Below are 288358 nucleotides of genomic sequence, written 5' to 3' on the forward strand. Positions count from 1 at the left end.
TTAGTATTGTAGCCAACAAAGATGCATTTAACAGCCTTATCATCCAAATGCTTATGCTACATTTGTGGCACCAAAGTATTAAGTCAAACAACAAAAAATGCGCATGTGATCAATAGTTGGATTTTTTTCATGCCATGCTTCATAAGGATTCATAGAATGCAAAGCTTTCATAGGACACCTATTAAGTACATAAGTAGCATACATGATAGACTCAAGACAAAATGAATGTGACAAAGCTTGACTTTTGACCACACATTGTGCCATTTTTGTAAGTGACATGTTTTTCCTTTCATCAACACCATTTTGTCGAGGTGTATACCGCATTGTACATTGGTTGCCCATAGTACATCTAAGACATTTTTAGCCATAGCCAAAAATTGCTTGAAGCGCATAAACACTTCAGACTTATCTTTAAGCGGATACACCCATGCAAGCCTAGAGTAATCATCAATGAAAGTCACAAAGTAAACGTAATTGACCAAGGATGGAGTTTGCATAGGCCCACAAACATCTTTATGCACAAGTTACAATTTGCATGTAGCCCTAACTAAACCATCCTTTGGAAACTTCGAACACTGCATCTTACCCAAAATATAGCCTTCATAAACATGCTTCACAGGTGCTTCAAGAGGTGGCAAAGAAGCAGCCATATCAAAATCTGCAAACGCGGTAAACTAGCAAAATTTAGATGCCAAAAATGTGCATGCCAAAGTTTTGCATCTGAAACAGCTTTAGAATCCACAACTACATTTGTAAAATTCTACCCACACTTGCATACAAAGTGAGCTTATATAGCCCATGGCACAAAATGCAGATGCAAAAATTTCATCATTAAAATTGAGATCATGAATTGTATTTGTCATCCACAAATTTGACAACAAGACCAAGTCTATGTTGGAATTAGGGTTGCAAAGAAACGCACACAGCTTAGAGAAGATGAAGGAAACTCAAGGCACACAATAGAGAGTGTATTACTTAGTGTGCAATGGAAAGATTGATAGCCCTAGAGTGATGGACGTATATTGAATGCTCGGGGAAAAAAACCTCCTAAAGAGGGAAAAAATGCCCCGGTGGTCCTAGTGTGTTCACACACATCACTACCACATGTATATTGGTAACACATTCCCCCTGGAGTGATGTGGTGAACGAGAGCTCGCACATGAGTAAAGGGAACTGACATGCCCTGAGGACATGATCAGTCCACAAAGGGGACTAAGCCCAAATCTTTGTGGAAAGCTTCAACCTTCTCCCGAGACAATGCATTTGTGAAAAGATTTGCAAGGTTGTCCTGTGTTGGCACATAAGCCACGTTGATTTCTCATGTTGAAAGCCTCTCCCTGACATAGTGGTAATGCACCTCAAGGTGCTTTGTGCGAGCATGAAAGACTAGGTCCCTCACAACTGCCAATGTGCTCTCACTGTCAGTGTAGATAGTGTTGGCAGTGTCATATCCAACACCCAAATCAGTAATAAGGCGTCTGAGCCATACACATTCAGTCGTAGCTATGAAGACTACCTTGTACTCAGCCTCACTACTCAAAGTGTCCACAATAGGTTGCTTCTTGCTCAACCATGATATACATGAACTACCAAGCATGAAACAGAAACCACTTGTGGACACTCGCGTGTCAAAACAACCAGCCCAATCTAAGTCCGAAAAAGCATGTAAGTCTGGCGGCAATGATCCCCCCTTGGGATAAAACAAGCCAAGATGTAAAGTGCCACTAAGGTAGCAAAAAATCCTCTTGACAACCTGCCAATGCTTAGACCCTGGGCTATGCATAAATCTGCTGACCTGTGAGACTGCAAACTGAATATCTGGCCTCATGTTGCATACATAAATGAGGCATCCAACAGCAGTTCGGTAAAGAGTGACATTGACAGGATCGCCAGCATCGTGTAGACTCAATTTCAAACCTGTTTCCATGGGAGTGGCAATAGGTTTGCAATCGTCAAGTCCAAACTTACATAGAAATTTCTTTATGTAACTATTTTGACACAAAGGCAATACCACCATCACATTGCTTAAACTGTATACCTAAGTAATGATGCAACATCCCCAAATCTTTCATCTTGAAAGTAGCAATCAAATCAGCCTTAAATTCAGCAATATGTCTCTCATTTGGTCCAGTGATCAGCAAATCATATACATAAAGAACCACAATGAGAAGTACATCACCTTCTTGCTTTACATACAATGTGCTTTCTGTTGGACCGTTACAAAAGCCTTGTTTGACCAAATGAGTGTCAGCTTTTTCATACCAAGCACGAGGAGATTGCTTCAACCCATACAAATTAAGCCTTGTTACATTTGCACAATTTGTCCTCTTCTCCTTTCTTGACAAAACCGCAAGGCTGAGTCACATAAACTTTCTCAAATATGTCACCATTCAAGAAAGCAGTAAAAATATCTGATTGATGTACATCCCAACCAAAATGAGTTGCCAATGCACATAGAAAACAAACAATAGTCATACGACAAGTGGGAGCAAAAGTCTCTTCATAATCTATGCCTTTTTTATGTGCATAACTTGTTGCAACAAGTCGAGCCTTATGGCGATCGATCTCACCATTCGGCTTGCGTTTCAACTTGTAAACCCACTTTGTACCACTGGCCTTTTTGCCAGGAGGCGAATCACATAAAGTCCATGTGTCATTTTCTATAAGTGCATCATATTTTGATTGCATGGTAGCCATCCAATTTTTTGAATTTTGTGCTTCATCAAAAGAGAAGGTTCCTCAACATCATGTAAGCTAGACACAGCCAAAGCATAACAATCTGATGCATAAGATGCATGGCGAGAGCCTGAATGAGTACGACTAGACAAACGTGCATCCAATTTACTATCACGTAATGTATGAACCAGCCATTTTGGCATACCTCTAGCCTGCTCATTTTCAGCCCTTTCCTCATCAACTACATCATGTACATCTGCATCGGTAATAGGCTGATCTGTAACATTTTTGGAAACCCCCATAGGTTGTACATTTGCCTCATTGGAATTTACATTCGAACTTCCACCACTGAAAAGAGGCAACAAAGTGTCATAAATGTCCTCTGAGCTTACATTATTGTCTCTAGTACATGACAGCAAGGACTGAACAGAATCCACAAACACTACATCCCATGAAACCAAAATACGTTTTGTTTGTGGATGATACAACCTGTAACCTTTGCTTTCAGCACTATAACCAACAAAAATACATTTGACAGCCTTATCATCCAATTTTCTACGTTGCACTTGTGGCACTAAACCATAAGCCAAGCAGCCAAAAACACGCATGTGCTCAATAGATGTCTTTCTATCATGCCATGCTTCATATGGAGTCAGACTGCAACGCTTTCGTAGGACACCTGTTGAGTACATAAGTGGCGCACATGACAACCTCGAGCCAAAATGAATGTGGTAAAGCTTGACTATTGACCATACATCGTGCCATTTCCGTAAGTGACCTGTTTTTCCTCTCAAGTACACCATTTTGTTGAGGTGTATAAGGCACTGTACATTGGTGTTATCCCACGACTAGCCAGAAATGCATTAAATTCATGAGACATATACTCCCCCCCTCGATCGGAACGGAGGGTGCCCATAGTACATTTTGAGACATGTTCAGCCATAGCCAGAAATTGTTTGAAGCACATAAAAACTTCGGACTTCTCTTTAAGCGGAAATATCCATGCATGCCTGGAGTAATCATCAATGAAAGTCACGAAGTGTAGGTAATTGCCCAAGGATGGAGTTTGCATGGGCCCACAAACATCACTATGCACAAGCTGCAAGGTGCTTGTGGCCCTAACTGAACCATCCTTTGGAAACTTAGAACGCTGCATTTTACCCAAAATACAACCTTCACAAACATGTTTGACAAGTGCTTCAAGAGGTGGCAAAGAAGCGACCATATCAGATTTCTTCAAACGCAGCAAACTGGCAAAATTCAGATGCCCAAAACGTGCATGTCAAAGTTTTGCATCTGAAATAGCCCTTGAATTTGCAACTGCATTTGCAAAAAATTTTCCACACTTGTCATACAAAGTGAGCTTATACAGCCCACGGCACAAAAGGCCAGATGCAACAATTTCATCACCAAAACTGAGATCATGAAATGTACATCTATCATCCACAAGTTTGACTACAAGTCCAAGTCTAGCAAGTGCGGATACAGACAAGAGATTCTTCTTGATCCCAGGTACATAAAGTGCATCAACAAGTGTGAAGGAACTACCATTTGCAGCAGTAAGCACAATCTTTCCAACTCCCTGAACCGGATAAGAGGCATGGTTGGCACAAGTGACCGAATTCCCATGAGGGACAGACTCGAGAGAGGTGAACAATTCATGATGTGAGGTAATGTGCTTTGTAGCACCACTGTCGAAATACCACACATGTGAATCTGTAGCAACAACTGACATGCATGCATCATGGACAGCAGGATTGTAAGTGCACTTTGCACTAAAAGCCCATTCTGCATCAGCATCAGCATCATAGTCTCCTTTCACAGAAGACTCAACAATAGCTGCATTTGTAGTGGAACCAGCATTTGTAGTGGAACCACCTTCTTTCTTCTTAGCCTCTTTGGCCTTCAACTTAGGACACTGCTTGATCAAGTGATCATTAGCTTTACAATAATGGCAACACATCTTCTTTTTGCCCTTATCACCAGAATTTCCAGACGAATTGTTGCCTGCAGAAGCATTAGGAACAAAATTTTTGTCACTCGCAGCAGAACCATAAGAAGTGGCTGCATTGTTGTTACCACCCTTTCTTTGCAATAAAAGCCTGTTCAACTACACGCTGCCTAGTCCTGTTTTTCCTGGAAAGTGACTCTTGCAACAGCAATGTGCATAATGCATCAAATTTGACAACTTCAGGATTTCCTTGGGTCATAAGTAAGTCTCCAAGTACTAGCAAAAGTCTGGTAAGAATCTGGTAAGGCATCAAGAACAGTCTGCACAAGGTAACTGTCTGAAATGACTTCACCTGCTGAATTAAGTTGCTCATTGATATCCTTGACACTAGCAAGGAAAGTGTCCATATCGTCTTCCTCATGCATAATCTACTCCAGCTCTTTACGCAGCAAAGCAATTTTAGTCTCATTGCGACTTGCATAAAGACCAGCCAGAATATCCCAAGCCTGTTTTGCAGATTTTGCTGAAGAATGTGAGGAACAATGGTGCACTTCATAAACAACACAATCAATGCATGAGCCTGAGCATCCTTTACATCCCAACGATATTGTTCTGTCGTAGACAAAACAACTCTAATAGCAGCAATTCTTGTAGCAAAACCTGCAACATCCTCAACATCGCCTGCATCCTTAGAACCAGGACGTACATCAATGCCCTGCACAATATTCCAGACACCCTTTGACACAAGAACATGTTGCATCATGTAAGCCCACATAGGGTGATTCTCCCCATCCAATCTGTCCTCAGCAGCAAACATCTTGAACACATCTGTGTTGTTGTCAGCCATGGTAAATATCTGCACCTGATGTGAAAACTGCCCGAAATGAGGAGAAACTAAGTGAGACCTGCACGTGATATATAGCACAACCCACAATAGACTGTATAGGACCTGTTATGCAAAAAACGGCATTGATAGAAATTCTGCATCAAATGACGAAATTTCCTGTGTAAACCTACCTGTAGTGGAAATGGAGGCCGAAATGAGCCCGAATCAAAATCTGAGCAAACTGAGCTCTATTAGCTCACCCAAAATATTTGTCGACCTGCGAACACTCGCCAAACCTCATTGAAATTGGAGAAAGTGAGTAGGCGTATGCTGGAGCAGCTGGTGACTGATACCGGGAGGACGCAACCTACTCTGATACCAGTTGTTGGAATTAGGGTTGCAGAGAAACGTACACAGCTTGGAGAAGACGAAGGAAACTCAAGGCACATAATAGAGAGTGTATTACTTAGTGTGCAAGGGAAAGATCGATAGCCCTAGAGCAATGGGCGTATATTGAATGCTCGGGGAAAAAAACTTCCTAAAGTGGGAAAAAATGCCCCGGCGGTCCTAGTGTGTTCACACACATCACTACCACATGTATATGGTAACAGACTAGCAAATGCAAATACATACAAAAAAAAAAATTAATCCCAAGTACATAAAGTGCATCAACAAGTGTGAAAGAACTGCCATTCGCAACAGTCAGCACCATCTTTCCAACTCCCTTGACCGGATAAAAGGCATTGTTGGTGCAAGTGACTATATTTCCATGAGGGACATACTCAAGAGAGGTAAACAAGTTGCGATGTGAGGTATTGTGCTTTGTAGCACCACTTACCACACATGGGAATGTAGCAACTAGCATACATGCATCATGGGGACATAAGGATCATAAGTGCGCTCTACACTAAATGCCCACTCTGCATCTACATCAACATCACAATCTCCTCTTACAGAATATTCTACAATAGCTACACTTGTAGTGGAACCAGCCATGTTCTTCTTAGCCTCTTTTGCCTTCAATTTAGGACACTGCTTAATCAAGTGATCATTGGCCTTACAATAATGGCAACGCATTTGTTTTTTGTCTTTTCACCTGAATTCCCTGATGAAGTGCTGCTAGCAAAAGCATTAGGAACATGTGATTTTCTACTCGCAGAAGAAGCATGAGAAGTGGCTACATTGTTGTTACCACTTTTTCTTTGACCAGTAACAAAAACATGTTCAATTGCACATTGTTTAGCCTTGTTCTTTCTTGAAGGTGACTCTTGCCAAGCAATGTGCATAATGCATCAAATTTGACAACATTAGGATTTCCTTGGGTCATAAGTCTCCAAGTACTAGCAAAAGTCTAGTAAGAATCTAGCAATGCATCAAGAATATTATGCACAAGGGAACTGTCTGAAATGACTTCACTTGCAAAAATGAGTTGCTCATTTATATCCTTGATACCAATAAGGAAAGTGTCCATGTCATCTTCCTGAGTCATGCATAATCTTCAATTCTAGCTCTTTATGTAGCAGCAATGAAACTTTAGCCTCATTGCGACTTGCATAGAGACCAACCAGAATATCCCAAGCGTGTTTAGCTGATTTAGCGGAGCTAATATGAGGAGTAATTCTATGCTTCACAGATAATGCAATTAATGCATGAGCATGTGCATCTCTAACATCCCAACGAGCCTGCTTAGCAGTAGGCAAAAGAGCTCTAGCAGCAGCAATCCTGCCACCAAAGCTTGCAACATCCTCAAGAGTGCCTACATCCAGAGAATCATGACGTACATCAACGCCTTGCACAATTCAAATGCCCTTTGACACAAGAACATGTTACATCATGTAAGCCCACATTGGGTAATTGTCCCCGTCCAATTGATCCTCAGCAGCAAGCATCTTGAGCACATCTGTGTTGTTGTCAACCATGGCGAGTGACTGTACCTTATATGAAAACTGCCAAAAAGAGGAGGAACGAAGCGGGACTAACACAAGCTATATAGAACAATCCAAAGAAGATGTAAGGACCTGTTATGCAAAAAATAGCACTGACAAAAATTCTACACAAAAGGACAAAATTGCCTGCGCAATACTGCCTATAGTGGAAACGAAGGCCGAAATGAACCCGAATGGAAATTCTACGTAGATCGAGCTCTGCAATCTATCTCGAAGTATTTGTCGACATGTTGACGCTCACCAAAGCTCACCCAAATCAGACAAAGTGAGCAGGCGTGTGTTGGCGATGCTGACGACTATACTCAGGTGGACGCAACCTGCTCTGATACCGATTGTTGGAAATAGGGTTGCAGGGAAATACACACAGCTTGGAGAAGAGGAAGAAGCTCAAGGCACACAATAGAGAGTAGTATTGCTTAGTGCACAATGGAAAGATAAGTTAGCCCTAGAGTGATGGGCGTATATACAATGCACGGGGGGAAACCTCCTAATGAGGGGGAAAAATGCTCCGACGGTCGTAAGGTGTTCACACGTATCACTACCACATGTATATGATAACAAGATACTAGTGAGCCATCAGTACGAGCTATGCCATGAGGTAAAGGACACATCGTTACCACTGTTTGCATTTTTACCATCTGCACAATGAAACAATCAAGGCAAACTAGTCAAGGTCTCTTGGGGTTGTTCTTATGAGGTGACAAGTTCTCTCCTTCTCTTCTTGTTCTCTCAAATGAGCATGGTTCACGGCTCGTTGGATGAGATCAAAATCTAGGATTGAGTTAACGGGCTGTTGCAATGGTTAAAAACAAGAGGAGATCGAGAGTTCTCATTTGAGACCTTCTTTCTCATGGGAGGACCGGGTTTACAAAATCAAAGGCATGCCTTCCTTCGCAAGTCGGCCTTATTTGTCAAGCCAGAGCTGCCCTCTACTTATAAACGCCCTCTACGTGACAGAAAGGGAGGCGCGAGCACGCAGACTCTCTCTGATCTCTCTCTCTCTCTCTCTCTCTCTCTCTCTCTATCTCACACACACAATGGGGCAAATTCTTGGGCGCATTTTTGGGTGGTCCAGAGACTTCCGAATCCTCATGTTGGGCTTGGACGCTGCAGGTAATGCTCTCCTCAAGCACGCCCTGTTGAAATACAGCTCTTCATACACATAAGCATCACCTTTGGACTAGAAATGCACCCAGTTTAAGTGGCTACTTCTGATCATCTTTATGCAGGCAAGACCACCATCCTCTACAAGCTGAAGCTGAACGAGACAGTGACAACCGTCCCCACCATCGGCTTCAACGTCGAGACGGTCGAGTACAAGAATGTCAGCTTCACAGTGTGGGATGTGGGGGGCCAAGACAAAATCCGCGAACTCTGGCGCTTCTACTATCAAAATGCAGAGGTAAAACAAACTGTGCAATGTGCATTCCCAAATCCAAGTCGCATTTGCATCAAAGGCAGCCATCTCCTCATCCATAGCTTGCATTTCCGACAGCCGTTATAGCTGTATGCGTGATTGCTTCCTTCAAGAGCTTGAAAATTTGATGAAATGCAATGTTTGCTTGTATGATCATATTAGATGCAACTCTCATATGCTTCACATTTACCATTGGTTTCAATTGGGATTTCTATGTTCTTTAGGGGCTCATCTTTGTGGTGGATAGCAATGATAGCGAGAGAGTGGATCTCGCGCGGGATGAGCTACACAAATTGCTCATGCAAGACGAGCTTCGCAATGTAGTCGTGCTCGTGTTGGCAAACAAAACGGACCTTCCCAATGCCTTATCAACAGAAGAGCTCATGCAGGGTTTGGGCTTGGCTTCTCTCCGCTCCCACCCTTGGTTCATCCAACGATGTTGTGCGGTTAGTGGCATGGGTCTCGAGGAAGGCCTTGATTGGCTTGCAAAATCTATGGAACGCCGCGACAAGAAAACCACCATTGATGGCTAGCCCCTTCTCGGTCTGATGGACGTGTGATTTTTCATTATATGCATTCGTGTAAAAATGGATTGTTTTTTACAATGCTTGTGGAGCTCCCTAGAAAGTCTACACATGTTATGACTCCCAAGTGTAAATTTTTCTTAGCTTTTCTATGGATTTGATTCTCTCTCTCTCTCTCTCTCTCACACACACACACACACACACACACACTCACACACACACACACACGCACAAGATGTGTGTAAATAGGTAACCATAACTCATACTTCCGTTGGATGCCATACAAAATCAAATTGAACACAAATTCATGACCCACACTTGCTTTGGAAGCCTATAAATGCCACTTGAAAGCAATTTATGAAGCTCATTGATAAAATATCATAGAAAGTAGCTTACACACACACCTTGTGTGTGTGTGTGTGTGTGTGTGTGTGTGTGTGTGAGAGAGAGAGAGAGAGAGAGAGAGAGAGAGAGAGAGGATATAAACAAAGAAAAGTATCTTGTTAAATAGGAAACAATTTTGGACATTTACAACGAGTATCTTATAGTAGAATACTGGAATTCAGAGTTCTTTGTACCAAATAGTAAGTTAAAATTTATGGCAAGCTTCAACTTCATATAGTGTGTCAATAATAAAACTCCATTTTTTTACTAGAAGAACATCGACGATTTTTTCCAGTTTTATGCAATTTTCAGCTTCAGCAACATGGAAGTCTTTTCAATTGCCTTCAACAACAAACAATAAGGCAAATGGGAAATGTTTGCCCATATTTGATGTTGTTGGAAGCGCTTATTTGCTTGCATACCTTGGTTGTCTTTTCACAAAATTGCTTGGTTGTCTTTCCACAAAAAAACAATTTCATGAAAGTTGAGACTCGAGAGTGTAAGAAATTTAAATAGATGTGATTATCTTTCTAGCTCTGGTTGCATATGCTATGCCATGTTCTACCAAGAGTAGCGATGCTCCCCAAAACATACAAAGCTCTCGTCGTGTGGAATTTTTCACTTCATAGTGATGCCACCATCAATAGCCAACAGGAGCATCCTTTTGGAACAGTGTTACCAAGCTTTGAGAAAGTAGGTGGTTCACCAAACCTCCAAACAAATAACTTCTCATCCAAAATGGATGATGAACTCATTTTTCCTGAATTGATGTTCTAGCATAGTCTCATGCAATAATGTGCCAAGTAATGTATAGCACCAAGACCAAATGGCAAAGAAAGAAATGTCTTCAGTTCATAAAGGCCATTGCAAGGTTATATGCCCTATGTGGATGCACCAGATGTAAAGGAGTATGCAACACTAAATAATCAAGCTCTAATCTTTATTATCCATGTAAATCGGTGGTTACGATCAAAGGCTAAAAAATTGGTACAAACACATCACATGCAATATTTAGGGGGTAATTAATGGTAAACAAGCTTAAATCAATGCCTTTCATTTATTTTTTTAAATGATCAAATTAGTCACCCTCCTAACGATTGGCTACTATGGATGTGATGCATATGTCACGAGAAGATGCAAAATTCAAGCTTCAAACTTAAACACAACTTATTTAGACACTCTTATGGAAAATGATATATGCTTCAAGTCTACAACATTGATCTTTGATGTTATTCTATTTAGGCATCCAAGTTTTGTAGGTATCATACCCTATTTCTTACTGGACTTAAGCCTATTATCATTAGGTCCTTTGTACCTCTGCCTTTTAGAGAAACTAGAAGATCTTGCAATAAGGCACCAACGGTCTTCTATCTAGCCTTACACAAAATTAAATCTTCTTGCAAGCTACCTAGAGCTACAACATATAATATTCTTTTTGTAATTTGAAAACCTATGCAGAATGTACTCTCCCCAAGATGCCTTTGCATTTGTGGGCAAGACCAACTAGAGTAGTGTTGAGCTCAAATGGTTCTTGGAGCTTAGGTTGACAAAGAAGGATTCAAGTCTTGTAGGCCATCCAATTGGATTTGGCTTCTTTATTGGAGAAAGTTAAGAGTAACCAATTTGAATTCTAGTGGCTAGAGTGAAGATTTCAGTTTTGTTTTTCTGGTTGTTGTTGATCATCTTGCACCACGACGTAGAGCCTTGAAAGCTTGTAGCTAGCATTTTCTTAATGATTTTCCATATATTTTCCCTCATGCTCTTGGGCATATGTACCTTACCTATTACACAAGATCTAGCATGTTCCCCAATAGATAAGACTTTGGGAGACTAGACGAGACCATTGTGTACCACATCTATAACTACATACCTTGTCACAATAGTACTAGGCACACCACCCCTTTTACTGGGTTAAGCTTTGTATTATTTTGCTTTTGCTCCCTGAACTAAGATATGAGAAGATCCGTTGTCTCTTGGGGCAAAACTTACGGCTTTGGACATGATCTAGGAGGTGAGAGGATGAAGATGTTGATCCTTTGCATTGCACAGCAACATTTCCCACATACAAAGTTAACAAAAAGGAATATGTTTTGCTGAATGACATTCAGCATCTTTTTTATCTAAGGGAAGATTATGCTTTGGCAGTTTTGGCTGAGTGGGGATCTAATGACATAGGATTTATTGATTACTCACCTTGCCCTTAGCAGTCTTGGACACAGAGACAGAAAATTTTATTGACATCTCAAGTGTTGGAAAGCATGTGCAAGACATTGTTCTGAGATATGAGCAACAGGGTGTACCTTCTGAAGAGGAGTTCAATGAGATCCAGAAAAGGCTTAAAATAGAGCATATGGGAGAGGAAAAGACCAGAGATTATGAAGTAAGGCCAACTAGATCCATTGATATATGGGAACCTGCCTTGTTTGAGGAGGATGAGTCTCCTAAGGTATGTTTATGACCATTTTGCTTTGTCTTATTAATGTGCTGAACAATTAACCAAGACATATTTTTGCAGATTGAAATACTGGACACAGACAAATTCCTTGGCAGGGGGAAGGGTTCCAAACCCTTAAATTTAGGAAGGAACCAGAGCTTGGGACACTTTATTGGGAAGCTCAACAAAGAGACTATCATTATATTCCATAACAAGTTTACAAGAGAACCATTGCTGCCAATGCTTGCAATTAAAGCACTTGCAAAGGTTGTTGGTTCATATCAGCTTCCTCCAGGGTTAGAGAAGTTAATATTGGTGGAAAAGGAGGAAGCCATTAGAATTTTTGGATTCTTCCCTGGCCTTATTGGTTCTAGAGCTGGTTATTTTGCAACAATGGCATCCTATGTGCTTGCCCACTCTGGGGAGCTCAAGAGACAAATGATAGGCTACAATAAGCAGAAGTTTCTGAAGTTTAGGGGTGAAGTTGATGTACCTTCATCAAAAGACTGACTTTGCTCAAACCTGTACTTTGGCCCACTTTCTACCTTGTCTCTCTCTTGTAGCTAGCCATTGTAAGAATTTTTCATTTGCAGATGAACTATTATATGAATTTTGTCTTTTCTGCTTGTTCCTGTGTAAGGCATTTGCTAAATCTGAGTTCAGTAGTGCTTTCTTTGTCATTTTTGATGTGGTTCTATGCCATATTTGTCTATAGAACCATTGGAAAACCTCAAGCAAGCTGTTTGCCTTCACTTCACCTCCCTCATGTCTTGTATGCTTGAAAAACTTGGTTCTTGCTTGATAATGGGATTTCTCCATGCCTTGTGTAGACCATATGGACAGGGAGCCCCATCTCTTTACAAACCAGGCAGTGGTTTGTAAAGAGATGGGGCAAAGTAAAAGTGTGTCAATAATTAGTAAGTATGAGATTAATCATATGCTGCCAAACTAAAAGTATGTACATATTAAAAAGGTAAGAAAATAAATAAAAAACTTACCATGTAATGTGTGAATTCCTGATCCCAAGCATCTTTCATTGCACTTTTGAAGTTATTGAGCACTTTCTTGAAATTTGGCAGATCACTTTTGCCCCAGGATGTCTTATCACAGTAGAAAAATACTTTGTCTAGTGATTCTCATACCTCTACTTTTTTATTTCTTGATGTACCTTCAAGACCATGATCTTTGATGGCATTGTGGAGAGATTTCCACTGGTTATACTTCACATTGGATGAACCCTTCTTGGCATTTACCTTTCCTAGTTTGCCATGAAACCCTAGGAAAGCTCTGGCCTTCACACCACCAAAAGATACCTTTCTAGGCACATTGTTTCCATTTGAAGACCTCTTCAGGTCTGTTTCAATCTTAACCTTACCACTGTGAAGGCCAATTTCTGATAAAACCCTTTCAATACATTTGATTGCAGCATCTCTAGCTGCTTTTGGCTGTAACTTCCAGGCAAACCCCACATACAGATGTACAATTTTCTCCACAATTCTGCAAAGAGCATGCAGAGTGCATATGTGGACATTAGCAAGTGGAATATTTAAAACTGCTTTGAAGTTTGGATCTTGAGTATGCCTATTGGGTGCTTTGTTCCAATTTGCAGGATTACATTCTTTTGTTGATGCCATACAATACAGACAAGGGCTCTTTGCCATAGCTCCTTTGGAGACATTGTACATACATTTAAGGGTTTTAAGGTCTCCTCCCATGTGCCATTCCACCCTGTAACTTCCAAACCCTTCTACTTCAAGCTCTTCCCCTAATTCTTGTGCATTAATGACTTCGGGTATTGTTGTTTGATGGAAAACCCAATCCAGAACATCAAAGTCTTCACTCTCTACTTCAAAAGCACCTAGCCACCAGACATTCTTCTTCGATTGCACACTGAAGTACTTGGTATCCTTCGGTTTCAATGCTCTGTTCATTAAAGTTATGGAAATCCTCTCAATTTTTTTGTTCTTAACAATCTCACATTCATCAAGCTTTATCACAAAACTGACAACACCATTTGCTTTTGTATGCTCCAGCTCATAGAATCTGATCATTTCCTTCTGAAGTGTCTTCAAGTCAAGGAAAATATTATTGAACTTGTCAAATTGAAGATCCCTCTTGTTACCATGATAGGTACCATGAATGTGGTGAGGCTCACCCAACATCTCCATTATCCTCTCATTGATCTTTTTCCTTGCCTGCTGCACAATGGATGGCTTTGGAAGCAACGAGGACTTGACTTTACATTGCTTTAACCTTGACTTCATATTTTTGAACAGCTTGCTATAACCATCTCTGTTAATGCCTACCTTATCCATAGTATATTGCACATCCTCCTTGTCCAAGCAAGAGCTTTGCAAAAATCCCTCAATGCACTGCTCCTTTGCCTTTTTAAACTTCTTCTCTGTGAAAATCTTTTTGGCAACCTTGGGAGGTAAAACATCACAATAATGTTTAGCTGCCATTTCCATGTTTGATGCAGAGTTTGGTTGTAGCAAAGTCCTAAATCAAAAGGAACAAAATTAACTGATTATTGATCTTGTCCAAATGACACCAACAAAATAAACAAACAGTGATCAACTAAATAAAAGTTAAATGAATATTAATCATTTAATAAAGAACAATAGCATAATAACAACCTAACAAAAATATTAACAACCTAACATAAGCATAATAATGTGGAGCAGAATCATAATACAACTTAGCAAAGAAAAGTAACCTAAGCATATTAACAAAGAATAGCAGCAACTTAACAATATAAAATAAGCATATATACCTTGCTGCTCTGATTCTCCTGCTGCAACCTCCTCCACCACGTCTCAAGGCTTCAATGTTCTATAACTTCTTTTCTCTTTGTCTGTTTCCTAACATTGTATTCTTTCTTCTAGCTTGTTTGAGCTGAGTTTGTAGCTTTTCGTTGCTCTCTTTACATTCCTCAAGCTGTTGTTTAAGAGTATTTATCATTTGTTTGGTCAAATGATCTTCTAACTTAAGAATATCTCTCTCTGCCGCAAGACTCTGTGTATAACCCAGCAACCCTCTTTGACCATCACCCACAAATTTTATCAAAGATGAACAATTTGAGAATGGGGGAGTTCTCTTTGTCATTGGGTCCACTGGATACAATCTTCCATCACTCCAGAGATCAATGTGTTTTTTTTTATCTTGCCGCATTGCTTCAATTATGGACGAGGACACCTCTGCACATTTGTTTCTCTTGCGCACTGGACAATATTCTTCATTTAGCTCAATGTGTAGATGGTATAAGCTTCTCTTCTCCATGGAAGTCTGTTAACAGTATTTGTCAGAGATAGTACTATAGGGAAAAGCTCTGCAGATACGAGGAAGAAGACGACACAGAAAAGGTTTGTTTCAGCTTTTGGAAATTTTGAATTTTGGGCCAGAACTGACGTTTTTGTTAGTTTTGGAGGGAGTATTTTTCAGAATACTAAAGATCCTAGAAATATTTGACAATGACATGTTTCGGCAGAGGTAAAAAGGACGCAAAATCACCTTTTTACAAACATTTCACTATTTTTTAAATAAATTATATATTCTCTCTCTACATATTCTTACAGGGCACAAAAGTGACCTCAAAATTCCCCTAATGCATCGTCAGAATCGATCTTTTGTACTAGAAGCATGATATGATTGTGATCGCCTCACGCTAGCCACTTTCTCTATTTTGCATTTCAAGCTTCTTTGCACTCTAATCTTCTTCCTTTCGCTCCCCTCTAAAACTCTGTAGAACCAATTGAACATTTTGTGTAGGGCATTGCTCTTTTTTCTCCCACCTCCATGCCATGTATTTTTTTAAATACACTGCTTTTGCTTGATAGTGTGAGCGCTCCATTCCTTGGCTACTCCAGATGCCCAATGAACCGAATGTGTCGAGAAAAAATGAGCTATGAGCAAAAAGAATGTGCTGCAAAAATATAAAACTTTGATTCAAAGACTGATTTTTTTTTACTACAAAGACAAATTGTTCAACCCACCATGTAATGTGTTATGTGTGTCTCCCCCCAGGCATCCACCATTTGCGCGGTGAAACTATTGACTACAAACTTTAAGGTGGATATCTCAGCAGAAGTTAGCTTTGTCTTTTCAAGAAAACAAAAAATATCATCTACAGACTGCCACACACGAGCACTCTTAATTCTTAGGGCTGCTTCGTTACCTTTTTAGTAGGTGGTAATGTCACACACCTTTTTATGGGACTTTGGGAGTCATAATAGTCAGAAAGCATATTCCTAGCTTTACTACCACCCATACATATTTTATTTGGACGATCCTGTGTACTTCCAGATGCCTTCTTTTCCTTTGATAAATCTATTGCACCCCCATGTAGGCCAACACTTGATAGAATAGATTCGAGTTCTATGATACACTCTTCCCTTCTTTCTGCAGGCTCCATATTCCAAGCATACTTAATATGGAGCATAAGCAACTTGTCAAGAATTTGTAGACGGGCATGAAGAGTGCACACATGCACATTTATCAGAGGAATGGGTAGAATAGGATCCCAATTTGGATCGTCCATGTCTCAATTAGGGGGTACACTCTAGTTACAACTGACGATACCTTGAAACCATTGTTGTAGTGCTTTACCCACTGTTTATGTAGTGGTCACACCTTTTGCAGAGTTGACTGCAGCTTTGCCACCCTTACCCTTGCCCTCAGTTCCTAATGAGACTTTACTATGGCAACAATAAATGAATGGAAAGAGGGTCATTGCACCTTGCTTGCATCCTAACAAACACTTGAGAGTTTTCAATTCTCCTGTCAAATGCCACTCCACTTGAACGTACCCAGACCTAAAACCTGCAATCATTGTCCTTCTTGTTGTTGCCAAATGAAATAGGTGTTTCCCTTCTTGCTAGCATTTAGCTCAACATCAACGTCCACCAAGGCTCTTTTCATAAGCATAACGCTTACCCTTTCGAGTCGTTGACCTTTGACAATCTGGCACTCATCAAGCTTCATCACAAAGATAACTTTGCCATCATACTATTCTTGTGTCAACCCATAAAATTTGATCATTGACTCCTAGAGCTTCAAGAAGTCAACATAGACATTCTTGAACTCGTTGTAAAACGAAAGGATTTGTTCTCTTCTAATGACAGGGAATCCTCCACATATTGAAATCCACCCAGCAAGCTTGCAACATCATTATTGGCGCACATATTCACAACGCTAACACTATAAGGCGTTGGCAGCAACCTAAACAAACCTTTTGCTCTGTGATCTAGTATGACAAGTCTATACAAAGCTTTGTAGGCCTTGAAACTTAATCCTGCGCTGTCACACACCTCCATCATCTCCTAAGGGGACACAATGCTCTTTGGCTCATTGAAATACTTTCGGCGCAAAACATTCGCAATGCTAGCATTGGATGGTACATCCAATAGCTCCACCAACTCCATTGATTTGATGATATGCTGCAGCAAAGTATGTCCTTTTGTTTTAGCATTGGAATCGATTCCCATCATCATCCGAGCCAAGTTCCTGCATATTGAAATAATATTACAGCAACCTGCAAAAAATGTATGAAATTAGAAGCTTGTATTTGTATTCATACTGAGTTTGACGGATAAGTTTCTTTTGATCTCCACCGCTTGAAGATAGCATAGACATCGCATGTCTCTTGCGCTTGCAAATGTGATAGCCCAATGGAATGTGTGAGATGATCGATTCGCCGATGCATATCACGTGCAGTGTGTTGTAGATGAACATAATTGTCTAAACGACGCTCTTGCTCCATTTTTTAATGCTCTGCATTTTTAATAAGCTTTGACATCTCGTCGTTTAGCTGCTTCGTCTTCTCGTTGGCTTCCTCTCTGACTTGCTGGATGTCTTTCACGTACTTTTTTTGCAATGATGAATAGGCAACACATAGATGTTTTCTTGCTTTCCTATCATTGACAAAAGCTGAATGTAATCTCGAGCTATGGCCAAACAATCCGTCTCTCCCATGTCCAATAAAACGCAGTGGCTCACTGACATTACGAAAAGGCGGCAATGCATTGGTCATTGGATTGCCAGGGTAAATATCGCCATCAACCCATAAGTTGATTGCCTTGCATCCATGGTTTTGTAGCTAGTCTCCAGCATTGGGATTGATGTGGCAAGTTGCACAGTAACGTACTCCTACTCTAAATTAGTGTCTAATCGATATCGTTTTGACTTGTTAGTAATGTCTTGCAGTGGTAGGGGATTGAATGACATTTGTGTTAGTTAATGAAGAAAATTAGTGAGAATGTGTAATGGTGACTACTACAACCAGGTGAAGCTGGCTATGGAGGAAAGAATTGGAGAGTACTCAGAGATAGGATAAAAGGATTATGTTGTGGAGGGAAGAAAGAGGGGGAGTCTAGCTCAATCTCCTTTGAATTCAAATTTTTGATCATGAGCGTAGAGAGAGAGAAATATTGCTGCACACAGAGGTAATGGAGTTTTCCATTGTTCTCAGCTGGAGCTGGAGTGGGAGAAGCATGAGAGAGAGAGAGAGAGAGAGAGAGAGAGAGAGAGAGAAAGAGAGAGAGAAAGACAATAAAGAAAGAGAGAGTGGGAGAGAGGGTAGATCTGCAACCTTGGAGGATCTACACTTTTTCAGAAAGAGGCAGTCAAGAATGCTCCTTAATGATTGGGAGAGGAAGTGACAAGAGAGAAAAGGGGGAAAGAAAAAGAGAGATTTGGCTCACGGTTAGAGAGAAAATGCAATGAGAGAATATGGCAAATCTGCTTTTCTGGCAGGGGGGTTGAAAAGTGCCTCCTTTGATGAGTTCTAAGTGAGAGAGAGTGTTTATATGTTAGAGAGAGAAGATGGGTGGAAAAAGGACATTTTAAAATTCATTTACCCACCTCTCTTTTGGGTTACTAAATAGACTATTTTCAAATCAAAATATGAAAATGGCTTTTTAAAAATTGTAGCATAGGCCTTTTTTCCCTCTCTTTTAGGCTTGGTCAAACTTGGCTTAAGCTTTAAGCATTCCCTTAAATTGCCAAATAAAGAGGCCCTCCTATACCCCATTCACTTCCTAATGAAACAGTAGTCATACGATAAGTGGGAGCAAAAGGCTGCATTACAAATACTTCCTCAAATATGTGACAATTCAAGAAAGCAGTAACAATGTCTAATTGATGTATATTCCATCCAAAGTGAGATACCAATGCACATAGAAAACAACAGTAGTCATCCGATAAGTGGGAGCAAAAGTCTCTTCATAGTAGTCAATGCCTTTTTGTTGTGCATAACCTTTTGCAACAAGTCTAGCCTTATGTCCTCACCATGTGGATTATGTTTCAACTTGTAAACTCACTTTGTACCAATGTCATTTTTGCAAGGAGGCAAATCACATAGTCCATGTCTCAGTTTTTGTAAGTGCATCTAATTACATTGCAGCCATCCATTTTTTTGGATTGTGTGCTTCATCAAAAGAAAGAGGTTCCTCTTCATCATATAAACTAGAAACAGCCAAAGCATAACAATTTGATGCATATGATGCATGGCAAGAACATGAACGAGTATGATAGATAGAGGTGCATCCATGCACCAACCATTTTGGCATATCCCTAGCCTCTGAAAATTGATGTACTTTTGCATCATTAATAGGCTGATCTGTAACATTTTTCTAAACACCCATAGGCTATCCATTTGCCTCGTTGGATCTTACTTTCAAGTTTCCACCATAAAACAAGGCAACAAGGTGTCATAAATGTCTTCTGAGCTTACATTATTGTCTTTGGTACATGATAACCGAGGCTGTGAACACAATCTTCCACAAATACAACATCTTATGAAACCAGGATATGTTTTGTTTGTAGATATTATAGCATATAACCTTTGCTTTCAGGACAATAACCATAAAAATTTGCATTTGATAGCCTTATCATCCAATTTTTTGTGTTGCTTGTGTGCCACCAAAGCATGAGCTAAATAACCAAAAATGTGCATGTGATCAATAGTTGGCTTCTTATTATTCTCCTTAAGGAGTCTTAGATTGCAAGCTTTAGTAAGGCACCTATTAAGTACATAGGTAGCACACATGATAGCCTCAACCAAAATAAATATGGTAAAGCTTGACTCTTGATCATATATCATGCCATCTCTGTAAGCGACTTGTTTTTCCTTGGTGAAACACCCTTTTTCTTATGTGTATATGGTACCGTACATTGGTGTTTTATCCCACAACTCACCAAAAATGCATTAAAATCATGAGACATATACTCCCCAATTTATCTAAATGGAGGGTGGGTGCCCATAGTACATTTTGGGATATTTGTGCTTGAAGCACATGAACACTTTGGACTTTGGACTTTGCTTTAAATGGATACACCCATGCATTATGGAGTATCATCAATAAAACTCGTAAAGTACAGATAATTACCCACGGTAGAGTTTACATAGGCCCACAAACATCACTATGCACAAGCTATACTTGCAAGTAGCCCATACTAAACCATCCTTTGAAAACTTTGAATGTTGCATCTTACCCATGATATAGCCTTCACAAACATGCTAGAAGGAGCTTCAAGAGATGGAAAAGAAGCAACCATGTCCAATTTTTGCAACTACAACAAATTGGCAATTTCAGATACCCAAAATGTGCATGCCAAAGTTTTGAATCTGAAACTACTTTTGAATCCACAATTGTATTTGCAAATTTATCCCCACACTTGTATTACAAAGTGATCTTATATAGCCCACAACACAAAATACTACATACAACAATTTCATCACCAGGACTGAGATCATGAACTGTACATCTGTTATCCACATATTTGACCCCATGACTAAGTCTTGTAAGTGTAGATACAAAAAATAGATTCTGTTTTATCCTTGGTATATAAAGTGCATCAACAATTGTGAAAGAACTGCTATTTGCAGCAGTTAGCACAATCTTTCCAACTCCCTTAACGAGTTAAGAGGCAATGCTGTTGTGAGTGGCTGTATTCCCGTGAGGAACAACCTCAAGAGAGGTAAACAAGTCATGATGTGAAGTAATGTGCTTTGTAGCACCACTATCAGAGTACCAAACTTGTGACTCTGTAGCATCTAACATACATGCATCATGGATAGATGGATCATAAAGTACACTGCATTAAATGCCCATTCTGCATGTACATCAACATCACAATCTCCATTTAGAAAATATTCTGCAATAGTTGCACTGGTAGAAGATCTTTTTTTTTTTTCCTTGGCTCTTTGGCCTTTGAAGTGGTAGAAGATCTGACTTCTGCAATAGGTGCACTAGTAGAAGATCCAATTTTTTATTTTATTGTTTTGGCTTCTTTGGCCTTCAACTTAGAACATTTCTTCATCAAGCAATCATTAGCCTTGCAATAATGGTAAGTAATCTTTTTCTTACCTTTTTCACTAAAATTCTTAGACGAGGTGCTACCAAAGAAAGCACTAGACACAGGTGACCTACTACATCCCTGCTACTCATAAAAGCATCTTGGGAAGTGGCTGCATTGATGTTACCTCTTCCTCTTTGAGTAGTAACAAAAGCCTATTTAACTATACGTTGTTTAGCCCTATTCTTTCTTGGAAGTGACTTCTATAACAGCAACGTACACAATGCACCAAACTTGACAGGTTGAGGATATCCTTGGGTCATAAGCCTCCAAGTACTAGCAAAAGTCTAACAAGAGTCTGGCAACACATGGAGAAAAATTTGTACAAGTGAACTATTGATAACAACTTCACCTATAGATATGAGTTGCCCATTAATATCCTTGAGACAAGCAAGAAAAGTCTCCATGTCATCTTCCTCTTGTATAATCTCTGACTCCAGCTCTTTACGTAGGAATGTTGTTTTTGCCTCATTACAACTTGCTTAAAGACCACCTAGAGTATCCCAAGGCTATTTTGCTGATTTTTATGAGTGAACGTGAGGAATAATAGTGCGTAAGGCATAAATGCATGAGCTTGCGCATATCTTACATCCCAACAAGATTGCTCAATCGTAGGTAAAACAACTCTAGCAACAATAGATCTGCTAGAACCTACAACATCCTCAACAAAGCATGTATCTAATGAAGGCAAACATATATTGATGCCCTGCACAACATCTAGATGCCCTTTTGCATAAGAATGTGCATCATCATGTAAGCCCACATTGCGTAGCTATCCCCATCTAGTTTGTCCTCAGCATCAAACATCGTGAAAACATTTGTGTTGCTATTAGCCATGATGAGTGACTACACACGATGTGAAGACTATCTCGAAAAAGGAAAAATGAAGTAAGACTAACATGTGCTATATAGAACAACCCAAAGAGGACTATAAGGAACTTTTTTTGTAGAAAATTGCACTGACAAAAAATTTGCACAAAAGGATGAAATTGCATGTGCAGTCTTGTAGTGGAAACGGAGGCCAAAAAGAGCTCGAATGAAAAATATGAGCACACCAAGCTCTACAAGCGTACCCAAAGTATTAATCAGCATGTTGATGCTTGCAAAAGCTTGTGAAAATTGAAGAGTGTGAGAAATAGCTTTCAAGGACCCATGGTTGTGAGCTCCAGTGCAGGAGAAAATCGAGCAGGAAGTATGGCGAGCAGGGAAAGCCCGGATGGGGGTGGTGCTATGACATCTTTCTCTTGCCATGCCAGTAAGAGCAGGTTGATGCCTTATGTGCGCGGTTTTGTGATGCTCGCCCGAGACCTCTTCCATTCACAAGCGGCCGTGCCCGCATGCTTCTCAACAGACACTCCTTGTCGCCCGAGACCTCTTCCCTTCACAAGCGACCGTGCCTTCAAGCTTCTTGACAAACACTCCTCATCTTCTCCCTGACTTCCATGGATTGCATGACAAGACCACGCCCTCCTCCTCCTTTCCCAGAATATCCTGAGGCTCCGATACCAGTGTAAAGCCCTTGGTGGGACTCCTTGGAATGAGCCTCCCAACCTCCCTTTAAATAGCCCCCTGGGCCTCATTCCCTATCCACACTCGCATTCGGCCCCTTGGGCCTGGTCCTTGACCACCGAGCATTGCCCTTGGCATGACATTGGGAACCAAATAATCAATAGTTTTATGACCATTGCAGAAGTTATGATGACCTCGACGCCCCAATAGACATCATTGCCAATAGCATAGTCTTGTAGAATGGAGATTTGGATATCTTGTATTGCCATGGCAAGTTGTGAGAGTATAAATTTTTTTGAGCGGTGTTGTGATGTAAATTTTTGAAGTGAAAGATTCCTAAGTCACAGAGACTGCGAATAGAGACCACCAATATGAATAATGGTTGATCTTCTCGGAAAGGTGGATAGTCCTTCAAGGTAGTGTTGTATTAGGGGAGGGAGAGAGGAGTTTAAGGGTTGTGAAGGTAGAAAAGGGAATATAAGGAAGTATTTATGAGGGGATTGGATCTTTGGGTAGTGTGTATGAAGAAAAGTTATTTCGTAGGGGTATAGAATAAGAGAGGGAGAGAAAGATCCGCTACTCTTTTGTTGTATTGGAAGTCCAAAGGGAAAGAGGAGGCTAAGCGTGTCGTGCATGGTGGATGCCAAGGAGTGAGAGAGAGATAATTGGATGGCAATTGTACTAAGAGAGAGAGATGAAAATTGGATGACAGCTGGTGGGAGAGAAAGAGACGTTGTTGTTCTACATGCACAAGGAGGCGTGAGGTAGTGTTTGTTTTGAGTGAGATAGCTTTTGAGGACTCGAGTGTGAGGCAAATGAGAGAGAGAGAGAGAGAGAGAGAGAGAGAGAGAGAGAGAGAGAGAGAGAGAGAGAGAGAGAGAGAGACGTGGAGCCTCTTGTGTGGCTATGTGAGCCATGAGGGCATGCATGCATACAAAGTGGATCCCCACTATTGGGGTGGTTGAATTGATGGTACCATGTGGTCCTTCGCTGTTGGTTGGTAGAAAACCATGCCAAAATGATGTGTGTGTGTGTGTGTGTGTGTGTGTGTGTGTGAGAGAGAGAGAGAGAGAGAGAGAGAGAGAGAGAGAGAGAGAGAGAGAGAGAGAGAGAGAGAGAGAGAGAGAGAGAGAGAGAGAGAGAGAGAGAGTTAACGATGGATACTTGCTCTAGTTGACGAGATGTGTAAGGGTTGGGTATGTGGTGTCTGTATAGCTTGGAACAATGTGGGTGGCATGCAAGACGAGTTAGTTGATGGGTGGAGGATAAGAGTGAGAGGGATGGTAGCCGATGGTGGCTTGTTCGTGTGTGTGTGTGTGTGTGTGTGTGTGTGTGTGTGTGTGTGTGTGTGTGTGTGTGTGTGTGAGTGAGAGAGAGAGAGAGAGAGAGAGAGAGAGAGAGAGAGAGAGAGAGAGAGAGAGAGAGAGAGAGAGAGAGAGAGAGAGAGAGGGAGAGAGAGAGAGAGAGAGAGAGAGAGAGAGAGACAGATGGCAGCTTGCAGTTATTTGAGACAAAAAGAAGCAAGGAGAAAGAAAGAGAGAGGTCGGCGGCTCTTTGGTTGCATGAGGGTTGGAGTGGTTGTCCAGCGTATTGGCGTGCCATGGTGTGTGCACCTCGGCTTATCCAGTTCAGGGAGTGGGAAAGATTGTGCTCACTGCTGCTAATGGCAGTTCCTTCACACTTGTTGATGCACTTCATGTACCTGGGATCAAGAAGAATGTCTTGTCTGTATCCGCACTTGCTAGACTTGGACTTGTAGTCAAATTTGTGGATGACAGATGTAAAGTTCATGATCTCAGTTTTGGTGATGAAATTGTTGCATCTGGCCTTTTGTGCCGTGGGCTGTATAAGCTCACTTTGTATGACAAGTGTGGACAAAATTTTGCAAATGTTGTTGCAGATTCAAGGGCTATTTCATATGCAAAACTTTGGCATGCACGTTTTGGTCATCTGAATTTTGCCAGTTTGCTGCGTTTGCAAAAATCTGATATGGTTGCTTCTTTGCCGCCTCTTGAAGCACTTGTCAAACATGTTTGTGAAGGCTATATTTTGGGTAAGATGCAGCGTTTGAAGTTTCCAAAGGATGGTTCAATTCGGGCCACATGCAGGTTGTAGCTTGTGCATAGTGATGTTTGTGGGCCCATGCAAACTCCGTCCTTGGGCAATTACCTGTACTTCGTGACTTTCATTGATGATTACTCCAGGCATGCATGGGTATTTCCGCTTAAAGCGAAGTCCGAAGTTTTTATGTGCTTCAAAAAATTTCTGGCTATGGCTGAAAATGTCTCGAAATGTACTATGGGCACCCTCCGTTCCGATCGAGGGGGGGAGTATACGTCTCATGAATTTAATGCATTTCTGGCTAGTCGTGGGATAAAACACCAATGTACAGTGCCTTATACACCTCAGCAAAATGGTGTTGCTGAGAGGAAAAACAGGTCACTGACGGAAATGGCACGATGTATGGTCAAAAGTCAAGCTTTACCACATTCTTTTGGCTTGAGGCCATCATGTGTGCCACTTATGTACTTAACAGGTGTCCTACGAAAGCTTTGCAGTCTATTACTCCATATGAAGCATGGCATGATAGAAAGCCTTCTATTGAGCACATGCGTGTTTTTGGCTGTTTGGCATATGCTTCGGTGCCACAAGTGCAGCGCAGAAAATTGGATGATAAAGCTGTCAAATGTATTTTTGTTGGTTATAGTGCTGAAAGCAAAGGTTACAGGTTGTATCATCCGCAAACAAAACGTACTCTGGTTTCACGGGATGTAGTGTTTGTGGAAGATTTTGTTCAGCCCTTGCTATCATGTACTAGAGACAGTAATGTAAGCTCACAGGACATTTATGACACTTTGTTGCCTCTTTTCAGTGGTGGAAATACGAATGTAAGTTCCAATGAGGCAAATGTACAGCCTATGGGGTTTCTGAAAATGTTACAGATCAGCCTATTACTGATGCAGATGTACATGATGTACTTGATGAGGAAAGGGCTGAAAATGAGCAGGCTAGAGGTATGCCAAAATGGCTGGTGCACACTTTGCGTGACAGTAAATTGGATGCACCTTTGTCTAGTCGTACTCGTTCATGCTCTCGCCATGCATCTTATGCATGAGATTGTTATGCTTTGGCTGTGTCTAGCTTACATGATGTTGAGGAGCCTCTGTCTTTTGATGAAACACAAAATTCAGAAAATTGGATGGCTGCCATGCAATCAGAATATGATGCACTTATAGAAAATGACCCATGGACTTTATGTGATTTGCCTCTTGGCAAAAAGGCCATTGGTACGAAGTGGGTTTACAAGTTGAAACGCAAACGGGATGGTGAGATCGATCGCCATAAGGCTCGACTTGTTGCAAAGGGGAATGCACAGCAAAAAGGCATAGATTATGAAGAGACTTTTGCTCCCACTTGTCGTATGACTACTGTGCGTTTTCTATGTGCATTGGCAGCTCATTTTGGTTGGGATGTACATCAATCAGACATTGTTACTGCTTTCTTGAATGGTGACATCTTTGAGGAAGTTTATGTAACGCAGCCTCGCGGTTTTGTCATAAAAGGACAAGAGGACAAAGTGTGCAAATGTAACAAGGCTTTGTAGGGTTGAAGCAATCTCCTCATGCTTGGTATGAGAAATCTGACACTCATTTGGTCAAACAAGGCTTTCGTAACAATCCAACAGAAAGCACATTGTATGTAAAGCGTGAGGGTGATGTATTTCTCATCGTGGTTCTTTATGTTGATGATTTGCTGATCACTGGACCAAATGAGAGACATATTGCTGAATTTAAGGCTGATTTGAATGCTACTTTCAAGATGAAAGATTTGGGGCTGTTGCATCATGATTTGGGTATACAGTTTAAGCAGTGTGATGGTGGTATTGCCTTGTGTCTTAAAATTTACATAGAGACATTGCTATGTAAGTTTGGACTTGAGGATTGCAAACCTTTTGCCACTCCCATGGAAACAAGTTTGAAGTTGAGTCTACATGATGCTGGTGATCCTGCTGATGTCACTCTTTACCAAACTGCTGTTGGCTGCCTCATTTATGTATGCAACACGAGGCCGGATATTCAGTTTGCAATCTCACAGGTCAGCAGATTTATGCATAGCCCAGGGTCTAAGCATTGGCAGGCTGTCAAGAGGATTTTCTGCTACCTTAGAGGCACTTTACATCTTGGCTTGTTTTATCCCAAGGGGCGATCATTGCCGCCAGACTTACATGCTTTTTCGGACTCAGATTGGGCTGGTTGTTTTCACACGAGAGTGCCCACAAGTTGTTTTTGTTTCATGCTTGGCAGTTCATGTATATCATGGTTGAGCAAGAAGCAACCTACTGTGGCCACTTCGAGTTGTGAGGCTGAGTAGAGGGCAGTCTTCACAGCTACGGTTGAGTGTGTATGGCTCAGACGCCTTATGGCTAATTTGGGTGTTGGACAGGACACTGCCAACACTATCTACACTGACAGTCAGAGTGCATTGGCAGTTGCGAGGAACCCAGTTTTTCATGCTCACACAAAGCACATTGAGGTGCATTACCACTATGTCAGGGAGAGGCTCTCAACAGGAGAGATCAGCTTGGCTTATGTGCCAACACAGGACAACCTTGCAGATCTTTTCACAAAGGCATTGCCTCGTGAGAAGCTTGAAGCTTTCCGCAAAGCTTTGGGCTTACTCCCCTTTGTGGACTGATCCTGTCCTCAGGGCATGGCACTTCCCTTTACTCTTGTGCCAGCTCTCGTTCATCGCATAACTCCAGGGGGGATTTGTTACCATATACTTGTGGTAGTGATGTGTGTGAACACACTAGGACCGCTGGGGCATTTTTTCCCTCTTTAGGAGGTTTTTTCCCACGTGCATCGTATATACGCCCATCACTCTAGGGCTATCTATCTGTCCATTGCACACTAAGTAATACACTCTCGATTGTGTTCCTTGAGCTTCCTTCGTCTTCTCCAAGCTGTGTTTGTTTCTCTGCAACCCTAATTCCAACACATACATCCTCCTTTTTTTCTTTTTCTTTTACAAAAATCACAATTGTGAGTGATTGTATTAGAATGACACCAATAAATATACAAGATAGCCTCAAGCTCATGCCGAGCATTGAGGGGCAGGTGGCTACATTGGAGCCTAGTTAGAAGTACCTATTACCAAAAGTCCAGTGCTTTACACAGCAAGGCTCGACCGGATGGCGAGAGTCACCCTAAGCCAATCATCCCAAGTTTTTCCTTTTACCTATCACACATATTAACTCCTTACTTTCTAGTACAATCTCTGAGAATCTAGCCACATAGAGGTGCCTATCAAAGACATGGCAGTTCATGGCCTTCGAGATTTGATTGAAGAAACAACATCTGACAATTTGAGTACAGATTAGAAGTGCAGGACTTCGAAACTGTTTCCCACCAAGGCACATATCCTTCTTGAAAAACCCTATCTTCCACGTTCTTTGTGTGCAAATAAGAATATGACAATTTGAGTACAGATTAGAAGTGCAGGACTTTGAAACTATTTCCCACCAAGGCATAGATCCCTCTTGAGAAACCCTATCTTCCACGTTCTGTGTATCCATTTTCACACCTTCCGTGCCAAGCCTCTAATTGTTGGGCATTCCATGAAAAGATGGGCGAGATCTTTGCTAGCCAATCTGCACCCTGAACACCTATCGGACCCGATATCACGTGCCTGAATCTTGACACCTATTGGCAAAGCCCCCCACAACACCTTCCACAGAAATATATTCATAAAATGAGGCCACTTTGGATTGTAGATGTTCTTCGTGACCTTGACCCATTGAGCTTCCAAACATTTTTTCTTCCATTATCTGTTCAAAGGTGTGACCCAACCAGTCTTGTGCATCAATGCTTGGTAGATGCCCTTGGTATGAGGTTTAAAGAAATGGGTACTCATTTCCACTCAAAAGAGGATTCTCAAATCGGCATCAAAATGTTGTCCAAACCTTCAACAACTGTATTGATAAGAATCTTCTCAGTGTCATAGAGTTGAATTGGGCAGCCAACTGGTTAGAGGATTTCTAGCACTTGTTGTTTCCATCCCAAAAGTGGATTAACCGCTAGAGTCCTTTATTGTTTATCCTTCTTGAAATTCTCTCCAATAAGGGTTCAAAATTACACCATTAGCTTTAGACAACCAAGGGGACCAGTGTGAGATGGAGTTCTGGAAGTATCTGGTTAACTCACCCCATTCCAATAACCCATGTTGCCCTATTGCACTTATGCACCAGCTCTCCCATGATGCCACCCTGTCTCAAGCTGGATCACCTTGGGGTTGAAAGTTTGTTGTGCACCTCGACCCCTTTCCACTGACTACCTTTATAGAAAAGTTTTTCTTTATCTATCATATCCTTGGTCATGATAGCCTAGTCCTGGTCTTGTTTCGCGATTGAAACCATAAACTTGGCATATAGGGCCTCATCATGAGCAGCAGGGTTGAGAATCCCGAGGCCACCTTGAATCACTGCTCGAGCAATAATTTCCCACTTTGCCCATTGCCATGGTGACGAGGCTTTAGTGTTATTCATCCATAAGAATATTTTAAAAGGTTTCAGAAACTCCTTCCACTTACATTTGGAAATCTTGAGGAGCAGGCTGGTGAAGGCAATATAAGGCAACATAAATGAATTGATCTCTTTGACCCAACTCGGGAAGGGAATCAACACATACTCCCACCTTCTTATTCTTCTCTGGATCTTCTCTAGAACCCAGTGGAACCTTTGATTGTGAGTAACATCCACCCCCAAGGAGATGTCAAAATATCCTTCCTTTAGACGCAATCTCCCCTAACCAGACTGATGGGTCAAATGAGTCATTTTTCATCATGGAGACCAGTCTAAACTTTTGAATGCTACACTTTGACCCTAAAGACACCGCAAATGTCTCCACAATCTCTAGCGTCTTTTAGAGTACTTGAGGGCATGCTTTTAAAAAAACGAGGAAGTCGTCTGCGAACATCTTCGCCAAGAGCTGGTCGTTGCTGAGCAGAGAGAGAGAGAGAGAGAGAGAGAGAGAGAGAGAGAGAGAGAGTGAGAGAGCATTGCGACGACAACACGGCGGTAGTGAGGCGGTTGAGCGCGGCACCGCGGTAGCTCCTTCTTCTTCACGGCGAGGAATCCTCCACAAAGGCGAGCGTAGGGTGGTGAGTGACACACCCTTGCTCTCTTGAGCTTGCTAGATTAGTTTGGTTGTGTGCTTGCAGCCATTTGTGGCTCGCACATAGTGTACGGAAAGTCCCTTGCATTGACATGTGCAACAGACGTGCACAATGCTTGAGGTGCTTGTCATGCTTGCTAAGTAAGGTGCTTAAGGTTCTTGAGGTGATTAATGACAAAGGTGCTAAGGTGCTCCATGACTAGGTGCTTGAGGGGCTTGAGGAGTTCCAAAAGTCAAACTAGATCCCTACTCAAGGGGGGGCGAGCCCTCATTGTAGGGGCATGAGAGAGAACACATACACCCTCACACAAGGCAAGCATAATCTAAAGAAGCAACAAGGACACTTGTCAAATTCCTCTCCATGTTGCCCTCATGGTATGCCTAAAGCCTATTGGTTGGCCTCTCAAGGGGTCCAATGATAATTTAGCTAATTTAATTAATTGTTTATGCATTTATCAAGTCCTCTCTCTTGAAGGGGAAAGGGGGACACTTGTCCCAAGGCTAGTATGGTTGCTTGATATGCACTCTGCATGGGTCCAATCAACTTCCATCATGAGCTACAAGGGGGGGTGGACCAAGGAAGCTAGGGGCTAGCTTGGGGGGTATACTCTCCCACACACACACACACACACAGCCTATATAAGAAGCCAAGTTACACACTTTGTATTTACTCACTCACTGCCATCATTAGCTACTTTGTATCCACTTTGCACCCTATGCACTAACCATCACTTTGTACTCATTTTCATCTTGATCTATTTATGATTTGCTACTTGTATTAGTGTCGATCTCTCTTGTAAGTGACACTTTATATACACAATGAATGGTTCAATAATGTTTCCTCCACAGACGCCATTCCTTTCATCGAGAAGTAGAAGATGTGCTACACAGGCACATAAAGAAATGAGAGAAGAAGAACACAAACACTGGGTGCAATCTCTGTCTTTGAAAGAGTGATCATTTTCCTCTTGCACGTATTTGCTTATAAATTTCTTGAATTCTCAAAATGATTACAAACTATCTGTTCAGACATAAAGTAACCATAACTCATAAAGAGTGTAATGTAATTGGCCTATTAACTTGAGAGTAGCGGAAATTAAAGAGAGTACTTTTGTGAAATTACTTTGTGAGCATTGTGGGTGAATATAATTGATGGTAGCAACATAAACATAGCATTTAGTTAACTTGGCATGAACAATACTTTTGCAAGAGAGAGAATTTAGAGAACATGACAACAGTTGAGGACCGGATTTATGTGGAGCCGGTCCCCCCTCCAATAGGCATTTGTATTATGATTTCTTCCATCAAGAGAGACTTGTTACAATACAATTTTTGTGTTCCTTGTGACCTAGGTGATGCAATGAAGATGGAAAGCTTCATGCATCACGAGCATAACATAAACTTTGTGGAAAGCTTTAACTGTCCCAAGCCTCAGTCCCAAGACCTCAAACACCTTCGAAGGTGGAGAGAGCTAGCAAGGAATGAGGGTAGGGAAGAGGAAGAAGAAACATTTCATAGGAGAAAGAATTAGTTCCTCACTTATCATCACTCTTCTTACTAGCATACATAATAGCATAGTAATGAAGATGGAGAAGATGGCAAGCTTAAGCATTGAAGCATGGCTCTTGGTTGGATTTGCATTCCATAGCTAAGAGTGTTGGTGTAGGCTCTCAACCTCTCTACTTGCTTAGAGAAGGAGAGGGAGCTCTTGCACTTTGCACTTCACCCCATGAGAGTGTGTGTGAGTGTGTGTGGGAGAGTATACCCCCTAAGCAGGCCCCCTACTTGCTTTGGTTGACCCCCCCCCCCCCCCCCCCCCCCCCCCCCCCCTTGTAGCTCATGCTTAAAGCTCTTGCACTTTGCACTTCACCCCATGAGAGTGTGTGTAAGTGTGTGTGGGAGAGTATACCCCCTAAGCAGGCCCCCTACTTGCTTTGGTCGACCCCCCCCTTGTAGCTCATGCTTGAAGCTCATTGGACCCCTCCATGCCTAGCCAATCACAAGCAGGAGGTAAATCAAGTAACAAGGTTAGCCTTGAGACAAGTGTCCCCTTTCCCGTTTGAGAGAGAGGACTTGATAAATGCAAAAACAATTAATTAAACCTTCTAAATTATCATTGGACCCCTTGGGTGGCCAACCAATAGGCTTCACGCACACCGTGAGGGCAACATGAGGAGGAACTTGACAAGTGTCCCTTTTGTTTTCTTTGTACCAAGCATGCTTTGTGTGAGTGTGTGTTCTCTCTCATCCCCCCCTCTTGTAGGGCTCTCCCCCTCCTTGTAGGGAATGGTGTTGACTTTTGTACACCTCAAGCCACTCAACCTTGGGCCCGGTTCCCACCTCAAGCTTGGCCCTTAAGCCCCTCAATCTTGGGCCGTGGGTTCCCACCTCGAGTACAACCCTAGCATCTCAAACATCCCAGTCATCAAGCACTTCAAGCACCTTAGGCATCTCAGTCATCAAGCACCTCAAGCACCTTAGTCATCAAGCACGTTAAGCACCTTAAGCTCATCCCTAGCTTACCTAAGGTCAAAGGACTTTTACACTAACTATTGGAGGTCTTCAATGAAGCTAACCCTGAGGTATGCTCCATTGGTTAGCCTTGCTCTTTGATAGACTATCTCTCATTTGGGCCCCTTTACCATTGGCCCTATGTTGAGATAGATCTATAAGCACATGTCTATATCTTCACCCTTGGTCCCGTTTATTCTCCCACATTAAATGATCAGTTTAATATGAGAAAATCATTTGGGTTGGTTAGATATTAGATTTTATGATAAAGAGCACTTTAACAATAAAATATACATACACTTGCTACCCTTTTGCATAGTCCATAGCTTTTACATTGCATAGTGATACATATTTATCAATTTCCATTACACACAAACCTTTGGTGCTATAAATCAATGCTATTGATAGAGTATTTGATGGAGTTCTACTTCATGATAGGAGACTGTGGCTTTTGAAAGAAAAGAATTGGATAAAGCTTAGCAAAATTACTCTATGTATGAGAGAGAATTATATGTTGGTTTGAAGCAAGGGTGACATTATTTATATGGTGCATAATTTAAGCTCGGGGTGGGGGTGGGGAGGGAGGGGTCATCCCCAAAATGCAAGTATAGCACGTGAGTTCAAAATAAGGGGTTTTTAATTAGGCAAAAACTATAAAAATCAATAGAATTACATTTACAAAGGGGGTTTTTACTGCATTTTGGAAAAAATCGTAAGTTCGTAGATTAAGATTCAATCACAAAAGGCATGAAATACTCTAGGATAATTGTTTAGTATTTTTAAATACTTGTAAAATTCGGGATCTTATATCCTAGAAGTAGATCGAATTGGAGTTTTTGACATACTTTGCATCTTTGAGAAGCACAAAAAGATTATTCTTGACATGAGACTGCTGAAAACCAAAATAATGAGATACATTATCTGTCTTTTGATACCAAGCCTTAGGTGTCTGCTTAAGGGCACAAGAGACCGACCTTCTTGTGTAAGTAGACATGATCCTCAAAAAACCATCCATGACAAAATACTCCTCCTCCTCTTAATCACCATTTCACAAATTACAAGACTTGATATCCATCTGATCAACATGCGAATCTGTAATGTGAAACAAGTGAAACTACATGACATATAGTAGTAAATTGTGTAGTGGAGTAAACATGTCATCAAAGTCAATACAACATAACCTTTAGCAATGCATCGTGCGTTTGAAGGTGGACAAAGCACCCTTTAAATTGGAGAGGTATCCAAGCCGCGGCAAAAGCCGACAACAATGCTACTATAGGTTGTATGAAGAGGGTTTTTATTGCTGTCATAGGTTGCATGCAGAGGACCACATAGAGGTGGTTTCTTTTTTTAAAGATAATTACCTACAACTTTGAAATCACAACACATACCCAACCCCCCTAGGTGGAGGTGAGCTGCCACATAGAGGTGGTTTTACATGGTCTATGGTCTTTAGAGTAGTAGAGAGAAGTGGAAGATATAATTAATTAAAGTGATGGTCTATGGTCTTTAGAGTAGTAGAGAGAAGTGGAAGATTTAATTAATTAAAGTGATGGTCTATGGTCTTTAGAGTAGTGTTTCCATAAGATTGGACGAGCTGCTGCCACGTAGGATGAAGTTCGCCTTGTGCTGAAAATGTATGTTCGTTGGCGGGTTTTATCCACAACACAAATGATGAAGTGTCGTTGTGCATTTCATGTAGTGCCAGTAGCCAGAGCTTAAGGAGCGGTCGTTCTCAAGCTCTCATGGCTTCCTCCCCACTGTTCCTTCAGTTATCTGCTTCAGCATCGTTCTTCCATCGCCCTCGTCCTCGCGCATTCTACCCTGCACCATGTCAGCCTCATCGGGAACTATCTACGCAATCGGCCCAGCCGCTGCGTCTTGCTGTTTGCCATGCGCACACTGGTCGCATTCTTGGGTCTCTCACCTGTGCTTCCTCTGCCACACCCATTAGTGCTAGCATCTCGGATCAAGAACCCAAGCTCTCCTCGGATAAAGTTTCTGCAGTGCTTTTTGACATGGATGGCGTTCTCTGCAACAGCGAGGAGAGGTCTCGCTTGGCTGGCGTCGACCTTTTTGCAGAGATGGGGGTACAGGTTACGGAAGCCGACTTCTTTCCTTTCATGGGAACTGGTAGGCTAAATTAAACTTCTTTCCTTTCATGGGAACTGGTACGCTAAAATAAATACAAGTGCATGGCTCCTGTAACTTTGTGTCTGACAAACATTTCCCGGTATAGAGATGTGTCGAGCAAGGGCAGCTTTGAGGTGGTGAGTAGGAAAGTAAAAGGCCTTATTTAATGCTACAATCATTAAAGGGAGACCGTTTGAGATTAATGAACCTTGCTTTGACATAGATGCTAGTCATTTTCTACATTTAATTGCGTTTCTTTCTAGTAGATTGGTTTAACATCGTTCCTTAGGAGAATAGCCTTTTTTGTCTCATCATTCAGTGAACGCTAGCCTATGTCTTTGGCCATTGACAACCAACCACCTCGAGCTTTCCTCGCCCCTCCAAAATTGCTTCTCTCGAGTGCCACATTTGAAGGCCTGTCTCGTCAATGGTCATTCACAGGGTGCTAGTGACGAGGGCTGTAGGTGGTCCACAAGGTGGCAATAGCATGTTGATAGAGGTGGCCAATATGCTTTGTGCAATGGCAAGTGTGTTTGGCATGGTGACAATACGGTGCAAGGTGACAAGTGGTAGCAATCACTCGTGCAAATGCGATGGCTAATACAAATGCTCTTAGTATAGTGGATGTGAGAGCGACACCACATGTGCCCTCTTGCAAGTGCACACTGACTACAACCTCTCATCCCAAATAGATGATTGCCAGTGAGGACGTAACAACATGCTGATTCAGGTATGCAAACATTAGAGTCCAAGGCTGAGATTGTTGCGTGAGTATAGGCAATAGCATAGCTTTCTTAGCAAGAACATGGCTATGCAGGTCCAAGATATTTAGACCACCGAAGCGTTTGGGTGTTTAAAGCTTCTCCATCGACATGAAACGCAAGCCTTTTTTGTGTGCATGAGTTTGCCACAAATGAGACAAAATGGAAGATAGTGGCGAGGCCAGCGCAACAGTGGCAAAAAGAATTGAACATACGCCGTCAAGATACTCTGAATGATTTGCAGGTGAACATGCAGTGGTCAAGTAGATAGCTTCCAGTAATAGTATTTGACATTCAAGCGTTGCATAACCCAATCCATTTTTTGAGTGTGAGTGACATTCCATCCAATTGGATATCCCAAATGCTTGGTGATCACATTTGGAGGAACAATCTCACCTAGCATAGACTATGCCAATTGCAAGAACGAAGTGGCAGAAGCTTTGATTCACGAAAGTTGACTTTATGTTCAGCCGCAATTTCAAACAATTCGAAAGCTTCCATAATCACTTGGACATCACTCCGTTGGTTGCGAGGCATAAACAACGAGTCATCCGCATAAGCCTGCCCATTCAAGGTATGACACGAGGGTAACTGCAAACCATGAAGACGCTCCGTAGAGGTCAAGTGATCAAGATACATCAACAAGGGGCGAGTGGCAATAGCATACAGCAAAGGGCTAAGGGGGCAACCTTGCCTAACCAAACAACCAAGTGGCCACGATTCTGTCAATTCACCTTCTAAGATCCCTGAAGACACACTACAAGCATACAAGAAATAAACCACATTGGCCACTTTAGGACCATACCCTAGACACCTCATCGTGGCGGCAATGAAGTCCCACTGCACAGCGTCAAAGGTCTTTTCAATATAAACTTGCATGACCAGCACATCTTGCTGCGTGTACTTAGCATACTCCATGCCAATCATAACATAGCCAAATTGCCATGATTTGACGACGCGAAATGAAACCATACTGAGCTTGATGAAGTCCTATGAATAGATGGTCCTTAATGCGATGCACCAACATTTTAGCCAGTATCTTGTAAACCACCGGCATCAAAGTAATAGGCCGCCAAAGAGAGAATTGCTCGCAAAGCGCTTGCTTAGGCAACAATTTAAGTAAACCCTCTTTTCATGATAGTGGAAAATCATGTTTCTCCCATGCCGCATTTAACATGAAAAGCAGTGGTTTGAGAGCATCCCAAAAGGAGAGGAAAATTTCCACCATAAGCCGTCCCGACCAAGAGATCGCCAACGGCTCAATGCAAGCAACACACTATGCAGTTCAGAATCAGTGAAAGGATCCTCAAGGAATTGTGCATCTTGCGTAGACAGGATCAAACGAACATAAGAAAGCAACAATTGATGCTCTTGGCAAACAGTTGAAGATGGTTGCGAAGGAGCAGCAAACACCTGTTGATAATGTGAAACCTTAACATCAGCAAGTTCTTGCTTCGAAGAAGTCCAACCACCCAAGGGAAGCATAACCCTCTCGATTGCTTATGTGATCCTTGTACGATGAAGATGCTTATAAAATTGCTTTGAAGCACAACCTTTATCCATAAAAGCATGTTGACGGGCATACGTCTACCATTTAGTAATTTTCTGCTTATCATTTTGCTGAATACACACATAAGCTTCACATAACTCCGCCATTTCAGAGTCAGACAGAGGCCGCAAATCAACCAATTCTTGCAGTCGTTGACAGACCTATTTCGCATCAACAACATCCCCCCGAGTGCATTGCATATAATGCGTGCCATAGTCACAAATAACACTTTGTACCCTCATGACAAAGCGATACCAGGCAGCATCCAGATCAAGATGCATGTGAACAAGCAGCGGGGGAATAATGTCAGCAATCATGTCTCGAAAAACCATATGAGCAAGATAGGCATTGTTAACATGCAACAAACGTTTCCTAGGAAGAGGCCGATCACGTAGAGACTGCCGAAGTACAAAGACAACAAAAGAGGGTAATGGTCCCGATAACTGCAGGGTGTAACCTATCTTCATATCACGTACAAATTCTTCATACTGTTGCCCATTAAGCAAGTACCAATGATCCAACCGTGCTCGATAAGAAGAATGAGCCTTGAGGAGCATGCTGAAAGGTAAATTCAGAAGCATTTGGATGCAAAGAGCGCCATAGATCAGTAATTTGTGCAGAGGCAAAGAGATGATCCCATTCTTGCCTTTTTGCAAGCAACATATGCCAATTGCCTGCGGTACAGTCATTCATATCAGGGGTATTATTAAAATCTCCACAGAGAAATGCATTGGAGGTCCAAGGGTAGAGATATCTTGCCATAAAGCAGCTCTTTGCTCAGAGGCTGTATATGCATAAACACCTCCAAATTCATATACTTGACCAGTCAACAAGCATTGCACAACCATCCACCGGCCGTGCGGATTGTTATGCAATAGAATAGGCTTAAGCTCATGACGAATTAGCATCAATAAACCTGATAAATCTTGCAAGCCAGCATACGCAATCCAATAACCGGCAAATAAGAACATTGATCAGCAAACCTCTCCACACACACACATGGATGCTCAACCTCTCTCTCTCTCTCTCTCACACACACACACACACACACACACACACACACACACACACACACAGAGTGATTTTTCGATTCAAGCTGAAAGTTTGCAATTCAGAGGCAGGGCAGTGGGCTGAGGCCAAATTTCAGAATTTCAAGGGCCAGGCCTTTGGAAATTTGTAGATTGTGGTGGCTTGCAAGTTTCCATCATCATGCCCAAGGACAATGCATGGAGCCATGTGTCTGTGCTGCATGGATATAGAGGTAGTGGTGGCTCCAAGCGTTGGAAATGTAACTAGTGTGGCTTGGTAAGAGAAGGCTATATTAACATCTCCATATAAGACGGGCTATATGTAACATCTCCATATTATATGCTATTAAGTCTATCTATATAGTGGTTTATATTTCGGTTTCACGTTTCCTTTTTTCCCAGCCATTTCCGTTTCCCCATTTTCGAAACGGTGGCAGCAAAGTGGGCTGATGAAGATTTCTTTGCACATTCCTCAGAGTTGTTGGGATTCTACACGGAAGCCATGTAACTCGGTACCAATACCTCACCTTGAAAAGGGGGAGATGTCGCGTGCACATCTAACCCTATGTGCATGTGGACAAGCTAACTCCTATTTCTAGGGTTTAGGACAACCTAGAAAGTGTTTAGATACGCTTGTGAGCTTGTACGCAAGACGTGAATATCTAGGCACTTTAGCATAATTGCATACCCTTTGATTGCACATGAGCACAACCAGTGTGTGCTAGGTATAGGCACTGGGAGTGTTCCCTTACAATTGCATTAGTAACGAGCCTAGGTATTTACCTGCATGTGAAGCACCTCTTAAAGGTGATTTCATTGACTTACTAATAAGTGACATTTTAGCAGCCAATTAAATTCATGGGTTTTTTATTGGCATTGCCCGCCCCAACTTTAATTCCATATATAAGTGACCCTAGGGGTCACTTCTCAAGCATAAGTTAGTACCCTCAGTACAAGCACCAAGTACTTGTAGTACCTCAACATGCTAGCGTTTTTCACCAACACATCTAGCACTCTGGGTGTTTTTGCCAAAAATCAACTTACAGTACTCAATTCAACCCGGAGTACGAGATCAGCCCTAGCTTTAGCAGTTTTCAGCCTGTCCAAATTAAGTATACGGAGCATTGCTTGCCCCTCTCTGCCACTCACAAGCCTCTCTCTAATTGAAGCTAGTGGCGACACTTGCGCTTTGACTAGAAATTTGATATTGAGGCCACCGTGGCCTCGATATCAGATGTGCCGTGCCAATCTCCTTTGTCAAATCTTTATGACCGTAATCTCTGTCCAGCTTGCCTTTGTCTTTGTCTATTTGTAAGTTCCTGCTTTTGCCTTTGGCTTCAAACTCTCGAGCCAAACAAAGCGTCTAGTCACATTCATAACAACTGTGGTCGTACCTTGTGGGTACCAAGGCAGCTAGCTGAGTATTGGTACTGCCATCCTTGTCAAATTGACCTTTGCCTTTGTCCTCTAGTGAAGTCAAGCATTTGCTTTTGGCTTCACAATCTCGAGCCAAACAATTTGCCGATTTCTTGGAGAACTGTGCCGATGCATAGGCCGCTAACTGGATGGTTGATCTGCTATCCATAACCACTTGTTGGTTTTGGTCGTTGTCGTCGCGGGCGCTCGAGCAAGGAGGGGCTATGATGAAGTTGCAAGACCTAGAATTCCGAAAAACCTTCTCGCACTCCAAAATTGGCCGCACGAATCCCAAGCCGCACAATAATCTTCAATCTCCTTGCCTCTTCCAAGCCGGTCCAAAAACTCCTTCGAGGGCTCTTTCAAGTCGCCTTTAGATGCCCCTCTCTTGGGCTCTAAGATCCTCGCCTCCAAAGGCCGCACTAGTCCCAAGTCGATCTAAGTATGTACCGTCTCCCAAGCTACTTCTCCACTGTGGTTTTCACACTTCCCAATGCCAACCAAGAGACCCTCTTTCGATGCCCCTCTCTTGGGCTCCAAGGTACCAGGACAAGGCTGCCATCAGTGTTTTAAAACGTTGTAGCAGATTCAAGATGGAGCCCGGGGGGCGGGGCGTTGATAGCAAGGACGTTCACTTAGACCAAAAGTAATGGATGATGCACATGCTTCTCTTTATGCCGGTCACAGAGGTATACTTTTCATAACTCAAGCATTCAAAAAATATTTTTAGTGGCCAACACTTTGAGATGACATAGAGAATTATATTCGAGATTGTGTATCATGCCAAAAGGCTAAGTATGATCAACATAAAACTCTTGGCTTTCTTCAGCCTCTACGAGTACCTAAAGTACCTTGGGAAGTATTGGCATGGATCTTCTTCGACTTCCGAATGGAAATGATGCATTGTAGACTATTTGTAATGGGGACGGGCACCATGTCAACGGGCACCATGTGCCAACGGAAAAGAACAGACGGAACAACTTCAAGCACTTCAAATAACAATTGAACTTAAAGAGATTTGGTATTTCTTTATTATTGCTGATTCGTAAAGTACAACAGTCGGGGAGCACCTCCTTTGCAATCTGCGTGCTGAAGAGTGTCAGAGAGGGCCCCAAGGCTCATATTCAAAGGCCCAAAGCCTAAAAGCATCAAATATGAAAAGCTGGCCCCAAAAAATCACTTCCCTAAAGGTTCGGGATTTTCCTAAAAATCCGTCGTGAATTTCGGTATGTTCGTACAGGTGGTACGTCATCATATTTTAAGGTTATAAACTTGTCTGACATCGTTTCGGCCACTTTCAGACGCTTTAAACAAGTTTTCTTTGACTTTTAGGATTTTTAGGCCCCTCGGCTGCTGATTTGTGAGTTGGTCGAGGATTCCTTTTGTTTCTTCTTCTTCTTCTAGGTTTTAGGCCCCTCGGTCGGCATCTATTCCATTTGTCAGAACTTGGTGGGAACTCTTCTTTATAAAAACAGGCCACTCGGCAAGACTTACATCTTTTGCTGCTTCTACTTCTTCTGCTGCTTCTACTTAGGGTTTGAGCCCCTCAATCGGGATCTATAGGTTGGCTCCCTTCTTTAGTTGCTTGACACGTCATCAATTTGTGACATCCCCCCTTCTTGAAAGAAAGTAATCGTCCACGATTACAACATTTCTGCAAAACAACTCAAGTTGGTTGAAAAATTTCCAAGGGTCATATTGAGGGACAATTAGTTTTCTCATTGCCCATCAGAGATGTTGACCTCCTGCGTCGTTGGCTTCCCAGAAGAATCTCATCCGATAAGGAGTATATCCTCATTCCAGATTGAAGCTCTTGATTTCCTGGGTCATTGGCTTCCCAAAAGAATCTCATCCAATAAGGAATATATTCAATGGTTGGCACATAACAATGCAACACAAATGTTCACATATGCATGTTACAAGACATAGAAACATAAAGTCGTCGATGAACGCTCCCCCCGCAAAAACCATCCAGGTCCGAGCCATGAGCTGTTCAACGCCTCCCTCATCACTCTTCCCGCATAACCTAACAAGGTCCAGGCCGGGAGATATAGAGGCCTTTTACAACCAAAACCGAGGACGACAGCCTGCATTGTTTGGAGATTCAAGCATACCAAACTCTCCCCAGACATCCCGTCTGCGTCATTGGGAGGTTTTCCAGCATACAATGAAACGCTCCCCAGACATCCCGTCTGTGTCGTTCTCGAGATTTTCAAGCATACAACAAAACGCTCCCCGGACATCCTGTCTACATTGTTCTGAGGTTCAGACAATACCAAAATAACATTTCTCACGACTCCACCCAGGAGTAAATCACCAATCATTGAAACTAGTATTAAAACCAGAGTCAAACAATTCAAATCGGCACCAATACAGGTCCAAAACAAATACCATTCATTTCAAACAATTTCCAAACAGGATCACCAAACAATTTTCCAAACAGATTCAAACTTAAAAAGCAATCTCGACATCATCGAGATCGAAAAGTCGATTGACTTTCCATCCTAAAACTTGCACCAAAAATTAGGGTTAGGTTCCTTCCATAAGGTCGTAGCCGACCACAGAATGGCCCATCAGCTCGTGGACAGACAGTGTTCCTCTGGCGGCAATGGTAGTCCCAAGACATAGCAATCACACCGGACTCCAAGGTTATCAACTCGAGAAGAGACACCTTCTGAGAGATGTCGAGAAATTTCAAGTTGTAATCTGCTAGGGTTTTTGTGGCAAGCATTTCAGGATACCCCAATCTGCAAGAAGCTGCACTCCGAAGAAAGATATCTGAAGGCATGTAACTTTGAGCAAAAATTTTCTTGAAAGCTTGCCAAGTCCTTGGAGTGTGCAGCTTGGTAGCTATAGACATCTACCATTGTATGGCACTGCCTCTGAGAAAAACAGTGGCTTGAAAAAAAATCTTGGATCCTTCTCTTGCAAGTGATCTATAGTCATAACTTCTTTGACATGACATATTGCCTTGTTGGATCTTGGATCCTTCTCTTGCAAGTGATCTATAGTCATAACTTCTTTGACATGACATGACATATTGCCTTGTTGCAGATGTGCATTGGAAACATGAGGATGTTTATCGCAAGTATCAAGATTTGTTAAAAGCTTATGGAGACAAAAGAAGGCGACATCATTAGGAAGAGGATGGGGTGTAGGAGGGCCTCTTTATTTGCCATGAGCTTATAGAGGTGATTAACATTTTGACAAATAGGTATATGCCATGTGTGCAAGAATGGTGGGTGTGTAAGAGATGTGTAAGAGTGGTCAAAGGATGCACTTTCCCCCCCAAAAAGGAGATGGACAATTTTATGATTTTCGGCCTCCCATAAGTTCCACATACGATCTCTAATTTGAGCGGAGATCATAGATCTACAATCTACGCATCGAGCTCTTTCCATAGTTATGCTACATGATATGGTTTTACCCGTTAGATTTTAAATTCCATTTTGGGGGGAAACTTTGAATTCAAATAAAATAGCCGTTTTGCATGTTTGAATTCAAAAGATGTCCTTTGAATTACTTTCTCAATACAAAAGGTTTGGCTTTCTTAAACTACCAAATAAAGAGGCCCTCCTAGACCCCATTCTCTTCCTAATGTCCATACCATCCAATCCACTTTGAAGTCTTGGCACTGTTTGGATAACCATCTCCCCCATCTCCTTGGAGATGTCATCTATCAAGAAGAGGCATTGGATTTTTATTGATCTATATACATCTTGGCGGCACATAGGATCCACACCATTTGCATTATCTTAGCAATCGGGAGCGACCAATTTGGAGCCAATGGAATCCAATCTAGGATAACCACCATGGGTTTTTGCAAGCGTTGTGAGCCTACGTTCGTAGCCACGTTTGTTGTAGAGAGGAGGATCCATCTAAAGCTTTTATCATTTGACAATCTAGTAGAAGCCTCGAGAGGAGCCTCTATTTTTGAGGAGTTACTTGGAGGTTTCCAAAGACATCATACGAAGGATTTTCTACAGTTCATGGGTAATCCAAAGGACATACCCATCTTCATCATTTGTATGGTGTTGCTCTCGCCAATCTTGTCAAGTAGGTGCAACATAGGCTTGCCTGATAACCTTCGTGGACATTGGCGTTAGCATATCCATGCATCCACTCTACGAGCATCCATCTGGTTTGTGTTTTGGTTTTCACCATTTGAGTTGGGGTAGCAAAGGTTATTGTTTGCTGGTAACCATCCACATTGCAACCCATTGCTAGATGCATCATGACCATCATCCATTTCAATTGGACATTTCCATACAACCCAACGGAGCCAAATTTTCTGAGAAGTAGCCGTGGAGGACATTATCTAGAAGGCTAGTCATTGGAGAACTTCTCGTGGTGTGCATGGAGTTCAATACCTATACCTCACCTTCAGCAGAAGGGAATGTCTCGTGCACATGGCTCTGTGTGCCACATGGGCATGCTAGTAGGAGCCAAGATTTGTCTATAGAGTCTAAGGATTTAGTTCTAGAAATTTTGTTAGCCTACTTGCTGGACTTGCATGCCCTGACAAGTCCATCATATAGGTTTGGAACCCTCTTGCATTTGTACACGTGTTTGACGGTCGTTATTACACTTGGGTGGGCATTCGGTAACATGAGCATGAAGATTAGGTCTTAAGAGAACGCATCGGTTCAGATCCTAGTGCATCATTTGTTCGTGAGATACGGTAGGAACAGTGCCAGAAACCCTATGTGTGCACTCTGCATTTACTAAATGGTACTTCATTTATTAGGTGGTAGATGGCCACAGGAACTCGAGGTGACTTACCCCTATAAATAGACCACTTAACCTCTCTCATTCCCTCCTAATATCTGGCACCATCAGTAATGAGGCATCTCTAGTGTTTCTGAACAAGATCACCCCCACCTTCATCTTTAGTGTTTTTGCCCAGCAAGGTCGTCCCATCTTTTGAAGCTTCTGGCAATCCTCTCCCCCCTCCAGGCGGTGCTTCCTCTTGGTTGCGATGTGGAGCTTCTGTTCCCCATCAACAGCCTCATCTTCTGTATCATTTTCAGCCAGCTCTCTTGCGCGATCTTTGCTCGATTCAGATTTTTGTTTTTGCAGCCAGAATTCGGCCCTTGGATCCTCTCACATCGGGTGCGCAAATCAGCCCAATATCTGCCTTGTGGTTGCCACGTGCAACCCACATCAAGTCGGATCTCACCGGCACATCAAATCAGCCATGAAGGTGCTTCATCTTGAAGAGTTATATCGGCTACATCATCCATTTGAGTCGAGTCGAGACTTACATTGAGGTATTGCATTGGTGTACATTCCATTCTCGCAATCCAAAGAAAATACCACATCGTTGACGGTGTGGGGGAACTGTTAAGAGGGTTGCTTGAGACCCCATTGATGCATCTTTATCTCTCTATATCTATACCTCATCTCTAGCAGATGATTTTAAAGCTGCTTTTGAGGCCAAGGCACTTATAAAATTGTGGCCCGTTGTAACCAAACTGAGTTCATGGTCGTATAGAGAAGACGCAACTTTCCTCTCTATCAATAAAGTATAGAAATACCGCCAAGGGCATCTATCTAGAGGCCAGTAATCTTTGAAGGGGAACTCTGCCTCTTCCATCTTGGCTTCAAGTTGACTGGGGTAGATTGCTGGCTGTCAAGGATGCAATATTATAGGGTTTAGTTGAAGCCAATCTCCTCAGCAATGCTGGCTGATGATGTCACCTAGGGCTGCCAATTACCTTGCTACAGTCATTCTACACAAACACAGAAAAGAATTGAAATATGAGGGGTTTCGTAAATGGTTTTAGGATGGGGATTAGTGTGTTGAGGTCAAAGACGCAACAGTTCATTGTGTCTATCTAGTCAGTCATCGCAGATACTCTCTCTTTGAAAAGGTGGTCCATCCCTAACACTTGATCAACATCATCCTCCCAAGTCATGGAGTGATTTTCTCTCCCAAATTCAAAAATTCTGATTCTCTCTTAGGAGATTTTTCAAACTCTAGAACTTGTTTCTCTCTCTCTAGAATTAGCAGATTTTTCTTTCTCTAAAGTAGTGAGCATTTCTCTCTCAAAAATTGAACTTCTCTTTCGTCCCTCTTTTAGAAAGAAACCAAAACTCTCTTTTATGGCTTCCCCTCCATGGGCTGCTTCTCTCGCGTTGAGTGATATCTTGTTGCTAGAATGGTCCGGTTTAGTGACCTAGTGCTGGAGTGCTTGATGACATTGACTCTCGCTGAAGTGCCTATGTTGAAGGCTTGAGGGCGACGGGAGGCTGATCAGTTATGTCAAATTCGCTGGGTATGATTCGAAGGTTGATTCCTAAGGAGAAAATCAGATGTTACAGCTAAGGTTCACACCCACTCTCATTTCTAATGTTTTGAGCACAGGCCTAGCTTGGGCAGAGGGCCTGCTTAAGCAAGTGCCTTGCTTGTTACAAGGAGGGGCCTTGCTTGTCACATAGGAAAACACACCCTTAGTTTTAGAGTAGCAATGGATAGGTCAGTGAACGTCAAAGACGAAGCATTTATCCAACACCATTGAAAGAAACCCACACTTTCTGGAGGAAGGTGCAAGAAAGCATGCTGTCGTGGGTTATATTAAGAACGCGAAAGCCTTTTAAAACCAAGTTGAACTCATGTATGAAAAAGGGAAGGTGATTATTAGGGCTGAGTTGAGCCTTAAAAGGGAGGAGATTATGCATATGAGGAATTCTTTGCAAAAAGAAATGCTAGGTGAATTTTGCGTTGGGATGTAAACGGCACTAAGAGGGGAATTACAGGCAATACGAGAGCAAAAGTGAATGTAATGGAACGTGTGGTGTGGAAGAAATTGGAAAATGCACTTTCTTCTTTTGAATTGTGGAAATTGAAAATGGAAAAGTGCATAAAGGAAACAGATTCTTTGATTGCAGGCCTCAAGGGAAAACTTGCTGACCGTACAAGCTGGGATGTCGTTTTGTGTGGAAAATTCTGACGCTCGTGTGCGCGCGCACGCACTTAGGTGTTCGTTTTGGAGCGAGGCTCCCTTATTTGGGCCAGCCCTCGGCCCTGACCACACTTTCGCATCATCAAATATCACAAGAAGTGGGCTTTTACAACATAATTGGGCATCTAGTTTAGGCAATGTGATGGAGGTATTACTTTGTGTGATCCAAAGTGTATTGAAACATTGTTACGTAGATTTGGCCTTAAGTACTGGAAGCCTATTGCTACTCCTATGGAGTTTTGTTTGAATTTTGAGTGTTCATATGGTGGAGATTACTTTGATGTAACTCTCTATCAGGAGGCTATTGGTTGCCTTATTTATGTTTGCAATACAAGGCCACATTTTTGGTTGTAGTCTCATAGGTGAGCATATTTATGTATGGCATAGGATCTAAGCATCAGCCAGCTGCTGTGAATCTTTCACTACTTGAGTGGAACTACGCAGCTTGTATCATTTTATCCCAAGGGGGCATCATTGCCGCCAGATTTACATGCCTCTCATCCATTTTGGCTCAAGGGAAACAGCCTTTGCCATGCGAACATACCAAGTTAACATGGTGAATTCAAGAATTTATGCCCTTCTGGTTATGAAGGAAAATGATTTTGCCTATGTAAACAAGTTCTTATGGTTCCTTAGCATTTTACAAAACCCATCCCTCTGTTTGTGTTGTACTTTAGCTACAGATATTTTAGGTTCTGAGGTTCTTGATCTACTCGGCTCAGCTTATGATGTGGGACATTTGCAGTTGAAGTTGCCATTTAGGCTTATTCTGGGTACACAGCTTTGTATTTATTTAATTATTATATTGCTTGATTGAAAAGAGAAAATCGCAGTTTTGTGCCTGGACATCACTATACAGTGTGCTATACAGCCATGACTCTCAGGTTGTTACCTAACACAGGTTTGATATTTTTTGTGGGTCCACCCTTTTCCTTAATGGGTAAGATTATTTCGAGGGCACAACTGTACACTTAGTTTAGTTGGTAGAGGCATGTAACATGTGACTGTAGTTTGCCGCTCTTAATTTGTGAAGGCTTTGTTTATACGTAATGCTTATAAAGGGCTCGATAGCTGTACACTGGTCTTTGTATAGATTTTGTGCCTTTTATGAATCACGCTTCTGTCATTGAATGAGACGTTCTCATGTGAATATATAATCTCTGAATTTTAAGGATTGTAGATGGTTATAGAAACCTTGATTCTTCAGCAATGAATTAATTGTGTATTTCAAACTTACGTTTTCTTCCTTTTTATGGGCATACAAAATACAGTTAGGTGGTTTTGTCTGTACAAAGATAAACTTACGTTTTCTTCCTTTTTATGGGCATACAAAATACAGTTAGGTGGTTTTGTCTGTACAAAGATAAAGAAATTAGTGTTCAAATGCAAACAGGCCAGCTCTTGAAACTGTGATTTGCAGGTGAAGCAAATTTCTTGGGAGGTGTGGCCAAGGTTCATGGAGTGAAAGATTTTGATGTTTCTACTGCAAAATCCCGGTTTTTCCAGATATATTTGGAAAAGGTTTAGTTGACAGCCCCGCCAGTTGTTTTACTTATAATGAAGTTGTTGCATTTTTAAGTGTGCTATTTTATGCTATCTGTACGTCAAGCCTTGCTATGCTCAAAGAATTATTTTAGGTTCTGAATCTGGTATGATATAACTAGTCATGCTGTGTGTGGACAGTACGCAAAGCCTAATTCTGGTCTAGGTTTTCCTGGGGCTTTGGATCTGATTATGCAGGTAATTGTCTTGTCCTCTTGCCATTTTTTGACAAAATAGAAGACATGAAGTAGAGGATTCTGAAGGAGGTGATTCTTTCTTGCTGAAACGCTCTCCTGCTGTGCTAGTACAGTGCAAAGCTGCCGGTCTGAAGGTGGCGTTGGCTTCTAGTGCAGATCAGCTAAAGATTGATGCTAATTTGGCAGCAGCTGGGTTACCATTTTCCATGTAAGTTTCTATGAACAGTATATCATATATTTGAAAATTATTGCTTGGTCTCTTTTAGCATATTGCAAACATTTTTTTAACAAGGAAAAAGAAGTACATCTCATTGTTCAATAAATTTGAATACCAAAGGCTATGGAGTCGAAAATATGTAAGATAAAAGCCACTGAGCAGGTGCATAGGGTATACTATGATGACCGTTTCTCATGCTTTGAAGACTAAAGGTGTCTTTAAGAATTCCTCTTTTCTGTAGTCTCAGTAGAACACACAGGCATCAATCAATTGGAATGGATGACAAGAGCCACTGAGTGGATACGTTGATGGCAAGGTTTTTTGTGGCCGCCAACCCCACTTTATATCAATTACGCACCGAAGCCTCTCAACAATTGCAGAGTTTAGGAGTGGGTCCTTGATGGTACAACAATTTTGCGCTTGCCAACTTAGCTCAGGGAGGATCAATTGTTGCCTTTTGAGTACTTTGACAACAATGGGGCAGACTATCTTTGTCCTTCCATTTTTTAGCGAAGTGCATTTGGAAAAGTAGATGCCTTATAAATTAAGTTTAACCTCAATAAGCTCCTAGCCAAGTGGAAGGATGACATTTATAAGAAAAAAAGTAACCTTAGCAAGGACAAAGAAGGAAGACTCTCCTGGATTTGGAGAAAAAGAAAGAGCACCGCAAGTTGAGACGAGATCATGTAAAGAGTTATGGCATCTCTCTGGATTCGCCAGTTGGTCCCCATATCTCCCAGGGACAGGTGAAAAGGAGTGAGGGCTGTTCAGTGGCTGTGCCCAGCCAGAGTGAGGTAGTTTTCTCATGTTGGAATTTTCCAGCCATGTGTAGCTCGGGGTTTTGGTTCCATCCATGGCCTTTTAGGCTGCAGCTGGCTGGGAGTATTTTTCCCAGCATTGTCAGTTTCTTTCCTAGAGCCCTATGGGCGTAGTGCCCTTTTCCACCATTTGCCCACCTTTTGCCCTATTTATTAGGTCGTGGGGGCTGATGCGTTGGTCAAGCAGCCAGCCTATGGCCTTATATACGCAGGTCTAGGGAGGGCCTCTTGTGGTATGTTGTGCTCAGCGTGTAAGGCGCTCCCTCATGGGGCAGCCCTAGTTTGGGGTTTTTGGGCAGTCCACTGGGAGGGCAGCCCATATTATTTTTGGGGAGCAGCCCATCCCTACCATTTTTGGGCAGCTTGACGTTTCCTCTCAGATATGGCTACGGAGCAGCACCTTGGCGGCATCCTCTCCTTTGGGCAATCCATAGATGTGCAATTACATGCAGAGGCAGGCTATCTTAGATGCAGGCCTAGGAGAACAGAGGATTTCCTTTCCTCTAGAGGGCAGCCATATGATGACAGCCTTGAGTTGTGGATCCTCTCTCTCTAGATTCATCTTGTTGCTCGGAGGAGATACAATTTGGTGTGATTCCAGTTCATAGTGTGGATGTTGCCTATGTTTAGGCCGAGCCAGTGGTCTTGTGTGCAAGAGCAGATGGTAGTAGCAGTAGCAGTCGTGTGTACCAATGGGTCTATCCATCAAGGGCATGTCAAATCTATGCTGGACCACCCTTGATCACTTCTATATACAGTTTGTTATCAACGTGGAGAACTTTTCCCAGATCTTTGCTATATGCTATTTTGCTCCAGCACTTAAGTCTATGCGACGTCTAGAGGGCAGTCCCCTTTCTCGGTTCTAGATGATGACACATTGGGAATTCTCCAAGGAAGGGGGTATCATCCTTTTAGGGGACTTCAATGCCAAGACAGGCCACTCCCAAACAGTATTTTATGACACTGCAAACGAAATGTCAAGAGAGCTGATGCCGGTGACATGGGACCGGCTAGACCTACACAGATTTCCTGCAACGAATGGTTTCACTTGTTTTCCGCATAGACATGGGGCCAGCACAGTTTGGCTATGTCATGACTCAGCCCAGCTTTATGCCTTCTATTCAGGACTTTAGAGTCAGCCCTATGCATGTTGGTATAGCAGTGGACCATGCACTCCTCACATTGACTCTCTTTTTAGTTCAGTACAGCTCAGGTGGCATGCATATTTGCACCTACTTGCTACACCTTCACTCCGGAGGCTGACGGTGTTTTACACAGATGGGGATTCAGAGACGATTGTGCACAGAGGAGCCGGGACTTCCACTAGAGGAGCTTACCCAAATATTGATAGAGACATTGCACGATGCAGCCATAGAGGCATACCCACACACTCAGCCAGAGCATAGATGACGGTTTGGGAGCATTCCCCAAAACAGTTGGTATGATGAGGAGTGTAGAGAGACGAGAGTGAGACTTCAAAGGGAAGTACTTTTGGGGGTCACTACTTATAGACGCCGGACGGTCATGGACTACCTTCCGTCATTTAGTGTGACAAAAGAAGAGGGCCTACCTTGCCCAGCTAGAGCGGGACCTGTACCAGCTCTTTCTGAGTCAAGACTCAGGTGAGGCATGGAAATTTTTTTTACGAGCACTCCTCACCCCTAGCCATTACCTCCATTGAGACTTGGGGTGAGTATGCAGCATCTCTCTATACAATAATGGGACAACCACCTTTACCAGATCCTTTAGAGCCATGCACATAGACATGCACTTTCTTTATTGTCGAGATGGTAAAGAAAGCTATTGACAGAATGAGGACTGGAAGGGCTATGATCATGATGTCCTGATGGCATAGCACTTTATACATGCTAGAGATATGCTTGCAGATTTTTTAGCAATAATGTTCAACTGAGCCATGTATGAGGGTCTCCCTGATACTTGGAGTAGGTCCATTATTGTGCCCATCTTCAAGGCAGGAGATCCTATGAAACGTGGGAACTATCACACTATCATAATTGGACACACATTGGCTAGGCTGTATGAATCCATTCTTGAGCAACAATTCAGTAGATGGGCAGAGAGAGAGGGCATACGAGCACCAGGACAAGTGGGTTTTAGGAGGGGATTTTCTACTATGGACCTTTATTGACGCTCAGAGCCATTATTGAGGAGGGTAGCAGGATTTATCGTGGCTTTGTGGATTTTTGCAAAGCTTTCGATTCAGTTTCTAGAGCAGATTGATGCGCAGACTACAGAGATGGGGGTGCCCACATAGCTGATTTGGGGTGGCCACTGTCCTCCTCCTCTCTTTGGTATGTATGTGGATAAGGTTTCCGATTACATAGAGAGGGAGGGTGATAGAGGAGCATAGCTGACAGGGACATGGATTCCATTGTTGCTATATGCTGATGATATTGTGCTGATTTCCAACCCTCAAGAGGGAATGCAGCGTCACTTGAATGCCTTGCACATTTTTTCTCAGGATAGTGGCTTGTATGTGAACCTTGGCAAGACCAAGATCATGGTGTTTAACACCACACCACAGTGGGGCAAGAGGTCAGCGCCCACCTTTACCTATGATCAGGAGACGGTGGAGTATACAAACGGAAAGTCTGATGGTAGATTCAGTTCGATATTGAGACTGGTAGATTTAGAGAAGTACCAGCAGAGGCTAGGACGTGTCAACTATGTCATATGGAGCCAAAGAAAGAGCTGCATTATGTATGCCATTGTCCAGTGTACTATGAGATATAGCGCCGTATTCGCTTTCTTTTCAGAGAATGTTTTGGACCATTGTCTAGAGTTATGAGATACCAAGATAAGAGATGCCTTGTGTCATAAAATCTAATATCTAACCACCCCAAATGATTTTCTCATCTTAAAATTGATCATTTAATGTGGGAGAATAAATGGGAATGAGGGTTAGGATATAGACATGTGCTTATAGATTTATCTTGAAAGCACGAAGTAGAGGGCACTAGTAGGTGCGCGTCGCGATGTAGTGCAGGATTGGGGCAAGAAGCAGGAGGCACAGTGCAACAGAGAAGAAGCGCTAGCAATCAAAAGCAGAGAGAGAGAGAGCTCGTATGTTTTTGGAGAAAACTCAATAAGTGAGTTTTGGGTTTTCTCATTTTTATTATAAGCGAGTTTAAAAAAATGTGTCCATGTTCAATGTGAACCTCGACAAAGTATAAAAATGTACAAAAAGGGGTTATTTAGGCCTTTAAACCAACAACCTCCCACTTAAAGGCATAAATGACGCCTTTAAGTTAACTAACTCCCACCAGCTGTATGCAATGCTCATGTTGAGCCTTAGCAAGACTCTTGGTGAGAACATCTGTAGGGTTATCATATGTATGGATCTTAGTCAAGGTGACTAGACCATCCTCCAATACTTGTCGTATGAAGTGATACTGGTGTTTGAAACGCGCATGAAACATGGCATTTTTGGCTAAATAGACAGCACTTTGGTTATCACAACCCAACACGGGTGTATGAGTAGGCATGCCAAGTTCTTTTGCAAGTCTGCCCAACCAAATGGCCTCCTTTGAAGCTTCTGTGGCTGAAATACATTCAACCTCAGTAGTACTCAATGCTACAATTTTCTGCAACCTAGAACACCAAGAGACTGCACCACCAGCAATAGCAAATATATATCTACTGGTAGATTTCCTGGTATCCATGTCACCTGCCATGTCTGCATCACAATATCCCTGCAAGTTTAAGTCACTTTTGCCATAACAAATACACTTTGATTGTGTACCTTTCAGAATGCATTTGACAGCTTCCCAATGCGCTTTGCCGGAATACTTTAATCTCAGAATGCATTTGACAGCTTCCCAATGCGCTTTGCCGGATTCGACATGTATCAACTAACAACTCCCACTGCATAAGCAATGTCGGAACGAGTAGCAACCTTAGTATACATAAGAGAATCACAAGCTGATGCATAAGAGATTCCCTTCATTACTTTCAATGCCACCTCATCCTTTGGGCAATCTGCTTTGCTAAGCTTAGTATATGGAGGTAAAGGTACCCCAAGAGACTTAGCATCAGCCATATTAAATCTGTCAAGTACTTTTACAATGTACCTTTCTTGAGATAAAAACAGCCATTTCAGCTTTCTATCTCTTTTAATACGCATGCCCAAGAGCATCAAGACTAGTTTTATGTTTCTCGGTAAGTAGCATGTCATCAACATAGAGAACAAGTATGATGGAACTACCATCTTCATCCCTTTTTGTATACAAACAATGGTCTGCATGGCTGCGTTTAAAGCCTTGAGACAACATAAAAGTGTCAAACTTCTTATACCATTGTCGTGGTGATTTTCTCAAACCATACAGAGCCCTTTTCAATTTGCATACAAGTTCCTTACGTGTAGGAACTACAAAACCTTCAGGTTGTTTCATGTATATGTCCTCTTCAATGTCACTATGCAAAAACGTTGACTTTACATCCATTTGATTCAATTCCAAATCAAGCACCACAACGAGAGTAAAAAGGACACGTAAAGTTGTAAGCTTTACAACAGGGAAAAAGATTTCTTGAAAATCGATTCCTTCTTTCTATGCATATCCTTTTGCAACCAATCTCGCCTTGTACTTTGGTTTTTCATCCACAATCTTAATCTTGTACACCCATTTGTTAGGAAGAGCTTTTCTCCCTTTAGGCAATGGCACAAGATCCCAAGTATCATTTGCTGCATTTAAAGCCTTGAGACAGCATAAAAGTGTTAAACTTCTTATACCACTGTCGTGATGATTTTCTCAAACCATGCAGAGCCCTTTTCAGTTTGCATACAAGTTCCTCACGTGTAGGAACTACAAAACCTTCAGGTTGTTTCATGTATATTTCCTCTTCAATGTCACCATGCTGTCTTTACATCCATTTGATTCAATTCCAAATCAAGCACTACAACGAGAGAAAAAAGGATACGTAAAGTTGTAAGCTTTACAATAAGGAAAAAGATTTCTTGAAACTTGAAAATCAATTCCTTCTTTCTGTGCATATCCTTTTGTAACCAATCTCGTCCTGTACTGAAGGTTTTTCATCCACAATCTTAATCTTGTACACCCGTTTGTTAGGACGAGCCTTTCTCCCTTTACGCAATGGCACAAGATCCCAAGTATCATTTGTATACAAGGATTTCATTTCCTCTTGCATTGCAAGCTCCCACTTACTGCTTGATTTACTTGATTTGGCCTCTTTATATGTAAGAGGTTTACCCTCATCTGTCAACATTACATGATCCAAAGAGGGGTTAAATCTTTGCGGTTGCCTTCTCAAACGAGTTGACCTGCGTACCCAATGATCTACATTCTTAGGCAACCGTTCCATATTATAAGGCAACTCGTTTTCAGCTCTATCATGCTGTTGAAAATAATTTTCAGCCAATTCAGGTGGCTGTCCTTCCTCATTAGGAGCATCAATATCATGTCCTACCTCTTTTGGCTCAAGGTTAACCGGATGATTATCAATTTCAGCTTGCGGTAATGCATCATGAGGCTCCTTTTCAACATCAATGGGTGGCACGAAAGGCTGAAATCTGATTGTTTTCTTGTCAGCATCAGATTTTGTAGCATTCTTTAGCAATTTTGCCTCATTGAACACTACATCTCAGCTGCGTATTACCTTTCTAAACCGTGGTAACCATACTCTATAGCCCATTTCACCTTCTTCCCCATAACCTAGGAAGACTCCCTTAATGGACTTCATATCAAGTTTTGTTCTCAAGTCATTGCGTACATGAACATTAGCTTCGTAGCCAAATACTCTCAAATAATCTTAAGAGGCAGGTTTTGCCAGACCAAACCTCCTTTGGAATGTCATTTTTCAGTGTACTATTAGGAGAGCGATTGCAAATATGAATTGTAGTTTTCAATGCCTCTCCCCAAAACTCTTGGGAAAGATTAGCGGTGGACAACATCTGCACTCTCTCACAGAAAGTACGATTATACCTCTCAGCCACACCATTAGAAGACGGATTATAAGGGGCTGTCATCTCCCTTTTAGTCCCGTTTTCATCACAAAAACACTGAAATTCAGCAGATACATACTCTCCTCCATTATAAGATTTGAGACATTTAAGCTTACTACTCTTTTGCGTAGTGACAAAAGCATGAAACTTCTTAAAAGCATTAAAAGTCTTACTTTTACTTTTCAACAAATGTACCCATCCTTTCCTAGTACAGTCATCAATGAATGTAACAAAATATAATGCACCACCAAAAGACTTAACATGCATAGTGCATACATTTGAGTGAATAAGATCAAGAGGATTAGCTTTGTGAGAGACACCAGAGTAATAAGAAGATTTCTTATGCTTTCCATAAAGACAATGTTACAAAAATCCAAGTTTTTGCCATTTACATCAACCCTCTTCAGAAAGGAAAGCACATCAATACCCCTTTGGCTCATATGGCCAAGTCTCTTATGCCACAATTCCGTGTGTGAAGCAACTTCAGCAACAACCAGAAACTTGCCAAGCAAAGCTTTGCATCGAAGATAGTACAAAGTACATCTTTTAGACCCTTTTGCAACAAGCGTAGAGCCCTTAAGCAACTTCCATGAACCTCCAGCAAAAATGGTCGTATAATCATGTGCATCCAACTGGCCAATAGATAGCAAACTTTTCTTAATGCCTGGTACAAACCTGACATCATTCAACACAAGCTTTGACCATTGTTAAGAGCCAAACGCATGGTACATTCCCTCAATGTTGCAAGCAAAATTATCACCAAGGTACACCTTGCCATAATTGGCTGCAGCATATGTAGCCAAACACTCCAAAGATGGAGTCACACAGAATGAAGCACTAGAATCCATTATCCAAGACTGAGATAAGCCATCATTAGCACTAAGCAATGCATCAATGACATCTTTCTTCGAGATAAGTATGTTTTCTGCATTAGCTATCACCAAATCTGAGGGGCATAAAGCCGCAACCAGAATTTCCTCAACGTCTGACAATTCCTTAATGACCACACTAGAGGATACATTTGCATTCTCAGCATCCTTGGAGGAATCACTTGCTGATTTTTTCCCTTTCTTCTGGTCTTTCTTCTTCTTATCTTGCGTTTCCTTCTTCCTTTCTTGCTCTTTCTTGAAATACCTGCAATTGGGTTTCTTGTGACCCTTTGTACCATATTGATAACAAGTGACATCTTTACCTTTGTCTTGCTCTTACTTCTATTTTGAGTCTTGTTGCCTGCATCACGCTTTTGATTTCTACCTCTTGCAGTGTAGGCAGAACTGTCACCTTCCCAACTAAACTTGCGTCTACTCTTCATTGAGAATAGACCCTCTCACACCGTCATACGTGAGGGTGGGACTGTTACTCAAGGAGACAACCAATGTTTCCCAAGTATTTAGCAGTGTTAAGCAAGAAAACAGCTTTGAGCTTATCATCAAATTGCTGAAGCCCACTATCTTGCAACTGACTCAACACACCTCTAAAAGCACTCAAATGCTCAGAAGCTTACTTTGAGTCATCAAGCTGCATATTCACCAACTTTCGCATCAAATGCACCTGGTTCACAAGCGTGGTCTTTTCATAATTGGACTTTAGCTTTTACCATATTGCATAAGCAAAGTCCAAACGCTTGATGTCCGTCAAAATGTCATTATTGATAGCTATTTTGATGTAGGCCATAGCTTTCTTATTTAACCCGGCCCACTCTTCGTCAGACAAACCTGGTGGCTTATTCTGTTCCAGTGTATCTTCACAATCCTTTAAGAAAAGGATACCTTGCATGCGTTCTTGCCAAAGATCGAAGCCTTGACCATCAAACCGTTTGATTTCCATCAAACTTTTAGTGTCAGATACGGAAGAGGAAGAAGCCATCTTAATTCAACCACAAGTGTGTATACAAGAGAGATGCAATAGGCTGAAAATTTCAGCAAATTATAGCAACCACAAGACTTTGCATACAAAGAACCATAGTTTCTTTACGTAGAACAATCCAAATCTGAAATTTCAGCTGAAATGTGCAATTTCAAGCACCTGTACTCAGCTTTTCACTCAATTTGTCGCGACAAACATCAATATATGTGATCCCACAACTTTGGTGCACCTGCGTATTGCTGTTTTGACGTGTAATAACCTGTAAATCACTTGTTTTGACCTAAAAACAGCTTGTTTTAACTGTTTTGGTGACCTTTTTGATCCCGGAAGCAAGGGACTTCGTGATAGAAGCGAAAATTATCGCGGGAGAGCAAATTTAACTTACTGTCCAGCAGACTGCGCAAGGCTGTTTTGAAACCCTAGGGCTTTGATACCAGTTGAAAGCGCAAAGCAAAGGGTACCGGTAGGTGCACGTCGTGATGTTGTGCAAGATTGGGGCAAGAAGCAGGAGGCACAGTGCAACAGAAAAGAAGCGCTAGTAATCAAAAGCAGAGAGAGAGAGGGAGCTCGTATGTTTTTGGGGAAAACTCAATAAGTGGGTTTTAAATTTTCCCACTTTTATTATAAGTGACTTTAAAAAAATGTGTCCAGGTTCAATGTAGGTTCACATTAAACATGGACAAAGTATAAAAATGTACAAAAAGGGGTTATTTAGGCCTTTAACCCAACATACCTCAACACGTGGCCAATGGTAAAGGGGCCCAAATGAGATATGGTCTATCAAAGAGCAAGGCTAACCAATGGAGCATAAAGACTTTAGGGTAAGCTTCATTGAAGACCTCCAATAGTTAGTGTTAAAAGTCCTTTGACCTTAGGTAAGCTAGGGCCCAAGCTTGAGATGCTTGTCATGCCTAATGACTGAGATGCTTGAGATGCTTGAAGTGCTTGATGATTGAGATGCTTGAGGTGCTTGTCATGCTTTAGATGCTAGGGCTGTACTTGAGGTGGGAACCCAACCCAAGCTTGAGGGGCTTAAGGACCAAGCTTGTGGTGAGAACTAGGCCCAAGGTTGAGGGGTTTGAGGTGACACAAAAGTTAAAGCAAATCCCTACAAGGAGGGAGTGAGCCATGCAAGAAGGGGGGGGGTGGTTGCTTGACCACTCTCTCTTCCAAAGGGCACCCCTTGGCCAAGAGGCAAGTAGGACACATGTCAAGCCCCTAGATAGGTTACCCTCATGGTGTGCCTAAAGCCTATTGGTTGGCCTTCCAAGGGGTCCCATAATAATTTAGTGGATTTAATTAATTGTTTTAGCATTTGTCAAGCCCTCTCTCTCAAAGGGGAAAGGGAGACACTTCTGCCAAGGCTACCCTTGTTGCTTGGTATGATTATTGCTTGTGATTGGCTAGGCCCGAAGGGGTCCAATGAGCTTCAAGCATGGGCTACAAGGGGGGGTCGACCAAAGCAAGTAGGGGGCCTGCTTGTGGGATACACTCTCCCACATATACTCGTACACACTCTCATTGTGTGAAGTGCAAAGTGCAAGAGCTCCCTCTCCTTCTCCAAGTAAGTAGAGAGGTTGAGAGCCTACACCAACACTCTTGGCTATGGAATGCAAAATTCAACCAAGAGCCATGCTTCAATGCTTAAACTTGCCATCTTCTCCATCTTCATTACTATGCTATTATGTAACAAGTCTCTCTTGATGGGAGAAACTATAATACAAATGCCTATTGGAGGGGCTCTTGACTTCCTACGCCCCTGCTGTTCTACGCGTAGGAAGTCAAGAGCCCCTACGTCTAAGTTTATTTCAATTTTTAAGCGCTAAGGTAAATTTTAAGTCTAAAAGAGATTTTAAGCCTTCTCTTTGCGTCCAATTTAAAGCGATTTAAGGCCTTAAGGTAAACTGGTTAAGTTTGCGATACTCTCAATCCCTCACCCTAGTATCTTAGTACCCTATCCCAGATTTGGGGCTCGGGTTCGATAGACCCGTCTACCGAAGGGGAAGGGCCGGGTGTAGATAGCTACACCACCCCAAAAAAAACAACGGCTACTTTCAAAAGGAGAAACAGAGATACTGTACTATCACCAGGATCTTTACGCGTTGGAAAAACCTCCAAGATACATGATGAGCTATTGATGGAGAAGGTCCAAGTTATGCTCAAATCAGAGCTAAACTGTATGAGGGATGACATCAGGAAGGAAATGCACGCGAACACCGAGAGCTACAGAAACTCCATGTATGGAGACATGATGAGAGAACTAAGGAGAGAGATCCGGGGGATACAGAATGAGGAAATTTAGATCGTGAAAACGGAATTACGAAACCTAATCAAGGCCGAAGTAAATGTAATAGAATGCATTATGCAAAAGAAACTCGATGAGGCAGTAGCAAGTTTTGAAGCATGGAGAACAAATATGGAAAAGCACATGGAGGAAAAAGATGCAATAATCGAGGAGCTAAAAGGAGAACTTGCGGCTTGCAAATCTGCAACTAAGGAGAAGGGAGACGACCAACCTTCGGTGTTGAAGGAGCTCGAGGACATGAAGGATCAGATGAAAGCTCTACGGGAAGGAGATGAACAGAAATCGAAAACAGCGTCTTCATGGGCGGAACGTCTTGTTAAGACACAAGAAAAGGTTGATGAAGCAGAGAAATGGATTGAGGATGCGAAGAAAGGGAAGGCCCAGATGCCTGAGACCACACCTACTTCCACCATTATTAATATGACCATTGAGGAAGAGCAGAAAAGGAAGACTCGGGCTTTGCATGTGCGGGTCACAGGAGTCAAGGACAAAGAGAATGTAGATGAAGAGGTGAGGGAACTACTACAACGCATGGGCATCACAGAGCCTACTCACACAAGTGCATGGAGAGTGGGCAAGAAAGGAGTCGATGAGAAGGGAAACATAAAGGATAGGGCACTTATTCTCCGCTTCCCGAATATAGAAATAAGGAAAGAATTTCTAAAGAAGAGGCAAACTCTTAAGAAAACCGGGATTTTCTTGGGAGATGACCTTACATTGGCACAAGTGGCACACATGCAAGAGTTGATGCCAGAGATCAGGGCAGCAAGAGAAAAGGGGAAAATCGCCTTTTATAGAGGAGGGAAAGTAGTGGTTCTAGAAAAGCGCGCATCATGACGGTGCGAGACCTATGGGGCGACGCTTCGCATAGCGGCATGGAATTGTAATGGATCATATAGGCTAGATGTAGGTGCCTTTGAAGACAGCTTTAGGGACAGAGACATAGTTTTCTATTCAGAGACACACCAGATACCGGGACAGCTTATGCCACATGTGAAGGGGTATTTATGGGAAACAGTCGGTCGACCAGACAAGAGATCTCTACGAGGTAGCCGGGGTTCAGGAGGAGTAGCAGTCTTATTTAAAGAGGAGCTGAAACCACTACTACAGATTATCAGGAAAGATGAACAAGCAAGGTATATGTGGGTGAGAATGAGAGCCGAGACAGGTAGATTTCTATATAGTGCTATATGCTACTTCCCTCCAAGTACATCAGTCTACTCCTCACCTAAAGGACAATCCCCTTTCTCCATATTGAATAATGACATATGGGAGTTCTCTAGAGATGGAGACATCGTTCTCTTAGGGGACTTTAATGCCAAAACGGCCAACTCTCAAGCAGTATTCTATGATACTTCTGAGGAAATGCTCAGAGAAGTGGATTTATCACAGGAGGGGCTTACTAGAAACTCACAGGATAAAGAAAACATTGAATATGGGAGACATCTCATGGAGATGGCAACTACACATGGTTTGGCCATACTTAATGGTCTAGAGAATTTCCCTTTATCTGGGGGATTCACATGCTTCCCGCACAGGCATGGGGCCGGCACAGTAGATTATGTCATGACTTCACCAAGCTTTATTTCTAGTATCGAGGACTTTAAGGTGGGACCCAGACCGGTTAGGATTGCAGTGGATCATGCTCTCTTGACCCTATCAATCTGCTTCCAATACAATGCCTCTCAAGTACAAAGGAAGAAGACGCACACAAGATATACTTTCACACCAGAGACTGATTCAGTCTATGTGGAACAGATCTATAGTAGGATGTGGGCAGCCGAGCCAGTATATACTGTAGAGGAGATTACTTCTCAGCTAACAGAGATACTACATGGAGCAGCACAAGAGGCATACCCACATACTCAGCCTGATCAGAAGAGAGGATCTGGGATCATGCCTCAAAACAGTTGGTACGACGAGGAATGCAGAGAGACGAGAACCCAGGTCCAGAAAGAGCTTACACTTGGGACCATCACATATAAGCAGTCTTGGATTGCTCTTCGGCGTATAGTACGTCGCAAGAACAGGGCATTTTTAGCCAAACTGGAGAAGGATTTATATCAGCTCTTCTTGAGTCGGGACTCACATGAGGTCTGGCGTTTATTTCACGAGCACTCATCACCTCCGACAATTACTTCTCCTGAGATTTGGGGTCAATATGTAACATCATTATATATGGTATCTGGACAGCCTCCATTACCAGACCCGCTAGAGCCATGCCCTGCCTGCTACTAGTACTTTCTTTACTACGGAAATGGTGGAAAAAGCCATTGATAAGATGAAGACAAGAAGAGCATATGATCATGAGGGTCTAGTAGCAGAACATCTGATCCATGCAAGGGATCTACTTTTAGAAGTCCTTGCTCGTCTGTTTAATCGGGTCATGTGTGAAGGATTACCTGAATCTTGGAAATTATCTACTATCGTACCTATTTTCAAGTCAGGGGATCCTATGATACCCGGGAACTACCGTACCATTATGGTGGGTCACACATTGACCCGACTGTACGCATCCACTCTGGAACAAAAATTGAGTAGATGGGCAGAGAATGAGGGCATAAGGGCAACAGGACAAGTTGGATTCAGGAGGGGTTATTCCACTCTAGATCATCTTCTTACGCTCAGAGCCATTATTGAGGAAGGAAGAGCAAGCGGGAGAAGGATGTATTGTTGCTTTGTGGATTTTCGGAAAGCTTTTGATACAGTACCAAGGGCCAGATTGATGCGCAGAATGCAAGAGTTAGGGGTCCCCAAAGAGATTATCTGGGGGATCATGGCCTTATATGGGTCAGTAACTGGTTATGTACGTACTCCAGAAGGGGATTCCGACATTGTTCATTCCACCGTTGGAGTAAAGCAGGGATGCCCACTGTCCCCTACTTTATTTGGTATGTATATAGATGAGGTATCAGATTACATTGATAGAGAGGGTGACAGAGGTGCTCAACTTGCAGGGTCATGGATCCCTTTGTTGTTGTATGCAGATGATATTGTATTGATAGCAGAATCACCAGATGGAATGCAGAGGCAGTTAGATGCATTACATAAATTCGCGGAGGACAGCGGACTGTCGGTGAATTTGGGTAAAACCAACGTTATGGTGTTTAACACCACACCGCAGTGGGTTAGGAGATCGGCACCTACATTTGCATATGGCCAGGATGCAGTAGAGTACATAGATGCATACACATACCTTGGTGTGGTATTTGTAGGACCGAAGAAAGCAACGGAGGCTAGATTGTCCAGAGCCTCTGCGGCCTTGGGAGGGTTGGAGAGGATGTGTTCACAAGTGCAATTTCAGGAACCACGAACAAAACTTTGGCTCTTTGATACTATGGTGGCTTCGGCTATGCTTTATGGGGTCCAGATTTGGGGACCATTTGTGGATCAGGATAATTGGAAGCCAATGGAGAGACCTTTGGTATCTATGATTTCCCGAATGATTAGAGCCAAGGCCTCCGTACCACACGCGATTATCCGAGCAGAACTAGCTGCCCCTCTGATAGAAATTGAAGCTCTTACCAGATCAGTGTCCTTTATACATGGTTTGTGGGATACAAGTAATTGCCGATATACTAGATTGGCCCTCGAATCCTCTCGACAGTTAGCAATGAAAGGGGATACATCATGGTGGTATGCGCAACTGTCTTCGTGGTTTCAGAGACACTGGTTCAGTATGGAAAGATTACCCCCCTACCAATACTCTCTTAAGGCTCCATCACTGGCAATACACGAACGGAGATTAATAAAATCATCCGTCAGGATCTTATAGAGTTGGATACTAAGAGGACATTGGTAGACCCTACACAAGAATTGGGCACGAAGATGGCCGACTACAAAGAAAACTTCCTACAGCTATCTGAAGATGGATTTGTGATTCGCCCGAGCTACATGGATACCCACCTGTCTCATGGTTTGAGATGTGCTATTGGTCAGATTCGTACATCCTCACACCAGCTGGAAATTGAATTTGGCAGATTTAGGGGAATCCCACCTGAGAGCAGAATTTGCAAGTTATGCGGAATGGAGCCGGAGACAGAATTACACTACATATGCCATTGCACCGTATGCTATGAGATACGTGGGCGTTTCCATTGCCTATTTAAAGAAGGCTTTGCACCTCTAGATAGAGTCATGCAATACCAAGATCAAAGATGCTTAGGCTTGTACCTACTGGAAATACATCGGCACAGGGATAATCTAATGAGAAGACAAAGAGCACTACAGCCTCAGAGGCAGATCACAGATTTCTTCGGATCGAGAGAAGCAAGAGTGGAAGGAGAAGCAAGAGACTAGCAGCCAGCACAAAGGAGTACCCACATCCATACCAAAGGCACCCTCATTGACAGGGCGACTGAGCTTAGGAAATCGAGACGACCACGATCGAGATGCAGAAGCACACTTCACCGGAGGAGACTACAACAAAGGATTAGAAGCATTCTAGCCAGACACCCAGAATGCTCCTAAGAAGTTTATTTAATACTTTGTATTTATTTTTTCACATTTCCTTTCACACTTTCACACTTTTCACACTTAGTACTTAGTACTAAGGTACCCAGACTTTGTAACAGATTCACCACTTTTGTATCAGTTTGGTCTCATAGGTCATTCTGGCCTTTTTGAAGACGTTAATATAACATTTTATTTCATTTCATTTCTCTTGCAAAAGTATTGTTCATGCCAAGTTAACTAAATGCTATGTTTATATTGCTACCTTCAATTATGTTCACCTGCTATGCTCACAAAGTAATTTTCACAAAAGTATTCTCTCTAATTTCCGCTACTCTCAAGTAAATTGGCCAATTCCATTATATTGGTATCAAAGCATAGGTTTCTCTTTTCTTGCTTAAGAAGAGAGGTCCTTAAGTAGCCTATAAATGATTGATAGGTTTCTCTTTTCTTGCTTAAGAAGAGAGGTCCTTAAGTAGCCTATAAATGATTGATTTTGTTAATTATATTAGGGTAAGTGGGATTGGGATCTATTATCGGTCTTATTGGGCCCACTACGTGGGATATGGTGCACACCTCGGGAGCTTTGGATTTAATAATGGAGTCTTTTTAGACTTGCCTACGGCTTTACCATTATTGAGCTATAAGAAGTCCGAAAAGAGCTAGCCCTCGGCAATTCTGCAATATTAGACTCACTCCACTACTCTCTATAACTAACCACTTCGAGCCGTGGGTGTAGATACTTAAGAGCCAATTTTCAAAGGCTAAGAGGAGTGGCAACTAAGGTTTTGAATTGCCAAAGCATACACTAAGTACGTACACAAATTTTCTTAACATGGTTGACAATAACGAAGAGAGTAGGATGAACATTGATAGCTTTGATTTTGCACATGAAGGTGCTAATGATGATGCCCTCATGTTTGTCAATTATCTCGTTACTAGGTTGCAGCAAGCTATGGGCAACCTTGCTTTGCAAGCCGAAGTTACTCAACAACTTCGCGCTTATGGAATTTCTCTTCCTCTCCAAGAGGAGAGAGAGAGCTTAGGAGGTCTCTTGAAGAGATCCCCTATAGAAGACTCTCTCCCATACGAGAGGAGGAATCCAAAGAGCAAGAAAGCAATGAAACTTTAAGTTCCTATGAAGATGGAGCTCCATGAAGACGGCGGTCTAGACGATCGCCAACTTCTCTCAAGAGGAAAAGATCATCAAACAGTCCTTCTCCTCGTCATTCTGAAAGGGAAGAGATGAAACAAAGGAAGAAAAGGGCAAGAAAGAGGTCACCCTCTTCTTCTTCTTCTTCACCTTCCTCCTCTTCCGGCGAAAGCTATTGCTATCCTCCTAGAGAATACAAGAGGAGAGGAAATCGTTAATCATACCTTGCATGTCGAAGGCCACAAAAGCTCAAGAAGTTCAAGGAGAGAGGAAAGAGTATCTCTTTTCTCACCTATGATAACATCTTTGGTGCCCTGACAAAGTGTTTGCCTTTATCCAGCAAATTGATGCGGCCTTTGGAGACGAGGGCTTTACGTGTTGAGAGAGAGAGAGAGAGAGAGAGAGAGAGAGAGAGAGAGAGAGCACAGAAATAGAACCCCAAAGTGTGTAGAATACACACATGAGATGATGTATGTATAGAGGGGACTTGGGTGCCATATATAAAGAAGCCATATATCGAGTAGCTTCACATATAAGCTCAACACCCCCGCTCAAATAAGGATCCCTAACTGTGGATGAAAAAAACCCTTGGGGGATCAAGGGAAAAACCCACAACTCTATATACACCCACCGTTATATTATAAAAATCATTGAATGTACAAATGTTCATGAGGAGCTACATCACTCCTTTTACAATGAATATTTTATGAGGAGCTACATCACTCCTTTTACAATGAATGTTTTATGAGGAGTCACATTACTCTTATCCTATCAAATACAATAATGAATATAAAGGTTCAATAAAGAGGTGTAAAGGCTATCGATTAGCTCGTAATCAGAAGTATCTTCGTGAATCTGTTGTGTAGCTTGTCATCAATATGGCATCACCAAACATGTCTTTATAAATCTTTTATTGTCACCAAGTTTGTCTGCATGAAATCAATTCTTTGATCAATCCTACATAGATCATAGACTAAAAAAAAAACATAGTCATGAAAATTATTAGCATCGTTAGTGAAATAATTACATTCACAATGCCATAAGAGATGGTTCGCGACGCCACTCTTTTGACGACATATATACGCACGATAACATATAAGTATGAATGTAAAAGTACAAGATGCGTGATTACGTGATGCAAATGATATGTGTATATACTACATAAAATGACATTTATCAACGTAGTGATATCAATGAGTATCATCAAAGTATTAACAAAATATCATCATTGTGTCAATAAAAATGAATAAGTCATCATAGTATCAACGAAAAGCATCATAGAATAATCATTGTATCAACGAAATAACGTCATGGTATCACCGTGAATAACCATGGTATCAACGAAACAACATCATGATATCACTGAGAATAATCATTGTACCAACGAAACAACATCATGGTATCACCGAGAATAACCATGGTATCAACGAAACAATATCATGATATCACCGAGAATAATCATTGTATCAACGAAACAACATCATGGTATCACCGAGAATAACCATGGTATCAACGAAACAACATCATGATATCACCGAGAATAACTATGGAATCAACAAAATATCATCATGACATCACCGAGAATAACCATGGTATCAACGAAATAACATCATGGTATCAACGAAAATCACTATGACCAAAGTACTAACAAAACATCATCATCGTATCATAAAAATCACTATGGTATCAACGAAAGATTATCAATAAAATGGTGTAAACTATATCTCTAGAAGAATAATTATACGAGAATCAATGAACGAGTATATCATATAACAAAAGATCATGTACCAACAGTAGCTCGATAGAATTTGGACGATCATCAACGGCTCGACTGAATCGGAACGATATGTAACTGGCTTCTGCAACAAAGTTACGTCAGTAACAAATATATGATTGATGAAGAGAAAATATAATTGAGAAGTTTTCAATTATGAGGAAAATCAAAAGCAAAAAGTAAAATTTGCTTTTCAAACATATTCGCAGTACGAGAACGATAACCCAAAATCGGTGCAGAATTTAGAGAAACTTTCTTCTGCAAAGTTATACATCACATCATTTTTTTGCATAGTTTCTGCAAAATCATTTGCAATTAGTAGAAAAATAAAAAAACCAAAAATAAAAGTTGCTTTTCAGGCATGTACGCAGTCCGTAAACGATAACTAAAAATCAATGTAGAATTTGAAAAAAAAAAAAATTCTTCTACAAAGTTGTAGACCATATTGATTTCTAGTGTCTCCGCAGGTTGTTTCTGCAAAATCGTTCTCAATTAGGAGAAAAATAAAAAAACAAAAACGAAAGTTGCTTTTCAGGCATGTACGCAGTCCGCCAACGATAACTCAAAATCAGTGAAGAATTTGAAAAAACTTTCGTCTGCAAAAATGTAGACCACAAGATTCCGGTGCACAGAAATAGAACTCCAAAGTGTGTAGAATACACACATGAGATGATGTATATATAGAGGGGACCTGGGTGCCATATATAGAGAAGCTATATTTTGAGCAGCTTCACATATAAGCTCAACATTACGGAGTCCTCCAAGCTACGCCATGTAGCTATGCACTTCCAGAAATCGGCTCGTCAATGGTGGGCTAGCCTTCATGGCGATGGAGAAGCCTCAAAGACATAGAAAACTCTATCATGAAGCAATTCCTTGCAAGCGATGCAAAGGACAAATTGCTCACCGAATGGCGCAGTTTGAAGCTTCTTTCTCATGAGTCTATCCACAAATATGTAGACAAGTTTTGGGATTTCATCTCAAGGCTACTGTCTTCCAAAAGATAGACTTTGCCGAGTAAAAGCAACAATTCTGTGCGGGATTACCTAAAGAGATGGCTGAATACGTCAACTCTCAATGGCCTGGTTCTATCACCGAAGTAATCCATCACACCATGGTTGCTTCACGTATCAATTTCCAACAATGGGTTGGACAAAATGTCAAGCCCATGGAAAACAAAGATAAAACTGATGCAAAGGGGAAAACCAATGCCCAAAATTCTTCCCAAGGCACTTCCAACAATAACAACAACATCGGTCTAAGGTAAAGGGAATTTAGAAAGGCAAAAACAAACTTTCTCCTGAAGAGCTTAAAGCCTTTCGCAAGGACCTTAAGTGTTTGAAGTGTAGGGAGCAAGGACATGGCTATCGTTCTTGCCCCAAGAAAAATGTTTGCAATGAGACTCCTAGGGCTTCCACCATCGAAGCTCCAAAAGAGGATGCTCATTGCAAAGGATCATCACTCTCCTATGCTTGGGAAAAGGTAAGGGAGCATGATGCCTTCATCTTGTTTGACCCTAGCTCTACTCACAACTTCATATCAACGGAGTTTGCCATCAAGTTGGGCATTCAAGCCTTTGGGATGGGAGATATTGCAACGCGTGACACAGATTTCAAGGGACAGTAAGCCTCCATTATTTCCTTGATTGGAAAGTTGAGGCTTCATGTCCAAAGCTATGTCGACAAAGAAGACTTTTTCATCTCTCCTCTCCAACATGAGGATGCTATGATCTATCCTAGGGGCGCCATGGTTTGATCGCAAGGCTGCCAATATGAAGTTTCCTGGAAGGAGAATCTACTTCACCTACAGGGGAAAGAACATGTATATAGATGCTAGTGAGTGGTCGTACTATACCATTTGTAAATCCTCATGCTTTTGATAAATCAATGAAGAGCTCAGTTTCTGCATATATGATTTTTGTCAAATAATCTCTAAAAGACCCTAATGTTTTATCAAATGTAAATGGTAGGAATCAAGAAGAGTTAGACTTGTCTAGTTTTCTAAAGGGGTTCCAAGATGTATTCATCGATAATATCCCATGGACTTACCTCCAAAACGAGGGGATGATGACTATCGAATTGAGCTCCTTTCAGGAAGCTCACCGCCTAACAAGCCTCCTTATCGAGTTTCTCAAGCTCAACAAGAGGAGATCATGAGGCAAGCACAGGAACTGGTAGACAAAGGGATGGTGAGGCCTAGCTCCTCTCCCTTTTGTTCTCCAGTCCTTTTAGTGCAAAAGAAAGATGATACATACCGTATGTGTGTGGACTATCGAGCACTAAATCATATCACTATCAAAAACAGATTTCCCGTGCCTCGAGTAGAGGATCTGTTTGATAAGCTACAAAGGCTCTACCTACTTCAATAGGATTGATCTTAAAAGTGGCTATTATCAAATAAGGATAGTGGATGAAGATATCCTAAAGACAACGTTTCGTACAATGTTTGGCCTTTATGAATATCTAGTCATGCCTTTTGGCTTGACTAATGCACCGGCCACGTTCAATCATCTAATGGAGAAAATCTTTAGACCCTACCGGAAATTCACTGGAGTGTTATTTGATGATATCATCATCTACTCCAAGTCTTTGAAGGAACATAAGCAACATCTCCAAGTGATTTTTCAAGCATTGAGGGAGAATAAGCTTGTGGTGATACTTGTGTTGATTGCCTTGGAGCAGTTTTGCTTCAAGAAGGGCATGCCATAGCATATGAGAGCCGAAGGCTCAATACGGATGAACGAGTCTTGGGCATTTATGAGAAAGAGCTTTAAGTTGTTCTACATGCCTCAACCACATGGAAGCACTACTTATTGGGGACTCCTTTTATTCTACGAACCGACCACCAAAGTCTCAAGTATTTCATGATGCAAACGAAGCTTTTCGACAAACACATGAGGTGGGCAAATTTTCTCTTGCAATTTAATTTTCATATTGCTCACATTGCTGGTAAGCACAATCAAGTGGCCGATGCACTTTCACGACGACCAAATGTTAATGCGGTGTCTATAGTTAATCACAATGATCTATCTTCTATGATAGATGAGTATACTACTGTCACAATGATCTAACTTTAGAGACATAATGTCAGCCCTTGCTTTGGGGAAGAAAGAGGAACCATTCACCTTGCAGAATGGTTATCTTCTCCACGGCAATAGGCTATATGTTACCCATTCCCTTCGTGAGAAAGTTATGTATGAATCCCATGCTCCTGCCTATACAGGGCATAGAGGCATTCAACCTACTCTTTGAAGAGTAGAGACGTATTTCTATTGGCCTACCATGAAAGTGGACATACAAGAGTATGTTTCAAAATGTGTAGTATGCCAAAAGACCAAGTATGATAGAGGGAAGCAACCTGGATTACTCCAACCATTGCCTATGCAAAATTCACGGTGGGAGAGTATATCCATGGATTCCATCTCTGGATTACCCAAGTCTATCCATGGGAATACGAGAATATGGACAATAGTCGACAGGTTTAGTAAGCAAGCACACTTTATTCCTGTGAAAAAGACTATTAAGGCACACCAAATGGCAACTCTTTTCATATCATAGATTTTCAAACACCATGGATTACCAACAACCATCGTGTCAGATAGAGATCCTAGAATGACCAGTAATTTTTGGAAAGGTCTCTTTGAAAATCTAGGAACAAGATTGAATTTCTCTTCTTCCTATCACCCACGAGCGGATGGCCAAAGTGAGATAGCCAATCTTACGATACTCGATCTACTTGTTACAGAAGTAGATCAACGCTCACTCACAATGGGAAAAGTACTTACCTCTTGTAGAGTATGCCTACAATAATACTGTACATACTTCTATGAGAAAAGTACCTTTTGAGATCATTGAGGGAAGACCTAAAAGTCCCTTGCTACTCAAAAGATCTTCGCTGTCGATGAATATAGCCATGACCTACAAGAATCGTTTCAAAAGATTAAGGAAGCTATATCCATCTCTCAACAAAGGCAAAACAACTACTATTGACAAGTACAGAAGGGCCTTAACGTTCAAAGAAAATGATTGGGTCTTACTGAAGTTTCCTAAGGCTCTATTAAGGCAAATGACAGGCAAAAATCCTACGGGCCATCAAAGGTATTATGCTAAGCTAGCAAAAAGATACTATGGTCCTTTCCAAATCTTGAAGCCTATCAATGAGACGGCTTACCAACTCAAGTTGCCCAACCATTGGCTCATACACAATGCTTTTCATGTGAGCCTACTTAAGCCCTACAAAGGAGAGCCACCAGGTGAACCAATTATTGAAGACCCTACCGAAGTTGAAGACCAAGAAGCGGTGCTACAATCCGAAGCTATCCTTCGGCATGAAGACAAGGTACTACGACATGGTAAGATTATCCGACGGTATCTTATTAAGTTCAAAAGTTATCCTTTTGAAGATGCTAGATGGATGCAAGGAATAAAGCTCAAGGATAGTATGACCCTTGTGAATGCTTACAATGCTACATTAGAGTAAGCAAATGTACAAATTTCTTTTAAATGACTCATGTGTTTGACTTATAAGACCAGTTCTCTTTTTCATTGTGCACAAATTTAAATAGTATGCATGCTTAGAATCAAATTTGTGATGACAATGTCTCTCAAACACCAAGTAGAACTTGTTACTCTACTTGGAAGAATGAAATGGGCTAAAGAGCAGACAGAAACTCCGGAGCCATGACAGAAACTCAGTACGCTGAACTTTGTGTTGATGTATGCTCATGTGTGTGTGCGTGTGGTGTGTGTTGTGTTGGGGAGCATATGTTAGTACCTAGTTCTACACCCACTATTGGGCACTGACGACGTTAGTGGGGATGTCGTGGTATTTAGTCAATACTATGTACGATGGAGCTGATGGTTATATCATCTTGTGGGTGACTACCATGGGTCTATACCTTACACTTTCCTTCAAGGGTGAATCTGGGCTTATCCTGGATTCATCTAGGTATATTTTTTAGTCGTATAGCGGACATACAGACTTCACATTGTGAAGTTTTCGTCCGAGTTACGACCAATTGATATTGTGCTAATTCTTTCTATCTTTTGTGGTGCGTATGCCCTATCAACTACCTCATTTGTGCTAATTTTTTCAATTTCATGCTTCTTTTAGTGCTAGGCTTCATTATGGCTGAGTCTGCCCTTGATCTCCGGAGCCATGACAGAAACTCAGTACGCTGAACTTTGTGTTGATGTATGCTCATGTGTGTGTGGGTGTGGTGTGTGTTGTGTTGGGGAGCATATGTTAGTACCTAGTTCTACATCCACTATTGGGCACTGACGACGTTAGTGGGGATGTCGTGGTATTTAGTCAATACTATGTATGATGGAGCTGATGGTTATATCGTCTTGTGGGTGACTACCATGGGTCTATACCTTGCACTTTCCTTCAAGGGTGAATCTGGGCTTATCTTGGATCATCTAGGTATATATAAAGAGTAGACATGCTTGCGGTAGCTATGTCTCCTAAGCACCAAATGGATTAGTCATCCATCTTGGAAAGATATCGTAGGTAAAAAGAGATCCTCTACCCGCCAAGTAAGATTGACTAATGACTAAGGCTTTATCTCTTCTACCTCATAGTCGAGGACGACCATGATTTCAAGAGAGAGGTAATGCCATAAAATCTAATATCTAACCACTCCAAATGATTTTCTCATATTAAATCGATCATTTAATGTGGGAGAATAAACGAGAACAAGGGTTAGGATATAGACATGTGCTTATAGAGCTATCTCAACACGGGGCCAATGGTAAAGGGGCCCAAATGAGAGATGGTCTATCAAAGAGAAAGGCTAATCAATGGAGCATAAAGACCTTAGGGTTAGCTTCATTGAAGACCTCCAATAGTTAGTCCTTTGACCTTAGGTAAGCTAGGGCTGTGCTTGAGGTGGGAACCCGGTCCAAGCTTAAGGTGCTTGTCATGCCTGATGACTGAGATGCTTGAAGTGCTTGATGATTGAGATCCTTGAGGTGCTTGTCATGCTTGAGATGCTAGGGCTGTATTTGAGAGGGAAACCCAGCCCAAGCTTGAGGGGCTTAAGGACCAAGCTTGTGGTGAGAACTAGACCCAAGGTTGAGGGGCTTGAGATGGCACAAAAGTCAAAGAAAATCCCTACAAGGAGGAGGCGAGCCATGCAAGAAGGAGGGGTGGTTGCTTGACCACTCTCTCTCCCAAAGGGCATCCCTTGGCCAAGAGGCAAGTAGGACACATGCCAACCCCCTAGCTAGGTTACACTCATGGTGTGCCTAAAGCCTATTGGTTGGCCTTCCAAGGGGTCCAATAATAATTTAGTGGATTTAATTAATTGTTTTAGCATTTATCAAGCCCTCTCTCTCAAAGGGGAAAGGGGGACACTTGTCCCAAGGCTACCCTTTTTGCTTGTGATTGGCTAGGCCTCGAGGGGTCCAATGAGGTTCAAGAATGAGCTACAAGGGGGGGTCAACCAAAGCAAGTAGGGGGCTTGCTTGAGGGTATACTCTCCCACACACACTCACATACACTCTCATTGTGTGAAGTACAAAGTGCAAGAGCTCCCTCTCCTTCTCCAAGCAAGTAGAGAGTTTGAGAGCCTATGGCTATGGAATGCAAATCCAACTAAGAGCCATGCTTCAATGCTTAAGCTTGCCATCTTCTCCATCTACATTACTATGCTACTATGTATGCTAGCAAGAAGAGTGATGATAAGTGAGAAACTAGTTCTTTCTCCTATGAAATGTTTCTTCTTCCTCTTATCTACCCTCATTCCCTGCTAGCTCTCTCCACCTTCGAAGGTGTTTGAGGTCTTGGGATAATTAATGCTTTCCACAAAGTTTATGTTATGCTCGTGATGTCTGAATCTTTCTATATTCATTGCATCACCTAGGTCACAAGGAACACAAATATTGTATTGTAACAAGTCTCTTTTGATGGGAGAAACCATAATACAAATGCCTATTGGAGGGGAGATCGGATCCACATAAATCCGGTCCTCAACTGTTGTCATGTTCTCTAAATTCTCTCTCTTGCAAAAGTATTGTTCATGCCAAGTTAACTAAATGCTATGTTTATGTTGCTACCTTCAATTATGTTCACTCGCTATGCTCACAAAGTAATTTTCACAAAAGTACTCTCTCTAATTTCAACTACTCTCAAGTAAATAGACCAATTCCATTACACCTTGGTTTGTTTCTTTTGGAGCTGCGCAGAGGGTTTACCAAGGGGATCAGGCGGAGACAGATAGTCTCAGAGACAGATCACACTTCTTCAGACTAGGTACTCTGCAACAAGAGGAGCAACCATCACAACATATTTTAGAGTCCACCTAGAGTAGAGATACATTGATTGACCGAGCCCTTGAGCTTGGGAGCTTCAGATGCTCACGACTACGGGGGGCATCACAACATCGATGGAGATGACATCAGAAGATCAGGGCTACTCTACACAACACGGGAGACGCCCAATCAAAGTACTTACCATGAAGGATATCAACGAGATTCGCCAACGATCGATGTTGGACATCTTGGGACACCGATGACGACGACGACGATGATGTTTTTACCCTCTTGATCTCTCATGAGATTGTATCTTTGTTTTTGCTAGAGAGCTCCTAGTCACCCACTCAGTGTGCCTTACAATTCTATTTTAGCTCTTTTGCTTTCAATTTCATTTCTATTAGTTTCTTCGAGAGACTTTATCAGATTCAAAGCGTTGTAACTGTTTGGTCTCATAGGTCATTTTGGCCTTTTGAAGACGTTGATATAACATTTCATTTCATTACATCTCTCTCTCTCTCTCTCTCTCTCTCTCTCTCTCTCTCTGTGTGTTAGGACCCCATAGTATATATCTTTGTTTTGTACTGTTGTTAGGTTATTTTGTTACTCTGACTTTGTATCAGATCCACCACTTTGTAACTTTCGGGTCTCATAGGTCATTATGGCCTTTTGAAGAAGTTAATATAACATTTCATTTCTCTCTCTCTCTCTCTCTCTCTCTCTCTCTCTCTCTCTCTCTTTGCCTCTGCGCTGCCTTACAACCCTAAAAAGCATTGCGAACCCTAAAAACAGCAGCGCGAACCCTAATTACAATGTCCCTCAGACCCAGCGCGCTGCCTTACAACCCTAAAAACAACAGTGCGAACCCTAATTTCGCCTACACATGGTGCTATAGCTGTGCACATCACCTCTGCTGCAAGTACTGCGCATCCCTTCAGACCTGCGCGCACCCTCTCTGCTGCAAGAGTCGCCCACACACTTGCTATGTGAGCTGCTCCTGCCTGCCCCTCTGCGCATTGCTCTGCTCGCAGCCAATTTAGGGTTTGCTACTGCAATCATTACCCCTTGCTGCCTACAAGTGCTGCAGATTTTGCCCTTGTTAGAGGGGCTCACAACAGCCTTTTGCAGCCTACTACTAATAGGGGCTCCTCGAGTTTTGGGCCTTGCTCACTGCCATAGGTTGCCCTCGATTACCTGTCAAATCCCTCTACAATTGATTTAGCATATGCAGTACTTTTAGAGCATGCAAATGTAGAGAGGGAAAGAAGTCCGCCTGTTGTTGTTGCTAGGTTTGTTTCGCTCCTTAAGCGATATCTAGTAAGTGCGAGTTGGAGTAGCAGAACCTCATCAGTATTCAACAGTGTTACTAAACACGAGTAGAACTGAGGGCCTGCACAGCAAGGGCAATTACGATGGAGGTCATGAGCGCTTCATTAGTTTGCAAGTCCTGTACGAAGGCAACCTTCATGCTTACAAACAAGCGGATAACACAAGTGGAAAGGGAAATGAAGGAATGGAAAACAGAGATGGAAGGATGGTGGAAGGAGAAGGCTAACCTTCTTTCAAATGTTCCTCAACGAAGGCACGCAATGGAAGGAGAAAGAGGACCTTCACACAGAGATACAAGCACTTAAGGCGGATTCACAAACACTCAAAAAAGAGCTCTCAGCCCTCAAGCGAGAGCTTGTTGATAGAACAAGCAATGGACTAGATCAAGGTGAATTCTAGCCCGTGGTGATAGAGGAAATCAAGGTCATCAAGGAACAGGTACAGATGATTAAAAAGGAAGAGAAACAAAATGTGGCAAAGACGTCTTCGTGGGTGGATGTCATTACAAAGACACAAAAGAAGGTGGATGAGGCAAAGAAATGGATAGAAGTCGCTAAGAAAGGGAGAGTGAAAGAAACCACATCTATCCCCACTCATACAATCATCAACATGACTTTAGAAGAAGAGGAATGAAGGAACACTAGAGCTCTTCATGTATGAGTAACCGGTCTAAAAGACCGAGATGATGTGGGAGGGGAAGTCAATGAACTTCTCCACATGATGGGTAGTGAGGCTACTCATACAAAGGCATGGAGGGTAGGGAAGAAGACACAAGGAAATGGGGAGACTTCAAAGGAGAGAGCTCTAATCATGCATTTCCCATCCATGGAGGCAAAGGACGTCTTGAAGAAGTGTCCTACATTAAAGAAAACAGGCATATTCCTTGGAGATGACCTCATACTCTCACAACTTGCTCATATGAAAGAAGTTATGCCCGAGATAATGGTAGCTTGAGAGAAGGGGAAAGTGGCCTAAATAGGCATGGATGAGTGGTTGTTCTGGAGAAGCGCCCCGCATGACGGCGCGAGACCTGTGGGACGACACTCAGAGTGGCTACATGGAATTGTAATTGATCCTTGCGCCTTGATGTAGGGGCCTTTGAGGATAGTTTCACAGAGAGAGACATCTTTTTCTACTCTGAGATGCATTAAGCCCCGGGGTTGTCCATGCCACATGTGAGCGGATATAGATGGGAGAGAGCTTGGAGACAGGAGACTCGATCAGAGCACAGAGGACGAGGTTCAGGAGGAGTGACAGTCTTATTCAAAGAGGAGCTATAGCCTCTGATACATATAGCTCGGAGGGATGAGCATGCTAGGTACATGTGGGTGAGATTAAAGGTAGAGACAGACAGATACCTCTACATCGCTATTTGCTATTTCCCTCCTACTACGTCAGAATATGCATCACCTAGGGACAATCCCCCTTCTCTATTTTGGATGATGACATATGGGAGTTTTCCAGGGATGGTGACATTATGATCGTGGGGGATTTCAATGCCAGGACTGCCCATCACCAGACAGTATTCTATGATACTTCAGAGGAGTTGATGCGGGAGCTTGATATTACAGAAATGGGCCTGTCTAGATTATCACAAGATGAGGAGCACACTGAGTATGGCAGATACTTGATTGATATGGGGATTGCACATGGATTGGCCATTTTGAATAGCCTATAGAGATTGCCTTTAGCAGGTGGTTGTACATGCTTTCCATGTCGACATGGCACTCATACAATGGATTATGTTATGGGTTTGTCAGGACTCATTCCTTCCTTTCAGGATTTCATGGTGGAAACTAGGCCAGTTGGGGTAGCAATCGATCATGCTATTTTGTCTCACACTCTATTGTTCCAGTTCAGCACAGCTCCATTGGGAGAGGTCTCCACACATACTCGATATACCTTCACAAGGGAGACGGATCACGTGTACAATGATGAGATATACAGGTAGCTATGCACTCAGGAGCTAGGACGGCCACTAGATGAGCTCACCAAAATCCTGACAGAGACGCTCCATGATGCAGCAACAAAGGCATATCCCCATAGCCAACCTACACGCAAAACGATCTGGGAGCATGCCTCAGAATAATTGGTACGATGAGGAGTGTAAAGAGACGAGGATCAGATTACAAAGAGAGGTGCTCATGGGTACTACTACACATAGACAGTCACGGATTATCTTTCGCTACCTAGTGCGTCGAAAGAAGAGGGCTTACCTATCTCAGTTAGAGCGTGTTCTGTATCAGCTGTTTATGAGTCAGGACTCTAGTGAGGCATGGAGGCTTTTCCATGAGCACTCTCCACGGCCAACCATCACTTCCACAGAGACTTGGGGGGATCTCTATACAGCATCGGGGCAGCCACCTTTGCTTGACCCTCCAGAGGCATGCCTAGAAACATGTACTTTCTTTACTACTGAGAGGGTAAGGAAAGCCATTTACAGGATGAAAACAGGAAGAGCACATGATCATGATGGTCTGGTAGCAAAGCACTTCATCTATGCCAGAGATATGCTTGCAGAGCCTCTTGCTATGATGTTTAATAGAGCCATGTATGAGGGTTTTCCTGAGACTTGGAGTATGTCCACGATTGTGTCTTATGTTCAAGTCGGGAGATCCTATGCTTCCCGGGAATTACCACACCATCATGGTTGGTCACACTCTGGGTAGGCTATATGCATCAATTCTTGAGCATGAGTTGAGTGGATGGGCAGAGAGAGAGGGCATACAGGCAGCAAGATAGGCAGGGTTCAGGAGAGGTTTCTCCACTCTTGACCAGATTTTGACACTCAGAGCGATTATCGAGGAGGGTAGACACCATGGCAGGAAGATCTATTATAGCTTTGTGGATTTCCGCAAAGCCTTTGATACAGTGCCACAAGCCAGACTCATACGTAGATTGCAGGATATGGGGGTGGCCACAGAGTTGATTTGGGGGATCTTAGCTTTATACAGGACAATGGTAGGACGGGTACGCACTACTCAGGGCATGTCCGACATGGTTCACTCCACCATTGGGGTGAAGCTGGGTTGTCCCCTATCTCCGACTCTCTTTAGGATATATGTGGATGAGTTTTCAGATTATGTACAAGCATAGGGTGATAGAGGTGCTCATCTTGCAGGGACGTGGATTTCTTTGCTATTAAATGCTGATGATATTGTGCTGATCTCAGATTCTCTAGAGGGGATGCAACGTCATTTGGATGCATTGCATGTATTTGCACACAGGATAGTGGATTGTCTTTGAACCTTGGTAAGACTAAGGTAATGGTGTTTAACACTACGACGCAATGGTAAGGAGGTCCGCCCCCACTTTTACATATGGTCGATGAGTGTGGAGTATGCAGATACGTACACTTATCTTGGGGCGGTTTTCAATGCTCCAATATTTTCCCTGAGGCATGCAACAGATACACGATTGACCAGACAGGCCCTTGGTGTCTATGATTTCTCGCTGCTCCTCCATTCGTAGTGGAGACACTCACTCGATCAATTCATTTATGCATAGCACCTGGGATCTCATTAGAGACAGATATGCTTGATTAGCACTAGAGTCTTTACGATAGCTGGCATTGCAGGGAGATAGATGTTGGTATGCAGAGATGGCATCTTGGTTTCAGTTACATGGCTTTAGTATGGATCTGCTAACCCCATTTCAGTACTCTCTAGATACACCCTCCATCTCCCTCACTAGGGTAGAGATTACTAGGCTCATCAGACAGGACTTGATTCAGTTGAATACAAAGAGGACATGGATACAGCCTACACATGAGGTGGGTACGAAGATGGCTTTCTGTAGAGAGCATCTTCTCCAGCTCACGAAGGATGGTTTTGTGATCGGACCAGGATACATGGATACTCATCTATCCCACGGGATATGATGTGCTATTAGTTAGATACGCACATCCTCACATCAGCTAGAGATCGAGACAGACAGATTTAAAGGAGTACCCGCTGAGTCCAGGATTTGTCAGGTGCGCCAGATAGAGCCTGAGATAGAGCTACATTACATGTCACTGCCCAGTATACTGTGAGATACGAGGCTGCTTTCACTGTCTATTCAAAGAGGGTTTTGGACCACTTTCTAGAGTCTTGAGATACCAGGATTAGAGATGCCTCAAATTATACTTACTGGAGATTTGTAGACACAGTGAGGACCTCTTGAAGAGGGGCACAATGAGAGAGATCCAGCGACAACGGCAGATTACAAATTTCTTTCAGTCACAGACAAAGGAGTTCAAGCAGCCCTCATAGCATAGTAGTACCAGAGGCACCAGAGGCATAGTGCTTGATCGGGCGATAGAGTTGGGGCGGTCCCGTGGCCCACGGATGAGGGGGCCCTCTCGACATCGACGCAGATTGTGACAGAGGATCCACACCATACTTGCGCGACATTGGAGCCGATAGAGTGCTTACCTTGGAGGACATTGAACCTCTATAGCCTTTTATATACTAATGTATATGAATATGATGCCTCTACTGTCAGAGAGCTCCATTGTATCAGCTCACCCTTTGTATTTCCTTTGTATCAACTTTCACCCCACCCCTACCCACTATTTTCTTTTCAGTTCTTTGTACTTTTTGTACCCAGACTTGGTATTAGATTCACCACATGTAACCTGTCACGTGCCACATCCAACCCTATGTGGCCGTGGACAAGCTATAGCATGATGAGGGTTCAGTCAGTCCAGTCAGTCTAGATTTAGAAGTGATCTGACACTTTTGTGAGTCTATTCGTAGATCGTGCATGCCTAGTCACTTCGTGTAGATGCATATCCTGTGGTTGCACACAGCATGATCATAAGCATTCCCATTAGAATCCATCAGATTCCATCAGGGAAATTTTTCAGTGCATTTAGCCTATTTTACCTATTTTTGGCATTTTTCACTAATTAATTTAAGTGACTTCCTAACAAAAGTAGGTAGGGAAATTTTGCTAAGAAAATATATAAGCAAACCAAAGTTAGCACTAAATGGCAGAAGAGGCGGCAGGAGCTCCACGCTCAACAGGCACCTTCTCAGCAAGAACCCTCAAGAACCCCCTAGCCTTGGCGATTTCCCTTTCACAGCCATTGGCGTTTTGCCCTCAGCATCCTCCTAGCGTTAGTACACCCTTGCCGGCCTTTCCCCTTGGCGGTTTCAGCAACTCCATCGCTGCGTTTTTCAGCATAGGAAAGGCTGCGTTTTCAGCTTTCAGCAGCAGCAAATCAGGCCCAGATTCAGCAGATTTGCAGCAGTTAGATCCACCCCCAATTCTGCCCGCATTGTCGACTTCGTCATCCCTGTCGTCATTGTCGACATAGCCTAGACTTGCATCAGTCACATGCATTCCCATTGTACCAGATTGTGCAATCATAAGTAGACCACTCTCGCCGACGAGAGTGGGGCCTTCGGAGGAGGGTTTTGCAACGTCTCTGGTGTCGTATTCTCTTCTCTCTTTCTCTCAGTCTCGTACACTTGCACGCACAATATCCTTTCACTTTGTTCGTGATCACAACACTCTCCATAAAGAACGGAAGGCTCTCCCTTCCATAAGAACTAAAAGGAACCTTGAGCAATATGGATCACTCATCTTGAGAAAATACAACATTTGTTCCGCTGCACCTTGCATAACCTTTTGGTCTCATAGGTCATTTTGGCCTTTTGAAGACGTTAATATTACATTTCATTTCATTTCTCTCTCTCTCTCTCTCTCTCTCTCTCTCCTCTCTCTCTCTCTCTCTCTCTCTCTCTCTCTTTGTAACTTTCGGGTCTCATAGGTCATTATGGCCTTTTGAAGACGTTAATATAACATTTCATTTCATTTCATTTCTCTCTCTCTGCACGCCAAGACGGCCTCTCTCCTCTCTCTCTCTCTCTCTCTCTCTCTCTCTCTCTCTCTCTCTCTCTCTCTCTCTCTCTCTCTCTCTCTCTCTCTCTCTTTGCGAGCTGCGAGCTGCCCTCCCCTGCGCGCTGCTCCCCTGCGAGCTGCCCTCTCCCTGCGCGCTGCTCCCTCCTGCGCGCTGCCCCACCCCTGTGCGCTGCTCCCTCCTGCGCGCTGCCCCCCCGTGTGCGCTGCTCCCTGCACGCCAAGACGGCCAGCGCGCTACCTCCAGCCCAGCTTATTGCCGTACCCGCAGCCATCTCTCTCTCTCTCTCACACACACACACACACGGTTACATACCCACACACACACGTTGAGTGCTCTCTTCCCCTTCTCCCCTCTTCTTCACAATATGAAGAGAGGGTAGCTACGAAGACAACCATGTCTTCCCCCATCATCAAGACGCCGACACCGACAACGAAGACAACCTTCATGCTCACGAACAAGAGGATTGCACAACTGGAGAAGGATATGAAAGAATGGCGGATGGAGAGAGAGATATGGAAGGAGGAGAAAGCCACCTTCATCAAGCTATGGAACGAAGAGAAGGAGGACATGAGAGCGGAAATCCAAAATCTCAAAGAGGAGAAGGAGAGAAGGGAACGGGAGAACGAGAAGGAGAGGGACAGATGGAGGAAAGAGCAAGAAGAGATGAAGGCACAAATCGATTTCCTTCATGCTTCCATCACATCCCTCACCCCCGAGGAAGGAGAGATTAAAGAGGAGGCTAAGGAAGCCCTCAAGGAGGAGATCACCAAAGCCCTCACCGCAAGCATTGAGGACAAATTAGAGGCCACCAAAGAAGGATGGGTCGAAGTGGTCAAAAAGAACATCAAGAAAGTAGCAAGAGAGGAAGCCCAAAAAGATGAAGTACTCATCGTACACACAACCATCGAAGAGGAGAAGATGCGACAAGCTCGCCGTCTCAATGTGCGAGTGACCGGCATCAAAGAAGAAGAAGGGTCTACACCCGAGAGCGATGGGAAAGCTTTATGCAAGAAAGTGGGATACAAGGAAGAAGAGATCCCTTTCTCCAAAGTTTGGAGAGCCGGCAAAGATCCAAAGAAGAGAGCTCTCATCCTCCAATTCTCCTCCGAGGAGTCTCGAACTTCCTTCCTCCGAAAGAGGGTCATCTTGACATGGATAGAAGGCCCCCCGATTTATCTTGATGATGACCTCACAAAGATGCAACAAGATCACTGTCGCGCGTGCATGCCTCGAGTCCACCAAGCCCGCAAAGAAGGGAAGAAGGCAGTATATCGAGATGGTAGGGTTATCATTGATGGCAAGACCATCACATAGGGACTCGCGGCCTGTGGGACACACGAGGAGATTCATGTCACGGTTTGGAATTGCAATGGAGACCTATGGACACACCCAGAGAGACTTGAGGAGGTGATGAGAGGTCGAGACATCATTCTACTTACAGAGACACACGAGAGCCCGGAGAGAGGGTTACCTCGGATACATGGATTCCAGTGGGAGTCTCTACATCGAGGATGTATGCGCCAGCACACCACTCGCGGCTCAGGAGGAGTGGCCATACTCTTTAGACAGGGGCTTCACAGCAGACTACAGATTGTTGCCCGGGACCCACAGGCCCGTTACATGTGGATTCGCCTCGAGCTCTCACGAGACAGGATCGTCTACATTGCCCTTTGCTACTTTGCTCCCACAGGCTCCAGATTCGCCCCTACTGAGCAGGAGTCACCGTACGCATGCCTCACGGAGGAGATTATGGAGTACTCCACACTGGGTGAAGTCTTCCTTATGGGAGACTTCAATGCTCGTACGCGCAGTGAGCAGTGTGAGACATATGACCATGAGGACCCAGAGGCACTACACACTCTAGATGAGGAGGCTACTATGAGAGATACAGCAGACAGAGCTCCAGTCACAGCCTACGGACGACATCTACTTCGACTTGGCTCCCAGCACCGTCTCGTTATTTATAACGGGATGGTCCAGTGGCCCACCTCAGGGGGCCTGACTTGTATGCCACATGGAGTTGCAGAAGGAGGCGGGAGTACAGTCGACTATATTTTGGGACCCAGGGAGGCTACACACCTTATCACATCCTTCACCATTCCACCCATACCCATCGGAGCCGACCACACATACCTCTCTTTCTCCATCACCGGAGATACCATCCCATACAGCTCCACAGCACACACTCCACACACCACCATCCATTTCACACATGAGCTAGCCTCTCTTTACTCGGCCAAGGTCGAACATGGCCTATGCCTCCTCCACCCATCCACACCACTCTCAGTTCTCACATCACATATCTCTTCCGTTCTCCACACTTCAGCTATTAGCTCTTTTCCACACACCACTCACACAGGACGCACTCCCCCCCCGGGACTATGCCTCAGAACCGATGGTATGATGATGAGTGCAGAGAGCTATACCGACGCCTCCGTGCACGGCGAGCCTTAGGAGAGATCACAGAGAGAGAGGCCAGACGGCATATGAAGACGCTGACACGCCAAAAGCGGCGAGCATTCGAAGAGGCACAGGAGCTTGAGCTATACCGCCTATTCATGAGCATGGATAGCGCGACGGCATGGCGCACCCTGCGCGAGCCACGTCCGACTACAGCTATTGAGGATCCACAGATATGGCATGACTATGCAGAGCGACTATATGAGGTGCCAGGGCAGCCTCCTATCCCACAGCCACACGAGCCACGCCCCACGTGCTCCTCCTTCTTTATAGCAGAGATGGTAGAGAGGGCCATACGCCGCATGCAGCACAGACGATCAGCTGACCATACTGGATTACAGAGTGAACACATCATTTATGCGGCCTCCACTATAGCCCCGTTGATTGCACATGTCTTCAACCGGGCTATAGGGGAGGGCTTCCCAGAGGAGTGGACACAGCACACCATAGTGCCTATCCACAAATCTGGCGACACCCTGAACCCAGGGAACTACAGGACTATCATGATTGGCCACACAATGGCCAAGCTATATGGAGCAGTACTTGAGGCACAGCTCAGCTGCTACGCAGAGATCGAGGGCTTACGAGCTCCAGGCCAGGCAGGTTTCAGACGAGCTTTCTCCACCACTGACCACATCTTCGTTCTGCGCTGCCTCATTGATGGGGCAAAGGCGCGGAAGAAGAGGCTTTACTGCTGCTTTGTGGACTTCTGCAAGGCCTTTGACACAGTCCCACGCGAGAGACTCTTCCAGCGCCTTCACAGCATTGGGGTACCAACAGAGATGATTTGGGCCATATATGCTCTCTATGAGAGGGTGACGGGTCGGGTTCGTTGCCCAGGCGGGTTTTCAGAGACCATTGCTAGCACCATTGGTGTTAAGCAAGGATGCCCACTCTCCCCGACACTCTTTGGGCTCTACATCGACGAGATCTCCGACTACATACTGCGAGCAGGGGGGGAGGGGAGCGACTTGGCAGGTACTCCGGTCCACATCATGTTATATGCTGATGATATTGTGTTGATTTCAGAGTCACCCGAGGGCTTGCAACGCCATCTTGAGGCCTTGGACGAATTCAGCACACACAGGGGGTTGACTGTGAACCTTGGCAAAACCAAGGTTATGATCTTTCACACATCCAGTGCAGTGAGGAGCACCGCCACCTTCACAGCAGCAGGAGGACAGGTTGATGTAGTCACCTCCTATGTCTACCTTGGCATCACATTCACTAGCCTACCAGGACCCTTCACTATGAGGCAGGCTGCTGTTGACAGGCTCACCCGAGGATATGCAGCTCTGGCCATGCTAGAGCGGAGATGCCACCAGGCACACTTTCAGGAGCCCCGCACGAAGGGGTGGCTTTTCGACACCTTAGTCACCCCGGCCTTGATGTACTCGGCGGCGGTATGGGCACCAGGATTGACAGCTGACCAATGGACACAGCTTGAGAGACCACAGGTATGTATGATCTCACGCTTGCTCCGCAGCAAGAAGACAGTGCCACATGACATGGAGAGCCTACCAACATTCCAGTACGACCCCCATTCACCATATGTTCACCTCTCTCGCAGTGAGAGGAACTTGGCATTGAGACAGGATCTGTGGCAGCTATACACTAGGAGAGTCTGGGAGGCACCTGGCTTGGGGACGAGGATGTCAGATTACAGAGACCAGTTTCTCACCATATTGTCTGGGGGGTTCATACAGAGACCACGCTACATGGACACATATATGCCACATAGCTCACGGGTGGCGATTGGTCAGCTGAGAGTGGCTTCACACAGGTTAGAGATTGAGATCAGGAGACATACTGGTGTTCCCAGGGAGGAGCGAATCTGCAGAGCGTGCACAGAGGAGGTGGAGAGTGAGGAGCACTTTGTATGTAGATGCAGAGCATACACTGAGATCAGAGGCAGGTATGAGGCCTTATTCGGAGGACAGCCCACTCTCCGAGAGATCATGGAATCTCGAGATCAGAGACAGCTCGGACGTTTTTTACTAGAGATACAGAGCCATTGGGACACACTACTACAGCCACACACAACTACACAGACAGAGGGGAGACAGTCGCAGCTCACAGACTTCTTTCAGAGGATTTCCGCCCCTCCCTCACCAGACACTCAAAGGGGAGTGACACTCCCACAGGCGGAGGTGAACCGAGCTAGACGACGACCACGAGTCACAGGCTACAGGGGCGCGAGCTCCCACCACCGACAGATCGAGGAGATCCGAGCCCGGGAGCGTCGTGCCACTGAGGAGCGAGTGGCTCAGATGAGGGCCGACCCGACAGCCTTCATCCGGGTAGCCTTGGCACCAGACCCGCCCATGTACCACATCTTACATCCCCCCATTAGTACAGGATGGAGCTAGATAGCTTGATGCATTCTCATGATTGTACTACCTTGAGCATATAGACATGCATACACCCCTAGAGATAGAACTCCATCCCTCCTCAGATACTCCACTACCTACATTCAGTTCAGTTTTGTATCGGTTTTGTTTCGTTTGTCTTTCCGATAGACGGATGACATACACACCATGTACATTTGATTTGTCTCATAGGCCGATTTCGGCCTGACATAGACGTTAAAAATCTTTCTTTCTTCTTTCTTTCTTTCTTCCTCTCTCTCTCTCTCTCTCTCTCTCTCTCTCTCTCTCTCTCTCTCTCTCTCTCTTTCACCACATTGTAACTTTCTGGTCTCATAGGTCACTTTGGCCTTTCAAAGACGTTAATATAACATTTCATTTCATTTCATTTATTTCTCTCTCATCCTGAGATGTCGTGTCTCTTTTTACCTCAGTGATTTCTCTTCTCCACGGTCGCCCTGTATATGTATGTGGCATTGGAGGTTTTCTCGAGTGGAAAGATAGTAAAACTACCAAATCTGCACGACTTGATTCAATATCAAAATTTCAAAACAACTGAACCGAACTGAATAAGAGAGTGAAGTGAGATGGTGGAGTGGGATGCTTCTGCACAAAAGAGAGTTGGTGGCCCTGAATTGCCACTGCCAGGGTGCCCGGTGGGGTATATATTTATCTATTGACTTCGCGAGTCAATTGTTCATGTCTGATGGACGGGACAACTTTTACGTTCTGTTCTGTACCATGAACTAGTATGCCTAAAATCCTTGGGCCTTTTAGCTCCTCCCCTCCATCCCCTACTCTTTCCCCCCCCAGCCACCACCACCACAGCAGAGCTTCTCTTCTGTTCTTCTACTATCTTTGACCCACAGCATGAAGAATTCAATGGAGTGTATGCCCACACTAATTTCTGTGCTTGCATGACTTCGTCTGGACTCTGAACTTATTATCTGATCTAAAAAATTGTTCAAATACTCTGAAACTTTGGGAGTATACCCCACCTCCATGCTTGTATTCCCAGCTTCCATGACGTAACGATAATCCATATATTTTTTGTTTCTGTTCTTGTGCTTGTACGTGGTACATAAGACATGTTCACTTGCGGAATAAACTTCCTTAGAGACTTTGAGTGCGGCAATCTGCACCCAAAAGATCTCTTTTTTTAATACTGTCCTCGTGAATCTAGAATACCATAGGAGAAAGTGACTCTACCCTTCAAGATTGCTGTCAAGCAAGAGCTGGCAATAATTTCATCCCTGGAGCTGCTGGATGGAGGCTAAGGGTCCTCTTACATGCTCTCTTTCAAAGTAGTCCTCTTTACTCTCCAATGCCATGTATGAAGCGACTGACAAACAGGATTCAATCTTGAACTTTTCATATTTTCATACTTCTCACTGCGAACTGTTTTCTTCAACGTGCCCTAATGAATTGTTTGACCTTTGGTTGCTGCACAGATTTGATGCCATTGTGTCAGCAGATGCCTTTGAAAATTTGAAGCCAGCTCCTGATATCTTTTTGGCAGCTGCAAAAGCTCTTGATGTTCCAACAAATGAGGTTCTTGTTTTGGCATGTCAGTCTTGTCAATTCTGATTTAGGAGAATCTATATGAAGAAGCTTATGAATGGAATGTCTGTGCTTATTCCAGTGTGTGGTCATAGAAGATGCACTAGCGGGCCTTCAGGCTTCCAAGGCAGCAGGAATGAGGTTTTCTGTCAAAGAACATGATTTTTTGACTCTTTTTTTTGTTTTGTTATTGGTTCAAACAGGTTTAGCGAGCTAGGTATTGAGAGTCTCTCCGCTTCCTTTGTTTTCAGATGCATTGCTGTTACCACAACGTTAAGTGGCGATAAGCTTGTCCAAGAAAGTCCATCACTCATTCGGAAAGACATAGGAGACATTAAGCTGGACGAAATTCTCAAACTGGAGGGACCTGGTGAATCTTGAAGCTTGCCTAACAAGACAACGATTATATGAAGTGGCCTAAGTTGCTTGCTTTCCTATAGAACTAATCACAGATTTCAACAACAATCATGCTAGTTGGTCGATTTCTCTGCACATTTGAGACTCTAATATGCCTCGAGCTACTTCCAGAAAAGCTTTGTAGATGTTTTGTAAACTCTACACACTTGAGAGTACAGTGCTTCTTGTAGAGTGTACAAGACCAGGAGAGGAAATTTTAAAAACATCAAATATTGTTTATCGTGCTTTCTTTTCGGTTTCTGTCTTCAATTGTTCATTGACTTTTTGGTCTTCCATATAGTAGGCAGATTGGATGTTAGTTCTTGTTTTTGTTGGTGTTTTGTTTGGCTTTCCCAGTAAGCCTTGCATGCAACTCTACCATAAGAACGCAGAACTTCTTACATTCACCTCTCTTTGGAGTGAACTGGTCAGCTCTGAGAGACCTAACACGTTCCTGCTCAATGGATATCAAAGGCATCAAGGAAAAAACTGCAGGCTTCCTGGAGCCTGTTTTGTGGATGACTTAATCCATGATCATGAGAGAAGGTGTTTGTTTTATCATAAGCCAGTTGAGATCATGCACAAAGCAGCTAGTAGCAGGAACAGAAAGCATTGTTCTAGCAATGTCTAGAAAATGCATGGACATGCTCGATCAGGGGAGACAAATAGATTACATATTATTTTTGGAAACTCTAAGAAAGCCTGATTCGTTGCTCTTAAGTCTACGCTTTCTTGTCATTGTACAGCTTGGCCCAACGTGTTAAAGCTTATCATATCATATTTACAGAGTGGTGATAGAGCTTGTCACTTGTTTTATTAGATGACAAGATCTATTTCTTCATGGGGCCCCATCTTTTATGCGAAGGCAATTCAGTTTGCTTATTCTTGATATCCTTCAAGAGAAGGTACTGAACTGAGGCTTTTGGGCATTCTTTTGCAGTGGTGAGCTTTTAATGCTTCACGTAGCACTTATTCATTTTTTGCATTGTGTTTCAAACTGTGCTCCATGTGTTTGGGCACAGAATCATTAATGTTTGATAGTTTTTGTTATTGTTATGTGGAGGTCATTATGAGACTGCTTTAACCCTGTAGGCAGTTTCTGAACAACAGGTGATCATACTGAACAATGGTGAAGACTAATTAAAATTGCATCTGTGCAAATTTCTGTTATTAAGGCGCATTTGTAGTCCTGACAGCTGTAGGATATAGAAAATATGTTAATATGCGGAAATCACTTGTGATGCTTTTGGAAGTACAGCTATAGAATGAGTGAAAAGTGCTTTTGAAAATCATTCACGGGAAACAGAACATGGGGCAGAGTATTGGCAGAATTAGATTGGAAGCAGGTTCTGAATATACAATCTTGTGATTCACAATCATTTACTAACATATCATATACCTTGGTGCCGGAAGTCTTGTTTTGGTGATTCGACATTTCTGTGCTTTTTGGTGAGGGTGAGGATGTTGTCACCGTTAGGGTTTTCTCAACGGTGCCCTTGGTCTTCCTTTTCTTGGAGGTTTTGCAATCTGTGTACTCAGAAGTTATTTTGATTGTTGCTTATTGCTGCACATGGAATTTTCTAAGCTGAGTGGATACATGAATCTATTTGCTTCTGATATATGCACCAGATTAAATAGTCACTTCAATTGTCTGGATCTTAACAATTGCTTCAGGTTTTATCAAATAATAGATTGTTATGCTTTGTTAATGACTGCCTCATTATGTCTGCAGGCCGATCAGAGACATATACTGATCCGAAAGATGGTTCGGTATCTTCAATCCAAGATGGAGGTAGCATGGATGGAGAGGTTCTGCTTCCAGCTCGGTTCGTTTTATTTCTTCAGTTCTACATTTTGCTAGTACACACAATAGATGGGCCTATTAAAGGATATGGCACCTGGGAAGAAAAGGCCTATTTTAGTGTATGAGTAATCTAGAAGAAAGAGAAGTTACTAGTTGAGATAGATCATCACAGGCAGTGGGCTACACCGGCTAGTAGCTGGATAAGTTTGCAGTCTTGTGAAGATGGTTTGTATCCACATGCTATTTATGAGGGCAATCATTTATCATTAAATTAGCCTCCTGTGGACCTGTGTAGCCATTGTTAGCAGGGGGCTCGGCCATGTTTCTAGACTTAGAAATTAGGCTTCAATACACCGATTCGGGAGCGGGAGCATCACTTCAGTGTTTCACCTTTTGCTGCATGAACGTGTGGCTACTTGTGTCAAGATTTTGCTAAAGAGATGCGTGTTTTGTCTTGTTCGTTTATCTTTACCTCGCATTTGAATAGCATGTCAGCAACCTTTGTTGTTTCTAGTCGAGTAGTAGTTTAGCCAGGAGCTTCTTCAAAGGATAAGCGATTCTTCGAATGACTTAAAATTGTTGGTGTAGCCTTTGTTTCTTGCTGCTAAAGAGATGCGTGTTTTGTCTTGTTCGTTTATCTTTACCTCGCATTTGAATAGCATGTCAGCAACCTTTGTTGTTTCTAGTCGAGTAGTAGTTTAGCCAGGAGCTTCTTCAAAGCATAAGCGATTGTTCGAATGACTTAAAATTGTTGGTGTAGCCTTTGTTTCTTGCTTTAGATTTATACACACAAAATTCATGGAGGAAGTGAATTTCAGGTGACCTGAAATGACACATTCTGTGAATGCTAAACAGAAGTAGTAAACGATAAGCTGCGTGGCATTACACAATAAAAAGTTGACCAGTTACCTGCTGATAAATGTAATAAAGATTAACTGTTTTGGCATGGCACAGAAACATATATGTTATGTAGAATTTCTTTTGTGAAGAAAGGTTAGATAATAGCTGGTAAGTCAGTGAATCGCTTCCATTGGTGGGAAGTTTCCTTTAAACATTCACCGAAGGAACATAACAAGTTTCTGTTGCCATTTCTAGACTTTGACCTTTTGCTACCTTAAGTATTTCTCCAAATTGATTTTCAGCTTCAGTGTATTACCCCTTTTGTTCCATTGATAGTCGAGTTTTCCTTGTTAGACTGAACACTAAGCGCAAGCATTGCTACTTTGCAAATTCCGCGCATCTATGACTTAAAGCTTGTGCATATCATAATATGCAGATTCTGATGCCAGATTGCCCAATGTCTGCTTGGAAAATACTTGACAAAGCGCTGACACTTATTAGGTCGGTGAGGCAACACTGCCCTCTGAGTACCCTTGCCCTTCATGCCATTCTTTCCATGCTTTTATGTGTGGATCATTTAATGGTCCTAGGCTTTCTACAAAGCCTTTCTTTTACGTGTGGATCATTTGATGGCTCTAGGCTTGAAAGTTTTGGGTACAAAAGACATGTGCAAATGAGTCTTCTTTTATGCTAGACGGGAAGTACTGTACCGGTGGATGCTCTTGCTACTTTTGCAATGGTAGCTAGGCTTGACACAATCTTTGAAAATTCAGAGCTGCTACCTATAAGGGAATGTGATTGGAACCATGTAATCTGATTGCATCTACCTGCATGAGTGCGCTTGCCGAAAAAAACTCTCTAGTACTTCTTCTTTTCCTGGCTGAAATCTTCACAGCGGGGGAAAATCCAGAAAGATTGGAAAGACAAAAAATGGGGAGGAGAGTCAAACAGCTACAAACAGTCTTAAGTACAACTCGAAGATGTGAAGTGGGAGTTCTCCTGCTTATGTGGAGCACTGCTGCCATTGAGAAAGCTTAAAGGTTGCCTCAAAAACAGTAAAACTAGAACTTTAAGACAAAAGTTTAAAGGCTGCTGTAGATTCTTTGGATAAACCATGAAACATCATGGAAGTGAAAAATTGCTGTACATATGGAGAAAACAAGATTGTATATAGATGGAGAAACCAGTATCTGAGCCAAACAAAGGTGGGGCTATACCTGCATTGTTACTGGGCACTTGCAAACCCAATGTCTCTTTCACCAGACTCTCTTGGCAATAATGGCATGTGGTGGTCGGCCCCCATAAACTAGCTAAACCCTTACCGCTAACCTTCTATCTGCCTTGTTCCATAGGAAGAGCTGCACTTTCTCATAAGTAAGTTTGCTTGAGGACTGACCTCTCGTCACAATGTGGGAAGAAGTCAAAATTTTTTTGGTTGATTGCAGCTTACCTGTAACTCGTAGGGATGCTCTGAAGTATGGAAGCCTTCTGGTGGCATTGTCGACCTCCTACATTGCACTTACCCATTGGAAGGTGCCTTCCCATCTTTTATTGAGTTTGGTACTTCTGTTTATGGGCTGTTCGAGGTGCTTCTTTATATGGAGTAACTTATTTTGCAACTTCATCAGGTGGCTTGCTTGTGATTGCCTTCTGTTATTGGACATACAGTTGCAGACTTGTTCTTGATGTTAGCCTCCTCTGTCTTCATGGGTGTTCTGTGCTATTTCATTGTTTTCAGTTTTTTTCTAATTAAACTTCTTTGTGTGCTAATTTGCTAAAAGACATGCATACTTTGTAAAAGATCTGAAAATTAGATCCATAACTGTTGCATCCCGTGTTGGTTGTTGCAGGCTATGTCGTATACTTCTCCAAGGGCTCTTTTCAATGCAATGATTGGCCTGTTTCAACCATCAGTAGCTAGCGGTATTGGTACATCCAGTGACTCAACAGCTTATTAGTATGCTTGTGAACTTCCTGATTAGGGGCTTTAGCTTCTTAATGGCTCACATAGTATGTGTTATATCTTTATGCATATTCACATACATATATATGTTATGATTTCTTTCTATTGGAGGGGAAAATCACCGACTGAAAAGAGTTTTTGAATAGTGTAGAGGCTTTCTGCATATTTAACAGCCTGCTGGTATCACAACAACACATGTTTAGGGATTTTGTATGTTATATGAGGCTTGAGGAATGTCTTGACAAGAGTTGGTAGTTAATGCTTGTGCATGTCATAGATTGAAAAGACTCGTAGTTTGATGATTGAAAAAGAAATTTTCATCGTTGAAAGGAAGGGAAGTATGAACAATGTTGGGGCTTTTGTATGATTGAATATAGCGAATGAGGATGGGCCTTTTTTTTTTTGGGGGGGGGGGGGGGCGCTATCACATGAGTAATGTTTCTTAGGGCTTTGGCATGTGTGAGGCCTGGAGGAATACTTAGACAACAGTTGGGACTAAATGTTTGGACAAGTCATAGAATGAAATTGGGCCAGTAAGCTTTTTCCTGCAGAGCAATTTGTTTTTTCTTAGGCATAAGAATAAAGTCATTGCCCGTCTTTCACATCCTTTGTGCAATATTTTCAAAGTTGAGGATTTATAAAAAACAACATGACTATCATGCAAGAGAGATTCTTTATTTTCTCTTCCTCTTTTATTTGCTTTAGGTTAATAAATTGTTTTTTTTTGTACGTGTCTCTCTTAATTTCCTTTAATGAATGTGATATGCATTCAAATATACCGATGTGGGCTCAAAAGTGTTCTCCCACTCTTCTTTATGGACAACAAATCTGGGTAACATAACTTTTTGGGCTTATATGCAGGAGCAGTTGAATCTGATCGTACTGCAAGATTTTTAAGCTACATAGAGGATTTAGAGAAGCGGTAGGTATATCCATGCATTTCTCAAGGAAAACCAATCCTGATCCTCTTATACGCTTGGTATTTCAAGTTACTGTTGTTAAACCACTGTTCTCTCAGATTTAATACCGTTTAGTTCTTCATTCTTATGGATGGAATAAACTTTTTGTGCAGTGGGGGAGGACAGCAGGTTCCAGAATTTCAGCCACAGCTAGAATGGCTCAACACAGCTCCTCTAAAGTTACAGAAGGTGACCTAAGCTGCTCTACATTCAAGGACTATGCTTTTGTTAGGTGTCTTTGTTGACTTCTTTTATAGGAAGTGTCATTGCAAGGACACTTTGTAAGTGTGTTTGACTATTATGGAGTCGTGTTTGGAAGTATATGGTCAGGGGGTCTTCATAATTCTGGGAAAGAGGCTAGAGTAGCTGGGACCCTTGTAGTGCCAAGATGGCTGCTGGCCTGGTTTGCTATGACTCAGCCTAGGATTATAACTTTATTTATAAAACAGTCTCTATTGCTGGATGGTATGCTGTCTGAGATTCTCCTCTTGCATAGGTCATGGTTAAAGTGCTATGTGGTCTGTTGAGCCAGACAGGTTTGTATCTCTGGCTGACGGTACTTCGTGGCCCATGAGGCTTTCAGACAAACGGACTTGTTTTTTCTGGCAGGTGAAGCTACATGCATAGGGGCTCAAGATGTACTGACACTTATCTGCAGCTAAAATATTCCGACTTGAAGTTTCGATATATGACATATCTGTGCAGGTTTGAAGAATGTGTGCAAAAGCATTTGACTTAGACATTGTGGTCATGGCTTGCAGGATTTGGCTGGAAAGGTAGTCGTTTTAGATTTTTGGACTTATTGCTGCATAAATTGCATGCATATTCTTCCAGATTTAGAGTACCTGGAAAAAAAGTACAAGGATAGACCGGTAAGGTTTCTTGATATAACTTCTTGTGAATGTGTTATGGTAATTAGTTCTCATGCAAATTTTGGTCTCTCAACTATCTAATGCATACAGATTCAGTGCAGCTGTCAGTGATTGGTGTCCACTCTGCAAAGTTCGATAATGAGAAGGATCTGAATGCTATTCGGAATGCTGTTTTGAGATACAATGTCACACATCCGGTATGTTTATCTCGACTAGTCTTCTTGGATTTATGAAACCTAGGTGCAGCATTGGGCTGAGAAAATAATGAGCATGAGCCAGAACATGTGAGGTACAGTCTCATTGCGTTGGTGGCAACAACAACAACATATAGAAGTAACATAATGCGAGCGTGCCAAGAGGGCCCCAACAGGGTATCACCTCAATGATGCTATGCAAAAGGAAACCCTTCGTTTGAGAGGCAGCTTACATTCCAAACAGTTTGTAAGATATGTTTCCACCATTGAATGGGCTTGTGTAAATTGATTGCCATGCTCCACAATCTGGGGGGGTATGCGGCATTGGAAGCGATGAGCGAAAGAAAATTAAAAGAAGTGCTGCCCGGAGGAGCAAAACGCCGATGCTGCAAATCTTGTGGAGGAACTCGCTGAAAAGGTGTAAGTCACCCAGTATTAGCTCAAGGTATAAGTAGGTCATTATTAACCACAGGGCAGGTAATGCACACCCAAAGGCCATTTTCTAACAGCAAGAAAGTACCATACCACCCCTAGAAGCCACATCATCAACATGACATATACCAAGTGCAGAGTGAATATATACTTTTGTGGAGTAAGGCGACACCGGTGCCTGCAGGAAGGCCCTTCTCCAATGAGTTCTCTGAGAGCGCATCGAATTTCCCTTGGGCAGCGGGCAGCCAGACCAATGAAGATAACACAATATGTGCTGCCAGGTCAAAGACCAAAGAAGTGGCTTGTGGCAATCAGGTATATTGCCAGAAGCACACCCATAGGTGAGATCTGTATAATCCATTATCCAATGAACACCCATAGAGAACCAAAAGGACACCCATAGATGATATCTCCACCCAAAGCTGCTAACATCTTACTCCAAGGCTGATTTGTTGAACAAAATTTGGCAGCAAAGAGGCCTTCCAATTGAGCATACGGTTACAAATATCAAGAATGTTGATGTCTTTGTGCACAGTAAGTGAGCACAGAGTTTTCTGAGCAATGCGAAATTTTGCAATCAGACTGTGCGTGCCACGAAATTGCCATGACCTCGGATATTGACCTATCAAGATGCTCTGGATTCCAGGCAATGAAACTGTGTTGGTCATAATTACAGACTGGACAATCTGTAGAACAACATGTAATGGTTGATTGAAAAATAATTGAGCTTCCATTCAAAGACAAGTCAAGACCCAAGAGATCTCTTGTAACAAAACATCCCAGCCAATGGGTTAGCCAAGATGCCTACCTAACCAACCATGAGAACAATGTATCCATAACTGTAGCTCCTGGACTGAATTTTGCGGGAAAAATAGTGAATCATGTGCACAAGCCTTGGCCACAAAATGCGATTCGTCTGATCAAAATGAGTGTGTTAATCTGTCGCGAGGATTGTCTTCGTGCTGCATAGCTAATCTCCTCCAATAGGAAACTCAAGCTGTTCATTTCTACATCCCCAGGCATTCTGCAGAACCAAACCTACTCCCAGACCTCTGTGCAGGTCCAACTGCCCAGCCTACATCTGGTCTTTTGCCTAGCATCTGTCTGGCTCAGTGTTTAGCAAGGGGTTCCAAATCAGTGGTTGTTGAAGTCTCTCCTCCATACAAGAGGTGTTTCCATGCATCGAGCCAAGGTGCTTCCTCTCCCAGGGCCTGACTAAATAGTGCGAAAATCAATCCTCACATCGTTGGCTCCAACTGGTGTTGTGTAACCGGCTGGCCTACTGTTCAAGTGGAGTTGGACAACATAAGCAGTAAATTTTTAGCTTGTACTAAATGAGTAGAAAACCAGAAAATCAGCTGTAGTTGTTGAAGGGAATAGTCAGGATAATTCAGACAGAGATTGAGAGGTAGAGATGCGATTGGGAGAGATGGAGAGGCAGAGTTCCCCTCCGAGACAACATTGGTCCCTCAATAGGCACCCCTTGTGGTATTTCTTTATTTCATCATAATATGTAAGCACAAAAATTCTGAGAGATGGTGCCCTACTTATGAAAATGATATGAAATGTCCAAAATGACGTATGAGACCCAAAAAGTTACATCTCAAGAGAATGTGATTAAGTGTTTGGAAGAAACTAAGAGAAACTGAAACTAAAAGCAAAAAAGCTAAAATAAAACTATAGGGTACTCTGAGGGGGTCACTAGGAGCTCTCTAGCAAAAACAAAGATAGAATCCCACAAGGGATCAGGAGGGTAAAAACACTATCATCATCATAACATTTCATTTCATTTCTCTCTCTCACGCCCGGTCAGACTACTGACCATGGAGGAGATTGATGAGATCTGCCAGCGATCGATGCTGCATCTCCTGTGATTTAGCTAGTTAGCTATCCCAGCCAGCTACTTACTTTGCTTAGTTCACATCGAGCAGCTCAGGATTCCATAGTATTTTTAGTTTGTTACTCTTGACTTTGTATCAGATCCATCACATTGTAACTTTCTGGTCTCATAGGTCACTTTGGCCTTTTGAAGACGTTATTATAACATTTCATTTCATTTCATTTCTCTCTCTCTCGTCTGATAGATCTTTGAGGTCTCTTGGGATAGTTTCCCACGACCTTAAAAATTATCTTCTTCTTCTTCTTCTTCTTCTCCTTCTCTCTCTGTAAGCAACAGCTCGCAGGTTTCTCTCAGCAGCGCGTGCAGGTTTCTGTAAGCAGCAGCACGAAGGTCTCTCTCCCTCTGTAGCAGGACGCAGTCTCTGTCTCGCAGCAGCCCGCAGACAGAGGCAAGGGTTCGCGTGGCAATAGAGACACAGACCTCGTGGCAGCAGCAGGGGGAGCAGGTCACGCAGTACAGGGCAGAGTGTGCAGGACAAGGCTGAACGGGCAGGGCACGAGATAGCACCTTCAGAGTGTTGGTCGATTGCTTTGGAAGGGGTTTGAGCAGACGCAACGCATCAATATTTTACATTATATTTCCTTTTCTTTTCAGGTCTCTCTCTCTCTCTCTCTCTCTCTCTCTCTCTCTCTCTCTGGAGATTTTAATGCCAGGACGGCCAACTCCCAAACGGTATTTTATGATACCTCGGAGGAGATGCTTAGAGAGATGGATATATCAGAGATGGGGCTTGACAGACACTCACAGGATAGAGAGCACACAGAGTATGGGAGATATCTCATGGAGATGACGACTACACATGGTTTGGCCATACTTAATGGTCTAGAGATTTTTCCTTCGTCTGGGGGATTCACATGCTTTCCACACAGACATGGGGCCAGCACAGTGGACTATGTCATGACTTCACCGAGCTTCATCCCTAGTATTCAGGATCTCAATGTGGGACCTAGACCTGTTGGAGTAGCAGTGGACCATGCTCTCTTGACTTTTTCAGTCTCTTTCCAGTACAATGCCTCTCAGACACCACGGAGGATTACACACACACGGTATACTTTTACACCAGAGACGGACTCAGTTTATGTGGAGGAGATTTACAGTCGGATATGGGCAGCCGAGCCTGTATATACAGTGGAGGAGATCACCACTCTATTGACGGAGATCTTGCATGGGGCAGCAGCAGAGGCATACCCACACACTCAACCAGATCAGAGAAGACGTTCTGGGAACATGCCTCAGAATAGTTGGTATGATGAGGAGTGCAAAGAGATGAGAGTTCAGATCCAGAGCGAGCTTATACTTGGAGTCATTACATATAGACAGTCTCGGATTGGCCTTCGGCGTTTAGTGCGATGGAAGAAACGGGCCTTTTTAGCACAGATGGAACGTGATTTGTATCAGCTCTTTTTGAGTCGAGATTCAGGTGAGGCCTGGCGTCTCTTCCATGAGCACTCACCTCCTCCAGTGATTACTTCTCCCGAGATTTGGGGTCAGTATGCAACATCATTATATACAGTACCTAGGCAACCACCATTACCAGACCCTCTAGAGCCATGTCCAGCCACTAGTACCTTCTTTACCACTGAGATGGTGAAGAACGCCATTGACAGGATGAGGACTAGGAGAGCATATGATCATGATGGTTTGGTGGCAGAGCATTTGATACATGCTAGAGATTTACTGTCAAAGGTTCTTGTGCGGTTGTTTAACCGTGTCATGTGTGAGGGACTACTGGAGTCTTGGAGATTATCTACTATTGTACCTCTCTTCAAGGCAGGGGACCCCACGGTGCCAGGGAACTACCGTACTATTATGATAGGGCATACATTGGCACGGTTGTATGCATCCATTCTTGAACAGCAACTGAGTAAATGGGTAGAAAATGAGGGCATACGAGCAGCATGACAGGCTGGATTCAGGAGGGGTTTCTCCACTTTAGACCATATTCTTACACTCAGAGCCATTATTGAGGAGGGTCGGGCACATGGGAGACGGATGTATTGTTGCTTTGTGGACTTCCGCAAAGCATTTGACACACTGCCGAGGGCCAGATTGATGCGCAGGCTACTGAAGTTGGGAGTACCCACAGAGATCATATGGGGGATCATGGCTTTATACGGCTCAATGACTGGCCATGTACGCACTCTTGAGGGGATTTTTGACATTGTTCATTCCACTATTGGAGTGAAACAGGGGTGTCCTTTGTCCCCTATACTATTTGGTATGTATGTAGATGAGGTTTCTGACTACGTTGACAGAGAGGGCGACAGAGGTGCTCAGCTAGCAGGGACATGGATCCATTTATTATTATATGCTGATGATATTGTGTTGATATCAGAGTCATCAGAGGGCATGCAGAGACAGTTGGATGCATTGCACAGCTTTGCAGAGGATAGTGGATTGTCTGTGAACCTTGGTACAACCAAGGTTATGGTGTTTAACACCACACCACAGTGGGTCAAGAGATCGGCACCTACACTCGTATATGGTCAGGACACTGTGGAGTACACAGATGCATATACATATATCTGGGGGTGGTATTCGCAGGACCGAGGTTTACTCTGAGGAGAGCAGTAGAGACTAGACTGTCCAGAGCCTCTGCGGCATTGGGAGGGCTAGAGAGGATGTGTTCGGAGGTTCAATTTCAAGAACCATGAACAAAGCTATGGCTCTTTGATACTTTGGTTGCTTCGGCTATGCTTTATGGGGTCCAAGTTTGGGGACCATCTGTGAATCATGACAATTGGAGGAGCATGTGCCATGGAGAGACCCTTGGTATTTATGATATCTTGGATGATTAGAGCCAAGGCCTTCGTACCACATGCGATTATTTGAGCGGAGGTAGCCGCCCCTCCTATAGAGATTGAGGCTCTTATCAGATCAGTGTCCTTTATGCACAGTCTATGTGTCCTTTATGCATAGTATATGGGATACACATAGAGGCAGATATACTAGATTGGCTCTTAAGTCCTCTAGACAGTTAGCGATGCAGGGAGACGCATCATGTTGGTATGCACAGATGAACTCATGGTTTCAGAGGCATGGTTTCAGCATGGATAGATTGCCTTCTTTTCAGTATTCCCTGGATGCACACTCACTGCCAGTCACACAGACGGAGATCCTAGACTCATTCGTCAGGATCTTATACAGTTGGACACCAGGAGGACATGGGTAGAGTCGATGCAGGAGTTGGGCACGAAGATGGCTTTCTACAAAGATCTTCTCCAACTTTTGGGAGATGGGTTTGTGATTCGTCCGAGCTACATGGACACTCATTTGTCTCATGGTCTGCGATGTGCTATTGGTCAGATTCGCACATCCTCACATTAGCTGGAGATTGAGACGGGTAGATTCAGAGGGATACCACCGGAGTATAGGATATGCCAACTAAGCAATAGATAGTCAGAGACAGAGCTACACTACATATGCCATTGCACTCTGTATTATGAGATACGAGGGCGCTTCCATTGCTTATTCAGGGAGGGTTTTGGACCCCTAGATAGAGTCACGAGGTATCAGGATCAGAGATGCCTTGGCTTATATCTGCTTGAGCTACATCGACATAGAGATAGTCTGCTAAGGAGACATGGAGTACGACAGTCACAGAGACCGATCACAGATTTCTTTGGATCGAGGGAGCCAGGAGACCAACCACCAGCACAGAGTTGTACCCACATTCATACCAGAGGCACCCTCATTGACAGGGCGACTGAGCGGGAGATCGAGATGACCACGATCGAGACACAGGAGCACACTCCATTGACGGAGACTCCAGCAGAGGATCAGAGGCATTCTAGCACGACACCCAGAGTGTCATTGAGGGCCTATTCTACATTTCACATTTCACATTTTACATTCAGTAATTTTTGTACTTGTACTTCAGACATTGTATTAGATTCACCACTTTGTATCTGATGGTCTCATAGGTCATTTTGGCCTTTTGAAGACGTTAATATATCATTTCATTTCTCTCTTTAGGAAGTTAAACAAATAAGCAAGAAAGATGGCAGCGCACGACATGGTCACAAGCAAGAGGATGACAGCCATTGAAAGAGAGTTGAAAGAATGAAAATCTCACATGAATGAGTGGAAGAAAGAGAAGAACTCACTTCTTGAATGGAAAAGGAGGGAGGAACTGGCGAGAGAACTAGAGCGCAAAGAGTTCCGGGCTGAAATTCAAGCTCTAAAAGGTAACATCTCAGCCCTTCGGAAGGAACTCAAACTAAAGAGAGAGGATGCCTTGAAGATGGAGAAATTCAGCCATCAATGCATCTCCATCCATTAGTGCTACCAAATCTCCATGGTGGTCCATCAAGGGTCCCCCAAATCCGAACCTCGTAAGCCACTAGAATGCCAAAAATCTACAGCTTTGTTTGAGGTTCGTGAAATTGAATCTGCGAACACATCTTCTCCAATCCTCCCAAGGTTGCGTAAGCTCTCATCAATCTAGTGTTTGCTGCTCTCCTCAATGAAAACACCGGTCTAGTGAAGACTACCCCAAGATAGGTGTGTGCATCTGTATACTCCACCGTCTTCTGGCATATGTAAATGTGGGTACTGACCTCTTGACCCATTGTGGTGTAGTGTTAAACACCATAACCTTGGTTTTCCCCAGGTTAAAGAACAATCCACTATCATGGGCAAATGTGTACAAAGAATCTAAATGGCGCTGCATCCCCTCCGGGGAGTCGGAAATCAGCACAATATCATGAACATATAACAATAGTGGGATCCATGTCCCTGTCAACTATGCTCCTCTTTCACTATCTCTCTCAATTTTGTCAGCAACCTCATCCACATACATGCCAAATAGTGTAGGAGATAGTGGGCAGCCTTGAGCACCCCGATAGTGAAGTGAACCAAATCAATAATCCCCTCTGGAGTGCGTGCATGCCCCACTACTGACCTGTACAGAGCCATGATCCCCCAAATCAACTCTGGGGGTACCCGCTTCTCCTACACTCTGCGCATCAATCTAGCTATGGGCACGGTATCGAAGGCTTTGCAAAAATCCTCAAAGCAACAATAGAACAATCTCCCACGTTATCTTCCCTCCTTGATAATGGCTTTGAGTGCTAGAATATGATTTAGAGTAGAGAAACCTCTCTTGAAACCTGCGTGTCCTGCTGCCCGTACACCCCCTCTCTTTGCCCATCTACTCAATTGTTACTCAAGGATGGATGCGTACAACCACGCCAATGTGTGTCCAATCATGATAGTGCGGTAGTTCCGAGGCTCCATGGGGTCTCTTAACTTGAAGATAGGTATGATTTGTAGACAAACTCCAAGTATGAAGTAGGATGTTGCACATGGCACGGTTGAACATCACTGCTAGAAGCTTTGCAAGCAAATCTGTGGCATGTGTAAAAAGCTCTATTACTAGGCCATCATAATTATATGCTCTCTTGGTCCTCATCGTGTCAATGGCTTTCGCTACCATCTCGGTGGTAAAGGAAGCACATGTGTGTGGGCATGGCTGTGGCGGATTTGGAAGAGGTGGCTGCCCCGAGACTGTGTAGAGCGATGATGCATATTGACCCCATACCTCCGTAGAAGTGATGACTGGTGGGGAGAATGTCCATAGAAGAGTCGCCATGCCTCGCTTTAATCCTTGCTGAAAATAGCCGGTATAAATCCTGCTCTAATTGAGCTAGAAACTCCCTCGTCTTCTGTCGCACCTAAAGCCGAGAAGCAATCCGTGACTGCCTGTGAGTGATGATTCCTAGAAGTACCTCCCTCTAAAGTCGGGCTTTGGTCTTTCTGCACTCCTCATCATACGAGCTATTCTGGGGTATGCTTTCAGAACGTCGTCGCTGCCTAGGCTCAGTGTGTGGGTATGCCTCTACTGCTGCATCCTGTAGTGTCTCTGTCAATATATAAGTGAGCTTCTCTGGAGGTCTCCCCGGATCCTCTTTGCATAAGCGTATGTAGATACCATCTATGTAGACCGAATCAGTCTCTGAAGTAAAAGTGTATCGAGTATGCGTAGATGGCTGTGCCAGTCGAGCTGTACTGAATTGGAATGAGACGGTAAACGTGAAGAGGGCATGATTCACTGTTGCCCCGATAGGCCTGGGCCCCACTGTAAAGTCCTGAATAGAGGGTATGAAAGTGGGTTGAAGTGAAATGAGATGGTCAAGTGAGGAGGGCATGATCCATTGCTACCCCGTAGACTATAAAGTCGTGAATAGAGGGTTTGCAACTGGGCTGAGCTGAAACATAGTCCACTGCGCTAGCCCCATGTCTATGAGGGACGTAAGTAAACCCACTCGATGTTGGAAATCTCTGGAGGCCTTCCAAGATGGTCATATATCCCCCGTATCTAGTGTGCTACTCATCGTGCGAACACCTGGCCAATCCCATATCACTGACATCCAATTCTCTCAACATTTCCTCTTAGGTATCGTAGAAAGCTATCTGAGAGTGGCTCACCTGGAATTAAAGTCTCCCAGAAGAATGACATCTCCATTCCTAGAGAACTCCCATATTTCCTCATCCACTAATATGTAGGGTGACTGCCCCTTGGGCGATGCATAATGAGATGTGCTGGGGGCAAAATCGCATAGTACAATGTAGACTGGCCTCCTTGTCTCCGCTCTCACTCTAACCCACATATATCTGGCCTGCTCATCTCTTATGACAATACGAATGAGGGGTTCAAGCTCCTCTTGAATAGGACTGCCACACCTCATGACCCCCGTCCCCGGTGCATTGATCTCACATCATGTCTACAATTAGCCTCCCAATGGTATCCCATCACTCTAGGTAATGTGCCGCCAAGAGTCTGATGCGTTTCCAAGTAAAAAATACTGTCTCTTCCCTTAAAGCTATCCTCAAATGCGCCTACATCTAACTTCATTGATCCATTACAGTTCCTTGCTTCCATTTTAAGGTTGGTCCCATAGGTCTCGCACCATCATGTTGTGTTTTTTCAACACCACTACTCTCGCTCCATGTAAAAAGCAATTTTTCCTTTCTCCCTCGCCCCCTTGATCTCTAGCATTAGCTCTCTACTTGTGTTAGAGTGAGGTTATTACCGAAAAATATTCCAGTTTGCTCGAGTGTCGGTCTCTTCTTCAAGAATTCGGAGCTTCCAACGTAGGGAAACGTACAATGAGTGCTCTTTCCTTGTGCCTTCGTTTCTCATCACTTCTCTTTTGGCCAACACTCCAAGCACTTGTGTGTGTGGGTTCAGAAATACCCATGCGCTTCAAGAGCTCTTGCACCTCTTCTTCTACTTTTCCAGTGTCTTTGAGACCTGTAACATGCACATGAAGGACTCTAGTCTTTCTCTTTTGCTCCTCCTCAATTGTCATATTCATGATAGTGGATGTCGTTCTGGCTTTAGACATCTTATCTTCCCTATCTTTGCGTCCTCGATCTACTTTTCAGCTTTATCAACCTTCTCTTATGTTTTGAATAGGTGCTCCGTCCATGAAGAGGTTGTTCGTGCCTTTTGATCTTCCTCTTCCCGTAGAGTTTTCACCTGCTCCTTAATGCTTTCGAGCTCCTTTATCATTGAGGGTTGATTTTCTCCCTCCTTTGCGGGGGTAGTTTTGCAAGTTGTGAGGTCTCGCTTAAGTGCTTCGATCAATGCATCTTTTTCATTCATGCATTCTTCCATTTTTTATTCTAGGATTCAAACGTAGCAAGTGCATCCTCTAATCTTTTTTGCATCATACATTACATTACAGTCACTTCTACCCTTAGCTTTTTCGTAAGCCTCCGTATTTGCATAGATCTCTTTTCCAATGTCACCCCTCAAAAGACTCAGCTTCATCTTAATCATCACCTGAACCTTCTCAAATATTAAGTCATCTTTGACTCTGGAAAGTTTCTTTGCTCTCACAGGACCTAGCGACAGTGTGCTCTCTCGAATCCTCTGCCTAAATGTTGCTTTTGATTTAGGCGGGGTTTCATAGATATCATCATCTCCGAGGTCGGCTGATTGGTCCATCTCCCACGACCAACATGACCCTATAGAACTTGTTCAATTCCTTGCAAGGAAGTGAACCGAAGTGGCTGCCCTTTGGCACCAACTATCTCTCCTTTTTGTTGATTTCTTTCTTATTATTTATTTACTTTCACTTTTTGGAAACACCCCTCGCGAAATCTAACTGCCCTGCATTGCATAGCTAGTGTGGAACTGTTTAGAGGGAGTCCATGCCTGAGGGCAAGAGAGCACTAAGGTTGGACAAGGACTATGGTTAGCCAAAGTGGGGTCATTGACTAGCCAAAGTGGAATCCTTTGCTACAGAGGCTACATTTCAGTTCTGGGTGTGGCTGCAGTGTACAAAGGGGGTCAGATGACCTAGAAAGATACAATGGCAGCATCTCCTAAAATTTAGGGAACTGCTATTTTGGGACCTGAAAATGTGTTCGCGTCATTACCTCCGGTATGACTAGGGGAACATTTTACAACTTTGTCGCAAAGTCAACTGGGCAACCGGTCAGGAGATTTTTAGGCGGCAACCTCGAAACGGGAAATGACTTGTAAATGTGCCACTTCTGTGCAGTTTCCTCATGCAAGAGAAGGGGGCACTGATTTTAGAGAGGAGAAGACTCATTCTCATGCTGTCACAGGTTGAGAGCTTCAATGGAGTGCTTCTTTTCCCTCTTATGTACAGTGCTGCCAGGAGTGATGTCCTGCACGCTACGCACTACTCTCTCTCTCCCCTATGGCAGTATGTTCTGCCCCACTAGTGGGCTTTTCATTTGACCAATGTACAGTTATGTGGGTTCATGCGCGATTGCCGAGGCAAGAGCCTCTTGCACAAGTATTGGATTAGCTAGCGGCTAATCCCCCGCAGGTACAGGTGAATTCGGAGAGGTTTCACGTCAGAAATCTCGTCCGATTCAAAGGGCAAGTAGCCCTACAGGTGCGGGAGCTCGAGGGCTTGCTACGGATGCGACCGGCTCGCAAAACGGAGCCCGAAACAGTGAATTACAGCCTGCTGTAAATTTTTGCAGGTTTAGGGTTTTGGCCCTAAACGAACCCTAATACCCCCAGGAGGTTCGAGGACACGAGGGGACCGTTGTACAGGTGATCTGGCGCATTTTCGGGGCTGAAAACAGAGAATTCAGCGTGCTGCAGATTCTCGCCAAGTTTTGCAAAGTGCCCGTATGCGTCGGGAAAGTCATTCAATGCGTGGGAATACTGACTGTGAAGGGTCCTAGTACAGTTATGTTGCCGAAATCGGGCCGGAACAGTTGAAATTCAGCCAAGCTTGTGCGGGGCAGCTTGTAGGGAACCACAGCGTTTATTCCCTCTTTTAAGCGTTTATTCCCTCTTTTAAACAATAAAGAAATACCAAAAGGGGCGCCTAAGTTAGGGGACATTTCGGGACAACTTCAAAGTTTTTCTCATCGTTCCAACCACAAGCAGATAGTCAAACAGAGGTTACGAATCTCACTCTTCTTGATATGTTGAAAGCTTATGTCAGTGAACAACAATCACAATGGGAAAACTATCTTCCTTTACTAGAGTTTGACTAGAATAATACGGTGCACTCTTCAACAACAAAGAAAGCCCCAAATGAAGTCATACAAGGAAAAGTAATACCTTCTCCTATCATTTGTACAAAGGATAAAATTTTTGCAGCTACTAAATTTGTCACAGACTTGAAGACAACCGTAAATCAAGTAAAAGCTATCAAGGTAGCTTAAGAACGACAAAAGAAGCAAGCAGACAAGCGATGAAGCTATTTGGCCTTTAGAGAACGTGACTATGTCCTACTAAAATTTGATAAAAACAAGTTGAAGCAAAATTCAAGGCAAGCAAAGAACTTTACAAAGCTCTCTAAAAGATACTTTGGACCCTTTAAAGTCATCAAGAAAATCAATGAAGTATGCTACATGCTTGAGCTTCCTACTCATTGGACTATACATAATGCATTTCATGGAAGCTTGTTAAAACCTTATGTGGGATCAGTACCAGAAGAACCCATCATTGAAGACCCTCCAGAAGTCAAAGAAACAGAGCAAATTATTGAACCTGAACAGATTCTATTTCATAAGGATCGAACTACAAGAAGGGGTCTTGTAGTGCGTAAGTTGTTGCTCAAATTCAAAGATCTACCCACGATAGATGCAAAGTGGGTGGATAAAGAATTTATGAAGGAATATTCTGACATCCTTCGACAGTATGAAGAAGCTTCTTAACTGAAGACAAGTGATGAGAGCCGGTGGGCTGTCACAACTCAATTGAAAACAAATCTTGTATCCTTTTGTAATAATGCTTAGTTTTGCATTTGATAATTGTTTTCCTCTTTGAATTCAAGATAGGTAGAATAGTACATTTAGAATGGCCACCATGAGTAGTCACAAGTTAAGGTGGACCCACGCAGTGGGTTAGAACATTGATAATACACACTCCCACCGAGATAACTTGAAATGACGTTTGTCACATGTAGCTCATGCATATTGGGATCATACTTGCACAGAGAAAGGATTGATGCCTTGGAGTGCAGGCTAAGTGCGCCAAAAAAGACAGTTACAATCAATGAGATGGCATGATCTTGAAAGATTGCTCATTGTGCATATGTGGGTTGAATGCTTATATGTCTCTACAAGCATCTTGGATTTATGTTTTGAAGGTAGAATCGTGATCTACATGATAAGAGTTTTCATTTGATACCTATATTGATATTTTGTTTTATGAACAGTTTTCCAGAGAAAGAAGGTTCTAGAAAATTCTAGAAGGTTCTGGAAGATTTTAGAAGGAAGCCTTGAATTTCAACTAAGGCCTCGAGTTTCAACGGTGTCGTCGAATTTCAAAGGAAGCCTTGAATTGCAAAGGGAACCTTGAAATTCAAAGGAGACCACTCCACCTATAAATAAGCCTCTTCCCCTCTTATTGCACCATCTCTCAGTTGCTAAATTTTCCTCTACCATTAGCCCAAAAGTCGTCGTTCACTACCATTACCATCTCTCTCTATGTCTACCATTTAGCTTGAAAAAGTCATATCTCTCTCCCTCTAGCCTGCTGTTTTTTTAGGACAATACACCTGTAAACTCTGAAATTTCAACTTTCATCTTCAATTTCGCGCTCTTCTACTCACCCTATAAGCAACCAAGGCATTGGATCTCTCCACTATCATACATAGTAGTTGAATTTTCTCTTTGTACATATATTAAGAAGTCTACTTATGTTCAAGTTTGCTTTTATGCATGTGCACATGATATCTTGCATGATCACGAGTGTGAGTTTTAAACTCACTCTCGGGTTGATTGTTATTGAGCTCAATCCTAAGGTACTTGGATTGACAAGAAATATATTTCCTTCGGGAGGGGGGTGCCCATCTTCAACTCTCATTCTGTCTCGTCTCTTTCTTGTGTTGAGCTTTATATTTTGTAACCTTTTAAAAGTATTGAACCATCAACAAGCACACTTTAGTTGCACGGGGCCCTTACAATTGTATTGCAACGAAGAGTGCTTGTTGGTGGTTCAATACTTTAAAGAATTTGCAAAATATGAATCTCAAGAAAAGAAAGAGACAAGAGATAGAATGAGAGTTAAAGATAGGCAACCCCCCCTCCCCCCCCCGAAGGAAATATATTTTTGCTCAATCGAAGTACGTTAGGATTGAGCTCCGTTACAATCAACCCGAGAGTGCGGTTAAGACTCACACTCGTAGATCATGCAAGATGTCATGTATGTATGCATAAAATCAGACTTGAACATAAGTAGACTTCTCAAATATATGTACAAAGAGAGGATTCAGCTGCCACGTATGATAGAGGAGAGATCCTGCACTTTGGTTGCTTGTAGGGTGAGTAGAAGAGCGTGAAATTGAAGATGAAAGCTGAAATTTCATAATTTACAAGTTGGTGTCTTAGAAAACAGCAAGCTAGAGGAGAGAGATGGCTTTTTGAGGATGAGAGAATAGTAGACGTAGAGAGAGATGGTAATGGTAGTGAACGGGGACTTCTTGGGCTGATGGTAAAGGAAAATTCAGAAACTGGGAGATGGTGCAATGAGAGGGGAAGAGGCTTAGTTATAGGTGGAGTGGTCTCCTATGAAATTCAAGATCTTCTTTGAATTTTAAGTTCTCCTTTGAAATTCCAGGCTTCCTTTGAAATTCGAGGCATCCTTTGAAATTCTAAGCTTTCGTTGAAATTCGAGGCATCCTTTGAAATTCGAGATCTTCGTTGAAATTCCAGGCCTTCTTTGAAATACAAGGCCTTGTTTAAAATTTAAGGCTTCCTTTCAGAATCCTCCAGAAACTTCTAGAATTTTCTAGAACCTTCTATGAGCTTCTAGGGCCTTCTTTCTTTGAAAAACTGTTCGCAAAAAGAAATATCAAATGAAAGCTCTTATTGTGTAGATCACGATTCTAGCTTCAAACATAAATCCAAGATGCTTGTAGAGACATATAAGCATTCAACCCACATATGCACAATGAGAAATCTTTCATGATCATGCCATCTTATTTATTGTAACTGTCTTTTCTGGTGGACCTAGCCGACACTCCAAGGCATCAATCCTTTCTATGTACAAATATGACCCCGATATGCATGAGCTACATGTGACAAGCGTCATTTCAAGTTATCTCGGTGGGAGTGTGTTTTATCAATGTTCTAACCCACTGCGTGGGTCCACCTTAACTTGTGACTACTCATCAGTGGGCATCTTAAATGCACTATTCTATCTATCTTGAATTTAAAGACGAAAACAATTTTCAAATGCAAAACTAAGCATTATTACAAAAGGATACAAGATTTGTTTTCAATTGAGTTGTGACAACCCACCGGCTCTCATTCAACTGTCCTTAGCTCAAAATCTTCTTCATTCTGTCCAAGGATGTCGGAATATTCCTTCATAAATTTTTTATTTATTCACTTTGTATCTGTCGTGGGTTCATCCTTATGGAATAGAATCTGTTCACGTTCAATAATTTTCTCTGTTTCTTCGACTTCTCGAGGTTCTTCTGTCATAATTCAATTCAAAACAAATATTGTATCCTTTTGTAATAATGCTTAGTTTTAAATTTGAAAATTGTTTTCCTCTTTGAATTCAAGATAGGTAGAATAGTGCGTTTAGGATGGCCATGGATGAGTAGTCACAAGTTAAGATGGACCCACGCAGTGGGTTAGAACATTGATAATACACACTCCCACCGAGATAACTTGAAATGACGCTTGTGACATGTAGCTCATGCATATAGGGGTCATACTTGCACACACAAAGGATTGATGCCTTGGAGTGTGGGCTTGTTCCGCCAGAAAAGATAGTTACAATCAATAAAAATGACATGATCATGAAAGATTGCTCATTGTGCATATGTGGGTTGAATACTTATGTCTCTACAAGAATCTTGGATTTATGTTTTGAAACTATAATCGTGATCTACACAATAAGAGTTTTCATTTGATACCTATATTGATATTTCTTTTTGTGAACAATTTTCTAAAGAAGAAAGGTTCTAGAAGCTCCTAGAAGGTTCTGGAAGATTCTAGGAGGAAGCCTTGAATTTCAAAGAAGGTCTCGGATTTTAACAAAGGCCTCGAATTTCAAATATTGCCTTGAATTTCAACGGAGGCCTCGAATTTCAAAGGAAGCCTTGAATTTCAAAGGGGACGTTGAAATTCATAGGAGACCTTTAATTTGAAAGGACACCGCTTCACCTATAAATAAGTCTCTTCCCCTCTCATTGCACCATCTCCCAGTTGCTGAATTTTCCTCTACCATTAGCCCAACAAGTCTCCCTTTACTACCATTACCACCTCTCTCTATGTCTACTATTCTCATCCTCAAAAAGACATATCTCTCTCCCTCTAGCTCGCTGCTTTTTAAGACATCATACCTGTAAATTCTGAAATTTATGCTTTCATCTTCAATTTTGCGCTCTTCTACTCACCCTACAAGCAACCAAGGTGCTGGCTCTATCCACTATCATACATAGCTGTTCAATTTTCTGTTTGTACATATTTGAGAAGTCTACTTATGTTCAAGTTTGCTTTAATGCATGTGCACATGACATCTTGCATGATCTACGAGTGTGGGTCTTAAACGCACTCTTGGGTTGATTGTAACTGAGCTTAATCTTAAGGTACTTGGATTGAGCATAAATATATTTCCTTCCCGGGGGGGGTGTCGCCCATCTTCAACCCTCATTCTGTGTCATGTCTCTTTCTTGTGTTGAGATTCATATTTTGCAAGCTCTTTAAAGTATTGAACCACCAAAAAGCACTCTTAGTTGCACGGGCCCCTTACATAATAGGACTGCTTCGAGGTAGCGACGGAACAGCCACACCTTCTCTTCGTGTTCAGTCACTGTTGCGCACTCTGTTGCCTCTGTTGTTCCAACACTTGCCACACCTACAATGGGCAACTTGCAACATTTGGTGTGTATACCCTACAACAGTTGCGTGCCGAGCTATAGACAGCTTGCACCAGACTGCGTCTCTATATTGGAGTTCAGTAGCTCGCACAAATTTCTTGCATGGTGTGGACTGTGTGCCCTCCTGCAAGTAAAACCTTGGCTGCGTGCATGCCCTGAGCTGAGCTTCATTCACTTCGAGAGCTGAGAAAGAAAGAAAGCTTTTTAACTTCTATGTGAGGCCGAAGTCGGCCTATGAGACAAATTAAGTCTACATGTGTGTATGTGTTCTAGCTATCGGAAAAGACCATAGTTCAGACTGATACAAAATAAAAGAGAGAAGGACATCTGGTGGAGAGAGAGAGAGAGAGAGAGAAATGAAATGAAATGAAATGTTATATTGGCGTCCTCAAAAGGCCAAAATGGACTATGAGACCAAACTGTTACAAAATTGTGAATCTGAACCATGTCTGGGTACAAAAAGACTAGAACAAAATAACTACTACTACTAGAATCCATCCTCATCTGCACTCTGGATGTCGAGAGAGTATGGCTCGAATCCTCTGCTGTAGTCTCCGTCGATGCAGTGTAGCCCCTCTCCTCAATCGTGGTCGTCTTGATCTCCGTAGCTCCAGTTCTCGATCGATGAGAGTGCCGGTAGTGGTCGAATGAGTGTTGGCCGAGCTCTTCAGTGATGGCTGCTCCTCTGGCTGTCCCATATCTAGTGAAAAGAAATCTATAATCTGTCTCTGGGACTGTCTCTCTCTAGCTCTCCCCAGTAAAGTATCTCTATATCTATGTAACTCAAGTAGATATAGCTCATGACCCTAGAGAAAGGACCGAAACCCTCTTTGAATAAGCAGTGGAAACGACTCCGAATCTCATAGTACACTGTGCAATGACATATGTAATGTAGCTCTGTCTCTGGCTCTAGCTGGCATAAGCGGCATATCCTGTTGTCTGCTGGTATCCCTCTAAATCTTCCAAGTCTCAATCTCCAGTTGATGTGAGGATGTGCGTACTCGACCAATGGCACACCACAAACCATGAGACGTATGTATCCATGTAGGTGGGTTGAATCACAAACCCATCTCCTGTGAGGTGGAGAAGATGCTCTCTATAGAAAGCCATCTTCATGCCCAACTCCTGTGGCGGCTCTATCCATGTCCTCCTGATATCCAGCTGGATCAGGTCCTGACGAATGAGTCTAGTAATCTCCACCCGTGTAAGAGACATCAAGGGTGTCTGAAGAGAGAGAGAGAGAGAGAGAGATTAAATTAAATGAAACTATATATTAAACGTCTTCAAAAGGCCAAAATGACCTATGAGGCCAAACTGATACAATCTTGGTAGATCTAATATAATGTCTGGGTACAAAAATAAAATATGAAAAACTAAAATCTTAAGTGCTAGATGTGCATTGTGAAATAAGCAACTAGCTGGGCTTTCGTAGAGAGCTCGCTGCTGCTCCAGCACGCTCCCCCCTCGCGTGCACCTGCCTCCCTCCCCACGCCATCGTTCTCCTCTCCCTTCTTCCGCCCTCGCGATGCGCACCAACCCTCGCCGCACACTAGCCCCTTCTTGGGCGCTGTCCCAGCCTACGCGCTGCTTTGCCTGCGCTCAGAGAATGCACTGTCCAGCCCGCTCTCCCACACACCCCACTGCCCCCCCCCCCCCCCCCCCCCCCCCCCCCCCCTCCGAGTTTTGCTTGTCGGATTCACCCAACTGCTCACCCGTTGTTGGTTCGCTCTCTCCAGCAGCGCTTGGTCTCGCCTTTATTACTCCCGTATTCCTGTTTAGCAGCAAACACAAATTGAAGATTCTGCCCCGCCACAGAGGGACTCGACAGAAGCCCGCTCGCCTGACCCTGTGGAACCTACCATTCGACTCGCTCTTTTGCCGACAGAGCAAGCGAGCTTAGAGGTAGAGGTGGCACGCCTTTTGGCCACCTTCGTTATCTGTAAGATTCATGGCACCAGATCCAAGAGAGGAGAGGTGCGTGATCTCCTCCATGCCCACCTTTTAGCAAAAGTGGACAAGACATAGTCACAGGGGACGCCCTTTTTCGGGATTCCCGTCTCCACTTTTCCGTACCCACTTGCCGTCCCGCCCTCTTTTTAACACAATCCATTTGAGCCCCGTCTCCGTCCCCGGTCCCTCGTTCCCCGTCCCTGAATGCGTCCCTTGTGATTGGCCCAGCAAGATCCTCGACGTTCAACTTCTCGGGCTTGGCTACTACTAGATAGAGTTTGATACCATCGAGATGGCGTTCAAGGTCATTGCGATGAGCCCCCTGGCCATCTGAGCATTTCGAGCTCATTTACGACAGTGGGCCATGGTTTGGACCCAGCTACCGACGTTCTTGTCGATGAGGTGGACCTTCCCATCTTAGTTTGCTTCCCCGGCGTGAGGAGGATTACCTTCCGCTCTTTTCCAGGATAGGCTCAGAGATTGGGACTGTTCTGGAGACACCTTGCACGATAGTCTCTGTAGCTGCCAATGCAGCTGGCATTCCCACAGTACGTGTTCTAGCTCGGGACACTCACACCCTCCTGAAGGTCATTCTACTACCTCGGGTGAGTGGTGGTTAGCTCTGCTAGAGCATGGATTATTCCGGCCTCCCGAATTAGTGTTTCATTTGTCGTCAAATGGGCCATCTTGCAAAGGCCGTCCATGGAGGAGGCCTCGACCTTCATCTCAGGTTCAACCCGAGCCTCCTAAGGCTTGCCAGCAGCAGCAGACGGAGTCACAGGGTACTCAGGCAGACTCACTCTTGTAGCCTGGGGCTCAAGCAGAGGAGGGCTGGTAGCAGGTTCATGGTCGATGTCGACAGAGGCCACCACGTCAGCTTGGCCCTCCGAGTGGTCACCAAGCTCCAGCTCAGCAGCAGTGGGTCCCCACAGGGAATCGTTTCGACCCTCTTCAGCAGGACAAGGTCCCAGCTCCACCCTCCACCTCAGCCTCACCTTTGACAGTCCCTCCTCACCCCGAGTTCCCCTCCCTCGCCTTCTCTCCCCTGCCCGCCTCGCCCTTCCTCTTCTTCTGCCGCACCCTGCCCCCCACTCCTCCATCTCCCACTAGCCCTCTTGCTTCCACATCTCCCCCCGTTCCGACCCATGGGGCAGGACCTTCCTCGACTGCTAGGAGATCTCTTGGCAACACTATTGCCACGAGTCGCTTGGCAAGGGAGGCAGAACCCTTCTTGCGTACCCCCCTTCTAGTGCAGACCTCTCCCTTTGCAGCAGTTCCTCATGGACTGACGAGTTTCGACATTCGTCGTAGATGGGATTTCTTTGCCTACGACTTCACGCGGTTTCTCGACGACCCTTCACCAGACCTTGAGATAGCTTGTTTCATGTACTGTCCCTTGCAGCTAGAGGGATAGAGGCCATGGACTTGGCAGTTGGCTTCTCTTTTCCCTTTTGTGGAAGGGACCAGTCTGAGTGGACTCTAGACTCGGTGCTAGAGTGGCTTCAGGCATAGGCCCTCGAGTCCTCTCACCACATGGGAGACCTGGGGTTTACAGACCTAGTACAGACTATGGCCGCTGGCCAAGTTCTCAGTGATACCTCCAAACTCGATAGGATGTAGACACATTGTGGTACATTTCTTTGCTGACACGCAGAGCTCACCATGCTATGTATACATACATGAGGACTCTTGCACAAAGGAGGTTGCCTTGCGCACGGCACGCTCTTCTTGGGTCTGGGCTAGACAATCTTTACAGTCACGCCTATCTCGTGGACGCTCGGATACGGATTACTCCCTATCCAAGCCAGCCTCGAAGATAACGCTGTTAGCTATTGCTGCAGCATCAGTTCTCTCTCGTTCCCCATGAGGATTGTCTCATGGAATGTGCAGGGATTAAGTGGAACCCACTTTCAGCGCCAACGGGGCCTATTGCATCAGGAGCTTCAGTGCTGTCTTGTGGGCGGAGAGATTGATCATTGACCATCTTATGTTGTTGGGGTCTGCTTGGCTCAGACCTCTGTAGCAGTTTTCAGTACATCTTGCACACATGAGAGATGCTTGACAGCATGAGTGAGGGCTTGATCTACCGCATTCCCAAGGAGGGTGGCTCCTTGGATGAGATTCGGCAGTGGCGGCCCATCACCATCCTCAACTCGGCCTACAAAATTCTAGCCAAGGCTCCGAGTTTGAGGATTCAGCCACTTCTAGAGAGCATTATACATGGGACCCAGACAAGTATGGAGCGCAGTATCCTTGATAACATCTCCACTTTTTGGGAGGCGTCTGTCCTCACGTGCCTCTGGGGTGAGGATCTGGTGATACTTCTTCTCGATTTGAGAAGGCCTACAACATAGTTGACTGGGACTTCTTGGAGGGTACTCTACGTAGTATGGGCTTCTTAGATGCTTGGATCAGAGGTGTGTGAGCTCTCTACAGACGTGCACACAATCTAGTGCTTCGGGCAAGAGGTAGAGGAGACCGTTTCATGCTCACATGCTTGGTCAAACAGGGATGCCCTCTTGCCCCCTTTCTCTTACTATTCTATGCTGAGGCGATTAGCAGATTTTTGGTGCACGCTGGTCTACGTGGCTTAGCGCTCCCTATTCGGGGCGAGGAGCTACTGGATGTTGAGTTTGAAGACGACTCAACTCTATACTTGGAGGGCGAGGAGGCCAACTTGCATAGGTGTGAGCAGGCTCTTGAGACGTTTTGTTGTGCATCAGGCCCCTTTAACTGGAGGAAGACAATGGCTTTCTCGGTTGGCGGTGCTCCTACGACTGACTGGCTGCCAAGTCAGGGTTTTAGATGGATCCCCCCAGGGACTGCAGTTCGCTACTTGAGCTTTTAGGTTGGCTTGGACTTGTCTCCTGAGCAGCAGATTCCTCCCCTCCTATCCATCAGGAGGAAGTTGCTGCATTGGAGTTCGTCACGACTCTCTTTGGCAGGCAGAGTTGTAGTGGCCAACCAGGTGTTGGCTACTATGTGGTACATTACATCTTGTTGGATCTTCTCGAGCTCCTGCATCAGCCTGGTAGAGAGGTTGATCATGAATTTTCTTTGGTCAGGGCGTGACACTCAGATAGCCCGGGCCAAAGTAGCATGGCAAGTCATCACTCTACCTTGTTCTCAAGGGGGGGTTGGGGATCATAGACCCAGCACAGCACAGCAGAGCCCTCCTTGGGAAGTTTGTGGTCAGAGGATTGCTTCGAGGGAAGGAGCCCTGGAAGGAATTTTTGCTTCAACGGCTTAGAGCTCGAGTGCCTCAGGCAGGAGGCGCTTGGAGACCTTCCATCAGATGGATCTTTACAGAGATGCGCTGAATTGGTCTGAGCAGGAGTCTAGAGGATCGTTTCGCTCTGAGTCTGCTTCGCTCTTAGGAGCAGCTGTGGCGAGGCCTGGAGCAGCACCAGCCCACCTGCACGGAGGAGTGCTTGAGACAGCCCCTTGTTTGGAACCCCATGGTCAGCACTCAGAGAAGCCACTTGGTTGGTAGTAGGCCTCATGTTTCTTGGGGTCCCATGGCAGAGGGTCCATCACGCACTCTAGGTGACTCGCTTCAATTCTCAGGTTTGCGAGAGGAGTTACAGAGCATCGAGTTGCAGTGCATGAGAGGGGTGCAGAGCATGTGTCAAGACATCACAGAGGCAATACCAGCTGAGTGTCTCACACCTCTAGAGACAACAGCTCCTAGATGGATGGGGGCCTTCACGCAACTGGAGGTCCTCATCGCAGTTCGAGCTTACTCAGAGATTGTACCCTCCATGTTCTTCGAGATAGAGAGCGAGGGTCGACTTCACAAAGTCTTTGTAGTGGCTCCCCAGCTTGCAGAGTGTTGTTTTTTGAGGATCCGAGTAGTGGGCATCTGCGGGAGGACTTGTGTCATCGATCTTGACCCAGTAGCTCTTGAGACAGGCCACTGGAGGCTCTGGGCTTGGGAGAGCTGTCCACTGGCATGAGCGCAATGGGATCCTGGAGAGTCGTTTTGGAGGGACCCTTTCTCCTCAGCATACCACCCAGGGGTCCCTTTCTTACAGTACACTGTCAAATTGGGACGTCACATTCTAGCAGTAGGGAGAGAGGCTCGGCCTGCTGCAGCACCTCATTGGCAAGAGGAGGGTCTCACAACTGAGTTCTTGTCAGCCTTTTGGGCGAGGTTGTGAGACGCTAGACAGCCATGGCGAGTTACTCTGTTCGAGTGGCTAGTTGCACATAGAGCTACAGCAGTGGGGAGTTGGCTAGTACATAGTGGCCTTTCGGCAGCATGCGCAACTTGTGACCATCCTTTGGAAAGTCAGCGTCATTGTTTGTGGGACTACCCTATGGCAGAGCAGGTTTGGCTTCGGGTCCTTCGGCTGATGCCAGCTCTTTCCACAACACGACAATACACTTGGGGGGCAGTTGCTTGGTCCACTCTCACGGGCCTGCACTACAGTTTGAGCTATCCTCCACCAGCAGGATGATAGTGATACAGGGGGGTACACCTACACTCCAGCCTACTACAGAGCTAACATCTTAACGTCTTCGAAAGGCCAAAATGACTTATGAGACCAAAAAGTTACAATTGGTGAATCTGATACCCTGTCTGAGTACGGAAAGTACAAAGAACTAACTAACTAACACTAAAACACTAAGGGGATGAATGTGAAGTTGATTCGGAATTGAAACGGGATAGAGGTGGGGGGGCGAGGGGGGGAGGGGAAGGTTTGGTGGGTTCAAATGAAATCTCTCATCGGTCACTGTCGAATATCATCAACATCCTCCATGGTCAGTATTTTGGTTGGGCGTCTTGCATGTCGAGCTAGAGTGATCTGTATCTTCTGTTGCAGCCTTCGTCGATGGTGGGAGACCCCTCGAGGTCGTGGGCGTCTGGATCTGCCTAGCTCAATGGCTAGGTCAATCAACGAACCTCTAGTATAGGTGGGCTCTGAGATCTAAGAGAGGTGTGTTGGGAGCTCGTCTGTGGCCTCACACTCTGGTTCATTTGGCGGGCCCGCTGCTTCCGCATCTTCGAGGCTCGCCTTGTGCCACCAGCAAGGTCTGTTCGAGATTTTTAGCTGGAGTGATCCATACTCTCAGAGGACAGCTCGAGAGACTTTAGGGAGGCTTCGACAACATGCGCGAGCGCAGAGAGGAGTTCCTTCGACTCTGGCGCCCTGGGGTTTTCTTCACCATGGTCCGGGGTGAGCTTAGATGGCACTACTGTCTACCTTTGTGGCTTTTCCCTCCTCCCATCTCTTGATTTAGCCCTCATTGTACATATGCTGTTTTTCATTGGGAGAGTCTCCCCTTATGGTTGATTTGGCCATTCTAGTAGAGGTGGTTGTAGCCCTATGGGCAATTTTATTAACTAATAGAAGGATCTTTTTCTCAGGAAAAAAAACTAACCAACTAGTTGGAACTGTGTAGGATATGAGTAGGGGGGTGAAAGTAGTGACTGGGGGCTAATACAACACAATGTGGGTATGCGTGTGGGAATATAATGGGTTAGAGGTGATACAAAGGCTGATACAAGATGAGCAAGGTGTCAAATCCTCGAAAGTGCTAAATCATAGGAGATCCATCATCGATCGCTGGCGGATCTCATCAATCTCCTCCATGGTCAATAGTCTGACCGGGCATCATGCATGTCGGGCCAAAGTGATCCGAATCCTCTGATGCAGCCTCCGTCGATGCTGTGTAGTTCTCCGTAGTCGTGGGCATCTAGATCTCCCTAGCTCGGTCGCTCGATCGATCAACGTGCCTCTGGTGTGAGGAGAATGTGAGCTCTGTTGTGGTAGTTGCTCCTTTGGCTGCCCAGTGTCCACTCTAAAGAAGTCTGTGATCCATCTCTGAGACTGGCTAGCCTCTCCTCTCATCAGGCTCTCTGTGTGTCTGCGCAGCTCGAGAAAAAACAGACCCCGACATCTCTGGTCCTCATACCCCATGACTCTAGAGGGTGGTCCAAAGCCCTATCTGAACAAGCAGTGAAAGCGGCCTCGTATCTCATAGTAAACTGGGCAGTGGCATGTGTAGTGCAACTCTGTCTCAGGCTCCATGTGACACAGGAGACATGTCTTGGCCTCTGTTGGCACCCCATTGTATCTCCCAGTCTCGACCTGAAGCCGGTGTGAAGATGTGCGTATCTGGCCAATAGCACATCTTATCCCATGAGACAAGTGGGTGTCCATGTATCTAAGTCTCGTCACAAAGCAGTCCTCTGTAAGTAGGAGAAGATGCTCTCTATAGAAAGCCATCTTCATGCCCAGCTCTTGTGTCGGGTGTATCCATGTCCTCCTGGGTCTAGCTCAATCAAGTCCTGGTAGACGAGCCTGTAATAGTCGAAAAGGGTGGAATCTATCCATGCTGAACCCATGTGCCTAAAACCATGATGTCATCTCTCCATATCAGCATGTCGTATCTTCCTACATGGCTAACTGTCGAGAGGACTCAAGCGCTAGGCGGGCATATCTGTCTCTGGGAAGGTCCCATAGGCAGTGTATAAAGGAGATTGGTCTGGTGAGCGCCTCAACCAGTAGTGGAGGGGTAGCTAGCTCTGCTCAAATAATTTCAGTGGTACTGAAGCCCTTGGCTCTACTAAGCCACGAGGTCATAGAGACCAGAGGCTTCTCCATGTCCCCCCATCCATCAGTGCGACCCGACCTCCCATGATGGTCCAATAAAGGTGCCCATATCTTAGCTCCATAGAGCAATGCGGAAGCCACCAAAGTGTCAAAGAGCCAGAGCTTCGTCCGAGGCTCCTGAAACTGAACGTGTGAGCACATCCTCTCCAATCTACCCAATGCTGCGTAGGCTCTGATCAATCTAGCCTCTGTTGCTCTCCTCAATGAAAAAGTTGGTTAACTAAAGACCACCCCAGGGTAAGTGTAAGCATTTGTGTACTCCATTGTCTCTTGGCCGTATGTGAATGCCGGTGTTGACCTCCTGATCCAGTGGGGTGGTATTAAACACCATAACCTTGGTTTTACCAAGGTTGACAGACAAACCACTTTCATGGGCAAACCTATGCAAAGCATCCAAGTGACATTGCATCCCCTCCGGAGAGTTGGAGATCAACACAATATCATCATCATATAACAATAGGGGAATCCATGTCCCTGCCAGTTGTGCACCTCTATCACCATCTTTCTCAATATAGTCATCCACATACATACCAAATAGAGTAGGAGAGAGCGGGCAGCCCTGCTTCACTCCGATAGTGGAGTGAACTAATGTAAATAGCCCCTCTGAAGTGCGTACATGCTCCACTACTGACTTGTATAATGCCATGATCCCCCATATCAGCTTTGTGGATACTCCCATTTCCTGTAGTCTGAGCATCAATCTAGCTGTGGGTACTGTGTCAAATGCTTTGTGGAAGTCTACAAAGCTACAATAAATCCATCTCCCATGTGATTTGCCCTCCTCAATAATGGCTTTGAGTGTCACGATGTGGTCAAGAGTAGAAAAACCTCTCTTGAACCCTGCCTGCCCGGTTGTGCATATACCCTTCCTCTCTGCCCATCTACTCAGCTGCTGCTCAAGAATGGATGCATACAACCGTGCCAATGTGTGTCCAATCATGATAGTGCGATAATTCCCAAGCTCCATAGGGTCGCCTGACTTGAAGATAGGTACGATAGCAGATAAGCTCCAAGTATCAGGCAAGCCCTCACACATGGTACAGTTGAACATAACTGCTAGACGCTCTGCGAGCCGATCCCTGGCATGTATAAAATACTTAGCCGGAAAGAAATATTCTTAACGTCTACTAGAGGCCGAAATCGGCCTATGAGTCAAATCAAAATACATGAGGTAGGTGTCCTCTGTGCATCCATGAAAAATAAAAGGTACAAAAGTAAAGATAGTATCTTATGTGATGGCTGGGGGATGAGGAGAGTGATACATGGAGTGGGGGACTGAAGCTCAAGATCTAGGGGGAAGATGCAATCATGTATGCTAAGGGGAAGGACAATCATGAAAAATTGTCATCATAACTCTAGCGCAATCCGGTACTATAGTCAGGGTGTAAGACATGAGGCATGGGTGGGTAAGGTGCGAACAATCCGCACAAGATGGTGTATCTGCGAAGGCTCGGATAAACCTCTCCTCCAGAGATCTGTAGTAGCGCTCCTAGATCTCCTGGATCTCTCTCTGGTATAGTTGTGGTGCCCTGCGTCCATGGGCACGTGGGCATCTGCGAGCTCGGATCTCCTCAACCTGCTGTAGAGTGATTCCTCTGTGTGGTTGGGGGTGGTGTTGTAGTGGTCCGCTGAAAAAAGTCTGAGCTGTGTTTGTTGTTCATCTCTCGTAGTAGATAGTGTACATAGGAGAGAGTCCCGATGCAGTTGTGCCTCTAAAAGGAAACGGCCCATCTGTTGCTGGTGGACTTCCCTAGAAACAAGGTCTGATATCTGCCTCTGAATTCCTCATATGCTCTACATTTTATACATAGTGCTCCTTGCTCTCAGTCTCTGTTGTGCAAAGGCGGCAAATTCTCTCTGCCTTCAGAACATGTGCAGCTCTCCCTGCCTTAATCTCTAGCTGGTGTGAAGATACTAACCAATAAGGAGTGGGTGACGGACTAATCAAAAAAGCAACCGTCTTTTTTTTCCAATTGATTAGGGAACCTGACGCCTCTCTAACTGTCTCTCCTCTCTAAAGATTGGCCCCTAGGCCATCCAAACACATAGTGCAGGATCATCAACAAACTCCGCATTCAAAAGCTATTTCTCACGATTAGGCGTGTGTAACCCTCTAAACCCTATTTCTTGAGTAGCGAGATAGCAAGTCATGGCCTCCCCAAAGAACAAAAGCAGAAAGGCACAAGAGGGCAGCCTTGTCTGATTGACCTAGTCAATGCAAACCTCGCCTCTCGCCCTTCTGCAATCAATATAACGCTGTGGGCAGTGGAGTAAACTGTTGCGACTTCCTGATCCAAGCCTAAGAAAAGCCGGTCCTTACCTTAGTCTCCTCAAGAAAGCTCCAATATACTTGATCATAAGCCTTCTCAAAGTCCAAGAGCCAAATCAGCAACTTCTCATCTTATATACAAGGCAAGGATACTACGCTCCAAGGAGAGGCTAGACCCTCAAACTTAGAGTCTTCTCTACAATTTTGTGGGTTGAGTCTACAATCATGATCGGTCTCCACTGTCTAATGTCATCGAGTGCCCCTCCTCCATGGGGATGAGATAAATTAGTCCCTCTGATAAGCTTTGTGGCATCATGCCTAAATTCATCACATGCTGGAAACCCTCGCATAAACCAGGGCCAATCAACTCCCGATACCTCAGGGAGAAAGTAGGAGTAAGGTCATCAATGGTTCATTCAATAGAATGCCTCGTCAACTTGGCACCCATACCATCTGTGACCTTATGTCCAACATGAGCCCTCAATCCTCTTCCTGACAAGCGTCCCTGCGCTCTGAAGGCTTTTTTGTTGCGAGGAGGTCGCTATAAGAAGCTGCGTCCATCTCTTTGATATCTCTCGGCCCCTAGGCCAAAGATCCATCTTTCCCGTGAAGCTGACGACCCCCGGAACAAGGGTGTCTAGGGCTCGTCAATAGAAAAAAATTTCTTGTAACCGGATCATCAACATGAGTCTATTGAGATGCATGTCTATTACAAGAAATATCTTGTCTCCACTTCTCAGCTTAAAGACCTCATGTGTAGCTTGTTCTAAGTGGTTCTGTATCCATGCACTCTCTAGTTACCTCTCCTGCATCCTATGAAGTGAGGCCAGGCCCAGCCGCAAACATCATGCTCTTGAATCTAGAACAGTCTAGCATGGGAACTCCATGAAAAATCCTGCTCAGGCTTCAGCTCTGCTTTCTGTGTCGCTGCCAGCTCCATGGCATCAACCTCCATGCACATCATTGTTTGCCAGTTTCCCTCCATTGCCCTAGTGAGACTCTCATCTAACAATACTCTCTCAAGGATCTTAAGTTTATGGGTCGCCTCCCTCATTTACGGTGACATGGTGTAAGGGCTGTATGACTAAGAGAAAACACTTGTGGCAGATGATGTCCCTTGAGCACTGAGTAGGCTGGTGCAATTTTTTTTTATTAACAAAAGCTGGGAGACTAATATTTTCATTTAAGTGCAACAGTAAAGAGAGATTGTAAGATTTTTGATAAAATTGCATTTTGGCATTAGTGCAACAGTAAAGAATAGAGAACTTGGCATCGGGGATTTTTATGCCATTTGTTCACCTAGTCAGCTGAACTATGGTTGAAGGAGCTATGTATTGATTTAAGTTGAGTATGTCTTAGTGTGAACTTAGTAGAAATGCAGAATCAACTTAAGATGTGGCCCTCAAAGTCTGCTGTTAGTTTGGTTTTGTAGCCTTTCACTCTAGTGTTATGTAATAAGTTTCTCCTTATTCCCTAGATGTTGGTTTCAGGTGGTGAATGATGATGATATGGTGCTGTGGCGGAAGCTGGGTATAAACTCATGGCCTACTCTTGTAGTAGTAAGCCCTCGGGGAAAGTCTCTTGCTGTACTGTCAGGAGAGGGCCATCGCAAGGTGCTAAATATGCTATAAAACTGCTCATTTATTAATTTCCACGTCATCAAACCGATGGTGCTTGGTCCTCATTGACTCACAAGTTTAGTATGTACTCAAAGAAAGGTTCTGTCTGTGAATGGCCTTCTCATGGTAATCAGGACCTTGATGATTTCGTAAGTGCTGCACTCCAGTACTATGGCAACAAGAACCTTTTAGATGATCGGTCTTTACCAGTGCTTTTGGAAAAAGACAAGGATACACGGTTAGTTTCTTCACCACTCAAGTTTCCAGGCAAGCTCACCACTGACCTCGCCAATGGAAGGCTCTTCATCTCTGACAGCAATCATCACAGAATAGTAAGCTGAAAATGAAAGATAAGCTCAACCTGCTTTCTTTTGAATGGCAGTTTATTTTATCTTTTGAATGGCAGTTTATTTTATCTTTAATTCTGTATGTGCTAGGTTATCACGGATCTTGAGGGGAACTTCATACAACAGATAGGCGGTGCAAATGGTGAAGGTCTTCAAGATGGAAAATTTGATGAAGCTGCCTTCAATAGACCTCAAGTATGGATGCTGTTCTGACTCACTCACTCTTTTCTCTGAATCTTTTCTTGGCATAAAGCTGTATGGGAGGGGTTTCCTGGTAGCTAGACGTTATGCTATTGTGCCTTTGTTGAAGAGCAGGAAATTATAGCATGGTTGTGATTTGCCATTTTCTGGCAAAGCTTTACATATCCACCTTCACCTGGCAGAGAGGCATAGACACTTAGCACAGATAGGTGAGTTTTAGGGCAAAACACCACATTGAAAAATATACTCACTCTTGGAGCTCTTATTAAGGAGGGCATGAAGCTGAAGAATAGACTTCTGTTTCCTACCTTTTGTAAATCATTTGATATTGTTCTGATACCAGGATAAGGAGTGTATGCACCCTACCGGGTTTTGTGATCAGCCTATATGGGTGAAGCAAGGTTCTAACTTCTTGAATTTTCTCTACAAGAAACACATCTTGTTATTTCATCAAGGATAACCATTTCTCAGATCTCCAAAGGTTGGATGTGTAAAGCAAGTATCATCAATTTCTGTTTCCCCTGTTTGCCAGAGTATGTTCTTGGAATGTGTCAAGCTTGATCCACTACATATTTTCCAATTGCTCTTGATAGCACACCTTGCATTCCAAATACACAATAGGTCTAAGTCCTTGAGTCTATCCAACCAGTTAGTGGAATGCTATCAATATCATCTAATGCACAAGGTCCACCCTAAGTTCAAAATGCAATGTTTTTCTCCTCCAAACATCAAAGCATTCACATCAGACAAGGCGCCTGTGACACCTTTTCAGAAGTCATATCTCATCCGTCCTTTGGGCGGTCTTCATCGAGGACCCCCACATGGGTGTCTCCTATATGGGAAGCATTCTACATCGTCCTACCTCGCACAGTGCTCCCATGACACAGTAGAAAACCATTTTTCCCACAGAAGCTTATTCACCTTTGCTTCGGCCATTTTCAAAATCGTAGCCTCCCAATATGTACGAATCTCAATGCTTATGAGTCTTCTTATACTGTAGAAAATACAGGACTAGAAGATGATGCTTCTGCAATAGCAGCAATTTTATTTTACGTAAAGGAAGTTCTCCATACTGTGGGACATGTGCATTTGATTTCTGATGCTTCCACACTATCTGCACATGAAATGACCCAATGTGTGCGCAGTGAGCTCTCTTTGGTGGTGTAGTTCACATCTACAACAAGTGCCAGCCAACCTACTGCAGAGCCACGCAATGAACAAGACTGTAAGTGGACTATGAAGAACAGAAAAAACGAAGGGAATTTTCTCACGAAAATTGGAGAACTTTCAAAGGCCTTATCAGCCAATTCTGTTCGGTCTTTTGTGCATCAAATGAGTCAAATAGCAGCAAATCTGGCAGATAATGTCTCAGATAGTCCACTTTGCAAAATATATCGGGTTCAAAATCTCAAGACTTTTAACTCTTTGCTTTGGCTGATGCAACACATGGGCCTCTACTCCTTTGTTGTCCATACTTTCGTACGTTTATGGCATTTGGTAGGATATGCGTAAGATATGATCAGACATACTTGGCATGCTTTATCTACATGGACAATTTAAAAATTGTCCGTCTAACCTTAGTCAACAGCAAACTACATGTGCAAGTTTTCAAGCAGTGGCTACCAAGTTTGGGAACTGCAACAGTGTACAAATTGTTGCATGTAGCATGTTTTTGGTCCAATATGGTATTTGATTTACAGACCTTCTTGAGTATTTGAAGTATAATTTTTCCACACTTCCATACCTGTATGTGTTTGCTGTATTGTTTGCCCTAGGGCAAAACTGCACGGCTACCTTGTGACATGCTCTTGATAGCGGGTAAAGCTGAAGAGAGCAATTTACAAAGATTTAATTGACACACTTCTTTTTTTAGGAGATAAAGAATGGTCAGCCTAGATAGTGCCCATCACAAGCATATCTGACTGTTCTTACAACTAATTTTTATGTTGCCTGATAAGGGAGCCAGCTTTGAGTTGACTAAGTTGAAACTGTGAAGGTGATGTAATAAGTATCTGAAAAAAACTTGCTTAGATAAACTATGGAGTGAACTAGCATTCTTAGGTCTTTTGGTACTTTTTATACCTCCTGTTTAGCTCTGGTGTCTGCATACAAGAACTGGTGTCTGTAGTTTTCAATCTGCTAACTTTCACATTCATCTTCTGGTCTTGGAAATACTTTTTGATTTTTCTGACGAAGCCCATGTTTCATATGCAGGGTGTATCGTATAACTCAAATAGAAACGTCTTGTACGTGGCTGATACAGAGAATCATGCCTTAAGGTTTGCTTCTTACATAACTGTGTGTTCATCTGTGTGCAATTGAAATTATTGTGTTGTCCTTTAACATGTATTAGAGCAAATAGCAGGTGGTACAATAGCTAATGGATTGGCTTAGTATGTCCTGGGCGGTCGACTTATTGGTTTGTCCTTCCAGAATAAAGATCACTAGCAGGTGGCTCATGGGTATCTTATGGGCTCAATAGGCCTGATGCACTCAGACAAACTTTGAGCTTTTATTAAAGAGCATAAAAAAAACAAAAGAGACACTGAAATTTATTTCACTGTTCTCTTTTTCTCATCGGGGATGCATAATGGTGTTAAGATCCATCCTGGTCTTTGTCAGTCATTCCCATGATCCTCGGGTGATTTGTTGAAGTCTCCTGCTAACATCAAGATCCTTCGTGCATTGGCAAAAATGGGTCCCACGGTTCTACCTGTATCCTTTGCCACAGGATGGAGCTGACTAGGGCTGCACTCTCATGCTGTTGCAGTTTCCCAGGCATTAAAGATATGGGTCTAGCAGTACATTGCTTCAAGCTTCTTCCACAGCGGCCCCACACTCCCCCCCCTCCCCCACAACAGACATACTTTACACACTTACCTTGCACATCCATAGCCACTTTACGGTGGATACTTTCTACTGTACCTTATGCCATCCGCATAATGCAGACAGTTATATGTTTGTATTGTTGGCTTGTATGAGAGACTAGCAAAATCTCCTTTCGTTCTTTCTCCCTCTCTCAGATTGGGCTCTCAGCACTGTCTCGTTATATATAACGGGATGACACTTTGGCCTACGTCTGGAGGTCTGACATGCATGCTACATGGAGTCACAAACCGGGGCCGGGGGGGAGTGTGTTAGTCCCTATCCGGCGGATCTATCCTGCACACATGACATGACACAAGCCATACTCACGCGTAACGAGCGTAGAGAGCAGACATCAAACTCACCTCACAGCCATAGAGCCAATATAGGCTCACCCCTGAGCTTGGGAGCCTGCAGTTAACGGCCTAGCCTCTACCACAAGGTCCGTTGTCCCATACCACCAAACCCACACCAGACGGGTGTGCGGGTAGAGCTACCAAGGGCTTAGAGTCCAAGTGTGGTGATCACTCTAGAAAGCTCACAAATGAGTGTAGGGTCCTATTTATAGGATTCCTTAACTGCCCTAACCATAGGGCTATGTTCACACTTGAACGGACATAGCTCAGGCGCCCATCCTTATGTCTGGGGACGTAACACTTCATCTCTTATTTTTAATTATTGTCCTTAGCAATATCCTCGGCTATGAAACTGGAGAAACGACTCTTCAACGAGTGTAGTGATTCCCAAGTAGCAGTTGACTCAGGTCGATCCTTCCACTTGATCAAATACTCGGGGTAGAGATTGCTTGACCCTTTGATCAAGAACCACTTCATGTTCAAGTGGAACGTAAGGAGTGGTATCCTCCAAACTGGGACTTCCTCTAGAGGAACTACTTGTTCATTGTGTCCCAACCGCTCCCTCAAGCGGCTAACATAGAACACAGGATGGACAGTAATGTTGGAGGATAGATCCAATTTGTAGGAGACATCACTAATCTTCTTGATAATTTGGAATGGTCCACAATATCGCGAGGATAATTTTGAGCATTGACTAGGACGGATCGTTTCAGAATTCTTCAGTACCTTAAGGTACTTCCACACCTCCGCTTGGAGATTATGAGGTTGTCGATGCTGGTTAGCATAAAAGGTGGCCCGATCTTGGACGGTCTTTATGCTTTCCTTAGGGATCTCGAGCACTTGCTGCATGTCGTGCAAGAAATCGGCCACGGATTACATCTAAACGCCTTTGATTCTAGTAGCGATTGGTGATTTTGACTCATAACCATACATAAGCATGAATGGCTATAACTTGTAACCGGGTGCTTAGTACTTTTTTAAGCAAATTCACTCTGTCGAAAATAACGTTCCCAATTAGATTGACGGCGGGAGACATATGCACGAAGCATGTCCTCCATTGTTTCATTCGTCTGTTTGGTATGTCCATCGGTTTTAGGATGATACGAGGACAACATGCAGAAACAAGTCTCCAACTTTTGGAAGACCTTCTGCGAGAAATTATTAGTGAACTTGGGATCACGGTCATTGACAATTTCCTTAGGCAAACCATAAAGCTTCTATAAGTGCTCCACAAAGAGCTGAGCTAATTCTTGGCTCTTTACGATGGTGCAAGTAGGAATAAAGCACACCATCTTCATGAGTAGATCAACGACGACCCAAATGCTATCATGACCACTATTGGTCCGGAGCAATCCAACATCAAAATCCATAAAAATGCAAGTTTATTTCTTATCGGGAATTTGTAGAGGAGGTAGGAGCCCAACACGCCTTCGACGTTCAGCTATGTTGAGCTGACATTACACACATTCTGGCACATACTTCTCAACGAAAGCTTTCATGTGTGGCCAATAGAAGTACGAGCTTACGAAGGCCAAGGTACAATGTATGCCACGGTGTCCCGTGGCATACACATTCTGGCACATACTTCTCAACGAAAGCTTTCATGTGTGGCCAATAGAAGTACTAGCTTAGGAAGGCCAAGGTACAATGTATGCCACGGTGTCCGGTACTTGGAGCATCGTGGCACTCAAACGAAATTTTCTTGCGGATACCCTTATCAATGGGCACACACTTTGCCTTGCTTGAAAAGTAATCTACCATGAATTAAATACTTTTTTGCTACCTTTCTCTTCGTAGTAGCCGACAGGTGTCTGGACTGCCATTGCCCTCTGGGCTACATAATCTCTCTTGGACTCGTCGCCAAATCTCACCAAAGTGAGGATCTGTCTGGCAACGCCCTTTGAGAGAGATAAGACATCAGTCGAGATTTTAGTGAACGAAAGAACATTCACCTCCAAGATCCTACCAAGGGCATCAACTACCGAATTGGTAGTGCCCTTACGATAGCGTATCTCAGTGGAACTCTTGCATGAGCTCGGCGCACCAGGCCTTGCAATCTCGAAAGTCAGGTTGATCACAAAGATATTTCAACAAATGGTGGTCAGTCCATACTATGAAGTGGATACCATAGAGGTAATGAGGTCAAATTTTCAAAGCATGGATGACTGCCAATAGTTCCTTCTCTTTTGTGGAGTAACAAGTTTGCATGTCCGTGAGCTTGCGACTTCCAAATGCCAAGTCGGCCCTCTTGATAGAGAACAACACCCATGGCGTAATTGTTGGAATCCGTTTTAACCACAAAGGTTTTATTCGGATCCAATATCCGCAACATTGGTGCAGAGGTAATGAGCTACTCCAATGTTTGAAGACATTAAACAAGCTCATCGGTACACGTGATAGATGGACTAACACTATGCTTTTTGCTTTTAACACCCTTTAGCAAGAGCGTAAAGGGTTCAACAATCTTGGCGTAGTCTTTGATGAATTTTTGGAAAAAATCGTGTAAAACCTAGGAAAGATTTCACTTGTCGTATGGTTCGTAAAAGGGGCCATTGTAGGACCACTCGTACCTTTTTGTGATCAATGTGGATGCCATCAACTAAGATGACATGGCCGAGATACAACAACTTGGTGCGGAAAAATTTGCACTTGGATTGCTTGGCATACAACTTCTCTCGTCGTAAAATACATAAGACGAGATGAAGATGTTGCAGATGTTCCCGGCTATAAATCGACGACAACCACTTTCCCAGATATGGATGAAAGAGGTCATTCATCATCTGCTAGAAAGTTGCAACAGCGTTGGTCAATCCAAAAGGTCAGGCCAAAAAATGGTAATGTCCATACCGTATACAAAACGCAATTTTCGGAACATCACGCGAGTGTATTTGTATTTGATGGTAGTAAGATTGATCTTGGTGAAGTATCTCGCATCCGAGAGTCGATCCATGAGGTTATCCATCCTAGGCAATAGATACTTGTTCTTGATGGTGACTTTATTCAGACCCTTGTAAATCTACGTAGAAACGCATCCTGCCATCCTTCTTTTTAGCGAGAAGGACAGGCGTGGGGCGACTTACTAGGCTCAATAAAACCTTTGGCAAGAGGCTTGTAGCTGCCTAGCAACCTCGTCTTCCTCTTTCAGGCTAAACCTGTATGGTTGGTGAGAGACGAGATGACTACTGTGCAAAAGCTCTATCTTGTGATCAAGGTTGGACCTACGAGATGGTGGAAGCCTAGCTGGTAAATCCGATGGAAAAACATTAGCAAACTCTTTGAAATACAAATATCCTTTTACAGTAGCATCCTGATCAGACAAAGTACTTTCTTGCTTAGAGGAAAGGACATTACCATCTGAACTTAATGAATGACAATGAAAAGAAAAATCTACATTAGAATCCTTGACAAAAAAACCGAGACGTCAACATTAGGATCATGACACCATTTTCAAACTTGTTTGCTCATTAAAGGTTTACATCAGAATCAGTGGTGCCAGAGGATGGAGAACCCTTGACCACATGATACGCACCATCAAGCTCAAAAACTATGGTATGAGATGCATAATCTACCGACAGAGAAGGTTTCTTGCTATAGAACCACGACATGCTTAGAATGATGTCTACATGTTGTAAACTCATAGTGTGGAAGTCAAAGGCTTCATGATAGTGTTGCATGCTGAGATGGATTTGGGACATGACCTCATTCCATCGATCCAAAATTGGACTTTCAAGTTTCCGCATATAGGATTGAGTAGGGTCGGTTTGCGGAAGCGGTCTGGAGCTTAATATTCTATACCACACGAGAGGAAATAAAATTATGAATAGAGCCATTGTCAAATAAAACCGATTCCATTGGCTATTGATCTAGCCTTGCACATGAAGAAGATCATGCAGGCCAAACACGGGCTTATTGACCTAACAACCCTGCCATCTACGTGCATTAACATGAAAACAAGACAAAGTACCTGGTTCATGGATGATATTTACTGAAGTCTTTGCCCTTGTGGAGATGGTTGGATTCTTTCTTCGTTTAGGGAAATCCTTGTCGCCGCGGAAGTGGCTGCTCTGATGGCAATAATCACATCGATTCTTCTTTTGATCTTCAGCATGAAAAGCCTTACCTTCGCCTTTCTCTTTGAATTTCTTCCGCGGAGGTGCACATATGGTCGAGAGACTGTGGAGTATGCAGATACATACACTTATCTTGGGGCGGTTTTCAATGCTCCAGTATTTTCCTTGAGGCGTGCAGCAGATACGCGATTGACCAGAGCCTATGCAGCATTGGGAAGACTTGAGAGGATATGTTCGCAGGTTCAATTCCACGAACCTTGGACAAAGCTTTGGCTCTTTGACACTTTGGTCACCTTGGCCATGTTGTACGGAGTGGAGATATGGGGCCTCTCAATTGATCATCATAGCAGAGCTGGCAGTACTGATGGATGGAGATGTATGGAGAAGCCCTTGGTGTCTATGATTTCTCGGATGATTAGGACCAAGGCCTACATGACACTGTTAGGGCGGAGCTCGTTGCTCCTCCATTGGTAGTGGAGGCACTCACTCGATCAGTTTCATTTATGCATAGCACCTGGGCTCTCCCTAGAGACAGATATGCTCGATTAGCACTAGAGTCTTTGCAACAGCTAGCATTGCAGGGAGATAGATGATGTTGGTATGCAGAGATGACATCTTGGTTTCAGCTACATGGCTTTAGTATGGATCGGCTACCCCCATTTCAGTACTCTCTGGATGCATCCTCACTAGGGCAAAGATTGCCAGGCTCATCACGCAGGACTTGATTCAGTTGGATACGAAGAGGACATGGATACAGCCTACACATGAGCTAGGTACGAAGATGACTTTTTATAGAGAGCATCTTCTCCAGCTCACGGAGGATGGTTTTGTGATCAGACCAGGATACATGGATACTCATCTAACCCACCGGATACGATGTGCTATTGGTCAAATACGCACATCCTCACATCAGCTAGGGATCGAGACAGGCAGGTTTAGAGGAATACCCGCTGAGTCCAGGATTTGTCATGTGTGCCAGATAGAGCTCGAGACAGAGCTACATTACATATGTCACTGCCCAGTATACTATGAGATACGAGGCCGCTTTCACTGTCTATTCAAAGAGGGTTTTGGGCTTTACCCTAGCCCTACCGACCCCTTTTTTTTGGTCGCACATGCTAATGTAACAACCATTACCCTCTCCTTGATGAGAGGAGATACCCTTTGTACGCATGTTTTGGTCCCATGGGTCATATATGACCTCCGAGGACGATAATGACATCTCTCTCTCTCTCTCTCTCTCTCTCTCTCTCTCTCTCTCTCTCTCTCTCTCTCTCTCTCTCTCTCTCTCTCTCTCTCTCTCTCTCTCTCTCTCTCTCTCTCTCTCTCTCTCTCTCTCCCTAACCCTCTCGCTGCCGCCTCCCCTCGCGCTGCTCGCTGCCCTGCCCTCCTCGCTCCGCCTGCAGCCCCGCCACGCTGCCCCTCCCTCTCTGCGCTGTTGTGCCCGCCCCCTTCCTCTACGCACTGATCGCTGCCCTGCACTCCCGCTCCCGCTCGCTGCCCGGCTCCCCCCGCCCCTGCCCGCTGACTTGCCCTCCCGCTCCTGCTGCCTCTACCCTTGTGCTCCCCGCGTAAGGTGCTCCCCCGACTTCTTCTACGCGTAGGATGTCCCCCCCCCCCCCCCCTTCCACTACACGTAGGTTGTCCCCCCCCCCCCCCCCCCCCCCCCCCCCCCCCCCCTCTTTTATGCATAGGATGTGCCCCCCCTTCTTCTACGCGTAGGAAACCCCAAATTTTTTTTATTTTTTATTTTTTTTTGGACATGGTATCACACTCACTATGGTGTATCAGCTTGGTCTCATAGGTCAATTTGGCCTTTGAAGACGCTAGTATATCATTTTATTTCTTTTCGATACTCCCCCCCCCCTCTCTCTCTCTCTCTCTCTCTCTCTCTCTCTCTCTCTCTCTCTCTCTCTCTCTCATCTGCACTCTATCGCTCCCCCTCCCTTGCCGTACCGCCCCACGCTCCCCCACCCGTTGCTAGTGTGGGTGCACACGTACGTTTAGTGACTCCTTGGCAGACGGCGATCAAGCATGAGGAAGCTGAACGATGAAGCCGACCCCCTAGAGGATGCCATTCAAAAGTGCAAAGAGGAAATGAAGGAGATCACTACCAAGATGAACCGCAATCTCTTGGGCACAATAAACATGCTCGAAGGACGCGTGCTGATCCAAGAGAGCAAGATAAGTACGCTGGAAGACCGAGTGACGACTCAAGAGGCAGAGATTGCGTCGCTCAAGAAAGATCTCGCCGAAGCACGATCAAGAAACACACTGGAAGAGGGCGAACTGCAACCCTCAGTAATTGAAGAAATCAACACAATCAAGGAGCAAGTACGGGCCATCAAAGAGGGAGAAGAGTAACACAAAGAAATGACGACTTCTTGGGTGGATGTTCTTACCAAAACTCAACAAAAGGTGGACGAAGCCGAGAAATGGATCAAGGTGGCCAAGAAAGGAAAAGGCAAGGAGATAACGCCCACGTCCACACCCACTATCATTAATCAAACACTAGAGGAGGAGCAAAGGAGACGGATGCGCGCTTTACATGTGAGAATTTGCAGTCTGAAAGACAAAGGCAATGTGGACAAAGAAGTAAAAGAACTCACAGCCTTGATGGGGGTTCATGAGCCGACGCACACAAAGGCAATGTGGACAAAGAAGTAAAAGAACTCACAGCCTTGATGGGGGTTCATGAGCCGACGCACACAAGGGCATAGAGAGTGGGCAACATAAAGAAAGTTAGAAGCAGTGGAGAAACCTCAAAAGAAAGAGCACTCATCCTCCATTTTCCCTCCATGGAAGCGAAGAAGTCCTGCTTGAAGAAAAGACCAACTCTTAAAGAGACTGGCATCTTTCTCAGGGATGATCTCACCCTCTCGCAGATCGCTCATATGCAGGAAGTAATGTCGGAGATTAGAGCGGCAAGGGGAAAAGGCAAGATTGCCTTTTACCAAGATGGAAAAGTGGTAGTACTAGAGCGACGCTCCACATGACGGTGTGAGACTTATGGGACCACACTCAAAGTGGCTGCCTGGAACTGTAATGGATCTATGCGTCTTGATGTAGGTGCTTTTGAGGATAGCTTTACTGGAAGAGACATCATCTTTTACTCTGAGACATACCAGGCCCCTGGGCAATCCATGCCTCACATCAGTGGATACAGGTGGGAGACAGCTTATAGACAAGAGACACGCTCAGAGCACAGAGGGCGGGGCTCGGGGGGAGTGGCAGTGTTATTTAGAGAGGATATGCAGCCACTGATACATATAGCCCGCAGGGATGAGCAAGCTAGGTACATGTGGGTGAGATTGAAAGCAGAGATAGGCAGATATCTCTACCTAGCTATTTGCTACTTTCCCCCGAGTACATCAGTTTATGCATCACCCAGAGGACAGTCCCCTTTCTCTATTTTGGATGATGACATATGGGAGTTCTCTAGGGATGGTGACATTATCATCCTAGGGGACTTCAATGCTAGGACTGCCCATCACCAGGCAGTGTTTTATAATACTTCAGAGGAGATGCTAAGAGAGCTAGATGTTGTGGAGACGGGCCTGTCCAGACTATCACACGATGTGGAATATACTGAGTATGGGTGACACCTGATAGACATGGGCACTGCACATGGATTGGCCATCTTGAACGGCCTACAGAGATTTCTTGCTGCGGGAGGTTTTACATGCTTCCCACATAGGCGTGGAGCCACACAGTGGACTATGTCATGGCACAGCCGAATCTCATCTCTAGTATCCAGGATCTTACAGTTGGGCCTAGACCGGTCGGGGTAGCAGTAGATCATGCTCTGGTGTCGATGACCATCTCTTTCCAGTTCAGTGTAGCACAGAGGCCACGGGTAGCAGCCCTTACTCGCTGCACATTCACACGGGAGACGGATTCTATATACATGGACGGGATCTACAGACGCCTATGCACTGAGGACCCAGGGCGACCTCTAGAGGAGCTAACTACTATACTGACACAGACATTACATGAGGCAGCAGCAGAAGCATACCTACACACCCAGCCTGAGCAAAGCCGCCGATCAGGAAGCATGCCTCAGAACAGCTGGTACGATGAGGAGTGCCGCCAGACTAGAGCCAAACTTCAAAGGGAGGTGCTTTTGGGGGACGTCACTCACAGACAGTCACAGATTGACTTCCGACGCCTGGTACAGCGGAAGAAGAGAGCTTTTTTGGCTCGCTCGAGCAGGATCTATATCAGCTATTCTTGAGTCAGGACTCGCGTGAGGCGTGGCGGCTCTTTCATGAGCAGTCCCCTCCCCCCTACTATTTCCTCCACAGAGACCCGGGGTCAGTACGCATCATCTTTGTACACAGTACCTGGACAGCCGCCCCTCCCCAACACCCCAGACCCATGCGCACACACATGTGCTTTTTTCACCGCTGAGATGGTGAAGAAAGTTATTGACAGGATGAGGACTGGGAGAGCATATGATCATGATGGCTTAGTCGTTGAGCATTTCATGCATGCCAAAGACCTACTAGCAGAGCCTCTAGCAGTTATGTTTAACCGTGCCATGTGTGAGGGCCTACCGAACACCTGGAGCCTATCTACAATCGTACCTATCTTCAAGGCAGGAGACCCCATGGAGCCTGGGAATTATCGTACTATTATGATTGGGCACACACTGGCACGGTTGTATGCATCCATTCTTGAGCAACAGCCGAGTAGATGGGCAGAGAGGGAAGGAATGCGTGCAATTGGGCAGGCAGGGTTCAGGAGAGGCTTCTCTACTCTTGACCATATCTTGACACTCAGGGCCATCATCGAGGAAGGCAGATCTCATTGGAGACGGATCTATTGTAGCTTTGTGGACTTCCGCAAAGCTTTTGACACAGTACCCAGAGCTAGATTGATGCGCAGATTACAGGAAATGGGAGTACCCACAGAGCTCATTTGGGGGATCATGGCATTATACAGATCAGTAGTAGGGCATGTACGCACCCCGGAGGCACTTTCTACACCGGTTCACTCCACTATTGGGGTGAAGCAGGGCTGCTTGCTCTCTCCTACTCTTTTCGGTATGTATGTGGATGAGGTTTCTTACTACATTGACAGCAATGGGGATAAAGGTGCACAGCTGGCAGGGACATGGATTCCACTTTTGTTATATGGTGATGATATTGTGTTGATCTCCGAATCCCCAGAGGGAATGCAACGTCAACTGGATGCTCTGCATACGTTTGTCCACGAAAGTGGTTTGTCTGTCAACCTTGGTAAAACCAAGGTTATGGTGTTTAATACCACCCCACAGTGGATCAGGAGGTCAGCACCTACATTCACATACGGCCAGGAGACTGTGGAGTACACAGACGCTTACACTTACCTTGGAGTGGTTTTTAGCGGACCTACATTCTCACTCAGAAGAGCAGCAGAGACCAGACTGACTAGAGCACACGCAGCATTGGGTAGATTGGAGAGGATGTGTTCGCAGGTTCAGTTTCAGGAGCCCCGGACGAAGCTCTGGCTCTTTGACACCTTGGTGGCTTCAGCATTGCTCTATGGGGCTGAGATATGGGGACCTTCATTGGATCACCACAGGAGGCTGGGTCGCACAGACGGATGGGGGAACATGGAGAAACCTCTCGTCTCTATGATCTCGCGGCTCATTAGAGCCAAGGCATCAGTACCACGGGCCATTATCCGAGCAGAGCTAGCGCCCCCCCCACTAGTGGTGGAGGCGCTCACCAAATCAGTCTCCTTCTTAATCCGACATGGGAACTTCCTAGAGACAGATATGCTCACATAGCACTTGAGTCCTCTCGACGGTTAGCCACACAAGGAGATACAACATGCTGGTATGGGGAGATGACATCATGGTTTCATGCGCATGGGTTCAGCATAGACAGGCTGCCACCATTCCAGTACGCATTGGATGCACCATCTCTCATTCTTACACAGTCGGAGATCACCAAGCTCATCCGCCAAGACTTGACCTAGCTAGACACCAGGAGGACATGGATACAACCAGCACAAGAATTGGGCACGAAGATGGCTTTCTACAGAGACCACCTTCTCCAGCTTACGGAAGATGGTTTTGTGACGAGACCAAGATACATGGATACGCACTCGTCTCATGGGATACGATGTGCTATTGGCCAGTTACGCACATCGTCTCACCAGCTGTGGATTGAAACTGGGAGATACAGCGGAGTACCAGCAGAGGCCAGGACATGCCCCTTGTGTGACATGGAACCTGAGAGAGAGCTGCATTATACATGCCGGTGCCCCGTCTACTACGAGATACGAGGCCGCTTCCATTGCTTGTTCAGAGAGGGTTTTAGACAACTCTCAAGAGTAATGGGATACGAAGATCAGAGATGCCTGGGTTTGTTCTTGCTCGAGCTGCGCATACACAGAGAGAGCCTGATGAATGGCGAGGCTAGCTCGTCTCAAAGACGGATCACAGACTTCTTCAGAGCAGACACGGGACAGCCGCAAGAGCCACTCCCACAGCAGAGCTCCCCCTCGTCTCACACCAGAGGCACGCCGATCGACCGAGCGATTGAACTGGGGAAATCCAGGCGCCCACGACTCCGAAGGACTACATAGCATCGACGGAGGCTACGTCAAAAGATTCGGAGCACGCTGGCCAGGCATGCACGACGCCCGGTCAGACTACTAACCATGGAGGAAATTGATGAGATTCGCCAACGACCGATGCTAGATCTTTTGTGATTCAACTATCCCAACAAACCGCCCATTTTTGCTTAGTTTTTTGCTTAGCTCACATCGACCAATCTAGGATCCCATAGTATATGTCTTTGTTTTGTATTGTTGTTAGGTTATTTTGTTACTCTGACTTTGTATCAGATCCACCACCTTATAATTTTCTGGTCTCATAGGTCACTATGGCCTTTTGAAGACGTTAATATAACATTTCATTTCTCTCTCTCTCTCTCTCTCTCTCTCTCTCTCTCTCTCTCTCTCTCTCTCTCTCTCTCTCTCTCTCAGTAGAGACCGAGGGTTTACGAGCTCCAGGCCAGGCAGGTTTCAGACGAGCTTTCTCCACCACTGATCACATCTTCGTTCTGCGCTGCCTCATTGATGGGGCAAAGGCGCGGAAGAAGAGGCTTTACTACTGCTTTGTGGATTTCCGCAAGGCCTTTGACACAGTCCCACGCGAGAGACTCTTCCAGCGCCTTCACAGCATTGGGGTACCAACAGAGATGATTTGGGCCATATATGCTCTCTACGAGAGGGTGACGGGTCGAGTTCGTTGCCCAGTCGGTTTTTCAGAGACCATTGCTAGCACCATTGGTGTTAAGCAAGGATGCCCACTCTCCCCGACACTCTTTGGGCTCTACATCGACGAGATCTCCGACTACATACTGCGAGCAGGGGGAGAGGGGAGCGACTTGGCAGGTACTCCGGTCCACATCATGTTATATGCTGATGATATGGTGTTGATTTCAGAGTCACCCGAGGGCTTGCAACGCCATCTTGAGGCCTTGGACGAATTCAGCACACACAGGGGGTTGACTGTGAACCTTGGCAAAACCAAGGTTATGATCTTTCACACATCCAGTGCAGTGAGGAGCGCTGCCACCTTCACAGCAGCAGGAGGACAGGTTGATGTAGTCACCTCCTATGTCTACCTTGGCATCACATTCACCAGCCTACCAGGACCCTTCACTATGAGGCAGGCTGCTGCTGACAGGCTCACCCGAGGGTATGCAGCTCTGACCATGCTAGAGCGGAGATGCCACCAGGCACACTTTCAGGAGCCTCGCACGAAGGGGTGGCTTTTCGACACCTTAGTCACCCCGGCCCTGATGTACTCGGCGGCAGTATGGGCACCAGGATTGACAGCTGACCAGTGGACACAGCTTGAGAGGCCACAGGTATGTATGATCTCACGCTTGCTCCGCAGCAAGAAGACAGTGCCACATGACATTATTAGAGCCGAGCTCGCCACACCACCTATGGTTGTAGAGGCACTATTCGAGACAGTCTGCTTCATCCAGAGGATGAGAGAGCTACCTCCTGACAGACTTACTCGTAGAGCATTTGAGGCAGCTATACAGCTATCAGAGAGTGGGCATGAGAGAGCATGGTACTCACAGGTCAGAGCATGGTTTGAGGGACACGGTCTTGACATGGAGAGCCTACCACCATTCCAGTACGACCCCCACTCACCATATGTTCACCTCTCTCGCAGTGAGAGGAACTTGGTATTGAGACAGGATCTGTGGCAGCTATACACTAGGAGAGTCTGGGAGTCACCTAGCTTGGGGACGAGGATGTCAGATTACAGAGACCAGTTTCTCACCATATTGTCTGGGGGGTTCATACAGAGACCACGCTATATGGACACATATATGCCACATAGCTCACGGGTGGCGATTGGTCAGCTGAGAGTGGCTTCACACAGGTTAGAGATTGAGATCGGGAGACATACTGGTGTTCCCAGGGAGGAGCGAGTCTGCAGAGCTTGCACAGAGGAGGTGGAGAGTGAGGAGCACTTTGTATGTAGATGCAGAGCATACACTGAGATCAGAGGCAGGTATGAGGCCTTATTCAGAGGACATCCACTCTCCGAGAGATCATGGACTCTCGAGATCAGAGACAGCTCGGACGTTTCTTACTAGAGATACAGAGCCATCGGGACACACTACTACAGCCACACACAGCTACACAGACAGAGGGGAGACAGTCGCAGCTCACAGACTTCTTTCAGAGGATTGCCGCCCCTCCCTCACCAGACACTCAAAGGGGAGTGACACTCCCACAGGCGGAGGTGAGCCGAGCTAGACAACGACCACGAGTCACAGGCTACAGGGGCGCGAGCTCCCACCGCCGTGCCACTGAGGAGCGAGTAGCTCAGATGAGGGCCGATCCGACAGCTTTCATCCGGGTAGCCTTGGCACCAGCCCCGCCGATGTACCACATCTTACATCCCCCCATTAGTACAGGATGGAGCTAGATAGCTTGATGCATTCTCATGATTGTACTACCTTGAGCATATAGACATGCATATACCCCTAGAGATAGAGCTCCATCCCTCCTCAGATACTCCACTACCTACATTCAGTTCAGTTTTGTATGAGTTTTGTTTCATTTGTCTTTCCGATAGACGGATGACATACACACCATTTACATTTGATTTGTCTCATAGGCCGATTTTGGCCTGACATAGACGTTAAAAATCTTTCTTTCTTTCTTTCTTTCTTTCTTTCTTTTCTCTCTCTCTCTCTCTCTCTCTCTCTCTCTCTCTCTCTCTCTCTCTCTCTCTCTCTCTCTCTCTCTCTCTCTCTCTATTCTAGTTCTTTCTTTGGTACCCCGACGTGGTATTATATTCACTATTTTGTAACAGATTGGTCTCATAGGTCATTTTGGCCTTTTGAAGAAGTTAATATAAGATCCTTCTATTAGTTAATGAAACTGCCCATAGGGCTACAACCACCTCTACTAGAGAGGGCTTCAACAATCATAAGGTGGAGACTCTCCCAATGAAAACACAACATATGTACAATGAGGCTAAATCAAGAGATGGGAGGAGGGAAAGCCACACAGGTGGACTGTAGTGCCATCTCAACACACATTGGACCATGTTGAAGAAGGGCCTAGGGCGCCAGAGTCGAAGGAAAGCCTCTCTATGCTCCCGCATGCGGTCGGAGCTGCCCTGGAGTCTCTCGAACTGTCCTCTGAGAGTATGGATCAGCTCTAGCCACATATCTCGAAGTCTCTGTTGGTGGTACAGGGCGAGCCTCAAAGATGCGGAAGTAGCGAGCTCGACAAATGAACCAGAGTGTCAGGCCGCAAATGGGCTGTCAATACTCCTCTCTCACTGCACCACTCTTGTGAAGTAAGCTCTGAAGCAGGCCGGAGTGTAGGTCGACCCCCCTTCATCACTATCATCCTGCTGGTGAAAGATAGCTCAAATTGAAGTGCCGGGCCGGTGAGAGTGGACCAAGCAGCTACCCCCTAAGTGTACTGCCGTGCCGTGGAAAGAGCTGGCATCAGTCGAAGGACACGAAGCCAAACCTGCTGTGCCAAAGGACAGTCCCAAAGACAATGATGTTGACTCTCCACAAGATGGTCACAAGCTGCGCGTGCTGATGAAAGACCACTATGTAGAAGCCAGCTCCCAACGACTGTAGCTCGATGTGCAACCAGCCACTGGAACAAAGTGACTCATTGCGGTTGTCTGGAGTCCCACAACCTCGCCCAAGAAGCTGACAAGAACTCAGCTGTGAGACCCTCCTCTTGCCAATGAGGTACTGCAACAGGACGAGCCTCTCTCCATGCTGCAAGTATGTGACATCCCTGTTGTACAGTGTACTGAAAGAAAGGGACACCTGGATGGTCGGTTGAGGAGAAAGGGTCCCTCCAAAACCACTCTCCAGGATCCCACTACACTCGTGCCAATAGAAAGCTCTCCCAAGCCCACAGCTTCCAGTGGCCAGTCTCAAGAGTTGCTGGGTCGGGATCTATGACACAAGTCCTCCCACAGATGCCTACAACTCGGATCCTCTAAAAACAGCACTCTGCCACCTGAGGGGCCTCTACTGAGACTCGGTGTAGACAACCCTCACCCTGTAGCTCAAACAACAGGGAGGGTTCAGTCTTTGAGCAAGCCCGAACTGCGATGAGAACCTCTAGTCACGTGAAGGCCCCATCCATCTGGGTGCTGCTGACTCGAGAGGCGTGAGCCACTTAGCGGGTATTGTCTCTGTCTCATGCCATGTAGCTGGATGCTCTGAAGCTCCTCTGACAAGCTTGAGAACTGTGGCCAGTCACCTAGAGTGTTGGACCGTCTGCCATGGGACCCCAAGAAACATGAGGCCTACTACCAACCAAGTAGCCTCTCTAAGTGCTAACCATGGGGTTCCAAACAAGGGGCTGTCTCAGACGCTCCTCCATGCAAGTAGGCTGATGCTGCTCCAGGCCTCTCCGCAGCTGCTCCCAAGAGCGGAGCAGACTCACAACAAAACTGTCCTCCAGTCTCCTGCTCAGGCCAACTCTGCGCATCTCTGTGAAAATCCACCTGGTCGAGGGTCACCAAGGGCCTTAAGCCTGAGGCACTCTAGCTCTAAGCCACTGAAGCAAAAACTCCTTCTAGGGCTCCTCCCCTGAAAGTAATCCTCTGACAACAAACTTCGCAAGAAGGATTGTACTCTGTTGTGTTGGGTCTATGATCCCCAACCCTCCCTTAGAATAAGGAAGAGTGATGACTTGCCAGGCCACTTTGGCCCAAGCAATCTGAGTGTCGCGCCCTGACCAAAGGAAGTTCCTGATCAGCCTCTCTACTTGGTTGATGCACGAATTCGAGAAGATCCAACAAGAAGTGATGTACCACATAGTAGCCAACAACACGTGGTTGGCCACTACAACTCTGCCTGCTAGAAATGAAATAAAATGTTATATTAACGTCTTCAAAAGGCCTATGAGACCAAATTGTCCCAAATTGTGAATCTGATACCATGTCTCGTTACAAAAATACTAGAACAAAAATACTACTACTACTAGAATCCATCCTCATTTGCACTCTGGATGTCGAGAGAGTTTGGCTCGAATCCTCTGTTGTAGTCTCCGTCGATGCTGTGTAGCCCCTCTCCTCAATCGTGGTCGTCTGGATCTTCGTAGCTCGAGTGCTCGCTCGATGAGAGTGCCGGTAGTGGTCGAATGAGTGTGGGTGGAGCTCTGTAGTGATGGCTGCTCCTCTGGATGTCTCATATCTAGTGAAAAGAAATTTGTAGTCCGTCTCTGGGATTGTCTCTCTCTAGCTCTCCCTAGTAAAGTGTGTCTAGATCTGTGTAACTCAAGTAGATATAGCCCAAGACATCTCTGATCCTCATAACTCATGACCCTAGAGAAAGGACCAAAACCCTTTCTGAATAAGCAGTGGAAACAGCCCCGAATCTCATAGTACACTGTGCAATGACATGTAATGTAGCTCTGTCTCTGGCTCTAACTGGCATAAGCGGCATATTCTGTTGTTTGTTGGTGTCCCTCTGAATCTACCAGTCTCAATTTCCAGCTAATGTGAGGAACTGGGTATCTGACCAATGGCACACCGCAAACCATGAGACATATGTGTATCCATGTAGCTGGGTCGGATCACAACCCCATCTCCTATGAGGTGGAGAAGATGCTCTCTATAGAAAGCTATCTTCGTGGCCAACTCTTGTGGCGGCTCTATCCATGTCCTCCTGGTATCTAGCTGGATCAGGTTCTGACGAATGAGTCTAGTAATCTCCACCCGTGTAAGAGACATCGAGGGTGTCTGAAGAGAGTACTGGAAAGGGGGCAGCCTGTCCATGGTGAAGCCATGCATCTGAAACCATGATGTCATCTGTGCATATCAGCATGAAGTGTCCCCTTGAAGAGCTAACTGTCTGGAAGACTCAAGGGCTAGTCTAGCATATCTATCTCTAGTAGTATCCCACAAGCTATGCACAAAGGACACTGATCTGGTAAGCGCCTCAATCTACATAGGAGGGGCAGCTACCTCTGCTCGAATGATAGCATGGGGTACGGAGGCCTTGACTGTGATGAGTCAAGAGATCATAGATACCAAGGGCCTCTCCATACGTCTCCAACCATCTTGGCCTTTAGAAGGTCCCCATATCTGCACCGCATACAACATAGCTGAGGCTACTAAAGTATCAAAGAGCCATAACTTTGTCCGAGGTTCCTGGAACTGAACTTGCGAACACATCCTCTCCAAGTCTCCCAAGGCCACATAAGCTCTAGTCAGTCTAGTCTCTACTGCTCTCCCTAAAGAAAACTCGGCCCAGTGAAGACAACCCCAAGGTAAGTGTATGCATCTGTATACTCTACAATCTCCTGACCATATGTGAAAGTTGATGCTGATCTCCTGATCAAATGTGGTGTGGTGTTAAACAGCATAACCTTGGTTTTACCAAGGTTTACAGACAATCCACTATTCTCTGCAAAACTGTGTAATGCATTCAACTGTCTCTACATATCCTCTGGTGAGTCAGAGAGCAACACAATATCATCAGCATATAACAACAATGGGATCCACGTCCCTGCTAGCTGGGCACCTCTATCACCCTCTCTGTCAATGTAATCGGACAACTCATCAACATACATACCAAAGAGAGTAGGAGACAATGGGCAGCCCTATTTCACCCAATGGTGGAGTGAACTAAATTAGATATCCCCTCCGGGATGTGTACATGTCCCATCACTGACCTGTATAGAGCCATAATCCCCCAAATCAACTCTATTGGCACCCCCATCTCCTACAGTCTGCGCATCAATCGAGCTCTCGGTACCATGTCAAATGCTTTGCGGAAATCCACAAAGCTACAATAAATCCGTCTCCCATGTGACCTGCCCTCCTCAATGATGGCTCTAAGTGTCAGAATATGATCAAGAGTGGAGAACCCCTCCTAAAATCGGCCCGGCCCTTTGCTCGTACACCCTCACCCTCTGCCCAATTACTCAATTGCTGCTCTAGAATGGATGCGTACAACCGTGCCAATGTGTGCCCAACCATAATAGTGCGGTAATTCACAGGCTCTGTAGGATCACCTGCCTTGAAGATAGGCACAATAGTAGATAACCTCCAAGTTTTAGGTACGATTGAACAACACATGGCACGATTGGACAACACTGCAAGAACCTCTACCAGCATATCTCTAGCATGTATAAAGTGCTCTGCTGCTAGACCATCATGGTCATATGCCGTGCTGGTCCTCATCCTGTCAATGGCTCTCTTTACCATCTCAATGGTAAAGAAAGTGTTGGTAGGTGGGCATGGCTCTGTAGGATCTAGAAGGGGGTCCTATCCAGGAACTGTATATAACGATGTCGCATACTGGCCCCACACATCAGGAGAAGTAATCACTGGGGGAGGGGAGTGCTCATGAAAGAATCGCCATGCCTCTCCTGAGTCTCTACTCAAGAACAGTTGAAACAAGTCTTGCTCCATCTGGGCCAAATAAGATCGTTTCTTCCGTCGCACAAGGCGCCAGGAAGAAATCCGAGATTGCTTGTAAGTGATGACTCCTAAAAGAAGATCTCTCTGGAGCTGGGCTCTCATCTATGTACTCCTCATCATACCAACTATCCTAGGGCATGCTCCCAGAATGTCGCCTCCGACCCGGCTAAGTGTGTGGGTATGCCTCTCATGTTGCACCATGCAGTGTCTCAGTCAGTAAAGTGGTGCACTCCTTCTCTGAGAGACCAGGACTAGCTGTGCATAGACGGCTATAGATCTCCTCTGTATAAACCGAGTCAGTCTCTGGTGTAAATGTATAATGGGTATGTGACCTGCCTCTTGATGTCTGGGCTATACTATACTGAAATGAAACGGACAATGTCAAAAGAGCATGATCCACTGCTACAACCACTGGTCTGGCTCCCACTATGAAATCCTGACTACAAGGAATCCTCACTAGTGCATGGTCCGAAAAAAAGGTCCCAGGCAGGATGCAAATTGACCCACCCAAGTCACAGAAGTGGTCACTAGTGTAGAAGCGATCTATCTGAGATAGATTCACTCCTCTCACTCTACGATCCAAACGAGAGAAGGCCACGCTGTCTGGGGCCTCACAAAGCTAGAGTGCTGCCACACATCTAAAACCTGCAGAGTCATATATAACTTCTCCCAAGCTTCCAACTCAACTCCATGTACAGTAGCAAAGCTACCTCCAATCCTGTCAGAAAGGTCCTCCAACGTGTTGAAGTCACCCCCAATGTACCATTGCTTTGCGTGTGGCAGAGACTCTACAATATGAGACCAAAACTCTGCATGTGCTCTCGCCACATTGGGCGCATAGATGTTCAGGAAGCCCTTGAGGCAACCCTGAACCTGCATAGTTATCCATTGAGACCTGCTTGGCACAATAATCCCTCTGCCCACAATGGCCTGCTGCAAAGAATCTGCAATGGTCATACATACCCCACCCTGGATGCCTCAAGGTCCAAGTACAGTTGACCAAAACATCTCGTAGTGACCACGCAAAATCTGACCACATTGTCTAATGCGGCTCTCACAAAGATGATGATCCTGTAGCATAAGAATGTCAATCTCACCATCCAAAGGGCATCTTTGAAGCTCCTGTCGCAGCCGACCCCTCTGACACTGAAACTGGGGCCCTCCTAATCCCTGCACATTCCATGAGATAATCCTCATGGAGTCAGTGAGAGAAAACAGTTTTTGCCACAGCAGCCAACCTTGCTATCTTTGAGGCCGGTTTGGATGGGGAGTAATCCGCATCCGAACGACCTCTAGACAAGTGTGAAAGAAGTGACTGTCCCGCCCAGGTCCAAGGCAGCGTGCAGCCCGAAGAGCTACATCCTCTGTCCAAGAATCCTCATGTACAAATACATAGCAAAGAGGGCTCTGAGTGTCAGCAAACAAATGCACCACAATGTGCCTACAACCCACTGTATCCGGAGACGTCGCGCTAAACCTGGCAAGAGGCCAATGTGTCTGCACCAGTCTGTCACCCCTAAGTCCCCTGTGTGGTGGGAAAACTCGGTAGCATGACTCTGGAGCCAGTCAAGAACTGTGTGCTGGGTCCACTCTGTGAGATCCCTACCACACAACGGAAAGGAGAAACCCACCGCTGTGTCCAAAGCCTCAATGCCTCTAGCTGCAAGAAAGAGGACGCTGACTCGAAAGCTAGCCTCCTCCAGGTTAGGAGAAGTGTCACCCAGAAACCGAGTGAAGCTGTAGTCGAAGAAGTTCAGCGCCTGCAAATGTCAAAGCTAGTCAAACCTCTAGGGACTGCCGCAAAGGGAGAAGTCTGCACCAAAAAAGGCGGCCTCAAGTGGGGTTGTCCCTCTCGAGCCACACCGCTCGTATAGAAAGCACTACCAAGAGAACGCCTTGTGGTAGAAGCGTGTCGAGTCCCCTACGTCTGAGGAGGAGTGGAGGAGGGGTCCAGAGATGAGGCTGTGGGCCCCATCGGGGAGAGAGGAGAGACGGGAGGCGAAGGTGGAGGTGGGGGAGGCAGAGCGGCAGCGTTTGAGGGATGAGGAGGTGGTGAGGTGGAGGAACTGAAGTGGACGAGGCCTCCTCAGGCGGGTCTTGCTCAAGGGGGTCAAAACGGTTCCCAGTCAAAACCTAGTGCTGCTGAGCTGCAGAAGGTCGGCCACCAAGGGGAGCAGTGGGGCGAGCTCGCCCCTGTGGATGGCAGCCAGGCACCTGCTGCCAACCGTCAGTTGTCTGATCACTGGTCTCAGTCGAGGTACCAGCCTGTGCGTCCTGTGTAGCTGGCTGCTGGGCAGACTTAGCCTTGGGAGGATGCGCATGCGTTGTAGGTCGAGGTCTCCTACGAGGGCATGCCTTTGCCAAATGGCCCATCTGTCTGCAAATGAAACACTGATTCAAGAGGCCCGAATACTCCACGCTCTAACGGAACCAACCATCACTCACCTGAGGTAGTAGGATGACCTTCGGGAGAGTACACGTATTGTGGGTATGCCGGCTGCCTTGGCAGCTGCAGAGGCTGCCGTGTGAGGTGTCTCCAGGACAGTTCCAATCGCTGAGCCTATCTTGGTTAGGAGCGGAAGGTACTCCCTCCTCGGGCCGGGGAAGCAAACTGAGATGGGCATGTCTACCTCCTGGGTTGAAACCATGGCGCCACTATTAAAAGTGTGCTCGAACTGCTCGGATGGCCAGGGGGCTCATCACAATGACCTTGGACGCCATCTCGGGAGTCTCAAACTCTATCTGGTAGTAGCCACGTCTGAGAAGCTGAACATCAAGGATCGTGCCCACCTCTGCGAGAAGGCGGCTTGGAGAAGGCAGGGGACAGCGAAGGCGAGGGGCAGGGGGCAGTGCGAGTTGCTGCACAGGGGGGGTCAAGCAATGGCAAGGGAGGAGTGTGAGCGTGAGCAGCATCGAGTCGTGCGTCAAGGCTGGTCCAAAATGGGCCGCTCTTTTTAAAAAATTGGCCTGTGCCAATCGCTGCCGACTAGGTGGCCACCCTTGCGAACCGCTTGACTCTGCCCATACCGCCCTCTGTACAGCTGCCCTATGCAGCTACCGCACGCAACTTTTGGAGGCCGCAGCCCGAATGCCTAGCCGCCCAGCTTCCTGTTGCGCTGCCCATGACCGGAGCTACTGTGTACCTTCAAGGGCTCGTGAAGGCCTTGAGTGGGTTTACTGCATCATATTGCGGAGAACTCCCCAGCAGCCCAATACGGCAACGTTCCACGAGCTTGCACATATAGACTTGCAAAAAGAAAATGTGCTCGCTCCATTAGACCTGCAAAATATTCACTTCTATAACTTGAAAAAAGTGCTTCCACCATCAACCCACAAGGAGGGTGCTGCCCATGTCCCCCGGGAGGCAGTTGTGAAACATCCTCATCGTTTAACGACGGTAACGGGAAGCCAATCAGACACACCAAGCAATCATGTGACCAAATCCACGGAGAAAGAAAAAGAAAATAAAATTTACCACCAACTTCTACCATCGGCATGCATGTGTCCCCCTTGTCCTCTACTACTGCTAGTAGCGTCCGAGACTGCCCTTTTGAAGTGTTGTGAGGACCTGTCGGGCTTGACCATCACGGTCCCATGAGCTCTAATGGTTTTTCACACGTGACCATGTCAAATGTTGGAGAAGGCTCTGATATCATTGTTAGTCCATAGTTGGATCCATTTTGCACACATGACATGACACAAGCAATACTCATGCATAACAAGCGTAGAGAACGGACATTAGACTCACCTCCTAGCCATAGAACCAATACGGGCTCACCCCTGAGCTTAGGTGCTTGCAACTAACGGACTAGCCTCTACCATAAGGGCAGGTGTCCCATACCACCAAACCCACATCAAATGGGTGTGCGGGTAGAGCTGCCAAGGGCTTAAAGTTTAAGTGTGGTGATCACACCAAATACCTCACAAGTGAGCCTATTTACAAGATTCCTCAACCGCTTTAACCGTAGGACTATGTTCACACTTGGCCAAACATAGCTCATGCACCCATCCTGATGTCCGGGGACATAAGAAGGGAGGGAGGGGGGTACAGTGGGTTACATTATGGCACCCTGGGAGGCTACATATTTCATTAGCTCTTTCACTATCCCACGCATCCCTAGAGCAGACCATTCCTACCTCCCTCTTTCTTTCACTAGAGCTATCGTCTTTCACGCACCTGCTACACTGCCAGATTGTACCATCGACTTCACACGAGAACTAGCTCCATAAACTTAGTTGAAAAAGTACATTTTGACATTTGTTTGAAATGGATTGTATTTGTTTTAAACTTATCTTGGTGCGGATAATTGTTTGACTGTGGTTTTATTACTGGTTTCAATGATTTGTGATTTGCTCCCGAGTGGAGTACTCAAGAATTACTGCTTGAGTGTTTGAAGCTCGGAACGACGCAAACTTGGTATCTAGGGAGCATTTCATTGTATGCTGAAAAACCTCTGAACGACGCAGACCAGGTGTCCAGGGAGCGTTTAGTTATATGCTTGAAACCTCCAAGCAATGCAGGCTGTGGTCTGGGGAGCGTTTGGTTATATCAGTCCTTTAAGCTCATTGTTCGGACCTTTTTAGGTTCTTTTTGAGGGGGGGAAAGGAGGTAGTTGTTGAGTAGCTTCATGCGTAAGACCGTCTGTGTGGGAGGAGTGCTAAGCAGCGCTGTTCATTGTGTCTTGTAACATGCATATGTGAGCATTTGTGTTGCATTGTGATGTGTCAACCACTAAATATTCCTAATTGGGTGAGATTGCATGGGCAATGTAATTTTAGTGCATCAAGACACCCGTTAAAGATCGGTTGTGATGGCTAATTTGGCTACGCTGGAATATGAAGAGCTCCGATACGAAATGAGAAAACTGAATGTCCTCGGAATGACCCTCGGATATATTTGAGCTAACTTGAGCTGTTTTGCAGATATACTGAAATCGCGATCGATTACTCTTCTTTCAAGAAGGGAGGATGTCACAAATTGCTGACGTGTCAAGCCACAGAAGACTTAGACCTAACCCTAGTTGACTTGCAGATCCCGACCGAGGGGCCTAAACCCTAGAAGCAGCAGAGACAAAGAAGTTCTCACCAACTTACATATCCTCGTCGAGTGGGCCAAATAATTAAAGTTCCCAAGCAACTTATGGGACGAGTGCCATGTCACCAACTGGCAGCGTGTTTCGTGGGATTGCCTCCCATGTGAGCAGCTCATCGCAACTTGCGGATCATCGATAGTTAAATTCGCAAGGTTTTTTGTGTGTGTGTGTGGGTCCAACTTTACTTCTCCTCAGTACGACACGACATTATTCGAGCAGAGTTCTCTACTCTACCCATGCTAGTCTAGGCTATTTTTAGTAGTTTTCCTTATTTAGAGGAGGAGAGAGATGCCATCAGATAAACTCACACACAAAGCCTTCGAGGCCTCTAGACAAATTTCAAAGTGAGGCGAGCAGGATTCTTAGTGAGAGAGTGGTTTGGAGCACATGGTGTCACAAATGCGGGCACCACGTGCCAATAGAAAAGAACAGACTGAACAACTTTAAGCACTTCAAATAACAACTGAATTGAAATGGAGAGAGAGAGAGAGAGAGAGAGAGAGAGAGAGAGAGAGACGACACGCGACACGGAGTGGCGGAATTCCACCCCAGAGAGTATTGGCCCCAAACCTTGGCGCCCCTTTCGGTATTTCTTTATATTACTGCTGATTCGCAAAGTACAACAGCCGGGGAGCATCTCCTCTGCAATCTGCGCGCTGAAGAGTGCCAGAAAGGGCTCCCAAGGCTCATATTTAAAGGCCCAAAGCCTAAAAGCATCAAATATGAAAAGCTGACCCCAAAAAATCACTTTTCTAAAATTTCGGGATTTCCCTAAAAATCCGCCGCGAATTCCGGGACGTCCGTACAGGAGCCACATCATCATATTTTGATGTGCAAAGTCTTTTGAGTGTGTTCTGCTTTATTTTTAATGCCTTTATGCCACTTGGGGCCCCATCTGACGGGGTCCCCATAAGTTGGTAGAACTTCTTTTGTTGCTTGTTCTTCTTAGGGTTTCTAGAATTAGGGTTTGCAGGTTTTAGGGTTAGGGTTTCCAGAATTAGGGTTCAGCAGTTAGGGTTACCACGTCCTCACTCTGTGACACTTCTTCTACTGCTTCTTAGGGTTTAGGCCCCTCGGCCGGCATCTGTAAGTTGGCTCCATTCTTTAGGCTTTGACACGTCAGCAGCTTGTTACATCTCCCCTTCTTGAAAGAGAGTAATCGTCCGCGATTACAGCATATCTGCAAAACAACTCAAGTTAGCTCAAAAATTTCCGAGGGACATTCCGAGGGACATCAATTTGCTCTTTTTATTAAGGAGTTAGCTTCTCCTTTGTGCTCTTTTGATCAAGGAGTTAGCTGCTCCTATCGGCTGTTTTGATCAAGGAGTTAGCTTCTCTTTTCGTGCAGATCGGAACTCTTGATATTCTGGCGTAGTAAAATTAGCCATCACACCCAGACCGTACTGATCTTCCTCGGGTGTCTTGATGCACTAAAATTACATACCCAGGCAATCTCATCCAATTAGGAATATTCAGTGGTTGGCACATCACAATGCAACACAAATGCTCACATATGCATGTTACAAGACATAGAAACATAAAGCCGCCGATGAACACTCCTCCCGCATAACCTAACAAGGTCCGGGCCGGGAGATATTCAACGACTCCCTCATCACTCCTCCCGCATAACCTAAAAAGGTCCGGGCCGGGAGATATAGAGGCCTTTTACAACCAAACGCCCCCTAGACCGCAGCCTGCGTCGTTTGGAGGTGCTGAGAGTAACCACTGCTCAGACTTCTAAATACTCCTCCCGCATAACCATCCAGGTCCGGGCCGGGAGTCACACCAACAATTATTTTACAAGCATACAACCAAACGCTCCCCAGGCATCGGCCTGCGTCGTTCGGAGGTTTTCAAACATACAACGAAACGCTCCCCAGGCATCGGCCTGCGTCGTTCCGAGGTTCAAACAATACCAAAACAGTATTTCTCACTTCTCCACCCAGGAGTAAAATCACCAATCATTGAAACCAGTATCAAACCAGAGTCAAACAATTCAAATCGGCACCAAAACAGGTTCAAAACAGATATCATCCATTTCAAACAAATTCCAAACAGGATCACCAAACAAGATCAAACAGAACTTAAACTTAAAAAGCAATCCCGACATCAATCGAGCTCGAAAAGTCGACTGACTTTCCATCTTGAAACCTGCACCAAAAATTAGGGTTAGGTTCCTTCCATGAGGTCGTAGCCGAGCACAACATGGTCCATCAGCTCTTGGACAGACAGTGTTTCTTTGGCGGCGATGGTAGTCCCAAGAGATAGCAATCACACTGAACCTCCAAGGTCATCTGCTCGTGAAGAGACATCTACTGAGAGATGTCGAGAAATTTCAATTTATAATGTGCTAGGGTTTCCATGGCAAGCATTTCAGGATACCCCACTCTGCCAGAAGTTGCACTCCGAAGGAAGATGTCAGAAACCATATAACTTCGGGCAAAAATTTTCTTGAAAGCTTGCCAAGTACTTGGAGTATGCTGCTTGGTAGCTATAGGCATCAACATCTGCATGGCACTGCTTCTGAGAAAAACAGTAACTTGAAACAAATCTGGATCCTTCTCTTGCATGGCTTATGCCATGTAAGACATGAGCGGTGAAGACGGGAGCGCGCCCGATGCGCGATGAAGTAAGGGTGGGAGTGGCTGATACCTCAAATATAATTCAATTCCAATAGCTCTGTCTGCTCTTTTGTAGGACCGGTATGCTTTCAGAAAAGCACACGCCTGATGCTCTGATACCACTGTCACAAATGCGGGCACCACGTGCCAATAGAAAAGAACAGACTGAACAACTTTAAGCACTTCAAATAACAACTGAATTGAAATGGAGAGAGAGAGAGAGAGAGAGAGAGACGACACGCGACACGGAGTGGCGGAATTCCACCCCAGAGAGTATTGGCCCCAAACCTTGGCGCCCCTTTCAGTATTTCTTTATATTACTGCTGATTCGCAAAGTACAACAGCCGGGGAGCACCTCCTCTGCAATCTGCGCACTGAAGAGTGCCAGAGAGGGCTCCCAAGGCTCATATTTAAAGGCCCAAAGCCTAAAAGCATCAAATATGAAAAGCTGACCCCAAAAAATCACTTTTCTAAAATTTCGGGATTTCCCTAAAAATCCGCCGCGAATTCCGGGACGTCCGTACAGGAGCCACATCATCATATTTTGATGTGCAAAGTCTTTTGAGTGTGTTCTGCTTTATTTTTAATGCCTTTATGGCACTTGGGGCCCCATCTGACGGGGTCCCCATAAGTTGGTAGGACTTCTTTTGTTGCTTGTTCTTCTTAGGGTTTCTAGAATTAGGGTTTGCAGGTTTTAGGGTTAGGGTTTCCAGAATTAGGGTTCAGCAGTTAGGGTTACCACGTCCTCACTCTGTGACACTTCTTCTACTGCTTCTTAGGGTTTAGGCCCCTCGGCCGGCATCTGTAAGTTGGCTCCATTCTTTAGGCTTTGACACGTCAGCAGCTTGTTACACATGGACTAGACATGCATAGATTGTCACCCTTCCGGTACAACCGGACTCACAACGGAGCCTTCGAGGCCTCTAGACAGATTTCAAAGTCAGGTGAGCAGGATTCTTGGTGCTCATAGGTGAGAGAGTGGTTTGAAGCACATGGACTAGACATGGATAGATTACCACCCTTCCCATACGACCCGGAGTCACCCTTTATCGAGCTTTCACATAGTGAGAGGAAAACAATACGCAGATAAGATTTATGGCAGCTCTACATCAGAGAGACAGTAATCGCACCTAGACAGCCTCTTCCCCCAAAGATGTTATATTGTAGTGATCACTTGCTGACCATGCTAGACGAGGGGTTTATTCAGAGATCACGCTACATGGACACATGCATGCCACAAAGCTCACGAGTGGCGATTGGTCATATCTGGGTATTATCACACCGGGTGGAGATAGAGACTAAAAGATTTGCTCAAACCCTCCGAGCTGAGAGGTTCTGCCAGCTTTGCATAGAGACGGTGATTGAGGACGAGAAGCACTTTGTCTGCGGATGTATAGCATATGAGAGTATCAAAGACAGGTATGAGGCTCTTTTCATAGGACAATCCACCCTACGATAGATCATGGAGCCTAGAGATCAATGCAAGTTTGGCCGTTTTCTAATGGAGATAGATAGATATAGAGAGACACTATTGGCATCAGCCTATAGAATTCTTCCAGAGAATCACAACCCTACCGCCTCCCATGAATTACGCCCTCCCCCCTTACCTCATGACCACATTTTGTTCTTCTGTACTTTTGTCCTTTCTCGATTGATGGAGGACACACACATGTATATTTGATTTGTCTCATTAGCCGACTTCGGCCTCTAATAGACGTAAAAGGATATTTCTTTCTTTGTCTCTCTTTCTTAAAAAAATGAGGGTTCTTGACTTCCGAGAATGAAGATGACAGTGGTGAATTTAGGTCTGTTGGCCCATAATCTTTCTTTTTCTTGAGTGCATCGTTTCAAGTATTCAAGGAGTTGACTTTTATCTACGACAGTTTCGCTGTCACAAATCTAAGAGCTTTAGAATACACTTACAGCAGAAGCATGCTATTCTAATAGGCCAAGGTTGGGTCCAGTATTCGTACTTTTCGGTTTGAGCTGTACTTTTGAATCTGTACTTACTGAATGTACCTTTTGATCTTTTCTTCATGCCTAAGTAAGATATCCGTTGTCATGACCTCTACAAGATCATTGGACCACAACTATTAGAGCCCAGAACGACCTTAACGTTGCAAGAGAGATAAAAATGACACAAGAACAAGATAAATAAAACAAAAGAGAGAACATCCGCTTACTTATTCTCGCTCTCACACATTGTGACACAAACTCTAATTCATGATTAAACATACACAATTCAGCAATGATATCGAGTTTGCTGAAGAAAAAAAAAAGTTTGGTTTGGATTGAGGATTGAATGGCTCGGAATATAGTGTATATTTCCTATGGTCCTTTCAGTTCTATATTATCAATGTTACTTAACATAGAAAGATCTTGTCGTACTTTATGTACTCTTTCTGGGAGAGCATACCATATTGCATATTGTACCGCACTGTATGGTATGTATCGTATGCATGGACCCACCTTATAATAGGCCTACCTTCATTATTGCTAGTTGATTGTTTCGTTCCTACGTGTTGTGCTTTGCAAAACTCAAGTTCTGTATTTTACAGTTCACGTCTTTAGGTCATTCAGTGCTCTCTTGAGTTTTCATGTTTTTGCATTGTTTTAATCGATAGAGGATGGTGTGACTGCAGGGAAATTGACTTAGCTAATGAGATTGTGCGCACGTTGGCTGGAAATGGAGTAAAAGGATCTGATTACAAGGGTGGAAAGAAGGGAACATCACAGGTGAAGTGAATTACAACCATGATAAGGATTAAAAGAAGGATATAATTAATACACTGATGATTATTCTTTAGCAGATTGACAGTAAATAATATCGTAGGCTTGACACTATATCAGCTTTGCCGATATCCCTAATGGATATCTATATGTTGAAGTTTTTGAAAAATCTTCTTTTAACTACATGAAGTAGGGTAGTTGTGATATCTCCGGCTAAGAAGTTGGAAATGCGGTTGATATTGTTATGTTTCCCTTTCCAAAATACAGCTCATGTGAAAATAAGTTTTTTAGAGTTATCTGAGAGCAACGACTACAATCATCAAGTATTTTATATGGGCAACATGCTGCTGGCAGCTCAGACAGCATGCACAGCCACAAGCTAACCCATGTCTTCGGCCTCAGCTGATCAAGATAATGTAGTCACGAGATTAATGATTAGGGGTGACAGCAGACAATAATTCTAGGAGAGGGTTTTCATAAGTAACAGCTTTGGCTCTTTGATGTGTTAGGAGGAGCCATTATGTGAGGAGGTATCCCAACCCTCTTAATGGCCTCCAGCTGACCTTGCGAGACCACCATCTTCACCTCCCCCCCTTTCCTTCTTCTTCTGCCCCTCTTCCTCTCTCACATTCCATCCTCCGTCTATCCCTCTTCTTCATCTTGATCGTCTCGCATCCTCGCTATAGCGCTGCGGTTCTTGTGCAGTCTTTGTTCCGAGCATCCCAATGGGGGAGACATTGTCCTCCTTTCAACACATCTTTTGATTGTGCCTAGAGGAGTGGTCAGGTTTGACGTTGGCAAAAGGGGAAAGCTCTTTTATTATGTTCTCACGAGACATCTTGGGAATACAAATGTAGATACAAAAACAGCTCATTTCAGGGTTCATGTACTCTAGGTTGACATGTCTGAGCATCCATTGCTAGTACTGTCGGGTGTTATTAGGTACGAAATGGACTTATCCAAAGCTAGAACAATATGCATGATGAAGGAAATAGAGAGAAAGAGAGTGTCTAGTAAAGAACCCAACATGTCATAGTCAAAAGGCCCAAATGACACCTTTGAAGCACACGAGGCTTGAACTTTGGCCCCAAGCCCTTGAGCCTTGGGGCTCGGCCAATCGACCATGTGACAATATGGCCTAATGGACCCAAATGTGTCCAAAACAATAGGGGTGTAAAGTTATGGGGGACAATGTAGAATGAAAATAGCTTGCTTGATAGATTGAAATTGGAGAGAGAAATTACAAGCTTTGGATATGGCCATATATAGGCTCAACGTGTAGAGGTGTAATCAATGGTTGAATGGATATTAATCACAAGTGGGAATGGCAAGGGTAGTGTGAGCTACCACAAGTGGCATGTGTGTAGGAAATGAGTAGCATGTGGAGTGTTCTCATCGTGAGTGTAAGCTAAGGCTTACCCCAATAGACGCCCCCGTAAGTTGAAGCTTACATGGAATGCATGGATTCTGATTAGGGAGTCTAGCATGGGTTACATCACGTAACTACATGGGGCTCATAAGATGGAATTTGATGCAAAAATAGTATAGGTCTTACCTCCAAACTATATGGTTTGGGGCAATGTCTAAACACTTACAAATGCAGGTCATCAATTTTCTTTAGGTAAGTTCGTTAGGGCCTCATGTTCTATGCTTTATTTCCTTGCTTCAAGAATCTAGAGGATTCTGATGATGGTGCACATATGGGGTGCACATGGTTTGATCCGTGTTAGGTGCATATACATCATGGAAGCACATTTTAGATAGATGCGTGATCATATCAGTGCTTTGGTTATGGGGTGGCCTTATCAAAAGATATTGGCAGTGTCTATAACCCCTTACAATCTTGAGATTAGGTATGTCATACATAGCATAAATGGGTGCACTTTTCTCTAATTTCTCTTGAATAACAGGTCTTGAGTTCAACTCTCCTCGTCAAATAGATCTTCAGGGTCTCTTGGGATAGTTTCCTACGACGTTAAAAAAACAATCTTCTTCTTCTAAGAGCTTTGACGACTCAAGTTTACATTACAATTCTACCCAAAAACTTGAATGTGTTAATGCCTTGAAGTGCTTCAAAATGTGATTGCTTTCTCTTTTGGAGTAGGGGCCTTAGTGCCAAATAAGCTCCAATAAACGAAGGGCCATGAGGCCAATCGGTGTGGAAGCTTGGCCTTTGTGTGAAGCCATGGCTAAAGACAACACCAAGTGCTTGCTTGGGAACATTGTGAGAATAAGGGCTAAGGAAAGGGCTCGTGTCCATGGAGGCTTCCCTTCTTTTATGCACGCTAAAGCAACAACTTATGGAGCCAACTCCTTGCATGGAGCATGGCCTGTGGAGTTTTTGGAGTTTGGCATCACCGTGGGAAACAAGGCCTCAATAATTCATTATGAAATGCGAGCACTGCAGGGCCAGTTTGTGGGGGAGGAGCCGAGAGCGATCAGCTTCGAGGGTAGCCATAGCATGGGCTACGGACTCCGGAGCAGATAAGTAGGTTGAGGTTGCACTCTGCAAAATCACTGCAGACAAGGAGTGGCAGGTCAATCGATTGCAAGGCATGGGCTCTAGCAAATAAATGTGGATGACATGGCGGCAATTGCAGGCTGTTTAGAGTGCCAAGCAGATGCAGTTTCGAGCAAGTAACCGTTAACGGGGCCGAAAAGTGTGTGGGCTCCAATAGGTGATGAAAAGGTAAGAGCCAGCCAGGGCCCGAGGGAGAGTCATCGACAGTCCGAGAGCTTCACAGTTTATGACAAGGCAATAGGTAGTAGCCTCTGTTGGGTTTTCTGGAGCTTAGTGAAGCCGAGATCCCACCAAAAAAGAGACTTGTTTTGGCTTTTCAGCTACACACACACACATTCTTTTTTCTTTTTTTTGTAAATCAATTTGATTTAACTATGTGTGGGAAACCTCAAAGAGAGGAAAACCCACCAAAAAGATGTACAAGGAAAGGAACACAACAGTGTTCGGCTGTGTAAAATATCTAAAAGCATTCATAAGAAAGCTGATGTATCTCTGCCGTGATGTCACCAACTTCCAAGGCAAACCGCAAAGACTGTCGAAGGGAAATCTTGAAGAAAGGTAGTGGATCCGTATGAATGCGATGGAACATATAGCCATTACGCTGTCGCCACAGGCTCCAGTATGCCCAAAACCTGACCCACATGAAGAAGGCTGCAAACCACTGCAACGCCGGCGAGAAGATACCAAAAATCCAAAACCGCTTATGGAAGACCATCGTGGGAAAACGTAGCCGCATACACGCAGAAACCCGACGAAGGAATTCTCGAGTGACACAGCAATCCCACAAGAGGTGACAAACATCCTCCTCGCAGACAAGCAACAGACACATGATGAAGAGCGGATACAGCGCATCCGAAGAAAGGTACCCACTGGGAGCACACCAAGCAAACACCGCCAAAGAAACAAACGCTCTTTCAACGGCAAACGACTTTCCCATGTTGCAGATATAATCCTGCGCCACCAAATATTTGATTTATGCATGTGCCAAATAGCATTGCAATGATCAGCAATCCATGGACGAGGCAGAAGAAGAGCATACTTCCGGCCAGCAGAAATATCTTGAAATGGCATTTCCCCAAGCTTCCAGTCAGACATGCGATACCATCAACCAAAGGTGAAACAGGTAAGAAACCTGTCAACATTTGCTGTAATTCTCTCCAAAACTGGCGATAGTGCATGCCCAATCCAAAGCGGCGAGCGGCAAATGGAAACTCGAAAGTGAAACCAGCTGCATCCACCACATCCTCAACCACTCGAATGCCACGGCAGGAAAGGAAATACGCCTGGCGAGGCAAGCGGTCGACCAAAGTAAGAGAAAAAGCCCGACTCCAATGAAGGCTCTCCGCACGAAGTGAGTTTCCTTCCCTCCGAGCATTCCATGAGAGATGAATCGTAACTTGTTTCCATGCAGAAAGCAAGGTGGAAGAAAGAGGGCATCCAAGAAGACGACCCTCCATCTTACCAAATACTACCTCCCACATGGATGATTGCCAGTGACCAAATGAGGATGTAACCACATGCTGACTCAAGTGTGCAAACATAAGAGTCCAAGGCTGAGATTGTTGCACAAGTGTAGGCAAAAGCATAGCCTTCCTAGCAATGACATGCCTATGCAGGTCCAAAATATTCAAACCACCAAAGCGCTTTGGTGTACAAAGTTTTGCCATCGATATCAAGCGCAAACCTTTTTTGTGAGCACGCGTTCGCCACAAATGAGACAAAATGGCCGACATGAGAGAGTCAAGACAATGATGTGGCCAATGCAACAAAGGCAAAAAGAACTGAACATATGCCATGAGGATACTCTGAACAATTCGCAGGCGAACATGTAGCGGCCAAGTAGAAAGCTTCTAGTAATGCAATTTAACATTCAGGCGATTCATAACCCAATCCACTTTCTGCGTGTGAGTAACATTCCATCGAATTGGATAACCCAAATGCCTAGTGATTACATTTGGAAGAACAATCTCTCCGGGCCACAAGAGAGCATGCCAATCACAAGAACGGAGCGGCAGAAGCTTTGATTTACGGAAATTGACTTTAAGACCATCCGCAAGCGCAAACAATTCCAAAGCGTTCATAATCTCTTGAACATCATTTTGCTGATTGCGGGGCATAAAGAGCGAGTCATCTGCATAAGCCTACCCAATAAAAGTATGACCCGATGGTAGCTGCAAACCATGAAGACGCTGCGCAGAGGTCAAGTGATCAAGATACATCAACAAAGGATTAGAAGCAATTGCATACAACAAAGCACTAATAGGGCAACCTTGCCTAACCGAGCAACCAAGCGGCCACGATTCTGTCAATTCCCCGTCCAGGATTCCCGAAGACGTACTACAATCATACAAGAAATAAACCACATTGGCCAACTTAGGACCAAATCCTAGACACCTCATTGTGGCAGCAATGAAGTCCCAGTGCACAGTGTGAAAGGCCTTTTCAATATCAACTTGCATGACTAGCACATCTTGTTGCGTATACTTAGCATATTCCATGCCAATAATAAGATTGGCCAAATTGTCCATGATTTGACGACGAGGAATGAAACCATACTGAGCCTGATGAAGTCCTGTAAACAAATAGTCCTTGATGCGATGGACCAACATTTTAGCCAAAATCTTGTATATCATCGGCATCAAAGTTATGGGCCGCCAATGAGAGAACTGCTTGCAAAGCGCTTGCTTGGGCAACAACTTAAGTAAGCCCTCTTTCCATGAAAGTGGTAGATCCTGTTTTTCCCATGCCACATTTATCATGAAGATCAGGGGTTGTTTAAGAGCATCCCAAAACGAGAGGAAAAATTCCACAGTAATACACACATTCACTTAAAAGCACACTCATGAACTCAGACACACGCACCTAAATGGAAGGCTAAAATGAAAAAATAATTAGCAATACAAGAAAGTCTTTCAAAAGCTTCAAATTTAATCATCCAATAGCTTTACAGTTTATGACAAGGCAACGGGTAGTAGCCTCTGTTGGGTTTTCTAGAGCTTAGTGAAGCCAAGGTCCCACCAAAAAAAAACTGACTCGGTTTGGCTTTTAAGCCACGCACATACACACATTCACTTAAAGGCACACTCATAAACTCAGACAGAAACATACACCTAAATGGAAGGCTAAATGAACAAACGATTAGCAACGCAAGAAAGCTTTTCAAGCTTCAAATTTAATCATCCAATAGAATAAAAGTCAAACTCCAATTGTTCCATTCAAACGGTCAATTTCAGCTGGAGAAAGACGGCAACGTGCACATAATCAAGCAAGTAAATGTAAAATGCAATGAAATTGATTATTACGACCACAACGGCAAGGAGAAAACCGAGTGATCTAGCGGGGGGATTGATGCTCCTATGCCCAATCTCCTCGAATGTCTTGGTGGTGGCCCAAAGGTCTTTAGCCTTTGCACATATCCAAGGACATTCAACTTGATTGAGGTCTATAGATGCATTCTAATGCTAATTCTAACCTACTAGGATCATATAAGGGTGATTAGGAAGCGTTAATCACACACACACCATGCTCTGATACCACATGTAAAGTTATGTGGGATAGGCCATTGAAGCATTCATGGTTGCACCATAGCCAATAGATAGTTAGGAGTAGATTAGAGATTGAGCTCAATAGACAATGTAGAATGAAAATAGTTTGTGTGATTGCCTTTAGCGTTTTTGCGCATCAATAGTAGCAGATGGCACATTCTTGCGAGAGAGTGCCATTTTGTTGACTGTGGACAGGTGCAATCTCTCTAGCTGTCTATGTATCTACGAGGACTCTTGGCTTGAGGCAAAGGCATGGAGTGCTACTTGTGGAACCTGGGATCTTGTTAGAAGATGGCTGTTTTCAAAGGATTATCACAGCCTCAATGTTGCTAATACACGATTATTTGGCGTCCAAGACGCTTACGGAGACGTGCGTTAATAATCGAACCACAAAAAATACAACGAATTGTGAATGTTACATATAAAAACAGAAGACTTTTTATTTTAGCCTAGAGTCTAGTCTTTACAAAACAAAGATAAGGGAAAAGAGCTTACGAGGATAAGGGCCTAATGTAATGGGAGGGGCACCACATGCCAACTCGAAAGAACACAGTTGTACAGAACTTTTAGCACTTCAAAACAACTGAATATATATATATATATATATATATATATATATATATATATATATATATATATAGAGAGAGAGAGAGAGAGAGAGAGAGAGAGAGAGAGAGAGAGATGGAATGAAATGAAACGAAATGAAATGATATATTAACGTCTACAAAAGGCCAAAATGACCTATGAAACCAAACTGATTACAATGGTGAGAGAGAGAGAGAGAGAGAGAGAGAGAGAGAGAGAGAAATGAAATGCTATATTAAACGTCTTCAAAAGGCCAAAATGACCTATGAGACCAAACTAATACAATCCTTGTGGATCTAATCCAATGTCTGGGTACAAAAATAAAATGAAATGAAAGACTAGAAAGAGAAATGAAATGAAATGAAATGTTATATTCAACGTCTTGAAGAGGCCAAAATGACCTATGAGACCAAACTGATGCAATCCTTGTGGATCTAATCCAATGTCTGGGTACAAAAATAAAATAAAGTAACGTGAAAGACTAAAACTAAAAGACTCAAATTGTCGGCCTAAAAACCATCATCATCTTCATCCGTGCCCGAGGATGCCCGGCATCGGTTGTTGTTCGAGAAAGTATTGCATTGGTCGCCGAAGAGCTTCGTTAGTGTCCGCCTCTGTAAAGAGTCGTACTGGGCGTCTCCCATGTCAGGCTAGAATAGTCCTGATTCTCTGGTGGAGCCTCTGTTGATGTCGTGGTCACCCCCATAGACATGGGCATCTAGCTCTCCCGAGCTCGGTGGCTCTGTCCACTAATATACCTCTGGTAGAAGTGGGCACTGAAGTCTGCTGCAAAGCATGTTCATCCGACTGCTGAGTGCCTACTCTAAAGAAGTCAGTAATCTCCCTCTATGAATGTCTCCCACTACCTGGTCTCCTCAAGAGACTTTCCCTGTGTTCGCGGAGCTCTAGCAAAAACAACCCAAGGTACTCTAATCCTGGTATCTCATTACTCTAGCCAACTCTCCAAAGCCCTCTCTGAATAGACAGTGGAAGCGGCCTCGTATCTCGTAGTATACCGGACAATTACAAATGTGATGTACTCTGTCTCTAGCTCTATATGACATAACTGGCAGATCCTGGCTTCTGCTGGTACTCTCCTAAATCTGCCAGTCTGGATCTCTAGCTGATGCGACGATGTGCGCATCTAACCAATAGCACATCGTATCCCATAGGATAAATGAGTGTCCATATATGCCGGTCTGATCACATATCTATCCTCTATTAGTTGGAGGAGATGCTCTCTATAGAAAGCCATCTTCGTGCCCAACTCTTGTACCGGCTGTATCCATGTGCTTCTGGTATCTAGTTGAATCAAATCCTGACGTACAAGTCTAATGGTCTCCATCCGTGTGAGAGAAAGGGAGGGTGCATCCAAGGAGTACTGGAATGGAGGCAGCCTATCCATGCTAAAGTCTTGTGATTGAAACCATGATGTCATCTGTCCATACCAACATGTTGTGTCCCCTTGTAGCGCTAGCTGTCGGGATGACTCAAGTGCTAGCTGAGCATATCTGTCTCTGGGAAGGTCCCATAAATTATGCGTGAAGGAGATTGATTTAGTAAGGGCTTCAAAACGAGAGAAGGGGCAGCTAGCTCAGCCCAAATAATCTCATGTGGCATTGAGGCCTTAGCCCGAATCATCTGAGAGATCATAGAGACTATAGGCCTCTCCATACATCTCCATCCATCAATGCTACCAGGTCTGCCATGGTGGTTCACTAAGGGCCCCCAAATCTGAACCCCATAGAGCGTAGCTAAAGCCAACTAGAGTGTCAAAAAGCCACAGCTTTGTTCAAGGTTCCTGAATCTGAACCTTCGAACATATCTTCTCCAAACCTCCCAAGGCTACATAAGCTCTCGTCAATCTAGTCTCTGCTGCTCTCCTGAATGAAAATGTCGGTCCACTGAAGACTACCCCAAGAAAGGTGTATGCATCTGTATACTCCACCATCTCCTGGCCATGTAAAAGTAGGTGCTGACCTCCTGACCCACTGTGGTGTGGTGTTAAACACCATAACCTTGGTTTTCCCTAGGTTAACACACAATCCACTATCGTGGGCAAATGTGTACAAAGCATCTAAATGACGCTGCATCTCCTCCGGGGAGCCGGAAATCAGCACAAATATCATCAGCATATAACAGTAGTGGGATCCATGTCCCTGCAAACTGTGCTCCTCTTTCACCATCTCTCACAATGTAGTTAGCAACCTCATCCACATACATGCCAAATAGTATAGGAGATAGCAGGCAGCCCTGTTTCACCCCAATAGTGGAGTGAACCAAATCAGAAATCCCCTGTGGAGTGCATACATGCCCCACTACTGACTTGTATAGAGCCATGATCCCCCAAATTAACTCTTTTGGAACCCATCTCTTGCAATCTGCGCATCAATCTAGCTCTGGGCATTGTATCGAAGTCCACAAAGCAACAATAGAGCCGTCTCCCACGTGATCTCCCCTCCTCAATAATGGCTTTGAGTGTCAGGATATGATCAAGAGTAGAGAAACCTCTCCTAAAACCCGCCTATCCTGTTGCCTGTACACCCTTGCTCATCTACTCAACTGCTGCTCAAGGATGGATGCATACAACTGTGCCAATGTCAAACTCCAAGTATCAGGTAGGCCCTCGCACATGGCACGGTTGAACATCACTGCTAGAAGCTCTGTAAGCAAATCTTTGGCATGTATAAAATGCTATGCTACCAGGCCATCGTGATATATGCTCCCGTAGTCTTCATCCTGTCAATGGCTTTCTTTACCATATCCGCGGTAAAGAAAGCACATGTGTGTGGGCATGGCTCTAGCGGATTTGGAAGAAGTGGCTGCCCTGAGACGGTGTAGAGAGATGATGCATATTGACCCCATACCTCCATAGAAGTGATGACCAGTGGGGGGGAGTGCTCATGGAAGGGTCGCCATGCCTCGCCTGAATCCTGGCTCAAAAACAATTGATATAGATCCTGCTCTAGCCGAGCTCCTCTTCTTTTGTCGTACCAAATGTCGAGAAGCAATCCGTGATTGCGTGTGAGTAATGACACCTAGAAGTACCTTCCTCTGAAGTCGGCGGGCTCTCATCTCTCTGCACTCCTCATCATACCAGCTATTTTGGGGTGTGCTCCTAGAATGTCGGCGCTGCCAAGGCTCAGTATGGGGGTATGCCTCTGTTGCTGCATCCTGTAGTGTCTCTGTCAATATATAAGTGAGCTCCCCTAAAGGTCTCCCCGGATCCTCTGTGCATAAGTGTCTGTAGATACCATCTATGTAGATAGAATCAGTGTCTGAAGTAAAAGTATATCATGTATGCATAGGTGTCTTTGCCAATTGGGCTGTGCTGAACTGGAATGAGACGGTAAACGTGAGGAGAGCATGATCTACTTCTACCCCAATAGGCCTAGGCCCAACTATAAAGTCCTCAATAGAGGGTATGAAAGTGGGTTGAGCCAAAACATAATCCACTGTGCTCACCCCATGTTTATGAGGAAAGCAAGTGAACCCACTTGATGCTGTAAATCTCTGGAGGCCATTCAAGATGGCCAGTCCATGTGCAGTCCCCAAATTTGTCAAATATCCCCCATATCCAGTGTGCTCTTCATCCTGCGAACACTTGGCTAGTCCCATATTACTGACATCCAATTCTCTCAACATTTCCTCTGAGGTATTGTAGAAAGCTATCTAAGACTGGCCCATCTTGGCATTGAAGTCTCCCAAAAGAATGACATCTCCATCCCTAGATAACTCCCATATGTCCTCATCCGTTATCATGTAGGGTGACTCCCCCTTGGGCGATGCATAATGAGATGTGTTGAGGGCAAAATAGCATATTGCAATGTAGAGTCGCCTCTCTGTCTCTGCTCTCACTCTGACCCACATATATCTGGCTTGCTCATCCCTCCGAACAATACGAATGAGGGGTTGTAGCTCCTCCCCAAATAGGACTGCCACACCTCCCTATGCGTTGATCTCACTTCTTGCCTACAAGTAGTCTCCCGATGGTATCCCATCACTCTAGGTAATGTGCCACCAGGAGTGATGCGTTTCCGAGTAAAAAATAATGTTGTCACGTGACACATCCCAACCCTATGTGTCCGTGGACAAGCTATACCACAGCAGGGTTCAACCAGTTCAGTCAAGTCTAGATTAGCAGTGATCTGGCACTTTTGTGAGTCTATTCGTAGACCGTGCATGCCCAGTCACTTAGCATAGATGCATATCCTCCGGTTGCACACAGCATGATCATCGGAATTCCCATCAGAATCCATTAGCATCAGTTAGGGGATTTTCCAGTGCATTTAGCCTATTTTCCTATTTATTGGTATTTTCACTTATTATTTTTAAGTGACTTTCCAACAAAAGTAGGTAGGGCAATTTTGCTAAGTTAATATATAAGCAAACCCAAGTTAGCACTTTCTGGTAGAAGAGGCAGCAAGAGCACCTTGCTCAACAGGCAAATTCTCAGCAAGACCAACCCCCGCGACTACGCTGGCGTTTTCTCCACAGAAGACCTAGTGTTTTTGCATCAGATCAGCCTTGGCGATTTGTGCACAGCAGATCAGCCCCGGCGTCATCACGACACAGCAGATCAGCCTAGCATTTTTGCATTTGCAAAACCCCGGCGACAGAAGGACCAATTTCAGCCCCTGGCGTATTTGGATTTCAGCAGCAAATTAAGACCGGCATTATTCACCTAAAGTGTAGCAGATTCAGCCCGTAAAGACCATCAGTTTTCAGCCCTAAGAAACCTCATTTTTCAGCCAAGAAAACGCAGCCAAAACAGTCATTTTCAGCCACCGAAACAGTCCCGAAATTCAGCGATTAGAAGATCTCAGATTTCAGCCATCGTCGTCGTCGCCGTCGTCATCGTGGTCGTCGTCGTCATCATCGTCATCGTCATCGTCACCGTCGTCGTCATCGGCATAGACCAAGTTGCATAGTCCATTGCATACGCATTGTACACCTTTGTGCAATCAAGTAGACCACTCTCGCCGACGAGAGTGGGGCCTTCGGAGGAGGGTTTTACAACCTCTCGGTGTCGTATCTCTTCTCTCTCCTTCTCTCAGTCTCATTCACTTGCACGCACAATATCCACTCACTTTGTTCGTGATCATAGCACTCTCCATAAGACGGAAAGCTCTCTCTTTCCCTAAGAACTAAAAGGAACCTTGAGCAATAAAGATCACTAATCTTGAGAAAATACAACATTCATTCCGCTGCACCTAACAAATTTCTCTTCCCTTAAAGCTCTTCTCAAATGCGCGTACATCTAGCTTCATTGATCCGTTACAATTCCATGCTGCCATTTTAAGGTTGGTCCCATAGGTCTCGCATTGTCATGCGGTACACCACTACTCTCCCTCCCCTATAGAAATCTATTTTCCCTTTCTCCCTCATCGCCTTGATCTTTGGCATCGGTTCTTGTATGTGTGCTACCCGTGTTAGAGTGAGGTCATCACCCTTGAGTGTTGGTCTCTTCTTCAGTAATTTCTTCCTTGCTTTCAGTGTAGGGAAACGTATAATGAGTGCTCTTTCCTTGGGCCTTCCTTTCTCATGAATTCCCTTCTTGCCAACTCTCCAAGCTCCTGTGTGTGTGGGTTCAGAAATACCCATGCGCTTTAAGAGCTCTTGCACTCCTCCTTTAGTTTTCCCGTGTCTTTGAGACCTGTAACACGCACATGAAGTGCTTTAGTCTTTCGCTTTTGCTCCTCCTCAATTGTCATATTGATGATAGTGGATGTTGTTGTGGCTTCAGGCATCTTATCTTTTCCTTTCTTTGTGTCCTCGATCCTCTTTTTAGCTTTATCAACCTTCTCTTATGTTTTGAATAGTTGCTCTACCCATGAAGAGGTTGTTCGTGCCTTTTGCTCTTCCTCTTCCCGTAGAGTTTTCACCTGCTCCTTAATGCTTTGGAGCTCCTTTATCATTGAGGGTTGATTTTCTCCCTCCTTTGCGGGGGTATTTTTGCAAGCTGCAAGGTCTCCCTTAAGTGCTTCAATCACTGCATCCTTTTCATTCATGCGTTCTTCCATTTTTTATTTCCAGGATTCAAACATAGCGAGTGCATCCTCTAATCTTTTTTGCATCACACATTTTATTACATTCACTTCTGCTCTCACAATCGTCTGCATTTCGGCTTTCAAAGATGTGTACAAGTCGTCACGCTTACTAAGCATCTCTTTGTCCAATTCTTTCCTCACATCTGCATACATAGCTTTTTTGTAAGTTTTCGCACTTGCATACATCTCTGTTTCAATGTCACCCCTCAAGAGGCTCAGCTTTGCCTTAATCATCACATGTACCTTCTCATACATTAAGTCATCTTTGACTCTAGACAATTTCTCTACTCTCATAGAACCTGGCGATACTATGCTCTCAAAAAACCTCCGCCTAAATGTCTCTTTCGACTTAGGTGAGGTTTCATAAATGCTATCATCCCTGACGTCAACTGGTGGGTAAAAATGGTCACTTTGGTCGGTCATTAGAGGCCCCAACGTTGAAGTGAAAACTATCGAATTATTGAATGAGTCCTGACCAAAACATACTAGTTCGTGGGACAAAACAGAACGTACAAGTTGTCCCGTACGTTGAACGCGAACAACCTTGGGAGGAAGACACTTGGTAGCCGGGTGACCCTCGAATAGCAAAGCATGGAAGGCAGGTGAACGCTTGGCCACACATGGATGATACATGCAAGGCAGGTGGATGCGTGGACGTCACATGCATGGCAAGTGGACATTTGGACAAGACATGCATGGCAGGTGGCAACTCATGCATGACAGGTGGTCTCATGCACCAGGTGACCCATAATCTGCCATTTTCGGCCAAGGGCAACCCCATATGGCATACACAGACACTAGCTAAAGAGTAAGTGGCCACTTGTCAAAGCAGCCCATTGCAAGCTCAGTTACAGAGAGAAGGTGTTGACAAATGGCACTCCTGCTATGTTTAAACGTACACATACATCTATTTAAAGGGCTGAATGGCCATTCGTTTACACACTCTCTGACTCTGCACACTCTTGGACAAGGGGCCAGCTCCCTTGGGGAGCTTTTTAGCTATGCTATCATTAATTGAATAAAGAAATTCAGGGGCCAATGCTATGTAGGAGAGGAACTTCGCCTTTCCATTTCTCCCCATCCCTCTTTACTTTCATACTCTCTCATTCTCGCTCATGATCTCTATTATATATTATCTTCTAAGTCTCTATTGATTCTGTTAACTATCTGTGAGCTGGAAATTCATATTTTGTAACATTGTTGAAGAGTTCATGGCAGCCACACCATGGGAGAGGATATGTAGGGCAGCCGCCACACTTGGGGACCCTCTTGAGAGGGTTCATGGCAGCCACACTATGCTGTATGGAAGTAGGCTTGCACCATGGGAGAGGATATGTATGGCTTTGGTTGTCTAACTTACGGTACCATCAAGCTTTTGTGCACCAGCATGTGAGTTGGGTTTCTCCCCCTCGGATAGCTATGTTGGGGGCACTGGCCTTTTGTGCATTAATAGATTTTACGTTGATGAACTCCTTGGAGATTGAGAGGCCTCCATGTTTGTCTTAGTGGGCTTCTTGTTTTCGTGGATTATTCTTGCTATTGAGGCAGGATTGCGGGGTGCGAGCTAGATGTTGTTCTAGGCAATGTTTTTCGTAATGAGAGTTTGACCGAGGATGTGGAGGATCTTTATCAGGATTAGTTGAGTGTGGAGACTGACGTTGCACAACTAGTAGCTCTTGAGACCACGGAGTTCAGCAAATTGTTCCCTGAAGCGCACTCTCTCGACGTTTGGAGCTTCAAGAGCAAGGACGAGAGAGACAGCTAGAGAGCTCTTGCAGACTCTTGCTTGGCCAGACAAGAGAGTAATGAACATGAAGAGCAGTGACATGACTTTGTTTCTCATAGGCAGACTTATTATCTGACTTAGGTGGAGCTTCAGGTCAGTGGTCCTTTCTTTGAGGTCATTGGACATAGTTTGTCACGTGCACATCCAACTCTATGTGCGTGTGGACAAGCTATCTCCTACTTCTAGGGTTTAGGACAACCTAGGAAGTGTTCTGGCACCTTTTTGAGCATGTACGCAGGACATGCATGTCCAGGCACTTTCAAATAGTTGCATACCCTCTGATTGCACATGAGCACAGCCGGTGTTTGCTAGGTGTGGACATTGGGAAGTGTTCTCATACAGTCGCATTAGTACCGAGCCTATGGTATTAACAACAATCTAGTCACTGAAAGTATGATGTTAAGATAGATGCATTTGTGATTTATTCATGGTCGCATCAATGTGATGTTTACTTTGCTACACCAAGAAAAACAGTAAGAGTAAAGTTTTAATTGTTGCCATGTATTTGTCAGGTAATGCCATAAATTGGTATCAAGCTTGGCAAGGGACATAGATGGCCGCACACCTTGAGCATGCCGACGCAAGCGAGCCCTTGTCTTTCAATTTGGTCGTCTTCCAAGACAAGCTCAAAAGCTCGCTTTATACCACTGTAGTACCTTGATCTGTTCAAAGAGGATTGGTGAGGCCTCAAGCAAATGAGACTCCCGCTATGCCTTTTGCAGATTGGTATTTAATTGCGTAATCTGATGAGGATCGCAAGGAGGCTTTCCGATTTGGTTCAGACGAGTACATTAAATACGATGTGCAAGTCTTTGACCCTACTAACAACAATGCCACCATCAGAATCGCTCTCGTGCAAGAAATGAAACACAACAAAGGTAAGACAAAGGAGATCACGTTAAGTATCTCGTAGAACCCTCAGAAATCAGCAGAATGTTAAGATCCACAACACCTCTTCTTCTCAATCTTTCACTACCCCTAGAGCACAGAACAGTTCACCTAACAGTGATAATAAAGGAAAGGCTAAAAATTAGGAAACCCCTAAGTTGACACCTGATGAGAAATCTGCTCAAGGAATAATAGGGGTTTGGTTATTTCTTGAAGAAAGAACCGAGTATAGAAAAGAAGAAAGATGTTTTAAGTGTCACACTAAAGGTCACATGAAAAGAGATTGTCCTCACGGAACCGACATCTTCTCTTAGTGTCATAAATGAGTCAAGTAGAGCACCCTGAGTTTCTAATGATCTTGATGAGTCTCTCATGACATGTTATGGTCATGTTAATGGTCAGCGCATTGTGATCTTGGTAAATCTTGGCAGTATGCATGATGTGATTCTCTTGTAAAGAGCGCACGTTTAGAAGCTATTCCAGTGTGTCCCATTGTGGTCTCTGGATTTGCTTTGGACATGTACGTCTCAATTACGCATGAATGTTCTAGATTACAAGTCTCAAAACAAGAGGTAGGTTTTCGTCGTCAATTTGTTATGCCTCCTCTCTGTGGATGTGATATTATTTTTGGCATTAAGTCGTTTCGTGAGCTTAAGCCACGAGTTGATTGGGAAGAAAACACACTCAGCACTCTCTCGAAGGAGTCTCTATTGTGGTGATTTGTTGTGAGCAGAGTAATCTCTCGCTCTCATGTTTTGAAAGGGGATAAAACATGTAGTTCAACCGCATGTCTCAATACACAGTCAAACAATTCAAAAAAAAATCAATCAATGCATGATAAGGAACCTCTCTCTGTCATTCATTCTGCATGAGATGCATCTTTTGTATGGTAGAGGTTTTAGTGTCCGTATTGATCATTGAGCCCTCAAGTGGCTCCAGTTTCTGCCTAGTGCACTTTGGAGTGACTGACCAAGTGGCTATAGTCTTTGCAGCAAGTTACTTGCTCACAAAATGCTGCATGTTGATGTAGTTTCTCCCTTTTCTTTTTCTTTTTCATTAGCTTGAAACATCTTCACTTAGAAGGTTAGTACTTGCCGTCAATTATTTTAACTGTTGTTCGATTTCTGGTGGATAGGTTCTCAACTCCCCGTGGGATGTCTGCTGTAATCCGGCATCAGACGCCATTTACATAGCCATGGCAGGGCAACATCAGATTTGGGAGCATGTGATATCTACTGGAGTTACGAAAGTTTTTAGTGGTGATGGTTATGAACGAAATCTCAACGGAAAAAGGTACATTGTTTATAGATTCAGTTGCTTAAGTTTATGACATAGATGTGTTTGTTGATGGGTCTCCAAAGAAATCTCTTAATGAAAAAGGGCACATGATAATGAACTCTACTTTTATTCAAAACTCTTTTGGCTGGAGTATTAATATACACACCAATCTCACATTGTAACCAAGTTCAACATTTACTTAGTGCTTCTTTAGTAGGATTTCCCATTACCAATCTCACGATATACCCAAGTAGAGTGATTCGAAATGTGCAATATACATTCTTTAAAAGCCGGACTTGGTTATTTTAATGTACCAGAGCAGATGTCACATCGTAATTATGCTCATTGATTTAAGGTTGTCAGTTTTCGTATCGATGGATCATTCTGAATGCTTGCTCTTGTCAAACTTGTAGGGCTCAAGAAACTTCGTTTGCACAACCTTCTGGCTTATCTTTCACTTCAGGTACAAGGGGATACTTTTTTTTTTTTTTCTATCATCTTCAGTGGCAAGAAAGACTCTCCTTATGGGTTCTCTGAATTTCTTGATGCATAGATATGAACGGACTTTTTGTGGCTGACAGTGAGAGTAGCTCAGTCAGGCAGGTTGATTTAGCCACAGGTGGTTCAAGCCTACTTGCAGGAGGGGATCCCATGTTTGCGGATAATCTCTTTCAGGTTAGCTCAATTCAGGACAATACTGCTGTAGTAAACTAGTAAAAATGTGATCGCATGTCTAGCATCACTACGAGGGCTTTGCGAAATTACCATGAGAATAGGCAAATTTTTAAAAGCTTTCTGAATATTGGTCATCTGCAAAGAAAAGGTGTTTCAACATTTGATGCTGCCTTCTCTTCTAAAAATGTCTGCCAATTCTCCCAAAGGTCAAAGCCTTCACTTGAAAGTTGGAAAAGATTTTTATCACTCAAGTGAAAACGAGTTTTATGTTACCATTCCAACATCATCTCTAAACTAGAAATCTGGAGTGCGTGCTTTATTTTACAATGCTATTTGCAAATGACTGTGCTCATTGTTAAGGTTCTTGAGGATTTGATCTAACAGAATAGATAGACTGAAGTTCTGACTCAAGGTGCACTGGAATTGTTTGCAGTTTGGTGACAGGGATGGCACTGGTACTGGAGCTCAATTTCAGCACCCATTAGGTGTACTTTACAATTTTGATGGGCTTCTTTATGTTGCGGACTCTTACAATCACAAAATCAAGACCATGGATCCAAGCAGCAGGACTGTCAAGACAGTTGCTGGAACCGGAAAAGCTGGCTTTAAAGATGGAACCAGATTTGGGTGTCAGGTACTGTTAACTTGCTTGCTTCTCTTCTTGAGATTGTGCGTGATATTTATAAATGGCTTGGTTGCAAATTGATTTGCGATACTCCCAAACAAAAGTTTCGAGCATAAAGAAAGAAGAAAGATATGTTTGCATCTATGAAAGGCCAATGTGGCCTAAGAGAAAAATCTGATTCATTGCATACAACCTACCTTTCTTCTGCACCTGATCCGAGTTCTGATGCAATTTACTAAATAGGCAGCAATGTTCTTCTTAAGTCATTTCTTTTTCCTTAGTACACGTTTTAACATAGCTAGGTCGCTTATCTCATAAACCTGCACTTGGAGAACCTATAATGTTTTGATTCTAAAGTGTGCGTTTACTCTTCGATTTGGCTTCAAACTTACGGTAATTTTCCCTTGTGTAATTGCAGTTATCTGAGCCTGCTGGACTTGCAATGGGCCTTAATGGTATATCTCTCAACGTATTTTTGTTCCATATGTGAATCAATAAAAGGGCACATGGCTCCTTTGGAAAAGATTTTCAAGAAAGCCTAGTGCTGTGAAAATCACAAAATAACGAGATAAATACATATACATATATCTGGAGTAATCAATGAGTAAAAGGGGGTGGCATGACTGATTGGTTATGCACCAAGGCTGTGCTTTGGACTGTCATGAGAAGATTAGCCAATAAGTGTGCGGAAAACTACTAAAAGGGAGATACAGAAGGCAATATGCATGGTCTTAATACTGATCAAATGCAAAAGCATTTTAAGTTCTCCATTTGAGGAACTGCTATAAGCTCCAAAATTGAAGCATGTTGAAGAAGATAATATAAGGCAAGGAGGTTTGGCACTACAAGGGTAACCGAAGACCCAATGACAAGGCTGCATATGATCACCAGTCATTATTCTCCATAAATAGAAACAAAGGTCCAAATTTGAGCCACTAGACAAGAGCGAAGGCATTTACCATGTGTTGCTTTGTTGAGAGTTTAAAAGATGCAGGTTCCCTATGAAGCGTTTCTTTGATAAGTAGTTGAGGCTATCGCTCAGCCACCCACCATCAGAGACAAAATTAAAACTTCAGCTTTGTACGAAAGAAAATAATGCAAATTTCTTAACAATGAGTCTAAGAATAGGATTTGTTCACCTTGGTTCTTCAGCATGACATGCTCAATATGATGAAGGTAGATGTAACTATACAAAGAGACAACTGCAAAGGAGGACAAAACAACTAAAGAGCTTTCCTAGAAACCTTTATGTCACCGTCAAGTGTGATAGAGAGCCTATACTAACTAATTATACCATTCAAATTAGTATTGTGCAATAAGACATTGGGAGCTGCAGAATATTGTGCTCTGCAAGAGCTCCACTCACTTGTGTGGTTTGCTCTATCTTAACGTCATTCATGTCACAAAAATGTTGAAAGTCATTGGAAGCATTTTTTCCTCCATTATTGGTCCTTAAGCTTTTTGTTTGACTGTGACAATTAGATTGAGTGCAAAGAGTAAAGATAACTCCATTCACAGCATGCACTTTAGGAGATTAACAGAGTGCCTGGCTTGTAGAGAGATGCGGTGGACCCTCGCCCATTGTAAAATGCCTGAGTTTGAGAAGGCTCATGAGCTAAAGCTATTCCACTAACTCACGAGTAGAGACTCAGTCATCGCATGGCGCCAGTTGCAAGAGCCCCGCCCACCCTTTCTCTTTGAGGAACCCCATAGATGGCATGAGTATAGCGAGACTACCATGCACATCGACAGCCATCGATTCTAGGGCCTCCAAAGCCGTGTGCTTCTACGTCGACATTCTTTACTACAGCAGTGGTAGAGGCGTTTGCCGCTTACAAAGATGGTTTGCCGATCGAACAGATATAAAGAGTAATTACCTTATATATGCCACGAATGTTCTTTTCATTGCACTACTCTTTAATACAGGACTCTCAAAGGGCCTACCGGTAAAGTGGAGTATGCCACCATTGTGCCCATCCCCAAGTTCAGGGAAACTTTTGACCTTGGAAAGTACGGAACTACTATATTTGGCCACACGTTGGCCAAGCTTTATGGACCAGTATTGGAGGTAGAGCTGAGCTAATATGCAGAAAACGAGGGTCTACGTGCTCGGCATCCAAACAAGCCTTGTCTACTATTGATGCATCGTGACTCTGTGGTAGATTGATCAGATCAAGGCATGGAATGAAGACTGCATTATATCTTTGTGGAATTTCACAAAAAATTTCCAGATTCTGCAAAAACAGACTCTTCCAATGCCTACAAACTCTTGGTGTGCATCAGAGATGATTTGTTGTATAAATGCCCTTAATAAGCAGGTGACTACTTGAGTACATCGTTCCGGGATATCTTAGAGCCCATTCTAGTAACATAGGTATGATGCTAGGGTTTAGGGTATGCACACCAAGGGTTTAAAATACCTCAGCAGGCTCCTCCAGTGCAGGGGAGTGGCATAGATACTTTTTTCTTCGGCTATGAGCGAGGTCTTCAGAACTTTTTATTTAGGATCAGGGCCACATCACCTGGCATTATGCACCTCTTCAGTGGTTTATACTCATTTTCCCTATATGCCACCTTGATGTATACATAGCACTCATGCTATACTCCCCATTATGTACTTCTCTGAGCGATAGGCCGCTGAGCACCCCTAGAGGTCTCACACACAGCGCACACACATGCACACCCACCCACGCACACGCACGCCACGCGCTTGTGCGTGCGTACACACACACACACACACACACACACACACACACCCGGGGCTGAATATTGAGGCTTTTTCACATCCTTGTTTGCAGGTAAGGTCTATGTTGCAGACACAAACAATAGTGTCATAAGAGTTCTAGACACCAAAGGAAAGGATGGCCCGTCAATATCTACATTAGAATTAAAGGGTGTGGAGCCTCCTCGATTGAAGACTGCAGGAAAACCAAGACGTCTTCGAAGTAGACCTTCAAGAGACACAGACCTGATAAAGATAGATCCTATCAAAGCAATGAACGGAAACATCAAGATTCGAATCTCTCTACCACCGGGGTTCCATTTTACGAAGGTAAATTGGGTTTTTGTTTCATTTGGGTTTATTGATATGGAAGGCCAGCCAAAAGGAAGATACCCAACTAGCTAGCAGGCTGAGCTCTCATTCGTTAATGGAATTAACCTGACAAGTCACTTTGCCATGGATCACCCTTTGCAGGAAGTAACCAGCAAATTTGAAGTGAACGACGAGCCAGATGGCAAGGTGTTGTTACAGCCTGCATTAGGTGTGTTTGATGCAAGTGGGCAAGCTGTGATCAAATTCTCACGGCCCCAAGATGCGGTGGCAACTGTACAAATAAATTGCAAGGTGTGTATGTATGCACATTACACTCGTATACATGGTATTTAAGCTTCATGTGGATGTTTGCTTGCCCACATCTTCATTGTCCTATGCTAGCACTTGCTTAACAAGTGTTTGCCAAATCCAGGTGTATTACTGCGAAGAAGATGAGGTGTGTCTCTATAAAGCACTTGCCTTCCAGATACCTTTTGATGAGGCTTTATCACCAGCTGCCCTGGATTTACCTCTTACTTATGATGTGAAGCCACCAGCAAGGAAACAAACACTTTAGTCTCTATCACAAAGAAGAATTTTTCCGATTCTTTTGTACAATCATGAACCGCCTAATAATCATCCCTCACGAGCTAAGGGGGGGCACTCTCACTCCACCGAGATCTCAGTGATAAATGTCTGATTCTTTTGTATAGGGAAAAAGCGTTAAAAAAATTTCCCTCACAACTGCATAGTTGTTGAAAGCAGTGTTGCAATGTGGACCATAACCATAATGGCAGACTGCAGTGTATATTAGAGATTTTATCTTGAAATAATGATTATGGCTAATCAGTTTATTGAAAGCAGTTCATCTGATTCTCGCTAAATTGAGTGCCAGACTGATTCCTTGATTTGGAAGCATGGGTGCACCTAATTTGCAGCAGTATTATCAGCTTGATTATCTTGTATAAGTTGTGTTTTTTTTAAAAAAAACTTGTGTTCTTGTTTTGGGATTGTTAAATGGCTTACCTCATGAGAGTGCGAATCGAATTAGAGGTAGAAAAATATAGCTATTCAGGATGTGCAGAAAGTAAATGTTTTGCTAGTTATGTCATGAACGAGGCATTTAAAGGGGGGTGATTATACACAGTTTGTCAAAGCATCATTACTGTGAAACCAAGGGTCTTTAGCAAGAGGCTACAAATGCAACTAATATGACCTTTATTCCTCCATTGTATGAAAGGATGGAGCATAAGGTAAGTATTTCAATAGATCTGTGGTACCAATGGCCCACTTGGCAAATGTGGTAAAAAGTTGTCACTTAAAGACAATCTCTTGTCTTCTAGAATAGTGCAGCATGCATGTTGAACATGTTTTTGCAACGCATTCTTTGACATGTGCTTTGCTCATCCAAGAAAGAAAGCTTTATGTTAGTCCAACTACTTGGCTTGAATTTTCTGGAGAAATCCAATTACACATGCACTATGTGATATCAGTTTTGGGTGCTTGCTATAACAAACAATCACCAGACTGTCCGCCTGCTCCCCCTCCCCTCTTTTGGAATTGATGTGATTCTATTGATTCTTTGAAGCACTACAAAGTCCTTTGGCTGAAACTAAGTTGCTTATTACTTTGAAGTATTGACCTAACATCCAAGTTAACCTTCGAAATCTAGTTCTATATTTTACTTGCATGATAAAATCCTGGGTTTATTTGAGAAGGAATGATGAAGCCTGTCAGCCCTAGGTCATTAAGGTTACATACGTGCAGGCATTGTATGGGTATGCAAAGGGTTAGAATGTATAGGTTTTCCATGTTGATGTTCTTTTTGCCATACTTTTTTCCATGTGCCTAACATAAGGCAAACATGTGGATTTAAGCATGTTTTGAGAATTTTTAATCTCAAATCCACATGACCTTAATTTCTAGCCATGTAGGTTAGGAAGAAAGATGAAGGCATACATGGTACCACAATGAATGGAGAAGATGTGCATGAAAAATGCAAAGAATTGACACGCATTATCAGTCTAGCCATAGAAATGTAGCTATAGAGAAAAGTGCGGCCATGTCATGCAATATATTGTGTAAATGAAGACAAAATTAAAAGACTGGTTCTTTTGTTGCCATGTAGTCCCAACCTATTGATCGGTAATTATGCTTTTATCCTAAGTATTTAGGAGACATTTGATAAAATTGTATGGTGGAAGAAATTTTCTTTACTAAAATAGTTACTAGGGCTTTGCATTCAAATGTGTTTTTGTATATTATACTTTTAGTTGTTAAATTTGTGTTAAGTTTAGTGCTTGTTTTTCACAGCTGAAGATTTACTGTGCTTTTAGAAAAATCTGCAGCCCAAATGAAAGCACTAGAGAATGAGAGTTAAATCCAAAAGATAAATATGAGTATGTCGCTTAGAAATTGTATATTGATGATAGGCCTTCAAACATTTTATTTTATTTTTTAAAAAACTAAACATCACTTTTTGATGGAAATGACCCTTGAGTAAATGGAGTATGACTCCTTGTTTGTGTGATCAAAAGGTCTTTGTTGGCAAGATCTAAAGATCACTTGAATGGAATGACCAAGTATGAGTCTTTCACGTAGGCTACAAAGTACATCTCCATTCTAACACTCAATAGTTTGTCAATTTCTATTTCTTACTCACTAAGCTTCTCTGTTTCTGTGCATGCAATTGTAGATACTATTTGACAAGAGTGCAAATCTCTCTTTCTCTAATCAAGCTTTGATGGTTTAGTTGTCCTCTATCGTTGCAGTATTGGTGGCACACTATAGCCTTTGGATGGGCTTTACAATTGGCGTACATCTTTTTTAGTATTCTATTAGTGGCACAGTGTGGCCTTTGGATGGGCACTACAATTGGCATACATCATTTTTCCTCTTATCTCGCATGTGCATGCCATTTATTTGAAAGATGTAGTTGCTATGTTTGGTACTCATACAAGGAATTATGGGCTTCTTTTGTAACTTTGTGAGGCAAAGATCAAACTCACTCAATGTGTTTATAGAGAAAAATGACCCATGAAAGTGGCTTATAGTGTTTTTTTGGCAATTTCTACAAATCCGAGCAACTACTTTGGCACCTGCTTGACCTTTAAATGCACCAAAATATAATTATAGCCATTTGAAGAGATTGAATAATCTGGTTGCTCTTTCCATTGAATTGGCAAGTACTCATTGGTAATATAGAATGAATTGATCATTTGGTAAAGTTATTATAAGCTCTTCAAGCTCTTTACAATTGTAAATGCCAATATGATATGAGGCAATTGTATAGCAGCATGAGCCCAAAGGTGGGAACATTTTAAGCATGGGTGCTAAACAAAGATTGTTTGCACTTAAGAATTGTGATTGGCAAGCAAGAGTTGCGGAAGAAGCAGTTGAGGCCAGGGGTTCCTCCATTCTCCTCCCTCACGGGTTGGTACTATAGAGACCTTGCGGATTCTATGAAGGCATCGATAACATTCTCCGATTCATGCCTTCGTGTTCAATAGGTAAAATCCATCAAAAGTTGAAACCAAGGAGCACGAAAGGTCATGTATTGGTTGTATGTCGGTGTAGAGAATACTATGATTGGGCATATGTAGGATTCCAACTCCCCTAAGGAGGTGGGAAAGAATTTGCCAAAGGAATTATTAGCTCTTGATGAATACTATGCAAAGAATTGGATTATTGACTCAAGTGCCAATTTTCATGTTGCTCCTCACAAGGAGTGGTTCTCTAGTTATGCTTCTACACATGTTTCAATTAGGTTGGATGATTCCCATCAGCGTGAGATATGTAGCATTAGAGATGTAAAGTTGTGTATACAAAGTGGTACTAAGTTCATGTTGTGAGATGTTAGACATGTGCCAAACAAAACTAAGAGCTTGATTTCAGGAAGAGAGCTTAATGATCTTGGATACACTATAGTGTTTGGCAATGGTTCTTGGGGAAAGGCAACTTACTCATACTCAAAGGCCAAAAGTTTGGCTCATTATATTCCTTGTCTCTTCTATGAAACAAAACTCTATCCTATTAAACTATTCTGATTTTAATTTGTGTGAGCATTGCATATACAGGAAACAAACTAAGTTTGCTTCATCACCATTGGATAGGAAGTTAGGAAATCCTCTAGATTTGGTCCATATTGATGTATGTGGGCCTATGTCATAAAGTCTCTAGGGGCACATTATATTTCCTGACTTTCATAGATGACTACTCAAAAGGTGTGGATCTACCTCTTAAAAAGGAAAAACAAATCCTTTAGTGTCTTCCAAATGTTCCTAGCTATAGTGAAGAACCAGTTACGCAAGAAGTTGAACGCTCTGTGCACTAACAATTGGGGAGGGTACATTGCCACTGTATTTAAGGACTTCTGTAGCAAAGGAGGCATTAAGAGGCAATTTAATATGTTGTACACACCTACTTATAATAGAGTTGTTGAGTGCATGAATATGACTGTTGAGGAGAGGGTCACTTCCATGCTATCTATGCAAATTTACCTCAAGAGTTTTGTGGAGGGGCTGCTATGACAACAATGGGTAGCCTAGGACTATAGAATTCCGTACACGATGTGGATATGCAAGAAGCTTAATTATGATAGGCTATGTGTGTTTGGGTGTGAGGCATTCTCATATGAAGCTAAACCCCAAGTCATACAAATGTATCTTCATTGGCTATGGTGCAGATGGAGAGATGGGTTATCATCTCTAACACCCAAAACCTTGGTGAGTTATTTGTAGCTCACAAGTGATCTTTAATGAATCAAAGATGCGTAGATAGCCTATGAAAGATATTGAGTGTCACAAAGTGAGATTCAAAGATGTAGCCTCAAGTCCAATTACTTAAACAACTCAATCTACTAGCGATGTACCTATCGCTAGTAGTGCTCCAAAGAGAGCCAGTGATGCTCTTAAGAGTGCAGAGTCTAGCAGTCAGGCAATGAGGAGAACTACACATGTATCTTGTGTCCCTAAAAGATTTGATCTAGCATTAGACTATCTATTCACTGATTGCAGAGAGCCTACCTGCTACCAAAAGGCTATTGAGACGGAAGATAGCGTGAAGTGGGAGCAAGCAATGCAACCTGAGTATAACTTGATCCTGGCCAATGAAACTGATAGATTTGCTAGAGGCTAAACAGCTTTTGCCTTGCAAATGTGTATATAAAAGGAAGTACAGGGCAGAAGATCCTGAGCCTGTTGGAATTAGGGTTGTAGAGAAACGCACACAGCTTGGAGAAGACGAAGGAAGCTCAAGGCACACAATAGAGAGTGTGTTACTTAGTGTGCAATGGAAAGATAGATAGCCCTAGAGTGATGGGCGTATATACAATGCTCGAGGGAAAAAACCTCCAAAAGAGGGAAAAAATGCCCCACCGGTCCTAGTGTGTTCACACACATCACTACCACATGTATAAGGTAACAAACCCCCCCTGGAGTGATGCGGTGAACGAGAGCTGGCACATGAGTAAAGGGAAGTGCCATACCCTAAGGACATGATCAGTCCACAAAGGGGAGTAAGCTCAAAGCTTTGCGGAAAGCTTCAAGCTTCTCACGAGACAATGCCTTTGTGAAAAGATCTGCAAGGTTGTCCTCTGTTGGCACATAAGCCAAACTGATCTCTCCTGTTGAGAGCCTCTCCCTGACATAGTGGTAATGCACCTCAATGTGCTTTGTGTGAGCATGAAAAACTGGGTTCCTCTCAACTGCCAATGCGCTCTGACTGTCAGTGTAGATAGTGTTGGTAGTGTCTTGTCCAACACCCAAATCAGCCATAAGACGTCTGAGCTGTACACACTTAACCATAGCTGTGAAGACTGCCCTGTGCTCAGCCTCAAAACTCGAAGTGGCCACAGTAGGTTTCTTCTTGCTCAACCATGATATACATGAACTGCCAAGCATGAATTAAAAACCACTTGTGGACACTCGCATGTCAAAACAACCAGCCCAATCTGAGTCCGAAAAAGCATGTAAGTCTGGCGGCAATGATCCTCCTTGGGATAAAACAAGCCAAGATGTAAAGTTCCACTAAGGTAGCGAAAAATCCTCTTGACAGCCTGCCAATGCTTAGACCCTGGGCTATGCATAAATCTGCTGACCTGTGAGACTGCAAACTGAATATCTGGCCTCGTGTTGTATACATAAATGCAGCAGTTTGGTAAAGAGTGATATCTACAGGATCACCATCATCATGTAGACTCAATTTCAAACCTATTTTTGGGAGTGGCAATAGGTTTGCAATCCTCAAGTCCAAACTTACATAGCAATGTCTCTATGTGACTTTTCTGACACAAGGCAATACCACCATCACACTGCTTAAACTATATGCCCAAGTAATGATGCAACAGCCCCAAATCTTTCATCTTGAAAGTAGCATTCAAATCAGCCTTAAATTCAGCAATATGTCTCTCATTTGGTCCAATGATCAGCAAATCATCTACATAAAGAACCACAATGAGAAGTACATCACCCTCACACTTTACATACAATGTGCTTTCTGTTGGACTGTTATGAAAGCCTTGTTTGACCAAATGAGTGTCAGCTTTCTCATACCAAGCACGAGGAGATTGCTTCAACCCATACAAAGACTTGTTACATTTGTACACTTTGTCCTCTTGTTTTTCTTGACAAAATCGCGAGGCTGTGTTACATAAACTTCCTCAAATATGTCACCATTCAAGAAAGCAGTAACAATGTCTGTTTGATGTATATCCCAACCAAAATGAGTTGCCAATGCACATAGAAAACGAACAGTAGTCATACGACAAGTGGGAGCAAAAGTCTCTTCATAATCTATGCCTTTTTGCTGTGCATAACCCTTTGCAACAAGTCGAGCCTTATGGCGATCGATCTCACCATCCGGCTTGCGTTTCAACTTGTAAACCCACTTTGTACCAATGGCCTTTTTGCCAGGAGGCAAATCACAGAAATTCCATGTGTCATTTTCTATAAGTGCATCATATTCTGATTGCATGGCAGCCATCCAATTTTTTGAATTTTGTGCTTCATCAAAAGACAGAGATTCCTCAACATCATGTAAGCTAGACACAGCCAAAGCATAACACTTTTATGCATAAGATGCATGGCGAGAGCCTGAACGAGTACGACTAGACAAAGGTGCATCCAATTTACTGTCACGCAAATGTGCACTAGACATTTGGCATACCTCTAGCCTGCTCATTCTCATCGCTTTCCTCATCAAGAACATCATGTACATCTGCATCAGTAATAGGCTGATATGTAACATTTTCGGAAATGCCCATGGGCTGTACATTTGCCTCATTGGAATTTACATTCGAACTTCCACCACTGAAAAGAGGCAACAAAGTGTCATAAATATCTGGTGAGCTTACATTACTGTCTCTAGTACATGACAGCAAGGGCTGAACAGAATCTTCCACAAACACTACATCCCGTGAAACCAAAATACGCTTTGTTTGCGGATGATACAACCTATAACCTTTGCTTTCAGCACTATAACCAACAAAAATACATTTGACAGCCTTATCATCCAATTTTCTGCGTTGCACTTGTGGCACTAAACCATAAGCCAAACAGCCAAAAACACGCATGTGCTCAATAGATGTCTTTCTATCATGCTATGCTTTATATGGAGTCATAGACTGCAACACTTTAGTAGGACACCTATTGAGTACATAAGTGGCACACATGACAGCCTCGAGCCAAAAGGAATGTGGTAAAGCTTGACTCTTGACTATACATCTTGCCATTTGTGTAAGAGAATTTGTTTTTCCTCTCAGCAACACCATTTTGCTGAGGCATATACGGCACTGTACATTGGTGTTTTATCCCACGACTAGCCAGAAATGCATTAAATTCATGAGACATATACTCCCCCCTTGATAGGAACAAAGGGTGCCCATAGTACATTTTGATACATTTTCAACCATAGCTAGAAATTTTTTGAAGCACATAAAAACTTTGGACTTTGCTTTAGGCGGAAATACCCATGCATGCCTGGAGTAATCATCAATGAAAGTCACGAAGTACAGGTAATTGCCCAAGGACGTAGTTTGCATGGGCCCACAAACATCACTATCCACAAGCTGCAACCTGCATGTAGCCCTAACTGAACCATCCTTTGGAAACTTAGAACGCTGCATTTTACCCAGAATACAGCCTTCACAAACATGTTTGATAGGTGCTTCAAGAGGCGGCAAAGAAGCAACCATATCAAATTTCTGCAAACGCAGCAAACTGGCAAAATTCAGATGCCCAAAACATGCATGCCAAAGTTTTGCATCTGAAATAGCCCTTGAATCTGCAACTTGCAACTGCATTTGCAAAATTTTTTCCACACTTGTCATACAATGTGAGCTTATACAACCTACGGCACAAAAGGCCAGATGCAACAATTTCATCACCAAAACTAAGATCATGAATTGTACATCTGTCATCCACAAATTTGACTACAAGTCCAAGTCTAGCAAGTGCGGATACAGACAAAAGATTCTTCTTGATCCCAGGTACATAAAGTGCATCGACAAGTGTGAAAGAACTACCATTTTCAGCAGTAAGCACAATTTTTCCAACCCCCTAAATCGGATAAGAGGCATTGTTGACACAAGTGACTGAATTCCCATGAGGGACAGACTCAAGAGAGGTGAACAATCCACGATGTGAGGTAATGTGCTTTGTAGCACCGCTGTCGAAATACCACACATGTGAATCTGTAGCACAACTGACAAGCATGCATCATGGACAACAGGATTGTAAGTGCACTCTGCACTAAAAGCCCATTCTGCATCAACATCAGCATCACGGTCTCCTTTTACAAAAGACTCAACAATGGTTGCATTTGTAGTGGAACCAGCATTTGCAGTGGAACCACCCTCTTTCTGCTTAGCCTCTTTGGCCTTCAACTTAGGACACTGCTTGATCAAATGATCATTAGCTCTATAATAATGGCAACGCATCTTCTTTTTTCCCTTATCACCAGAATTTCCAGACGAATTGCTGCCAACAGAAGCATTAGGAACAAAAGTTTTGTTACTCACAGCAGAACCATAAGAAGTGGCTACATTGTTGTTACCACCCTTTCTTTGAGAAGCAATAAAAGCATGTTCAACTACACGCTGCTTAGTCCTGTTTTTTCTGAAAAGTGACTCTTGCAACAGCAATGTGCATAATGCATCAAACTTGACAACTTCAGGATTTCCTTGGGTCATTAGTCTCCAAGTACTAGCAAAAGTTTGGTATGAATCTAGTAAGGCATCAAGAACAATCTGCACAAGGGAACTGTCTGGAATGACTTCACTGCACAAATAAGTTGCTCATTGATATCCTTGACACCAGCAAGGAAAGTGTCCATATCATCTTCCTCATGCATAATCTTTGATTCCAGTCCTTTATGCAGCAAAGCAATTTTAGCCTCATTGAGGCTTGCATAAAGACCTGCTAGAATATCCCAAGCCTGTTTTGCAGATTCTGTTGAACGAATGTGAGGAACAATGGTGCGCTTCACAGACAACGCAATCAATGGATGAGCCTGTGCATCCTTTATATCCCAACCAGCTTGTTCTATCGTAGGCAAAACAATTCTGATAGCAGCAATCCTTTTCTCCCCACTCATCTTCATTGATGTCCTTTCAACTCAACATGTTACTCAAATGCTTGGATATGAATGTCAAACAAAGACTGAAATGGAAATATGAAGACAAGAGATTAGAAATGATATGTATTCAAATATCGGAAAGTGTACAACTGGCACCAGATAAAGCTACAAAAGAGCTAAATGATGCTCATAGAAAATTTTCAATGACTACAAGAGGGTAACTCTAGACTCCATAATGACTAGCCCACAAAATGAAGTGAGGTCCTATTTATAGGTATCTGGATTGGGCTCTGATTAACTGTACACTATACAATACTGGTGGTAAATCTATTTTGCATCTGCCAGTCCCTAATGACTATACTCGCACCCAACTAAGGCTTGTTCCCACCATCTACACTATGTTTTTTAGTGTGTTTGTCTACGCAAACATTACTTATAGTTTCAACTACGAAAACATTGTTATTACTTTCATTTAAAACAACAAAATTTAAAATGAGGGTAACAAGAAAATACCTCTACTATCTCCCCTCTACAGGCTGCTTTGTGTAGCTCCATCAAAGATATGAGAGGGGTAGAGGGTACACTACGGTCACCCTGTAGGTGATTGTAGCGCGGATACTGTGTCGTGCTCTCTATAGTGGGTGCTCCTCAGTGCAATGTGCGTGACAATCTCACTCAAAACAAACTGAAAACAAAGGAATAATATATGACAATTGAGCTCATAGAGACACAACAGCAGACCAGAACATATGACTCGACTATCTCAAAGGACCGATACAAACTCTGGCGTGGCAGCACACTCAGCTCCAGCCCAGGACTCACAGGTACAATGGGGGTGTCGAGGCTCATATGTGCAGGGATGGTGAAGACGTGCTGTGTGTATAGACTCGCTATCTAAAACGATGACGTTGAACCATAGATCTCAAAGATGATAATCATAACCAAACAGCTACTCCTCATATGTACAACCATAAAGCCACCAACGGCTCATAAATGTCAGCCATCTAAGTCTATCCCAAACTGAGTGGTAGGTGACCAAGCCACGATGTCCACTAGACCGCCGTTCGTATCCCTGCCACGTGTCACTGTTCAGCCCAGAGAGTCCGTCCAGTGTGAACTAGACCAGACCAATTGTACTAACTGTGTGTCCTGTGAAAGTGACACTGTAGCCCTGCTATAGGTTGCCCACCACAAAACCACTCACCGTCTCGGTGAGAGGACCACTGAAACTGCTAAAAGATTGAACTGCAATAACAAATGACTATTCTACTGCCATGGTGAAAAGACTGTCAATCATCATCCCAGAGAAAGAGTAGTCGCTACAACTGCACCCGAAGGATCACTCTCCGAAGGTGGAGCCATTAAATCAATGGTGGAACTTTGTTGTAGAGGTTGCTGGCTTGTAGAGGATGCTGGGATCTATTGTCCATAACCTGGCCGCCTGTGAAAGGATCCACTTGCTGCTCTGCAGGGAAAAGGGTAACACCTGTCCGGTAGTGTACTAAGGACGACGAGTGACACAGCCATGGCGGTGTGCATCAGCAACAACGTCGCTGTTAGGAAATATGACGTAGCTAAATAGATATTTGAGTAGATTACTCAATGGAGAGAGATAGATTTCACACACAAGAGATTATAGAGTAAGTAGAGAGAGAGAGTACACACGATATACGTGGTTCACCCAATGTGGACTACGTCCACGGGAAAGCAGCCACTCAATGGCTTTAGTACTTCAAAACAAGAAGTAGTTTACAAAGGGATGATACCCTTAATGGAGCTCCCGCCTTGCTTCACTCTCACCACCTCACACTCACCTTGTTGCATCAACTCACACTATAAAATCTGTGTAGAAATGGCCTCCTTTTATAGGCCAAAAGGGTTGCCCTCTCTCATGAGAGGCAGCCATGTGTAGCCGCCCTTGTGTAGATAAGTCCAAATCGGACCCTTCAATCCACCCATGTTTGGCCGCCCTTGAGAAGACAAGTCCACTTTTGAATTCGGCCACCGGCCATTGACTTCCTACCACCGGCCACCGGCCATTGACTATCGGACACCGACCAACCGACCGGTCGTTTTCCGACCACTTTTCGGCCGTCGTCCGGCCATAATATTCCGACGAAAAGGAATATTCCGAAGTTGACCCTGAATTTTGGCCGTGAAAATTTTGGTTTCTGGCGAGTGATTTTCCTTCACGCATGATGGCTTCTCCTCATAATGGGGGCCTTACAAATGTGCGTTTTTACCACAGAAAATTACAAGGGGTAAATCAGGCTCCATACTTAACAGTCGCAGCAAGGAACGCTATGCATATGGGACAATGGCGATAAATGAAACCCATGTTGCCTATAGTATTGAACCGGAGGTTGTGTGTAGAGTCCCATAAAGTGCTGAGAAGGACCTGCAGTATGCAATGGTGGCCCGGATCCAGTCCATCCAAACCCCACGCCAACCTGAGCTTGAGCCTGAGCCTGAGTAGACCTATCTCCATGTAGAAGCATTTCCCGAAATCCTTGTACTTGTGCTTTAAGGTCTTCAAGGATGTCTGACTTTATTTTCAAAGCTTGTTGGAGAGTGAAAATCGTAGCATCCCGATCCGAGATGGCACTTTCAGCCACCTTCAGAGATCCCTCCATAGCTGCGTATATGGCAGAGTGGCATTGGTGCGTGGTAGCTAACTGTTCCACTCCAAGCTCTATGGTGGCGATAGCATTCCTGGAGTCTTGTAATACTTTCTCCAAAAGGTGTAACAGAGAAGTAGAGTCGGCCACCCCTGAAGATGATACTGGAGGACTCCCAAGTGGCATAGGAGGCTCGCTGGGAGTAGGTACTACTGGTGGAGTAGGAGCCAAGATGGGAGCTGAGATGGTGGTTGCAGGTGGAGTCAGTGATATATTGGCATCAGTATGGGTGAATATTAAGGAAGAAGGTAGAGGAATCTCCGAGGGAGAAGCCGTCGATTTGTCATGAAATTCGAAAGTGGACACTGGCCTAGTACAGAGAGGGGTGGAAGATAGAGAGCGCCGCGGATGATGTGTCACCTTAGTCTGTTGGCTCTCAAATATTGGCAAAGATAGTAGAGACTCTGATGTATCTTTCGCCACCTTTGCTTTGATCTTCTTTTTCTTCTTGATTTTAGGATCAGCGTGAATGTTTAAGGATTTTATTTTCCCTTGCACACTTCGTGTATCCTCGTCTACTTTGTCTGGTGTAACATGTATACATATGACCCACGTCAAGAGAGGGGCTGCGAAACATTTCAAGCTAAGTTGGACAGACCTCACCTGGGTCCAAAACCTTTTTGCCCTAGACTATAACGATGAAAAAAGGATCTGGTGAAATCCACAGGGTTGGGCGTGGAGCAAACAGTAAAGGCCGTCCCAATGGGATAATGTAGTGGGCAGTTCACATTTCCCTTTATCTTCTTTGGCATCTCTAGCTAGAAAGTAGTATCTAAAGATTGCCAAGAGCTGTTTGTTTCTTTCATAATTCGGGTGATCCGTACTGAGCATTTCCTCACATGCCTGAATGGTGGCCTCTTAGAAAGTTGAGAGAAGGTTTGGGTAGCAGGCTTCACAGATGGAAAAGTGGTCATACCCATAGCATGGCCTAACCTTGTAGCAGTGAGTTTATGGCCCCTGACCTTAGGAAAGTTCTTCAAAAGATCATGAATCATGTCAACAGGAACAGTGGTTGGCAGATCTACGGCCAGTGCTGTGAGACCCATAGTCTATAGCTGGTCCTTGGAGAGGATTTGGCTGAGAGATGGTCGAGGCTGCTGTAGATAAACCGCCAAGGAGAATGGTGTGCAACTTTTAGATGTAGGCCGCCTACTATCTCATGATGGATGATTTCTTGATTGCGTTTCTTTTTACTTGTTGTTTTCATATTTGTTTCTTTTGACGCGTCCAATTCAGAGACAGATTCTGAATCCGACTCCGAAGTTGGGGATGCTTTGTAACTTTCATCGCTGGCATCACTAGAAGTGAAGTCATCCAGATCTTGGCCACTAGTTTTTGAGTCTTCCTCCTCTTCAGCAAAACTCAGCTGCTGAGGTGGTGGCTTCTTGACTGCTTTTCTGGAGGGTTTGCTGCTACCCGCCATGATAATTGCAAAACTTCCGACACTAACTGATGTGCACGCACTGTTGACTCCCTGCTGAGTGACTGAAGTTGTTCCAATGCACAGCCAGAAGAACCATAAGAATGTCAGACACTGAACAGACTCAAAAGCTTATCCATAATTGCATACATATCCACACTTGCATACATGTGATAACTCTTCAATTATTGTATACTGCTTTTGAAGGAGCGGAAGCGAAGAAGCCGAACTGCTGAAAGAAGAACTGCTGAAAGAAGTCAAAGAGGCAAGATGTCAAATTGGGAAGAGCGGCAAGAGATGTGCGTGATTAGGGTTACTTTGGAGGGAAGGCTCACGAATAAAACCACTAAAAAAAGAAAGCAGAGGTCGAGTTTGTGTTTGACGAACCCGGACGGCCGAGTTTGTAAAGGGGAGGGATAGGGCGAATTGGTGAGGGGGACCAGTTGGGTAGGGGGGAAAGGGAAAGTTTGGAGGAGGAGGGAAGAACTAGTAGAGTGACAAATTGGGAGAGAGGGAGGAGGAGGCAAATTGGGGTAGAGGGGGGAACGAATTGGGCAGAGGAGAAAAGGCGAGTTGGGGGAGGGGGGGACGAATTGGGGAAGAGGGGGAGGGAGGCGAATTGGGAGAGGTGAGGGGACGAATTGGGCCAAAGTTTTTAAAAAAAAGGGCGAGTTGGGGAAAGGGGGACAAATTGGGGAAGATAGGAAGGGGACGAATTGGGAGAGGGGGAGTAGGGCGAATTGGGAGAGGGGGGACAAAGGCCGAATTGGGATTGGGGGGGGAGCATTGGTGAGGGGAAGGGGCATGAATTCTCAAAGGGGGAGTAGGGTGAATTGGGATTGGGGGGGATGGGGGGGGGGGGGGGGGGGGCGGGGTTGAATTGGGAGAGGGGAAAAGCGGGATGAATTGGGAGAGAGGGCGAGTTGGGATTGGGAAGGGGGACGAATTTGGGAAAAGTGAGAACAAGGCGAATTGGGATTTGGGAGGGGGGGCGAATTGGTGAGAAGGAGGGGGACAAATTGGTAGGGGGTAGTAGGGCGAGTTGGGATTGGGGGGCGGGGGGGGGGATTGGGAGAGGGGGAAAAACCGAATTGGGAATTTTGAAGGGGGGGGCGGGGGGGGGGGCGAATTGGTGAGGGCTAGGGGGACGAATTGGGAGAGAGGGGCAAATTGGGAGAGAGTGGAAAAAGGGTGAGTTGGGGATAGAGAGGGCCATGGCGTAAATTCAACACACGTTATTCAAGCAAGGAGTCAAACCAACATTTGGCATCCATATCAATCAAAGCCTCTGACTATGCAAAAGCATAAGCATGGATAGTGCAACAGCATGGACAGCATATGTCTCAGCATCACAAGCTCGTTCAGGCTCATTGCAGTACTAACAGAGATCAACATGGCTTATACTGATAAGTTGTAGAGCATAGGAAAGCTTTGGCTTGGAGTTGGGATCCATAAGGAGACTGCAACTACAGCACCTTGAAATAATTAGGGGTCAAGTTTGTCTTAAAGACAGCAAAGGATGTGCGTCCAAACACCAAGACCACACGGTAGGGGGTGGGGGCAGTAGAGAGGCAAGGGCAGACACTAGAGACTGACAACTCCATGCTACAGAGAGAGGCGTGGGAACTTAGAGAAACTATCACAGAAGAGACCAGGTGAGGAGTTCAACTTGAGAGACCCCAGTAAGAACGTCAAACAACACTGATGATAGAAACACTTAGAGAAAGAATGATTGGATTTTAAGAAGTTCAAGACAAGTACCCCAATACTAAGTGGAGAAAGGATACCTTAGGAGGAAATGTGGAAACGTCTACAGGCATAGCAGAGACTGAGAGTGTTGCAGAGACAGTAACAGAGACAATAAAAGAACACCCATTATGATAGCCTTTTGACATTTCTTCAAGATCTTGGGAGGGGAGAAGCATGCTTGTTAGGCTATTGCAAGCGGTTGTGTATGGGTGCAGGTGCTTCTTTGCATATGTGGATGCACGAATGTCAAGCTCTTCACCTCAAGATAGCGGCATTAGACTATTGTCTCTTCAGAGAGGGTGGCTGAAACTCTTCAACAACAAATGCAAGAAAAGGAATCCCACATTATGAAGCTTGACAACACCTTCACATACTTGAAAGAAACACCCCTTGGTGCAGGGGAACACAAACGCACATATTCATCCATTGAAACTCTTGCACATTTGGGTGGAGCACGCAAACAACGAGTGACAGCCACAAGGTGATTTGTTCTTTACTTGCATGATACATTCTTACTTCACACTATTTTCTAACATTTACTTTTATTGGTTGCTAGAAACTTCATCCAGGAGGCATGCGGTGGAACAAGCCAAGATGATCGAGTCAATCTTCTCACTCAAGATGTGATTTCTATCTTACAATCACCTGGAGGTAGCACATTAAGGATGCAGTCACCAAGGACCTTATGCATAAATTGAGAAATGTGGTTGGTGATGATGACGTGCAACAAGCTTGTGATGAGGCTGGAATCAGCACCAAAACCTATCATGCTATTTTCCAACTCCTAAAGGATGCCTTCAAAGAGCATGGCATTCTGGAAAACCTATTTCTCGTTCCGCACAAGGTCAACCTCGCAAAGAAGGTCACAAATGAAGATGTGTTCTCCCACATTGGGACATACCTACACATTGAGTACACAATGCCAACTTCCCTTTATGCTTCATGCACAACAAAGGCAAGGTAAGAAAGAATCCATAAGACCTTTGGAGAAGGGCTTTCCTTACACAATGTGGAACAATATTTTTGTGGACCTTAGAAGACTTCAACAAGCCATGCTTAGATTTTATAAGTTACCTAAAGAAGGTGACACACTATACACACTATATGTTTTTCTTTTGGTTGTGTTCTTATCATAGACTTTTAAGTATAAGGTCTTGGCACTATTTATTTAGCAATGCTTGGCACAAAGGTTGCTTTTGTGCTGAAACTCGATGAGTGTCAAATAGTAAAAGGTCAAAGGTCAGAGAGGCTAAGTGTCACTCTAATGAATGAGGCCCTTTTGCAAACTAAGCAAAGGGATTCAGTCGAGCCATCTCCCACCCCATCTTTTAGCGTACAATCAGAGAAAGACATTTGGTGGTTGGGTGCTATTGAGGTGCCCAAAGAGACCAATGGAGTACTTTCATGGATTTTTGAGAGAACTCCATGGATCACAGAAGTAATACACTCCCAAATTGCAGGTAAGAAGGTGGAGGTTGAGGGTTTTGCTAGCTATGATATGGAGTGTCACTTAGGTGGGGACTTGAAGACCATAAAGTGTTTGCTTGGCTGCAAACAAGGGGATTCTTCTCTCATGCCTTGTCCATTTTGCACTCGAGGGTAAAAACCTAACGGACAAAAATCACACAAGAGCACTGCAAAGGTCGGTTCCATGCTTCCATGGCAAGGGCATGGTTGGATTGTTGTGATGTCAGAGATGAAGGTAGAGAATGGGAAGCGTCTATTTTGAGATGTCCCATGCTCAATGCCCCAGATCGTGCTCAAAAGGACCACGCTTGGAATCCAATCTTTCCATTTTGTACATTACACGCATTCATGCGCAATTTTGATAGGCTATTGAAGCTCCACATTGACTATGCTTTCACAATGAAACCATTGGAAAAGTCCAAGGAAGCGATCAAAAGAGTGGAGGCACTCTTGAATTCCATTGGATATCACGGTGGAAATGTGTCTATCATTGTTGCAAAGAACACAGGGGAGGCCCATGAAATTGCTCAACAAGTGTCAATGAGTGTACAATAAGCTAGCTACTTTTTGAAGAAAGTTTCCCAAGGAAAGCCAAGTCGATATGCTGCTCAAAACAGCTCCAACCAGTAGGTAGGTAACCTTTGGGAGCTTTGGAAGGAGCTATGCAAAGCTACTACTGACAATGATTCAAATGGCGAGCTTGCAAACAAGTGCAAGCAAGTTTAGACACATTTTGATAAAATGGTCAAGCTTATGGGCCTTAACAACACAACAGAAGAACAATGCCAATCATTTCAAGAAGCCTTGGCGGATTTTACCAAGGTCTTTACCCTTTCTTCGGGTGAAAATAACATCACACATTACATGGTAAGCCATGTTACGTGGTGAACTTATTACAAGGAAATGTTTTCATTAAATAATGTGGATCGTTTACTCATGTGAACAGCATATCTTGTTTGCGCATGGTGCATTTTTTATGCACAAATATGGATCACTTGAAATTTTTAGCACTCAAGGCATGGAGAAGTCCCATTATCGAGCAAGGGGGGTGTACTTCAAACATACTTGACATGGTGGTGGAATGGTGCAATCCAATTATTTATAGGAGATGTTCACTGGTTTTTTTGCACAACATTTGCTTGTAAGCTCACAATGGAGCGTGCGCGACAATCCAAGATTGCTATTGAAGTGCAGAAATGGAATCGTCAAGAGCATAGCAACAAGTGGCAAATGTCACAAGGCTCCGCCAAGCATGTTGCATGGCGCCAATGCAGAGTGCGACAAGGGTCTGTGTGAGTGACTACTCTTAACGACATGTTCAATTAAAAAATAATACTTTTTTTCAAAATTAGTGTGAACAGGCCCCTTTTTATATGGGCCCTTATAAATGTTGCATGCTCTCATAAACCACTCATTTCTTAAGCAAAAGTGACCTCTTACCATACCAAATGGCACGCACCAAACAAATCACAAAAGAGCATTCGCTTGCCAACAAAAACACCCTCCAAGGATGTGAGAAGCCGGCATGGCTTAACGGCACAAGAAAACATATATGAATACCTGGCCGTTCAGGCACTCTTCTAGCAGTGGGCATGGTAGTAGGGCACAAGAGTCATCGAGGGATGAAGAATCTTTATGTCCACAAAAAGAAACACCTAGACGAAGAATGAAGCAACACGCCCAGGGCTGGAGAGAAGAAGAGGCCCAGCAAACACCAGAGTCTGATAGGGAGGAGCCACCGCACCACAAATCACAAGCAGGACCATCAAGAACTCGGGTGGTCCATACAGACATTGAATCAGAGACAGAGCCACCATGGCAGCGAGCTGATATACCGCGTACACATTGGGTGCCCATTGGGAGGAAGACACTGCCTCGAGGCCAGGGATCTTTCTCCACACCATAAGATTGGGAGCCAAGGAAAGAGGATGAATCAAAAGAGGCTGCAAATCCAACCCCTAAGCATGTAAACAGGTGCAAGTCAAAGTTTTTCAAGAAGCCTAAATGCCGCCAGCCAACAAATTTACAAGTACCCCCAAGACAACCTCAGCCGCGCCGAAAAATAGCAAGGGCATTTGCAAAAATCCGGCACTACCAGAAGACTACAGAGCTTTTAATTCGACGCACCCCCTTTGCTCACACAGTGAAGGAGGTGCTTCAAAGCTATGGAAATCAGTATAGAATGCAAGCAATACTGCTAGAGGCTATTCAAGAAGCTACAGCGGCGCACATCATTTCGGTGTTGGAAGATACCAACGTATGCGCCATTCATGCAAAGCGAGTGACAATACAGGCCAAAGATATACAGCTTGCACGTTGATTGCGACGGGACTTCGAGCATTAGCCGAAGTTACCCCTCTTTTTGTATTGCACACCCTTATCTTCGTAATGAGATGACTTTGCAATGACAAAATGATTAACAGTTGTGTCTACTGTGTCTATTATCCATGTGTTTTGAGTTTATTGCTTCTGAACATGAAGAGTTAAATATAAATCAAATATTAACTTTTTGGGTATCCTATGGGACAGACAAGCCTAGAAAGTGCGAAAAAAATGGTGGCCACAAGGGCGCGCAAATGGCCCATCCATCAGTTTTGGATGACCTATTTGTGCGCCCTTGTGGCCACCATTTCTATTGCACTTTCTAGCTTTGTTTACCCCATAGGATATCAAAAAAGTTAACATAAAGTGAAACCAAGTGTTTATGCAACATTAAACTAGATTTTTCAACTGTCCAAGTAATTGGGTCTTTTGATGCAGGGAACTATTAGGTAGAGTTGAAGGAGGTGATAGTGTCCTTGAAAACTTAAATTCTGAGTTGATCTCACCTTTTCTAGTGTCCTTGAGTGCAAACATAGGTTCCATATGCAAAAAAATGGGTGGCCACAAGGGCGCGCAAATTGCCCATCCATCAGTTTTGGATGACCAATTTGCACGCCCTTGTGGCCACCTTTTCTTTTGCACTGTGTACTTTGTTTACCCCATAGGATACCAAAAAAGTCAACATATAGTGAAACCAAGTGTTTATGCAACATTAAACTAGATTTTTCAATTGTCCAATGTAACTGGGCCTTTTGGTGCAGGGAACTATTAGGTAGAGCTGAAGGAGGTGATAATGTGCTTGAAAACTTAAATTCTGAGTTGATCTCACCTTTTCTAGTATCATTGAGTGCAAACATAGGTTCCATATGCAAAAAAAGGGTGGCCACAAGGGCGCGCAAATTGGCCATCCAAAACTGATGGATGGGCCATTTGCACGCCCTTGTGGCCACCCTTTTTTTTGCACTAGGTAGGCTTCTTTGCCCCCCAGATACTTTAAAAATATAGATTAAGTGAAAGCAATTGTTTTTGCAACATTACTGTAGAGATACCACTTCTTTTCACTCAGATGTGTTTTATACTTTCCCCAGAATTAAGGTAAGTTGAAAGGACTACCATGTGCATCCAACTTCCGTTGTGTTGTTACTTCGAGCAAAAAAGACACAGCTTATTGAAACATATCACCAATAACAACAATTTCAAGATTGACAGATCACATTTAGAAGAATGTACAAGATAGAGAGACAATTCGAAATATTTTTATTACATCCAAATTTTGATTTTAAATCATACATCTGAGGAGTTCATAATTTTCTTGACCATTTCCTAGCACCTCTCTTGCGCTAAGGCAACTCCCCAGTCAAGAGGGACAATGGAAGCATGTATCCCTATCTAGGCAAGCACTTTACCACGGAAGCCAGTGCCAAATGCTATGCATACAAGGGATCTACGCACTAGGAACACAAGATGCGCAGTTTGAGCAATGGTGCTCAAACACAAAACCTTGCTCAAAGCTTTCAACGACCACGTCATAAAATGGCCTTGGGGATTATGGACAATGGCAACATCGACAGCGGGGAGTTGTCCTAGGTAATGCGCAAGGGAAGACTGAGGTCCAAAGCCCATCCGCCTGCCACCCGTTCTTGCTGCAAAATCATCAACCTCCACGACGTCCTATCATAAACCAATCAAGATTGAGAAAAAAGACAATGAAGGATTAAAAAATAACATGAAAATTAGGATAGAGTTTACCTCTGCTCCTTGTCGTCCTCCTCCCTATTGCCCATTCCATCCAAGTCAATGCTCCCATGCATCACAGCTACGAGATTTGGATTATCAGAGGGGGGATTGAGTAGTGGCATAGGCATCCTAGCGGCCTCAACCTTGGCTTGCGTGGCTTGGAATTCTTCCTCAACCACGTGCAACTGCTCTGCTGCCATGACCTCTGCACACACAACTGCAATAGTGTCAGCAACATAGTCCCTAAGTGGCAAGAGCTTGCTTTCAAGGGAATCTGGTGTATTGTCTAAGGGAATCTGGTGTATTGTCTAAGGGAAATTTGGTGTTGTTGCATAGCACGCTCAAGCATTCATCCATTCACAGGCCAAATGCCTTCTCCAAATCATGCATAAACACATACTCCTCCCCATCCACTACCACTGAGGAGAAGTGGTTTATTTCCACCTCTGGGATAGCCTCATCCATCAATGGCAATGGAACTATAATGTCACTAGGGCCAGCCACGACGATGTATTTCTCTACCACCTCCTCGAGCCCCTTGGGGTACTCGAGCTGAAGTGTTTGTCCTTCTGCTGCAAGGTTCATGGGGTCAACCACCTGCTCCCTGGTGTCCTTGATGAAGGACCCAACTTGAAGGTGTGGTAGGCGGAGCTCCTCCATATCAGGTTCCTTGCTCACCAAGAAGATGAATGTTGCCAACCGATAAAGGTACTCCACCCCCAACTTGCGCTTTTTGAGCGTTGACACCCCTGGGGCTTGCTCGTCCAAGAAAAGGCCTGCGTCGACGGCAGTTTCTTGGAACCGTCGCAACCGCTTGGAGAATGGGCGATCACCTTTGTGTATGTAGCGCAAAAAATCGCAAGACACCCAGATCCCTGCATGTGGGGAGATAGATATAGAATATTTTATGATGTCCTCCTCCATGAACACAGAAATCTCGGCAAATGCATCCATGTGAAGGGCAATTGTGGCATCAAGGTCAGGGAGACGAGTAAAGAAGGTGTGGAGGTCCAACTTCCCTTTTTATTCGGTGTCCTCAAGGAAGAGGATGAAGCGTGACAAAGGGGTGGATGTGGGTGCAGATGCAGAGAGTGTGGAGGTGTCCATGTCTAGCCTGGGTGCAGATAGAGAGTGGAGGAGCTCAAGAGTTGTGAAAGTGAAAAGTGTAATTGAGTTATGCGGCCCCCCTTTTATAATGGTCCCTTTTTTAAAGACATTTTTTTTATAAAAAAAGACACTTTCACCAAAAAATGATCTCTCATCTCAATGCAAAAAATTATATTCAAAGACATGATTTGTCGAAGCAAATCATGTTGATTACATTGGGGATTGTTTTCAAAATTTCAAGAGTTACAAAGTTATAAGAGTGATAGCATAGTTCCATCCATACCCAGTCGTCCTTGACCTTCAATTTGTCTTCCATTCTCTTTCCAATCTACAGACATTCATTACAATAAGTATCCAATGATCGACAAACTATGATGTATTGAAAATGTGGAGGAAGGATTCTCACATTGTGACCTTGTAAACAAAATTGCGCTTGTTGAAGGGCCCCAAAACCCATAATAGCCAAATTTTCTCGCACATTACTGAGAGTCCAATGCTTGTTCACTTGAACTGCCTCCAAAGCATTGTTGGGCATCCTCACTGCAATGTCAAAGCTTGCAATAGCGCCGTCTACACTCCATAAAGGAGTCCACACTCCAAGCTTGCACATCCAACGATCATAGTGGACTCGTATGTACAAGGAGGTGCAGGATTTCAAATAGCGCATTCCAATACCTGAAGCTCCAACCTTACAACGGTACCGGTCCCCATTGTGCATGCCCTCCACAAAACCCCATTTCTCTTTTAAAAGCCTTCCTAATTCCTCATAATGCACATCTTTACATACAAGCATTGTGGTAGTCTCCACAAATCCAAATTCTTTAAAAATGTGCATAAAACAATGAATAGAAATACCAACTCAAGCCCACAGACCTAGCTATAGAAGCTTTAGGGTAGTTTTGGACATCTATTATTATCTTTTGCTTGAAAGATGCTACCGACCACAAATCTGGCACCGGCCACTCCATACTTAATAAGGAAGTTACTTTGATGGGTTCAAGCGTTCCAAACTCTTGTGTAGAAGTAGGCACAATATAAGAGTGACAATAGAAGAAAATCCTTCTTTGAACCAGTTTGGTTGGGCAAAGATGTGCAAACATTGTTGCTCCAATATCCGTATGTATAGCATTGAATGTGCCGGAGAGACTATGTAGTGGCTACTCCTCCACCAATGTGGATGGAAATATGACTATAAATGCATAGCAAATCTTAAGTATGAATCGATAATAACATTACACTGTGATTTCACACTTAGCTTTGTATTCTCAAAACATGTACTTACAATGTGTTGGAAATCGAGGTGGTTGTTGCAATTGCATGCTTGACATTGAGAAAACATATTGCATAGTGGCTAAAGTTCCCTTCTCTTTGCGATTCTTGAAGCCAAGGAGCTTTCCTTTCCAATGATGATCCAAGTTTTCACTATTCCGCACATGGTGAGGACCAATAACATATGGTTGCATGTATACCCAAGCACCTTTGGTGAACTCTTGTGACACCCACTCATCATCTATACCTCTTGTGTTGTGGCATGCAAGTGTTGTGACTTCATCCTTTGGCCGCCTTTAAGAAATAGAGTTGGCCGTGGTTGAACAAAGAAAATTAGGAGGAGGAGAAGGACCTTGCTTGTTGCTACAATGTAGGTGGGATAAAGTGATAGGAGAAGGTGGTTAACCCTTGCTTGGTGTGGCAATGAGAGGACAAGGTGGATAACCCTTGCTTGGTGTGGCAAATGGAAGGTGGTAGGGCAGGAGAGAGGAGCTTCCTTGCTACAACAATGGAGATTGTGTAGAGAGAGAGTGTTGGAGTAGAGGGTGAGTGTGATGGTTACAACCAAAGAGGGGTTAGAAAAGGGATTCTAGAGAGAGAAAATCACTATTTGCCAAAGGACTACTTTTGGGGGGCTCAGGATAGTAAAAAAATATTTTTCAAAATTTAAAAAAAAAATGAATTTTAGGGTTTTTGGGTGCAGGTTTTGACTTTTTGAGGTCAAAAAATGCTTCTTTGACCATAAAATATATTTAGGGGGATTTTAAGAAGATAAGATTTGAGTTTTAAAACTTTTCAAAATTTTGAGACTTTTTCAAAACCGGATCAAAAAGGAAGGAAATTGGAGGTTCCATATGGCCCATCCCCTCCCCCCACCCCACCTTCTCACTAGATAAGAGCCCATTAAGAAGTGTAAGACTACTTTGTCCCCCTACATTTTTGAGGGCATAGAGTGTGTCCACCACCCTCTCTTCATTGGTTGGCCTCTAATTAACCTTAATCCCAAAGGGCCCCTAGAGGGTTCATATTTTTCCTAATGTACTCTCGGTTGTGATTGGTTTGTGAAAACAAAAGCTCGTTTACACTTTGATACGTATCAATTGGTTTCATCGAACACACTTCCAATTGCAATATTCAATTCCCACAAGGGTCCAAATTTTATTCACACACAATATACTATGCTAGATCAACACACACATCTTCACGACATGCGAACACTTCTGCACAAGTTCCCAAATATCTTCAACCTAAGAACACAAACTTCTCAGATAAATTTCCCAACACAGCGTTCCATTAACACTAGTGCAGCCCCTCCTATACACATGGCATCCCACCAAAGATCACCCCTAGAGCAAGAGCGCATTGATCATGCAGTCAGGGATATGCTTAAGAAGGGGGTTATTCAGTCCTCCTGTAGTGATTGGGTCTCTGAACCCATATGGTCAAAAAGGAAGATGGCAACTATAGGTTCTGCATTGATTTCAGGCCCCTTAATAAAGTCACAATCCATGACATGTACCCTCTCCCTCGAATAGATGACCTATTAGATCAGTTGGACAAATCTAAATATTTCACGTCCCTTGACCTCGCCTCGGGCTATTGGCATATCCCTTTAAACGCATCAGATGCACACAAGACTTCCTTTCGCAGTCCTAGAGGATTGTATTAGTTTACAAGGATGCCTTTCGACCTGTCCAATGGCGAAAGTACCTCTCAGCCAAGTAGCCAATGCCATTTTCCATTATCACATCTCAAAGGGGGTCCTACTTGTGTATTTAGATGGCATCCTTATTCATACACACAGTTGGGAGCAACACTTAAAATATATCAGGAAGTTTGAAGAGGATCCAAGAATATAATTTACAGCTGCAATTCAAAAAGTGTAAATGAGATACAACAAATCTCAAGTTTCTCGAGTTTATTATCCTTGCAAAAGGCATACAGATGGATCCTGCTAAAATCATAGCGGTTCAAGATTACCCTCCTCCCTCTACTGTTAAGACACTGCAAAGCTTTCTGGGAATGGCTAATTTTTCCCTTCGGTTCAAACCAAATTTAGCATCCATCAGTTATCCCCTTAGGAAAGGAGCTAAATACAATTGGACCTCAGCTTGTCAACAAAGTTTTGATAAACTTAAGCAAGTTATCAAGGAGGCAGCCCTGCTGGCCCACCCAGATTTCCATAAGCCATTTAAACTACAGAGAGATGCATCTAATCAGGGAATAGGGGCGGTATTACTATAGCAGCAGGATGAATTGACACAATGGCAGCCAATATCCTTCATCAATCAGTCCCTTACACAAGCCGAGACTAACTATTCCACGTTTGAGAAGGAATTCTTGGCCATGTGTGGGCCTCCAAAAGTTCCATCCTTACGTGCATGGTGCTCAGGTCATGGTCGAAACCGATCACCAGCCTCTCGTTCCACTCATGTAAAAACAGCATCCTTATAGTAGATTATCGAGATGGGCCTTGGCTTTACAAGAATATTGGTTCTCAATTAGCTATCACAAAGGTACCAGAATTTCATAGTTGATGGGCTCTTCCGAGCTGAGCATCAATCAGCACAGTTCACCCTGACACCATTCGATCTCCCTATCGACATGCATCACATGGCACTTTTTCAATAGCGAGATTCGGACATCAAACACATTGTGTTACAGTTGATGTCCCCTCATTCCACAGAACAACAAAGAAGGTTTGTCATATTAGATAATGTTTTGCACTATGTTTCTCTTGGTCAGCCTCCTCAAATTTATGTGCCAAAAGCATTACAACCACTTTAATTATATACAATTTTATCATGATCATCCTTTGTCAGGTCACTTAGGTTTTCACAAAGTTTGCAGAAGTTGCACTCACACTTCTATTGGCCAAATATGAGGATAACAGTATCCCAATACCTTCAAGAATGTGATATTTGTCAAAGCATCAAGTCCCACCACAGAATACAGGTCATTTATCACCAATCTAAGCCTAGGAAGCATTGGAACTGGTTGGATGGGATTTGTTGGGCCCATTTCCAACGTCCAAATCTGGAAATCGTCACATCCTTGTCATCACAGAATACCTAACCCATTGGTGTAGAGCAATCGCACTACCGAACGCGACCGCCTCCACAATCGATGATGCTTCCCTATAGAAACTAATCTTTAGCCATGGATGTCCCAGGCAACTCTTGTCAGACCAAGGCCAGCAATTCAAGTCAAAGTCTTGCAGGTGCTTACCCAAAGTTTGGGGGTTAAGCAAATAATTTCCTCTTCCTATCATCCACAAAGAAATGGTTTAACAGAGCGAATGAATCGGACGATCAAGCAGGTAATTGCTGCATTCGTAGACCCTTTACATCAAAATTGGGATGAGGTACTTCCTTTTACAGTACATGCATACAATACATATGTACAAGCTTCTACTCGCATCAACCGATTCCATGCCTTGGATGGGCACGACCCCCGCCTCCCTCCAGACATCAATACACTGCAGCTTCAACCTGCTAAGTCTGGGCGATGGATTGGATGCTTTATCTCCAACAAAATCAACCCCTTCTGAGACAAGCTCTTCTCCGAAATCTCCAGGTAGCACAAGCCCGTCAGAAACGAGCTTACGATGATGGTAGACATGCAGTGGAATACCCTGAAAAAGCTTTAGTGTTGTTTATTTTCCCACTCAATGTCCTGGATTAAGTGAGTCACTATTGCATCGATGGGTGGGCCCTTACAAAGTCCTGCAAAGATTGTGGAAAAATACCTACAACACCACCACCACAACTCACGTGATTTGAATGAAACCCTATCATCCTACATCTCTGCATGAAATTTGTACTGCTCAAGTTTTGTTTAAGGCGGGAGGTGTAAAGTAGTCCCGCAACCAACTCCACGCAAGCCAGTAACTGACCAAATCTTGATGTAGCTCTCGCTATAATGTAAAATTATAAATAGATGCTCTGCAGGTGTAAAGGCAGACGTGTTCTTCCACAATATTTTGGTAGTAACCATTTTCTATCTGTGGGGGCGAGCCACCAGTCACCGCCCTGGAATGTCTCCACAACAGTCCCTACTGCGCCACTCCGCCGTCCCCTGGTTGTGCCACTACCGCCACCTCTGCAATGCCCATAGCACCCCTGTCCGCCATCTACAGTGGCGACGGACCCGTGGCACACAATGGAGCTCTGTGCTGCAATAAGAAGACAAGCACAAAAAGTGGTCGGCGGGCAACGCCCCTCGTTACTAATTGACACCTCCATTTGGGAGGTAGGATCAATGGCTCACAATCACCGGTGTCGGGGGATTTGTATTCGAAAGGTGAGTCGGGAAGGCACAGGGCCCCTGGCTGTGAGACATGCGGGGAAAACAGGTGCAGCAGACACAATTAGCGGAAACAGATCTCAAAACAGACAGTTTGCTTTACACCAAATAAGCCACAGTATCCCTGCTTTAAATGGAAACGTTTATGCACTTTACAAAGCTTAATCTGTCTTAATCCATGTGCTAATCAAGACGATCAGTAGAAACTGGCTTGGACTGTCTTCTGCCTTCAACTTCCAAAGCCTTGGGTGGTCCAATCTAGTTTATGGTTACCGGATTAATTTCGGGTTAACGGCTTGGAGATTATGGCTTGGCGAGCTTAGGATTATGGCTTAGGCGAGATTAGGATTAGGCTTGGGTTAAGAGATTAATGAGTGCATGATTTGTCTCGGCTAATGGGTGATTAATGAAATCAAGCTTATGCTTGGTTAATGAAAGATTAGTCTCGGCTTAAGAGATTAGGCTTAGAATTAGGAGCTTGAGATAGGATTGAAAGCTTGGCTTATCAAGCTTATGAAGCTTAGCATGGCTATGGGGCTAAAGAAATCGATGAGAGAGCTTAAGATTATGAGTTTAGGAAGTAAATCCCGGCTTAATTGCTTGCTTAGATCTTTTTATGGAATCCTCCTTATGGCCTGCTCTTAGAGAGCGCTCAAAAAGAAGAGGAGATATCCTAAAAAACATCGGAGTGTGTGCTCCAACGAGCCCCTTCCTCCTTTTTCCTCTTGCATGGTTTTGTCCCTTTTCTAAATAAGGGCCTACCCATTAGCGATGTCGCTAATGGGTACCCTTCCTATGACGTGGCAGGGCCGATTTTGGAGCATCACTGAATTTGCCGCTTTCGACACCAAAAAGGTGCACCTCAATGAGCTGACGAACTTTCGACTCCTGGCCACCTCCGTCTGATCACCCATGCGGCCTGCGCGAGCACATCTTCGGGCCCATGCGCTGCCCTTTTCTGGCTTCGCCATTGCCCAGCCTCTTTTTCTCCTTTTGACTTCACAATACATGAAATTTAGGGTGGCCCCTTTACAACGGGCGGCCAAAACTCCCAATGGCTTCACATTGGGTGGGCACTGGCCCTTAAAGGGCACCGCGGAAAAGCATCTCATTTGGCATACCTATCGGTCGAGGCTTGCCAAGCTTCTCCATTGGGCGGCCGTAATCATTGTAAGGGCATAACATTTGGCACAAATGCCGACCAATGCAATGCCTAGCTTAACAGCATTTTTTCCAACATCCCCTGACTAGTAATATTACCGTGAATTTTTGTGCCCATAAATGGCCTCCAACAGTGCCACTAGCCTGCTAAATACAAGTATGAGTGATTGCATTGAAGTAAGGCCTTCCCATCACATCCGATAAAAAATGTCAGAGTTTTATTCCTGCTAGCTGGGTATTGCCAATCACGACCACTGCCGGTCCAGCACTGCATAAAATGGCATCTTGGACATGAGACTCATCAAGCTATTACTGCTCTCGCATTCCAAAACCTGGATGATAGACAAAAACTCCCAGCTGAGACACCTACCGAGCCGACTGAACCAGTACGGAACTGGCCCCCGGTGGATCTGTTATGGCCAATATCTTGGCAACCGGAACTCCGATCGTTCGCTGATCTGAAAAGAACGACGCACTCAACAAAGTGAGCACTTCAGGCCCATGCATTCATTTCATTTTTGTCTCCTCAGCTACAATTGCCCAATCCGGTATAGATCTTCAATCGACTTAAACTTCGAACTACCATAACTTCTTCCCCGTAGCTCCAATTGACGAGCCGTAAAGACAGGCCGGTAGAGCACTTCAAGCACTGTAGTTGTAGATCATAATCTCCCATCTATTCTCACTACAAGTGTACTCATTTTTGGCATCATTAAGGCATATGTTGACCCTTTTAAGCCGCATCTGGCATACATTCAGCATTAAACTTGGCATGTTACCAAGCCCTGATCACTGTTCACTAAATGTGTAGGCTTCAAAGAAGCTTAGCTCGCATTTGTCTGCTCTTTTTCCCATCATGGAAGCAGAGTTGCACGACATCCACCCCCTCTGAACCTGCACAGCCTCCGGTTTGTGCCAACTGCACTTCAATCTACATCTGCTACAGGTACCTTAAGCTCTTTCCATCATCAGACTCACATTATTGGTAAACATATGAGAAATGAAATAAGGTTTATATCCTATTATCAATTTTCTAGCTTAACCATTAGGTAGCTGCCCATCAAAAATCTCTAAACCGTATCTGTCATATCTTCAAAGCATTCAGTTATGAAAAACCTTTTTAGTGAACCCCGTCAAACTCAAGTGCTCCAGTTAATGATGCACAGGACATGACCATTAAGCTCGCTTTAAGGAACCCTGTCAAGCTCAAGTATGCCTTACTCTGTCTGCACACGGAAAGGCCATCAAGTCCTTTACCTCAAGTTCTGGTAGCAGAACCAACTCAAAAGATGTGAAGATACCTCATCAATTGTCCAGAGAAGTCAACTGGAAGCCAGCCATGTACTCTTATTGAACGCATAACAAAAAACTCTTCTAACTTAGTAGAGATCTAGGAAAAAAACATTGTACCATGCAACCTGCTACAACAAATAACTAGTACTCTTCAAAGTTACAACTTTGCACTTTAATAGCGCCCGGGATCAAACGGGAACCCAATCATCTATCCCACTGTGAGCGTTCCTTTAAAAAAATTGCACCATCCTCCAGGATCATAGGGAAATACAAGAATTTCCAATCAGTATAGCATAAACATATATTAACCCATAAATCTTCATGCAAACCGCATGGATCATATGGCATATAAGTCAATTGCCCTGGACCATGCATATATCTATCACCTCTTGGGTCAAAAGCTAGCTCAAAATCTTCTACATCGTAGGGTAATATCAAATCCCATATAGCATCAGGTAGCCCTAGATACTGCCATATTCCTTGTGCAACTGGCTCATCCAATAATCGATCATCAATCACAGGTTCACTCTCACTAGTATTGGAATCCCAATCATGCATATCTGAATACATCAAGTCTCTGGTAAAATCCTCTTCATTAGGCTCAAAAGATGCATCTGAAAACAATCCTCTATCTCGTAGAGGCTCAAAATCAAGTAGTGCATCATCTAACAACTACATAAGGTCATCATCTACTGCACCTGAACAAACTTTCTCATGCATGAATCTGGATTGATTGGTATCCTTAGCATCTGTATTTGAGAACCCTTCCAAAGCTTCATCCAATAAGCATATAAGATCTAGGTCCACTGCTTCAGAAGGTTCCTCCATCTTACACATATCAGGTTGCTGAACTAAACCAAGATTTCCACATATGACATGCATGCTAAACGTATCTGCAGTAAACTGCTCTTCAAGTCTTTCATCCTCATCCAAATATCTTTGCACTTCTGTAGCACAAAGTTCAGCATGCCCATTGAAAATTTCACCTACTGCCCTGTCTGTATCATCAGCACAATGAAACCAATCATATCCTACACCAAGAGATTGCACTTCAATATGCACCCCCTTTGAATCAGCATCATCAAGTTCATGATTATTATGCCATAGTGTGAGCCCTGTGTCACAAATTCTTTATAGAGAAGAGGTTTGCTCCCCTTCTAAATCATCAGCAAATTCAGGATCAGGTAGCTCTAGGTCATAGAAGCGTGTCAAAGGAGTCTGCACCCCCTCTGAATCATCATAATCACGCCCAAGATCAGTTTTCCAATTTGGTAGTTGTGCTTCACAAAATCTTGTCAATGAAGGAGTCTGCACCCCCTCTGAATCAAGCACATACTCTTACTTAGCCAAGTCCTCAAAATCTGGTACATCCAAATTCGGTAAATCTGGTATACCAAAATCTACGGTCCTGTTGTTCTTAACAGCAGCCCTGCTTTGACCTATAACATCCGTATCCTCATTCAACTCTATGGTAGAGTCTGTACTAGTATTATCAATCAACCCTATGGAAGAATCTGTATCCAAAAAAAATTGCTCATTTTCCAAGTTAGTAGAAAAAGTGTGAGTTGTTGTAACCGAACCTTCCTACATGTCTACTTGAATATGGCTGCACTCATTCACCTGCACAATTTCTTCATGAGCTTTAACCGCTTTGTTGTTTTGGTCCTCTGATTTCCTTTCCTCCTGCACTGCATGTATAGGTTCTTTGCAAAATTTACCATGTATATCTTGAAGTTGTAAAGCCTCGCCCTCAAAGACTTCTCCTTCATGCAAGGCATCTGCAAACCCCAACTTTTCATACACAGCTTTGACTATGTCTTCATCATTTGCCTGTAAGAAGGTAGCATCCTGCACAATAAACTCATCAATCACAACTTCTTCGGATATCTGCGTAGTCCGGTAGACTTGTACTCTGTTCTTGATAGCTTTCATACTGCTCATAACTTACTTGCACAATAGCTTCTTTGAAATACTCCCAGTTGCCGCTGCAAGCTCTGGTAACCTCTTGAATCTGCTCCTTCACATCTAAACTCACTAACTGCTCAAAAGATTTGATCATCAACTCTTCTGGTATCCCTCTTACCTTGGTCTCCAGCTCATAGCACTCTAGATAGCCCTCTGGATCGTGTCCATCAAAGAGTCATCTCTCGTCGTATACTGCATCTAAAGCTGCATCCAAAGCTTCATCCATTTGATTTTTCTTCTTTATGGTCTCTATTTCAAGCAGATATCCTTGAACCAATTGAAGCATTTTCAAAAAATCTGGAAATGTTGACTTATCATCCAAACCGTTTGCGCCTAACTCTGCAATCATCTTCATCATCTGCTCTAAATTCTCCATCTTTACCTCCCACCCTGGCTCGTTTCACGTCGGGTTCACCAAGAATGTCGGGGGATTTGTATTCGAAAGGTGAGCCGGGAAGGCACAGGGCCCCTGGTTGTGAGAGGTGCGGGGAAAAGAGGTGCAGCAAACACAATTAATGAAAACAGAGCTCAAAACAGACAGTTCGCTTTCCACCAAATAAGCCACAGTATCCCTGCTTTAATCAAATATTAATGGAAAGTTTATGCATTTTACAAAGCTTAACCTATCTTAATCCAGGTGCTAATCAAGACGATCAGTAGAAACTGCCTTGGACTATCTTCTGCCTTCAACTTCCAAAGCCTTGGGTGGTCCAATCCAGTTTATGGTTACCGGATTAATTCCGGGTTAACGGCTTGGAGATTATGGCTTGGCGAGCTTAGGATTATGGCTTAGGCGAGATTAGGATTAGGCTTGGGTTAAGAGATTAATGAGTGCAAGATTTGTCTCCGCTAATGGGTGATTAATGAAATCAATCTTATGCTTGGTTAATGAAAGATTAGTCTCGGCTTAAGAGATCAGGCTTAAATTTAGGAGCTCGAGATAGGATTGAAAGCTTGGCTTATCAAGCTTATGAAGCTTAGCATGGCTATGGGGCTAAAGAAATCGATGAGAGAGCTTAAGATTATGAGTTTAGGAAGTAAATCCCGGCTTAATTGCTTGCTTAAGAGCTTTTTATGGAATCCTCCTTATGGCCTGCTCTTAGAGAGCGCTCAAAAAGAAGAGGAGAGATCCTAAAAAACATCAGAGTGTGTGCTCCTGAGAGCCCCTTCCTCCTTTTTCTCTTGCATGGTTTTTTCCCTTTTCTAAATAAGGGCCTACCCATTAGCGATGTCGCTAATGGGTACCCTTCCTATGACGTGGCAGGGCCAATTTTGGAGCATCACGAAATTTGCCGCTTTTGACACCAAAAAGGTGCACCATAACGAGCTGACGAACTTTCGACTCCTGGCCACTTCTGTCTGATCACCCATGGGGCCTGCGCGGGCACACCTTCGGGCCCATGCGCTGTCGTTTTCTGGCTTCACCATCGCCCAACCTCTTTTTCTCCTATTGGCTTCACAATACATGAAATTTAGGGTGGCCCCTTTACAACGGGTGGCCAAAACTCCCAATGGCTTCACATTGGGCGGGCATTGGCCCTTAAAGGGCACCATCGAAAAGCATCTCATTTGGCATACCTATCAGCCGAGGCTTGCCAAGCTTCTCCATTTGGCGGCCGTAATCATTGTAAGGGCATAACATTTGGCACAAATGCCGACCAATGCAATGCCTAGCTTAACATCATTATTTCCAACATCCCCTGACTAGTAATATTACCGTGAATTTTTATGCCCGTAAATGGCCTCCAACAGTGCCACTAGCCTGCTAGATACAAGTATGAGTGATTGCATTGAAGTAAGGCCTTCCCATCACATCCGATAAAAAATGTCAGAGTTTTATTCCTGCTAGCCGGGTATTGCCAATCACGACCACTGTCAGTCAAGCACTGCATGAAATGGCATCCTAGACATGAGACTCATCAAGCTATTAGTGCTCTCGCATTCCAAAACCTGGACGATAGACAAAAACTCCCAGCTGAGACACCGACCGAGCCGACTGAACCAGTACGGAACTGGCCCCCGGTGGATCTGTTATGGCCAATATTTTGGCAACCGGAACTCCGATCACTGATCTGAAAAGACCGACGCACTCAACAAAGTGAGCACTTCAGGCCCATGCATTCATTTCATTTTTCTCCCCTCAGCTACAATTGCCCAATCCGGTACAGATCTTCAATCGACTTAAACTTCGAACTACCATAACTTCTTCCCCGTAGCTCCAATCGACGAGCCGTAAAGACAGGCCGGTAGTGCACTTCAAGCACTATAGTTGTAGATCATAATCTCCCATCTATGCTCATTGCAAGTGTACTCATTTTTTCCATCATTAAGGCATTTGTTGACCCTTTTAAGCCGCATCTAGCATACATTCAGCATTAAACTTGGCATGTTACCAAGCCCTGATCACTGTTCACTAAAGGTTTAGGCTTCAAAGAAGCTTAGCTCGTATTTGTTTTCTCTTTTTCCCATCATAGAAGCGGAGCTGCACAACACCGATTGTTGATCGTGATCGTTGGATTGCCTACGGACTGCAAAAGATTCCCGCTTTCTCGGATCCGGGACTTGAACCCACTACCCTCTCCCCCACGGGATTGACTATAACCACTAGGCTAATGCGCGCTCGTTGGAAGCTGTGTATGGGATAAGTTTATAAATCACGGCGTCGCGGACAAGTTTACACCTAGTTCATACCGAGTTCGCACTGAGTTCACACCAAATTTGATGTGGTGTGCAGGCCCTCCCTAGTTCACACCGTGTTCACGTCGAGTTCACACCAAATTTGGTGTGGTGCACATATCTCTGAGTTCACGCTTAGTTCACACCTAGTTCCAATGTGGACCAGACAGCCCGAATTGCACCTACCTCGTGACGCCTACTGTGGGCCATTGATCCCACCTCCCTGGGGACGTGTCATTTAGTGACGAGGGGCGACGCCTAAATATTTGCAACAGGGAGCGAGGCCGATGGGTGGCGCTTGCGAGTAATGGCCACAACAAGTGACGATGGCGCACAAACAGGTGGCAGGGGGCTGGTGTTGGCAGCACGAGGAACGAGCGCAAGTCGCAACTACAAGCGATCAAGAGAAGCAGTTTTCCCTATCGACCGCATAGATGGTTCATACAGCAAGGTGGTAGCTGATTAAGGCTGCTTACACATTGGAAGTGGACAACCCATTTTTTTAACGCTTGACCAATAGCGTTGTACGCCCTAGGCCCTTACACACTGAGTGATGGACATCATGCGCATGAGCTGAGTCATCTTCCAACGCATGTCCATGCTTCAAATGAAATCGAGCAGCCAGCCACAGTTGTCCAAGGATGGGCACACATGATGAGGACCAATCATTGCCAAGCACCTCTTTCCCGCTTATCGCATTCGCGGGCTTCTGCAGCCTGCACGTCATTTGAAAAGGAGATGAGAGCTCTTTTTTTTGCATCCTACAAGAAGCTCTGAGAGAGCCTTCACCTCTCACCATTACTTGCTCTTCATCTCTGCAGCCCTGACAGTCCAGGTATTTCAAGTTTAGTGCATTTTATATAGTCCTGCTTCAGCTGAAAAAGGCTAATGTTTGCTTATGTCGGGCTTGGTTTAGAGTCACTTGTCTATTGCTTAGCCTAAGTTTAGAAGATATTATTTTCAGAGGTTTGCTAAGAATCCTCAATGATCGGCAATTGTTCAGCTTCAGTAATTATTCACCGCAGGTCGATGTGATTGTATACATTAAGCTCAATGTGCATATTTGTCATCGACACAGCTCCACATGCGTGCTGGCTATAGAATTGTGCGATTGTGATCTAGTTTTGTTGCATGATTAAGCGTTTTCGACATGTTGGTTGCGATTCAGCTTGTACACATCCATGGATGTAGAGTAGTTGAATTTTTGCATGATGCCTTGTACCTTGGCTTGAGCTAAAACCGACTAGCATTTATCACTTGGATTTTTGTAAGAGTCGACAAATCTGATGTGATTTCTAGTCCATACACATGTTTGCTTACAAGAAGTTGAAAATGCTTCGCTAAATTATTTGCGATGCCAAAAAATCTCTAAATTGTTGTTCATTGGTCTTATATTGTTTTCTTAGGAAATGGATTCACAAAATCCTTCTAGCTACTCCCAAGTGAGTCAGGATTGTGATACACTCCCCTATTGTCCCAGTATTCTCAAAGACCATACTCTCCTTCACTTGGTCAAGGAAACTTTCCCATCTCCCCTTTTGGAGGATCTCCATTTGGCTGCAGGCCATTTCATCCACCCATACGACCAGTGACTCAACACATCGCAAAATGGAGTCCTTTTCCTTCTCCTCTGCAGGCTGACACAGCAAAAATAACAATGGATGGAGATACCAGCAAGGGCATAAATGGGAACGAAGGTAGGCTACCCAAATTGTAGGCCAAGCGAAGGATTCAAGCAGTAACAAGCGAAGTGGTACCAATGATGAACACTACAAGCGTGGAGGGAAAGGAAGAAAGAAGAATCAAGCCAGCATGGCTAGTCCAGATGAAGGCAGCAAAGACATGAAGGGGAGAGAGAACTGGAAGGATGCTTGGGTTGTGCAACTCATTCACATTCATGGCACTATGCATGATGACTTTGGGAAACCTCCCAAACAGGGTGTAGATCTTTGGTCAAAGGTTGCGACACAGCTTGCTTCACGTTTTTCAGAATGTGACAAAGATGGCCAAGCTTGCAAGAAAAAATGGGGATGCGTGTACGATGCGTATAAGAAAGACAAAGCTCACAATTGTATATCGGGTAATGATCGTAGGATAACCTATGATTGGTACGATATAGTGGATGAGTACATGCATAACAGAGCGAATGTAGTCAGTGAGTCTCATGCTTCGGCACTTGGCGACTCCAACAACATTGATCAGCAGGATTCAGTGAGTCCCTCGCAGGCACAGACAACAGAGGACGTAGGAGAAGGTGCATCATCAGCTGCAAAAGAAAGAGTCTTAGGCCCTGCTCGAGACCAGCGCCAACGAAAGGACAAAAAATTTTGGGGACTCCCTTGTTAATATGGCAAATACCGCCAAGATCATGGGGAGCTCAACAAAAGGAATCAGAAGCAGCTCACAAGGCTGAGCAGGCTGAGAAGATTAAACTTTTGGGTTCTCTCAATAATGCATTTGCTGGATTCTTGGATGTATTGAAAATTTCAAAAAACATTGATAAAATGATCCCTTTGTAGCGATGCTTTGTGCAATGACATATTTTGATATTTAATGATGTGACATGTGACTTTTTTTTTTGGTTCTTCTTCTCTCTCTCGAGCTTTATTGTCTCTATTTGTTGTTCATTAATCCAAATAATCATATGTATCAATGTCTTCTTTTGGTTGAGTTTGAAAAGTGATATATACTTCTGTCACAGGCTATGGAGGATGAGCTAGTGTTTCTTGCTTGCTTCTTTGCATTAATTATTGGTGCAATCGCAACTCTAGAGCTTGTAGAATATGACGATGTTGGCATGGTTGACTACACGTACCAAGTTCATGTTCTTACTTGTTTCATTGGTCAAGTAATCCCAGTCAAAGCAGCACGCACAGGGAGGAGAAGGCATGAAAATAGAGCATGTTGGGCATATCCCCGACCACACACATTCATGGAGCAGTGCTTGAATGGTAGCTACTCTGACAAGATGTTCAAGAGCAGGCTTCGAGTAAGCAGAGACACCTTCAATTTCTGACAGCATGGTTAGCTCCAAAGATGTGCCGCTCTGACACAAATTGTCGCAAGGCAATCATCGTTGAGAAAAGAGTCTGTGTAGCTTTACATCGCTTGGCTTCAGGGGTGAGTCTCCAAATTATTGCAGACTTGTACTCGATCTCCACAACCGCAGCACAAGAGATTGTCATCCAATTTTGTAATGCAGTGTCTTCTTCCGGTCTGCATGATCTTTTTGTCAAATGGCCTTCGACTGACACGATGCAAAGCCTTGCCAAGGATTTTGAGGCAATCCACGGTATTCCTTTTGTGATAGGAGCAGTAGATGGTAGCCATGTGCCAATCATTGCACCTCGAGCCAATCATGAGGACTACTTCAACAGAAAGGGCTTCCACTCAATTATCTTGCAGATGACAGTGGCCACAAATTGCGTTGTTTGGGATTACAACATAGGGTGGATATGGTCCATGCATGATTGGAATGTATCTCAACGCAGTCAGCTAGGTCAAAAATGTGAAGCAGGTTGCCTATGCAATTATTGTCTCTTGGGGGATTGTGCGTATCCAGCAAGATTCTGGATGCTTCCACCTTTCAAAGGTAGTAAAGATGTCTTATCTTTCGAGCGGTACTTTTGGAACTACATCCAATCCAGTTTGAGAATGCATGTGGAGCACGCTTTTGGAATGCTCAAAGCTCGGTTCACAATCCTTCTAAAGTGTTGTGACATGCTTTTGCAGAATGTGCCAAAGATGATCCAAACATGCTTGGTCCTCCATAACATGTGTATTGTTCACGCAAATTCATTTGATGAAGGGTGGATTCGAGAAGCCCAAGGTGAGCTACAACGGGCCCAAGCTCAATTGGATGCCACCAGCTTGGATACAATAGTTCGTAGCAGATTAAATGACGCTCTTGCAGAAGTCTCTTGCTTGATGGACTCTGACTCTTCACAAGCAGTAGAGAGGGCACAAAATGGAGGCAATGTTTATTCCGATATTGTTGTAAATGGGGCAATAGACGAGATAACATTGCTAGAGTGATGTTTAAGGAGAGAGAGCGAAAAAATGCTATTGCGGTTTTTGGAGACGACAATGATTCTGCTGATGAGAGTTTTGAGAGCGAGTAGCTCAATTATCTTTTATGTATTGGAGAGTCGAGGCTTAATTTGTGTTGGAGAGTACTTGCTTGATAATGCTATTGTTAACGCAGTTCTATTACTTAGGATCCCATCTTAAGCAATCAAGGTTGTGTTGCAGGTCATCAAGTACAAATCCGTGTACTACTGTTTTGCAAGGTTATGTCTTCACTCATGTTTGGTTGTTAATGCATTCGAGAATCATTTCAATGAGTTGAATGTACAATTTTTATGTACTTGCTTTGATAATGCTATTGTTAACGCAGTTCTGTTGCAAGTCATCAAGTACAAATCCGTGTACTGTTGTTTTGCAAGGTTATGTCTTCACTCATGATTTGTTGTTAATGCAGTCAAGAATCATTTTGATGAGTCGAATGTACATTTTTTATTTGGCAGGTCGTTAAGTACAAATCAATGTCTTGTAGGTCTTGCAGTGGTCGTCTTGCTGGTCGTGAATGACAAATCAATTTGTCTTGTACGTCAAATGTATGATTTTGTGTTGTGCATGGTTTAGTCTCTATGGTTTGCTGGTGTTTTGATTCTTTCTAGTCTTCAAAGTGTATTCTTATTTTGCAACAACAGTCTTGTCATACTGGCGGAGCACTTTTTAACGTAGTCATATGTCTTGCTGTTGGAGCTGATAGCTAATTTGTTGCTGCGCGTACTAATAACTTTCTGTTGATAGCTGATCTAGCCGATGCGTGAAATACATGCTTGGTTTTGCTGTTGCGCATAACAGATTTATATTTTTTATTATATAATTTCAATGTCCAAACTTGTGTGTGTAAACACCAGTGCCCAATATTGGGTGGACAAGTTTTTTAAAAGCTGCTCAATGTTGGGCAGGCGCTGGGCACTCAAGGGCAGTCTGTAACCACCCTAATATTAAATGTGTTGCACGTCTTCCAGGCAATGGAGTTAGCGTAATCATTGGACCCTCAGAAGGCGCTACGGACCCTCAGCACTATCTCACACAGGCTTTTACGGGCTCAATTCTGGATGACTGCCTTTTGCAGTGCAAAATCACACGGTAGTGCCCCTCTTTCGAAGGGGGGGGAGGGGGGCTCGTCTATAAGCGTCACAAGGTGGACTAGAGGGATAAACGGCTGGAGATGGATCAGCCGTTGATCGGCCCCCAATGCCGATAAAAAATTAAGCGTCCATGGCGTCATGTCGACCCTTTGAACCCACAACCTCCCCCTCCACAGCCCGGAGCTTTACCCACCCGTGTTGCCGCACATCGATGAAAGCGTTGTGCCTTTGCGCAATCAAATACCTGCCCCCCTGCTACATCGATCCAACATCCCAGATCGTGTGCCCCGCCGTTAATTTTCCCCTGCCGTAGATCCCTCGAGTGATACCCCGTGTCACTTATAGAGGGAGGGGGGGGGGGGGGGGGGGGGGGGGGGGGGGGGGGGTCCGGAAAAGGAGAATTCTTTTCTTGCTCAATGCATGCATGCCAATGAGGACCTTCTCCCCTACAGCTCTCTCTACCGCCGCAACGTTTGAACCCAACGTAAGGGTGTTTACAAATAGCCATTTTCAAGCGAGCATATGTCCAAAACATGGCGAACTCTTTGAACATGGTGGGCTGGTAGGAAGAGAATTGTTTACACATCTCCATTTCATAAGACGTCAAAAGCGAAGCTCTCATTGGTTGAAATGGGATGGGCATGCCTCCGCCATATTTGGGCAAGCAAAACCCCCATCCAAAAGCATACTCAAAATGGTGTCGAGCTAGTTGCCAACAAGGACATGGTGTGCAGCTCCATTGGCGATGTGTATGCAGCGTTGCCGCCATTTTCTAGGTGGATACAAGCTATTGGTTGCAGTTTATAGTAATAGCAGGCGAAGCTCTAGTCTGTAACCACCCTAATAGAGAGCACTTGAGAATCCTTCCTTTATCTATGGCACTTCCAAGCTCTATCTTCATCCCCCTCATAGCTTGTCAATTCCCCCTTATCCACTCAACCTCTATTAACCAATAATGATTAGCTTAATGTGATGCGGCCCGCTCCCACACAATGATCTGGCATGGCTTTGATACTAATGATACAGCCTAGTAATGCCGCAATGGGAATGCTACCCGAGAGGGTCAAGTCTTGATGCTCAACCACCCACCCTTTGAGAGAATGAGGTTACCCCTCATTCTCGGACCATATACAGATGTGTGGCATGCCATCCACATTGGTCCGACCACCCGGGCGCTACGGCCAAGCGGTGGTCTCCCCCTGAACCCCGCTTTGTTGACTCAACGATCGGAAATCGATTGACCTAGCTGTAATCATTTCAAGCTTCATGACAATAATAATAATAATAATATCCCAATATACATGTCTATTTGAAAAACCCCACACCCCCTCTAATTTTTACATAAAGGATCAGTTTTGAAGTATTTATAATCCTCTCCAATTAATTTCCCGTGATATGATACACATTTTGAAAAGTAATTGCCTAGTGTACTCCATGTAAAAAGTAAATTATTGAGAGGCAATCATAATTGCTAATTATTTGAGAGACAAACTACATCACAAGCCTCCTTCACCAGCTCGATTCTATAATACAAACATCACACATTTGTTAAATCATTAATGCTTAGGAAAGCTGAGAGATCGGCCCCCTTGACAGGGATCTATGCAAGAAATATATATTTACATGTTTCCTCAATATAAAAACATGAAACAATGGCTATGTGGATAAACATGAAACTACAAAGAGGAAGCTGCATCCTAGAGTTATGCAAGCACCTCCATGTAAAGCAGAGGTAAAGCAATCACCGTCAGAGATGTGAAGCCAAACATGGATGACATCTTCTATCGAAGCATGGACACTACTTTCTCAGACTTTGCATATGTCCATAGGAGTGAGCTCCATGGCATCCATCCATCATGTTTTGGATTGGCTCTCACAAACTGAGGCAACCGATTCATCTCGTTATAGCAAAACACAATCAAGTCTGTTTTAGAAGTGGAACACCTCGTCTTCTACCTACACCCTACAAGCTTGGGGATGGTCTGTCTTGTGATGAACCAAAAAGCCCTTCGTTCAACAAAGCATCCTCACCTTGAAGGTTATCATGGTAGTGTTTATGAGAGAGAGAGAGAGAGAGAGAGAGAGAGAGAGAGAGAGAGATGAATGGACAACACGACAAACAAAATCCATAACTTAAACTATACATAATGTTTATGAATCATCTTCCAAAAGATCTCTACAAGAAGCATCATCCAATTCTAAGCCCATGGCTCCTAAATCAATAAAGAGAGAAATAGAATTGTCATTTGTGAATGTTTTGGCTTCATCATCTTCAAACTCATCATCATGCATCTCATCATCATCATCATCATCATGGAAATCATCCTTGCTAAGACTAGCAGCCGTGGGACTTGAATCGTCTATCTCTCTCTCCTCTGTCTCCCCCTCATCCAAAGTAGTAGGTGGGAGAGGGTCGAAGATGGTCTCCACTTCATTAGTGGCAAAAATGGTTCTCCCTCGAGGTGTTAGGGGAACTACAAACCAAACATAATGTTTTTGTTTAGCTATTGAGAACTATCTATGGCTAGTTCATACTTCAATAACAAACAACTTTGTTATTCTTGTAATTTGTCAATAACATAATGTTTTTATTTAGCCGTTGAGAATTATTGTAACTCTTTATTGTATTTTGAAGTTGTTCATGATTATAATATTTTTTTTGTTTATAGTTAAAATTATTTTAATGTATATTCTCAAATATTAATTTTGAATATTACTTCGTGTTTCTAGTCTTGGTATAGTTAAATTAGAGGGGATTTTTAGTCTAGACACATATGCACGTGAGACATCCACATATGTTCTTGATACAAGAGTGGACACCCTCATGTTATATGTGGTTAACTACAATTCGGATAGCTGGAGCGTAATGTGTAATTACTATGTTGTCTTTCTATTTTGTCACTAACAGTGAGTTGATGATTCGTAGATTGAGTCCTGCGAGTTGAGGAGAAGGCGTCCGCAATAAATAAATTCATCGATCGTTTTATATTTGCACAATGTTTTAGATCTTTTATCAATAAGCCACTATGGATGCTTTGTAAATAGGATAGTGAGAACTCACTCTAAGAGGGTCATGCAATAGGTGATATGCTCCACTTATAGCTAAAGTGGACAAAGTGTAAAAGAGGGTCCTCCAATTTTTGGCACCAAAAAGTAATATCAAATATTAAATACCAAACTCCACAAGAGGTGCCGTGGAGTTTGGGCCTACAATCTTTAGGCTTTTCTTGTGTAGATACTCTCAATTTTTCCCTTCCTCTCTCTTATACTATGTTATGCTCTGTTGTTTACGTGCAGTGAATTGTTGCAAGCTCTTGATCAAAACGTCCATGACACAAAGTGGGCTATTCGCAGGATACCAACATCAAGTAGAGTGGAGTGTAACCATTCGATAGCTGGTAAGAAGTGTGGGTTGAGGTAGAGACCGGGAGACCGAGCTCCGTGTTTTTGGAGTGATTGTCAATTATCTTCTTGGCAGAAGCATAAGTTTTTCTACTTTTGCAACGCAGATGTGAGGCATACATGGAGAATGGTCACGGTCATCATACACCCACTAGAGTGCACTCCTCATGTATGGCCTATTGTGAAGGGCACCAAACTCAATATCCAAGAAGCTTGTGCACTTGTGAAGGCAGGATTTGAGATTGGAGTGTCAATGGAATCATTGCTCCCCAAAGAAATGCATCAGAGAGAGCCACATGCCAACAAAAATGAAGATCAAAATTATCCCTATCCACCAGGGGTATCAAAGGCTGCTGCCTATGCTCAAATTAATGCAACATTAGAAATCCTAGCAAAATTGATTGGAAGCCATGTAGAAGTGGAAAGAGAGAAAGAGATTTTTACCATAGAGCTACTGACAGGTTGAGTAGAGCCCCTACATCATGCATAGAAGTTATAATTCAGAATGTCGCATCTTGTTCGTGCATTGATTTTCAAGGCAGATTGGCAAAGAAGGCTTCCTTTCTTGCTGGCAAGTATCTTTATTTTGTGTACTTGATTGTACTTGGACAAGATTTCAACAACATGCATATCCATCAAGCACGAATTCCAAAGGCCGTTCTTAAGGATGTGCTAACAAAGGCAGTCAAAATCCAACCAACTCAATTATAAGGGCTATAGCCTGGGTAATGTCTTATTTTGTTGGACTCCTTTTGGAGGGGTAGACAAGATAACTAAACGTATAATCTATAGATCACTGCAGTTATTTAGTCCATTTTGTAACCCACTCATAAGGTTTTTTGAAATGAATTAGCATAAACTTTTTGTAAGAGGTAGGTACTAAAACGTTTTTTTTTCTAAGTTATTCCTTCAAGAATATGATAGATTCCATCCATAACATATTTGAAGAGTTTTGAAATCTTTGAAACTCAACCATGGCACTCTCTCTAGTCTATATTGCAATCAATCTCCATTGCTCTCCAATGATCAATGTTGAATGGCATGCTCTCTCTCCCTCTCTCACTCACTCACTTATTCACTCACACACACACACACACACACCCTTCAAACCCCCTTTAGCTTGTCACTACCTCATTTTGTACCCACCACTAATAATTTTTTAGGTTTTTTCTTTCATTTCATTCATGTTCCAAATAATTGTATGATAATTGTATGTTTTTGTCTCATAGATCATTTGGGCCTTTTGCATACGCTAATAGTACACCTCAAAACAACTCTCTCTCTCTCTCTCTCTCTCTCTCTCTCTCTCTCTCTCTCTCTCTCACACACACACACACACACACACACACACAAGCTCTCTACCAATTTTCCTCCCTATAATTTTTTCCCATGATATAAAAGAAATCATGGTGCATGCAAATTTTCCATGGCCCTAGCAATATATGCTCGGGGAGTATTAACATTCATGAATGTCTATAAAAATGTTAAAGTTTCTTTTTTGAAAATTAGATGTCATTGTTAATGCTTTGTTTGGATCCAATGGATTATTGTTCATAGAAGTCTTAAACCCTAAATACATGGGGCTTGATTTTACTACAGTGGGGTTGTCTCAAGCTACTATGTGCTCGCCTCTATTTGCTCAATTGATTCCTCAGTTTTTCTCTAGGCTCATTGCTCTTGGATCGCTCCATGGATGCACCCCACTAATGTTTGTTTTCTAGAAAGTAAGGTTTTTGTTGATAGAATGACATTACATAGCTTCTAGAAGACCAGGTTCATTGTACAAAGAAGAAAATTCAACTAAAGTAGACAATAATAGAATGGTCCCTAACTAATGGCACTGTTGTTGCTACGCTCCTATAGAAGGCATACATCAACAACAACTATCTACCATAACAACCCCTGTTTGCACTACTTTAGCTTCTTGTTTAGCTTGTTTCCCTCTTGTTTACAGAGGATCTTGAGGAAATCAAGGTGGATTTAAGGCATGAAGACCTGGCTTTTCATGTTCATAGCAGTATAGCTTTTCATCTTTGTTAGTGTAAATTCAACATCAGCTTCATGTTGATACATCTTCATGGGGATTATTGTGAAGCCAACATTGTCTCTTAAGTAATCAAGGCAAAAAGTTTTCTTCTTCTCTCTCCCATTCCAAGGGGGATCACTATAGAGACAACACTTATAAAGGAGAATCAAGGCTATCATTACTCAATTATCACACGAGGCCTACTCACTTCTTTGTTGGGGATGAGATAATATCATATTTCATAGATCCATGAGATAATTCTTGAGACGATTCCTCTTCCACCCCTCCTTGTACTCTCTCTCTCTCTCTCTCTCTCTCTCTCTCTCTCTCTCTCTCTCTCTCTCTCTCTCTCTCTCTCTCTCTCTCTCTCTTTTTACATGTTGATCCCTAGTATTGTGGCTCCTAGTATTTTTGGTGCACCTTGTTATGCCCACGGCATGTATTTTATGTTATAATAAGGAATATGTACATTTATTACTAAGTGCTCATTACGAGCTATTGTCATTTTCATCGGTTGGCCAATGTGTATTCATTTTGAGCATTGAAGAATCTATAAATAAAATACGTGAAAGAGGGAAATGCTCACTCTTGCACGGGGGGACATTGCACCCGGCGCTTGTGTCTTCTTCTCTCCTCTCCTCTCTTCTCTCTCACCGCGTCGGCGAAGCACTCCTCTCTAGGAGGTGCACCTGCACGTACCCTCTTGCTCTCTCTATCTCTCTTTGTTCGTGTATGATTCGATTATATGCTCACAGGATTCGTCAAGTATGGATATTCGTGGTGTTCTATCATTTCTATCATGTTATTTGAGATATTTTGCAAGGACGCCATGCATCCGTTTGTAGCAGTGGTATCAGAGCCAAGCTGCTACTTATCCTTTATGGTTTGGAAGATGAATCTGGCATGCCACTGCTCGGTCCTCAGAGAGAAAGGGTCCTAGATTTAAATTTTTTGACAAATGCGATAACTTCTCAAAGATCATCAACTATGGACCAAGGCGAGCTCAATTACAAGGCCAGGTTTAAATCCCTGATCAACGAGATGTTATTAGTGATCTTATGAGGGGAAATTGTAGACGCTGAACATTATGTCAAAATCTTCCAAAAGCAACCTCCTACAACAAAAGTATGAAAAAGTGCCAGTGTTCTCACGACTTAGAAAGTTCATCAGCATTAGACATTTTCTTTGAGAAAATTCTCTAATCAAATCATTGCATCAATCTATGTAAAGAAGCCGGCTCATGTGTCTGTCACCACCCTCACACACGTCCCCTCTCTCAATATGAATTAAGACGATCATATAATCAATTTCCTACAGGATTTAGTGATGGACTGGGCAATTTTCACATTTGAGAGGAACTTTGATCATATATGTATGCGAGTGCGTACAACATTCTAAACGATGTCATTAAATATCTAATATCTAACCAACCCAAATGATTTTCTCATATTAAACTGATCATTGATTGTGGGATAATAAACGAGAACAAGGGTTCAAAATAGACATGTGCTTATGGATCTATCTCAACACGGGGCCAATGGTAAAGGGGCCCAAATGATGTCAAAGAGCAAGGTTAACTAATGGAGCTTAAAAGACATTAGGGTTAGCTTCATTAAATACCTCCAATGGTTAGTGTTAAAAGTCCTTTGACCTTAAACAAGCTAGGGCTGAACTTGAGGTGGGAACCCGACCTAAACTTGTCTTTGACCTTAAGCAAGGTAGGGCTGTTCTTGAGGTGGGAACCCAACCTAAACTTGCCTTTGACCTTAGGCAAGCTAGGGCTGAGCTTGAGGTGGGAACTCCACCTAAGGTGCTTGTCATGCTTGATGATTAAGGTACTTGAGGTACTTGTCATACTTAATGAAGAAGTTGCTTGAGAAGCTTCCTATGCATGGGGGGTAAGATGCTTGAGTCAAAAAGAGACCCTACACACTTAATGAGGAAGTTGCTTGAGAAGCTTCCTATGCATAAAAGTCCCAAAGTTATGGGAATCTTTGACCTAACCTTCCACTCACCCAAGGGGCACCACTTTTCAAAAAGGGCACATGGGACACATGTCAGACTCTCACTAAGCTTAACCACATGGGGTGCTTGAATGCTATTGGTTGGGCTAAAGAGGGGTCCAATGAGCTTCTACTTCCATCCAAAAAATATCTAGATATTTTCTAGATCTCTCTCTCTCTAAGGGGTAAGGAGGATACTTGTCAAAAGACTACCCATGTACTTGACTGCATGCTGCATGTGATTGGCTAGGGGGGAGAGGGGTCCATTGAGATGGAAGCATGTGGAAAAGCTACCACTCGCCCACAGCAAGGAGGGGGGGTGCTAGGGGAATATACTCCACACACACACACACACACACTCATTTGGAAGGGCATTCTCACTTGGTGAAAGTTGAGGAACATCACCTCCTTCTCCAAGCTTGTGAGAAGTGAGAGCCTACATCAACACTCTTGGCTATGGAATGCAAATCCAACCAAGATCCATGCTTCAATGCTTAAGCTTGTCATCTTCTCCATCTTCATTACTATGCTATTATGTATGCTAGCAAGAAGAGTAATGATAAGTGAGGAACTATTTCTTTCTCCTATGGAATGTTTCTTCTTCCTCTTTCCTATCCTCATTCCCCGCTAGCTCTCTCCACCTTCGAAGGTGTTTAAGGCCTCATGCTTTCTACAAGTTTATGTTATGCTTGTGATACATGAAGCTTTCCATCTTCATTGCATCACGTAGGTCACGAGGAACACAAAGATTGTATTGTACCAAGTCTCTCTTGATGGGAGAAATATAATACAAATGCCTATTGGAGGGGGGACCGGCTCCATATGAATCCGGTCCTCAACTATTGTCATGTTCTCTAAACTCTCTCTCTCTCGCAAAAGTATTGTTCATGCCAAGTTAACTAAGTACCATGTTTATGTTGCTACCATCAATTAAGTTCCCCCGCTATGCTCACAAAGTAATCTCTCAAAAGTGCTTCACCTAATTTCCTAATTCCGCTACTCTCAAAGTTCATAGGCCATTTCCATTACATTGGTATCAGAGCATTTGGTTTCTCTTTTCTTGCTTAAGAAGAGAGGTCCTTAAGTAGCCTATTAATGGTTGATTTTGTTAATTATATTAGGGTAAGTGGGACTAGGATCTATTATCGGTTTTGTTGAGCCCACTATGTGGGATATGGTGCACACCTCGGGAGCTTTGGTCTTAATAATGGATTCTTTTTAGACTTGCCAACGGCTTTACCATTATTCAGCCATAAGAAGTCTGAAAGGAGCTATCCTCGCAACTTCGCTATGTTAGACTCACTCCACTACTCTCTATAATTAACCAATTCGAGCCGTGGGTGTAGATACTTAAGTGCCTATTTTCAAAGGCTAAGAGGAGTAGCAACTAAGGTTTTGATTTGCCAAAGCATACACTAAGTAAACACATAAGTTTAATTAACATGGCTGACAATAACCAAGAGAGTAAAATGAACATTAATAACTTTGATTTTTCACATGAAGGTACCAATGATAATGCCCCATGTTTGTTAATTATCTTGTCACTAGGTTGCAACAAACTATGGGCAACCCCATTTTGCAAGCCGAAGTTACTCAACAACTTCGTGCTTATGGGATTTCCTTTCCTCTCCAAGAGGAGAGAGAGCTTAGGAGGCCTCTTGATGAGACCCCCAAAAGAAGACTCTCCCCCATACAAGAGGAGGAATCCAAAGAACAAGAAAATAACGAATCCCTAAGTTCCTCCGAAGATGTGGCTCCACGAAGATGGCGGACTAAACGATCGCCAACTCCTTCCAAGAGGAAACGGTTAACCCATAGTCCTTCTCCTCATCACTTCAAAAAGGGAAGAGAGGAAACAAAGGAAGAAAAGGACAAGAGAGAGGTCACCCTCTTCTCCTTCTTCTTCACCTTCCTCCTCTTTCGATGAAAGCAATAGTTATTCTCCTAGAGAATACAAGAGGGGAGGACATCGCAAATCTTGCTCTGCATGGCGAAGGTCACAAAAGCTAAAGAAGTTCAAAGAGGGAGGAAAGAGTATCTCTTTTCTCACCTATGATGCCACCTTTGGTGCTACCGACAAAGTATTGGCCTTCATCCAACAATTTGATGCGGCCTTTGGAGACAAGGGCTTCAATGAGTCCTCTAAGCTACACCATGTAGCTATGCACTTCCAAAAATCGGCTCGTCAATGGTGGGCTAGCCTTCGTAGCAACGGTGAAGCCCCAAAGACATAGAAAACTCTACGAGTTTCCATCATGAAGCAATTCCTTGCAAGTGATGCAAAGGACAAAGTGCTTACCAAATGGTGAAGTTTAAAGTTTCTCTCTTATGAGTCTATCCACAAATTTGTGGACAAGTTTTGGGATTTATGTAGCGCAGATAGTGTGTCGTGCTCTCTACAGTGGGTGCTCCTCAGTGCAATGTGTGTGACAATCTCACTCAAAACAGATTGAAAACATGAAACAATAGACAACAATTGAGCTCACAGAGACACAACAACAGCAGTAGACCACAACAAATGACTCAACTATCTCAAAGAACTGATACAGACTCTGGCGTGGCAGCACACTCAGCTCCAACCCAGGACTCTCAGGTACAATGGGGTGTCGAGGATCCGATGTGCTGGGATGGTGAAGACGTGCTCTGTGTATAGACTCACTCTAGACGACTACGTAAAGATGCCCATAACCAAACCGCTACTACAACCATAAAGGGCCACCAACGGCTCATAAATGACAGCACCTAAGTCTATCTCCACTGAGTGGTGGTGGTGACCTAGCCACGATGTCCACTAGACCACCGTATCCCTACCACGTGTCACTACCCAACGAGTCCGTCCAGTGTAAACCGACCAGACCAAAGACCAACTGTAAAGTCCAAACTGTACTAACTGTCTTGTGAAAGTGACATGTAGCCTACTACAGGTTGCCCACCACAAGACCGCTCCCCATCGCAGAGAGAGGAAGCTGAAGAACTGAAAGATCTGCAACCAGGTCTACTACTGGTAAAAAACTCCAAAAGGTGATATTTATTGGTGGTCGGATGATGGAGGGGGAGGGGGAGGCTGGTAGAAAGGTGGATAAGGAGATGGAGGCCATGTGTAAGGTGGGGGGTAGTGGCCATGAGGAGGGTACATTGGATATTGAGTGGCCATCCCATGAACAGCAGCAGACTGAGTAGGGGCAGGTGGAAACACAAGAAAAGACTGAGTAGGCTGAGAAGGTGGGACAGGTGCAAACCCAGGAAAAGATTGAGTAGGCTGAGAAGGTGGGACAGGTGCAAACACAGAAAAAGATTGAGTAGGCTGAGAAGGTGGAACAGTTGGTGGGAATCCAGGGAAGCTGTAGAAGGACTGTGGGAAAGATGGGATTGGTAGGGGGAGGCCAAAGAGGATCCATGAAACTGTGAAGAAGCTGATCCTACTAGCTTAGACTCCATAGTAGTAGGATTTGTTTTCTCTACTGCTTGAGAATCCCCTAAATGAGCTTTAGCTGCTTGAGAATCCCCTGAATGAGCTTTGGAAACGTCCGTCTGTATCTGTGGCACCATAGCAGGAACTTGCATAGAACTCGGAGTTGTAGCTGCAGTTGTAGCTGTTTGTGAAATGGATAAAGATTGGTATTTGGCACATGAGGGACACACTGCATGTACCACAGGAGAAAGGTCTTGAACTGTGGCCATATCATTTGCCTCTTTTAACTGTATTTGTTGAGTGCGGACAATATGCTTGAGGTCCATTACCTGTTGAGTGAGAATCTTTATGCGATTTTGAGCATGAGCAATTAACATGTCCCTATCCATCGATCATTGAAGGTGGCTGCGCACTTCCCTTTGCATGCTGTCATAGACAGCACGATGCAGACCATTGGCACCTTGCAATGAGATGGTTGCATCCATAATCGTTGAAATTGCTCTTCTGTCTGCCTCTAGAAGTCTGTCGGCTTGAGGCACAAAATTGGCAAACATGTCCGGTTGCCCAGAGCTAGGTGTGCCAGAGCTAGATGCCCCTGCAGTACCCCTATGTGTCACTGCACTAGGAGTAGTAGTAGTAGAGACCAGTGGAGAGTGTGTTTGGGTGCCTGCAACACTACTCACAAGAGGTGGTGTAATAGTAGAGGTGGCCACAAAAGTAGTCATGCTCACTCTTGGGTTTGCTATATTGACGTCAGAGATTTTAACCTATGATTCAGAGAAAGGTAGTGTTGCTAGCTCCTCTATCGAATCCTTTTGTACTTTTGCCCTCTTGCGTAAAGTGCCTTTCCCTTTGGCCATTTTGGAACGGCCTTGTTGTTTGACATCATCTTGCAGAGTGAGAATAGCGGTTGCATCTGCTTTTTGCTTCATAATTCGCACTACCCGATACATCATAGGGACTGCATAGCAATTGAACCTCTCCGCTTTTCCTTTATGTTGAGTCCGAAATATTCTTGCCCTGTCCTGTAGCGCCTTAAACATCGAATGTTGAAATGGATACGGCAGGCAGTGACAGAGACAAAAAAATGCATCACGTATTCCTGGAGAAGCTGGAGAAGATGAAACTACTGCTCTTTTTGGTGCACGCAGTAAGAAATAATACTATTAAATTGAGTACAACTGCTGACTCCTATGATAGTCTCCATGTGAGTACAGCAATAGTTCTTGACACGCATTTGCAGTGTCCTCCGGGGAGAGATTCGAGAAGGTTTTTGTGGTGGAAAAAGGTACCAACACATTCAATATTCCGATAGCATGTCCGATATCCTCCACTGTAAGTGTAATTCCATTTAGTTTTGGAAAAGTAAGCAAGAGGGCACTGAGCTTGGCTCTAGAGATTGTGCACAACAAATCGGCCTGAGCCAAATTTTGGAGACCCAAGTGTATCATTTGTTGTTGAGAGAACACATCTTTGAGTGCCGGGTTTGGCGCCTGTAAATGATAGATCATTAATAAGGGTACCTTCGAGATGGCACCAGAAGGGCGGGGCATCTAGAGGGTGGTGACCTTGCCGACTGATTGTGGTGAATCTTCTTCAAAAGATTCTCCGGACAATTTCTCTGAACTAGGGGCATAGTCTGATTTACTATCGATGTTATCCTCAGAGGAGGCAGGACTCTTCCTTCGACTAGAGGTGCTACTCCCGATTCCGAGTACAAACCATCTTGATAAAATATACCAGAGAATCTTTTGGACTGAATCTGCAATTGATGAATCTTTAAAAACCTGTAAAACCTGTGTTCTTAAGTCCTCACCTGATACATATACCACTATTCTTCGCAATTGAGGAGAGCTGGCACCCTAAACCACACTGAGATACATGCTTTCCACCACAACCAAATACATGTAGCAAGGCCAAGGTTTCATCTCAAGGACTATCCAGCGTATGGGTTTTCCAAGGAGCAAAGAGAGAGGCACATATGGGTGGCCAAGGAGCATGGAGTTGAACGCCTGCGATGGAGAGAGATGGTGGCGATGGAAGTTACCTGGCTGAAAACGGTGTGGTTGCGGCTTCTTTTGATCCTTATTACGCTAGGCTGATTTTCGCTTAGTTGGAAAATAAAGCAGGTAAGTTATGCTTTTAATTTTGTTGTTTTTTTTTAGTTTTTTACTTACGTGGAGACATTCAAAGCCGAGGCGAGGGTGAGGCCTGCAGTGACGAGGGCGAGGGGCAGCATGGCGAAGGCGATACCCAGGGCAACGGCGAGGGCGAGGGCGAGGGCGAGGGTGAGGGCGAGACCTCAGCAGCGCGAGGGCAGCAAGGCGAAGGCGAAGGTGATGCCAGCCAGGGCAAGAGCTTGGTGGCGAGGGCCAGGGCAGCAAGGTGAAGGCGAGGCCAGCCAGGGCGAGGGTGAGACCTCAGCAAGGCGGGGAGATGTTTCAGGGCGAGGTCAACATGGAGAAGGCGAGGTAATCGAGGTAGTTGTTGGGCGAACCAGTTAGATGCAAGGTGAGGGCAGCATGAGTAAGAGGACATCAGAAGCACCAAGCAAACAGGCAAAGGGACTAGCAAGAGCAAGGAAGATTCACAGAATGAAAAAATCAGGTAATCTAACCTCTCTAAAATAATCCATGGTAGATAAAAATGCGAAGTAAAATTGCTAATGAACATGGTACCTTCATATATACCCAATCGAAGAACACTAAGACTTATATGCATAGCAAAAAGAACTTAGTGTCACATGAGACGCTAGAGATCGACAAAAGTTTGTTCTTTGTAAAAAAGGCATTAGTCGGGTTGAGGTATTGGGTAGATTAAGCCCAAGACTAAAATCATACTCACCAGAGCAGGAAGGAGAGGGGTTACATAGGATACAAACCGAGAGTGAAGGAGAGAGTTTCCCAATTCTAGAATCATGCCCATGAACGTGAACGAAACAGAGTCAGCAGAAGGAGAGCTGTATAAGGAGAGGGTGTACGAGATAGTGATGAAAAAGAAGCACAGAAAGAGGGGATGTCTAAGATAGTGATACCAAAAGATCCATTTAAGGGTTCAGGAGTCGACGAGGATCAACACTTGATTTTAGACCGTTGATCGTCAGCTTAAGCATGATAGCATTTGATCCTAGATCCATTGACTAAAGGCAACAGAACTCCTTCAAGGGTGGCTAATTGTACGGCCCCTTAGGGTAGAATCTCCATCACCTTGTATGGTCCTTGCCATGCTGGGACCAACTTCTTTGCTTTTTCCAGATACTTAGCTTCATAAAGTAGCACCAATGCTCCTTGCATTATTTTTGGCTTTCTGAGATGGCGATCGTGCCATGCTTTGAGACAAAGCTACTCTGCTTCCAGAGCCAGAGAAGCCAAACTTCGACTTTCATCCAGAAGGAAAAGACGAGAGACAGATGCCGACCCCAAATCTCCATTGGCACGCAGACTACCGACTCACGGAGATCTTGAGTTGAATTCGAAGGGTGCTATTGCTTCCAAACCGACAGCTAATTGAAATGGGGTGTGATTGGTTGTGGCTTTGAAAGAAGTTCGGTATACCCAAAGGGTACCGTGGATAGCTTGAGCCCAAGTCGTAGGATGGAGATGACATGCTTTCCGCAGAAGTGCTATCAGCACCTTATTAGTGCTCTCGGCCTGCCCGTTTGCTCTAGGGTAATAGGAACAAGATTTTCGATGAAAAATCTTGTAGTTGGCAAGCAAGGTTGAAATCATTTCATTTACAAAGTGACTACTCCTATCACTGGTGATTTCCAAGGGACATCCAAACCTGCACAAAATATTTTCGTAGAGAAACTTGGCTACAGTAGTGCCAGTGCAATCCATTGTTGCCAGTACCTCTGCCCACTTTGTTGCATAATCTGTAGCCACTAGTAAATACTTCCGATTGCCTGGTTGGGCAGAGGGAGTAACTGGACTCACAAAATCAATGCCCCATCTCTCAAAGGGTTGCCATGCCATAGAGACCTGCAGAGGACGGTTTGATTGCTTGCTTGGTTTACGGCCACAGCGCTGACACACATCACATATGTTTACATAGGCAATTGCATCCCAAAAAACATAGGGCCACCATAAGACACACTGGAGAATCTTCTGGGTAGTAATATGACCAGGGTAATGGCCACCAGAGGGACCACTGCTGGCATCCTCCAAAATATACTCCACTTCATGAGGGGAGACACACCGCCTTAGAACACCATCCTGTCCTGACTTGTAAGCTGGCCTCCAATCAGAGTGAAAGGCCTAGACTTCAACAATAATTGTCTCTTCTACAGTGGAGAAACGTTCTCTGGGTACACGCTAGTAGAAAGAAAATGCAAAACATCGCCGTACCATTCCGGAGTGGTATCCACCTTAAAGAGACTGCTATCTGGAAAGTCATTTGCAACCCCCGTTGCTTCTTCACCCGTGTGAATGCGAGAGAGATGGTCGGTAAGGACATGATGTTTGCCGAGCCTGAGTACCACTTCGAAATCAAATTCTTGAAATAAGAGTAGCCATCGCCATACTCGACCTACAACTTGCGGCTTGTTGAGCAGATAGCGCAGGGCATGGTGATCAGTAATAACTGTGAAGTGGACCCCTAATAAATAATGCCAAAATTTTTGCAGAGCATACACAATAGCTAAACCTTCCCTTTACGTGGTGCTATAGTTGCATTCTGCCTTGGTTAGTAGGCGACTTGCATAGTGAACAGGGAGATCCAGGTTGTACTCCTTACTAGGCTAAGTCAGCACAGCACCCATAGCCAGTTGACAAGCATCAGTATGCACATGAAAAGGGAGAGACCAATTGGGAGCTACTAGGATAGGTGCTTCAGTGAGGCGTTTTTTGAGGTATGCAAAAGCTTCAACCTCTGCATTTGACCATTGAAAGGGAACAGTAGCACTGGTTAGGCGGGTTAGGGGTTGATCTACCTGTGCATACATGCGTATAAACCTGCAATGATAGCTTGTACAAAGCTCTGCACCCCTTTTGGGTTGATGGGAGGTGATAACTTTAAGATTGCCACGATCTTCTCTGGGTCATGCGCTAAACCTTTAGCAGACACCACATGGCCTAGAAGTGTGCCCTTAGTGACCAAAAAATGACATTTGTTAGGATTTAGCTTTAGGCGTGTCTCTTTGCACTTGAGAAAGACAACAGAGAGCTGAGTGAGGTGTTCCTCTAGATTTTCCACTGGGGTTGAACATTGAGCACCTAAGAAGGTCAAAAAATCGTCCATGAAGATGCGAAGATGATCCGTAAGTAGAGGACAAAAGATGAGATATACCGCCCGATTGAAAGAAGGTGGAGCATTTTTCAACCCAAAAGACATCCTAGTGTAGATAAAAATACCCCAGGGAGTCACAAAGGCCATTTTAAGCTGATCACCTGGATGGATGCCCAACTGATTGTATCCACTGAACCCATCCATGAAATTGTACATACAAAGCCCTACTACATCTTCTAGCACACGCTTAGTGAAAGGTGTGGGAAAGCCATCTGGGATAGTTACCTTGTTCAGAGTGCGGTAATCCATGCACACCCGGATTTTATTGGACTGCTTCTTAGGTGCTATCACCATAGGTGATAACCACTCAGAGTGCTCCAAAGGTACAATGATCCCTGCCTTTTGCATTTTTTCTAGCTCTGACTTGACCGCCTAAGCATACTTTGGGTTGAGCTTGTAAGCTCGGCCTCTTATAGGCTTAGCCCCTTCAACCAGAGGTATAGTGTGGACACCCAATTCTGGTGGTATCCCCTCCAAATCCTTGTAGTACCATGCAAAAACATCTTTAAAAGAGTGTATAAAAGAGACTACCTGATTGACTAACACGGGATGCTCCCATAACCAAGCTGCTAAGAGTACGTGCTGAGGGTTGTCAGGATCTCCTAGGTTGACTTCTTTGACCGGGTCAGGAGGTGTAGCTGGAGAGGGTGCTTCAGAAGATGAGAAGTGAGCTGCCTCTTGGAGCTTTGAGACATCATGGGTTGGGGTTTGATCGATTAGAAAATCTGCATATTCCTCTTGTAGCCATCCTAGTGGAAGGTAAGTCTTCAGACACAGACATAGCAGAGATGCTTTTGAGTGGGCGAGGCGTCAGACCCGGGAGATGTTAGAGGAAGAGGTTGAACATTTGCGAGCTCATGCAGAGGAGATTTCTTCCCCCTTCGGTGATGTGTGATAGGCTCATCAAGCCGACGGCTTCCATCATAGGAACACTTGAATCCTAGTCATTAGGGACAAACACACTTGATTCTTTGACTGACACACTTTCTGCTGTAGGACTTGGGCCACTGGTGTCGTATTGAAGGGCTGGGAGAGAGAGTGTTACAGGCACAGGTGAGGGTTGAATGGAGACCACATAGCACGGCATCGATGAAGTAGCTTCCAGCCACTGCAACAGGTCTTCATCCGACCCGTCAGGTGGGATGGGCTGCTCGGGAGCGAGGTTGGACTGTACTGACAATGAGTTGTGATGAACCACTGGATCCATACCACCTTCGAGTCGAATTGGTTGCATGGGAGAGCCAGGTGTATGTATCCACATGGCGTCATTTCTCCAGTCATGAAGTGCGTTAGTATGCCTCAACCATGGTCTACCAATAAGCAAAGGAAACCCTCCCTCCACCTAGGGAAGACTGACCACCACGAAATCCAAGCTAAATGTGAAGTCTTGTATCTTCAAAAGCACCGATCTACTATTCCCACTAGATATACTGTCCTCTGGTCCGCCAATGTAACAGTGAATGGAGCAGGGCGGGTAGGCTGCAGACCTAAAGCCAACATAGTAAACTCCGGCATCAGATTTATCCCAGATCCACCATCCACTATGACACTTGAGAATTGATGCCCAAGAATAGACACAGTGAGACGAGGACTTTTGTAATCGGTGAGGGGAGCAGCTGGATAAGAAATCATGTAAGACTCTAAAGGCTATACCGGGAGATGTCCGCCACTAGGCCCCACACCCGGGTACAGAGACTGAATGACTGAGAGGGTGTCACTTTTGAGGGTTGCATCTAGCCGGAGCATCTCATACAGGGACACTTGTTGAAAGGTGTTCTTCAAGATTGCTTCCGCTGTGGGCTTAGCTCCTACAATCTGGGCTTCCTCGAAAACTTTGACCTGTTGCAAGTCAGCCACTACTGTCAGGAAGGCTCCATCAATGTCCGAAAGCATAGAGACCGGCCTACTCTTTTCACCACTTAAGGGTTTGACATTTTGATCAGGTTGCAGAAGTGATGGGCGAGATGGTCCTGTTGGCAAGCTTAGACCCAGGGCTGCTCTTTGTGCCCGAGTGAGCACGCCAGCGGGCTCTGCTACTTGTTGTGGCCGAACTGTATGAGTAGTAGGTGCTGGCTGAGGGATGGTGTTTACTGTGATTAGATTGATCTTTGGGAATGTGAATTCTTGTTGGTTTTGAGTCGGGCCTGAAGATGAGGATGCCCTTTGCTTAGGACAATCCTTATTGTAGTGGTCCTTAGACTCCGGACAATGTCTGCAAGGAGGAGACCCTTTAGATAAAGGACACTTACTTTGGTAATGCCCATATTCACCACATTTGTAGCATAAGATGGGCTGATTAGACGGACGAAATGGGGGACGAGGTGGTCGCTTCTCTTGTTGTTGCATGGAGTTGAAGGCTGAGGTGTAGAAGCTCTGAGGAGCTAAAGCAGCCTGAGTATAAATTTTTTGATGTTGAAACGTACTTGACATACTTTGGATAGTAGGGGTATTGAGCAAAGGTGGCATGTAATTTTGATGGCCATAGGGGGAGACCATATTAGATGTTGGTGCTAGCCCTTTTTGGAGAGAAGGACCTAGACTTTGTTGTATTTGCCACAGTCCCTTGATATAATAGCAATCCTTGTCTTCATGCCCCGAATTTTCGCAGAAGTGGCAATATGCTCGAAGGGGTCAATCCTGTGGAGGGTGTCCTGGAGAGCGACACGAGCTGCACCATACCATATCGTTAGTCTCCTGCTGTGACCGAAGCTCGTCTAGCTCTCTCTTGATTTGATCCAAAGCCTCATGATGTGGGGACTTCTCTTGCCTGAATGGGATTGATTTCTCCTCTTGAAGAGCATGTTGTAGTTTTAGGGCTTCAAGGTTCCCTGCGTAAAGAAGTCAATGGATCAGAAGGACTTTTCAAAAACACTGAGGGGGTCTCTACTTGCGAGGAGTTGGTGAACAGCTTCCTTGCTCCCTCTATCCTAGTAGCAGCCGCGATAAACTCCTCCAGAGTGGCGTCGGGTCGGAGACTCTCTCGGAGTTTTTGCTGAGAAGTTTTGGGAAGCGCCTTCTCCATCCACTTCTTAACCATAAATTCACCGGGTTGCTGGGGAAGCTTGTCAACCAAAGACTTGGTTTTAGTCATAAGCTCTGCAAAAGTCTCCTCTGGCTGGAGCACCATGTTGGCCAACTCATCCAAAACCTTCTCTTGGTAGTCACCTGGCCTGAATGCTGCACATAACTATTGTCTTAAGGTTGCCCAAGTTGCAAAATAGTTCTCTGCAAACTGGCTGTACCATTTGTCTGCTAAGCCATCCAAGGTAGATGGAAAGAGTACCAAATAAGCATCTTTTCTGTTAAGACCATGACCCCTACAGAGAGATACAAACCTCCTTGCATGGTCGTCGGCATCTTCTGAAGAGAGTCCTTTGAAGGTAGGGAGCTTGATGTTCACCTTGGCCAAAACACTTGTCAAGGCCTCCATGGCCCCTTGCTCCGGAGCCCATTGCTCAATAGCCTGTTGTAGCCGAATAGGAGAAAGCTTTACTGGAGAAGGTGATCTGGAAGATGTGGAGCCGGATGGAGGAATGGGTGATGTCGTATGTGGAGGTATGGGTGATGAGGTTGATGGACCCCTACTAGGTATCAAGGTCGTCTTCTGTTGTAGTAGTTCAAAGGACTCAGTAGTGCGCTTTGACACTCGACGGACCACCTTGTATGTGTCATGCAGCGACCACCAATCTAGCCAAGCTTTGGGCAAGAAAACCTTGAAGTGGCTGAAGACTGGTCTAGACTCTACTAGACCAGGCAAGTGACTAGACCCAGGCTAGACCAGGGACGAGGAGGACTAGACCAGGGTCGAGGAGGACTAGACCAGGGACAAGGAGGTCTAGACCAGGGACGAGGGCTGGTTGGACCAGAGCGAGAGATGACTAGGGCAAGAGAGGACTAGACCAGTTGGACCAGGGCGAGAGGAGAACAGTGCAAGGCAAGGTAGGAGAAGCTAGATAGACTCAACTAGCTTCAAGGTTTGTACTCACAGAGCGTGAGACTTCAGTTGAGGTCCCACCGTGATCGCCAAAATGAGAGCACCTGTAGCGCAGATAGTGTGTCGTGCTCTCTACAGTGGGTGCTCCTCAGTGCAATGTGCGTGATAATCTCACTCAAAACAAACTGAAAACAGGAAACAATAGACAACAACTGAGCTCACAGAGACACAACAACAGCAGTAGACCATAACAAATGACTCCACTATCTCAAAGAACTGATGCAGACTCTAGCGTGGCAGCACACTCAGCTCCAGCACGAGACTCTTAGGTAGAATGGGGTGTCGAGGCTCCGATGTGCTGGGATGGTGAAGACGTGTTGCGTGTATAGACTCACTCTAGACGACTACGTAAAGATGCCCATAACCAAACCCCTACCACAAACATAAAGGGCCACCAATGGCTCATAAATGATAGCACCTAAGTCTATCTCCACTGAGTGGTGGTGGTGACCTGGCCACGATGTCCACTAGACCAACGTATCCCTGCCACGTGTCACTACCCAGCGAGTCCATCCAGTGTGAACCGACTAGACCAAAGACCAACTATAAAGTCCAAATTGTACTAACTGTCCTGTGAAAGTGACATGTAGCCTGCTACAATTTACATCTCAAGGCTACTATCTTTCAAAAGCTAGACTTTGCCAAGAAAAAGCAACAATTCTGTGCGGGATTACCCAAAGAGATAGCTGAGTATGTCAACTCTCAACGGCCTGGTTCTATCACCAAAGTAGTCCACCACACCATGGTTGCTTCGCGCATCAATTGCAACAAGGGGCTAGACGGAATGTCAAGCCCATGGAAAATAAAGAAAAAAATGATGCCAAGAGGAAAACCAATGCCCAAAATTCTTACAAAGGCTATTCCAACAACAACAACAATCGGTCCACGGAAAATGGACTTTACAAAGGTAAATATAAACTCCCTCCTAAAGAGCTATAAGTTTTTTTGGTAAGGACCATAGATGTTTTAAGTGTGGGGAGCAAGGCCATGGTTATCGTCCTTGCCCCAAGAGAATTGCCTGCAATGAGACTCCTAGAGCCTCTATGTTTGAAGCTCCAAAAGAGGATGCTCATTACCAAGGATTTCTCCTTTCCTATGCTTGGGGAAAGATGCAAGAGCATGATGCCTTTATTTTGTTTGACCCTGGTTCAAATCACAACTTCATATCCACGGAGTTGACCACTAAGCTAGGCATATAAGCCCACAAGATGGGAGATGCATTGAAATCCAATGGAGCTATCAAGGGACAAGACGCCTCAGTTACTTCCTTAATTGAAAAATTAAAGCTTCATGTCCAAAGCCATGTGGACAAAAAGGATTTCTTCATCTTCCCTCTCAAACATGAGAATGTTATCGTTGGGACACCATGGTTTAACCGCATGGCTTCCAAGATGAAGTTCCTTGAAAGGAGAATCTACTTCGCCTATAGGGAAAAGAGCATGTACATAGATGCTAATGAGTTGGGGAACAACATATCCCTCCAATAAAGGAAATCAAGAGGAACTAGAGTTGTCTAATTTCCTAAATGGATTCCAAGATGTTTTCATTGATGATATCCCTAGTGAGCTATCTCTAAAATGAGGGATGATGGCCATGCAATTGACCTCCTACCAAGAAGCTCGTTGCCTAACAAGCCTCCTTATCGAGTTTCACAAGCTCAACAAGAGGAGATCATGAGGCAAGTGCATGAATCAGTAAAAAAAAGGGGATGGTGAGGTCTAGCTCCTCTCCATTTTGTTCACCATTATTTTTAGTGCAAAAGAAAGATGACACATATCACATGTATGTCGACTATAGAGCACTAAATAAGATCACTATCAAAAATAGATTTCCAGTGCCGCGAGTAGAAGATCTATTTGATAATTTACAAGTTTTGGCCTGATAAATTCTCCAGACGGATTCAAACTCAAGATGGACAAAAAACTTCAGGCCATTCAAATTCTCTTGAGGACTACAAGCGACACCTCCAGGTAATCTTTCAAGTTGTGAGAGAGAATAAGTTTTTCATTAATCAAAAGAAAGAGAATTTTTTTCTACAAGAGATTCAATATTTAGGTCACATTATCTCTAAAGATGGCACCCATATGGATGCAAATAAATTAGAGATAATAAAAGGATGGCCTAATCCAAGGAATCTACAAGAGGTACGAAGCTTCATAGGTATGTGTGCATACTATAGATGCTTCATTGAAAAAATTTATCGCTAATAGCAAGCCCATTACATGACTTAACAAAAAAGAACGTTAGGTATTCATGGACTGCAAAAGTGCAGGAAGCTTTTGAAGAAGCTTAAGAAGAATCTTATCTCTCAACCTGTGCTCACACTACTAGATCTCTCAAAGCCATTTGAGGTCCAATGTGATGCTTTGTGGTAATTGCCTTTGAGCTATTTTGCTTCAAGAAGGACATGCCATAGCATATGAGAGTCAAAGACACAACTTCGATGAGTGAGTATTGGGCAAATACAAAAAAGAGCTACTAGCTATTCTATATGCCCTAAACACGTGGAAACACTATCTCTTGGGGACTCCATTCATCCTACGAATGGATCACAAAGCCTCAAGAACTTCATGACACAAACCAAGCTCTCCGACAAACAAATGAGGTGGGAAAATTTTCTTTTGCAATTTAAATTTCATATTACTCACATTGTTGGCAAGCACAATCAAGTAGTCGATGCACTTTCACAACGACCAAGGGTAAACGTGGTGTCTATAGCAACTCACAATGATCTATCTTTTATGATAGATGAGTATGCTACTGATCGAGACTTTAAGTATGTAATTACAGCCTTTGCATTAGGGAAGAAAAAAGAACCATTCACCTTGAAGGATGGTTATCTTCCAAAAGGCAATAGGCTATGTGTTACTCACCCATACAATTAGGAGTAATGTATGAATCCCATACTTCTCCTTATGTGGGGCAAAGAGGGAATCCATAATCTACTCTTCAAGGAGTAGAAATACATTTCTGTTGGTCTACCATTAAAAGAAAACATACAAGACTATGTTTCAAAATGTGTGGTATACCAAAAGTTGAAATTTGATCAAGGAAGCAACTTGGATTGTTTCAGTCGACAAGCTTAACAAGAAAACACACTCTATACCTATCAAAAAGACTATTAAGGCACATCAAATGGCAACCCTCTTCAAATCTCAAATTTTCAAGCATCATGGATTTCCAACACCCATAGTGTCGGAGAAAGATCCTAAAATGACTAGTAATTTGTAGAAGGGTCTCTTTGAGAATCTAGGAAGTAGATTAAGTTTCTCTTTTGGTTTATCATCCACAAACGGATGACCAAAGTGAAATAACTAAGCTAATGATTCTTAATCTACTAAAAGCCTATGTCATGGAAGTGAATCAACGTTCTCAATGAGAGAAGTATCTACCTCTTATAGAGTATGCATACAATGATATTGTACATACTTCTATGGGGAAAGTACCTTTTAAGGTTAAAAAAGGAAGATCCAAAAGTCACTTACTACTTAAAGTACATGGGAAGATCTTCGCTGCTGATAAATATAGCCGAGACCTACAAGAATCTTTTCCAAAGATTAAAGGAATTATATCCATCCCACAGGAAAGGCAAAAAGGGTTGTTGCTAATAAGCACAGAAGAGCCTTAACCTTTAAGGAAAATGATTAGGTCTTGCTAAAGTTTCTCAAGGCTCATATGAGGCATACTATGGGCAAGAGCCCTACGGACCACCAAGAGTATGATGCTAAACTAGCAAAAAGATACTATGGTCCTTAAAATTCTTAAGCTAGTCAATGAGATGGCTTAACAATTGAAGTTGCCCAACCATTGGCTCATGCACAATGTTTTCCATGAGCACCTACATAAGCCTTACAAAGGAGCACCATCAAAAGAAGCAATAGTTGCAGACCCTCCAAAAATCGAAGATCAAGAAGAAGTACTTCAATCTGAGTCCATCCTATGACATGAAGACAAGGTATTAAGAAACGGTAAGATTATCTGGCAATATCTTATTAAGTTAAAGAATTATCCTTTTAAAGATGCTAAATGGATGCAAGGAACCTAGCTTAGGGATAATATGAACCTTGTCAATGCTTACAATGTTGCACTAGAGTAAGCATATGAAAATGCATTTTAAATGAAAAATATTTTTGTATTTTAAGACTAGTTCTCTTTTTATTGTGCACAAATTTGAATAGTATGCATGCTTAGAATCATGTTTGTGGTGACGACGTCTCCCAAACACCGAGTAGAACTTGTCATTCTACTTTGGAAGTATGATATGGACCAAAGAGTAGACATGCTTGCGGCAGCTATGTCTCCCAAGCACCAACTGGATTAGTCATCCATCTTGGAATGATGTCGTAGGGTAAAAAGGGATCCTCTACCCGCTAAGACAAATTGACGAATGACTATGACTTTATCTCTTTTACCTCATAGTCAAGGACGACCATGATCTCAGGAGAGAGGTAATGTCATTAAATATCTAATATCTAACCAACCCAAATGATTTTCTCATATTAAATTGATCATTTAATGTGGGATAATAAACGGGAACAAGGGTTAGAATATAGACATGTGCTTACGGATCTATCTCCATACGGGGCCAATGGTAAAGGGGCCCAAATGAGAGATGGTATGTCAAAGAGCAAGGTTAACTAATGGAGCTTAAAAGACCTTAGGGTTAGCTTCATTAAATACCTCAAATGGTTAGTGTTAAAAGTCCTTTGACCTTAAACAAGCTAGGGTTGAGCTTGAGGTGGTAACCCGACCTAAACTTGTCTTTGACCTTAAGCAAGCTAGGACTGTTCTTGAGGTGGGAACTCGACCTAAACTTTCCTTTGACCTTATGCAAGATAGGGTTGAGCTTGAGGTGGGAACTCCACCTAAGGTGCTTGTCATGCTTGATGACTAAGTACTCGAGGTACTTGTCATACTTAATGAGGAAGTTGCTTGAGAAGCTTTCTATGCATGGGGGGTAAGATGCTTGAGTAAAAAAGAGACCCTACACACTTAATGAGGAAGTTTCTTGAGAAGCTTCCTATGCATGGGGGGTAAGATGCTTGAGTCAAAAAGAGACCCTATACACTTAATGAGGAAGTTGCTTGAGAAGCTTCCTATGCATGGGGAGTAATATGCTTGAAAAAAAAGAGACCCTACACACTTAATGAGGAAGTTGCTTGAGAAGCTTCCTATGCATAAAAGTCCCAAAGTTAGGGAAATCTTTGACCTAACCTTCCACTCACCCAAGGGGCATCCCTTTTCTCAAAAAGGGCACATGGGACACATGTCAGACTCTCACTAAGCTTAACCACATGGGGTGCTTGAATACTATTGGTTGGGCTAAAGAGGGGTCCAATGAGCTTCTACTTCTATCCAACAAATATCCAGATATTTTCAAGCTCTCTCTCTCTAAGGGGTAAGGAGGATACTTGTCAAAAGACTACCCATGTACTTGACTGCATGCTGCATGTGATTGGCTAGGGGGGAGAGGGGTCCAATGAGATGGAAGCATGTGGAAAAAGCTACCACTCGCCCAAAGCAAGGAGGGGAGGTGCTAGGGGGATATACTCCACACACACACACACTCATTTGGAAGGGCATTCTCACTCGGTGAAAGTTGAGGAACATCACCTCCTTCTCCAAGCTTGTGAGAAGTGAGAGCCTACATCAACACTCTTGGCTATGGAATGCAAATCCAACCAAGAGCCATGCTTCAATGCTTAATCTTGCCATCTTCTCCATCTCCATTACTATGCTATTATGTATGCTAGCAAGAATAGTAATGATAAGTGAGGAACTATTTCTTTCTCCTATGGAATGTTTCTTCTTCCTCTTCCCTATCCTCATTCCCCGCTAGCTCTCTCCACCTTCGAAGGTGTTTGAGGCCTTGGGACTGAGGCTTGGGATAGTTAATGCTTTCTACAAGTTTATGTTATGCTTGTGATGCATGAAGCTTTCCATATTCATTGCATCACGTAGATCACAAGGAACACAAAGATTGTATTGTACCAAGTCTCTCTTGATGGGAGAAACTATAATACAAATGCCTATTGGAGGGGGGACAGGCTCCATATGAATCTGGTCCTCAACTATTGTCATATTCTCTAAACTCTCTCTCTCTCTCTCTCTTGCAAAAGTATTGTTCATGCCAAGTTAACTAAGTACCATGTTATGTTGCTACCATCATTTAAGTTCACCCGCTATGCTCACAAAGTAGTCTCTCAAAAGTGCTTCACCTAATTTCCTAATTCCGCTACTCTCAAAGTTCATAGGCCATTTCCATTACAAACGAGATGCTTCTGTCTCTCGCTCAAGTAAAAGTAGAAAAACGTGCATACATAAATTAATTGAAGAATAAAATGTCGATGCACCTCTTACGATAGATCTACTCTCTTACAGCAGTTGGTAGCTCTCAACAGTGCAGCTATTGCGAGCTTGTTATCATACCAGCCCTGGTCATTCCCTAGGATATGTTCGGTATGGCCATCTCTTGGGGACCCAGCGACACTCTTTATCGAATGCCCCAGAGCACAGCAGAGTACACTTGTCATCACAGCTATACGTGCTAACTCTTACACACAAAATTGAGAGAGCAATTGATGATCTAGTGGACACCGTGGCAAGACCACCACCACTACACTTTGGAGATAGACATAGCTGGACTTGGAGATTTTGCTAGCCATTGGTGGCTCTTTATGATTGTATAGATGTGTGATTGATTCTAGTCCAGGTATGCATCATCTACTTTTGTGATCTAGTCTCTTGAGTCTAGTGTCTTGCGTCCAGCTCTGCACAAGAGTAACTGCATAAATGTTCCTCATTAATGTGTATATTACAATCCTCTATTCCAACTCACCAGCCACTCCTTATTGCCCAACACTTCAAAGACCCCACCAAATGTAGGACTAATCAGTTGATGCGAACTTCTGATCACTCTCATGGCCATTTGAAGAGGTCCACCTTGGAAGTATTGTCGATGATCGACACAATGATAGGAAATAATAGACATGAATCTGCATTTATGCCCGTCCAATTAACATTATCGTCTTTGTCTTAAACTCTCCAATTTTGCATGAGCTCTTGATTGTCTGATAAAGGGGATGAAGATGGGTGACCATGTGGAGTTATAGAACAAAAATTTGCTTCTCATTTGTCTTGTTGGCTCTTAGTTTCTTTTGATACTTTTATGCCGTAGATTGTAAACACCGTGAATAATCATAACGTGCTAAGGTAAAATTTTCACCCTCAAGATACATTAGGCCTTAATATTCTAGCAATGATGACCATAGGCGCACTTTGACTAGATACACTTTTAGCTACCAACACCCATAATGTTACTTGGATTATTAAGCAATTATCAACCATAAAACAAGAAAATCCCTCTCTCATCATTATTTGCAAGAGCCATTATCCCCATAATGTAAGTTTATCCCATTAGCAATGATGTAATTAATTCGATTTTTGCTTTGATTGCTCTACAAATTGTCTTAAATGTTACATCATATGGCAGTCAAATTGTTATTGCATTTTACTCAATATTGTTCCATTTATTTGCTTATGTATCACATCCCTACCAATGGTTCTAATACTCCTTCGCAGAGGACTATGTTTATTGAAGGATATTTACCTCTACGCCAAAATTTGAAGCCAACTACTTTAGCCGACCTGCTTTTCACCTATCCTAACATTTATTCATTGAGTGTGGCCTCACTTTATCTGAAGACCGATGTTCACTGGTCATCCCAATCTTGCAAAACACCCTGTAAATTTAGATAACACCCCTCTTATCCGCTCGTCTGTACTCCAATTTGTCTACTTTCATTCTCTTTTCTTGGCAAACCAACTATGCATCAATTTTGTCCTTCATGGCGCTTAAAATGTTAATGCATTTGATGTGCAGTTCTTAATGTCTTCTCAAATTTAACAAGAAATTGTTTTAGTGCTTTGTCTTTGAGAAATACTTTTGCAAGTAAAGCTAAGTAACACTATTTTCCTTCTAATGATTTGAAATTTCTCCCAAGACACTAGTTGAGACATTGTACATTGTTATGGAAAGGATCTTATCGGCTAGACTGAATGGGAATGACAAAATTTCTACACATGTTAGGGGATACTTATGGTTATTGACACGTGTATTAGAGTGCCTACGCCTTGTGAGGCAGGACTCTCCGCTTTGCAATAATGTTATGGAAAATTATGGATGTCGATACATGTGTACTAGAGTGCCTACTCTTGGTATGGCAAGACTCTCCGTGGATACATTATATGTGGAACTGGCCCACCACATTTGGTATGGATTGATATGAAAGGATATGATGGATTGGTATGGCAAGGTGGAAGGGTGATAGATGGTGGTCTATTTGGAACAACATTTTTGACCAATGTTGCAATCCGCACCTATGCACATTTACTTCATTTTATGCACTCCCATCACACCATACACATGTTACACAATTTTGCACTTTTTAATTGCTTCCTACTAATCATTGTTACTCTTTTGGTTTTTAGTTACTCATTGTGCTATGCAGGCATGTACCTAGCGTCTTGTACCTCACACTCAATTCCAGCACTTATGTACCTCGCAACTGAGGGCAATTGCTTTTCAACCCCGAAGTATGTTATGGATAAGGGATATGTACATTTATTACTCAAGTGCTCATTACGAGCTATGGTCATTTGTGCCGGCTGGCCAATGTGTATTCATTTTGAGCATTGAAATATCTATAATAAAATAAGTGGAAGAGGGAAATGCTTACTCTTGCACGGGGGGAGATTGCACCCAGAGCTTGTGTCTTCTTCTCTCCTCTCCTCTCTTCTCTCTCATTGTGCCAGTGTAGCACTCCGCTCTAAGAGGTGCGCCTGCATGTGCCCTCTCGCTCTCTCCCCCCTCCCCCCCCCCCCCCCCCCCTCTCTCTCTCTCTTTGTTCGTGTACAATTCGATTATATGCTCACAAGATTCGTCAGGTATGCATATTCACGGAGTTCTATCATTTCTATCATGCTATTTGAGGTATTTTGTAGGGATGCCATGCATCCGTCTGTAGCATTTTATTTTCCAAGTTGTTTAGGTCACATTGACTCTTGTTCAAGACAATGGTATCCTACATATGAGAGTTGTAACTTTTGGGCTTATAGGTCATTTTGGCCTTTTGCAGATGTTAGCTATAGGGAAAATTACCAAAATACACGTGGGGATTCCCAAATACTCTACAAATTCCATAATATGTCTTGTATTTGCCAAAAACACACTTGGATTTTTTCACTTACCATAATACCCTAGCCTTGCAAACATTTTTTCTTTGCAACTTTTCATCGGAAATTGGTGCTCCCAACGGAAGATTATAGAAATAGGACTTTAGATGGTATTGTGGACACTAGCAATGACACGGTTCATTGTTTGTAGATATTGTGTGGAGAGGGAAAAAATTAGAAATCTTTTATCTAAGACAATTAAAGTTAGATCTCTATCATCAAAAAGAACAAAGTATGCAAAAATTGGAGCAAATCCATTAAAATTTGGTACATGTATTTGAGATTTCTACAAATTGGAGGGGTATTGTGGTATTTCCCCTTCTCTCTCTACTACGTATTGGAAACTCTTTTGTGAGGTCTATTTCCACAACTTTTCTATCTCTTATAGGCATTTCACACTAAGCAGGGGTTACCCCTTGTTGTGCACATCACCTTTGAAGTTCTCTACCAATACCCGCTCTCAATAACTCTGCCAAAAGAAGCGCAAGTACACAAACCCCCACCATAGGATACAATTTCATCTTCAGGAAGACATCTTTGATGTCATCACCTCTACCCCGCCTTACTGTGTGCTAAATAACTCTTAGCATGAGCACAACTACTTCATCCATCCAAAGTTGAATTGAGGCATGCAAGTGCATGTGCTAACATGATGAGCGCTTTTCATGATCAGATCATGGTTGGCTGGCCTGTGTAGCTCAAGCCTCCCCTTCCTCAGGAAGCGGAGATATTAGCTTAGCTTATGTGCCAACACATAACAACCTTGCAGATCTCTTCACAAAGGCATTCCCATGTGAGAAGTTCAACGCTTTTCTCAAAGCTTTGGGCTTACTTCCATTTGTAGACTGATCATGTACTTAGAGCATGGCAACTTCCATATACACTATGTGCTAGTTTATTTTTTAGAAATCTTTGGCCTGCCCCAAAGGGGTAAGGTCTTACTGATGCCTCACCTTTTTGCTAATGAAAAAGGGAAGGCTATTTTTTTAAAAATGTGCATTTTTTTCATTGATTGAATGAGGTAATACTCATTGAGAGAAAAGCCTGTAAAGGCAATGATGGCCCATGATTTTGAAAAAGATATCAGAAAATTGGATCCCGTCTCTCTCTCCTAGAGGTACAACAACCACATGCCCCTTTCTTCCTCTATTTACACCCCCGTCAGTCCACATTTGTGCTTTAGCTGGTTGAAGTAGATGCAAATAATGGGCTCAGGATCTCAAAGTCAACAGATAGCCGAGGCATGAGAGATCAATGCTCAAAAAATCGTAGGAGAGTCGAGGCATGAGAGGCGTCCTAGGAGACAGATTGCGGCTGTTGCCGACATCGTAGGTGGGTGTCCTAGATGGCAAGGGTGCTTAAGCCATGGGCAGAGGAGTAGGGCGGGCAGGAGATGGAGATGGTGAGCAAAGTAGGGAGGAGGTTTTGATGTAGATGGTAGAACGGAGGAAGTGCATGCGACTCTCTCTCTCTCTCTCTCATATGACATCCTGCAGAGACATGGTGAAGGAGGAGGAAAGTATGAAAACTACGCAAGGGTCTTGCATGGCGGAGAGGGTTGCTGCACGATTGAGACCCACCCGCACACGCAGGGGAAGGCGAGAGGGATCGTTGGTTGAAAAGTTGCCCGAAGGGGAGAGAGAGAGAGAGAGTATTCTTGAGTATTATATTTTAATTTCAGCCACAAAAAGCCCCTAAATAGGATATTGAATTTCTCTCTCCTATCTTGATCATCACCTATTGTTCCCTGCATACCTTTCCTCGTCTCTTCCCATCTCTCTCTCTCTCTCTCTCTCTCCTCCCATCAACATACATGTAATTCAACATAGGACCAAGACTCAACGATGACCTATTCATGGAGCACACGGCTTACAGGTTTAGTGTAGAGTCAAATGAGGATGTGCTCTTGGTCAACCAAGACTTGGGGAGGATGACATGCATAGATTGGGATGGCAGCCAAGGTGAAGGGACCAAGTACCAACTCTAAGCCAGGTTTGGGCCACTAGAAAGGGTAGGGCTCACTTCTTTGGAATGCTCAACAACGAGGAGTGGAGGCGGCACTAAAATGGTCAAAGCAGCACTGCATAGGGCGGTGTTGTACTATGCAAAAGTAGCACATAAAGGTGGGGTACGATGACTTGAGCGCATGCTCTTGTTGGAGGTAGAGGTGACAAATGAAAGAGGTGACGTGTGCATTTGATGGATGATGCTAGAGAACGCGATGAGAATTGGCAATGGGGAGTGCAAGTTGGTAGGGCATTGTGATAGCCAACACAAGCTGTTGCACATGCTGGAGTTGGCAGCAAAGCCAACAGGTTCGAGCCCGTCGGCTATTGTAAAATCACAATATTCGTTTGAAGGGAAATTCCAACAAGGCTGCCTACGATAGCTCTACAAACTTGCGCTCACATATTTTATGTCCATGAAGCATGTTTCTTAGAGCTTGGGAAGAAGTTTTGCAACTAGCTTTACAATTAGGTACGCTCAAGTGTGCACTCACAGCAAGAGAACATGTTCCTTCTTGACCCCAATTTTAGCTCATCGTCGTTTACGGACATGTTTGGTCTCAATCCATCCATAGGGGCTACAAATTTGTGCAAAATCAACAGCTGCAACAACAACACATGAGTGCGTCGTTGAATCATACTTGAGTTCCGTGGATCCGTCCATCCCTCTAAATGTCAAATCCAAGCTACATTTATTTGAAAATAGCATGTTGGCCACTTCTCAAGTTGATATTGGGGTGCTAGAAGCCGTTAATATGGGCCCTGATGAGGATGGAGATACGGTTTTAAGGCAAACATGGAAGGGAATAATGAGCTGGGCCAGGAATCATATGATAGAGTGATTTGGTGGATTTTATGGAGCTGATCAACGATAATCAACTCTTGCAATCTCATTAAGTATACACTGGACTTTTGCAATTTTCTTGATAACCCAATATTCTTGTTTATGTCTGAATGGAGATTGTGTTCAACAAGCACTCTCAACTTATAGTAAAAGTTCATCCACCCCTCTCATATCATAACAAGTCTCTTCTTACCTTGTTCTTTTGGAAAGGCATTGTAACATGAAGGAAAAATTGCTTCATACTTTGTCTCGGTAGCAGTATATACTTGTCCACATTCTATCTGCCTACATTCCTTTTTGTATTCGGTTTTCAAGGAGGCGCTAGCAAGTTTTTTTTTCCTGAGAAGAGTAAGTGGGTGTAATGCTGGCCTTGGTTTAGGTTTTTCAATATTATTTTTGCTTTCCTGTTTAGGAGAGCATAAACTAATAGATCAAAATGTTCTATTTCTCCTTTTAACACACACAATAACACACTTCACTATTTCTAAGTGCATTTGCTTGGCGACGACGGCGATCAAAGGTACCCCCCGTGTAAATTCGTTCTACAAAGCACAAATTGAATCTGTACTTAATTATTTGATTGCCAATTTAGTGAATTTTTGCTGAAAGTGATAAAGTTTCATTTTTTACTCTCTCTCTCTCTCTCTCTCGCGCGCGCGCGCGCGCATTGACAGCCTGCTCCTCCAGGTTCCATCTAGCAATGTAGATGACGAGGGCAACAAACAGAAGGAGAAAGTGGGCCTCCCCACGCCCAGCCGCAGGAGCACTTCTGGCGGCTGCCACCCTCTTATCCACCCTTTTCATTCTGTATTCGCTGCCTCCATCTCCCTCGTCTGCACGACACCGCCCTTTCCTCACGGCTGGTTTGCGCAACCAAGCCACTGACGCACCTCACCTTGGCCGCTATGGGGAGCTCATGCTTTCCTTTCTTCGACCAGATCTGCCTTTCACTCTCTTCATTCCAACACCCTCTTTGTTCGAGTCCATGCTGCTGTCCACGAACCGGAATTCCAACACCTCGGGCACGCTCTCTGTGAACTCATCTGTTGTGGACGAAGACAATATTTACGCAGTCGTTTCTCGGATTTTTGGCTTCAGTGCCATTCCGTGTTGTATTCTTTCGAGTATGGTGCCCTTGAATATTGAATGGAATTTTGATTCTGTGGCTGGATTTGGGCTCAATCTGGTGCGGGTACCTCCTAAAGGTACTCTTATGGTGAACAATTTAGCTTGCAGTGTAATGGACATTATGAAGGGTCCTATTGTTGTTCATCTTGTTGATGGGATCCTCATGGATGCCGATTTTGAGCAATCTGTTATGCCTTTTCAAGATGATGTGGATGAAGAGCCGTGAATAGTTTTGGATGTGCATTGTGCTCAATTGAAGAAATCTGTGGAGAGGCGGGCCCATGCATATAGTACAGTGGACATCATAAAGGGGCCTATTATTTTCATCTTGTTGATGGGATCTTCATGGTTGCGGACTTTGAGAAATTTGTTATGCCTTGTGAAGATGATATGGATGAGGATTTCTGAATCGTTTTAGACTCAACTGGTCAAATTTGTGAAGTAGAAGGTCCATTTTTCAATCTAGTCTGCAATGCAGTGGACATCTTAAAGGGTTCTATTGTTGTTCATCTTGTTGATGGGAGCCGCATGGATTTGGACTTTGAGCAATGTGTTATGCCTTTTGAAGATGATATGGGTGAGGAGCCATTAATGGTTATAGATGTGCATTGTGGTCAATTAGAAATCTGTGGAGAGGGAGGTCCATGCTGAATTTATTGAATTAAATTAAGACGCCTTCTCGTGCTGCAATTTGGGTTTGTCCTGTACTTGCTTTCATCAGTTTCAAGTGGGGTTTTCTATGGCAGTTTGAGTCATTGTTATTGTGCGGCTTCGAGGAAGAGGGTGGGAGTTTTGGAACATGGCCATTGCTACTCTTATCATGGACATATAACCTCAAATGTTTGGCCAAATGTGCTGGAATGCTCGAAACTAAATCTACACATGCTGGGAATGCTCAGTGTATGCAACACGAAGGCACACCTACAAATGAAGAGACTGTTGCATACTCTCTTCCATCCATATACAGCAAGATGTATATGATATGGCAATCTGCAGCTAGAGAAAGTGGTCTGCATTACACCTTGCTGCTGCATATTTTGGAGCTTAAGAATGAAGATGCCAATCTGCAGCAAGAGAAAGTGGTCTGCAGTGTACCTTGGTTGAGCAATTTTGAGAGCTGGTACAGTGTAATTCTTCAACCCAGGTCTTCAAGGTGTAGACTCAAGTTTTAGAGTATAGCTTATCTTTGGAATTCAAGAATTGTTTCTTCTCTTTGTGGGTTTGGAAAAGAATGGCTCTGTTTTTGAGCAATTTGTGGAAGCCATTAGGGATGTAGGTCTTGTCTCTCGAGCCTCTGCAATCTCCCTTGGTAAGGGAATCTACAGTTTTTTTTAAAACCGTCTCATTTATTTCTCCTGTCATGTTTGCCAATGTAGAAAATGATCCCCTTTCCTCCCAAAATGAAAGAGAACAAAGCAAAAAGGTTCCTCCCTCATCTTACTTGTTTTCGAGAGAGACTTTTATTATCCATTGATGGAGTCTTGCATTTTTGACCATTACTTGTTGCACAATTTTGGAATGTTGTTCTTAAATTGTAAACTGTGCTTTTTGGATCACTCTGTTGTATTTGCTTTCCAAGTTGTTGGATCGTTGAGAATGACATTTCTCAAGTTGATATGGTGGATAATTGGTTTCTCTAACCAGATTTGAGTTAGACAAGTCACTTCTGTTCAAAAGAGGGTTTTGCATTGTATGCCCACTCTTATTGTCTTCTTGAATATTCACTGTTGGTTATGTGTATAGGAAATAGAAAATCAGCAAGTGTGCATAGATTGTATAAACGAGAGTGGGTACATGAACGATCACGTATCTGTATGTAAGAACTCGCACATTCCGAGGATGGGTATCTGAGTGAGAACCACAAAGAGGTTACATAGAGGTGCATTTGATGGATCCTTTGAGCCAAAGGCTAAAATCGTTAGTGAACATTTGTTGGATTCTTTTGAGCCAATCATGTGACTTGTATATTTTATGGACCTGAAATTCAAATGTCATATCTAAATCAATGACATTTAAAAAGATTTGGTCAAATTGAATGTCTAGAATTGATGAGTGTTTGTAGATCTACAGGATTCATGCATTGTGGTGAACTCTAAGCATTTGTTGGATCTACAAGAGCCAAATGCCTAGGTTAGAAGTTGAATTATGAGCATTTAAGCAGATGCCACGATAACACTTGATGGACCTTGGGGTGAGTTGCTTGGTGTGGGGATTCACTAGCAAATCATCCTGCGTCAGAACAAACTCTGGTATTCTATTCAGCACCTGAATAACATTGGGATGCGCTGGTAAACTGCAGGTTTTCTGTTCATGATAACTAATGATCTTCCACTGCTTAATTGGCCCCCGACGTATAACATTTGGTACTTCTCCATTTGCGAGTATACATCATCATCTTGTAGAAAAGTTCGGATCTAGAGTTGTCTTCTCTTGACGCAGGATCTTGCCCAGACTCAGACATTGGTTAGAGTATTTGGAGCTGCAGTCTGAGTCTGGCTCTGTCAGCACAGCTTTTCCTTTGTCTTTACTGGTAAACATTTTCTGTTGCTGCTGCTGGTTGTCAGGTTGCTGCTCTAAAGGTACCTGGTCTTGTCCTCCCTTAGTCTGATCTAATGGTTTGCTAGATATTTGGTCCGATGGACCTTGAGAGCTGCCAGGGTTTTGACTGTGTTGAGTGTCCTCCTTGATTAGACCCAGGAGCGGGGTCCTCGTCATCATCATCATCATCATCATCATCATCGTCTTTTTTGTCTGACGGTCCCCCATCTGCATCATGGTCTTTATCTTTATCATCGTTCTCATCTTCATACTCATAATCTAGATTTTTAGTCAAATGCTCTATGAGCGCTTGGTTTGCTAAAGCACTGGTAGGTGTGGAGCTTTTGTCTTCCCGATCATCCTTTATAGTGGTTACCAGGGTCTGTAGATCTTCCAGATTCAGAGTTGAGTTCCCCTCGGAGTCAAATATGTCCACTAATGATTGATAAATGCACTTGTCAAGAATTGACTGTTTAAGTACACCGCGAACCTCTTTTAAACTGCTTAGTGCTGTGGTCTTTTGACCCAATAAGACCTGTGCAGTCATATCGTTTGTGAACCTCTATTTTTCAGCATTTACGCTTGAATATTGAACTTTCAGTTGGTCAACCTGTTGTTGTTGGAGCTCTTTGATGGTGTTTGCGCTCTGCTACATCGAACATTCTTCTCCAATCAGATATTCTTTAAACTGAAGTATTTATTTTCTTTGACTTTCTGATTTAACTTTTTCTCTTTCCAATTCTTGCTCCAGCTTGGTTACACAGCTTGTTTGATGGAGCTCTGAATTCCATCATCTGGCCAAGAGCATTGACGATTGTGTTCCTCCTAGTTTGGATGGTGGCAACGCAACCATCAATGATGGTGTCAGCATCAGTTCGATTTGTTTGGTATCTGAGCACATGAACATTGTGGTACTGCCAGTGTTTTTGATGAGTTGATGACCAAACTTCTGAGCAGTCTGTTCTTTTGGAGAGCTTGCAGCCTATCAACTGATCTCTTTATGTAGTAGCAGCAACAGTTTTAGCTTGTTTAGAGGTGCTTGTTGTTCTGGGCTCTTTTGGAGCTCTATTACTGAGTCTGGCGTCATACCAGGCAGAACAATGGCCGTGGCCTCTGAAGTGTCTACTGCCTCCCCAGTTGCTGAATCTGGCTTCTTCTCAACCGGAGCCATTGCTGATCTCTTCGTCCTAGCATTGAGCTGGTCCCATAATCCTTTAGTAAGTTTTTGCTTTTTAGTTGTTGGTTTAGATGTACCTGCTGCATTTTTTTCCAAATCTCTTTATGTTTCTCGTGTGACCAAGGCTGTCTGCTCTGCCTGGATTTTCAGAGTTGTCGTCTGGTCGTTTGAAGTCCCACTCAACTTTAGTAGTACACTTTTCACATTCACATGTTCTAGAATGCTCGTGACCCAGTAGAAGTATTGCTATGCATACCAGGCTTTAAATCAGTTCTGGGTTTTAATCTTTGCCGTTTGCGTCACCACACTGCTAAACAGAACTGAATTGAGGTTAATAGGCGTTTTGCTGTTAACTGCCCTTGTCAAAAGCATACTGAACAATTTTTCTTAAACATAAGTAGGAATGTTTTTGAAGTTGATGGCCTCTGCAGCAAATCTGTATTCTGCTCTTTTCTCCATTGCAGATATTGGAATGCCCCCCCCCCCCCCCCCCGTCTTTCTCTTCTTCCTGGTTTGGACTGTTTCATTTAGAAAGCTGCTGATTGTATCAGCACTGCATGGCTGTGCCTTCTGATAAAATGGCAGCCCTAAGGTGTGTGGAATTGTAGCAGCCGTAATCTAGAGATTCCGACCATTAACTTTAGCTGTTCTTGTCTTAGCATCACATATGTCCACCACTGTTTGATGTTGGAATCGATACGTAATTCGGTAGCTTCCAACAAAACCATCATTCCCCAGTTGTGCAATAGTTTCCTTTTCCTATTAAGGAAGATATACTTGCTAATTGTTGGATAGGAGATTGTCAATTGAGATGGCTCTGATACTAACCCTTGCTTGAGTTCAGCTATGGCTTGGTTCTGCTCATCAAGCACCGCCTGCATGGCTTGTGCAGACACTGTTCTGGACTTCTCCATCTTTGAACTCTACGAAAATGGTCGGGCAGAGAAGGAGAACTCACTTGATGAGGAAGGTGAAGGAAACCAAGAATGCACAGGTGTCTCCACACGTGTAGCATAGTTACCCGGAACGGGAACGGGGAACGGGAACGGGAACGGGACGGGAACGGAGAGGAGGAGGGGGGGGCGAAACGGGAACGGGGCCGGTACGGTCCACCTAGAGTAAGGCTTGTATTACCTCCATTCAGCTTAGTCCTAAATAAACTCCTAAACAACCCCAAAACTGCTCCCAAATCTGCTCCCTAACCTGCCCTCAAACTGCACCAAATATCTAACTATATCAGACTTTGTAAATAATTAATTTATTTACGAGAAAAGAATTATCTAATTTGTTGTGTGCACATTAGAATAGATCTAGCAGTTTCTGGGGCCTCAAGTGCGCTCAAGTTTGGCCAGTGCACCTCAGGGAGACCCTAGCAGAAAATACCCTGAAGCCCTAGCGATTGGGAAATCGGGTCTTCAATGAAGGGGTAGATAGTAGCCTCAGATTTCAGGCTCAGAAAATTACGCGCGCTAGTGCAAGCACAAGAATGAGATGGGGTCCTTAGACTATTAACCCCAAGGCTTGATTATTTTACGGCCTTAGGATAAGTTAGTTAAAAGTATTCTTCAATAATTTGCGCTGGACCAAATGGCCGGACAAGTGCGAACAGGTAATGCCAGAGCATTGCTGGCACGGCAATGCGCTAGGGAGCAGCTAACGTTTTCATTTGTTGCATCTGTGTGCAATTGTGCACTTAATTGCACATTTCCTTAACTAGCATAGGAGTTTTAAAGTCAAAAGTTGAATGGTTTTTAAATTTTAAAGTAAGTGTGCCACTTGGCACACTTTCCCATGCAATCTCTCTCTCTCTCTCTCTCTCTCTCTCTCTCTCTCTCTCTCTCTCTCTTCATGCTAGCGTCCCCTCTTCTGGGAGGCTATAAGAGAGCAACCCCTCTCCCTCTCGCCAGGTTGCAGTGCACTACCCCCCCCCCCCCCCAAGTTGATCATCCTCTACGCAGTGAAGCTCTCCATTGAAGCTTGAGAGCAGCACCTTGTGGTGTATGTGGAGCCTCTGAGCACCCATCACCTAGAACAAGGCCTCTCATGGTTGCTTGCAGCTTTGGGAGAAGTTTCATCGCGTAAAGTAGTAGAAAACTCTCTTTCTCCCTTGTCTAGCTGTTGCAAATTCCCTGTTTTCAGCCCCTAATCACTTGTATTAGGGTGAATTTCAGCAAAGTCTTATTAGAATCTCATTCCCCACTACCTACTCTACACATACACCAAGTTTGGAGCATTTTCATCGCGAAAAGGACCTCCATTTTGGTATTGGAACGCGCTCAGGTAACAATTTCTGGTTATGTGCAGAAAATTACAGCAAGCGTGTGTGTGTGTGTTTTGCATGTTTCTATGGTTGGTTAATTGCAGGAATGATTACGTCCAAAGTGGCACAGTTAGCGGAAGATAGACCCTCATTCGTGGGAGCTTCCGATGAGTTTTGTGGAAGGTAGACTCTCCCCTACGAGAGCTTCCCAAAATCTCGCAGAAGAGGATAGATCCTCTCAGTAGCCAGAGAGCAGTTCTTCTACTCTCTCAGTCAGAAGCAGAAAAAAGCCAAGAAAGAATAGAGGACGGGCTTGCGCCCCATTCCTGTGCTTCTAAAGATTCTCCCTTAGTAATAAAGATATTCTCTTTATGGGGGGGACCAGCCCATCTTCTGGTCCCTAATGAAGTGTCAAAGCTTTTTCTCTCTCTCTCAAATTCTGTTGAGTATTTGAAGTACAATTAAAAGTCAGTTTACGCTTCCGTATTTTTGTGACAAAATATGGTCCCCGAACAACCCCAAATCTGTCCCCTAAAGCCCACTTTTTTTCCCCCCAAGTGTCTACTTTTGCCCGTTTCACTGTTCCACCTCATGTTTCGCCTCGTTCCCCCCATTCCGGAACACCGCCGGAACACCGTTCCGGTTACACCCCTTTCCGGAACAGCCTTCCGTTCCCATCTCCGTTTTGGGAACCGGACTCGTCCGGAACGCCGTTTTGGAACGTTTGGGCCGTGTTCCCCCTGTTCCCTGTTACACTAACGTGTAGCAGTTGGAGGCGAAGACGTTGCAGTGAGAGGTTCTGTAGAGCAGAAGGCTCTGTGGGCGCATGAGGTGAAGGAATGCTCTTGGGGTTGCGCACGCTCCTCATAGTTATTTTAATTTGAGCCATGAATCCTTCACTCTTCGTGCGCCTTGGGACTATAGCAGCGGTTATTGAGGTGGCATTCATGCATTGATCTTGCCCAATGCCTTCTCATCATTACCGGTGAGTGACTGTTAACGACTTTAGATCTCTTTTGATTATCTGGTGACTGAGACTGGATTGTGGCAATTCTCATATCATTCTCTGGATGAATGTCATCAGCTACTCTGACCCCTTTTGGTTTGATAAAACATAGATCCAGTGGAGGACTTTCAAAATCAAATGTGTCATTGCCTTGAGGATTTGGTGTTGGAGGTTCCGCTGATCTGGAATAGTACAACTTAATCTTTACCCCATTATAGACCCTCGATAGCATTAGTCTAGACAAGTCCTTTAGTATGACTGTGCCATTAGAGATAACCGAGTCTACTTCATATGGTTGTGACCATGCTATCTTCAGATTGGGTTTCTTCGAGCCTAACTTTGGCTGATATAGCAAAACCAAATCATTTTTTCTAAACTCCTTTACTTTCAACTTACTATGATGCCAGTATTTCCTTCGTTGCTGTAATACTTCTTGTTTCAACATTGCTCTTTGTCTGATTTTATCACGGAAGGAGAACTCCCATCCAGAAGTCCAAAAGATTCTCCATACTCTTGAGAAAGGGAAGGAGAAAATGCCGATGGGGTCGGGAGAAATCCCGCAGAACCTAAAGGCGCCAGAACCAAGGAAAGATCCTTTGATTGGAACCTCTTGCATGCATGAGAGGCAGAGGAAACCTCCAAAACATCATGTGCGGTTTAACCGAAAGGTTGAAGAGCAGGATCCCCCTGATTCCCCTCAGTTCTCTTTCATGAAGGATCTGGATGACATCGTTGCTCCGGAAGACATGTTTCTTGACGATCCGTCGCAGCAAGAAGTGCATTCCAGGGAAAAGACTCCTGTCCATAAGGAGTCTAAGCATAGAAAGAAGGAGCACCACAGACAGAAAACATTCAAGTTTGGAGACAAGGATGTGAAATTCGACACCTACAATGGACGGCGTGATAATGACAAAGCTTTGGCTTTCATCCTCCAATTCGAAGTTGCATTCGCTGAAGGAAATTTTAAAGAAAGATCCAAGCTTCGCCATGTCAGTATGTACCTGAAAGGCACCGCCAACAGTTGGTGGTTAACCCTTATCCTGGAAGATCGCAAACCCCAAGATTGGACTGCTTTCAAGAAGGAGTTCTACGCATAGTTCCTTCCTCTAGACTATGAGGAAGAGGTAAAGAAAGAATGGGATCGACTTTCACAGTCAGAGAACGAAACTGTTCCACGCTATGTGGATAGGTTTTGGGACGTTCTCTTGAAAGTCACTCCATTCAAGAAGATTGACGATTCGGAAAAGATGCGCAAGTTTGAAGCAGGTTTGCATGAAGCCTTGCAAAAGGCTATGAAGCTTTACCCTCGTGGTAACTTGCAGATACTTATGGAATCAGCCCGCATAGCTGATGGAATACATGACAAAGGTACTCCTAGGAAGATGGAGCAAAGCACTTACCATGCCAAGCAGAAGGCTCTCCATCAGCCGCCTACCTCTACTTCTTCTTCTCAGAAGAAGAAAAGAACCGCCTCCGAAGCAGAAGCAGAGCCAAATCAGCCCAAGAAAGGGAGATATCTCTCTCTTGCTGAGCTGCGAACTTACATTAGTGAAGGAAGATGCTTCAAGTGCGGACAAGTTGGTCATATGAAGGGTGATTGTCCTACCAAACCTCCGCAACCACCCTCTTCCAATGCAGTCCCAGATGTACAGGGAAATACAACCAAGGATGGAAAAGAAAGAGCTCTTCTCAAAGCATGGGGTAGTATCAACAACCAACGGGCTCTTATTCTGTTTGACCCTGGTAGTACAGAAAACTTCATCTCTACCAAGCTAGCTGACGACCTGAACTTGCAGCCCAATCGTTTTGGAGTTTCTATTCAAGCACAATCTGCTTTCAAAGGGCAGAACTCAAACTCTACTCCAATCATAGGGAAGTTGAATCTAAAGGTCGACGACTACAAAGATCAAGAGTCTTTCTTACTAGCTTCACTTGAAGGATGCGATGTTATCTTGGGAATGCCTTGGCACTACAAGATGCATCCCATTCTGGACTATGTTCAGAAAACCTTATCCTTTGCTCATAAAGGAAAGGAGTATCTTGTACTTGCAGATGCAGGTGATTGGCGTATTCCTATCGCCAATCACATTGCCATCAAGAAAGAAATGAAAAAGTGTGTTTCAGCGTACTTGATTTTTGCAAGAGAGAGAGATGTGTCTGTTTCACAACTTTCTTCCTCTTTAGAGCAAAAAAGACTTAAGTTACTAGAAAGTTATAAAGATTGTTTTGCAGATGAACTTCCAAATGAACTCCCACCTGCACGACCTGAGGATCATACAATTGATTTGATCCTAGGAAGTTCTCCTCCAAATTAGCCCCCTTATCGTGTGAGTCTAATGCAGCAAGAGGAAATTCTCAAGCAGGTTAACGAACTTTTGGAGAAGGGCTTAATAAGGCCTAGTACTTCTCCATATTGTTCACCTGTCTTGCTATTACAGAAAAAGGATGGCACATTCCGCATGTGCATAGACTATAGATCTCTAAACAAGATCACAATCAAGAATCGATTTCCAATCCCTCGGATTGACGACATTCTTGACAAGTTACAAGGAGCAAGTGTCTTTAGTCGTATAGACTTGAAGAGCGGTTATCATCAAATCCGCATAGCTCCTCAGGATGTGCATAAGACTTCATTTAGAACAACCTTCGGGTTGTATGAATTCTTAGTGATGCCTTTTGGACTCACTAATGCACCAGCCACATTCAACAGAATGATGGATAGAATCTTCCACTCATGTAGAAGCTTCACAGGCGTTTTCTTTGATGACGTCTTAATCTTCTCAGAGACGGAAGATGAATACTATAAGCATCTCGCCTTAGTGTTTGAAGAATTACGCAAACACAAATTATTTGTGAATGCTAAGAAGAGTGAGTTCTTTCTAAAAGAAATCCACTATTTGGGCCATATAGTATCTCACAATTAGGTGAGAATGGACCTTGATAAGATTCAAGCAGTTGTAGAATGGCCTACGCCAACTACAGTACATGATGTACGAAGTTTCCTTGGCCTCTGTTCGTATTATCGGCGTTTCATTCGAGCTTTTGCCGCGATAGCAAGTCCCCTCCTTGACCTGACAAAGAAGCGGATTCCATTCCATTGGGGGTCTGGACAAAAACAAGCTTTTGAAAAGCTTAAGTATCTACTCAGTCACGGACCTGTTCTCACCGTGCTTGATCTTCGCAAACCTTTCGAGATATACTGCGATGCATCTGGAGATTGTGTAGGAGCAGTTTTGAACCAGGAGGGTCACGCGATAGCCTATGAAAGTCGGCGCCTTAAAGATGTAGAGTTGCATGTCTCCATATACAAGAAAGAGCTAATGGCAGTAATTCATGCTCTTTCCATTTGAAAACAGTATCTATTAGGAGCTGATTTTATTATCAAGAAAGATCATCAAAGTCTTCGCTACTTTCTCACACAGAGAAAGTTATCAGAAAAGCAGATGAGATGGGCAAACTTTCTTTCAATGTTCCATTTTCAGATTTTACACACTTCTGGAACGAAGAATGCAGTTGCAGATGCTCTCTCCAGGCGTCCAAAGATCAATGCACTAACAACAATTTATCATGAGGAACTAGAATCTCTCAGCGAGATGTATCCTCAAGATCCAGACTTCGCCACAATTTGGGCAGATCTTCAAGCTGGTCACTCAAGGCCACCTTATTCCATTAGAGATAATACACTCTATCGTCAACAAGCAATATGCATAGCTCAGCCCTTACGACAGAAGGTGATGGATGAAGCACATAATTCTTCTTATGCCGGGCATCGGGGAATTTCTTCCACCACTAGTGCTCTCGAAAGGTATTTCTTTTGGCCAACACTGCGTGCGGACATTGAAAAACATGTACGTGAGTGTTTAGTCTGCCAAAAAGTAAAATGTGACCGACATAAAGTTTATGGCAAGCTTCAGCCGCTCCCTGTGCCTAACACGCCATGGGAAAGTATTGCCATGGATTTTATTACGGATTTTCCTAGGTCCAAGAATGGAAATGATGCAATCTGGACTATAATTGACAGATTCAGTAAGCAAGCACATTTCCTTCCATTAAAGAAGACGATCAAAGCTGATCACATGGCTAGAATATTTCTAGCTCAGATTTTTAAACACCATGGATTGTCAAAGACTATTGTCAGCGATAGAGATCCCTGCATGACTAGTCTATTTTGGCAGGCATTGTTTGAAAACTTGGGAACTAAGCTTGATTTGTCATCAGCTTATCATCCTCAAACAGATGGTCAAAGCGAAATCGCTAATGCCACTATTTTAGATCTCCTCAAGGGCTATGTTTCGGAACGACAATCCGAATGGGAACAATACTTACCAATAGTTGAGTTTGCGTATAATAATACCATACATTCCTCAACTGGTAAAGCTCTCTTCGAAATTATTTATGGAAAGCCACTCTTACTTCCTGTTATGGTTACCAAAGAAAACATCTTCGCGCCGCAGATGAATTTGTGCGCAATATTGATATTGCCCATCAACAAGTAAAGCAAGCGATTCTTCGTACTCAAGAGCAACAAAAGAGAAAAGCAGACAAGCACAGAAGGAATCTCAATCTTGAAAAAGGACAATATGTCCTGCTTTGGTTTGAGAAAGCTAGATTGAAAAAGCGGGTCGGCAAAGGAAAAGTTGTCAAACTTTCCCATAGATTTTACGGCCCTTTCAAAATTACAGATAAAGTCAATGACGTGACTTTCAGATTGGATTTGCCTTCTAACTTGCGCATCCATAATGCTTTTCATGTCAGTCTCCTCCGACCATATGTTGGATCTCCTCCAGTGGCGCCAGTACAAGAAGATCCTCCAGAAGTCGAAGAGACTGAGGAAATCCTTCAACCTGAACAGATAATACACTACTCGGACAGACAACTCAAGTCGGGGAGTTTACATCGAAACTATTTAGTCAAGTTCAAGAATTACACTCCTTTAGATGTAAAGTGGATGACTGAGTCCGATCTTAAGGACTACCCAGACATCTTGCACAGTTATGTTGACGATCTACAGTTGAGGTCAACTGTTTAGAACCAAGAGGGATGTAACTATGTAAGACTTTGTAAATAATTAATTTATTTACGAGAAAAGAATTATCTAATTAGTTGTGTGCACATCAGAATAGATCTAGCAGTTTCTGGGGCCTCAGGTGCACCCAAGTTTGGGCCAGTGCACCTCAGGGAGACCCTAGCAGAAAATACCTTGAAGCCCTAGCGATTGGGAAATCGGGTCTTCAATGAAGGGGTAGATAGAAGCCGCAGATTTCAGGCTCATAAAATTACGCGCGCTAGTGCAAGCACAGGAATGAGATGGGGTCCTTAGACTATTAACCCCAAGGCTTGATTATTTTACGGCCTTAGGATAAGTTAGTTAAAAGTATTCTTCAATAATTTGCGCTAGACCAAATGGTCGGACGAGTGCGAACAGGTAATGCCAGAGCATTGCTGGCATGGCAATGCGTTAGGGAGTAGCTAACGTTTTCATTTGTTGCATCTATGTGTGCAGTTGTGCACTTAATTGCACATTTCATTGACTAGCATAGGATTTTTAAAGTCAAAAGTTGAATGGTTTTTAAATTTTAAAGTAAGTGTGCCACTTGGCACACTTTCCCATGCAATCTCTCTCTCTCTCTCTCACTCCCTCTCTTCATGCTAGCGTCTCCTCTTCTGGGAGGCTATAAGAGAGCAGCCCCTCCCCCTCTTGCCAGGTTGGCAGTGCACTACCCCCCCCCTCCCAAGTTGATCATCCTCTACGCAATGAAGCTCTCCATTGAAGCTTGAGAGCAGCACCTTGTGGTGTATGTGGAGCCTCTGAGCACCCATCACCTAGAACAAGGACTCTCATGGTTGCTTGCAGCTTTGGGAGAAGTTTCATCGCGTAAAGTAGTAGAAAACTCTCTTTCTCCCTTGTCTAGCTGCTGCAAATTCCCTGTTTTCAGACCCTAATCACTTGTATTAGGGTGAATTTCAGCAAAGTCTTATTAGAATCTCATTCCCCACTACCTACTCTACACATACACCAAATTTGGAGCATTTCCATCGCGAAAAGGACCTCCATTTTGGTATTGGAACGCGCTCAGGTAACAATTTCTGGTTATGTGCAGAAAATTACAGCAAGCGTGTGTGTGTGTGTTTTGCATGTTTTTGTGGTTGGTTAATTGCAGGAATGATTACGTCCAAAGTGGCACAGTTAGCGGAAGATAGACCCTCATTCGTGGGAGCTTCCGATGAGTTTTGTGGAAGGTAGACTCTCCCCTACGAGAGCTTCCCAAAATCTCGCAGAAGAGGATAGATCCTCTCAGTAGCCAGAGAGCAGTTCTTCTACTCTCTCAGTCAGAAGCAGAAAAAAGCCAAGAAAGAATAGAGGACGGGCTTGCGTCCCGTTCCTGTGCTTGTAAAGATTCTCCCTTAGTAATAAAGATATTCTCTTTATGGGGGGGGACCAGCCCATCTTCTGGTCCCCAATGAAGTGTCAAGCTTTTTCTCTCTCTCTCTCTCTCTCTCTCTCAAATTCTGTTGAGTATTTGAAGTACAATTAAAAGTCAGTTTACGCTTCCGTATTTTTGTGACAAAATATGTTCCCCGAATAACCCCAAATCTGTCCCCTAAAGCCCACTTTTTTCCCCCCAAGTGTCTACTTTTGCCCGTTTCATTGTTCCACCTCATGTTTCGCCTCGTTCCCCCCATTCCGGAACACCGCCGGAACACCGTTCCGGTTACACCCCTTTCCGGAACGGCCTTCCGTTCCCATCTCCATTTCGGGAACCGGACTCGTCCGCAACGCCATTTCGGAACGTTTGGGCCGTGTTCCCCCTGTTCCCTGTTACACTGACGTGTAGCAGTTGGAGGCGAAGGCGTTGCAGTGAGAGGTTCTGTAGAGCAGAAGGCTGTGTGGGCGCATGAGGTGAAGGAATGCTCTTGGGGTTGCGCACGCTCCTCATAGTTATTTTAATTTGAGCCATGAATCCTTCACTCTTCGTGCGCCTTGGGACTATAGCAGCGGTTATTGAGGTGGCATTCATGCATTGATCTTGCCCAATGCCTTCTCATCATTACCGGTGAGTGACTGTTATCGACTTTAGATCTCTTTTGATTATCTGGTGACGGAGACTGGATTGTGGCAATTCTCATATCATTCTCTGGATGAATGTCATCAGCTACTCTGACCCCTTTTGGTTTGATAAAACATAGATCCAGTGGAGGACTTTCAAAATCAAATGTGTCATTGCCTTGAGGATTTGGTGTTGGAGGTTCCGCTGATTTGGAATAGTACAACTTAATCTTTACCCCATTATAGACCCTCGATAGCATTAGTCTAGACAAGTCCTTTAGTATGACTGTGCCATTAGAGATAACCGAGTCTACTTCATATGGTTGTGACCATGCTATCTTTAGATTGGGTTTCTTTGAGCCTAACTTTGGCTGATATAGCAAAACCAAATCATTTTTTCTAAACTCCTTTACTTTCAACTTACTATCATGCTAGTATTTCCTTCGTTGCTGTAATACTTCTTGTTCCAACATTGCTCTTTGTCTGATTTTATCCAACTAAAGTAGCTCATCCAATCTCTTTTGCAATGTTGAGTTGTAATCCATATCATGCTCTATAGCCAACCCGAGACTGGGAACGACGAATTCCATGGGTATCACTGTTTTAGCTCCATACACCATTTTGAATCGTGTTATACTACTTGTAATCTTACAGGCTGTTTTGTATGCTGAAGAGTGCTTTGTGAAGCTTGTCATCCCAGATGTGAGGCTTCTTCTGAACTATCTTAGTTAGAACGGTCTTAATAGTTTTGTTGTTACTTTCAGCCATTGGATCTGGGATAGAGTCACATGTACATGGCTCTGTGTGCCACGTGGACATGTTCAATCGACTTCCTTAGCCAGTTTTCTCCTCCTTCCTAGATAGGAGTGTCTAGAATCCTAGGAGGATTAGTACCGGCAATTTTATGAGCCTGTTCGTAGAGCCTGGATGTCCAGACGAGTCCATTAGGTTAGGTTTTCCAGTTTTGGAACCCTCTTTGTCACGTGACACATCCAACCCTATGTGTCCATGGACAAGCTACTTCATAACAAGGGTTCCGTCAATCCAGTCAGTTTGTGTTATGGCACTTTTGTGAGTCTGTTCGCAGATCGTGCATGCCCAGACACTTAGTGTAGATGCATATCCTTTGGTTGCACACAACATGATCATAAGCATTCCCATCAGAATCCATCAGAATCTTTCAGGGGAATTTTCCAGTGCATTTAGCCTATTTTACATATTTTTGACATTTTTCACTTATTAATTTAAGTGACTTTTGTTGGGAAGTAGGTAGGGCAAATTGGGTAAGATAATATATAAGCAAACCAAGGTTAGCACTATTTGGCATATGAGCAAGGAGAACACGGGCCTTCAGCGATAGGTTCCCCCTCTCTCTCAGCAAGACTCCCTGACTTGGGCGATTCCCTCTCAAGCAAGTCCCTAGCGTTTTTGGTCATCATCGCCGTAGCCTCTCTTTGCTTGGCGTTTCCAGCCAATCACCATCGCCTGCAGACCCCATCCCTTGGCGTTTTCAGCAGTCACACTATCGCCATGTACCAGCAGCCTAGCGTTTCCAGATTCCCTTCATCGTCCAACTTCTCCTAGCGTTTTCAGCACCACACAGCAACAGAGAATCAGCGTTTTCAACAGCCCCAAAGCAGTGTTTTTTCAGCAGCAGAAATCAGCCCCAATTCAGCGTTTTGATTTGCAGCAGATTTCAGCCTTGAGCGGCTTTGGACAGCAGATAAGTAGCTTCAGTTTTTCAGCCCTAGCGTCGGCCTCGTCACCCCCGTCGATGACACCGACATAGCCTAGACTTGCATCAGTTTCATGCATACACTTTGTACCAGTTTGTGCAATCAATCGTAGACCACTCTCGCCAACGAGAGTGGGGCCTTTGGAGGAGGGTTTTACGTCTCTAGTGTCGTATTCTCTTCTCTCTCTATCTCTCAGTCTCATACACTTGCACGCACAGTGTCCACTCACTTTGTTCGTGATTATTGCACTCCCTTATTAAAGACGGAAGGCTCTCCCTTCCATAAGAACCAAAAGGAACCTTGAGCACATTATGGAGCACTCATCTTGAGAAAGAACAACATTCGTTCCGCTGCACCTTACATTGGTATCAGAGCTTTGGCAGTGTTCTGTATCACTCAAGGAAAGAACCACAAGAATCACAAGGATTTTTTTGCTTGTTGCGGTCGCACGAACCCAAGTTCGCTTGGGCGTGTCGATTCCTAATTGTGTTTTTGAAGAGTGATAGGAATCCTAGGAAAGAAGGGCTGGTCCAGCCTCCCCTTGTGCCTCTTTTCACTCATTGAGAGCGGACCATGCACTTAGCGGCCGGCCAATCGACGTGAGGTGGGAAAAAGCAACCTTGGTGTGAGCGCAAGGCCGCCAAGGGGTGCGCCCGTGGAAAAGAGCAGAACTCGGGTGAAGAGAAGATCCTTCTCAAACACAGATTGCAAGCAAAAGAAAACCTCAAGACCCTCAAGAACCCAAGAATCCAAGACCCTCAAGAACCCAAGTTCCTCGTGAACTTAAGAACCAAAGATCGCGTGTCCTAAAGTTCAAGGAAAGTAAAGTTTCGAGTGAAAACTTGTAAGGTGCAGCGGGCGTGAATGTCGGTGACGATGTCGATGACAATGGTATGACGATGACGCGCTGAAAACGCAGATGCTGAAATCTGCGTTTTCCGGGCTGAATCTGCAAACTTCATGGGATCTGACCGTGCGGCGAGGATCTGCTTCGGGAAGGTGAGATCTGCGAAGTTTGGGAGTTCTACTACGGAATCTGACTGCTGAAAACTGAAAACGCTGAGTCTAGGGTTGATTCCGTCGCGAAGATCTGCAAAAACGCTGAGGTTGATCTGCAAACCAAAAACGCTAGGGGCTGAAATCTGTCTTTGCTGAGGAAACTGCTAACGCTAGGGCTGGTCTGTTGTCACTGGGGGATCTGCTATCGGTAGGGCTGATATGCCGTGTCTTGTGGTTGCGGAGGCTGATCTGCAATGCAAAAACGCCAAGGGCTGATCTCGGAATGAAAACGCTAGGCTCTACTGTTGGGCAAAAATGCTAGGTTGGTCTTGGGGGGTCCTGCCGAGAAGGTGCCCGTTGAACCGGAGCTGCTGCTGCCTCTTTTGCCAGAAAGTGCTAGCGCTAGGTGTCTATATATACAAACTTAGTAAATTTGCCCTACCTAGTTCCCAACAAAAGTCACTTAAAAATAATAAGTGAAAAATGTCAAAAATAGGGAAAATAGGTCTATTACACTGTAAAAATGCTCCTGATGGGTTCTGACTGGAATCAAATGGTCATGCTGTGTGCAACCAGAGGATGTGCATCTAATCTAAGTGTCTGGACATGCACGGTCTGCGAACAGACTCACAAAAGTGCCAGATCACTTCCTATTCTAGACTGACTTGACTGAACTGAACCCTGGTCATGTTGGAGCTTGTCGACGGACACATAGGGTTGGATGTGTCACGTGACAAAACGAAAGTCTACCGCCCTACGGGCCGGTTCCATGGTTCCATTGCCGGGATAGAATCACTTTTACCTCAAGAAGTGAGCCTCGGTTGGTTTTTGGTGAGGACACAGAGTACAGGAACACTGGATTACACTATGGCCGACAAAGGAAAATGCATCATGGAAGAGGGTTCCTCCTCGTAGGACAGGCAGGCAATACCTATTGTGTTTGAGGTTGGCAAGAGTTCACGCCCACCCTGTCTGTACCTTTGTCTGTACCTTTTGTTGATTTGAATGCTCCACCGGTTCAGGGCGTTGGCAACTTGAAGATGATGCATTCAGGTCCCATGACTCAGTTGGTTGCCGTTGTGAATGTTTTCACTCGACTGGTGCAGAACCCAAAGTTTATGGAGTTTTTACAAGCGCCACCAGTGCCACAAAAGACAAGGCAACTCACACAGTCAGTACAGCCCGTTGAGGCTCAAGCCCAGGTCCTTCATGCGTCCAAGCAGGATAGGGAGCACTTGCACGTTGCGGAGGCTGCTGGGGCTCAAAGACAGGTTCCTTCCGTCCATGAACAAGTGGCTAGGACGCCAATTCCGCAGGTTTTGACAGTTCAGCCTGCCACCTTTCAGAGTCCACATGTTGCATTAAATGGAGAGGGAACCAATTTCCAAGCAATGCATTAGGGTTTTCCACCAGCCACGGTACATCCTGGGTATTTTCGGGGTGGATTTGTGTGCCAAAGTATGGTTGGTTATGCACCTGGAAACCAACAATGTATGCCAAGAACATCTTTGGGGGTATGCAAGGCATGATGCCAAACCCCATGTATGGTAATATCGGCATGCAACAAGGCTTTTAGAGCAACCAGGGCCAGTTTGGGGTGCCACAGGGCAAGTTTAGCATGGCTGGTTTTTTCGACCAGCAGCCACGTATGGCACCAATGACGCAAAACGTCAATGGCCAAGGAACGTTGATGATCCCTATTACAGTGCCCATGTTGCAAACGCTTCCCTATGACAATTTGGGAGCATTGGAAAAGCCAAAAGCCTACAAAGAAGGTGGTGCAAATGTAAAGTTTGATACTTTCAGTCTTTAGCGGCTTTGAGGATAAGGAAAAGGCTCTTACTTTCCTCCGGTAGTTTGATACAGCTTATGCAGGGGGGAATTTTACAGAGGCCTCTAAGGTCAGGAAAGCTGCCACTTCCTTCAGAGGCAATGCGCTTACATCGTGGACGACACTATTGATGCAAGGACAGGCACCCGCCACATGGGTATACTTCAAGCAAATGTTTGCATGTGTGTGGCTGTCAAATGAATTTGAAGCCGATGTCATGACGGATTGGCACCAACTCACTGCGGCTACTTGCAAGAGCCTGAAGGAGTGCAATTGGAGGTTTTGTAAAGCGTTGCTCTCAGTAACCTCCTACAGGTTTGTGCCATTGACAGAGCAGATTGACAAGTATTGTTGTGGGTTGCCTAGGCCCTAAAGGGCTCATAAATTACCGTACAAAGAACAAAGTGGCTACCCTTACTCAGCTTATGGAAGTTGCCAACACTGGTCATACCTTGTTGAAGAGAAGATAGTGGGTTTCAGGCAACGTGAAAGGGGGTACGTCAATGAAAAGACCAACAAAGAAGTCCTTTGCAAAAGTGGCTCCTGAAGCTTCTCAGGAGTCTGAAAGAGAAGAGAGAGCTAAAGATTCAACCGAGTCTTGTGGAGCACATGCCAAAAGAAATAAAAGTTAAGAGAAAAGTTGCACGACGGTATTTGGTGAAGTTCAGGAACTATTCACCTATGGATGCAAAGTGGATGGAATAGTGTGAACTGCTAGAGCAGGGTTGTTCTTGTTCGTCGGACGGAACGAGGCGTCCGGTGGCATCTCGTTCGGTCAAGGCGTCCGATCCATCCTATGGCTTTTTTAGTCCGTTTGACCAATCAACGGTCAGTTCGACAGTTTTGAGAATTTTTTACTGCACTTTTTTTGGGGAGGTTTTTGGGTTGCCTTTTGGCATAGGATCCCTCCCACCTAGCCTAGGATCCCCCCCCCCCCCCCCCCCCCCCCCCCCCACCTCCCACATGCCTTGAGCCTCATCTCTCTCTCTCTCTCTCTCATTGCTTTGGACCTTGGTCCTTCAACCTTGGATTCCATTAGGCTTCTCTCTCTCTTCCTCTCTCTCTCTCTCTCTCTCTCTCTCTCATTGCTTTAGTCCTTCACCTTGGATTCCATTAGGCTCCTCTCTCTCTCTCTCTCTCTCTCTCTCTCTCTCTCTCTCTGTCTCTCATATATTGCGGAGGAAGCTCTTAGACTTTAGTGTCTCTCATATCTTTTTTGCCCCTACTTCCACTTTTTGCACGATTGAGGCTTAAAAGGCCTACTTTTTTGTATTATCTCGATTATCAAACATCAACTTAGCTTTTTGATTTATGACATATGTAATGTGAATTGCGGTTCATGCCCATTGTGTCTCATTCTCTTGATTCTCGACTCTTGAGTGTCGGCACTTGGCACTTGCAAGTTGCCTTCCTCTCCAATGTGATAATCAATTGTCTAACTGTCTCAAGTGTAAAATCTAGGCTTAAGAATTGCATGTTTTTATTTTTGAACGTACGTAACCATGTCGTACGACACAAAATTTTCTAGTTCGATGAGTACCGTACGTCTTGGTACGTGGACAAAACGTGCGTGACCGTACGAGACCACCCTGTGCTAGAGTCACCGAATGTATTGCAGCTTTACCTTGAGGACTTTGGGTTACAACTTACGTATGCCTCAACCCAACGTGTTCGAAAGAGGGGTAATGACGGAGCTAGCACATTAAATGTACATACGGATTCGGTGCAATAGAAGTGGACACTGTTTTATAAATGCTAAAGGTATTATGCTCACTTCTATTGTAGATGAAATAACAAAAGTCTGAAGGTCTCATTAAGTCATTTGTATCTATGCTTCATGACCTTTCCTGCGGATACACGTGATGGTAAAAGGGTGCTGATCACACTAAATCATCTATGACATGTATATTTGGCATGCAATCGAGGACGTTTGCGATTTCAAGAAGGGGGTATGTCACGAGGCTGTGGCAACCACTAACCTTAGTTGTTGGTTTCTTTCCCTTGATTTTTATTTAATTTTTGGGACCCTCTTTTTGAAGTCACAAATGGCCGGACATTGTGTGACCAGTGTGAAACGGTTGACGGCCGAGAGTTTCATCCGCAGTCAGGAAGGGTAGGTCGCCATGAGATGGTCGGGCCAGTCCTCGGCACTTTAATCCGAGGAGTAAAAGGGTGTCTAGGCTCAGTTCAAAGTCATTTAGGCCCTTCGCTACGCTTATATATTGGTGGTTACTAGGAAATTAACTCAAAAGAGGCATAAGGGACACTTGGCGGCTCCAGATGACTTTGCCAAGTCCAGCTGAAGAGGGGGCACTCAAATCGAGAGAGGGGACTAATTTGACATCAATGTGGACTATTGTGTGTGTGAGTAGTGGGTGCAGGTGATCACAGCTTTAATGGAAAGCTTGCCTTCTCCCTTGCTCAATGTAGCACGATGATTCCGCTTGAGGGCTTTTCATCTGTATGTACAATTGTGTGGGTTCATGCGCGATTGCTAAGGCAAGAGCCTCTTGCACAAGTATTGGATTAGCTAGTTGCTAATCCCCCGTAGGTACAGGTGAATTCATAGAAATTTCACGCCAGAAATCTCGTCCGATTCAAAGTGCAGGTAGCCCTACAGGTGCGGGAGCTCAAGAGTTTGCTACGGATGCGACCGGCACATGAAACGGAGTCCGAAACAGTGAATTACAGCCTGTTGTGTATTTTTGCAGGTTTAGGGTTTTGGCCCTAATCAATCCCTAATACCCCCAGGAGGTCGAGGAACTGAGGGGATCGTTGTACATGCGATCCGGTGCATTTTCGGGGCAGAAAATAGAGATTCAGCCTGCTGCAGATTCTTGCTAGGTTTGGGAAAGTGCTCGTATGCACCGGGAAAGTCATCCAATGCTTGGGGATTTTGTTTGTGAAGTTTTCTAGTATGGTTATGCTGTCGATATCGGGCCAGAACAGGTCTTTTTCAGCCCGGATTATGCGGGACAGCTCGTAGGAAATTGCAGGTTTTATTCCCTTTTTGATAAGAATAAAGAAATACCGAAAGGGACGCCAGTCTTTGGGGCCAATAGGTTGTCGGCGTCTGCTTGGAGCGCTCTATCTTCTAGGTCGTGTTCATTTGAAGTGTTAATTCCAATCACAGGTTTAAGTGTGAAGTTTCTCTGTGTCCTAAAGTTCAAGTAAAGTTTCGGGTGAAAACCTAAGTCTACCGCCCTACGGGCCGGTTCCAGCAACCCAGCGTTTTACAAATCCAGCTCTAGCGCTAGCTCTCAGCTTGCAGATCAGCCAGTGTTCTTGCGAGAAATGTGCGAGATCTGCTAATGCTAGCCATGCAAATGCGGTCTAGTACTTTGGCAGCCCATTGAGCCTCCCCTTGGCCATTTCCTCTTCGGCATCTAGTGCTCCACTGCTGTCCATCATCGGCATCATTGAGATCTGCATATTCAGCCTTGCTTTACACGAGAGATCTGCTGCGTTTTATGCTACAAACTTGTGTTTTTGCAGCCAGCTTTCAGCCCTTCATTCCTCTCACATCAAGAGTGCAATTCAACCCCAGATCTTCCCCTTGGTGGCCATCTGCAATCCCACATCGAGAAGGATTCAAAGGTGCATCAAATCAGCCCCAGAGGTGCCTCATTTTGAGGAGGTACCGCGGCGATAGTCATCATTCAAGTCTGTAGAGTCGCCACTCGAGGTATTGCATTGCGTGTATATTTTATTTACACAATCTAAGGCAAATACCACATCGGCAACGGTGTGGGGGGCCCTTGAGAGGGTTGTTTGGGACCCCATCAAGTGTCACTCTCTCTTTCTCTCTCCCTCTACACATCTCTACTGCACTCTCTCATTCCCTCTCTTCAAGGAAAGGTAACAAAAAAAACATCATTCAAGCTAAAAGGAACCATTAACGGAAAAGGATTTTGTGGAAGTGTTTACCTAGATGGATTCCGCTGCACCTGACATTGTTATCAAAGCTTTGAAGATTTTGAACTAATTTGCTAATCCCCTAAAAGTTCTTTACTCTCTTGTGTTTTTGGTTGTGTTGGCAGCCCTTCGATGTATACTCCTCCCTCTCTTGGAACTGCAGGTCTGCCATTGCGTGTAGGATCATACGCCTTGAGTGTTGGAAAATAGCAACTAATTGTATACCGGGTGTTGCATGCAGGGTGCACTGACGAGGGGGTAGATAGTCTCTTGAAGATTAGTCTGCGACCTTCTTTGAACCAAGAGCGGAAATCCTTGCATGGTCAAGACTCGTAGCGGTATGGAGACCACCAATCAAGAAGGCGAGCAAGTTCCACCTACGGATCCTTCCATGAGTCCTCCCCCTACCCTCCTCCTTTGCCACCAAATCCCATGGATGCTATGATGCGCATGATGATGGAGATGATGAGAAGAAGCACGTCGATTAGAGCGTGAGGAAGCGGCGGAGCGAAAGGAACGTCGATTGGCCGCCGAAGCCGAGGCTCGTAGGCTAGAAAGGGCAGTCATGCGTGATCTTATCACGACTTTGGTGGTCCGATCCGATATCCCATCCTCGGGGCCCGATTATGAAAAGCTTGCCAAGACCATCACGGAGCTGACCAATGCTACATGGACGGCCAATGAACCAATTTCTGAGAAGATTACGTTCAGTAAGTATGACGGTAAGATAGATGCTATTGTCATTTATTCTTGGTTGCATCAATTTATGTCCTATTATGCGGTGGTTAAAAAGTCTGATAATAACAAAGTTCTCTTGGTTTCCATGCATCTCTCAAGGGATGCCATTACCTGGAAGGACGAGTGGACGAAGGAGGAGGAGGCTCATAAGGCAGCCCATGCCGAGTCTCTCCTCGTTCCCCCTCTCGAGCTTAGTTGGGAGAAGTTCGAGGAGGATCTAAAGACTCGTTTCTTGCCTCCACAGTACCTAAAGCAAGGATTTTGGGGCTTTCTCTCAACAAGGTAAACCTATGATGTTGTATGCTAACCGTGTGTCTGAGTTAGGTGGACAATTGAGGAAATTGAATGAGGAAAGGTTGGAGGCTTTTCTCTTTGAATTGGACCACTAGATCAAGTTTGATGTGAAAGCCGGTGAACGATACGCGGGCTCAACATCAAGAGATAAAGCATAACAAAGGTAAGCTTAAGACGGCCTCACGTAATGGTAACTCTTCCTCTCATGATTCATCGAAGGACAAGGACAAGAATTCTAATGGGAAAGGTAACAATAAAAAGAACTCTTCTAGTTCTTCTTCTCAATCTAATTCTCCATATTAATCTCAAGCAAAGAGCGATAAGTCTAAGGATAACGGTAAAGGAAAATCTGATAAACCTAAACTCACACCTGATGAAAAGATTGTTGTCACAAGACGGACACCACGTGCCAATAGAAAAGAACAGACTGAACAAACTTTTAGCACTTCAATAACAACTGAACTGAAAGGGAGAGACGACACGCGACACAGAGTGGCGGATCTCCACCCTAAAGAGTATTGGCCCCAAACCTTGGTGCCCCTTTTGGTATTTCTTTATATTACATCAACACACTACAAGCCGGTACTCCAGACTCTACACCTTCTCCAGGAAGCATGCCAGAGAATGAGCCCTAATCTCATATTTAAAGGCCCTTGGCCTGAAAAGCAGTTACAGTGAAAAGCCTTCAAAACTCAAAAGCTTCTGGTCCAAAAACAATGCCACAAAGCTGCCAGTGCGTTTTGCGGAATTCCGTACAACCACCACGTCGCCACGTCAGCAGTCGGCACAAAATGCGGAGCGTCTGTACAGCTGCTACGTCATCAGTTTTTGTGTGTGTGTGTGTGGGTCTTGCTTTATTTTACTTACTTTATGTCACTGGGGCCCCATCGGATGGGGTCCCCATAAGTTGGTAGGACTTATTCTTCTGTTACTTGTTCTTCTTAGGGTTTAGGCCCCTCGGCCAGGATCTGCAAGTTGGCTCCATTCTTCAGGGCATTGACACGTCAGCAGTTTGTGACAATTGCTTAAGGAGTTTTAGGTGGTCAATTAAGTGAGGAAGATCAGGTGTTGTATGCAAAGGAACATAGGTGTTTACATTGTCCCGTAGTAAGTCACATGAAAAGGGAGTGTCCTAATCTAAAAATGAACCCACTATTGCGTCGACTTCTAACTCTACTCCTCAAGTGTATGCTATGAGTGTGGTAGAGTAAGAAGCTAAGCAAGAGGGGGCTTTCAAAGAGAATGAACTCATAAAATGTTATGGACATTTGAATGTTCAAAAGGGTTATCGTGTTATTTGATTCTGGAAGTTCTCATGATGTCATAAGTGAATCTCTTGTGAAATGCGCATGTCTTCAGACTTCTCCTATGTCCACCCTCTTGGTGCACAGGTTCGTTGAAGGCATGGACGCTTTGAAATTTCAAGAATGTGATGATGTCAAATTAATCATTCAACAAACCCAACTAACTCGTTGTTTCGTAGTATCTAAACTTGCAGGATGTGATATCATTTTGGGCATTAAGTGGTTTCGCAGGTTTAAGCCCATTATCGATTGGGAGAAGCTCACGATTCTCATCAAAGATAATGTGTCACAACTCGTCCTCATTCGAGGCAAGAGTGGTATTCCCCCTCTCCCTCTCATCTCTCACGTCTAGGAAAATAGAGAGCTATATCAAGGAGCCTAAGTGGTGGTCATCTATGTCAACCCCACATTAAGAAACTTGGGTATTTCTGACAGATATAGTGAAGGTTTTCTCAAGGTTAATTCTGTGCTTCCCAAGATCATCATTCCCCTACACACCATCCCTCCGACCAATTGCATGACGCGGAACACGTAGATAAAATTTTCTCTCAACTAGATAGAGAGAAGCCAAAACTAGGTGACTTATTGTGTAGGAGGCTTCGCCCTCTTAAGGTATGGTCTTTTGGGTTGCCAGTTCTCTTTGTTCGTAATAAACCAAACTCATTTCAGTTTTGTGTGGATTTTAGGGCACTCGGGATAAGGATGATCACATGGCCATTCCTTTAGAGCGTCTACAGGAGGCACAACAAGTTTCCAAAGTGGACTTGTTGAGTTGCCGCCACAAAGGTGGACTTCCAAGGAGCAATCCCAAAGAAGAACCATCGGAGATCATTGTTCACCAAGTGGAAGCTTTTTTGAATGCTTCCATTACAGTGTGGCAATAAGAAGAAGGAAGCAGAGCAATATTTCCTCAAATTCAAGAATTGAGGGATACATGAAGCTGCGTGGGTGGATGAGGAATTTTTCATCTACCTAGATTTGCTAGCCTTATACAAGGAGGCCATGCAGATTGGTACTTGTACCTCAGGAGAGGATGCCACGTGTACATGGCTTTGTGTGCCACTTGGAAATGCTTCATCGACTTCCAGAGCTAGTTTTTCCCTTCTTCCTAGATAGGAGTGTCTAGATCCTAGGAGGATTAGTACCTGCAATTTTGTGAGCCTGTTCGCAGGACCTGCATGTTGGGATGAGTCCATTAGATTAGGTTTTCCAGTTCGGAACCCACTTGCTCAAATGGTTTGTACACGCGTTTTGACAGATGTTATTACACTACAGTGGACATCTGGCATGACATGCATGTAGTTCTAGGTTAGAGGAATCCAACCAGCCATTCCCTGCGTTGATCGGATTCCCGGGTAGGCAGATATGTAATAGTTTCACCCAAAACTGAACCTGATTTATTTTGTGGGGTTTGGCGGACAGTTTACCCTACCTAAGCCTTAGCTAATTTATAGACTGCAACTTGGCTTATAAAGAGAACCCTTGAGCCATCAATTGGGCATCAGTGAGGAGAGTGCTAGAAGGAGGAGCAGACCAAGCCTAGCGTTTTTTAGAATCAGCCCAGGCTAGTGCTTTTGGAGCAAACAACCCAGCGTTTTGCAAATCCAGCTCTAGCGCTAGCTCTCAGCTTGCAGATCAGCCAGCGTTCTCAGTTTTCAGCCCATTCTTGCGCGAGAGATGTGCGAGATCTGCTCACGCCAACCATTCAGATGCCGGTACTTCGGCAGCCCATTGAGCCTCCCCTCGGGCATTTTCTCACCGGCATATAGTGCTCCACTACTGTCCATCAACAGCATCATCGAGATCAACATTTTCAGCCCTGCTTTACGTGAGAGATTTGCTGCATTTTATGCTATAGATCTGTGTTTTTGCAGCCAGCTTTCAGCCCTTCATTCCTCTCACATCGGGAGTGCAATTCATCCCCAGATCTTCCCCTTGGTGGCCATCCGCAATCCCACATCGAGAAGGATCCAAAGGTGCATCAAATCAGCCCCGGAGGTGCCGTGTTACGGTGGCGATAGTCATCGTTCGAGTCAATATAGTTTGCACTTGAGGTATTGCATTGTGTATACATTTCATTTACGCAATCTAAAGCAAATACCACATCAGCAACAGTGTGGGGGCCCCTTGAGAGGGTAGGTTGGGACCCCATCGGGTGTCATTTTGTCTCTCTCTCCCTTACACATCTCTACCGCACTCTCTCATTCCTTCTCTTTAGGGAAAGGTAAAAGGAACCATCATTCAAGCTAAAAGGAACCATTAACGCAAGGAAAGAAAGAAAAGGATTTTGTGGAAGTGTAAAACCTAGATCTTCACCATTTCAATTCTGCTGCACTTGACAGATAGTATGGTGTAGACTTTCCATGCTTGATTGAGAAGATTTTAGTCATAATTTGAATAGTTTCATTGATGAAACGAGTCCTCTGATTTGAAACTATCTCAATCGGACAACCATATCGACATACAATGTATTCATATAAAACCCAAAGTGTAGACTTGGCTGTGTTATTGGGTAATGTCTTAGCCTACTGTAACAGACTTGGACATTCCAAGTCGAGAATCTCCCACCGCGACAACACAAATAACCACTTCAAAACAGTTCACAGTTCACAATTGATTCGACACTAGCCCGACGGAGTTCTGTGCCTAGAGATATTGGCCCCAAGGACTGGCTCCCCTTTCGGTTTTTTTTTTTGTATTAATCTGAGTTCAAAGTACAAGATTGCGGGCATGCCAGCTTATTTAAAGAGTACAAAGGATGCCAAAAGCAGAGCCCCAAAAGCTGATAAAAATCAAAAGCTTAGGTTTCTAAAAGCCTCCATAAAAATAAAGTAAAGGCTCTTTCTCTCTCTCTTAGGCTTTAATAAAAATAAAGCAAAAGTTCTCTATCTTTAATAAAATAAAGTAGAGCTTTTCTCTCTCTCATCAATTGCGTAGAAAATTCCCACGCTAAAGCAGCCCATTGCGTACAAAAGCAACCAAAAATCCGTCGAAAAACTGGCCCTGCTTTTACGTACAGTCCGTACACTGCCACGTGGTTGGTCCGCAGGCTGCGCCGCAATTTCTGGGAGTACAGTGCCACGTCAGCACTGTCGCTACCAGCTAGGTCAGCATTTCAGCCCGCCACAGGGGTGGGTGTGTGTGTGTGCATTGGGCAGCCAGGTCATCAGTTTGTGACATAGCCCCCTCTTGAAAGCATTGTAATCGCCCTCGATTACGCATGCAAAACAGACAAAAGCCATAAACTGCCCAAGGAGGCACTGATTGTTAGTACCTACGCACTAGGAACACACATCTAGCACATATACCAATCGACAGTCACATCACACGACATAACTAGACATCACATGATAAATCACATACAACATTCATTCGGATCTTAGACCATGATTTATCGGCAATGCAATTAGCAATCACATCTAGATCCACTCAGGACCTCATCGATGCTCGATTGACTAACCCCTATTGCAACCATGTCTATTTGAGATCATTCAGACCAAAATGCTGCAGTCATTTCGTCTATCAGTTCTTGCATTAAAAAACAAGTCAAGAACAAATCAGTTTCATATTCAGGAATTCCATTTCATAAAGTCATACAACAGAATACTGTCAGCTCTTAGTATCCTTGAAGCTCAAAGAGACATCAGTGACTCTAGTATTCTAAATGAAGGCATCTGTTGACAAAGGAGCGGAGTAATACCCCTCTTGTGCATCCCATTGCACCAGATCTCCGGCCAAGCTGAATTCTGGGTTCCATTTGGAATAGACTATGCTAAACCAAAAGCTTCAAGGTAAAGGTTCACAATCTGAGGAGTATCTGCTAGGTCCTCCTCCTCCATCCACTTCGCATCCAATGCAGGATAGTTCTTGAACTTAACCAAGAACCACCTTCTTACTTTACCCTCATTCTTTGTGTCCTTATGTGCCAAAATTTGTTCAGGAACAAGGATCTCCTCGTTTTCCTTCACTTCGGGTTGCTCATCAGGCTCCCCATCTTCAGGCACATCACCTTTGAAAGGTTTCAAGAGACTCACATGAAATGCATTGTGAATCCTCGAAGTGTCAGGCAGTTTCAGTCGGAAGGAGACATCATTGATCTTTTCGGAGATTTGGAAAGGTCCATAGCATCTCATACTAAGCTTTGGAAAAAGCCTCTCCTTTCCCTTTTTCTTTCTCAGGCGTGCCTTCCCAAAACGTAAGAGCACCCAATCATCCTCCTTCAATTTCAAATCGCGACGATGGCGATCCGCTGCCTTTTTCTGTCTTTCCTGAGATTTCTGCAAAGCCTCGAGGACCTTGGCAAAAGCCGTGTCTAAGTCGCGCGTATACTCATCGTCTTCAAAAATCTTACCTTTCGTGCTTAGGAAGGGTGGAACCTTCGCAACACCTTCAACAATCTCAAATGGCGCCTTCCCCGTCGAAGAGTGTATCGTGGTGTTGTAGGCAAATTCCACCAAAGGTAGATACGTTTCCCATTGAGTCTTCTGATCCGAGATATAAGACTTCATAAATCTAACAAAAGGATGTCAAAAGCAGAGCCCCAAAAGCTGATAAAAATCAAAAGCTTAGGTTTCTAAAAGCCTTCATAAAAATAAAGCAAAGGCTCTTTCTCTCCCTTAGGCTTTAATAAAAATAAAGCAAAAGTTCTCTGTCTTTAATAAAATAAAGCAGAGCTTTTCTCTCTCTCATCAATTGCGTAGAAAATACCCATGCTAAAGCAGCCCATTGCGTAACAAAAGCAGTCAAAAATCCGTCGAAAAACTAGCCCTGCTTTTACGTACAGTCCGTACACTGCCACGTGGCTGGTCCGTAGATTGCGCCGCAATTTCTGGGAGTACAGTGCCCCGCCAGCATTGCCGCTGCCAGCCAGGTCAGCATTTCAGCCCGCCACAGGGGTGTGTGTGTGTGTGTGCACTGGACAACCACGTCAGCAGTTTGTGACACCTACACTCATTTACTCACATAACATGTGGCCATGATTATACACTTATTCTTTCTGGGAGTGACCTTCTTGAACGGTCCCATGAAATCCAGACCCCATTTTATGAAGATTTTTAATGACCGTTGTATTGTGGTAAGAGGTGTCATGTTTGCTTCAGTGGGTTTGCCCATTCTATAGAAAATATCACATGTTTTACAAAAGGCTGTGATATCTGACAACATGCTCTACCACCATAAAGCTTCTTGCACAAAAACGATTCACTGTGAGCTTCAGTAATGACTTGCATCCTTTCTTGCACTTCTCAAGACCCCATCAATACCGAATCTGTACAAAGATCCAACTACAATAGTAAATTTTAGACTTCTGATTATAAGGGCTTTTTTACTGGAGTGAGACAAATCTTCTGGAAAACCTCTATATTGTAAAAATTCATATACATCTTGCCATTTGGGATCTGACCCATTCCGTCTTGCCATTGTCTGAAATAATTCAGCATCAATTGGTTCGTCTCTTAATGATATTGCTGAAATTCCTTTGGTCCTTCTGGAAAGGAAAATTGGTCCTGCAGTGAGTCTTGCCTGGCTTGTGGAAAATCTTGAATTTAAATTCCAACACGAACATCATCTGTCTGATTAATCATGCTTGAATCACCACTGTGTTAATAAAAAAGAGTAACGTGCGATGGTCTACATAGAAGTGAAACAACATTCCCAACTGATAATGCTTGAATTTTGTCGCACTAAAAACCATTCCCAGTGCCTGTGTGTGTGTGCGCACTTGTTGTGGAATAGCCTCGCTCTGCCGTGTTGAATCTTCGACTGGCAAAGTAGACTGGATACTCCGTTTTCTCATGAGGTTGTGCCAGAATAGCCCCTATCGCCATACCGGAAGCATCTACATGAACATGGAAAATAACAATCTGCTTGTGAAGGATTGGCTTCATACTAATTTAAAATTTGTCTCACATTGTGGGGTCGAGATCAATTTAACTTTCTTCTGGGTTAATTCATATAGTGGAATGCCTTTGTTGCAAACACATGAATAAACCTTTTGTAAAAGTTAATGCACCCCAAGAATGAACTTAATTTAGATACATTCATTGGTGATCTGGCTTGTTGGACACTCCGGATCTTGTCTTCAATCATTTCAATATTATTTCTGGACACACTATGTCCTAATAGCTATCTATTTTAGACCATGAATGCTGATTTGAAGGGATTCGGACAAATCCTTTTGTCTCTGCATCTCTCAAATACCATCTCCAGAAATAGGAGATGCTTGTCTTCAGTTGAGAACACTCTAAAATTGTTCACAAATATCGCCAGAAATTTGTGAAAAAATTCATTGAAGATCTCCTCTGAAAGGTTGTTGGAACGTTAAATAACCCAAATGGCATTGCTAGAAACATGAAAGCTCTCCATTGAGAGATGAATGCTGTTTTCACCCGATCTTCTGATGCTAACTTCAGCTGATTGTACCCACTGTACCCATCCATGAGCTATACATTTCATGGATGATGGCCTGCTATCTCATCTAGCATCATATCTATGAATGGCAAAGGAAACAGATCTTTGATGGTCTGAGCATCCAACTTCCTATAGTCCACACAGACCCTTAGTTTCCCATATTTTTTTTGGGACTACCTCTATAGGAAACAACCAATCGCTACTTACCACCTCTTAACGAATCCTGCCTTCAGTAAATTGTCCATTTCTTTCTTAGCCTTCTTGGCATAGTTTGGACTCATTATGTACCTCTGAAGCCGTATTGGTCATGCATCTGGTTTCAGTGATATCCAAAACTGGCGTACCTCCGGATCTACACCCTTTAGATCTGTATGCTCCCAAGCAAATACAACCTGATATTTTTGAAACAACTCCCTTTTCATTTTGCCAATGATTCACCTTCCTTCTTCGTACGCATACCTGCTGCATATTCATTGAAAGGATTATCCATATCAGCTGAATTTTCCTTTTGGTTAGATTGTGTTCTACTACGCCCAGGTATAGCTGGGTTTTGTTGCCTATTATCCATGTGCTCTTCATCTGGTTTGGCATTCCCTGTAGTCTGGCTTAGGTGTTCTCAGACGGCCTACCATCGAGATTCAGTGGTCTTTCACCTGGATTTGACTTAGTGATTTTTTGGGATACTGCTGTCTTTGGCTCTTTGCCCTTGTGCAATGCATAAGTACTGCATTTTAAATATGTTCATGGATGCCAGCATTATTTCGATGTTCCACATTTCCTACATAGCCTCTTTTTCAGCTTCTGGTATTATTTGTCTTAACTTGAATTCTTCTATTGGGTCCTTGGATTGTCAGTGTTTGGCCTGCATAGTCGTGTATGGCTCTTGCACTTCTGAGCCATGGACTTCGCACATTATATGCCCCTTGCACATCTAATACCAAGAAATTAGCTTTGAACTTCTCAAAGCCTACCCTGATTCAAAGATTTTCAACTAGACAGTTGGCCTAGACTATCCGCTGGTCTATTGTTCGGATTCTGAGAGGAGCCGATTTCATTTCTTGAATTCCCAATCTCTGTTTAACATGCTCCCTCAGAATGTTGACACCAACACCGCCATCTAGTATGACCCTTGATAGTGGCTCCCACTATTTCTTGATCTTATGATCAATGTGGATGACCAACACTTCGTCATCTTTGATCTCAGACAAATCCACAATCTTTGCATCTGATTCTTTGCTTTCTGATAAAATTGGCAGCCTTTGGCAAGGGTCTTCTGATGTCATCTAGTTCAATAATTAGCCTCTCAATTCGCTCAAAGACCTTGACATAGACCTGGTCCTGTTCATTTCCCGAGCTACTATTTGAACTCGATGATCTTTCTTTTGGATAACCATCTTCGCAGTGCCATGCTTTACTGGCCTCCTGCGTCTTCTAACTGATGGATCCCTTTGTGGAGAATCAGATCTATGCTTATGAACATTTTCCGTCCCTAGATCCGACTTATCAATCTTGGTCAAGTCTATCTTGACATGCCGGACATCCTTCTCTAGGTGCTCCTCTAAGCCCTTTTCTGGTCGTGCAACTTCTTTCCCAGCATCTCCCTCACGAGATTCTTTCTCTCGGAGTTCCTTGTCCAGAGCCTTCGAGGAAAGCCGTTGAATGGTCTTGGCTTCGGAGCATTTAGGCCTCTCTGGTATCTTCTTCGCTAGATCCTTAATGATCTTGGCGGTCGGTGTCCTCTGCTCTTGCCATTCATCCACCTCATCTGGTAGCTCCTCGATGACAACCCCAACACTCCTGGTGATCACTGGCGCCGGAATTGGGTCTGCCATCTTACCTTCGGTCACTTCAACTCTTAACATTATTTGGACATTGAGCTACAAAGTGTCAGTACTTGCCGGTTTTGGATTTGTGAGAGCTAGCAAGAACACATCTTTGCCTTCTTTAAAATGGTGCATTTTGCTTTTGCAGTTGCTCCACAAATGTCCAAGAGCTTTCTAGTAGGTACATTGTAAACACTCATCAAACCTGTGCTCTTTCGATTTGCACTTAGTACACTAGGTCTCCACCTTTCCAACTGCAGGTCTGGTCTTTGACATTTTAGATATTTGCTTCGACATTGCCTCTATCTTCTTTGTCTAAGATCCCTTCTTCTTAGTCTCGAACTGGTCCTCTAATTCACTATTCAAACAACCGGAAGTGGAATTGGAACTAGACCCTTCAATGGAAGATTCTCTGTCGCTTGAACTCTCTCTTCCCTTATGGCTCTTCTCCTTCTTTGCCCGCTGCTCCAATTTCAAAGCTCTCTATATCAGGGGATTGAATTTTCTAGTCGGTGCTGACACCTTTTGCTACCTTAGTTTCTTACTTTTGAATCTGCTAAAAAACCATGCACACATTCTCTTCTCTTAAGGAGGTTCATTCAGTTGTCTGGTTAGCTCCTTGATCTTCTCCACATAGCTTCTAACCGACAGCTTGCCATGCTTGATCTTATCTAGCTCGTAGAGGGATATCTTCATCCCCATGGTTCTCACTGTACTCTAGAAGAAATGCCTTTTTCAACTTGCTGTAGGTTTGAAGCTTGCAAGCGGGACAATGGTAATACCACTCCGTGGTTACATCCTTCAAAGTTTGTGGGAAGTATTCATCTCACTCATCCTTATCAATATCCTTCGGGTCAGCAATGTTCAAAGGCTTGGATGTGCACATTTGGGGCGTCCTTCCTACTATCTTTGAACGTTGGAAAAGCAATCTTAAGGTCACTTGATATTTCCCCATGTTTGGATCTATGATGATCCAATTCTCGCTCTCTACGTCATGGTTTTTCCCATGTTTGGATCTATGATGATCCAATTCTCGCTCTCTACGTCATGGTTTTTCCTTGCTATCAAATTTCTTTCCTCTACCTGTGCTTGGATATATTTCCCCATGTTTGGATCTATGATGATCCAATTCTCGCTCTCTACGTCATGGTTTTTCCTTGCTATCAAATTTCTTTCCTCTACCTGTGCTTGCTGTGATGATCTGTATCAACATCCCATCTGCCATTATAATTATCATCCATGCCAGTGATAGTATCAGGTTCATCCTTGATCGGCTTTTGCATGTGACGTTGTTCTTCTGCTATGCCTACTGTAGTAGCGAGGAAACCCTTAAGGAGTTGCCTTCCTACTTAGGACCATATGAGGAAAAATTTGATGTTATGGTTTTGCCATCTTAGAAAAGAATTATAAGCCAGTCATAGATTCTCAAGGATTGCAAGAACTTATGTCAACACTAGTGACATGCATAGTAACGGAAGATGAGCTACTAAAAGTTAGACCTCAAATGTGGAGGGATGTCAGTAGACGTCTTGAGAAAATGCGAATCAAAAATCGTGTTGAGACAATAGGTTGAGAAATGAAGGATTGGAGACAACCCAAAAAGGATGCAAAGCCACTTCCTATAAACAAAGTTGGTGATTATTGTGAAGGTGAAGAAGGGAACACCACATTGCCCATAGAGCATCAAGACTTCCGAGACCCATGCAAATGAGAGCATCTTTCAACTCTCTGTGAATGGCGTCTCCTTGATTGAACTGAATGTTGAGAAACCCTAGGCCCCTGTGAGGATTTACATCAGTTTTCTCATTGTGGGGCTTGGGTCCTTTATCAGAGCTCTGCTCCGATTCTTCAGCAACTGTGATGATGTGGTTCTGGTCCTCAACAAACATTGTAGTGGGCCTTTTTCCTCTCGCTAAACGTCTTGGTGCCATTGCGAATATCTGGCTGACTCCGAATTCTAAATAGAAGACTGGTCCCTGTCAAGAGCTTTAGCTCACCACCGTGATCGCCAAATTGGAATGAGCTGGTCACTTGATAGCTATTCCTGCTAGAGCTTAGGCATCTCTCTGGATTGGTCTAGTGCGTCCTAGTTTCTCCTAGTGACAGGTGTTAGGGAGTGAGGGCTGTTTTATGGCTGTGTCTGGCCAGTGTGAGATTGTTTTCTCATGTCAGGTTATGTTTAGCCATGTTTAGCTCAGGGTTTTGGCTTTGTTCCATGGCCATTAGTCCTGCAGGCTGGGAAATTTTTTCCCAGCCTTGCCATATTTTTTTCCTCTGGCCCTACTAGCCACTAGTGCTTTTTTCTCTGCTCTTCCCCCTCTGTTGTGAGGTCGTGGCTTGTGGATAGGTGCCCAACCCACATCTTTGGGTGTATATATTAGAGGGTAGGGCACTAGGGGAGGATGTAGTGCACAGGCCCTTGGGTGCAAGGGCGCCCCTTGGGACAACCCTAGGTGTTGCTATGTGCAGTGGGAGGGCAGCCAGACTGACGTTTTTAAGCAGGGCTTCCCAGCGTTTTTACATCCCATCTTCGACACTCAGCAGCATGAGGGCAGCACACCGGTGGTGATGATGGACGGTAGGGGATCACCCCTGCGTTTTACTGTCTCAGGGCATATTCAAGAGGCACCTTGATCTTGCAGATTCAGAGCACCTCCATCTTGGTGCAAGCATTCAAGAGGAGGATATTCATGTTATCCAAGGGGCAGCCACACCATAGGGTAGCCTTGATCCTGTTTCTTCTTCCTCCAGATCATCCTTCTTGCCTTGAGAGATCCCGGAAGAGCCTCGCTTTCTCAGGAGGGGAGGGCAGCCCATGTGGAGACCGTGTCAATGGTCTCTTGTGCAGGAGCAGTTGGCAGTGTCCGCAGTTTCAAGTTTAGTGTACCTCGGGTCCATTGGGCATGTCAGTTCTATGCTGGACCATACCCTTTGTGACTTGTATGAGCGGCTTGTTATCAGCATGGAGAGCCTTTCCTAGATCTATCTCTCTCTCTCTCTCTCTCTCTCTCTCTCTCTCTCTCTCTCTCTCATTTGAGATACCCTGGCCCGTCTCTTGCTACCTCAGTGATCTCTCTTCTCCACAAGCGCCTTGTTCATGTGTGTGGCATTGCAAATGTTCTAGATCAGAGTCGAGGTGTCCACCGGACCACAAGCCAATTCTCTCACAGCCCTCGGCGACACGACCACCTTGGATCCTCGGATTTGGCTGATTTGGTGCTGTTTTGTACTTGATTGAGAGAGAAGAAACTTGTTGTTTTTTCCTGGTTTTTCTCCAATTTGGGGTAGATTTGGGTATGTGGAGGCTATGGACCCTCGTCTATGACTTCCCCGTCTTTACACTCTCCGTCCTCTCTTCACCTTGGGGAACCTGATGGAGTTTACAGGATGTGTAGCAGTGCTGGATTGCTTTGGTTTTCCTAGATGGAGTCTTGTTGTGGTGTCTTCGTGCAAGGGGAGCAAGCATGCTGTTGTTGGATCCAGAGGGGGAGCTATTCATTTCCAGCTTCTTCTTCAGAGAGAAGTGTTTGGACAGCAGTAGGATCTTCTTCAACACTTTTGGAGTAGGTTTCTATGGCTATTTTTTCTTTGAGGAGACGGATTGGCAGATTTGCTGTGCCTTATGCACGTCTTTCTTGGAGTTGTTGAGGGATTTACCTATCCAATGGGTAGCAGATTGATCATTCAATTTCACTTTTGTATCAGATTGTGGGTTATGGATGGCAGCGGGAGATTGCTTTCTTTCTTGAAGCATTTGATGTTCTTTGATATTCTCTTTTCCATCCAAGGATGGAAGTTCTGGTTTCGACTTCAGTAGTCTCTTGTTCATCCTGTATGCAACAAATCAAGTGCATGTTCCAGTGCATGTGTTGGAGCTAGCTTTGATAGGGAGAGGCCGATACTTCTATCTCTAAAACCATTTCTTGTTTGATCTTCCGACTTCCTAGTGGCTGAGGTTTAGAGCTAGAGCATGTGGTGCCAGACGTGTAGCCGACAATGACGACAACTCGAGGAGGTGTTGTTGGAGTGTGGACTTCTCCTATCTCCATGTTCTCTCCTTCCCCTGTGGTAGTGTGGCCCTACAAATTTGGTCATTCCTTTTCTCTTTTGTGAGCTTGCAAGCACCGACAATTCTTCGGATGCAGATTTGGTCACGGCCAGCAAGTATAGCAGGTTCTTTCCCCTTGCAGTCTTTGCCCAGCTTCTTGGCATGTTACAGACCAGCCCTCGCGTTCTTCATGGGCATGTTGTTGTTGCTAAATTGGCTTTATCTGACAGAAAAATAATTCTAAATGAATTATTGGATTTATAAGCGAGAGGGTTTTCTCGCTTGGAACAACAAGAAAAATAATTAAGTGAGCGGGTTTTTCTCACTGGAGACATCCGAGTACAGAGTATTCCTAGTGCGTCATTGAAAGTAATGACGGGAGCACTAAGAACGGGAATATCTGTAAGGCCACCAGGAACGGGTTCTTCTGATGCGTCACATCGGATGGGTGACAGGGAGCATCGGAAAGAAGTATCCGACCATCCGAGAACGGACATCTTTGATGCGTCATAGGATGGGTGACATAGAGCATCATGGAGGGGATTGTACCGTAAGTTCGGTAGGAAAGGACTAGGTGATGGGTATTCCTGATACGTCACAAGGTGGGTGACGGGTGCATCGGAAAGGGGATATCCATAGTCGAGAGGAAATCCGAACTGGAAAAGAGGAATACGTGTAAAGACGCAAGCACAAGAATAAAGATGGGTTCTGAGAAGCTTTTCTTAAAAAGCAGAAAATTTTAACGAGTTTTCCGGGAAGAGCAGACGATTTCCTGCGAGGAATCTATGTTTGCATTGCATTCGTGCATGTGGTTGCATCCAGGGACGCCTGGGAAGTGTTGTGAAAGGCATTGTTTTTAACTTATAAGGTTTTATTGAGTTTTTGGGCAGGTTCAGACCAATTTTAAAATATGCCGGCCGCCCACTTAATAAGTGGCCTTTTTTTTTTTTTTCCTGTTTTACCCTATTT

General features: G+C 44.0%; 4 protein-coding genes and 1 pseudogene across 6 annotated transcripts; all 5 read left to right on the top strand.

Moving 5' to 3' along the window:
- Positions 1-8309: 8309 nt before the first annotated feature.
- LOC147451491 (ADP-ribosylation factor 1-like) lies at positions 8310-9505 on the top strand. Its single transcript, XM_086520946.1, has 3 exons — positions 8310-8512; positions 8629-8801; positions 9041-9505. The coding sequence occupies exons 1-3, from the start codon at positions 8437-8439 to the stop codon at positions 9347-9349; spliced, it is 558 nt and encodes a 185-aa protein (XP_086377072.1). The 5' UTR covers positions 8310-8436; the 3' UTR covers positions 9350-9505.
- Positions 9506-9877: 372 nt separating this feature from the next.
- LOC147451492 (uncharacterized) lies at positions 9878-12712 on the top strand. The gene is made up of 2 exons (XM_086520947.1): positions 9878-12170; positions 12240-12712. The coding sequence occupies exons 1-2, from the start codon at positions 12075-12077 to the stop codon at positions 12666-12668; spliced, it is 525 nt and encodes a 174-aa protein (XP_086377073.1). The 5' UTR covers positions 9878-12074; the 3' UTR covers positions 12669-12712.
- A 21651-nt stretch (positions 12713-34363) lies between these two features.
- Positions 34364-177908, top strand: LOC147451493 (haloacid dehalogenase-like hydrolase family protein). Of its 3 annotated transcripts, none has more exons than XM_086520385.1 (27): positions 34364-34837; positions 47977-48077; positions 48240-48296; positions 48409-48503; positions 87571-87670; positions 87762-87820; positions 87931-88049; positions 89808-89901; positions 92165-92252; positions 92570-92648; positions 93544-93604; positions 93755-93830; positions 94403-94513; positions 94615-94710; positions 123708-123830; positions 123971-124168; positions 124274-124378; positions 126599-126663; positions 155971-156064; positions 172569-172726; positions 173125-173174; positions 173265-173386; positions 173820-174020; positions 174430-174466; positions 176810-177063; positions 177208-177357; positions 177479-177908. In XM_086520385.1, the coding sequence occupies exons 1-27, from the start codon at positions 34450-34452 to the stop codon at positions 177620-177622; spliced, it is 3225 nt and encodes a 1074-aa protein (XP_086376511.1). In that variant the 5' UTR covers positions 34364-34449; the 3' UTR covers positions 177623-177908. The 3 variants fall into 3 exon arrangements, with proteins under 3 accessions (XP_086376511.1, XP_086376513.1, XP_086376514.1); XM_086520387.1 differs by having other exon boundaries at positions 92570-92642; XM_086520388.1 differs by lacking the exon at positions 34364-34837 and adding an exon at positions 34858-34875.
- Positions 177909-212074: 34166 nt separating this feature from the next.
- LOC147451494 (uncharacterized) lies at positions 212075-220797 on the top strand (annotated as a pseudogene).
- A 28970-nt stretch (positions 220798-249767) lies between these two features.
- LOC147451495 (Fasciclin-like arabinogalactan family protein) lies at positions 249768-251474 on the top strand. The gene has a single exon (XM_086520389.1). It carries the CDS (start codon positions 249843-249845, stop codon positions 250488-250490), a length of 648 nt encoding a protein of 215 aa, XP_086376515.1. The 5' UTR covers positions 249768-249842; the 3' UTR covers positions 250491-251474.
- The last annotated feature ends 36884 nt before the right edge of the window (positions 251475-288358 follow it).

Source organism: Adiantum capillus-veneris, chromosome 9, assembly GCF_014529385.1.
Source record: "Adiantum capillus-veneris isolate H3 chromosome 9, ASM1452938v2, whole genome shotgun sequence".
Lineage (NCBI taxonomy): Eukaryota > Viridiplantae > Streptophyta > Polypodiopsida > Polypodiales > Pteridaceae > Adiantum > Adiantum capillus-veneris.

What these genes read in the sequence shown, in the direction of transcription:
- LOC147451491 (XM_086520946.1), top strand. Translation starts at nt 8,437, where the DNA reads ATGGGGCAAATTCTTGGGCGCATTTTTGGGTGGTCCAGAGACTTCCGA. An exon ending in GTTGGGCTTGGACGCTGCAG is followed by an intron (nt 8,513 to 8,628) that starts GTAATGCTCTCC and finishes ATCTTTATGCAG; the next exon opens with GCAAGACCACCATCCTCTAC. An exon ending in TCTACTATCAAAATGCAGAG is followed by an intron (nt 8,802 to 9,040) that starts GTAAAACAAACT and finishes TATGTTCTTTAG; the next exon opens with GGGCTCATCTTTGTGGTGGA.
- LOC147451492 (XM_086520947.1), top strand. Translation starts at nt 12,075, where the DNA reads ATGGGAGAGGAAAAGACCAGAGATTATGAAGTAAGGCCAACTAGATCC. An exon ending in AGGAGGATGAGTCTCCTAAG is followed by an intron (nt 12,171 to 12,239) that starts GTATGTTTATGA and finishes ATATTTTTGCAG; the next exon opens with ATTGAAATACTGGACACAGA.
- LOC147451493 (XM_086520385.1), top strand. Translation starts at nt 34,450, where the DNA reads ATGGCTTCCTCCCCACTGTTCCTTCAGTTATCTGCTTCAGCATCGTTC. An exon ending in GAGGTTCTGCTTCCAGCTCG is followed by an intron (nt 89,902 to 92,164) that starts GTTCGTTTTATT and finishes GGTTGATTGCAG; the next exon opens with CTTACCTGTAACTCGTAGGG. An exon ending in GAACCAGATTTGGGTGTCAG is followed by an intron (nt 174,021 to 174,429) that starts GTACTGTTAACT and finishes GTGTAATTGCAG; the next exon opens with TTATCTGAGCCTGCTGGACT.
- LOC147451495 (XM_086520389.1), top strand. Translation starts at nt 249,843, where the DNA reads ATGACGAGGGCAACAAACAGAAGGAGAAAGTGGGCCTCCCCACGCCCA.